This window comes from Eublepharis macularius, chromosome 6 (assembly GCF_028583425.1).
Source record: "Eublepharis macularius isolate TG4126 chromosome 6, MPM_Emac_v1.0, whole genome shotgun sequence".
In the NCBI taxonomy this organism is placed as follows: domain Eukaryota; kingdom Metazoa; phylum Chordata; class Lepidosauria; order Squamata; family Eublepharidae; genus Eublepharis; species Eublepharis macularius.
This window is the reverse complement of record NC_072795.1, coordinates 42,669,947-42,913,739: the sequence shown is the minus strand read 5'-3', so window position 1 is coordinate 42,913,739 and position 243,793 is coordinate 42,669,947. Positions and strand designations below refer to the sequence as shown.

The window sequence follows — 243,793 nt, the reverse complement described above, 5'->3', positions numbered from 1 at the left end:
TCACTTCTTCTTCCACTACTTCACTTCGTCTTGACTCTAAGTAACTTATCTAGCAAGATGTAGTCAACTTAGCAATTTATTATTTGCTCCAAATGTAATCCTAATTTTTATCCTTTAGTAAAGCAATTTTACAGAGCTACACTGGAGTGTGTGTGTGTGAATCTATTCTCATTTCTTCCAATGCGCAATCTTTGCACTATTGCCACAAAAGCTGTCATTTGTCTGCCAAATGCATATAAAAATCAGGCATGGATCCAGTCAGCCCAGAGTGACCTTAGTAATGGAAAACTGTTAAGGTGGCTTGGGAAATGGATTGGTGCACAGCTGGCAATCCATGCCCCTTTTGTACTCGATTACCAAAATGTCCTATTGTGAAAGTTTCATATTGAATGTGGGAGATGTCACATTTTGGATTTTAAACCAGTTAATCCATCCCATTTATTTTCACCATAAATGTGGCAAAACATGACTAAAGGAAGGGTAATTTCCCCCATTCTTAGTCTACCCTAGGCCATCAAATTACTCTCCAATATTATTAATATAAGAATAGTTACATTTTCCATCTGCTCTTGGTCTTTTAAGGGAGCTGTTTGTTCATGGCCTGAAACTTTTTTCTTCTCCTCCTTCCTTTCGTTTTAAAATACACTCAAGAAAACTCTGGATCTTGCACACTGTTTTGTATTATTTTTTTAGGTCTTAAAGGTAGATTTTGTTGGGGTGGTTTTCTCTCAACCAGTGTGGCTAGCTGGAATTCACCCCTTGTAAAAGTTTAGAACTTCTTGGACTCTTTCCAGATGTTACACCCTCCTCCTGCCATATTTGATATTGCAAGTCATACAGTAGCACAAGCTCTGATCCATGGTCAGTGGTGCTGTGCTCCATTTCCCATGTAGCTGACTCAGAAAAGCCTTGTTGCCAGGTGATGACCTTGCTGCTGAGAGTGGAGACATATGCTGTAGTAGTGGATAACTGAGATTCCAAACTCTATGAAAGTAGTAGGAGAAAGGTAACTAATCCCAAATGCAGAAAAACTGAAATGGTAGGACTTTTTAAAACTTCCCCCAAAGAGAATACAAGATGAACTTGGTCATCATTCCAGTAATGCAGGCACTATTCAGTAGTTTCCTAACACAAGTATGATTCAGAAAACAACGATCACCCCTCACAACAGCTGGTGTTGCAAGAGGGAGTTGGCACTTTCCCAGCATCTCAGAGTTTGAGTGCAAAGCAAATGGGAGTGGAAATGCTAACCAGAGAAATATTTGCTGCAAATTCACTGCCAGGAATTGGCAGGACCTATGTATTTTCCATGCAGAAACACTGCCCTCCAGCAAAAGCTCTAAGGAAAAATATATCTACTACAGTTTCCAAAACAAAATAAGAGGAAATGGAATCAGGGTTAAAAGGAGGATCTTCCCAGGAAATAGTTGTGGATGATTCATTTTGTTTAATACAGCCAGGAGAGGAGATAGCCATATTGTGCCCCCTGTCGAGGAAATACAGGAAATGGTTTGTTGGAGGGTTTGGAGCTCTCCCTTTTACTTCTGAGAATTCCTCATAAATCTGGCGTGCAGCAACAAGCTTTGCTACAGCCTCTCTAATTGCCACACTGAGGGCCAAGCTACACATGATGAATGACATTTGAACAGCAAGTGTATTTCTCCCTGTTTACTTGCCCTCCACTAAATCCACTTGCCGGTCAAGTGTCATTCGTCATGTGTAGCTTGGCCCTGAGAAGCCATGCAGAGAGGGAAGGATACCTCTCTGAGCCAAGGTAGCAGACCCCTCCCCATCCCTCTTGGTGAAAATCTTCTGTTACACTTTCTCCTCTCAGGTCTGTTATACTGGAGAACAGTTATGCATATGAGTTTTGTTGCAATTTGCAGATTCTCACTGGATCTGCACACTTGAGTAGTGGAAAATGTTTTTAATGATAACCGAGGGAGAAGAAAACACCATGGTGAACATAAGGGGAATGAAAATACCACTTCTGCCCTGACCTGGATAGCCCAAGCTAGCCCAGTCTTGTCAGATATTGAAAGCTAAGCAGGGTCAGTCCTGGTTAGTACTTCAATGGAAACCACCAAGAAGGTCCATGATTGTTATGCAGAGGTAGTCAATGGCAAACCTCTGAACGTCTATTGCCTTGAAAACCATATGGGGTTGCCATGTCAGCCGCAACTCAGTGGGAAACATAAAATTACTTGGTGTTTGGTTGAGGGAGTTGTGAAACTTAAAACTTATTACTCATAGGAGACTACCTACTTTCTCATCCTCAGTCTCTGGGACAATGTCCCAGTCAGGGAAACCAATCTGAGATGCTATTTTTGACCCCTGCCAACATTCACAAGGTCAAGGGGCTGGAAAGTGTTTCCTTTGAAAATAGCCTTTGCTTCTGTGTTAAATGGGTTTTCCAATTACGATTTCTTTTAAACATTTGCAAAGTCTATTCCACAAAAGGACATATTGGCCAGTAATACAGGTAAAGTTTCAGTCATTCACCTTACAAGCACTTTAAACAGCATTTTGGTATAGCAATTACTTTGACATAGGGCCAAGCTACACATGACGAATGACACTTGAACAGCAAGTGTATTTCTCCCTGTTCACTTTCCCTCCACTCAATCCACTTGCTGTTCAAGTGTCATTCGTCATGTGTAGCTTGGCCCATACACATTTCCTATGAACCATTCTCTGGATATGTGAGTCTATCAGCTTGCCTTAATGGAGAAGGTTTGGTTTTATGGAGGTTTTAGGGTATTAACAACAAAAAGTGGATCAAGAAAAGGCTTTTCTGTCATGCTTCCTCCTTATTGCCAACCCATATGCAAGAAGTGGACAGGGTGACCTAGGGCCAAGCTAGAAGTGACGAATTACACTTGAATGGCAAGTGAACAGACTCACATGTATTCCTCACTGTTCACCTGCCCTCCACATGTACTACGTGATCGAGTGGAGTGCAAGTGGAGTGCAAGTGAACAGGGAGGAATACACGTGAGTCTGTTCACTTGCCATTCAAGTGTAATTTGTCACTTCTAGCTTGGCCCCTAGCAACCAACAGAAACCCTTGTCAAGAAGAGAAGCTGAAAAGGCTGATGGCAAACTGCCATGAGTAAAAAAGATAATGAACAGAAACCTTCATGAGGCCAGGTAATTGCTGGCTATTCCCAGCAGGGTTAAAATTAATGCAAACTCCAGACAGGTCAGACTTCATGGTGGTGCTTTACCACATTAGAAAAAGATAGATACTTATAGTATACATCTTTTATGATCAAGAGCAATACAAAGAATGGAACTAGCAATTATACAATTAGAAATAGTATCAATATTGTTAGTTGATGGTGAAGTGTTTTATATGTCTATGAAGACAGGATGAGTGAACTTAGTTTGATAATGTATGTTATAAACGTTGGTGTCTTTTGTATATATCTGTATTCTGGTTATTTTAATTCATTAACCCATTTATTTTAAAAAAGAAAAGAAATGGGTTCAGATTAGGACTAGATATGGGCACGAACAGAAAAAAAACCAAACAAGCTGTTTGTTGTTCATTGCCATCCATGAACAACGAACAACAAACAGTAACGAACATGACCCTGTTCACAAACATGTTCGTTGTTCATTGTTAGTGGCCCCTTAAAGATCCACCAGCTGGCAGGTGGCGAGGGAATTCCCCCCTGCCGCCCGCCAGCTGATAGTTTAAAGGGCCCTTTCCTGCCACGTGCAAGGGGCAGGGCCTTTTAAACATCCCACAAACTGACCTTCCCAATACCCACCAAATTTGCGGGGGACATAGTCCTCACTGTCCTCCAAAGACCCCCCCCCCAAGTTTCAGTGAGATTGCACCCCGGGAAAGGTATTATCCATGTGTCTCCTCCCCTTTGCTGTCATTTTCTGTTTACAGTGGCAAAACCGGAACTGCCTGTTGGAAAGCAGATACTTTGAGAGGTTACAAACTGACCTTCCCAATGTCCAATACCCACCAAATTTTCAGGGGACATAGTCCTCAGTGTCCCCTGAAGAGCCTCCAAGTTTCAGAGAGATTGCACCTGGGGAAGGCATGATCCATGGGTCCTTCCCTTTGTTGTTATTTTTTCTTCACAGTGGCAAAAACGGGACTCTCTACTGGAAGTACTTTGAAGGGTTAAAGCCAGAAGGAAAGCCAGAAGGAGTTCAGACAGAGTTCAGTCCCTACCATTGCCAGGGGAATTGATTGAAAGGCCCTAGACTGTCTGGCTTGATGAACGGCTGACGAAGGCAACGAAGAGGCTTGCAACGACCACTTGTTCGTTTAGAATGGAGCCTATTCACGAACAGATGAACGGGCTGTTCGTGGGTTTTTTCCGTTCATAATGCTGTTCGTGCCCATTTCTAATTAGGACTCCCCATTTTGGTGTGTGTAGGCGCCTTGGTGCCTGCCAACATCTTCCTTGGCACCCACCAAATGTTTTTCCAAGGTGGGTGGGGCCACCTTTCTGTTAAGTTTCTGTATAACGCTAATTTTTGAGAATATGACTGAGATTTTAAGTAGTTTATAGTGCTGTGGTAAGTACATACAAAAATAGCTTGTAGCACTTTCAGCAGACAACTTCTCTTCTGAGACATCAATAAATAGTGCAGCAAAATATCCTTAAATACAGTATCTGTTGCAGGGATATTGTATTTTCCCAGCACACAAACCAACATTATTTTGTTGCTGGAAAAATGTGATGATGTATTCTATGAATCTGGCCCCTTAGCTGGATGCACTGTACTTTGTTTCATGCTGTTCTGTGGGAGAATTTCAATGAATTCACTCCACACAGTTTGCAGTGAACTTGCAACCTCACCTCCCAGCTCTGGACGCTGACCACAGCCACTTCAACAACCAGGCAGGCAGGACACGTTCTGCTTATTTGCAAGACTGAAAGCTCTCCCTTCCTCAAAGGCCATCTTTCCAAACTCACATTCATTTCTGGGGTGTATCTGCACAGAAGATATGAATTCCAGACTCAGCTTAGTAAAAGGTAAGTTTATTAAGGAGTGTGGGGTGAAGGGCAAGTGGGCATTGCCACCTGGGTGAAGGTGGGGGGTAGGCATTGCCACCTGCTCCACTCCTGATCCCAGCTGGGTGAAGGTGGGGGGGCATTGCTGCCTGCTCCACGCCCGATCTCGGCTTGGGCTTTCCACCGTGGCATGCTCTCTGGAGGTCTGACTGCCTCATCTGGGCTTCCCTCCACAGCAGTGCCCTCTGGTGGTAAACCAGAGTAGGAAGTGAGTTGTCTTGAATATGCTTAGCCTTTTATATAGTAGAATTTATACCATGCTTTTCCTGTTGGCTCAAGCCCTTTCCTCTTGGCTTCCCCCTCTTGAAAGGCAGGAGGAGAGGGCCTCTGAACAGTGCTATCCTAGCAACACTTTCTTGGGAGTAACCTCAATGGAATAGTTGGATTCTGAGTAGATCTTCTTAGGATTACTCTTTAATTATTGCTTTGCACATTACATTTTTTTCAAAGCCATTAACCTTTTTTGTAATCATCATTTTGTAATTGTACTATTACTGCCATAAACAATAAAATCAAGCAAATTATGAGCAGTGACTTTGGCTGGCTATAAAGAAAACAAAATTATAGGTACCAAGGGAATGAAACCTGATAAAGCTGATTATAAATGTTATAAGCACCAGAAAATAGGAAGTAATTAGTTTGAAAACAATGAGTCAAAAGGGAAATTAGAGGGAGAAGCAAGACCTTTGCTGAAAGGTATTCGAGAAGACATATAAAATGACCTTTGTCCTTGGGGATGGATTTTTGGGGAGTAGAGTAGCACTTTATTAGAACTTCTATTTCAATTCCACTTGCAGTTTTAGGCAGAAAAGGAACAACTGAGTGGTACAAAAAGGTTGTAATGCTAGTTTCTATACATGGGACAAAAGTTCCACATAACACAGCAGTTTTAAAAAGAGAAACTTATTCCTGAGCCACTTTCTTTGCCAACCCTCCTTCCTCCTTTGCGATCCTTTGTGGCTCGCAAAAGTTATATACCCTTCAGGAAGCTTTTAAAATTTGTAAGTGACTTGCATGTTAAATTTCTATTCCCCTTCCTCCCAGCGCACAAAATATACTGTGCTAAACTAACACATTACAGCACTAGGGCTAAATTTCCCAGCATGACAAGTTGAGGCTTTCTGAAAGGGCATAGAGGAAAATTTGAGGAAGTTGGCCCTGCTCCAGATTACATCAACTGGGAATCACACAGCAGCATGTTTATGTGGTTCCCTTTTCAGTTTGGCTGAGTTCTACTTGCGGCTTTCCGCCCTTCTTTGTACTGTGCAGCCTGTCTCAAAGTCAGAAGTTACCCTTGGGACTTCTCCCTTCCTGTTTTCTATCCTTCCTGGTGCACTCCTTGCAAAAGGGTTTTTCCCATAATAGCCTCAAGTGTTGCAATAAAACCTGTCTTAATGATTACGTTATCTTGTTTAATGCAAATTCCACACATTCTAAAACCTATAAAATGCAATCTTTTTTTTCAAAAAGCCCCTCACCTTTTCTCTGTTGCCTCATGTAAAAAACTGTGGGATAGGAGAAATGGAATCTGGCCAATTTAAACAAGCTGAGTTTCTGACCTGTTCCAGACTCAAAATGATCTATTGACTTTAGCCTGTAGTTTTAAGTCCTTTGTGACGGTTCCAAAGAAATTTTACAAATAAATCACTAACATAAAGCATACTGCCCACAAGTATACACAGTCAATGGGACATAAGTAATGATAGGAAGTCCTTTGTAACTAACTTTAACTATTGCATGGGTTAGTCTAAAATGACAGATAAATCACCAGGTCATTTTTTTAAAATCCAGAGGTAAATCTCTAAAGACAAGCTTAAAAGACTCGGTTTGGATCGATGAATGAAGATTTCCCCTCCACCTGCAGCCCACTGAGCCCCATAAGATTCTTCTCCTGTGGGTCTGAGGACCTCATGAACAATATATAGGACAAATTGGGGGTCTGTAATCCAAGGAAGGAATGTGCACAAATGGCCCCCACGACACAAGTGTCCTTCTGTTACTGGAAATGGACCATAGGATCCTTGCCTTTGGTAGCATTTCTTCTCCCTTATTATGAAATAAAAGGTTATGTTTACATAGGAGATGGGCAAGCAAATGTCCAGATAATTCTGGAAGTAGTGACTGTCTGGAACAAATCAGTTTAATATCAAATAACACTCCAAGCTGTCTTCTCCATTAGGGATGGCTTGCATGGCTGAACCCTGTTGGTTTGGCTCATGTTCTCTTCACTGGTTTCAAACAGATGTAGCTCCCTCATGTCATTCAGTTACCTGACCCATCTGTCCTTGACCCTGGAGCAGAATCAATTTCATCCCCTGCCACAGCTACTGAATATCTGCAAAGCCGTTTGACAGCAGCTTGAGTTGTACAGGTGATGGCCCCGGAGAGTTAGCTCCCGAGTGACTGGGATTGTCAAGTGCTATACTTGAATGTCCAGTGAGTTCCTGCAAAGGTTGTCAATACAGAAGAGCTCTGACTCTAACTTATGCTCCTCGTGTTCTGTTCTCATCCCTACTCTGCCACAAAGACAAACTTGAAACCCCATTCAGAAATTTGCCCCCTGGACTTTAAATGCTCACATCCCCCCAGAACACACAATCACCTTGGGTTCCTAGAGCCGCTTACTCCAGAAACCACTGCACTCTTCCGGAACAATAGCACCTTTTCACAAAACGGATATCTTAAAACGGTTCTCAACATTACAGTACTCTACTTCCACATTCTCTAGTGCTTAGGGATGATTAAAACTTTAAGGTCCATGTAGAAACCCCTGAAAAATAGAAGATTCATGAAGGGTATGTTAACATTTTTAAGTGGCTTGCAAATGCTAAGTTCCTCCCCCTGCCCCCTTTGGAGTGGCTGCTATTTTTCAGCAGCTTTTAATGGGGTCTTAGAATGATTGAATTGGTTCTTAGGCAAATGATGGCTGGAAGGAGGGAGAAGAAGCTGTTGTGGGAGAAAGATAGGAGGAAAAGGAACTTGGTAAAACTACTATAAGGTGCCTCTTCATCAAAATGAAGAATCACTACTATCTCTGCAGCTCAGTTATTATCAGGACTTAGGAGGGGCATGAATAGTACTCAGCAGTCACTCCACTAGCTGTCTATCAAAAAGTCTCAAAAGTGGCTCACAACAGTTATAAAATACAATATTTAGAAAGCATTAGAGGAGCATGGGCTGATCTATATGAACACGTAGTCTTCTTATACTCTGGCACAATTTTGGGGTAAAGTATAACATGTAAGGACAAGTAAACTAACCAGCTGGAAATTATTAATCTGATCTAAATTGCCACCATTTTACTGCCAGTTTATAATCAGGCACATAAAAATACTTTAACTTGGCATGAAGCCTATCCTTCCTTCATTTATTCAAGTTGGGGATTTCCAAATTCCCAGTCCACACAAAAGAGATATTGTAGCATGTAGCAGAATGTCTAAGCAGTACAAGGCATCCCAGATGAACGTTCTACTCTATAAGACCAGGAATATAAGACAATTGAAAATATTATCATTAGTTTCAAGTAGGTAGCCATGTTGGTCTGCAGTAGAACAACAGATTTGAGTCCAGTGGTACCTTAAAGATCAACAAGATTTTCAAGGTATGAGTTTTCAAGAGTCAAAGCTCCCTTCTTCAGATACAGGGAGGAGTGGAGATCCCTGGACCTTTATACCCCATTCAGGAGGAGGTGTAGCTTAATAACTAACACGGCTATAGATGAGAGTAAAATCCCTTCTGTACCAGAGACATAACTCCTCACTATCCCCGAAGTCAAGCCAAAAGGCATGGAATTGGATTGTGGCCATTCACACCTCTTGTGTTTGGTCCGTGTGGCCCTGTTTTTTTAAAACCATATTTAGGCAGCTCTGTTCTGGCTGGTCCTCAGGTTGAGAACTGGTGAGGGGGGTGGGTAAGAAGATGATAACTTTTTTAAAATGTTCTATTCACAACATCAAAAAGAGTCCAGTAGCACCTTTAAGACTAACCAATTTTATTTTAGCATAAGCTTTCGAGAATCAAGTTCTCTTCGTCAGATGCCTGATACAGAGACACCCTGTCTCTGTATCAGGCATCTGACGAAGAGAACTTGATTCTCGAAAGCTTATGCTAAAATAAAATTGGTTAGTCTTAAAGGTGCTACTGGACTCTTTGATTTTGCTACCACAGACTAACACGGCTAACTTCTCTGCATCTATTCACAACAGATGTGGATGGAAATGGGGTGAAATTGATCCTCTTCCTCTACTTAGCTAGAAGGTGAAATTGATGAAAGTCAGTCGATTCCAGTTGTACCGTCTCTCTAAAAAGGGAACTTACCTCTGCCTGCTTTCAAACCAGCAATTTATGGATCCTGTGCTGGACTTAAAAATTTTAAGAGGAAAGAGGGGAGTGGGGAAAAATGGAAAGGAGGGGAGGGGGAGTGGCTGGCTAGATGAGAGTAGCCAATCACAATGCAGTGGGCTGTCAGGGGATAGGAGAAAGGGGAAGAGGGTGGAACACCAAAAACAGAATAAAGGGCATGCACAGGGAAATAGCTTACTGCAAAGTGGATTTTTTAAAAAAGTCATACTTGTCCGGGGGCTGGGGCCCAGACCCTGGACTTGCTGGGAGGGGGGCAACTGGGAGGCAGCAGCCCTGCCGCCCCAGCCAGCAACCAGGGTCAGAACCCACCTACACCCGGGAAAAGGGGCAAAGGGCCAGGGCCTCAGAAGGCTAGAGGAGGAAGAGAGGCACCAGCTAGACCCACCCTCCAGGGGGGCAATAGGGGGCTCAGCAGAGCAGAGGGAGAGGGCACAAGCAGGGGGAATAGGGACCCAGCAGCTGCCCAAACAGAGCTCTTACCTGGCAGAGAGGAGAAGCAGCCACAGTAGCTCAGAGCCATGCCCCAGCCTCCACCTCAGCCTGAAGACAGCAACCTGGCTCAGGAGATGCTCAGAACCAAACCCTTCCAGGTGAAGCTGCTGAAGGCATTCTGTGGGAAGAGCTGGGCAGCCAGCCAAGGGGCCACAGCTGGGCCTACCTTCAGTAATCAGCTCAGCCAGAGAGGCCTGGCAGCCAGCCTACATGACACAGCTGTTGCTGATCCCGGCAGCCCAGCCAGCTACCCCAGCTGCAGCAGCTTGAGACAGCCCAGACCAACGCTGGAAGGCCAGGGAGGGGTGTGGCCTGGCAGGCAGGACCTGCGAGGAGGGTGGGGCAGTGAGAGAAGGCCCTATAAAGGCTGGCTGGGGAGAGCTCTGGGGTGGTGGGTGTGAGTAAGGAGTGATGGTGTGGAGAGGGAGCAGAGCAGTGAGAGAGAGTGGAGGCTTGGAGGAGAGTTCTGGGAGGAGGAGATGATGGAGGACACGGGGTGAACATGCCAGGTTGAGCAGGCCAGCGAGTGGACTGAGAGTGAGTCTGGGTGATGTATACTGCCCCTCCTTCCACAGAGCAGGGTCCTGCAGCATCTCTGGCACTCCTCTGATGTCAGGGCCGGCCCAGCCAGCGCCCTGCCCAGCGGCAGCAGCGATAAGCCCTGACAATACTATAAGCATTCCCAGGAATGCTGGGGAAATGCCACATAGTCTCTGGAGTGACTACTCATGGCAGCAAATCTGGTACAGACAGCCAGGAAAAAAAATGCTGCAGTATGGAAACTGATCTGGTGAAACTGACCTGTGTAGACGTGGCTTAAGATAACCATCAGCTGAAGGATATTATTTATATATTATTTATTTAACAGTAGGTATTATTTATATATTAACAGAGGAGAAAGGTATCTGTACACACATGCATACAACAAAGGACTAATTTTAGGGTATGTGAGAAGATTTGACTGATCAGAGCAAAGAGGTGGGGAAGAAGAGAGAGAACAAGGCTGCTTAAATTTTTCTGGTTGGTTGGTATTTTGCCCAAACTCTTATTTCAGCTGCTTTCCATCAGCTTTCAAATGCATGCTTATATGAGGTATAGAAGTGGGCAGATACCAACTTAGGTATTGAGTGGAAAATAGATGATGGGGGGAAGACTTAAAGCAGTCCCATTCCTTGTTCTTTTTCATTTTGGTGCCATTTCCAGTCACATACTACCTCTGCATAGACATAGTCAGTAAAGTATTCAAAACTAAAGATCCCTGGTATACCAAAACATCTGTTTGTATGATACGTATATGGATCTTTTTTACTTCAAGTAGCATGTTTTGGGGGCGGTGGGGGAATGGCCTTACTATTCCTATAATCAAGACCAAGAGAGATCCTTAACTTTGCCCTAACTTCACAGGCTAAGTAGTGTAGTCAACCCTATCACCAAGCAGGACAAAAGCTTAATTTACTGCATGCATATCTAGGTTTGGAATGTATGAAGTATTTATAGAAAAAGATCAATGGTCCACTGAATTAATTATTTGCTTTGGTTTACACAGGGGAAAATGTGGGCAGCTATCAGCTATGAAACTTCTGATCAGGAAGTGTCTGAATCACTGAGAGCTAATAAGATATGAAGTTCTATGGCTAATGGACAAATAAAATTAAAACTAATAAGTAACCTTCTCTGGATGGTTTTCATCAAAGCATTCTTAAGGAATTCAAATGTAAAATTGTTGATCTCCTAGCAAAAGTATGCAATTAGCCTTCCTTCCTTGTAAAATAGCAAATGTAATGCTCGATTTTTAAAAACAAATCCGGAAGAGGCCCAGGAAATAACAAGACAAATAGTCTAATATCTGGGTAAATGGGAAGAAACTGTTATTAAAGATAGAATTGTTAAGCTTAGAAGAAAAGCCTGCTAAAGAGGAATCATAGTTTCTATAAAGGGAAATCCTGCTTCACTTTTTTGGGTTCTTCAAGTGTGTTCACAAGAATATGAATGAGGGTAAGCTTAGCGTTTTCAGGTCTAGGTTGGGCAAGTCCTGAAGATTTGGGGTGAGGCCTGGGGAGGGCAGAGTTTGGGGAGAGAAGGGACCTCAGTGAGGTATAATGCCACAGAGTTTACCCTCCAAAGCAGCCATTTTCTCCAGAAGAACTGATCTCTGTAATCGGGAGATGAGTTGTAATCCCAGATCTCCAGGCCCCACTTAGAGGTTGGCAATGCTAAGTGAGGTGGTTGACATTATTTACGTGGCTTCTAGAAAGCTTTTGACAATGTCCCTCAACAAAGGTTTCTGAGTAAACTTAACACTTAAAGGATGGCCCATCTTGTGTACTAAAAACTGGCTGAACAATAGGAAGCAGAGAATAGGAAGAAACAGACAGTCCTCATAATGGAGAGAAGTAAGCAGAAGGATCCTATAGAAGAATCTGTGCTATTTACTTTGTTCATGAATTTTGTTTGTTTTAAATGGGTTTCTTTAACTACTATTCTAAGTGTGGTGAACTAGGCCCCCAAACCTCTGTTTTCTATGCATATTGATATATGAAATGTGGAGTTTCCTTTGTGTCTGTCACCCACAATAGCAATCTGGAAACTTTCTTAGTTAAATTGTTAAAACTCATTAAATATCCATTAATGTTGCTGGGAATAACTTCTTTTCTTCCAGACCATCCCTGGGCACGAATGGGCTCATCATAGGGTTGCCAAACTCCAGGTGGTGGTGGCTAGAGTTCTCCCAGAATTCCAAGTGATCTTCAGGATCACAGAGATCAGTTCCCTTGGAAAAAATGGCTTCTTTGGAGAGTGAACTCTATGGTATTACACCCTGCTGAGGTGTAATGCTCAAATCCTGCCCTCCTCAAATCCTGCCCTCTCCAATCTCCAACCCCCCAATCTCTAGGAATTTCCCAACCTGGAGATGGCAACCCTAGCTCATCATCTCAGTCCATCAAGGTGATATGTGGACCTTTACAGATACTTTGCGTAAAATTAACTTATGGTACTAAATTCCCAGTGATTGGCTGTCATAACTCTTTGTTTTATTGGCTAAAGAGCCACACTTACCATCCAGTCTAAAATATATTTCAGTTTACCTGAAATGCATAACTTAACTTTATCTCTCTTGTAAGTTAGTAGAAGCTGCAGAGTTGAGAGGGGTTGTTTGTAAGTTGTATTTACATTGTAAATGCTTAGAACTCCCTATGGAGTTAGCCAATACAGTGCATTCTCTATTACTTTGCAAGTTGGAGGAAACAGGTTTAGGCCATAATCTGAGAACAAAGTACTATCTGTAGATAAATTTTAAACTCTGCTTGGAGATGTACTCAGCTCCCACCAGTATAGAAATTCTTGTATCACGAATATCTTTTACTTTTAAAATTATAAACCTGTTCCTTCATCCTCTACAACCTGCTTCATCACTTTGGTTATACCTATCAGTTTCTTTTCCTCTGAACACTGGATTGCTCCTTCTAGATTATAAAAAGCCTTACAAGTTTTCTAGGTACCAGAATCTTAAATGGTGGCACTTCATGATGTCTTTTTAAAGGATATGGTTATATGTAGGAAGGACAGTCTTTCTATGAGTACAGGGATTTGTTCCTGAAAAACGTTCTAGATTTTTTCTGAGGACCTATAACAATTCATAAATGATTGGAATTAGGAATGAACTGTCAAGTGGACAAGGTTGCAGAGGAAATCTAACTATTCAGGATGGTATAATCCAAAGTGGATTCTACAAACACCCTTTCCAAGTGTTAATATAGCTCATGAATCTTAACATAGGTATAAAGTAGTATACGTTGGGACAAAAACTCCCTAACTTTACATACACATTAATAGGATACGAACTAGCAGCAACTGACCAAGAATATTTTGACCTGGTTTGCAGCAGTAATGAAAAGTTTGAAAATTTTCAGTTTTGGAATGAGATGACTCAGGGTCAAGCTATACGTGCAGGTTTTTAGAGTTGGGTGTAGGTTCCCTAGTCTGAACTTGGGTTCCCTACAGCCACACAGCAGCTTTGGGGAATGGCTGTTAAAAAATAAAGGAGAGCCCAAATAGCCTCAGAAATGCCTCCACAGGGAGTGGAGGAGGGGTTCTACGTTTCCCACTGTTTTAACTGCTCAGCGTGCACAGAATACTCCATGTGGATCAGAAAAAACAGGGGAAAACCTCCTTCTTGTGCTATTTTGACACAGGAAACAGCTTGAGGGGAAGGTAAAAACTTACAAAATTTTGCATTGTGTGGAGAAAATTATAGCCACTTGTGATTTGTGGAATTCACTGCCACTGGCTTTAGTGACGGTCGCTAACTGATATGACTTTAAAACAAGATTAGACAATTCATGGAGGATAAGCCAATCACTTGCCATGGTGACCCAACGAAACAAATTAAAAATTAACACATTGCCTGGTGTATTTGACATATACATAAAGTTCTTAAAGAACTTAGATATGAAATCATTAATGTTCTAACAATAATATTCAATGTCACTGGCCTCCCTATTATAGGACTAAAGATAAAATTTTAAGCATATACTGGAACAAGCTGTAGAGAGGAGGAATTAGCATGGGTTCTGCAATGGGCGTAGTCCTTCCTCATCAGCCCTAGTCAATGTTAACACGCATGTGAATAAGGGTGAGCTAGTAGACAAAATCCATCACCAAAAGGCTTCTGAGTCAAAATAACAGTCATGGGATAAGAAGATGGTAAGAAATGGCTGAGAGAGATCCTTTGGCAAAGGAACAGGAACTGTAGACTACGCTACTGAGTATTGTTTGTTGATGTAGCTTTGCTCCTAGTGAGTAGTTTTCACATCATATACTACATTATGTCAAATTACTTATGTTTCGTTTCAGCAGTACTTCATCTGTATGTTCTGAATTATACTTGTTTTCAAACGTTTGCAATCCATAACTTGTTTTATTGTTTATTGAATGTCTCAGCCCATTGACCATATCGATTTACAATGTGTAATCTGCCTTGAGTTTCAGTGAGAAAGGTGGACTATAAGTAACATTTTAACGAGTAACAGATCAATGGAAAGACAGTTGTCACAACAGAGGTAAGCAGTCTAGAAATCAGCATTGGCACCAGTGCTATTTAATTTGTTCATAAATGATCTGGAATAGGTAATAAAATAGCTAAATTTGCAGATGACACTCAGTTATTCAGGACAGTGAAAAACAATGGATTATGAGGAGTTCCATGACAATTTCTCTAAATTAACAAAGCAGTTAATGAGGCTCAGTGTAATTAAGTGTACAGTGCCACACATTTAGTATTTAAAAAAATCCTTGTATCACATTTATGGGACCTGACCGGATGGTAACTGGACAAGATACAGATGCTGGGATTGTGGTAGATCATGAAAATGTCAATTCAGTGCATGGCAGTGGAGAAAAAAGCATACTCTAAGATTTAAGAAAGGGACTGAAAACCAAAGTGCAACTAAATGGTTAAGGGGGTGGAATACTTTATAAGGAAATGTTAAAGAACTTGGAGGTTTTAGTTTAGATTATGATTGAGATTATGAAATTCTGCAAAGATTCGAGAAAGTGGATAGAAAGAACTTTACCTCTTTTTGGAAAATGCTGGAAGGACTCAGAAAAAATGATGAACAATGGATTCAGAACAAAGAAAATACTTTTATATGCAGTGCCTCCTTGTGGAGCTCCTTGCCATGGTTGAGATGGCAGCCATGTGCTTAGATGTCTTCAAAAGGGACTAGAGAAAACCATGCCTCAGGCAGATTCTGGAGAGCGCGCAGTAAATAATGGTCCATCAATAGCCATGATGGCTGAATGGGACCTCCATGTTCAGAAGCAGTATATCAGTTGCAGGGGAACAGGCAGCACAGAGGATGGCTTTATGTCCTTGCTGCGACCCTACTGGGTTATCTGATTGGCTGTTGTAGGAAACAAGATGCTGAACTAGATGGACCATTGGTTTGTTTTTATGTTCTTAGTCTTTTGAATTTCCTGTTCTTGCCCCCTCATACAACCTCATATTTCACTCAGTGCCATCATATATTGTTTCTACTTCCCCTTCCATTTGACTCAACCTTCCTTCTCTCATCTAGAAATACAAAACTTTCCCCAATTAACTAGTACCTATATGACATAATCAAGCTGATAAACCAGTTAGCTAGTACAGTCAGGTGTATGTTCTTGGGGAAATCCCCACATTTGCCAAATGGAACACACACCCTTTGGTGAATTCCCTGCGATCTCAAGCAGGTGTTATAAGAAGGATGACTGAGGCTGTATTGATCAGATCACAACAGTCATCTTTTACAGATATACATAAACAGCAGCATGGTGTTGACTGGCTTGAACAAAATGAATCTGACCTTGGGTGTTTTGTTGGGTCTGTTGCTATTCTTGGGCGCTGGTGAAGGTGAGTAGTATTTCTGAAGTCCTCCTATTGAATAAATCCCTGTAATGCTGGGCTATGCTAGCTGAAACATGAAACGTTAAGTTCTTGAGGGGTTTTTGAAAATCAGTTGCTCATGTAATTCTTTGCAACACTGGTAGGAAACAAGTCTGAAGTGTGTACGCTAGCTAGGACAAGGAATATAAATTAAAATGTTGCTTGTTCCTAACTGCATATTTTCTCAACTCCAGCCCAAAGTAACCAAGACTGCTGCCTCTCTTATACGAAGGAACCTTTGCCTTTAAAGATTATTACTGGATTCACAATACAGTTCTCCAGTGAAGTCTGTGACATCAACGCAATCATGTGAGTTAAATGAGAAAAATGACTTTGTATCACTGAAGGATAATATGAATAGTGGTCCAACTCACAGGAATTCTATTTAGCCCTAATAAATGATAATTAAAAATGTGTCCAACAAATTTCCCAACATACAGTCCATTTAAAAAGATCCTTTTTGTGGAGTTGTAGTTAACTCCCATATTGCCAGTGATACATAAAATGTGAGAAAGTTCGCATTCTCTCTCTCGTACTGTGCTTCCATAATACTTTCCTCTGAGATGGCATGTTTAAAAAACGAAGAGCAGTGAACTTGCCCTCTCCCCCCTGCGCTGTCCTGCCATTTTGAAAATCATGGGGAAATGGTTCATGAAGGTATATTTTCAAGTCAGCTTACAAAATGAATAAATTAATAAACAAAGTCCTTTGCCATTCTCAATCCATGCTATGGAAGGTAGAGTCCATGCCACAGACCCTACGCGCGGGGTCAATTCAAGTGTAGTGCTATACATCAGATCAGTTTTTTCATCCCCTTGAAAGCTCCCTAACTTCATTTATAATTTAATCGAGCAATACAAAGTGATATTCCTTCCCCAGTGCTCTACTAATTATAGTTTTGTATTTTTTTTAAAAAATGAATTAAATATAATCTTTTTCTCTGCTTTCTAGCTTTCATCTTAAAAAGGGATTGAGAGCTTGTGCAAACCCTGAAGACGGTTGGGTGAAGAAACACCTTCACCGCCTGAGGTAAGTTTCCTTGGCAAAATTAAGAAAACACCTTGTTACTAAACACAAAAGGTTGTGAATTTACAGATATCTGAAGCAGAGTGGTTGCCCACACGGAGAATTGCTGTGTATACCTTAGAAATGTAAACTTTCATTCCTTGCTTGTCCAATAGGAATGGATAACACCTTAAGCTCTCTTTGATGGTATAGCTAGTATCTCCTCATAATGCAGGTGTTTACATTGTAGTGAAGAAATTTTATCTTTTTCTTTTTTCAGCAAGAAAAGGAAAGTGTTCAAGAAAATATCGCAGTCGCATGGTTTCTGAAATGGACCTAGAGGCAAAGCCAGATCAAACAACCTAAAATAGGTTGGAATTCTTTCATTGCACACTGTTGTGTGCTTGCTGACTGCTAATCCCCGGATTGTCTGGAGCCTCCAAAGGTGATTCATATTGCATCATTAATTTTAAACAAAGCACCTCTTAAAATTGCTTTGTTCACTTACACAGGTCCACATTTTGCAGCTAATGGGTGTTTAAATTGTATTATATGTACTCTAATAAGGTATGGCAACCTTCCTATCTGCCATGTGATGCTCATGCTGGTGTATTTCACCATTGTAGGCCAATATTATTACAGTACATATTAATGGTCATTCATAAAATATGATTGTGTATTATTATCTCTAGACTGAGGCTAATGTTTTTACTTACTATTCACATAAGAAATCTATATGTATTCATACTTTTGATAAACTGTACTAAATAACATTGTTCATACAGAAGTTAACTAAAACATTTATACTGGAACATTTCAAGTATATTTGAAAGACACTGGAATATGAACAAGTAAACTTTTTTGAACATTGTATTGTTTCTACTTTATTGGCATTTATTTACACGTGTGCATCAGAATTGAGAAACATCTACCTCCTACTCAGAGGTTTAACTTCTAGAGTCCCAGTATTTAACACCTCCTTACGAAGTTGAAACAGGGCAATTTTTTAAAAAATCTACACAGCCAATCAGATCTCCAATGGCTAATCAAAAGCCCTAATGGGCAAAAGCCCCACTTGGCCCCACCCACTTTCTAAAAACACAGAGAACCTCAGTAGTTGTGTGGGTTGCCTCTCAGTAAGGTCTGTTTCATGCTTTAAAAAAAGAAATTGTCACAACCACTCACTGCATTCAAGCCTTCCCTTCAAACTGCTCAGAATTTTACCCACTGAACCCAGACTTCAGAGTACCGATGCTTAGGATGTCAGGGGAAAGACCCCAATGGAGCAAGAAAATTGCTTCAGTACCGGATAACTAGATATTAGTAATACCTATTAAAAATGACTGGTACATCATGGCAGGCTGAGGAACTTTCTTATATGTAAATCCACTTGAATGGAAGGTGCATTATAGTTGTTGCTCCACTGATAAGTGGCTGACTTCCTCATAAGTAGGTCAGCACTTGGAGAAACTGCTGAGCAGGTAGTCATGCCAGCCTGCTTCACGTCTTCACATGTAGGTGGAAAGTAAGTGGGAGAAGGAGAGGTGGGCTTGCTTTTGCATGAATGCTACATCTGGCTGGAGTGATGTGTCCGAGTGCATTCTTGCGATAGGTTTCATAATTCTGTGCTGCTCTGCATGGTTGCAAGGCAGAAAAGCAGGATATAAAGGAAACAAATTACTGAACACCCACTGCTGATATTGCTCCTGAGACAATGAAGGTGCCAATTAATGTGACGTGCCACTAATGCAATGAACACATCATGGCACGGAGCAGTTCATATAGGATAGCCATTTTAGTATGCATATGAAGCCAAGATACAAATTTGCTATGCTGCAGTCACAATCTATTCTGTAGCTGCTAATAACCACTCCCTACCTCCCCCAAACTCTTTACTGAAATATAATACCACTTAGAGGATAAATACACAGCATATCTTTTTTAAAAAAGCACAATACTACAGTTTCTTCAGATTTTTCTTTATCTTTTGTGATTTGCTGTGCAATGCTATGCTAGGAAGGTAGATTTTATGTTAGTCATCGTGGAAAAACAAGTGTGTAAGCAGCAAACATGCATCAACGAAAAAATTACATTCTAAATTTTATATCAGAACCTAGAAACATTGTGTCATTGAAATCTCCCTTCCCTCCGCCTCACTATTGCCATAGATGAATCCCCAAACATAAATGAGACGATTACACAAACATATGCATCCCAAACACCAAGGAATCTTATCCCCTAAAGTGTTTTAGAAGCCCCCTGCCATTGTATCTTATTTCCTGCCTTTGAAACATGAAAATTCTATCTTCAAAGGATATAAGCAGCAGGGTGTCACAGGAATGCTTTGAAAGACCAGTGGATTATTAAACTCTGACCTATGCCGTATTTATTTTGACCTTTAATAGTAAGGGTGGGAGGGGGGGCGTTGTTTGAAATGAAAATCTTTTCAAGTTTTTCACAACTTGGCCATGCTGCCTATGAAAATTGTTTTCCTGTAGAAAAACCTTTGTTCATATTGTCTCTTAACTATTCCTTTTAAATACTTTTTTATTAGGATCAAACAGAGTATCACAAAATACCGGGCAAGGTTTCAAATTCCCCACAAACTTTTCTCTGGCTTCATGTTCATGGACAAACAAGCAGAAACAAACATAACAAAGCCAAAATGGGCAGGGGGAGATTCCCACTCCTACCAGTTTTTGAAAGATGTTCCTTTCCAGCAATTTGGCTTCACATTTGTTAAACTGGTAACACCAGTATGGTATAGAGGTTAGGGTGTCCGATTAGGATCCGGGTGACCCAGATTCAAATCTCCACTTTATCATGGAAACTCGCTGGGTGACCTTGGGCCAGTCACACACTCAGAGCCAAACTACAAGTGACGTCTTACACAGGTTGGACACTAGTCGGCTTCCCTCAAGTTTTGATGGGAAATGTAGGCATCCTGATCTTGCAGCTGTAATGGAGAGCCAAGCTGTAAAACCAGGGTGCCTACATTTCCCAACAAAACTTGAGGGAAGCCGACTAGTGTCCAACCTGTGTAAGACGTCACTTGTAGTTTGGCTCTCAGCCTAACCTACCTCACGGGGTTGCTGTGAGAATAAAACCGAGGAAGTGAGAATGTTGTTGGCCACTTCTGGACTCCATTTGGGACAAAAGCAGGGAATAAATGAAATAAATAAACTTTAGTTCTTTTCATTTTTTGTTGTAATTTGTTGTCCCTTGTAACTCTAAAGCACACACATATCCTACAATTAGTGGTAGAGTCTCATTGGGTCTCAATGATTTGGGTACATTCTGGATTACTTTCCTTATTCATTTCATATTTTTGTTCTACCTAACTGTACTTCAATTTGATAACATAAAAAAGGTGGATTTTATTTGCTTTTCATATAAGAAGTTTGGTGTAGGCAGCTGTACTTTTTGTTTTCATTTTTTAAAAAAGAAATAGTCTGCCTTTCTCCCTGGTACTGAAGGCGGATTACACAGTATAAATAAATGCAGTCAACAGGATGGGATATCCAATAGGCAACCAAATTTAATTAGAACTGTGGAAATTTGAAACCAAGCAGAAATCTGAAACCAAACAGAAACAATGCTGAAAGAAAGCATGTCTAAACAGTGCAGAAATTTCAAAGGAGGATAATATATACAGCAACAGATATTATACAGTAGTATAGTCTACAGCCTATTTCCCATTATTAAAGCAACTTGATGACGGTTACATTATCATATATCCCTATTACCTTTGTAAAAATGCCTTCCAGAATAATTCAGTTTAATCAGATTTTAAGAACCACTTTTTTGCTCATGGAAATTGCTTCTAATTAGCTTTATAGAAATTTATGCTGCCAACAAGTACATATTAATATTCAGATTGAACAACAGTGACCATGTTTTTGTAACCTCTATCCCCCAAATTATTTAGTGTTCAAAATAGTGGTAGAGTAGGAATCAATTTGCCTGATCAGTGGAAGATGTGTCTCTTTGAAAGCATGATTCTTGTATTTAGCAATACTGCTTTTAATTTTATATGGAATGACAGCAGACTTGCATTGTCTACCCTTTTTTAAAAAATAGAATTTCCCCAGGGTTAATCAGTATGACAAATTTATGAAGCAGGATTACAGTGTCAGAATCTCTTCACACTTAAGACATTATCTGCATCAAGGGGTCTTTAGTTTGCACTCTTGCTTGAGAAATGCTTTGCTAGATAAGACTGTTTCACCTTTGCCAAGAAGTCTAGCAACAAGCAGGTTCTAGGTAGTCCATTGGCTATTGGTTCACTGGTTGACAATCTACTGCTCCCCAGTTTTGCTTTATACAATTCAGAACAGCTGCCCCTTTATTCTAGTCACCACAGTTTCAGCATGAGCTCTAAGATAATCATAGGTCTCTCACAAACCCAGTTTAATTTCTAACAAGGAAAAGGCTGAGGGTCAAAGCCTATCTGTACCCCCCTCAGGTGGGTGGAGTCCTGAACCAGCTGTGATTATTCAGTGATGAGTTTAAAGACACTCAGCACATGATTATTTCAGCACCCCAAGGATGCATCTTGCTACCAGAGACACAGCTCATAAATTAATTAATTAATTATTCCTTCCACTCCCCTTTATTTTACCATCCAGCCTGAAAGAGTTCTGGATAACTTAAAATCTTGCACATTGTGTTATTTTGATTGGTCTTAATAAACATATTACTTGGTTTTTGTTCTTGGATTTTGCTATAGGCCAAAATGTCTCCTGACATTTTTTGTCATTACAAGTGATGGCCGCATTAGTCTGCTAACAAGGGAGCCTGGTTGTACCCAGGAGTAATTTCGTAGAAAAAGAGCTGGAGGAACTCATTAGCATACGCCACACCCTTTGCCATCACCAGAAGTGTGTCATTAGCACAACTGATTTGCATATGCCACACCTCCTGGCATCACCTATCCTGGCTGTTTTGGACCCAATCCTGGCCATTCAGGCCCAAAATTGGGCCCAAAATGGTACAAAGGGGCTGAAAATGGCCAAAAAGGGGCCCAAAACGGTCAGGATTGGTCCCCTGCTGAGTGGGAGAATGATCCACCACCCATCAGAGGCCCGATCTGGGCCGTTTCGGCCCCAATCCAGGCTGAAACTGGCCCAAAATGGCCGCGAGTCAGGTGGGCGGGGCCACTTTACATGTGACCTCTTTGGGGAACTGCGTTCCTGCACGTTCTCCCTCGAAATGAGCCCTGGTTGTACCTTATGGCCTAACAAACTTGCTGTGACGTATGCTTTTGTAAACCAGAGCCCATTCTGTCAGGTGCATTAGTCTTTTTTAGTTATGATGTTCCTGGTGCTGTGACTGCATGTATGGGACAAATGCACTACAAGGACTTTTCTACACACACAATCAGCATTTCTTTTGAAAGAGGCAACTTGTGTATTTTCCTCTTCAGTACAGGTACACAGACCCTGGTGACTGCATGAGTACAGCATGATTGTTCCATATGCGTGGTCAAACATAATGACTTAAAAGGGCTTCCGAATACAATTGGTTGACAGAAATATATATACACAAGAGTACAATGGGAATCAGCATCAGCAAGGGTGGAACCTTCCTCACCCAATGGGTGAGGAATTGGCAAAGTAAAATGAACTGTGTACACAAACCTTTTAAGGAAGCAGGGACAATCAGTTTACGTAGTGGCAGCACTGCCAGTCCTTAGAGAGCACAAAGCTGATATGAATCCCAGCTGACCCACTTGAGGTCACTCAGCGCTAAGCATTCTAAACAGACCCTAAGCTGAGTGCTATAAAACAGGAGTCCAAGGGCAGTTTAAAAACTAACATTTATTCCAGCATAAGCTTTCCTGAGTCTGACAGCGCTCACTTCATCACATCAGGTCCAGCTCTGGTGAACAGTAGCGTAAAACAAGAGCCCAGTTCAAGCCCCCCTACATATGGTTTGTGCCCTGACCAGGATAGCCCAAGTGAGCCTGATAGTCAGATCTCAGAAGCTAAGCAGGGCTGGCCTGGGTTAGTGATTGGATGGGAGATGTCCAAAAGACCAGGGTTGCAGAGGCAGCCAATGGCAAACCATCTCTGTCAGTCTCTTGCTATGAAAACCCCGCCATGGGTTGCCATAAGTCAACTATGACCTGAAGGCACTCTCCATTACCACATATGGATTGCACAAAACCTACTTGCTACTATCCTCCCGTTATATTTTTTTCCCAAGAAACTAAGAATGCTACACCCTTTGGGACCCTCAAAGCGACATATTTTCCTTAGAAGCACAAGATTCGAATCCAGTAGCACCTTATACACCAGCAAGATTTCCAGGGTATGAGCTTTCGAGAATCAAGACTCCCTTCCGCAGATTTTTCCCTCAGTGTCCGATCTCCCGGAGTTAGCCTTTTTTCAAGCTGCACTTTCTTCTAGCGCTGCATCACCAGGCGGACGCTTTACCTAGGAATAAACTACTAACTTCAGTGGGACTTTCTCCCGAGAAAACACACACAGACTAGCGCTGCAAGCCTCTTTCCCCCTTCTCTATGATGCCACTGGGAGCGTTTTACCAACTCAGCACCGCCTCGCCCCGCTGCCATAGCAACGATCAGGCAAGTCGCCAACGCCCAAGGCCCCCACACAAAGAAACCGCTTGCCCGCGCCCGCCCATTCCCATCTACAGCCCTCTGAAGGTGGAGCCTGGTGGCCCCCAGCTGCGCCTGCGCACTGCCAAGAGTATCTGTTGGTTTGGTTTCTATGGCAACAACGCCGGCTCTGAGGCCTCGGCCTGCGGGGATAAGATGAAGCTGAAGCGGTTCTTGCTGCGATATTACCCGCCAGGTGCGAAACGACGGTTCAAGGGCGGAGGGGGAAAAGTCTGCCTGGGAGGATATTAAGAAGTGGGGAGGAGAAAGGATGACAAGTTGGGGAAGCAGAAGAGGCTGGGGTTTGGAGCAAGCGAGGGCGATGGAAAGATAGGCGGGATGCAGAGAGGGACGAATGGGGACACGGAGAGTGAGATTAAAAGGTTAACTGTAATTTTTAAAACAAGTAACATATTATGTTTATATTCTGATTTTTTCAAGAAGCTAAGGGTGGCATGCATTGTTCTCCCCACCTCGATTTATCCTCACAACAGTCCTGTGAGGTAGGTTAGGCTGAAGTAGTCGTGTGAGACAAGGCAGAGAGAAAGAATCACTGAAGGCAAAGAGTGAATGGCAGGATTTAAAGACTGGGCCCCAGAGCCTAGTTCCAGTACAAAATTTTAAAACCAGATTCTAGGCATGTTTATTCAGAAGTAACTCCCATTGTGTCAAAGCTACTCCCAGGGAAATGTACATAAGATTGCAGGTTCAGCCATGAAATGCAAAGTAATAATTAGAATAATTAGAAATAAGGATGTGCCTTTCCTACTAGGTAACTACCAATTTATGAGCTTTTTTGTCTATGCCAATAGAGTGTTTTAATCAGTCCATACTGAGGGTTAGCTGTAATGCCATGGGTCCATTATACCTGGAAATTAGTCTGACTGGCTTTTGGCACTCCATAGAAACAGTTTTTTAAAAGTATGGTTGCAACTGAGGCTAAGATATCATTCCTATAGACACTTACTTAGGAGTAACATTGAAATCAATGGGAGATTACAAAAAAGTTATGTTCTACTCTGTGCAAAATAATGGTACTCATAATTAATAATAGTATAATATTGCTTCCCACTGGGAACAGCTGACTTTCTTTAATGTATTAAACCAAAATTTAATCCACAAGCTATTGACACTGGGATATACAGACTGCAATAGAAACAATAGAGTGGGCAGTTGCTTCTATAAGCATCTGTTATATTTAGTAGAATGGCATGTGGTATAGAAAAAGAGGAAGGTTTATTTTTGCACTTGGAAGAACGGTTTCAAATTGGTAAACAAACTGATGTGATGGTATTTCCTTTTTTATACCATCAGTGACTTGTTCTTTGATTTTAAAATACCATCAACGTACAAGCATCAAACTGTCAGTACCACAGATTTAACAGAAACCTTTTTCAAAACTTCATCTGCCTGTATCTTGCATAAAAAGCATTTATGCTCACTTTCAAAAAGTTAGGACCAAAGCACTAGCTGGCAATTTTGTTGATAAGTGAACTAGGCATGTATTTATACTTGTGATACAGTTGCATTATGTTATAACTTTTCTGTTTTTTCTTTTCTCATTTAAAAACATTATATTGGGATAGTAAATTGTTCTCAGCAGCTTCAAAAGGAGCATCTACTTTTAGTGCTCATGTAATAAACATAAAAATGGGTCTAAACAATTATAGTGTTTTTAAACATGCAATAATAGGAACTGGTACAGTATAAGTAACGAACAGTGCCATTCTAAGAATGTTTTCCAGGGAACGAATCTGATTGAATAAACTTGAACCTGACCTTCCTAGGATTGCTGTTGTAGCCCAGGAATTGCAAAGTCCCCGCTCCCTGGTTCAAATTTGGCAATAAGTATGTCTCTTATCCAACTACCAGTCATTAAGTGGCCTTAATGCAAGTCACTATTTTAGACCCCATTTGCTAGGTAGAGATCGATAAGCATTTTATAGATTTAATAACTTCTTTAAATAAGAGACTCTCCAGATTATTGTTTTAGTGTAGAACAAGAACAGCTTTAATGGTTGATAGGGTCCTTTTCTCAAAGCAGTACAGCTGTTACTCGGTTGTTGCAGGAAGAAAACTAATTTTTACTAACAACATTTCTGTTTGAGGAATTTATATTATCCTAAAGCTCAAAGAGCAATATTTTATCACTGGAAAATTGGATTTTCCACCCAGGTAGCACTTATATTGGGTTGCCCTTACATGAATGTTAGGGATACTAGTGTTGATTGACACAACTACCCTCCCCCCCATGTCTGTAGCATTTTACATAGCCTTTAAAATAAAACATGCACGAACACACAACTTTAGCATCAAAGTTCATCCCCCTTTATTCTACTCAACCTAAGGATATTTGTATACCTCTTTTAAACAAAACACAAAGATAGTGCTGAACATCAGCAAACTGATCTTCCTATAAAGGTATAGGTTTGTTATTTCCAGAATCATTTCCTAGTCTCATTATTCATCTTGTGGAAATGAATTCCATTCAGTGTTATTGAGTTCTATATGAATTGTTAATATAGTATTTGGCATTTGCTTATAAAAGCGTGTCAGTATTTTTTCATGGAAACACTGTGCTTGGCATCTAAACTATATACTTTTGGAGAGGGAAGCATTGCATCCAGTGTGGCCTGTTTGACATTTTTCCTTAGAGCAGCAGATTCTCAAGTCATATGATGAACTCCCTCAGTCATCTTCCATGTTTTAAGAGTGGAGGCTGCTATTCAAGGAACACATATCCCAAGATCACTTTTCCATGTACACAGTAGGGCCAGGCCTGTATTCTACAGTGTGTTGCCAGTACAGAAACTGACATGCTGTCTGTCTGATTTTGCTGATTTCTTACATAGTTTATGTTAGAAGCAGCACTCTTGAAATCAATAGAATTTATGAAAGTAAAGGTCAGCTTTTGCAGTGTTTGCCAATTTGTAATGTTTGCTTCACACAGAGTTAATAATTGTCTTCTTGTGCTTCATTAAAGGTATTATTTTGGAATATGTTCAAGGCGGGGAAGTGAAAACCAAATCCATAGATTTACTAGATCTCAATGTTGCGTGAGTATTATCTCTCATTGCAGGTAACCAAACTGCATATTAGTGCAAAGCAATTTATTTAACTGATATGTACAAGTATGCTAAACAACTCCAAAAACAGATTACAGTCTTTTAAATCACAATACTGTCAAGCCATCCTGTTCCTTAATGGAAACATAAGTGTCTGACTCTTGTTTTCTTTGGAGAACTGGCAATATGACCATTAATTTCCTAGTTATGGATGAAAATCCAAAGGCATGTGGTTTTCATTTCACAGCTGAGATGAAAACATTTTTGGAAGCCTTGAAATTTACGACTTATAATCAGGAGCAGGACAGCAACAAAGACATTTATAAGAAGATCTTTGGCATCAATAAGATACATTTGAGATTTAAAAATAAAGGTTCAAGTTAATCTTGATGTTGCTATTATTAAGATGTCACCTTTGACTTGAGAACCTAATGTGTTGTGCGCAGGAACATAAAACTTGCATGGTCCAAAGCCATGAAGAATGTCAGATCAATGGCTGCCTTGAAAGCTTTTCTAACCTAAATCCAAGGTGTCATAGTAATGTTGTGAAAGACAGAGATGAATGTATGTATACTATTATAGGTGGACTTAGATGATGTGATCCTGGAGAATCTCAGTGTCCTATAATGGGGAACATGCATAACAAGTCTTCTTTAGCTCCACAGAGATCATTCACCAGGATAATGTAGAGCCCATTCACCAGGGAAATATGGGATTGTCCTTCCAAAAATACTTCACAAACAAAAGGCAGTTTATAATCCTTAACATTTTTCCTTGTGATATTGGTGTGCTTCATGCCAAACAATCTTAGGTTATTTAAGACTTCAAATCTTATCCTTCCATGATAAATTCAAGAAACATAACTGTAGGATGCTGCAGTCATTCAAGAATATGCTAAGGTTTGCTTGAGCAAACCAAGTTTAATGTATTCAGAACAAACAAAGGAAGATACCCAAGGCCTACCAGAGTCCTTCAAGGCAGCTTGCATAGCCAGCTTACCTGGAGCTGTAAGTAAAATCTGGCCTAGATTTACTCCAGACTGTGGTATCCTGGAACTAATATGTGACATGAAATGGACTTCTAAGTAGGGAGAGTACCACCTTGAAGGACAGGTGATATTTTTGTACACACTATCTTAAATTAATGATTTTTTTGTATACATAAACAAACTATAAAATGAAAGTTGCTGGTCTTTTGAGATTTTTCAAGTTAAAATTCTAATGTAAAAGCTTCTGTTTTCTTTTAAATGTGTTGCCAATATGTGCAAGTCAATGTGAACAAATGTGTTCAAAATAACTCACTCATGTTTAAGTAGAAAACATTTGTGATATGTTGACTATGAACTAACACAGCTACCTCATATTTTGATCTATATTTTGTGTCAGAAGACACATAAGGGCTTGATCTATTTAACCTAGTAACCTGGTTCATTCCAGTGGCCAGTGATGCGCTTTTACCTGGGAACTGTAGTTATCAAAGATAAGAGCTGTATGGGCTCATGGAAGATGGATTGGATTTCCTTGCAGCCCTTTACCACCTCTGCCAGCTTCTTGCCCACCTTCCTTTCTCCCCCCTGTGCTCTGGGTGGCTGTATGCCCACACTCCTGGAGGGTGTGAAGGCAGGAAGAAGGAGACATTGTACAAGGGTTCAAAGCCCCAGATGCAAAACCTCCTCTGCACTGCCACCTAGAGTGAGCAGGGGAGCCAAGCCAGCTGCCAGAGTGTGTATGCTCGCTGCTGGCTTGGCTGGCTGCTGGCTTGGAGCCGGCCAAGCAGCCAGCAGAGACAGTGGAGGGCTGCAAGGGAATCCCATTCCCCAGCAAGCCTGCATGACTCTGCCTTTGAAAACTACTGTTTCTTGGTAAAATTGTGTCACTGGCCATTGGAATGAATCCGTGCCTAGCACCTTGTTTATCTTAGACATCTTGAGTTCTAAAATAAGTTACAGTAGCATAAAGAGTAACACAACTTAGAGCAATTTAGATGCAAGAAGATCATGTCTCTAACATCAAATGGCTAGAATTAAGCCATTAAAACCCACGAGGGGTCGCCATAAGTCAGCTATGACTTGAGAGCACTTTCTACCACCACAAGCCATTAATATGTGGTTGAAATACAGATTTCTTTAATTATCTCTGTGGAAGTTAAGAAACAGGAAAGAACTCAAATGGCATCCATGCAGCTGAATATAAAGAATGAGAAGAGTAATAAAAGATTAGGCAGAGGGGAGAATGAAGGAAAGGTTTCCTTCTTGAAGCATCAGTGACTTAACTAGAGATAGATTGTTGAATAAGTCCCTATACAGAGAATGATGAATATTTTTTTTTCTCAGGGAAAACTTGATCAATAGCTTTTTCTATATGTAAGGTTTAAAAGATAGTTATATCTTGGCTTGGAAAGTAATCTTTCCCCTGATCAGACTGACAAGCAGTTACATATGTGAGTGCACATGTACGTATTGTATCCTCTGTTTCTGCTAAGTCCACCAAGAATTTATGTGGCCCAGTATAATTTGGATGTGGTTATTACTTTGTAGGGTTCTGTTTGAAAGATCTCTATTAATATAATTTAAACTAAGTTTATCAGCCAAAACAAGTGGTGATTTATGATTGTATTTTAGTACAGATGTAGATGCCTTAGTAGAAGACATTAGAAAGGCAGAACCTCTCATCACAGCTTCACGTAAAGATCAGATTGTGCATTTAATACTGCGATTACAAGAGAAGTTGTGTCAACAGGTGGACCACAAATTCTATCTTTTTAAGGTAAGAGTAATGTGAGAATTTCTGATCTTTGTTTTAGCTACAGAAACTCCTTATTCCACAAGCACTTTTTAATGAATATTGATAGATGGCCTATGTTGGTTGGTTTTACTGTGAACATTGTTACCACATCCCACAGTTTCATTGCATCTATTTTCTAAGTGTTTTAGAAAGTACAACCTATATATACTGCATTTTCATTGAATTAAATAAATAGGACAAAATAGAAAGAATAGAAGTTTTCATGTGATTTGATTGATAAATTATTTAAATAAAGCTGACCTATTTGACAAATGTACAGCTGGTTATACATTTAATATCAGTTTATTATAATTAGTAGAATCAATTAGTACAATCAATCTACTTATAAAAGCCTATTTTTCCTGTTTGTATAGAGTGCTCTACTGTCCTCCACTGTTCCAATAATCAACTTGTCATGGGCCCTATAACAGCTATAGCCTGCATAGTTTAGGTTCACATATTACTTTTTTCAGCATGGAGGAAAAATGCGATAAATCATACAATTACTATATTCACACATTGTGCCTAAGTGTGTTTTTACTTGAAGAGCATCTCTTCCCTCACCTCATGGCTGGTTCTCTTTTGAAACTAAGGGCACTTGCAAAAGCAGTTTGTTTATGGCATGGGGAGGAGCGGGATCCTGTTGTTCGAAGAAGAAGTAAGAAATTCCTCAGGATATGCCCTTCAGTGTGCTTAAAGAGTAGGTCTTTGAATTCTAGTCTAGCTTTTTAACTTTTCTTCAGGTACCTGGCTAAGGAAGTATTAGTACAATTGTAAGGCCATACATGCATACCTTTTCCTCCACAAGAATATTAGTTTTCATGTTTAGACAAATGTGTGATGCTGCTGTCAAGCAGCCTAGCAAAATCTGCCTGCTGGGAAAACTGGCATTTTGCTTTAGCAAACTGGGTCATGTATTCAATATGGCTGATGTAAGTGTGTAGTATAACAGCTTCTGTTGTTTGTTATGAGTGACACTTGTTGTTTAATTTTTAGTGCTTCCCATCCATATTTGGGTGAACTAGGCTACCAACATACTGATCTTTAAAGTGAAATACAGCTTGAGTCACCAGCAGCTTTCTGTGACTTGCAATTAAGTTGACACCCTGCCCCCTTTGTAGTTTCAAACGGGCAAGAAGAATATGTTTGCTGAGTCCCTAGTGGCCTACCATATATGAGTGGAGGATTGCATTTAGCTTGTTTCACAAAATGTACATTCCCGTGATACAGACTTGTAAAGAAACTAGAAGAAGGTATCTTTTGAACTAACAACTCCTGCTTCAGTGGTTTTTCACCTAAAAGTCTGTTTGTCAGTCAGTTACATAAATATATTAATTTCAAGTAGTCTTGGTGAGTGGGTAAAGAAGAGGATATTTTATCTGCTGGAACTGCTACAAGTCATCAAAAATAGTCTTTTAATGAATTGCAATACTTCTTTCACACAGGCAGATAGCACTGTTGAGCTATCCTGACAAGCAAATCATCCATTGGCAATTTTAATAGTGGGATAGGAGGATTCATTGACTCTAAAGTCGTTTGCTGTAAGAGATTAGCAGTGCAGGCTGACCAATGCACACTACTTAAGCATATCAGAAACTAAGTTGCAGAACTTACTGTGCAATGTGGTTAAGTGGCTCACCATTGGCATTTTTTATTTATCTAAAACATTGTATCCTGCTTTATCAATAAACAATCTCCAAATGGCTCACAAAAATGATTAAAACAGTAAAAACAGCGGAGAACAAAACAGCAGAAATCTAGTAGTGAGCTAACAAAAATATCTACTCCATGCCTTGTTTTCTGCCATCCCCTCCATGGCTGTTTCAGCACTTGAGGAAACATGCAGGAGGGACAAGATCCTCTGTTCCTGCTGTGCCATGGTCCTGATCAGGTTTGGAGCCTTACAGCATTTTTAAATGGCTGAATCTGTCTCTAAAATGGCATCGGCAGCCACAGGTAGAACCCATGGTAGGACTTGTGGTTGCCATGAGGTCTACTTTGGCTCTGAGTTCATGCTGATACTGCAGTGGGAAACCTGATAGATTGAGTTGGGGAGATATTAGTTCCTTCCTTCTTGTCCACCCAGTACTAAGTGATACCAGGTTAATTTCCCTATCCAACATTAAAAATGGCCTGACATTTAGCAGCAGCTATTTCAGATCTAATGGCTGGCTGACAAGACTAATTAGATCTCGACTGTTGGGTGGGATGGGAATGAGGTACAGCCAGGGGTCATTTTGTAGAAAAAGAACTGGAGGAACTCATTAGCATAACTCATTAGCATATGCCACACCCCTGACATCACCTATCCTGGCTGTTTTGGACCCAATCTTGCCATTCAGGGCTGAAATTGGGCCCAAAATGGTAAAAAGGGGCTGAAAATGGCCAAAAAGGGGCCCAAAATGGTCAGGATCAGGCTGCTGCTGAGTGAGAGAGTGATCCGCCACCTGTCAGAGGCCCGATCCGGGCCGTTTCGGCCCCAATCCAGGCCGAAATGGGCCCAAATGCCCAAGAGTCAGGTGGGCAGGGCCACCTGACATGTGACCTCTTTGGGGAACTGCCGGAACTGTGTTCCGGCGCATTCCCCCTCGAAATGAGCCCTGGGTACAGCTGTATGCCTGAACATCCCTTTTTCTTACCTGGCCATTGCCACATCTCTGCTGGCAGTCACAGAAACAGTGGTACCATCCTGCCCCATTAGGACTTGTATCTTTTGAATTAACAACTCCTAAAAACAGAGTTCTCCTAAAAACAGAGTTATATTACAAACAGAGTTCTCCTAAAACCTCTAACCCTCCTTCCCCAACCAACTGCGTCTTAGAAAGTAGAAGAATGTTTGTATGGTAGACTGCTTAAAGATTTGTTCCCAGTGAATTAATATAGTGATTTCCATTATTCAGTGACAAGAGTCATACAAATCCTTTCAATATCAGTTGGTGGTAGAGAGTGCCTTCAAGTCCTAGCTGACTTATGGTGACCTCTGGTGGGATTTTCATAGCAAGAGATTAACAGAGGTGGTTTGCCATTGCTTCCCTCTGCAACCCTGGTTTTTGTTGGAGGTCTCTCATCCAATTACTAACTAAGGCTAACCCTGCTTAGCTTCTGAGATCTGATGAGATCAGGCTCACTAGGGCTATCCAGGTCAGGACGTCAATATTAATTATTGATCAGGAATAGTTAGGAATATGTAAAATATAATTGTCTAAAGGCCTAATATTACTTTTTCACTTCATAGCACATTGAATTTGTGTACAAGAACTCTTAAATAGAGATAGAGGTATAAGCCTAAGTCTTTGCTTTTCTTTGTGATTGTTTGGGTGTGTTTTCTGCATTCCTAACATAATGACATTTAGCTGATGAAAGAAGGTAATACTCACATCCTATTTGAATGGCTTTCTGATAAGCTGACCTCATAACAGCTTTTTTTCTTGTGTACTAAACATTGCACGTTCTGACACTAATCTGTTATAACACAACTTGTTTGGGATTTGTGTATTTTATAGTTCAACCATGTTGTTATAGTGCATTGCTTGAATTAAACTGAGCCTGATTTAGCAAAACGCTCAGTGGGAAAGTTATTTTATATTGAAATAAATAAATTAAACCACTCCTGTTGAAATCCACAGCACTTAAAAGAGCTTAACTTTGGTTGGATAATGTCCATTGTTTGCAATAATCTATATGCAACTGGATAAAGGAAGACATTTCCTAGAAATGTGAAGGAAATTACATTAACAATTTTTCTATATTTCAGGTACTTCGGGCACATATTTTGCCGCTGACTAATGTTGCCTTTAACAAATCTGGTACCTGGTAAGTGTTGGCATTTAAATTCAAAGTGGGAATTGCACATCTACGTGTAAATTGTATTTGGCGCCCTTATAACCAGTAGTCTCCTATTCAGAGATTCTTAACAGAAATGTTAAGAAAAACAATGGAACGTATTTTTTCTTCTATTTATAAGATGATCTTTGAAGTCGGTAACGTAGAATAATTTGAGCAGCGTTTCTCTCAAAGCTGTATTCTTTTGGCAGAGGTTGTCTTCCCCTCTAACTTGTATACTGGAGACATAAATTACTGCAAAACCACGACTTGTATCAGAATGAAGTGTTACCATGGGCAGAAAGCAGATTTAGTAAAATAATTCAGTCACAGAAGTACAATGAAGCACTTGAAGACTCAGTTCCCTGGAAATGGAGCTTCATTATGCTTCATTTCAACTGTTGTTATTTGGTGGATTTTATTCAAGAGTAGTAATGGTTATTCTTAAGTAATTGTGAAAATACATTGGGTATTAGAAACTCTTTATCTTCTAAAAATAGGAGTAAAATGTTTAGAAGCTCTGCTACTCTTTGCTGTTGTCACCATGCTTGTAGACAGCATTGGAGAGAGAAGTAGTTTGAGTTGTAGAGAGATACAAACAAAAGCCATGCAGTACCTTTTATTAGGACCAATCAAATTGAAACAAAAATTGTGGAAGATTTTGAGATCACCAGAACTCTTAATTAGGCGGGATGTTACAAAATTAAAGAAGGTAAAGGGTGGAAAGCAGATTTTTTAGGCAATGGTGCCAATGTCTTGTATGCATTCTCTGAGGGATGCAAGCAGGCAATGTAACTTTATTCTGGTGTGGTGTCACCTTACACCGTATTATCTGAGAAGCTGAATTCCATCCATTTCATCCAGTCTCTGTTCTTTCACAGAAATATAGAAACTACCCCAATTGTCCCAAACTTCAAATGAGAAACAGTTTCCTTGCAGGCTGAGAGAAATAGGAAGAACCTTATAGTCTCTGTATTAACAATTTCTGAAATAAATTTACGGTCAGAAATAATTCCCCCCCTTTCTGCTAGGTATAATAAACCATTCCCCCTGCCCCCCTTTTTAGCTAGGCTTCTATCTACACAGGAAAGGAAAATAGAGAGAGAGTGAAAGAAATAGAAGTGTTTTGGTTAGTTCAGTTTAGTTCCCAAGCCATCGGCCACATCTCCTTGGCAACGTTGATAACTACATTCCTTTCTTAGAGTCACTGTTTCTTGAGCTGTGTCTCCAGCTGCATCTCCCAAAGCATGTCACAGAGGAGCAATGTTAGTCAGTATTATACAGCATGATTAGGCCCACCAGTGCACCCCAAACCCCTCAGTGTATGGCAGGAGCCATGACCCTGACATCCCATCCCTGATGCAGCGTGTACAGAGAGGCAACATAAACTTGTTAGAGTCTCCCCTCCCCCTCCACTTACAAGGGGTGGGGTACAGAACAGTACTCTTGTAAGTTATTCTTCCCAGTTTTCCTCAGCATGGTTTCTTGTGTGAGTTCAAGAAAATAGTCGTTTTGTGGCCTGTGAAATTGAATCAGCGGAGAAAACTATAATTCCCATTAACTGCATGAATCTCATAGGTTCTGCAAATTCACTCATGGCAGCTTCTAGGTGGTTGCCTATGTGACAATGAATGCTGACAATGCAAATACACTCAAATACTGCTTGTTTTAAATTGCAAACTGACTAACTGACTAAGAATCCAAATGCATAGGGTGCTTGTCTCAAGAGAAAACAGACATTGTAAGCAGTGTACGTTTGCTTTTTTGATGTCATTTTTATGGATTACAGCATTGCTAAAAATAAATTGTGCTTGTACACTCTAGCTGTATCACTGGAAGTTATGACAGAACATGCAAAGTATGGGACACAGCATCAGGCGAAGAGCTTCTTACTCTGGAAGGACACAGGAATGTGGTCTATGCCGTCGCTTTAAATAATCCCTATGGGTATATAACTTTTCAGTCTTTTAGAAACTTTAGCATGGCTATATTTGTTGTTTGTGTGCATTAAGCTTCAAAACTGAACTCTTCCAACCTGACCAGGTTCCATATAAATGGAGCGTGGAATGGAATACTAATAATTTCAGTGTACAAGTGTTGGAAATAGCAGGAAAATCCTTCTTCCAAAGCTTGAATTGGCTATACTTTTCTTTCTGTTCCATGTTGGTGTGTGTGTGTGTGTGTGACATCTCTCCTCACACTGTTCTGAACTGTACAAGGTTTGCTTACTACGAAACAGCATCAGTGACTCTAATCTATTGTCTTCTTATTGACAACATGTAAAACTGAGTAGACATCTGCTGTGCTGAGTACCTGTTATGACTGGCTGAAGCTCCGGAAATGCTTGAGTGATTCTTCAGAGATTGAGTAGACAAAGATGTAAATTGCAAAGAAGCAGGATATAACAACTTATATAATAAATAGGGGTGGGGTGAATTGATTGTAGAGTAAAAGCAAGCTTTTCAAAAAGTTGTTTCAACCCGCTTGAATTCATTGAAGGCATTCAGTTGGAAATAATGCCTTCACTTTATTATCTGGCCAAAGTGAGTTGCCTTTTGAAACAGCAAAGCCTAAGTATGGCCAGGCAGTCATGGCCAAGACTTTAAGAAATTGCCCAGAGCCTCTCTCTAAGGGGGATGGGAAGTTGGCCTCAGCTGAGAATGGCCCACATTTAACCTATGATGTATTCTAATACAATTTATTAAATTGTTTGAAAAGCGTTATTTCTTTTGAAACACACAGATCAATTTTAGTTCTCAGTATATCCCATTTTACTTTTCATTACTGTTCTGATTCAGCAGACTTAATTATTCTTTTCCCAATGAAAATAACTAATTTTTTCCATTTAGTGACAAGATTGCTACTGGGTCATTTGACAAGACCTGTAAATTATGGAGTGTGAATACAGGAAAATGCTATTATACCTTTCGAGGACATACTGCAGAAATAGTGAGTACAACAGCCTTTGTGTACTTGCCAGTGCAGTAGTTCATTGTTACATATAGAAACATCTCAATTTTCTGAACCTCTCTAAAATGGTCTGGTGTTCTCTCTCGTGTTCACTGAAACAGTATGAATGGGTACAAAAATACAAGTTGTTTACAGTGAAAAAACGTAGGTAGTTAATTAAGTTTAATTTGGTAGATGTATTTTTATATTTAATTTGTTGCAAACTTTCACCAGTCACTAAATGGTATTTTTCTGAACATATATCTGACAGGCAAAAATAACTTTTCTAAAAAATGTGTATGTAACTTTTCTAAAAAAATATTTAGGTTTATTGAATGCAGCAGGAAAGGTGGTTTACATGCATGTCTTGGGGACAGAAAAGCAAGTGTTCATTTCAGTCTGTGTGTATTCCTCTTGTAGGGGCAAAGGTAAAACTTTCCATAACATGGCAACATTGCTTAGGCTTAGGTTGTTCCAATAAAAAATGCAGTCCCAATTAGGGAGACTTGAGTCCTGGACAGACATCCAGAGCTTGACTTGTGCACAGATATCCTGACTCTTTGATAAGTATTTTGCTGAAGGGTAATATTCTGTCAGGGTTACAGGACAGAGAAAATCTATCAAATGTCACAATAGAAAATTCTAGTTGAAGACTATCTGTCTCAAGCTATCTTGACTTATTCAGAAGTAAACTATATTGATCCCCTTTTCTCTACGCAGGGTATTTAATATTAATTCTTACCTCTTATTTGTAAAATTTAATAATTAAATCTGTACATAGAAATGTTATTTTATATTTGTCATTATTGTTGCCTAAGACCAAATTTTTTAAAAAATGTGTATACAGATGTTAAAATTTGGTTTGTACATTTGTTGATCAAGATGTTGAACAATACCCAGTGGTTTACTCCTTATATCTTATAATGCCTAAAAATTGACTGCACAACTTCCTGCAGTTGCATAGAATACAGTATGTTTAATTTAGTGCAAGGTATTAGTGTGAGGGTTTTTCACACTTCTGCTTGCACATGTGGAAATCTTCCAGTGGATCCAAGTGTTACCAGAACTGCTCTTTATTATAATGGGGAATTAGCTGCAGCAGTCTGTAACTATTAATATTAAGCGAGGATCATAACCTATGTTTACGGAGGTCCCGATCCCAGACACTCTAGTGAAAAAGAGGCAGACAAGGAGTAAGGTCCAAACACGTGTATTGAGTGTAGCGTAAGCCTAGCTTGCACAATCATACAAAGAACATACAAGGTCTAAGAAATACAGAGCAGGAAATACAGAGACGTTCGCATTAGCTGGTTCCCAACGATGATAGGGGGAATACTCACTTATCCTGGAGCGAAGCAGAGACACGGCAGCGAGGGTGGCCCAATGCCAGCACTGGGACCACAGACGGACAGCAAGGAGGTCTGGATAGGGAATGGCCTGAGCACCGAGTGGTCTGGGAGACCAGCTTAAATACCCCAAAACGTACCCTGGGGCTGGTGCTGTACTTGGTGGTTCTCACAGATTAAAACAAAGGGTCTAATGGGCTACTGAATGGCTTGGATGGGCCACTTTGGTAATCAGATTGTGATAAGTGACACCTCAGGAAGAGGGGACAAAAGAGGGAGGGGGAAATCCAAGTGGGCTGAAAGGATGTTCCAGCGGACAGGGCTTGTCCTGATGTCATCAGCTTTGGAATGCGGAGGTTTCTTTGAGATGCATTCTTTAAGTGCTTGGGATGGTCGGCACTTAGTTCCTTCTCCGGGGCGGCTCCTAAGATATGCAGAGCGGGGCGAGGGGCTCTCGCTGCGGACGTGGTGTGCCCGCTTCGCCGAAATGGCTTCTCAAAGCAGTCTCTTCCTCTGGGTCTTCTGGGTGCCTGAGAACATGGATGCCGGCTGGGCATAGCTAGGGCTGGATAGCAGGCTGCCCGGTAGCGAGGGCAAGCTCGGCGACCGGCTCGCGGGAGGCTCCAGACGGGAACTGACCAGGGAGCGCCTAGCCAGGCTCGCTGGAGGTTTCCCCGGCTGGCGCCCGGCTGCTAGCAGCGGCTTGGGCCCATATGAGGCAGGCTTCCATGGAGGCAGGGGGAACAGCACTTTAAAACACAGTCCAAAGCAGGGAACAGGCACGGTCCGTGGCAGATGGCAATGCATGCACGGGGAACACTTGTAACACAGTCCAATACACACACTGGGAAGTCCAGATACAGGTCAGGGCAGGGCTGCCCAGAAAGAGAGTCCTTTTGTGCAGTTACCCAAACATGGAGTCAGTAAACTACACAGTCTATTGCAGCAGCAGGGTAATTGACACGCAGGCAGGAAACTGACACGTGTATCAGAACACACACACGTGCAAAGCAATCTTTGGTGCAGCAGTAAAACAGCAACGCAGGAAACTCTAGCACAGTTCATAGCAGGCTTCAAAGCAGGGGAGGGGGCCTACTTGGCAACAATTCCCCCCCTCGGAGACCCCGGGACGTCAGGCGCGCGGGTCTCCGAACTTGACTTCAAAGGCGAGGTGGTCAGCAATGTCCGGTGGTCGAGCTTCAAGCGAAGAAGGAGTGGGAAGGGAAGGAGGGGGAGGCGTCACTCAAAAATTTAGTTTGGAGAACCACCTAACCGAATAAGTGCAATTTAGATCAGCCAATGGGCTGCAGGTCTCTGGGTTCACACCAGGGGGTGTGCTAAGTGCAACCGTCAGAATAAATAGTAATTCATAATAGGCAGCAATGATCAATTCATGCATATAAATAGCAATAATTCATAATTGTGTACATTGATTAATTCATGGATGAAGGTAATTCATATGGAATTCATGACGGGTTAAAAGCATTAAAAACCAGGAGCAATTCATATACATGGATCAATTCATAGATAGTTAAAATCATAAATAGATACACAGGATTAAAAGCAGGGACAATTAAAAGCAATTCATACAGGGTAAAGTGAAAGGTGCAAGCATGGCATAATTCATCAAGGGTAGAGTAATTCATACATGGCTAAAATCATAAATACATATATGTGATTAAAAGCAATAGTTCATGAAGTCAAAAGCAGCAAGAATAAAAGCAAGTGCGTGGAAACAATTCATGAGGGGTAGGCGGCGGAAGGGCTCATGGGGGCCAGAAAAATAAACTCTGCGATTAAAAGACCAACTCATATAGTCAGATTAAAACCAAATTCATCGAGCTTAAAATCAGAAATAAAATAACCTTTAAAAGGGACCGTTCAGAAGGGGTCCCGGTTAAAACCAAATTCATAAAATAATAGACATGCTAGAATTACCTCGGCGGAGGGAGTCAGGTTAAAAAGGCAATTCCTGAGGTTAAAATCAAATTCATCGGGATAAAGTTCATGGGCGCACTTGCAATAGATAGAGAGAGGGACTAGTTCGGGGCTAAATTCATGGGAGTGAAATTCATGAAAGTAATGCAAAGAAATTCATAAAACAATAGAGCTACAAAGATCACAGACGGCTCAGTCCGCAGTACAGCTGCTGGACTGGGTTGCATATATACAAGAACAAGCAAACTTAGTCCATGTGCTCCAAAACACACTTCCACCCCCCCTTGCTGTCTGCGTCAATCCGCAGAGCAGGGTCGGCAGGCGGCGAGAAGGGCTTCAGGCACACAGTTCTAGTCCTCATGGAAGTGGCGCTGCTGGCGGAAAGGACCGAAGTGGAGCCGAAGGCGCTCGGCGGCGTTTATCGAAAAGTGGCGGAGGCGGCCGAGATCTGCGGGCGCCACTGGGTCTGGGTTATTCGGGGGTCATCTTGGCGCGGGGGATCCTGGCTATGTAAATGAGGCACGCTGCCCCTTGTGCGTGGCGAACGTACCCCAATAACACATTCCAGGGGTAACATATTTACAAAATACTGGCGGGTCTTTTACTTTTGCACTAAAGCGTACTGGCTGGTGGCGCCGTACAGCAACTCACCATGACGAATATGAACATTAGTAAAAAAGGGATGTTGGGCTATTTGGGGATCCTTTTCCAGGGGAGGCACGGCCCTCAAAGCCAAAGCCGACCATCATGCGAAAGCGTGGGTCTGGCAGGTGAGACCCCGAATCTACGTAGATGCGGGATCTTCACCAGCACGGCGGGTGATATATTTTCGAATACAGGGATCACCTTATTTGGTGATTCCACTATGTTCGAAAGGATGTATGCACCTCTGGGCTAACGCCTCTCCAACCACTTTCACACACAGCAAATCTCTTTTGCCTGTGCAATTTTTTTTCCGAACATGCGGCTTACAATCCAATTGAGAATCACTTTCGGTGGTGATCCTATTTGGCTTTGATTGCCGTGTCTTTCCCTAAGGGTCCCAACTGTGGGGCCCGCCTAATGAAGTTAAAGAATAGAATTGGAAAAACTCTTGACATTTACACTTACATCTGCATATTCTGCTGTTTCTTTTATACTAAAGCTACAAAGGTCTGGTCTAAGGGGACACAGGGTATCTCTGGCCCAGGGTGAAGGGATATCTGGCGAATCACTGGGCAGAGGGGGGCTGGGCTGGTGGCGGCTCCCCCAGGGTCGTACACAGGAGGGGCGGTTTGGAGCGGCTTCCCTTTCCATTCTTTTAATTGAGAGGCGTGAAAGTATTTTAGCCAAGTTCCTCCTGTCTTTCTCTGGATGGCTACCTGATAGACAGCTGGGGAGACTCTTTTTGTGATGGGGACTGGGCCTTGCCATTTGGCTGCTAGTGAGTGCGCCTTTTGCGAAAACTTCCTGTACAGAACGAGCTGTCCTTCTTCCCACTGCCTGCGGTTCCTGACCCATCCTAATTTGCGGTCCATATCTTTCTGAGCTGTGCCCAACTTCTGGGCCACTTGCATGTGGACGGCGTGTATGGATGAGAGCAGGTCTTGGACCCAAGCGTCATTAATCACTACGGGCTGCATATCGGAAGGGAGCTGCGTATCTAGCCAGAAGGCTTCCGGGAGCTGCATTCTTCGCCCTGTCATTACCATATGGGGTGTTAGCCCGTGAACTGCGGTAGTGCCTCTAATGGCCATTAGGATTATGGGGAGTTTTTCATCCCAGTCTCTCCCGGAGGAGCGAACCATCTTGCGGAGAGCCTCCTTGAGGGTCCGGTTGGTTCTTTCTATTGCGCCTGAAGCTTGAGGGTGGCCTGCTATGTGGAAGCGTTGCTGGATGCCCAGTGCTTTACAAAGCTCCTGTGTTACTTCTCCGATGAAGTGTGAGCCTAAATCAGAGTCCATGACTCTCACGATGCCCCATCGCGAGAAAACATTATTAAACAGTAATTTGGCTGTGGTGGCTGCATTGTTGCGCTTGCATGGAAACGCTTCGACCCATTTGCTAAAGGGGTCTATGACAGTGAGACAGTAGCGATTGCCGCGAGCAGTGGGGGGAAGGGGGCCGATAAAGTCAATCTGTATGCGAGCCCAGGGTCCATCAATTCTCTGATGCTGGAGGGGAGCTCTAGGTCCGGTGGGGTCTGCATTGACCATAGCGCAGGACAGACAGTTGTCTACCCATTGCGCTACTTCGGTGCGCATGCCAGGCCACCAACCAACCTCTTTTACCCTTTCCAGAGTCAGGTCCTTGCCTCGGTGTCCCTGCTCGTGGACAAACTGAATTAAGTCGGCCCTAACTTCCAAGGGCACTACCCAATGGCGTTCGCCGGCTGTATCTACTGCCCAAACTATGCCTTCCTCTTCTCTGATCATGAGTCTCCCTGTCTGATCCCTTCCTGCGGCTAGGAGGTCAGTTATTTCTGGGTCAGATAGTTGCAGTTGTGCTAGGTCTAGTGTTCCTGCGGCTCCCTGAGCTTGGCTGCGGGCTTGTGCCCGAGTGGTGACAGGGCGGAGGGGACAATCGGTGGCCGATTCCGGTAGGGGAGCATTTTCAGTGGCGGCTGCCTTGGCTGCGAGGTCTGCCTGGTCATTCCAGTAAGCGGTCTCTGAGTTCGTCTTCTGGTGTCCCTTGACATGGGTCACCTGCGTTGGGCCTGAGCGGGACTGAAGGAGCGCTGCTACTTGCTGCCATAGCTGTAGGTGGGCTACGGGTTTCCCATCGCTAGCTCTCCATCCCTGATTCTGCCATACCGGGAGCCAGACTGTGGCGGCTTTGGCCGTCCAATCCGAGTCTGTATAAATGGCAAGTGGGCTTTCTGGGGGCTCAAACTCAAGCACTGCCAGAAGCGCTTGCACCTCAGCCGCTTGGCTGGAATGGGGGCGGGCTGGACCTTTGAGAGTATGGGCGTCGCTCACTCGCACGGCGCCGTAGCCTGTCCGAGGGGAGCCTCCAACGTGAAAGGAGGAGCCGTCACAGAACCAGCATGTGAAGCCGTTCTGTCGGGCTTCCTCTAGCGGGACTCCCCAAGTGACTGGCCAAACAACCTGTGGTGGCAGGTCAAGGGGGCACTCGTGCTCGGTCCCGGTTACCAATAGGCCATAGGGGGCTGGTGGCTCAGTGGTCTCCTTTTTAAATTCTACTCCGCGGTTGACCAGGGCCAGGGTCCACTGTGCTATGCGGGCGTTTGAAACTTGTCCGTCTTGTATCTTGCCAGACAGAATATATTTGAGGGGCGTGTGAGTAGTTTGAACTATTGTGCGAGAGCCTCCTATGATAAATTCCCAATGGGTCAGACTCCAAACTAGAGCAAGGCATGTCTTCTCGCATGGGCTAAACTTAGTCTCTACTGCGGTTAGGTTGCGAGAGGCATAGGCTACTACTCTAGCGGTTCCCACTTGCTGCTGGGTGAGCGTGGCTCCTATGCTCTTGTCTGATACTGCTAACTGGATAAAGAATGGCTGAGTTACATCTGGATGGGCTAGGGCCGGGGCCGCGGCCAGGCTGCGCTTCAGTTCGGCTAAGGCTGTCTGTTGCTCCAGTCCCCACTCCCAGGGAGTGTTCTTCTTGAGGAGAGCATAAAGGGGGCGAGCTTTGTCTGCAAAGGACTCAATGAAGTCTCGGGAAAAGTTAAAAGTTCCTAGAAGGGCTCTGAGGGAGGGGACATCGGTGGGTGCAGGCAGCTTGGAAATGACCTCCATTCGCTGGGCGTCCGGGGTGCGACCCTCGGGTCCCAGGGTCAGACCCAGGTACTTGACGCTGGTCTGAACCAATTGGGCCTTTTCCCTGCTTGCCTTGAACCCAGTCTCGCGGAGGAGTTCCAGGACTTCCCTGGTGATTTGGCGGGCTAATTCTTCCGTGGGGGCGTGGACTAAAATGTCATCCACGTAGCTCAGTACGTGGGGCCTCGAGGAGGGTTGGAGGCGTTCCCACATCTGAACTACATGGGCATGACAAATGCTGGGGCTGGAGTGGAATCCCTGGGGTGTCCGCTTGAATGCGTATTGCTGGCCGCGGAAAGTGAACGCGAACTTGTACCAGCAAGACTCATGCAACCGGATGGAGTGGAAAGCGTTGGCCAGGTCTATGACCGAGTAGAACCGGGACCCAGCGGCAATGGCCGTCAGGATCTCATTGTACTTGGCCACAACCGGGGCAACTGGAGGGGTGGTAGCATTCAGGGCACGGAAGTCGACCGTCATTCTCCAGGTCACTCCATCTGCCTTCAGGACTGGCCACAATGGGGCGTTGCAGATGGACTGCATCGGGAGTATGACGTCCCACTCAAGGAGTCCTTCTATGGTCTTGGCTATCCCTGCCTCAGCTTCCGCTGGGTACTTGTACTGTCGTTGGGGAGGGGGGTCCTTTCCTTCAATCAGGACGCAGGCGCCCTTCACTATCCCACACTCGGCCTTGTCTGTCACCCACACTTCGGGAAAGTCCTGAACCCAGGGGTCTCCTGTGATGGGGGCGAGAGGAAGGGGGGCCTTGAGGGCTGCGCATCGATGGACTGCATTAACAAAGTCTGGGCCTCCCGGGATGCGCCACAGGAGCCCGTTCGCTAAGTCAATGGTCAGTCCCTCGGCACGGAAAAATGGCATGCCCAAAAGTCCATCATCTTCTCCCCGGTTTGCGCACGCTGAAATCCGGGTGGCCAGGTTCCCAACGGAGAGGGGGATATCCTGCCAGACCGGGGATTCCTGCGTGCCGCCTCCAAAACCGGCGAGCTGCATGGTTGTGGGGGTCTGAGTGCCCTTTGCAACTAAGGTGGGCCGGAGTATATTAAGTGAAGCTCCGGTATCTATGAGGAGGGTGGCAGGCTTCTTCTTTTCCCCGGGAGTCCCGATCCCTGCCTTCACTGTCGGTCTCCCCCATGTGTCCGGCTTTAGTTTGGCAACTATGCCCACGGAGGGAGACTGGGACTCGGGGCAACCCTATTCTGATCCTGCACTCTGGTCGGTGGAAGCGGCGCTTCCTCTAAAGGGGTTGTTGGGGCTCGGGCGTTCTCGAACCGCAGCTATCGGGGGACTCGAGAAGGGAGGGTCTGGCGGCAAAGGGGGCGCCGACGGAGGTACTGGGGGCTGCTGCTGGTCTTCCCACTCCATGATCGCCTTCATTAGAACGGACGTGGGCTTTCCGTCGAAGAGCTCCATGTTCGCTCCAATGTTTTTGAGGCGCATCCAAAGTTCCCAACGGAGGGAGTCCCTGGACTGGGGCGTGCTGCCGCGGTCCCGGTAGCCCTCGTGGTCGCCCTGCGATGCTCCCCAAGCATTAGACTGATCTGGAGGCGGGTAGACCTGGTGGTGGTACGGGTGCGATGCTCGCGAGTGAGAAGGGGCTATGGGTGCATCCTGTAGTCGGGGCTCGTGGGGTCCTTGCTGGGAGGAGGAACTGTAACTCGGGGCGGGCGCAAAGGAGACTCCCGGGTGGTAGTCCCTTGGTCCTCTTCCCCGGTTAAAGCTACCGCTCCTTCCCCTTAGGATTCCTCCCCTTGCCTCCGGATACGGGCTGCGTCCCTGTGGTCGGTACTGAGAGTGGGGGCCATGATTGGCATAGGTGACTGCACTTATCGGCTCGCTCTCCTTCCTACGAGAGGCCGGGGGCTTCACATGGCGGATGGCGCCGGTTTCTCGCAACAGGCCAGCAATGCTTCTGATGCGAGCCTCCAGGTCTCCCCATGAGATGCTCCCGGGCTCCACTCCTGCCAGTGCTAGGCGGGTGGTACTATTGAGTCCGTCTAAGACTGCTCTCCTGAATTCTAACTCGTCAAAGTCGGGTACATCGCTTGCATCTAGGTCCACTTCGTCTGCTAGCTCTGCAAGAAGCTGCTTTCTGGCTAAATAGGCCTCTGGGTCCTCTCCAGGTTTCTGGGACTCCGCAATATACAGGGCTTTCAAACTCTTGGTGGGCCACAGGAATGCACAAATTTCTTTAATTGCTCCGTACTGACTGCGGGTGGCTAACCTTCGGTTAGAGATATAGGCATTCAGGGCCGAAACTATCTCAGGGGCGGCGCATTGGCGAGCCAGTTGGGCTACATCGGAACCACTAGCGGAGGGCTGGGAGGTGGTCACATGGGTGAACCACTGGATGGCTGTGTCCCGGTTTAGGGGTCCCATACGGTCGGCTATGGCTTGGAGCTCATCAGGCCTCCAATTGCGGGTTTCCTTAACGACCCGGTCTGTTTTCCTGCCATCCTCGTCCATGGATACAATTTCCTTGGTGGCTATTGGGTGGAGGGGCTGTGGGGCTTCCGCAGGCTGGGGCGAAGGAGGTGACCAACTGTCGGTACTACCTTCGGGGAGGGCCAGGAGGGCTGCGGGATGCACGGCGGAAATTACGGCCTGCTGCATCCCCAGGTGCTGCTTTAGGGCCTCTAGCTCCCTCTTACAAGCGGAGTGGTCAGCGGAGGTTACCTTAGAGTGATTGTGCTCTGCCATGAACTGGGCAGCATGGGTTAGCTTAGCGATTCTTTCCTGTCCCTCGATTACTGCATGCTCAGCCATGTCGGCACGAGCGGTGGCCGCCTCAGCCTTGTGCTGGGCGTCCTGAAGGGCAGTGGTTAATCCTTGTTTTTCCAATATGAAATTGACGCGTTCAGCGCGCCACTCAACTGCTTTCTCCTCATAGTCTCTCTCCTGTTCGACTAGTTTGGCCCTGAGACTCTGGATTTCTAGGTGCAGGGCGTCCTGTTCTCTCTTTGCTTTTTCCTCTAGCTCCTTCCTCTCTCTGTCCTGGGCTGTTCTGACCCTCTCTATCTCCTGCTCACTATCTTCCTGCGCTATATGTAATTTATTTATCAGGGACACGCTGTCCTGTAGGGCGGTGAAAAGTGCCCAAGCTCCGTATCTGTCTTTCTTGCTCGACTTGGGTTTCTCCTTCTCACAAAAATCTTGGAAGGCACTTCTAACTATCTGGAGTGGGTCGGGTCCCTTGAAGGAACCTGCTTCCCAAGGGCAATCTCCCTTCTTAACTAGCCACTTCTCCAGGCGGGGCACGGTGGGGTTTGCCCGGTACATTTTTACTTTTTAGTTTAAGGCTGATCTCGGGGGAGGTTAAAGAGTAGATCAGCGACACCAGGGGTGGGGTGATTAAAGCTGCTCAAGGGTTTTAACAACTTCTTCCTCTCTATGTTTCTTTTGGGAGGTTTATCCTTCCCTCAGGTCCTCAAGGGTTTTTACCAGGGGGTTTTAAGGTTCTACTTTTAGGTTCACAAGGGGATGTTTAAGGGTTCTACACTCGGTTCTTCTCCACCGGGGGAGAAGGAAAAATTCCTATTCCCGTTTCAAGCTTGCCTACAAGCCACGGGACCAGGAAACGCTTACTGGCTCAGAAGGTGCTCTCAAGCTCTCTAAGCCCAAGAACCAAAAAACGCTCAGTGCTTCCAAGCCTCTGCTTAGAAGCCAAAGCTCAGGGGTCTCCCAAGCCTCTACTCGGAAAACCAAAGCTCAGGGGTCTCCCAAGCCTATGTGCTCAGAAAACCAAAAAGTGTTCCCAAGCCTCTGCCCGGAAACTGCAACTAAGGGGTCTCCTAAGCCTCTGCTCAGGCAACCAGAAATGCTCCCAAGCCTCTGCTCAGAAGCTACAAATGCTCTCAAGCTCTCTGCCCAAGAACTAAACTCAAAGTGTCCCCAGGCCTCACGCTCAGAGACAAACGGTTAAACTGTCTCCAAGCCTCGACCAAAAGACTAAATGTGCTCAAGGACTGCCTCTGCAAGTCCCCAAGCGAAAGTGCCCAGGAGTAAAGCTACGGTACTCCCAAGCGAGGTGCGCTCAAGAGTTCTAACAACTCCCAAGCAAAAGTGTGCCCAAGAGTCCCACTGACTCCCAAGCGAGGTGCGCCCACGAGTCTAACTTAAAACTCGCAAGCGGAAAGGCGCCCAAGAGTCTAACTTAAAACTCTTAAGCACGGTGCGGCCGGCTGCCGCGGGGCTTCAGGAACCTGGCTTTAGATTCCCAAAGCTAAACTGACTGAACAACCAAACGGACTAACGATCCCTTCACGTTTCCTCCGGAGCGGGGATTGAAGCCTAAGTGCTGGCAGGAACGGGGGTTTGGACGGACTTAGGAGAGACGGGGGAGGGCGGAAGATAGTTTTATATGTGCTGCTTCAGGATATATATATCTATAGAGCCTACTTCTGGGATCCCACCCACATAGACGCGTTTAGGCGGTCCGGAAGGTGGCCAGGAACTTCACCAGTTCAGAGGTCCTCACCCACAGTACACCGGTTATAACGGCTGGAGGGCCTCGCGGTGCACCACAAAAGGCAAGTAGTCCAAAGCTGGCTGAAGGAGGAAATGGGGAAAAGCCAACCCACAAGATAGAAATGCTCGCTAGAGCCACACACACTCACACTTTTAATTCCCTGAGCTAAAATTGCGCTCTTTACACTGAGGTCCGGAAAATTTTCCTCTAAGTCAGTTCGCTGAAGACACGCGTGTCGACTCACGTGCATTCACACGAACCGGGTTATGCCCGCATTCTCCACCAGTAAACTGTTACCAGAACTGCTCTTTATTATAATGGGGAATTAGCTGCAGCAGTCTGTAACTATTAATATTAAGCGAGGATCATAACCTATGTTTACGGAGGTCCCGATCCCAGACACTCTAGTGAAAAAGAGGCAGACAAGGAGTAAGGTCCAAACACGTGTATTGAGTGTAGCGTAAGCCTAGCTTGCACAATCATACAAAGAACATACAAGGTCTAAGAAATACAGAGCAGGAAATACAGAGACGTTCGCATTAGCTGGTTCCCAACGATGATAGGGGGAATACTCACTTATCCTGGAGCGAAGCAGAGACACGGCAGCGAGGGTGGCCCAATGCCAGCACTGGGACCACAGACGGACAGCAAGGAGGTCTGGATAGGGAATGGCCTGAGCACCGAGTGGTCTGGGAGACCAGCTTAAATACCCCAAAACGTACCCTGGGGCTGGTGCTGTACTTGGTGGTTCTCACAGATTAAAACAAAGGGTCTAATGGGCTACTGAATGGCTTGGATGGGCCACTTTGGTAATCAGATTGTGATAAGTGACACCTCAGGAAGAGGGGACAAAAGAGGGAGGGGGAAATCCAAGTGGGCTGAAAGGATGTTCCAGCGGACAGGGCTTGTCCTGATGTCATCAGCTTTGGAATGCGGAGGTTTCTTTGAGATGCATTCTTTAAGTGCTTGGGATGGTCGGCACTTAGTTCCTTCTCCGGGGCGGCTCCTAAGATATGCAGAGCGGGGCGAGGGGCTCTCGCTGCGGACGTGGTGTGCCCGCTTCGCCGAAATGGCTTCTCAAAGCAGTCTCTTCCTCTGGGTCTTCTGGGTGCCTGAGAACATGGATGCCGGCTGGGCATAGCTAGGGCTGGATAGCAGGCTGCCCGGTAGCGAGGGCAAGCTCGGCGACCGGCTCGCGGGAGGCTCCAGACGGGAACTGACCAGGGAGCGCCTAGCCAGGCTCGCTGGAGGTTTCCCCGGCTGGCGCCCGGCTGCTAGCAGCGGCTTGGGCCCATATGAGGCAGGCTTCCATGGAGGCAGGGGGAACAGCACTTTAAAACACAGTCCAAAGCAGGGAACAGGCACGGTCCGTGGCAGATGGCAATGCATGCACGGGGAACACTTGTAACACAGTCCAATACACACACTGGGAAGTCCAGATACAGGTCAGGGCAGGGCTGCCCAGAAAGAGAGTCCTTTTGTGCAGTTACCCAAACATGGAGTCAGTAAACTACACAGTCTATTGCAGCAGCAGGGTAATTGACACGCAGGCAGGAAACTGACACGTGTATCAGAACACACACACGTGCAAAGCAATCTTTGGTGCAGCAGTAAAACAGCAACGCAGGAAACTCTAGCACAGTTCATAGCAGGCTTCAAAGCAGGGGAGGGGGCCTACTTGGCAACACAAGTCATAGAGTTGTCATCCCATGTCTCCTTCTCCTTCATAATGTCAGGTTGACATGTGTCATGTCTTTGCATACTGTGTTGTCCCATCCTGCCACGAATAGCCAATGATGTGGAATAGGAATATGACAGTGTGCACAGTGTGAGATATCATGGCTTGTGTTGTGTTCATCTAGAAATTACAAGCGAGAAGCAGTAGCAGCTCCATGTCTCTTGTAATGTCTAGACTCTTAGGTAATGAAATCACAGAGTTCTGAAACATCAGCTTCACGGAGAGTCTGAGTCAGATTCATTTGTGTAGGCCCTACTCATCAGCTGTCATAGACCCTCAAACAACAAGCTCTGTTCTCACTGCAAATTTGCCATTTCTTGTTCTTGTAGAGTAAGAACTCTATACCAGTGATGCACCTCCATACCAGCTACTTCATACCAGTGATGCACCTTGCTGCCTACTCCAAACAAGATGAACCTTCCAGGCAGTTTAATTTAAAGTTTCATACTGATGTAGACTTGGTAGTGGGCAGAAGGAATTCCCATGCAATGTTTCATGCAATGTTTAAAATGGTGCCCTGAACCTCTATGATGTTGCATATAATGGACTGTAGTGTAAAATTTTTAATGCTAGGCCATCAGTCTTTTAAGTAGCACAGAAGCTTAGACTCATAACCTGCTTTTAACATGATGGCCACTGCTGCGTTTGGCTGCAAAGATTATTTCCAATATCGCTTGTCTAGTTGAGTCCATTAAAGATTGGACTCCCTGCCCAATGCAGAAACAGCCTAAAGAACCTCCAGCAAATATTTGTCTAGCTGCTCCATGATGACTGTATAAATCAATGAAAGGACCACCATGCTAGGTGAATTTCAAAATGTTTATAGTAATCTCTATCCTAAAATTATGTTTACAATTATGTTTACAATTACATCTATACAATTTTTCAACAGAATAATATAAATTTCCACAGACAAGAATAAAGGTAGTTGAAGTCTCTGATGTCTCTGATGGTTTTCTTCCAAATTTTTAACGAGAACTTCCAACTCCCCAGTGACAAACCAGCCACTAGTTTGTCCATATTTTCATGTGCTTCCTCAAGGTTGCTTATCATATGGGAATATCTTATGGAACCAAAATATTTGAATACTGTCTCCTGACAGCAATTTGCTGCCCATAGGAATAATTCCTCCAAGAATAAAGGCAACTATCTGTTTCCATCTACACTGGCCAAAAAATTTTCTTTTGCACCTTTTGGCCAGAGCAGAAGGAAACAGACAGTTGCATACGTTATAAATTTAGCACAGAATAAAGGTAAAACATCAGAATGGAGATTAAATAATAACTTGCTGAAATGGGAAACAAATGTGGTTCAATTGAAACAGAAACTCAGGGATTTTTTTGAAATCAATGATATCTCTGATGTCTCTATGGGATGCATCAATTAATACAACTATATGTTCATGTAAAAAGAACATACATGAAATCTAGAGATTAATTAATAAGGAATATTAAAGGTTTAGAAACACTAGATAAAGAAAAATTAAGAACTGATATTTAGACCAAATTGCAATCATGTAAAAAATAGCTAGAAATTATGAACACACAGAAATTAGTATGCAAATTAGTTTAGCAAATCAAATATATTTTGAAAAATCAAACAAAGACCAATTTTTAGCCTACTATCTTGCATGTGACCAAGAATGTCAAATTATACCACCCGTGTTCTTTGCACAGTTATCTAGATTGTCAAGAACAGATGAGGTGATGTCAAGAGTCTTTACACATTTTTATAAGGACTTACATAAATCAGATATTCCAGAGTTTTTTAAAAAGACTTTTTTCATCTGGTTAGATTAAGAGCCTTAAAATAGGCTTAGTCTGGATGGAGATTTTACTATTAATGAGTTTGAAGAAGCAGTTAGCTAAAAAATAATAAATCTCCTGGAGTAGACGGCATTACAGCAGAGTAATAAATTAATGTGTGATGTAATATTAACTCCCATTTTAAAACTTTTTAATGATTGCATAAGAAAAGGTAATATACCCGCTATATGGAACCAGGCAAGAGTAATTTTAAACCATAAGAAAGGTAAAGAACCTACAAAGTCAAGCTCGTATAGACGAATATCTTTGTTGGGTGTAGATTACAAGATCTTTACATCCATTCTAGCAAACAGATGGAATAATAGCTGGATTTGAGTCCTTAGAGATCAACAAAATTTTTAGAGTACCAGCTTTTGAGAGTCAAAGGTCCCTTCTTCAGACTGAATAATGTTGTGTACATCATGACAAAACTGGATTTATTAAGGCAAATAATACTAGGAGAGTTATTTCTATATTGAATTATGTGGAACAGAAAGAGGTCAAAATGGCTGTAATGCTACTTGATGTGAAAAAAGCATTTGACTACATTGAAAGGAGTTTCTTTGAGGCATTTAATATTAAAGGTAATTTTTTGCATTTTATAAAGGTAACCTTATTTACATTTTCAGGTAAATAGGATTTTGTGGACTTTGATAATGCTTAACTGAAACACACATCAAGGTTGTCGATTGACAACTATTTTATTTGCTATTAATATTGAGCCCTTAGCTGAATTAATTAGAAGTAAATCCGAAATTGGTGTCATTACTAAACTTGGTGTCATTACTGCAATTACTACAATCATTTATATATAGCCAAGGTTTTAAGATTATATCTCCTTGAGCAGGTTGGTTAGCCAATAACTTGTAAGGTTTACATGATATAATATATATTTTATTTATAATCTGCTGATTCACTAAGATTTAGGTTGTGCAACTGTGTGTTCAATCATGTGTGTATATGAAAAACTAATTAAAAATGAAGAAAAGCTATGGATGGTTTTAAAAGAAATGGGTGTATCACAAATAACATCTGCTTTGATGCACAACCTGTGTACTCTGGACAAGAGTAAGGATGGAATATGGGGAAACAGAGTGGGTTCCAGTTGGCAAAGGATGTATTTTATCTCCCTATCTGTACAATCTATTTGCAGAACATATCATATGGAAAGCTAAATTAGATTCTGATAAAGGTGGAGTGAAAATTGGTGGAAGGAACATTAACAATTTGAGATATGCAGATGGTACCACATTTATGGCAGAAAACAGTGAAGATTTGAAATGACTACTGATAAAGGTTAAAGGAGAAAGTGCCAAAGCAAGATTACAGTTGAATATTAGGAAGGCAAGAGTCAAGACTACTTAATAATTACACAAATTTAAGATTAACAATGAAAAAATTGAAAATATTAAAGATGTTCTATTCCTTGGCTCAATCATCAACCAAAATGGAGACTACAACCAAGAAGTCAGAAGGAGACTGAGACTTGGAAGAGTAGCCATAAAGGCACTAGAAAACATCCTTAAGAATAAGAATATGTCACTGGGGACCAATATCAAGATAATTCATGCTATAATATTTCCCATTACTACATATGGATGTGAAAGTTGGACAATGAAGAAAGCTGACAAGAAGAAAATTGATTCATTTGAATAGTGGTGCTGGAGGAGAGTTTTATGGATGCCATGAATGGCCCAAATGACAAATAATGGGTTCTACATCAAATCAAGCCTGAATTCTCCCTAGAAGTCAAATGACTAAAATAAGGCTATCCATCCCACTCTCATTCTAGGGATTGTTGCCAACGTCTCTGTTGGAATTTACAACATTCCTGTTTTATGCTATCGGCTATTCTGTTTTGTCACAACTTCGGGAGTAGCAGTTTTGGCATTGGGCCTGGATTCTTTTGCAGGGGGGATCAGGGCCACTAGCTCAGTTTCCCCATACTTGAGGATCTTCTTAAGAGATCTTGGGGGTGAAGTATTGGAGGAACAAGGCCAGTCAGGGGCTGTCAAGGCATGCTCACTCCCAGGTGGTAGGGGGAATCCATGCAGAGGTTTTGGCCCATATGGAATCCCACAGCCCGTCATCCCATGATTTCCTCCTTCAGCAGGCAGGCTGAAGGTGTAAGGGGGTCATTGGCCAGCCAGCAGGTTGGCTGATGTTTGGAATCCATGCTGTATATGGCACCAATGCTCCAGAAGCTGTAACCAATAAAGTTGTGAACTTTTGTTACAATAGTGCCTGTGTCTTCTGTCACCTTGCCCTCACCCCTTAACTCTCCTTGACATTGGCCCACAACCAGCTTTCCACAGAAGCTGTGCCATCACCTTCCCATTATATACTTTCTGTTCAGGAGCAAGGAAATAATAATAAATCCAAGGATTTATTTAAAGATTTTTCTTTCCTCTTTTATGTAACAGGTTTGCTTGTCATTTAATCTTCAAAGTACCCTGGTTGCTACAGGAAGTATGGATACCACGGCTAAACTATGGGACATACAGAACGGTGAAGAAGTGGTCACATTAACAGTGGGTAGCAGGTTTTGGTAGTTTGATGCTTTTGTAGATTCTAATTGAAATAGCTATCATAAGTGCATTTCTTAAGTATCTGTTGCAAAAATTAAAGGCTTATAATTGCTCCCAGTGATCAGATCTCTTAGCAACTATAATGCAGTAAGAAAACATAAAGGAAGACCAGAAGCTGTGACTTAATGAAATACCCCATTTTACCTAATTTAATACATTATTACTATATGATAGAATGGACTTCTTTATTAATTAACATGGTTTTATCATCATAATATACTTTGATATGTTCTCAGTACTTAGATGTACTATAAAATTGCTTCAAGACCTATTAGTGTCTAGGATTAGACATATGAAGGTCCTATTTACTGCCTTATAGCTTATTTTCTAGATTACTTGTTACCAAATGGAGCTATCCTGTTTAGCAAGGCAGAGAAATCTCTTCTCACACAGAATCTGAGCAGTAAAGTGAAACCACCTTCTCCCAATACTTCTCTTGGCTCAGATAAAAGTGCTCTCATGCCATCTGTGCACCAAGGTATGACACTCACAATATAATCCTTAGCAGAGTTACACCCTTCTAGTCCTGTTGGTGTCAATGGGTTTAGAAGGGAATAAGTGTTTAGGATTTCACTGTAAGCATGTGTAGAAGAATATGCTCAGTGGCTTTCTCACAATTACTGTTTTTTAAAATCTGGGCCTACTTTCAGAGCTGATATACCTCTATCCCTGCAGAATGCTATTTTTATTTAATTTTTTTGTTCTTTTCTCCTAAGATGCACAGTCTAAGATACTCCCCATCACCCCCAGCACTCATGAGATGTAGGTTGGGTTAAGAGGCAGTGGCTGACCCAAGTCATCTAGTTTTGACTGAGTGGAGATTTGACCTGGTCTCCCTGGTTCAAATCCAGCAATATCCATTACGTCTTTCATGGTTTTGCTCTCTTTGACTCCTTCTGATACTTGCAGCAAAGTTTGATGCCCTTTAGGAAGCTAAAATATTTATGCTCTCAATTTCCAAACCCTAAATTTCTTGAATTAATTGAATTTAATGCCCCTCCTTGGGATACCTAACTTAACAAATAAAAGGTCTGTGTACCTTTCTCATACCTATGTTGAAGTATGTGTTAGATGACCTGTATATCGTTACATTTGCAAATATCTGAACTTTCCTTTTTATATCTTTTAGGGGCATACTGCAGAGATTATTATGTTATCCTTTAACACCACAGGTGACAGGATCATCACAGGTTCCTTTGACCATACAGTTGCTGTGTGGGATGTTGGCACGGGCAGGTACTATATTAAACCTTGTGCTGCATTATGTTTTAATTAACATTTACAAGGGTTTCTGAAGGGTCCAAAAGACTTCTGATTCCACATCTGCCATAGTTTGATTTTTGATAGCCTTTTTAGTCCTCTGTGATCCTCCTTAGCAACAGCTGGGTTCCTTTTGCCAAAGACCTAACATAATGTTTCTGCATGATGATTAATAATATGAAGCATTATATTAAAGCAGTGGTAGATGATACATTTTGCTGTAATCAATCGATTAATTAGAAATGAATCTTTCCTTATCCTACATTCAAGGCAGTTTCTGCAGGGCGGCATGTATGCAGTTATGGTAAAACTTAAGTGATGCTTTATAACGAGTCAGGACAGCGGTCCATCTCGCTGTATCCTGTCCTGATTACTTGGCAGCTATTAACCAAGGTCTCCAAAGATACCCTCTCCATTATTGGTAAGAAACAACAGCATAGCTAGGCCTACTTAGGATGAATCTGAATTGTATTATGTCATCTTGACAACAGAAACAATAGAAAGGTCCCATAAGAAGTAATAATTCAATCATAAACGTTATTGCTTAATATTCCATTAGGGCACAGGAAACTATTCATTGGATAGATGATTATTTTTTTTACCAAGAGTGTATTCATTTTTTGAATCATTCTGTCTTGACCCTGAATTGTGTTTGAGTGGAAGGATACAATTTCTTTTGTATCTTATATGTGTGACTAAGATCTGTTTCACACTTGGAATATCATAAAGTGAAGCTGAAATTTATTGATTCAAACATGCAGGGGCTATGAGACAGGGAGAGACAAAAATCTGGAAATTCCTGGTAGATATCTACCAGGTATCTTTACATATTGTATCATCTGGTGTATCTGTGGCAAATACTCTTGCCACATGGAGCATATCAGGCCTTTGGCTCTTTTTTCTAAATGTCTGGAAAGGTAGGTTTGGCAGATAGAGATCAAAAGTATATGGTATGTATGTATCCTGGGTTTGAAGCAGGTACACCCTTTGAATTTTTATTCCCTCTTCTGATAGGAAAATGCATACTTTAATAGGCCATCGGGCAGGAATAAGTAGTGCACAGTTTAACTGGGACTGTAGTCTGATTGTGACTGGATCAATTGACCAAACATGCATGGTAAGAAAGTGGGATTCTTGGAAAATATGTACATTTAGTATGTAGCTGTCCATGGTATGTTTCAGTTTTAAATGAACCATGACTGTCAACTTATTTCTGTATTTTGGCACCTGGGTTCAGAAATATTTTCCCCCTTTATACAGATATATATGAGTTACTCTTAATTTCCCCTCCCCCCACCCTAATACTGTCAAATATTTTGTGTTAACCTGGACAAAACATTACTAAATAAATAACAGAACTTCTCTTAATGTACAAAGTGGAACATTTAAATACTTGGCATATCTGAAAATCATTTAATGAGTACTTGTTTATTGGTATTTGTATTGATATCAATAATTGGAAAATACTATTGAAATTTTTAGTCCTATGCTGCTCAACATGTGTCAAAGAGGCATGACATGATCAATATTTATTTATTACATTCAGCATTTGAAAGCAAACCATGGATTCATGATGGATTAATGACACATTGCTTCATCATCTACAGGAGCTCTGGCATAATCATAGGGCTATCAGAACATGTTTTTTCCTGTTGTGAGTTAGCTAATGTCAGCAGTTTGGCTATTCCTACATTTCTGTCTTGTTAAGGGTTTAATTCATTTCTACTTGGAATTAGATCCAAAGATCTTTTGTTGAAGATCTACACATCAAAACTCCAGGAAGCCCATCACTTTAGCATGGTAATCATTGCCAAAATCACTATTCCCTTTCACTCCCTGTTGGCTAACTTCTTATCCAGTTTTCCATTCAGCTGAAATATGTTTTGTCTGCACCATAAGCCCTAAGAGCATCCAAACTGAAATCCTGCAGGCCAACCTGGTGTGAAAAGGAAGAGTTAGTATTTACTGACATCTGGAGAATTGATCTTGACCAGATGGCAAAAGAGCCACTAGAATTAAAATAAATTCCATTCAATATCTGAGTTGCTTTGATATGATTTAATGCAAATAATTTGTTATTCTGCCCTGTGCCAGCTATATACACATATAGAATAACAGCTATAATGATTGACATAAGCATCAAACAGTTTTGTCAAAAGAGCTTTTGTTTTGCCTGCAATTATTTTACTACTTGGTTGCTTACTGCTCTGTCTAAATTACAGCTGTGGAATGCTCTGACTGGCAAACGTGTGGCAACTTTAACAGGTCATAATGATGAAGTCTTAGATGTTTGTTTTGATTACACTGGGCAGCATATTGCAACTGCCTCAGCTGATGGTACGTAAATTAATCCATCTATTAAAATGTCTTTTGTATCTTGTCAGATGGCTGAAAGAGCAGCTGTGTGTGAACAAAATAGCTCTTCTTTTTTGTGCTGTAAGATGCCTTCAAATAATAATCCACAGGCAATACAGACTCTCAATAACTTATGTGGGAAATTGCTTCTTATGTCCCTCAAGGCTCATTTGAATATTAAGGCCCCCATTTAGAAGCCACTGAGAAATGCTTTGGGGCAGCAACACTCTAGCAAGATGATGAGAACTGGTTCAGGATATGGATATCTCCAAGCAACGTAGAAATTCTCCATGGTGGCACCAACAGATGCTAAAAAAGGAAAGCACTAACATGGAGCCTTTCCACACAATTGGGCCATCCCCATGGTGTGCTATTTTATGGTCTTTGCTGTGTGTGGTCTTTGACACCCTCCTCAAGGGGCCATAATGTTTTAATCTGTTTTGGTCCCATTTATGTAACTAGCACAGAGCTCCTGAGACTTCTGAACATGCTTGATATAAACATTATGTTAGTAAAGTTCTATACCTTGGTTTCTTGTGTCCCCTTCAAAGTCTCTGACAAAAGAGTATAATTAGGACTATGTCCTCGCTGTTGAGATGGAAGGCTCACAACAGGGAAACACTGTACTAATTTGATTTCTTTCTCCACGAAAGGAACAGCAAGAGTTTACAATGCAGAAACCAAAAAATGTATTGCAAAGCTTGAAGGTCATGGAGGAGAAATTTCAAAGGTAAGTGATATGCTTTTGTAGATTTTTTTCAATGTCCCTAATTTATGAGATTCTGGCATATTTAATCTTAGAACTTCTGCTTGTTTATAAAAATCTGTTTCCACTTGAGAACAGTCCAGGGAAGCAATTCCACCCTTTGTTTTTTCCTTGTAGTGTTTTATTCTTGTATGAACCCCAGTGTGGTGCAGGGATTTACAGTTCTCTGATGAAAATACTAATTGAGAAATTGTATCCATGTAGTTTGAGGGTAAAATCCTACCATTAATTGTGTACTGATGTGTGTGAGTGATTTTGGTGGGATATAGACCTGAGTAACAAAGGGTGAGATTGCAGAGTCTGTCAAGAGTTGTGATATGATGCTGAACTTGCGGCATTAATCTTTTAAAAAAATTATGAATACGTTTTGTTTTATGAATACAAGGCAGACACAGGTATATGATACAAGTATAGCATCTTCCTTCTTCTTATAAGTAGTTTTATATACACACACACCACTATCCAATTTTTTTTTGTTCAGTAATTTTCTGTATCTGTTCCATTACTATATTTGTACAGGGGTCAACTTAATGTTCAAAATGCATAATTGTTTCCCATAAATCTATATTCCATACTTGTTGCCGTTCCCACTCCTTTAAAAAAAAAGTCAATTTTATCAATGCCAGTCATAACAACTCCTGCATTGTTGAATTAACTAATCTGCATATAAACAAATTAAAGGCCAAAAGGAATTCAGGATCTGTTATCCCAGGATAACTGAGCATGCCAACAGGGTCTGCATGAGTCATAGTGGACAAACTGGAAGAATGTGATGTGCCTTTCTCACCTTTTAAAAAAAATATTTTTTTCTCTTTTAAAAGATCTGCTTCAATCCTCAAGGCAGTCGTATCCTTACAGCCAGCAGTGATAAAACGGCTCGGCTCTGGGATCCTCAGACAGGACAATGCATTCAAATACTAGAAGGCCACACAGATGAGATATTTTCATGTGTTTTCAACTACAAAGGCAATGTAGTGCTTACAGGTAAATAATGCTTCAACTAGAAATGGTCTTTCTGACTATGGGATTTTAGACCAGTGATGGTATATGCAGCAAAAGCAGTGAGGAATTAGTGGAGTTGCTGAGACTGAACTATCCTGTTGCGTCCATGGCATATTCTTTTACTAGGCTAGTTAAATAGGCTGAGATCCACACAGTGGTGTGAAGAACTCAGGATTAAATAAGTGGAAGTTTGATTTGGAACAGTACAGCAGTTGAACAATTGGCTATATCATTTTTGTCCTAGTATTTTGACATTTTAATGGGAGGATGCATTAAAGAAGCCTGGAGATTCTATAGCTGCTTTCAAATCTGACCTAAATATGTTTTAGCAGTATCTCATTAATCCAGTGGTTACCTTTAAGTTTCTTGGATAGAAACTTGCATTACTAACAAAACTGTTAGTTGAGATCCTTTAACAGGAATTGCCAGAGAAGTTAATTCAAGTTAAGCCTGTTGATTCACTGGTGTAACTTTGATTGGATTACATGTTAATATGGAACCATCTGCACCTAGGTGTAAACCCCACTATTAAACCAGAACACTTTTTCCCCAAGAAAAGATGTGGTACAACTAGTTGCAATGGTGCTGGAAGCTGTTGCATTGAGCTAGTGGGAAGTAGAAAGCTGATTTCTATTGGGAGAGATGGATGTAAATACTATTGATCCAGCACAGTGAATAAAAGTTTTGGGACTCATTGTTTGAAATTTGTAACAAAACAAGTTTAAAACATAAGGCCTGAATGGCAGGCTACATATATATACACTCTAAAACTTGCTAAAACATCTCAAGATACAGATGATGTCAGTGCAATGACTGACCAACACAAATAGACCAAGGTACAATGCAAAACTGACCAGACGCATTTCGGCCCTTAGGCCTTCCTCAGTGGTCAATTGTAAACAATTTATGATCAAACACACCCACACATATGGAAACCAATCATGCAATGCTCCCAATGTTTTATCTAGAGCTGTAACAAAAGAAGAAGTAGGGAGGAAATTTTTAATATAATATAGTCCATTCTAAAGAGCTAGAAATATTCTAGGTAAAATACTGGATCAAAATTTACCTCAAGTATTGTGTGATAAACTGCAAATATTGCAATAGACCCAGTACTGCATTCATACTATGTTCTTCATTTATTGTTGCACGCTAAAGAAAAAATATATCAAATTATAAAATTATTCCCTAACATGCTCTTAATTGCCCCCTCGGTTCTCCAAATCCAATCACAAACCCACCTGAGGCTTGGTTTCCAATGTATAGGAGTGTGGTACATCATTCTGTAATAAAGATACAATGGCACTAATATTCAGCTATATGACAAGGTATAAAGATGATGCAATCTCTCCCATGTGATAAGAAGATGTGCTCTCAAATGAGGTGGAGTGGAGGAGAGAGAGAAGGAAGGGAACACCGGAGTGGCTGAGACACACCACACATTCAATTAGGGCCATTGTCCAAATCCAAATGCTCCTCATGTAACCCTGAAATTCAGCCTTATGTATAAATTGTAGTATGGGGTATGAATTATGAAGGTGATGGGGAGACAGCTAAAAACAATCCCTTTACACTTGCTTTAAATGTTTGCTCTCCTTCAGTAATGCGTTCTTTTCTCACTTCTTTCTCCCACTTTGCCTTTCCCTTTCATTCTGTCTCCTTCCCTCCCCTCCACATGATCACATCATCATTCCCACAGCATCCTCTATTCTCCTCAAATCCCACATGTAATTCCATATCTTTCCTCTCCCCATTCCCTACAAAAGCCCCTCCACTACTTGCTTCCTGATCCTCTCCCCAACCTCCACCATTCTTGTTTCCCTCTTATCATCCCATTATCCTTTTTTCCTCTGCGGTCCTTTCCCAAGAGTTTCCATTGCGTTCCACCATTCTCATTTCTTCAAACTCACTTTACATATTTTCTGTACTCACATACTTAGCACCCTCCCTCCTTTCTTACGCCACAGCATCACTTCTTTCCTTTTTCTTAGTTCCCTATCTTTTACTTCTTTTATTCTCCTCCTCTTCCGTCACCCTTCAACTGTTTTCCAGTATTCCTTAACTGCCTCACCTCATTTCCAGGCTTTGTCTCCAGTCCCCATTCTCTCTCTAGCCTTCGCCTTTCAACCTTCTTGCCCCCCTCTTCCATTGGGGATCCAATTCATCTCATCATACATCATTCTCTTAACTTCTCTACCACCATTGGCCCTTCCCATCCTTCACACCTCTAAGACTATCACCTCCTGTCAGTTGCTTATAGTTTCCCCCATGTCCAGCACTCCGAGTGCCCCAGACTGTTTGAGTCTGGCCCTCACACCAATACATTCCATCACTGCTGAGGTTCCTTGGTTTCTGAGGTTGTTTGGACAACCAATATGTCTGTAGGCTGGTAGTAGCAATCACACGTCTTCTATGTTAGAAGAGGCACAGAAGACTATCCCAGCAGTTGCTCTCAGCTTTAGGATGCCCACACAAAGCCCAGTCTCATCCCAGCTTTGCAGGCATCCCTAGGCTATAATTGGATAGGAGTCATTCTCTAGCATCACCTGTACCTCAAAAGATTTAAGAGATAAATTTTCACCTATTCTCTGTCCCACCTTATTGAGGCATTGCTCTCCATTTCTTAAGCCATTGAGTTCTGGTGCTGTTTTCCAAGCAATTAGAACAGACAAGTGGGGGACCCAAAAAGAATTGTGAGGGGGGCTTTTTATTTTCCAATCCTCCACCATCTCTTTCCCTTTCCTGCCTCCCACAGCCCCTCCCCTTTTTCCTGCTTCCTTCTCTCCTTCCCACCCATCTTTGTTTGCTCACCTGTCTTTATGCCCCACCCCCCAGCAACCTGTCTCCTATGACATAGTTGCATAATGTTGAGCCAGCATTATGCAACATTATGCGTGTTGCAGACTGGACTATTCCGTTTTTACAATGGAGTTTCCCAGTATTAGTGTATGTGTGAGGGAGAAGTGCATGGTGGGGAACCTGCAAGGACTTGTGGGAGGTACTTCACTTTTCCCTATATTCCCTCCCCCCACTTTTTCCTCTTTCCCTCCTCCTGGCAGCCTCCATAGGTTCACCTTTCCCTATGTCCTTCTCTCCTTCAATCCCACTGAACAATTTACCTTTTATCTGCCCTGCATCTTCAACTATATTTCTTAATTTACTTCATTTGCATACTGCCTTTTTCCACAATAGGAATCCAAAGCAGCTTCCATCATTCTCCTTGCCTCCTTATTAACCTCACAACAACCCTAAAAGGTAGGTTAGGCTGGGAATATGTGACTGTATCAAAGTTACCCAGTGCTCCTCCACAGCAGAATGGTGATTCCAATCTGGGACTCACAGGGCTCATTTGGAGGGGGAATGCGCTGGAACACAGTTCGGGCAGTTTCCCCAAAAGGTCACTGTAAGGTGGCCACGCCCACCTGACTTTTGGCCATTTTGGGCCATTTTGGCCTCGATCGGGGCTGAAATAGCCTGGATTGGGTCAGTGCCAGGTGGGGGAACCCTCCCCTGGCTGGCACCGACCTGATCCCAGCTGTTTTGGCCCCGATCCCAGCCCAAAAGGACACAAAATGGCCACTTTCGGCCATTTTGGGCCCATTTCCGCTGGAATTGGGGCCAAAACAGCCCAGATAAGGACCAAAACTGCCCGGATTGGGTCGGTGCTGGGTGGGAGAAGTCTCCCCCACCCAGCACTGATCCAGTCCCGATTCCCCTGGGGATTCCCACATCCTACTCTGAAACTCTAACCATTATACTACACTTGCTTTGGTGGGAGGCAGTGCTGTTGAACAGTAGCAAGCAGCTGGGTCTGGGTGAGTCATGCAAGTCATGAGGTATCAAGTCATCAGATGGTTGCTTCTGAGCCTGGTCCAAATAAGTCCTTCCTCAAAGGCCCAAACAGCTGGAAAGGTCCCTGCCTCCCCTTGCCTTTTACTGACAGAAACTAAGCCTGGAATATTGATATGGTTGCTTAACAATGGCCACTGAGCGTTATCTGATTCTTAGCTACAGGGGATCCTTTTATCATTTTATATTTTTTTAGATTTCAGATTTTTTGGCAAATCCAGGGCATTTTTCAAGGATGTAGGAAGATCTGTCTTATCCTTTTGGTGCTAGCACCTTTTGGTGCTACACCTCTGAAGATGCCAGCCACAGCTGCTGGCGAAACGTCAGGAACTACAATGCCAAGACCACGGCTATACAGCCCGGAAAATCCACAACAACCATCGTTCTCTGGCCGTGAAAGCCTTCTTATCCGTTCATGGCTTTGGTCTCTGGGTTTAAGTAACCTCAGATCAGGGCCACTTGGCTATTAGTATATAAGGTGTCCAACTTCATAGGACTGAGGGATCCCTGACACATATTGCAGACTGGACTATTCCCTTTTTACAAGGGAGTTTCCCAGTATTAGTGTATGTGTGAGGGAGAAGTAATATTTTCCTGCATACTTTGGGGTTTCTCTTGCATATGCAGAACCTTCTCTCTTTTTTGTATCTGGCCCTGCTTTTCTGATTTTATTATCCACAGAGGGACCAGGACTCCTGAATCAGATAGAGTAAATATTATACCAATGAAATTCATTGTTAATCTATTAATTCTTCTTCTAGGGAGCAAGGATAATACATGTAGGATATGGCGCTAATTGAAGATGATCCAGCTTCCTATCTGCTTTCATGAGATGATTTCTTACACAGTCAATAACCATTAAGCCCTTCAAAAGCTAGTTTTTGCCTTTTTTTTTACTTGTTAAAGTAGATGTTTACTGCACTCATTGATGTTAACTAGCTACGTTGCATAAACGTTAGTTAGCACTGAAATATAGGCCAGTGGTTAAGTTGTGACAAGCAAAATTGTTTTCCTTGTAATGTTTATAGACCAGATGGAATGGGTGGGAGGAGGAGATGCATCATGCTATTATGAACTATGTACAATGTATTACTTGGATAACTCATACCTCTGGTTGGATAGTTTGTCTTACTATGAATACTTTTGTTTAATAAAAATTTGAAACATTTCATATGAAAAAGATGTTTGTAGCATTAAGTTTGGGATTATGGGTGTTAACTCACACACTTTTAAAACTGATTTTGAACTTTTGCTACATGATTCTACAATTGCTATGAAAGAAAAATATTGTGATTAATTTATTAAGACGTGTTGGATTTGTAGTGTGCCCCAACCTCAGGGCTTAGAGTAAGTAGCAACATATACAAGTCTGAGTATAAATACTAATCAGGTAAAAGATTCACCCCATTCTACTTTGAGAGCTCACTCTTGAGAGATGCTCATTTTACACCTTCAGATCATACACTGTTAAGCAAAGGTGATGAAAAGGTAATTCTTTGAGAATGGAATAATTTTCTGTTATCTGTAAACAAATACTATGTTTTTAAAACATGTTATTAACTTTGTATTGCCAATTTTACTGTCTGCTATTGGTTCGTTCGAGTTCCATGGTCCATAACGCATAACCTTCACCTATTCAGCTAGGGGTGGCATCACGATAGTGGAAGAGAGGTATGAGCCCCTCCCTTAACTAGGTAAATAGTTTCCAGTATGAACCCTAAACACCAAATTGTACGGAAGCTGAGTTTTCTTGATACCCCCCTGCTTTTCACAGGGGGAAGAATCACAGAAACTGAGCCTCTGTATGACCAGGTGCTGAAGCAGAGGGCTTATTCTCATGAGAGATTATCTATGCAGTGAAAGGAGAGATTCATGCTGCTCTTCTGTGATACTGTTGCAGAACTGCCCATGGCTGAATGAATAAACCAGGGCTCTGATGTGTTGATCTTCATTTCTTTTACTGTTAAGCAAAAACTAGCCATGTTGTTTAATTCAGGAAAGTTCTTTCCAGATCCAGAGTTGATGGGCAAACTGGAAAACTTACCATGGACACAGACCTGTTGATACTATATAAACAACTTTTGAGTATGTCTGCTACTTTGTGTCCTATTACTTTTCAGCCATGCACATTATTTTTCTCTAGCCCTCTTTGTCCACTTCAGTTATGGTAAAAACATTAATTCAACATGTTTGTTTATCAGAATATCCAGGACCTTTTTTTTGTGGTATTGGCATGAAAGCTTGTTTCTAAATGCTTTTTTGAACCAAAAAACCTATGTAAGAGCCTGTGTGCTGTATTGCCCTGAATATGTCAAGCCAGTTGAAAGATTATCTATCCTGACTTTCCTGTGCAGCTTTCCCCTAAGGATCTTCTTTGGTTTACCTCTTATGAAGGCTGTGAAAGTCTCACGTATGAGATCTGCTACAGAGTGAAGCACTAGCTTTATAGCTTTAGGCCCTGGAATATAATGCTTCATTTATTTCTACAATACACACTCCAGAAAGTACAAAGATTGTTTCCTTGAGAAAGAAGCTTTTAGGTTGAAGCTACAGAAACATGTTCATTTTGTCAGTAAAGACCCAACAAAAGTTCTCAGTAATACAGGTGTGGGAGGATTCTGCTGTCATTAGCATAACTGGGGCCCCTGCTACATGCTTGAGTCACCCTAGTTATGAAAACTTGCATTAACAAAGCTGGCACTAGCTCACTTCCAATTCAGTGGTATTTGCATGGTATGTTTATCTCCATCAAATGCATCCATTTCTTTTGATCAGGTCAGATAAGCATTGTAACTGCTTCAGCTGTGTACACAATACTTCCTTTGCTGTGTTGGAATGCTGTAGCTAAAACAGGCCTCCTGGCAGCTTGTGATCTAGCAACCCAGGTATGATGGCCTGTCAAGTGCTCAATGACTTCCATTTTTACTGGTCCAAGAAAAAAAACCACAAAAGGTTTATGGAGTTCCTGGTGGGATGCCAGACATGGTTGGTGAGATATATTCGGCTTGGTTAGTCACAGAATTGAAATAGTAGGACTTGATTTTTATATTTACATTTTAATGAATTGTTTGGGTATGTCAATATTCACGATCTTTTAAAACTTGAAACTTTTTTATTAATCTTTTTGAGAATCAGCGTCCCTTTCCTCCTAATCTTCAGTCACTTTTCAGTATTGCACGCTGGGTGGAGTGGGGGGGGGGTACAAGTCAAATGAAAGTATTTTTTCAGACCAAGCTCATCTGCTGGCAGATGACTGGCAAGGCTCAACTACAATATCCGTTCTTCTGCAACAGATTAACACAGCCAGCCTTCTGGAATTCATGTGCTGATTCTACATTTTTTCTGTTCGAACTATCTGTTATTAGATCTGGCTTTTCATAGATTTTTTTCCCTCAATAACTCTGAAAAACATCATAAGGGTATATTGGAAAATTTAATTACTTGCTTTATAGATAATCCAACAATCTTCAAGAGTTCTGGACATTCAGCATCTTTGAAAAGTGAAGCCTTCAGGGGGGCAGACACATTAGTTCCCTTCATTTGTACAAAATCACTTTAAACAAGTTCACTTGAAACAAAATCTGAGACACAGATTTTGTTGTTAAGGAGATGGATAGTATGGCTTTATACTTTATTGGATGCAAGGAACATTTGGTTTAGAAAGGCAAAGATCACACATACTGTTAACACAAATTTATTTTAGGTCAGCCTGCAATACTAAGAAGAAATATACAGAAAGGAACTTTATCACATTGTTTCACATCACCTATGTTATTTGTGCTTTGTAGGATAAGTAAACATTTATTCTACCACTGCAAAAAGTCTGAAAATGGACAACTAACTGGCCTTGGCCTAAAAATAAATATCCTTTTCCCAACAAGTATTTTCTGTTTTTAATGCTCCATAAATGTATTGTAGATTGCAGAAAGGTACTGAGAGCATACAAGTTTGGGTGGGCTTTTTGAGTAGTAGCACTTCTCAAAAACAAACCTAGTTTGTTCAGGTGAAGCCACCAGTGCTTACATTCAGCTGGCCTTTCTGTTAACCAGCTTTCACTGTTGTAATTGTATTCTCAGCAAAGTTGCTTGAACACTTAGGATTAAATAAAACTTCTGGCAACCATCTTTCTTGCTGTATATATGAGAAAGGGTAGACATGCATGAAAGTTGATGTACTAGAAGTACTAATAGTAGTAATTATGGCTCTTGCTTATAATTTATTTAAAATCATTTCAAAAATAGGTGCAAAAAGGTATTTCTGGACATATCACAGAATCATATATTCTTGTAATTAAAATAAAAACGCTTTTCTGTTTTCTCAAGATACAGGCAGAACTGCTATACAATCAAAATATTAAAGTTTCTGTTTCTTAAAGCAGCAAATAGAGAGCATGTATAATCTCAATAGCTTAAAGTAACTGCATTCTGAAGACTCCATTAGCAGGGGATATAGACAATCTCAATGAAGATATTTAGTGGGGTAATTAGCTGAAGATTTTTATGGCAATGGGATTTCCTTTCTTGACTTTAAATTAAAACCAGACTCTTCAGCTGGTACCAAAAATGTATAAATATGTATGAAAACAGCAAATTTATCTGAAGTTCTACATTGCAAGTTGATAAATACGTAAGAAATGCATACGTACCCCAAACATTTAAATGCCAAACAACAAGTTTTCTCTATAAATAAACTATGCTTCAGAATATAAAAAAACTCAGAAACTAATGCCCTTTCTGTGAAGGTACAGTGTATTATTTTTCATGTTGACCTAAATTAAATTAATTTGCTGCGGCTGCAATCCTATGCACAAGACTTTGGAGTAAGTCCCATTGAACTCTGTGGACTTGCTTCTGAGTAAACATGCATTGGATCTGGCTGTAAAATTTAAGTAGAAATGTTGACTCCTTTTAAAAACCATTCTTATTCAAAGATTGTAAAGAACTTTACAAAGGACTCAAATCACCATTATAAATGAAAGGTGAGGTATGAGGGTACAAATACTTGCCCACAGTGTAACAGCAAGTGGGAATGTATGTGGATCTCAGTTTGGCTAATAGGCAGTCTAGTGTTCCATTCACGAGTACAGAATCTCAGAATACTGCTGGAAAAAATATCAGGTGAGTTTTACAGACTCATCAGTCAGTTTGAATATTTTATTCCTGCCTATGGAACAGAAATTCCTGCTGAGTGGCTACAGACAAGGGCTCAAAATACTTTTTCTGCTCTTCTGGAGTAATTTGAAAACATAATTACATAGAATTCGTTGAGAGATGTAGCCTCCTACATACACATTTGGTTAGCATTCTGAAAATCACTTTGAGTACTCAGGCTACAAATATTAGGGATTTTATGTTTGTCTTGCTTACTGTAATTTGAGGATCAGTCAGTATACATAACCAGCAGATACTTCAGTGACAGGAAACGGGTGTCTTTTCCATCCAACCACCACAACAGGTCACTCATTTAAAATGCATACCCCCATCTTCTACAGTAGTACATTCTAAAACGCAAGGTGCCAACCCCCCCAGCCTGATAGACTGGTCTTTTCCTTTTGCGGTGCACAGCTTTGAAACTGACTCAGAGTGCATCGCCAGTCTGTGTACTTCTTGCTCAGTATGTGTGCTGATGTTTTGAAAAGGGGCCACTCACAAACCACTGCCACTTAAGATGGATCACAAATGAAAACAAGGAGTGTGATGAGGTTTTTTATCCCAACTCAAGAAGCCAGTCAAAGAGGCTTGGAGTCAGCTCTCCACTGTCTTCATGGAGCTTGCAGAACTGCACCACAGCATGAAAGATGTCGCCCACTTTCCAGGACTTCTGATGGACAAGCTGCACAACATCTAAAAACTGGAGGAACAGTTTTACTCTCAGGGTGGGTTTCATTCAACATGTTTTCCCATTTTTGCGCAGCATTACTCTTTCATTACTCATTGACTATACTATCAAGTAAGGACATACTTGCATGAATGAGTTACCATAAGCTAATCACTTTTTAATTTGCCACATCACCTCCAATGCAATACTTCTCACTGGAGTCAGTTCATACATTCAGCTGTCAATCAAGTGCTTTATCTGAATAACCAGGTGATGAGAAAACAAGTAATGTACATGTGTGTGCGAACCACTTTGGGAGGCAAGTGGTGATTAGGAATGCAAATGCTGCTACAACGCAAATATAAAAAATTATCAAAAAGGAGATCATGTTGCAGATCTTGCCTAGGCTGCCCTGGTATTTAGAGCACAAATAGAAATGGAATACCTGTCATTCTTGATACCCAGCACTGGAAAGGTGCAGGTAGACAAGGACTCTGTCTTGCATGCACGCATGCTCCCAAGGGCCATTGCAGGCCATCCCACACACATGCAAATCTAATGGCCCACATAAGGCACCAGTGTAAATTTACACTCCTGCAACGGACTGTGTGACAAAATACTGAAACTGAGGAGGAACCGGTATTTCAGCAGATCATCTGGCCACTAGTTTCCTACAAAACTTCAACTTTGAGGAAAAGGATAATCTCTTCTCCACAAGCCTCTTGTATTGTTCTTCATAGAACAGGCCTTCTCCACTTTTCATCCATCTATAGATCCATATCATTTTTATCCCTTTCTCCAAGCAATTCTGGGAGCCATGCCTGGTTTTCTGCTCTTCCATTTTATTCTTACAACAACCCTCTTGGGCTGAGAGCAAGGAACTTGCACAAGTCACCCAGTGAACTTTGAAGCTGAACAGGGATTTGAACTCAGATCTGTCCTAGTCTAACATTCATACAAGCCAAACACTGTCCACCAGCAATGTACTTGCGAGAAACTCCAAAAAATTCACAAAGTCCTTGGTAACAAAAGTTAAATCCAGAAGGTACAATGTTGTTTTATTCTGCAAAATGACGTTTAAAAAATATTCTGCTTCCGTTACATTTTCAAGCAGCTGGAGAAAATCCAGACCCTGACCACTTTTGTGCTTTCTCATTTTATTGATTTGTGAGCATTGCTATGTCGCACATCCAGTCCCAGTTTTTCTTCTGGCTTGGCAATGGAAATCAAAGCCTTTTCATTTTCTTGAATTTCACAGTCAATATCTAATTAGGCTTTTCTTTTTGCATTGCTTCTCTTCTTCAGCACATGAGAAACTATTACAGCTTTGTAGCCAGTTGGGCTGTTAGCTATTTGCATATGGCTTTACAAACTTAAATACATATTTTAAAGGCGTTCAAATAGGCGTGTGATTTCCAAGGGCAGGCTTGCAGACAGGGTGTGTTCCATCACTCTCTGGGGTGTGTAAGTTTTGCAGTTGGCTTAACAGTTTATAGAGGCATATGGTAAAGCCGACAGCTGCTTCTATAATGGGATACAATTTGGGCAGTTGCTTACTGAATGCAGCTTAAGTGGTATTTATGATTCCCAAATATTTTCCCTTGGAAAATACTAAACAATATCTCTGCTGCTCGTAATGATATCTTAAGGTTTTATTAGATGCAGGGCTTGATTTTATGAGCTGCTATCCTGATACAGTAGGTCATAGAATCCTATGCAAAATCTTGGCAGGGGTCCTACTCTTTCCTCTTTTAAGATAGGCTGCTTCAATGGGATTCTATATAGTGAAAGAATGTGATCTTGTGATGATAGGTCCCTTGAGGATTTGTCCCATATCACATTCTGGTGTCCAGGATTTGAGGTCAAGCACAAAAGATTTCTAAGGACCATTGTATCTCCTTTCTCAGGAAGGTTAGATTAGGATAAACTAGTATAACTATTGGCAGATGGCAATATATTCATTACTTTCTGAATGGCAAGATTTGTTGCCACTGTTATAAAGACATAGATAACAATCAGGTATGCCCATGTAAGCATGGTTGACCCACACATCAAGTGTTCCACTCTGGGTCATTAGCTATTGGATTAGGTGTATTGTTATGGCTTTATTATGAGATATTTTACATTATTATTATGTATTTTAATTTCAGTGGAAATGTGTGGAAATTTCTTGATGGAATTATTGTGCTGTTGCTATGGCTTATTCACGGATGCAATAAAGACCGACTGACTGGTTCTTCTAAGATGGCAACAGTGTGGTTTCCCACACCTTGTATGATACAGCTATGTACTCTATGAGCCACCATGCTGGAGGCAAGGGGAAGTGATCCAAAATAGCCTAAATAAACTACAGCAGTTGTTTGATCTGCTACAAGAAGCCAGTCCCTGGGATTATCATGTCCTGTAACTGTGTCCCCAGAGGTTCTGGGGATATTTTCATGCACTATTCTAGATTGTCTCAATGTGAGGTCATTCTTAGAGTTTGGATGATAGCCAGCATGGTGTGGCTGGGTTTCAAATCTTCACTCAGCTCAAAGGATGATCTCAAGCCAGTCACTCCCTCTCAGCCTAACTCATTTCATAAATTTATTATGAGGATAAAAAGGGATAAAGTCCATGGATGCCACTTTGAACTCCTTGGAAGAAAAGAGGGATAGAAATGTGAAAAGTGTCAAAATAATGGTTGAGTAGCAAAATGCAAAGATGAGAATTTATACCATTCTGACCCAACTGCTGTCTAAATCTGTGTTTGCTCTTATCATTACATCAAACTGGATGGTCCGCTATGGATGAAGGCAAGGTCGAGGTCTCTAATTACTTGAGTTGGTCTCCAGGTATGCAGAAAAATAGAGGAAAAATAACCTCCAAAGTGGCATACCAAGGTCAAAAATGCTCCAGAAAAGACAGTATGTTGAGAACAGCCATACATTAAAGGTGGGGAGAAAAGAATGGTGGTGCTCAAGACCTTGAGAGCTTAGACAGTCTTGGAGAGGCATGATTTCTTAATGGTTCCTCCCCATCCTACAGTTTCTTGGGTTACCTGAATGTACATTACAAGGGACAGCATTCCCATATAATTTTTATTTTGTTCCTTCAAATAAGACAAATAACTTTTCTCAAGGAGAAAAAAATTATCATGTGTAAAATACCGTTGCAAGATCTACTCCAAGAAAACATAACACCATCATTTACACATATACTGAAAGGCATACCTTTTCAATTCTATTTTCCTGAGATTTCTTAAAATAGATAATGGGGATTCCAAGCTCTGAGGCAGCTATCCACTGAAGGGTGGCACGTAGTTCTACATCAGGGCACTCTGGTTCGAGATCAAAGTTTATCACCAAGAGATTCTTTTGCCTATTGGATGTTTCCACAGATAAACCTAAAGTGCATTCTGAATAAAGAGTGATATCATAACTTGTATTTAATGAAGCCATATGCTTAAAAGCCCATTTCCATCTCCGTCTCCTATTAGTGACATTAACTTACCCTCTCCCTTTTCTGGATGTTCGTTACGGAATGTGTTTTCTTCTACTAATTCACTTAAGAAACAAAAACAACAACAAAGATTATTGTAAATAACTTAGGGGCACAGAAGAACATTCTTTCAGCAAAGTTGAAATCATTTCATAAGAAACTCCAAGATGCCACAGCTTATCACCCCTTCGATAAGGCAGTTCTCTAAGATTCTCTAAGTAAGGGTTCTCTAAGAGCTTCTGCATACTCAGGAGTCTCTCCAGCTATACAGACATACGTTAGCCCATAAATTAAGTGGGGGGGGGGAAGACAACTTAAAAATGGCCCTACAAAACTGAGTGCCCCTGCCCCTGGTTAAGTATAATGCAGTGAGATCAATTGAACATCAAAGGGGAACCCAGAAAGTGGGAAGGAATTGACCTGATTGCGTTTCTAACAAGTTAAGTATTTTTGGGGAGGGGGACTCAGAGTTGAGGGATGTGTAGCATGAAGCATGCACCCCCTGTCCCCCAAGTCCCTCCCACAGTACAGGATATTAGAGGTTATTAAGGGTTCCTTCCACTCTGTCATTAATTCAACCAAAGGAAAAGTATTTCCTCCAATGAATTTTACCTCCTCAGAATGTTTTCCAGTCTATGAAGGGGGCAGAGCTCCAAACAAATTCTAACATCCTGGGATGAGTGTGTGAATTAGAGTCAGAGGCTGAATGATGAGGTATACACCCCCCCAATCCAATTCCCCCCTTCCATTCAGCATGGGTGGGAGAGAGAAAAATATTCCATTCAGTAATGCTTGTGTTTGAAGTTAATTGAGTGGCTTTGTCCTTATCCGCCTCAACAATCAAGTGCTATAGAATAATTGCATCACAACTCAAGTCTTGTGAGATACAGGGATAGGTGAACAGGAAACCCCCAATGCTCAGCCTTCTCAAACAACTGCACTATGGAAGGGAAATGCCCCAGTCTTTTAAGACCCCTCCACAATGATTTATCATGGGCTCCCAATGTTTTATTAGACTAAAAGGAACATGTATGTTGTATAAAAAGCATACCACACTTCATTTAAATGTTGGGATGTGCATTCATTCCCAAATTAACAAGGGTGGGGGGCATGGGAAGCAAACTAGAAAATCTTGGCTTGTTCCAAGGGTGTGGGTTACAAAATTAAAAGGAAATAATGGCAAACAAACAAGTGCCATTTTCCCTTTTATTATTATTTCTTCTCCCACCCACCCAACACCACTTACTGTGCTGTACTGTATAGGTTTTTGTATGGCAGTTGCTGTTGTTGCTTTAGAGTGGATCCAGGCTGCTTGCTGTGGCAACTGGCTAGCCTCTGGGCAGGCAGAGGATACCCCCCCCCCCGCTTCACATCTCTGCCCTCTGGCACCTTCTGCACCCTGCAAATTGAGCCTCACACAAGGTCAGGTACAATCTGGGGACTACAGTGCCCAGGCTTCACTGAGGCACATTGCTTTGGATTCTAGAAAATGAGTCAGAATTCCTCTGCCTGCTTCTTAGCTGATTTGCAGTTGTCTGCTGCTACTAATGTGGAACTGCACAAGCAGCAAAGCAGCCACTCAGTGCAACAAAATAGCCACTGGGATTTGTGGGGAGATGGGCTGTGGCTCAGGAGAAATGTCTCTGTTTTGTATGCAGAAGATCCCTGGTTCAATCCCCAGCATCTCCACTTAAAAGGATCAGACTGGATATGAAGTAAAAGACTTCAGCCTGAGAGCCTGGATAGCCACTGCCTGTCTGAGTGGACAATACTGACCTTGAGGGACTGACGGTCTGGTTCAGTATAAGGCAGCTTCATTTGGGGTTTTTTTTGAGGGGGGTATGGGAAAAGGAGAGGGACAATGAACAAAAACAGTAACAAAAATGGACATGTAATAAGAAATGTAACAGAAACAGATTACATTGTTGAAATGGAAATAGAAACAAATAGAAAAAAATATTTGCACATCCCTATTTAATCCTTCCTAATCATTTTGTTGCAGCAAAAGTAAGGAGGAGTCTTGTGGCACTTTCAAGGCTGTCACAATTTTATTCCAGCTTAAGCTTGTGTGGACTAAAGCCCACCTTCACATGCCACGAGTGGGTCCTCACTATGCAGTCATTTTATGCAAAGTTTGCCAAAAAAGAAGCAGCAAACAGCAGGACCATGAAACGAGGGAAGTACAGGGTGAAATATAATGATGCAAAACTATTTAGAAATTTATTTGGAAAATGTAAACGCTGTCTCTACAGAAAACTGAAATCTAATCAGGAAAAACACAGAAACCACCCATTTGTTATGCCAAGCTAGTTAATATCTGTAACTGGTGGAGGGTTATTTCATGAGCCAGGACTTAGGGATTTTCTCTTATCATAACAGACCCTGTGGGTCAATGTTGACTAGCTCTGCATATCTGACGAATGGCCTCTGTGTTTCTCCTGCTGGACAGTCTTACACAGAGGGTGCTTAAGTTGCAGGGCTTTGTTTCAAAGGCCTCTGGCCATGTGGCATGTCTTCTTCTCAGCAGGCATTCTGAATTCCTACCTCACTCAAAAACATCCAGACAGCTGCCCAACAAGCAAAACTAGGAGCCTCAAAGGGGTGGGGGCAGGGAGGCAGGGAAATGGAGATGCTTCACATTATGTACAAAACTAAGCAGTTTTCAGGATCCCAGCCTGTATCTATAATCTTTAACTACTGCCATTTTCAAGGTTATCACATGGCTTTCTGGGCTAGACTATTAAGACTAGCCTTTTCTTTAGGTTATTTTTTCTAAAATGTTTATCCAGATGTGCATGCTGTAGGAAACTAGAGAAAAAGTTTCTGTCATTGGGCATATTTCAGCTTAAAAGTTCCTACTCAGCTCTTAAGTACTGAGGTAGTTGTCCACGTCTAGAAGCGTCTTTGTCAGGCAAAGGTTCCTTGCATAGTTTTCATCCATGTGTACAGTAATGTGCTTCAGCTCCATTGACTGCAATGGAGGATGTGTATGTTGCTCTGTATTGCTTCTCTGCATATTTATTGGTCAAAGCAGAGGTTCCAGCCAGCAAATTGGTAGTCTGTTCCTGGAACGCAGGGCATAAAAGTCAGAGGGATAGATGTAGGATGCACAACATATCAAGGTGTGCCATTGTCAGCATAAACAACCCACCTGTAAATTACATCATGTTTCAGAATACCAAAATGTTTAGGCAGGTATGTGGCACATCTCTTGGGATCATGATGGGCTTTAAGCCAACGTGGTAGAAATGAACTCAAGTACATTGAGAGTGTTTTGGATTACATTTGTTTCACAATATGAATGAGAAGATTTGACTTTCTTCATCTTAAGCTAATTTGGTCTACTGTAATTAGTCTTGGGCCACTGCTATGAAACTCTCTTGAACAAGTGAAATCAATGGATTGGTTTTATACCGTATGGTCACAATTCCAACTCCTTGGAGCACTAATGTGCACCTAGAAGCCCTATGTAGATACTACAGGATTAGGATTGTATTTGCTGTGGACAGCTGCTGAGGCCAGGCAGAAATTGACAACTACTAGCTATAGATAGCAATGAATGTAACTGCAGCTCAAACTGCAGAGTGAAAAGCCATTGAATTTGTGTTAAATATATGAGGTGCTGTTGCATTAATTTGCACTGTGGAACATGCTGTGAAATTAATGTGAAAGTGATGGGTATTACTTATTTCTATCAGATGGTGACTATCCATCCTGGAACTGCCTGACCCTAGGCTCGCGCTTGCCATGATGGGGCTTGCCAGGCAGTTAAAACAGCAGCTGGAAAGCAGCAGGATGAACAATGAAGGCATTGAGGTCGTTTGGCACATTGTTAGATGGCAGAAATGGTTTTCAGCTGAAATGGAACAGCACTTCTGAAGATCAGAGGTCACCTTGACAGCTACTTACTTAACAGTACGAGAAGATGGCATGTTTTCCTGATAAATCTCCAGGTCCATAATGCCAAGACTGCTAGTGGTGCTGCTGTTGCCATTGCTGACGATGCAAAAATTTAAGCATTAATGCCAGTCTGCACCAGCATGCACTTGAATACATTGTGAACCAAAGTGACAGACAGAACTGCTGCTGTTCTGCTTCTCAGTTCTTGTCCTACTCAGCAAATCATTACCAGCAAAATAAGACGTGGATGTGTTCACTAGAAGTACACAGCCGATACACATCTTACGATGCTATGAATCAGCAAAGAACTACCTCTCGCTGATGGTTTGATATGACAAAATGGAGGTTCCATTTCAGCCCGTAGTCTTACACAGGAAAAAACAAACACACATAATGTAAGACTGATTCATACATGCCTATGTACCACTTTGGAATCTCCTAACTTGATGACATCACTTGTTAAATGGCACCAAAGAGGTGAATTGCATATATCAAAAAGGATTGTTTCGGAGGTGATAAGAAAACTCTGTAATCTGTGATAGCTGTTTCATATATATGCTGGTCTTCACTTGATCATCAAGTAATTACCAGTCTTATATGCTTTTGCCCTCTCACACTGTACTCAGAGATGCCTCTGAGTACACTCCCAGAAATTCAGATACCATTGAAAGTGCAAGCGATGAGGAGATTTGGTGAGGGATTTTGTTGCTCACCTGATTTTTTACAGACCAGGTATCCTGATCCCAAAATACAAGGATTTGTTTATGTGGAGTAATTCACATCATACGAATACTGCAAGGAATGATTAGCTCTCAGTGTAGATTATTAACCCAGATGTGACTTCTTGACCTAGAGTGAAATTAGCCATTGTTTTCTTTGGAAGCAAGAGCTTTGAGAGGTGGTAAACTTGGCTCCTTTGTTTCGGGTGCAGCAGCCACACAGATTTCGATTGAATACTGGGAATCATTACAAATTGCTGAGCAAGGGACAAACTGCCTAGAAGAGAATCCTCTTCTCTTGGCTGAGCAATTCTAGTGAACTCCGTCATAATGGGGTCGCATTCATCTACAGGTTCTCATCCTGAAACTTTGCTCTTGGTTTTCTGTGATCACAATGAAATGGTAATACAGAGGAACTAGGAAGGGGAAGAAGAAACCTTACGTTCTCCTTGATCTGGTCATTTGATACCCAAAGTTTATTTTTCAATCATGCCCCCCCCCAATAGAGAAAGAGAGATGGGTTCCACAGAGTAAGATGTAAATGATCCAAAAGTTCATCTATAAGATGGGACAGACAAAAAATGAAATCTAATGTGCTTCTCTGAGGATGTTCTCTTTGCAGAAACAGGAAACAATTGCTTGGGACTGGGTTGCAATTTCTTTGCATGGTTTCCAAATACTGAATGGGGCATCTTGCAGCACTTGCCCATATATTCTAATGGCACTCATTCTGAGCAAATCACAATAAAAACATTTATGCAAGTGATTATATCCCTTGTGGATCAAAGGGCATACAGTTACCTCATTGATCTCTCACTGAGTTGCAAATAGCTGCTTGTATCTTCTGGATTGTCCTCATCATTTGCTAGATGACACCAGCTGCTGCTGCCTGTGCTTTCATCACTGCTGCTGAGAGGCACTGGAAACTCCTCCGTGGCTTTGGCCTCCACTGAGACTTCAGGCTCTGGGCAGCTTCTCATACTTGAGTGGCTTTGACTGGGAAAAGAAACAATAAGACATTGCTGAGAAAGCAAATGGATCTGTAAGAAAATATTTTCTGCTTCAAAACACATGGACCAAACATTTTTGATCACTTTTGATTTTGAAAAAACAACAGAAAATACTTATTTGTTTTGCATTTTTTCCAGTGTCCAAAGTATAACCCATATATTGTATGAGGAATGGTCTTCCAATTAGTGAGGTTGCAACATTATATGACCTGCTAATTCATTAAACAATCCCCATTACACCCTGAATTGCCATATTTACTAAGATGATTCTCAGAAAGGATCTTGGAAATGAACAACAACAGAAAGTGAGTCAATAAAACACTTTGTGCACATCATTGGTATATGGGATGACTCATTTCACTTCACAGTGAGCAACAGAAGAGGGTGGGAGAAAGGACTTTTGGTGGAGTGGGTGAGGGCACTGCAGGTGCTCCTTCTCCTGGGGCACTTAAAGGGATAAACACCACCTCTGGTTCAGGACCTGGCCACATACAGAGAGATGAGTGTGAACATGCCACTTTACACAAACTAATAGAAGGCATTTAAACAGACTAACCAGGTTCATCTCTCTTTTCATAGGATAAAAGAATGAATGAGCTTAAAATGAATGAGCAAAATATCAAAATATTTTCAAGAACTGCCATGCATCTGAATTCACTATTCTTGAGTTGTATTCTTAGCAAAAAATGATTTTCAGAGAAGAAATGCCCAGCCTACCATATGTCAATTCACACCTCTAAATAAATCTGTTCTCATTGGACCGGAACTGGATTAATCATTCTGTGAAGTATAAATTGCATAGCAGGGTCTAAGCCAAATGGAAGAGCCTGGTAAATGGCAATTATTGAAGAAATTACCAATAAGAATGCCTGCCCATCCAGATATTTATGCTAGGGATGTAAAGGGGACGATATACTGAAAGACAAAAGAGAAGTCTCTATCTGTGCTTCCTATAACAGGAAAATGCCTTGATGTGAAGCAAAGTGTGGTTCTGTACCACATGTGCTGGGTATCTATGGCTCATTAGTGCATATACCCACAGTTTATCCATAGTTAAAGGTTATGATAGACATGCAAGTATGGTTTCCCACCCCCCTCCACCATGTTCACATTAAATCTGCAAAATGTGAAATGGCCATCTGAAAACAGATGGCTTGGCCTGCAGGAGACACAGAACTCCGTAAAAATCTGGCACATTCTGTGGGGTGGGGCAGCAGAGAAAATAGATATGAACAGAAACGTGAAATGCTCTGAGTGTGCGTGTATTTCTGCCTGCATTTTTGCAGGCCTGCCCTATGTGTTGGGCAGAGATGTGTTGGGCAGTACAACTTTCTCATTCACAGGGCCCCGTGTCTTTGTCTGATCATCAAGATTCTTACCTGCTGTTTGAAAAGGATACCATGTGTCCTCCCAAATCTGATTCTGAAAGTTTTCCTTTGTTGAATGGCTCCTTTGTTTTTCCAGAGGAGATGTTAACTTGAATTAAGGGTTCTGGGCCTTTATCAAGGTCTTCTCTTTGATCAGTTTCTATCTGAATTAAAGGCACTTCCCTTAGGCATGCAGAGGAGATTTTATGCTTTGTGGGAAACACTCCAGAGGATGCAGAATATTGTCTTTTTACATCTAAGTCTATTCTATCTCCTGTTGGTTTAGAGCTTTGCATCCCTTTTGGGATGAGACTTTCTTCTGAATTATCTCTATTTGTAGAATCTTGATGGATGGCAATTAAAGTTTTCCCACTTTCAACAATATTTGCAGCTAATCTATTTGCGTATTGTTGAACATGCAGTGGAGAGTCATGGGGAGGCTGTTCAGGTTCTGTAATGTCTCTGTCATCTACAATTATTTTGTTCTTGCACATTAGAGCTTTGATGGAGTTTGCCCAAGTCTCGTGAATCAGCATGTCAGTTACCTGATCAGACCTGCATCTTTGGTACAAGTAAGAGTCTGATTTGCAAAGCCCAGAAGAGGACACGGTGCTGACGGGCTGTACGCTTAAAGAATCCTGATGACCATTGCGAGAAAAACCATCTAATGATTTTGCCTTGATGGGCACATTTACGGTTAGCCTTGAAGCTGAGGATCTGCTGTCAGGCATTGAGGACTGCCTAAAGCAAAAAGGTGATCGCTGGGAAGGAGGTAATAAACTGCTACTCCAGTCCTTTGAATTCCTTGCAGAGAGCACATTCTCCTTATTTTCTTTTTCTATTTCTTTAAGCATGTATCTATAAAACTCTTCTGTTATGCTTTCTGTGCTTGACTGTTTGGATGGGCAACTCGGCCGCACATTGAGGTGGCCATTTTTCTTGGATACTTGTTGCAGTGCGGAAGTTAAGATGTTATTTGCATTTTTCCCAGCATAGTAGTCAAGTAACAAATCAAACTCTCGGCCTTCATTTTCCATCTGGTTGACCATAAATCTGGAAAACTCATCTGTAATACTTTCACAGCTAGACTGCTTAGAGATGGAGCTTGTTCTGCTTATTGGTTGCCCTAAGGTGTTCATGAGACCCAAAGTATTGGCACCCCCCCTGGAATCTAAATCCTCTTCAGGAATGCTTTCACAACTAGATGCATTGACTTTATTCCACCGGTCACAGTGCAGTCTATTTCGAGGATGGTTTGGGCTCTGCCACACATTATCAGCCACAGAGATTTCTGCTAAGTTCATAATTTTAGCAGCCACTTCATTGGCAAAACTAGAATCTGGAGTGTCATCAAGATTAATGGATTCATCCACGACCCTATTCATAAGCCTCTCTTTTAGCTCAGGATGCTCATCTGTTTTTCTCTTGATTTCACTAAGCCTAGGTGGCCTGTGTTTTCTCACAACTGATCCATTTGACTGTGTGGTTTCCTTCTTCCTTTTGATAGTACGGCATGACAAAGCCTGAGGCATCAAATATTCACTTCCTTTCTTCCATGCGCAGAACCAGGGTTGCTTGCCATTTGAATTGTCAAGGCAAATGGCAGCTATTTCTGTTGCCATGGAGACCACTGTTTCTGCCAATTCCTCTGCAAAATCTGTTATGCAGTATTTGTCTGTTGGGTGCTTCAAGTGTAGCAGAGGTTGGGAAGGCAACAAAGCTTGATTACCCAATAAGGACACACTGAGTTGAGTTTCACTGTGCCATGCTTCATCACAGGTGTGTTTTTCCTGACCTTCGGTACTTACTAGAGCACTAGAAGATTGCAGTTCCTGAATGCCATGTTTGCAGTCATTTCTAGTTGTGGTATTTTCCCTGTCAGTAAGTTCTTTCTTTGTTTGGTTATTGCTGGGATTTGCAGATTTGGAACAATCTCTTGTAGTCCTTTTCAAATATCTTTTCTTGGGAGATGTCCTTCCAGTAGGTGAACTATGACCACTGGTTTTAGGGGACAGATCTGTATGAAGCATGGCAGATTTCTGAGCAACTACAACAACTTCTTCTTTGATGTCTTTCACTGAATTTGCTAAAGACACAAGTTCCTTGTCAGAATTAGTACCAGGGGGAGGCTCACTATTGGAGTAGATTGGGGATGGCTGTAATACCTGGTTCATTGCTTCTTTTGGATGGCTGTCTGTTACTTGCCAGCTAAAATTTTCTTCAGCAAAATTATTTGTACCTTCTCTAAGCTGTGCAATATCACTCATTTTCCTACAAGTGAAATACAGCACATTAAAAAGCAGATTATTTGTAGCTGCAATAAAAAGATCCTGGCTGTTCATACTGATGTTTCTGTCTGAACTGGTGTTAAGTTGCTTCTTCCTGACCTCCTCCACGGAGTGCCTCAGAATTATATTAGACACGTTTTGGGCAAGTTCATCAATAATGACTTCATCTAAGTGTGGAGTTGGTGGCTTTCTCACAGCTTGAACTATTTTCCCATTTATGGATTCCATGAACTCGCCTATATTTCTGTATGCTTCTGGATTTGTTAGCACTAAGGATGCCTCTTTGAACAATGCTTGCGCAATGCTACTGTTCAGATTCTCCATGCTACTCCCTATGGCTATACTACAGTGGAGAGTAATGGCTGCTGATGCCTCAGCAGCCGATAAGAGTCCACTTGAAGTTACAGGATATGTGTCATCTTTTTTTTCACCAAGACCACAGACAGCAACAGCACTTGCTACCTGAGTCATTCCACACAGGGCAGATGGAAAAGAATAGTCCTCAGATGAACAGTCATTGAGGCTTTGGGTAAGATTTGGCTCTAACCCTTCACTATCAACCATATCATTTTCAGAGTTCATTGGTTCCTGTTCTCTTTGAAGTTTCTCCGCAGCATGTGGGCTTGAAATAGTACCAATGACTGTAGCTGCACAGGCCAAAGCTACTTCCAAAGTACTTTGAGCACTACCACTGGATGTGTTATCTTGGACACAATCTGCAACTTCTGTAGGCGGTTCCATTTCAGAGCAAGGACATAGATTAGAGCTAGACCCAAGCCATTCAGATATGTTTTCAGAGCCATCTGGACTCTGAACTATGACAATTTTGGGAAGTTCATTCCATGGCCGGGAAGCCATGTCATCTTCTGTTGCACATGTGGCTGAAGTTAAAGAGTTACCAACAGAGATGCTGATGGCAGCCTCCTCGGTAAAAGCAGACTGGGACAATCTGATAAAGGCATCCTGCAGTACAGACTCTGCCAAATTTGTAGCAAATTGACCTGCAGTTGCTTGTTCATTTTCCATAGGAGGATGAAGTTTTATTTCATCTCCACACCCTGATGTGTCTAAATGACTGTTTTGTTCTGCTGTTGCATCGTCCAAAGAAATCAATTCCTCCTTTGCCATTATAGCATCTTCTGATACATCAGAATTGTCTGTATCACCTCTAGAGGAGTCTTCCAGGTCATCTGCATTCGAGGGTGGCTTAGATTTCCCAGCTACGGTAGCCTTCCTGTGTGGCTGCTTAGCAGCCTTAATAACAGTTTGTAAAACACGATCTTCACCCACAGCCTTAAAGTCTTCCTCAGATGAACTTGAAGTCCTAGCTGGAGCTATGCTGCCTTTGTTAACGTGACTTGCTTCTAGAGTAAATGGCAATCTGGCCTGTTTGCAGTGTAGGATTTCAAGTCCTTTCCCTTGAGACTTTTTGAACTCTGCTGAAGGTTCTGTGACATTTAGCTTTTCCTGATCTGGAATAAGAAAAACAGTATGTTAGTCTTTCCATAACTGTCACTTCCTGAAAGGTGAACAGCACAAAGTGACATGAGCTGGAGAGTGTGGTCATCAGGTATAATGATGCCATATGCAGCTCCCGAGCAATGATATTTAATGGCACGAAAGAGTTTTATCTCATTATATTGCTTTTAAGAAGCAATTAAAAGTATGCACCAATGAACATTCAGCACCATTTCTACAAAACACAGCCACTCTACATCCTCGACTGCCGGACGTTACCATTTTTATACTCATCAGCCTCATTCTCCTCATCAAAGTGTTCTGACGCTGTAAGAAAATCTTCTTCTATTGAGGACACTGAGCAGTTGGTATCATCCTCAGGCTTTAAGATGCTAGCCTCCACATTCAGCTGCCTCTCCTGAAAAAGCTCCAGCCCAATCAGGAACTTGTTTATTTCAAAAATGATGCAGCTTGCGTTGTTCTTTCTGTTTCCTCTTGCACACTGAACCAGACAGACATCTGCCAGCCAAGAACACTGCAGGGAGGGGGGCGGGGGAGAGACACATGCAAAGAGTTATGCAATTAGAAGGAAAACAGAATTTTTGTTAATATGTTCAATCTGTCTAAATTCTTCCTGCAATAAAAAAATACTTGTAAAATTTGCTGAATATCTGAAGGAAGGCATAGTGTTTTGCTTTACACGTGGCAGATACAGGATCAAGAGGTTTCGTGATAGTGTATGTTTTATATATAATGGATATATTTTGGTGTTTGATATAATGAATATTTGTTATTTCTTTTTCTTGCTACACTTTTTCAGTACATTTCAGGCTACTGCCTTCATCATTAGAAAAGTCAAAGGATGTCATGTCATTTACAAGGAAAAACTGGTACGAATTTGCCAAACCCATTTGCTAATCTCCTGCTGATAAGCCCCAGTACAGATAAAGTTAGTCAAGAGAAAGCCTCATTGAACCCAATGGAATAAGTTACCCATGATTAACTGAAGGCCCATTACTTTCCATAGTACACAGTCATAACTAACTTAGCTGGATCAGAGCCATGTCTTTAATTGCATCGTAACAGTTCCTGAAATCAGCAGCATACCAATAAAGTCCCAAAAGCCATTGCCTTGCATGCTATGATGCCTTCCTACCCACTGACGGAGGCAGAATCTCATTTTGCTCATGTCATGAAAACAGACAAAGAAGTTAAGTACACAGGCAGCTTGTCTTATGCTTCAGTGCAACTAAAATTAGAATAAAGCTGGATAAGGGAAAGGCATATTTGTTATCTAAAATGCATTGATTTGATTAAGCATTTTTAAAATATAATTTTATATAATTTAAGTGCAGGATGTGTTTTGGTATATAGGTATATTTGGGTATATGTTTCCACCTATATTTGCTTTCATACTATGGGCATGTGACTTAAGCACTAATTTCAATCTTTGATCTTGGATTTCTGTACATGTTTATAAATAACATACACATACGTGGGCTAACAACAAATATAACTGTGTTATATATGTAAACATTCTAAAAACTTACTCTTTTTTACTCACAAACATTTCTTTGTAGTCCTAATTAAAATTTATCCTTATTGGTTGCCTGCATAAGAATACATGGAATACTATGTGAAGGCATTTAAAGTGCATACCTGGGGTACTTCAAAATCAGCCTGAAGGTTCCCTGAAGTTAATCCACTCAGCAGGATAATTTCATTCTCTTTTGGTGTCTGTACATTCATAGAGCTGATAAGTTTTGGAAGATTTGGCGAGATGCTGATCAATCTCTGCAGTAGAAGAAAAGGAACATGAGGTATAAGCATAAGGTGGTTCCAGGAAGTTATTTGGAAGACAAATTCACATTAATGTGGCCACAGGTAGGTCTAAAAATATAGTCCTAAACAAGACTGTTAGATGTGAAAATATAGCTCAGGAAAGAAATGTAGGATTGTCAACATGAATGTCAATATTAGTCAAATATTGGTCACACACCACATCATATACACAGCATGTAGTACATTGTTCCATTGTTCAGATTGACTACATCTAGGGAATGATTTTCTTGACTATTGTTTTGCTTATCTGAGTGTTGAACTGTGCCTTTCAAAGCAGGGTTTTTGAAAAAAAGTCCATGACTGAGAAAAGCTCAAATTTAGGCTGGAAGATCCACTACAATTTTATCATGCCCCACTTTATGGGTCTTTAAAATGGAAGGATCATGAAACCGCCTATGGGTGGTTTCTCAAGTCAAGTTTCTCAGTCTTATATATGGGAAAAATGCTTTCACTTTCTGGAACTGTATATTTATATAGATATTAATTGAATATTTGCACTTTTTCAACCTCTGGTTATAGAAAGCAGCTGGAGAAAGAGTTTCAGCTAGTGTCTAACCACCTGAAGGCATGTATGTATGTTATTTAAAGTCCACCTTTTTCAAGGTGGATTACAGAGTGTAAGTCAATATGATCAACAACTGGGATATTCAATAAACAATACAATAGAGTATGGATTGCAAAAATTTGAAAGCAAGCATAAATTTGGGTATAGAGATTAAACATTGCTGAAACAAAAGATAAGTAATTTGACATGACATACTAAATGACATGGAAACTCCCAGTAGGATCATATCTACGCTGCCTGACAGAGCTCCATAGTATAGTTTACAGTCACTGTCCATTTTCAGAACATTTCTCTGTCATTTCTTATAGCACAGCCTTATTACTAGAGTAAAAAGCCCTCATAAATAACTCAGTTTTGCACAGTTTGCAGAAAGCCAAGAGAGTGGGAGCTTCCTTGACCTCTTCAGGCAGGCCACTCCATAAAATGGGAGCCACCACAGAGCATGCTCTCTGGAGGATTTTCGAATTCAAAACACCAGGCTCTGACCCAGTGTGTCTATACCAAGGCTGCTTGCGCTCCCAGCAGGAGGTGGTGGGTGGCTGGGGAGGTTCCACACGCTGCCCTGGACACCTGCCATGCCTGACCCATGGCGGCCAGGGGTGTGTGTTGGTGGCAGCGGTGGTGGTGGCGGTGGCGTGGGGCTGGCCGGCTGCAGCAGCTGCGGGCCAGGCACACCAGCTCTGTGGCACATGCCTCCGCCCCGGCACCCCCTTCAGCGCCTCAGTGCCCACGGCGCCCGCCTCACTGCCTCAATGGTGGCGCCAGCCCTGCCTCTAGATCCAAAAGAATTTGGTCAAATAAAATAGGCACCTAGGAACAAAAATGGTTGGAATGGAAAGGCTAAAAATTTGTCATAACTGCCATTTAGAAGGGAGATTGTCTGACTTCCACTGATCTCTCTGAGGCACTTCCAACATCAGGCCCTTCCTTTTGACCTGAAAACACCACCCAGGGAGTTCATCAGAATCCCAGTAGCACTGATAGCATGGGTAGGCCGCAGAGAGTGGGGCCTGCCATTACTGACATTCCTACCAACAGAAATTTTCCCACCAAAAGGAGAAATGAAAGTGAAAGTGCACCTCATAAGTCCCAGCTGAAAGGAAAGAGAAATAAAGGAAAGCTCCCTTTTTTTTTTACCCAGTTACATGATAAATATTGACAGGATCATGGCATCTGTGAAGGCTACCTCTTGTGCACCCTGCCCATCTTGGCTGCTAAAATCTTGTAAAGACCACATAAATGAGCCCTTGAAGTCTCTCATAAATTAGTCATTTACTCAGGGCACTTTCCCTCAGCCACTCAAAGAGGCAGTCATCTGCCCACTGCTTAAAAAAATCACCCCTAGGCAAAAACGATGTGGCCAATTATCACCCAGGTTCTAATCTGCCCTTTCTGGGGAAAGTGAGAGAGAGAGAGAGCAGTAGCTGACCAACTCCAGGGATTCTTAGATAACTCTTGGGCTCTAGACCCTTCTCAGTCTTGTTTCGGGCTGGCCTATGGGATGGAGACCGCTCTGGTAGCTATAATTGATTACTTCCGTATGAATATAGAAAAGGGTCATGCTTCTTTTGTGTTCCTCCTGGACCAATCTGCAGCCTTTGATACAGTAGAGCATACTGTCCTGTTGTGGCAGAGGTAGGTATCAGGGAATATGCCTCAGACTAGTTCAAATCATCCCTCATGGAATGGACTCAAAAGGTTGCTGTTGGTAACAAGCTTTCTTCAGTGTAGTAATTATCTTGTGGGGTTCCAAAGGGTCCAATCTTATCCCCAATATTATTTAACCTCTATGTAAAGTGTTTAGGTGTGTGAGACTCCTCTAGGGTGGGGTCTGTTGTTTGCCCTTCCACCATGGTGCTGCTGCTGCAGCTGGCCTTTGGGACCCTTCCTGCTGTTGGCTGCTTACCAGCCATCCCTCTCATGGGACTTGCTCACCCTGTCGAAGACTCCCTGGATTGCCTCAGAATTGGCAGATGGAAGGCAAGGGTTCTGCCACCCCAGGCTTTGTTATCACCATGGAGGCTGCCCTTAGCAGACAGGGACGGTCCACCTTCTCTCCTCCTTGGCCAGGGGTACAGAGCCCTCTTTATCCCTCCCAGCCTAAATGATGTCCCATCCTGCTCCCCAGGGTTTTCTCCTCAGGGTAAAGCTTATTATCCAGACTAAGGGTTGCCACAAGACTCTGCCCTACCCCCACCCCCATGCTTCATTCAGGGCCCTTGCCTGGCTCAGCCCACTGGCATTGATTGCCAGCCACATCCTTGGTCGAGAGCCTTCTGCTGTGGCGTCAGATGACACAGCAGCCCAGTGGAATGGGCCTGACTGTGCCCATGGCCGCTGGCCTGATACATGTTGGACTGGCATGGGAAGCTGCTGTTGGTGGCAGGCATCATAGCAGTGTCTCCCTTGCCATCACCAGGGTTGAGGACCTTGTCTTCCCTCACAGAGGCAGTGCAGCCCCTCTAGTGGGTGCTCCTCCCTCCATGGTCCAATGTTGCACTTCCCTGCTGCCTCGGCCTGGTTGTCCTAAGCAGCGTCCTGGCTGTCTTGCTGCTCTGGCTCCAGGTAGGTGCGACTGGGGCACTGTGGGAGGGAGATTGTGAGTGGCACCATCCAAGCCACACTCTGGGCTGGCTCTGGACAAGAAGAAATTATTCATAGCTATGGAACTGGATGTCACCAATATGCAGATGATTCCCCAGCTCTATATATCTCTCTACCCAAATCCGCTGGTGATCCACTAGAGCTCTTGAGTCACTGCCTGAGAGCTGTGGTCCAATGGCTGAAAGGAAACAAAACTGAAATCCAGACAAACAAAACTGAAATCCAGACAAAACAGAAATGATGCTGGTTGGGAAGGCATCTTGAAGTACATTGTACTTCCGACTTTCAATGGGGTTCAATTGACACTTGCTGACTCAGTTAAGAGCCTGGCTATTTTCAGCTGAATCAAATACTGTAAAGGTCCTCCTGACCTGAATGTCAATTCTTTTCAGGCACTGATATTGCTGTTAGGTAATTGAAACTTTCACTTTATGATTCCCTATTGAGTAGCACTGAGATGTCAAGTTACAGTACCCGCTAAATACAGCTAAACTGTTATAGCTTGGAAATTTCTGTATATCCAATAAGCCATCATTGTGTAGTGGTTAGAGTACTGGACTAGATTCTGGGAGACTCAGGTCTGAATCCCCATTTGCCATGGAAGCTTTGTGGCTGATCTTGGGCCCGTCACAATTTCTCAAAATAACCTATGTCAAAGGGTTGATGCGGGGATAAATGGAAGAGGGAAGCCATTGGGAAGGAAATAGAGGTAAAAATAATTCTAAAAATCTTTAATAATATTAATCAATCCCCAATGCGGAAGTACTGGAATTTGCCTTTTAAGGGTACAGCAGTTGAGAAAAGCCAAGAAAACTACATCAGGGTTTTGTTTAGAGTTCAGTGATAGAAATGTATGGATCTGTGTGTATGTAAGAGAGGGGGGGGGAGAGAATTAAAAAGATAAAGTATCTAAAAAGCCAATCTGTGCAACTGTTATCACTGGACTCCTCACCTTAGTGGTTAGAGCGAGCTCCCATTTGCCCATTACCATGTCATAAAAAGAATGATTAAAGTAATCATCTGTATATAGTCCAGAAAAAAAGGAAGATAAGAAGAGAAGTGTGGACAGTTTTCAGGCATTTAAGAGGACATGAACTGTATTCTCAAATGTCAGGAGAAGAATAAACAAGATAAGTAACAGGGAGATTAGAGTAGCAACATTCTAGAAAAAACTTTGAACTATGAGCCAGTTCAGATATTAAAGGAAACAATGATTTGATTTTTCATTCATTCTTTCTCTTGCTTTGTAGAAACCCATCTATCACCCTATAGATCAAACCTGAACTAGGAACCCAAATTTTATTGGGGTTTCCAAATTTGATTTGTAAGCAAATTATGGTTTGCTTCAGTGTCTGGACATAATGGCAATGGTTAGTTTGTCAGAAATCAGGATGGGAGAAAGGGAGAAATTGGAGCGTATGAAGTGAGTACAAGGCAGAAGGGGGAACATGTAAGGCCAAAGCTCATTCATATAAAACCATGATGCCTGAACCAAGAGTGCAATAAAAGAAGTAGTCTGGATTTCATTTTGTGAGATCAACTTCCCTGATGGTGGAAATGAGCTTCCATGAAGAGCGGCGGAGGAGGCCGAAAACAGCCTCCCTGCCCCTCAAATGGTCACTGTGGCCGCCATTTGAGGGGCAGGGAGGCCGTTTTTGGCCTCCTCTGCCACCCAGCGGGCCCACGCAGCAGTAGAAGAGGATAAGAATGGCCTTCCCATCCCTCATGGGAGGAGGGGGAGGATGCTGTGGGCCCGTAGGACAAGGTAAGTGTGGGGCTGGGGCTGGGGAGGGTGGGGTTTGGGCAGTTTAAAGGGCTTTTTCCTGCCTTGCAAGTGGCAGGTCCCTTTAAATTATCGGCTGGCAGGTGGCGAGGGGGGGATCCCCCCCCTGCCACCTGCCAGCTGATATTTTATAGGGACCTGACACTTGCAAGGCAGGAAAGGGCCCTTTAAACTGTCAAATGCTCCTTTCCCTGCCGCTGCTAAGTGGCCAGAAAGGGGCATTTAAACCCCATGAACCACGAACTGGTTCGTAAACTGGCCCCAATTCATGCCAGTTCGTGGTTCCTGGTTCATGCAAATCCATGAACCACAAACCTCATGGTTAGTTTTTTTTGTGGTTCGTACCCATCTCTAGCTGCATGGAGCCTCCTGCTATAGAGAGGTGGTGAGCTCTTGTTAATAGTATCAGGCACATGATATCTTGATTTAAGATGATGGATTTCGGCTATGGGTTTATCAAGTTTTTCCTCCCACCTTTGAATATGTAGGCTAGCTTACATTTGATGAGATATTCATGAAAGTGCTGAAGACTGTCTGCGGGCTTGCAACAGGGCCACGTTCATATAGAAATGATGTTTGTGTAAACCATTACATTCATGTGGGAGCTGCAGAGGAGGTTGTAACTTCTGCCAGGAAATTATTAGGACATCTCTTCATTCTTCTGGTTTCTTTCTTATGAGTAATTGAGGGCTATTTGTGTACCATGCATAACATTTGTCTATTAGCACTGCACTTGCCTGTTTCATGTGTTCCTCATCGCAATCTCCTTTGCATGCATCCAGATTCACAAAGCAGACCTGCAAGCAAGAGAAAGAGGGAAAGAAAGAAATAGTTAGACTCTGAAGGCCCTCCAAAGATCTATAAAACTTCTATTAATTTTTTTTCTGAATTGCAATTTGTCATCTTCTGACACAAAAGAGAAGATTGACTAAGGTAAGTTGTTGTTTGGGAGAAGAACATGTCTTTCAATACAGGATGTCAATCTGCCACCTAAAGAAGTTTTTTTTTTAAAAAAAAGAACACACACATAGAAGGTCACTTTGTATGTATTGGGGACTGGGGGAATAGATTACTCTGCAGCAAAATCTACTTCCAATAAGAGAAATAGTAATTTGATTTAAAAGCAACTTGCCTGCTTGATGGTGAGAATTAGAGATGGACACGAACAGAAAAAAAAATGAACATGATGTTCGTTGTTCGTTGCCATCCATGAACAGGGACTCATGAACAACCACGAACATGGCCCTGTTCACGAACATGTTCGTGGTTGGCTGTTCATGGGGGCCAGCAGGCTCTCCTCCAGCCATCATCCAAGTCAAGATCCCTACTGCACCACTTCCAGAAACCTGACCTGAGCAGGCACCAGGAAAAGTACCAATAATAAATAATAGCTTGGCCCAGAGCCTGGCAGCAGCCATGGAACTTGAAGGGGTAGATCCCTATCCCACCACACACAAAGAAAATTCAAGCTCCAATGCATTCTCTCTATCAAAATGCCAACAGCAACTGTCTCTCTCCCTCTCCACTGTTGGCAAAGTCAGAGCTGGGAGCCCCCCTCCCCTGCTCTTTGTTCCCTTGTTGTAACAAATTTGGAGCTCCACACTTGAAAGGAAGACTTGCCTATCAAGCTAAATTGGGGTTAGATTGGGGTTTCCAGGGCAGCAGCAGGAGTTCAGACAGAGTTCAGACAATCCCTGCCTAAGTTGCCAAGGGAATTGATTGCAGGTGCCAGACTCTCTGGCTTGACGAACAGCAATGAACAGCAACGAACGAGGCTTGCAACGACCACCTGTTCATTTAGAATGGGGCCTCATGAACAGCTTGTTTGTGAACAGCAGATTGGGCTGTTTGTGGCTTTTTTTTTGTTCATATTGCTGTTTGTGCCCATCTCTAGAGGGAATTAGTACTTGTTGACTCCAAAGTCTGAGCTTTTAAGCTCCCAGAAATTGATAATTAGCCGTGATGCTTCTGCAATGTTCTTTGCTGAGAAAACTTGTCAAATTTGGTCTGATTTGGACACTGGCCATAATACAGCAGAGACATTAGAAGCCCCCAACACAACATCCATTTCCTTTAAGGATCACTTTGAGCTGGGTACTATGATGGATGTTGCCAGAATTCTGCAATCTGTGAAGGTCACCTCTTGTCCATTAGACCTTTGCCTGGCCTGGATTCTTAAAGAATATAAAGATCACATGTATGAGTCCCTGTATCTCTCTTAAAAAACAGTCACTGACCCAATGCATCTTTCTTTGTGTCTTAAAATAGGCGGCCATCCATTACTTTAAAAACCATCACCACTTATCACCCCGCTCTCTAATTTACTGTGGGTTCCAGTAAATTGCTGTAATTTGATGGCTAAGGATCAACCAGCTGAAACTAAATCCTGACAAGACAGAAGTAATGTTTGGAAAGACTGAAGTCCTTAAGGACATGGAAGTCCTTGCTTTTGTTTTTTGTTTTTTATTGGATTTTATAGTGGGGAAAAGGGTTACAACAAGACAAAAAGGTTTCAATAGCAGATTCATGTACAAGACACATATCCATCCATCCATAAATACAGCAAGACATTACATACCCAGTTAACGCCCCTTCTACCTTCAAGCTTCCCTTTTAATCTCTGCAGTCATTATTTATATTCTATGCTTTCTTATCCACTTTACTCTATTTCTTAATTCATTTCTAATAATTCTTTCCTTTATATATTTTTTTTTGCATAAATCACATTTCCAATCCCTTACATTTTAACCAAAATTGTTAATCCCTTAATCATTCCAGGATAAAAATAGAAAAATAAAGACATATATAGAGACAAATAAAGCAGAAAGATAAATGAATCTTATTATATATCAATATAGGAAAAAGGAACATTTTTATACCAGTTTTTCCTCATTCTCCTCTATTTTAACGCAGCCATCTTCACTTATAAATTGGAATTTTCATCATTGTGAGGTTGGGAAGGCCAAATAAATGTTTGGCTTAAACACTAATTTATATTCTAGAGAGGGTAGGTCTTTCATCTGTTTTATCCAAGCCATCTACATTTATATATTTGATTTTTCATAATAGTAAGACTGGGAAGAACAGGTAAGTGTTTGGCTTAAGCACTGATTTATATTCTAAAGAAAATAGCTAAAGTCTAGGAAGGATTAAAGAATTCCAAAGACCCAATTATCACATTATCACTAATCCATTAACAGTAAATATACAAAATCTAACATGTTACAGAACATCTAAACTTTCAATAAGTCTGTATTACATATCATTAAGCATAGAGAGGGAGCCTAAATCATAATCTATGCTTCTCCTTCTTTCTCCCTTTCAAACAAGAAACAAAGAGAGAAGACAAAAAGCTCCATCGGGTCCCCTCTTTCTTATCCCTTAACAGCATAACAGGTTAGAGAGATAGATAGATATAAAAGGTTAAGCCTAAATTATTGGATCACAATCTGGATTTCATTCTCGTTTTTTCTTCTTCCTCCCTGTAAAATGGTACATCAAGTCTTTTTCCCATCTGCACCCCCAAAGACGACTCTTCTTATCTTCTAACCAGTTCTGGAAGGGGTTAGTAAGAATAGTGTTAGGTCTCTGATTATTCTTCTTCTTTAAGATACGTTGCATTCTTTTCTCCTCATTCAGAAACGGTATGCTGGGCTTCTTCTTCATGGGTTTGCTGTGTTGCCCCTCCTCTTTCTTGTTTATGCCTTGTCTTTTTACAGAGACGTACTGATGTGTTCCTCCATTTTGCAAGCTAAACTTTTCCTCATTCCGTTCTAGTTTTCTTTCAGCTAGGTCTGCCCCTTTAGAAATTTCTTCTGCCTTATCATCTTTTATAGTGTTTTTATCCATTTCCACTCCAAATATCGTATCTGCTTTAGTTATTAATTCAGTCATCAATTTAGCAATTTCTTGCAAGTTGGAAAATACTTCTTCTGGGAAAGCCATTTCAAAGTTACTTACAAGTGTTATGTCCAAGTGGTAGAAAGCTTTGACTCTCGTCAAAGTGGTAGAAAGCTTCGCTTTTATTTATATTTTCAAAGGATTTATTGCTTTCCAGCTCTCTGCTGAGAGAGTTTTCTTTGCAATCAATCTTCCATGCCTTCCCCCCTCCTCCCAGCCTTCACCCGGGCAACCGCCTTGCAATCAAGCTGATTAGCCCTCATTAAGTCGTAAAACACTCTTCTTACTTAATGGGAAGTCTTGTAGGGTCGCAATGCTCCATCTTCCAGTTGTCTTTATTTGTCTTATCAGGAATCTGCTTTGTTTTCGCTTCAATTAATTTTCGCTTGTCGGACTTTCGGCTTTTGTAGCTTCATAGCCATGTTGGCTACTCCCATGGTCCTTGCTTTCCGAACCGGCGGGGGCTTCCCGGGGGTTGCCAGTCCCCTTGAGCTCCTCCACCTTGTTCCAGCCTGTCCCACCTCTCCATGGGGGGGACTTGGGGGCCCGAATTCTCAAGTTCCAAGGAACCAGGAAGCTCATGGCAGAGAGCTCATAACTCAGCTGCCGTGCCTTTGCTACTCCATCCCGGAAGTCGGAAGTCCTTTCTTTTGAAGGAGTCCAATTGTTTCTCACTGACTTGGTTAGGCGCCTAGGGGTGATTCTGGATCCAGCTTTATTTCCGGAGAAGCAAGCTGATGCGGCTGCAGAAAAGTGTTACGACAACTAAACTTAGCTTGGAAGATGGCATTCGATCTTTATATGGCTGACCTGGCACAAGGATCCATATAGTTACCTTGAGGCTAGACTACTGTAATGCATTCTACATTGGTCTGCCCTTAAAAACAATTAAGAAACTCCAGAATGCCATGGCCCAACTACTATTTGGTGCTAAGTATCATCTGCATGCCACTCCCACTCTGCAAAGACTCCACTTGTTACATATCAGTTACCTAGAGTTGCTAGTTCCCCCAGATGTGAAAGTGGAGGATATGGGGGCATGGGGGCCCCAATTTGGAGACTTATCAGAGCACATCTATGTCGTACCGAGAATAATGTCATTCCCAGCTTGACATGGAAGCAACATGTTGTCTCATGGGCTGATTGGGTAAAAATTGGTCCCCAATCTAGCATTTGGGGCCAATTTTTACCCATTTGGTCCCATGTTTCTGTGTTACACCAGGTTCTTGCCTCATTTATGTGCCTTTCCCCCTGCCACCCAGGTGAGAGGTCGCATGGGGCAGAGGCTGGGAGTGGGGAATCCCCCACCCCCATCAGGAGAATGGCATCCCCCTCAGTTACTGGGCTCAGTTTAAAGTTCTAACTGTAACTTACAAAGCCCTTAGTGGCACTGGAACACGTACCTGCAGGACCACCTCTCCTGCTGTTTCTCTGTGGCAGCTTTGCTCAACACAGCAAAGCCATCTGAAGGTGCTGCCTTGCAAACCTATATATTTAGCAACTGCCCACTCAAGCACATTCTCTGTGGTGGCTCCTGAGACCGACAGGACTGGCTCCAGCTCTGCCTTTCCTGAGGGACAACCAACAGGAGCAGGTAGAATGCTGGGCCAATCAGAGTCCATTGGGGGCTTTTGAGAGGGAGAAGGGTTTGAGACGCTGCTAAGAGAGGCAGCAGAAAGATAGCTGGCTGTAAATATGTTCTTTTATTTTGAAAACTTTCCTGTTTAATCTCAGAATGTGTTTTAGTTTTAAATCCATTCACTCCTATGTTCCTTCTTATAAAGTTTATTTTTGTTTGGTTTAACCCTGGCTGGCCTGAAGTTGTTAGCTGAGGGAGAAATAAAACACGCACACGCGCTCTGGTCACATGGAAAGGGCCCAGTGTATTAAATAGTGGCAGCATATATTGAGGGGAAATAACCTCTGAGTTCCCTTTTTCCCAATAGGCCTGAGTTGTAGCTGAGTGAGGGGAAGTAAATTCAGAGAATCCAGAGAATGTCTGGTAGCGCTTCTGGAAGAAGAGAGAGGGGACCCTGTGAGGATTTGGGCCCAGGCTCTCTGCCTCCTGTAGTGGAGATGACAGTTGGTGTGTGGCAGTGGATTCCCAGCCTTTGCTTGCCTGGGAAGCCCCAAACCTGTGAAGGGAGGTTTGGGGTGGGCGGCAAAGAGTGTGAAAGGCTTGTATGTCTGTGAGGTGGGGGTCTTCCACACACCTTCTATCAATCCCGGCATAGCTCCCACATTATGCAATGGTCTCCCTGAGGCTATTATGAAACCCCCCACAAATTCTATTGTTTCACAAAATGTGCAAAACAGAATTGTTCAGGAGGGCATCCTTATAGAAGGAGCTGTGGTTTAATGGATGAACTCACGAAGTGATCCCTATTAGGGACAATTTTTTTTCTTCCACTACTTCAATCCCAGCTCATTGCATTATGTTGTTTTACTAGGAATATTTATTGATTTAAATGTTATCATATTTTGGAATCCACTTGCTGATTGACTGAATAGCTTTGTTTTACTAGGAATCTTTGCTATTAGATTCAATTTAAAAATATATTTTTATTAACTTGAAATTTGCAATGTATCAAAAATTAGAAATAAAAATATATTTAAACAAGATTTTTAATCTGTCTAGTTAATTAGAGGATACCAAATTCATTTAAGTTTTCTCCATTTTTGTTGTTATCGTTCAAAGGTTGTAATGTTTTGTAATCGGCTTTCTGATTGAGTAAATGGTTCTGTTGTACTTGTAATCTACTTTGTGTCCCAGTGAAAAAGGTGAACTATAAATGAAAATGAAAAAAATAAAAATAAAGGTCAGTTAGGCAACAATGCAGCAAGATTTGAGTCCAGTGGTACCTTAAAGACCAACAAGATTTTCAGGGTAGAAGTTTTCGAGGTGCCACTAAGGTGTGCTCAAATCTTGCAGTTCTACAGTGCTGACTGACATGGTTACCCACCTAAGGCAATGAACCAGGCTCCTCCACAGTTCAACCCTGTAATGAGATCATCCCTTGTGACAGAAACCTATGATTAGTCAGATCACAATATGCTATAAGGAATGTTTTGGCATTGTGAGAGGGTGCCTGTTGGACAACAAAAACGATTCATTGTGTTCATTGTATGCCAATGTCACAGTTCAGATTATGTGCTTGGTTTTACACAAAAGCTCAAGTCTATGTAATATGCTAATATTGCATGTACAAAATATGGCCATCTGCAGTGACAGGCTGTGTAGCAGATGGAAAGATTCAGCCCTCTTGCGAGAACCAAAGAAAGGGCAAAAAGGATTATATTTGTCTTTTTAAAAGGTTTGTTTTTCCCTTTAGTAGCATAACATATTCTTTTAAAAGGAAATAAAATATTTATTGGTTGTGTGGTATGTGCCACTGTAACAATGGGAGATTATATAAGAACAGGTCCTCAGGAGCCTTTTTTCTGCTAGAAATGTCAGAGCCATAAACTATTACAAATATCCCAATAGCAATTGCTCTATTTACATAGTATTCTGGGGCCGGTATTAAGTAAATTGTTCACAAGCACATTATTGTTTATAGGCTTTTAAAACTCTTTTATCTTTTACTTACTCCTGAAAAAGTATGTACAAGTGATAATGATGAATGGCATTGATGTGGTGCTTAACCAGTTTGAATGCTATCTTTAAATAATTTCCCTTTTCAGAATTATAATAGCATTTCTATGAATGTTGCTCTCAGCTAGTCTTACAAGTCTGTAGATGCTTAGCCCAATCAGCACTATTAAAAGTGAGACAGGGGGACGTAGTTTAGGCTGTTGTTGACAAGATTTCCATGGTGGAAACAATTTCGTTCCATAACTTTTTGTTTCAGCAGACAGGATTTTCCTTCAAAGTTTGAAAGAAAATGGGCTGGCTTCTTAAAGTTCTGACTGTACACTGTCATGTTTCACAAACATAACAAACATCACAGTTCTTGTAGCAGTAAAACATACACATATTCTGCAAGCACAGATATGTTCCTAGTTGCTACCAGAATTCCCCTCGTCCTGTGCAACTAGTCTTTAAAAAAGGACATCCTTGACCTTTCTATTCTGTTACATGTACAGTATGTTGGGCTGCCTTTCCCTCTTTCCCTCAATTCAAGAAATGTTGCAATGTACAATTGGATAGGAGACCTCCATTGAAGACCAGGATTGCAGAGGCAGGCAATGGCAAACCACCTCTGTTAGTCTCTTGCCATAAAAACTCCAGCAGGGGTCGCTATAAGTCAGCTGTGACTTGAGTGCACACTCCACCACACAAAGGGAGAGTCCTATCCTTTTCAAACCTATCAGCTGTATGCTGGAATGATGTCTGCTATCTGGAAACAGACTGTAGCATATTATGGGGAATTTGGTGAGAATGCCATATTGTGGCAATCAGGATATTTTGGACTATTTATGCCCCAAATTTCTATCTGCCATGGAAGAAGTTTAGCTTGACCAAACTGAATATGAGATAATTGTAATCTTTCCTTATTTGGCTCCATACCACGTTCTGCATTTGGTGACTGGGCTTGAATCAAACAACTGTGTGCTATCTGTGCTTGTTGTCTGCACAGATACATTGGCTCCAGTCAAGAAAAGCTTCCCTGTAGTGGGACATGATGTTCCTGGAAATCTTGTTTCTGATACATATTGTGTATTTGCTCACATGTGTGTATTCTGATTACACTATATGCAGAACAGTTCTGAGTTACATAAGAGACTCAAAGCTTTTGGCACTCTCAAGAGCTTGTGCACGCCCAGCAAGATTCTTCAATTGTTTTCATGGAACAATGAATCCCATAAATAAGACTCCGACACTTTAACTTCAGACACAAGTTGTCATGAAGGTTGCTGTTGAGAAACACCCGCATAAACCCCTTTGGAAGCACAGAACAAGTTTTAGAGTTCTTCACATCCTGAAAACTGTTTTTGGAAACAATTGCAACTGTTGCTGTATTCAAAAAACTTTTGTTACAAACTGCAAATAGCTTGGCATGAAATCAGTCACCATCACTTCACATGGAAAATTGTACATATTGATTGTATTGAGCTATTCTGTGTAATCCACCTTGAGTCTTAGTGAGAAAGGCAGACTATAAATAATGTAAATAAAATTTAAAAAATTAAATTAATTAAAAAAAACTGATTTCATGTAAAGTAGTAATGATCAAGACAGTCCTACGCAGAGTTATACCAGTCTTAGCCTCTTTAAGTTCCATGGACTTGGAAGTGTGTGACCGTGTTTAGGATTGCCTGTAAAGAGTGTAAACTGTGAACTAGAAAATCTCACCTTGGATCTTGTTCTGCCATGGCCTGTCTTGACGGCGTAAAGCGAGTCACTGTTTTTCAGCCTCAGCCCCACAACAGTAATATGAGGATAAAATATCAATCTGCCTTGCAAGGTTGGTGGTGGAGAGTGTTGTTAAGTCATAGCTGACTTATGGTGACCCCTAGTGGGGTTTCCTGGCAAAAGACTAAAAGAGGTGGTATGCCACTGTCTGGCTCTTCACCCCTGATCTTCACTGGAGATCTCCCATTCAATTACTGGCCAAGGCTGACCCTGCTTAGCGTCTGAGATCTGACAAGATCAGGCTTGCCTGTGTTATCCAATCAGGGCACTTTGCAGGGTTGCTATATGAATTACTGAGTAATGACTGTACATTTCTTTATGTATGTTTTTATATCCCATGCTCTCAGCCCCTTATGATGGCACGACACTCTGATTAGTGCTTCAAACACTCCAAATTGCTGTGTAAAATCTATATAATTTCAATTGCTTTTAATGTTTCAGGGAAAGGAACAGAATGATTTTTCAGGCACACCGATTACTTCTTACATATAAACAGCCTTTGCAAACAGTAACTAGTTTATTTACCCAGTTGGTTAATTTAGTAAATGGTTGGTTAATTTAGTACACATGCATAAAACAATATTGTAGCAGATACATTCAAATGTGCATTTGTGTCACTACTGCACTGAGCGTAATGGAACAGGAATGGATTCAGTGCTTTGATAACAGAAATAAGTGGATCAGAGCAACTGCAGGAGGTATATCCTGTTAAAAGATTACCAGCATACATTTATATAGAGTGCTGCACCAATTTATTTCCTTTATTTCAATTCAGAGCATTGCCAAAGAAGTACTGAATTATAGATGCCTCCCATGAAGAAATAATACTGCTTATATTGGATTCTAGAAAAGGGGAAGCTGACTTGTTTTTTTAAAAATATCTTTTTTCACATTACTTAAATTCAGGGGCTGCCATGCTGATTCAAATATTATAAACAGAAGCGAGTCACTTCAAGTGCCCATGGATCTCACTGGAAGTAAAAGGAGCTCCACCTTAGATATTAAAACTGAACCACGGAAAGCAAATGTGTAAGACATTCACAATTCTGCTTTCCTTGCCCCTTTGGAAGATTTTGAAACAATTCTTAATGTGTTGCAAATCAAATGTCAAAACTTCAAAATCCAGAATGTCAAATTCTGCTTACTGCAAACAGAATAATGTATAAAAAGAGTTATTTTTGTTTTATCTAACAGATCATTCATTTCTGGATACAAGCTACAATTTAGCATAGGAAGAACGAGTAACAACTTATTCTGGGCAGTTTGGTTTACTATCCTACATGCATAGTACTGCAAAAGTATTGGAGAGGAGAGGAGAAAGAGGGCTGATGGCATGTTGGACAGTCAGTCTGTAGAGCATGGAAATTGGGCTAGGCATAGTGAATTGAGTATCAGTGTGGTGTGGTAGTTAGAGTGACAGACAAGAGTCTATGGAACATAGATTTGAATCTCTGCTCTGGCATGGAAGCTCATTGCCTGACTTTGGGTTCATTGCTCTTTCTTAGTCTAACCCACCTCACAGGGTTGTTGTTGTGAACATGAACTGGAGGAGAGGAAAATTATGTTGTAAACTGCTTTGGGTCCCTATTAGGAAGAACAGCAGGGTGAAAATTAATAAATAAAAAAAATTGATGTCTCAGTGAAACTGAGTCAAAATAAAAAAGGTGGATGTGAGAGTTATAGGAAATGTACAGGAAGTTAGCCTGCACATGATATAGAAACTGGATTCTTTATACATTATAAGGAACAAGGGGGAATGCTAGTTTATACAGGACCTGACAGAAGGGTGGTTATGGATCTGACATCAAGAGAAAGCAGGGAAAATGGGGGAGGTTAGAGCATACCTTATCATCAACGCCAAGTTACTGTATCTTAGGCATTGCAGCTGTGATTGCTGGATTTAAAAAAAACCCCTAAAATCAACTGCTTTTATAGTAGCAAACAGAGAAACAAGAATTAAGCCTTAGACTCCCACCCACATATATAAATGCTGAATGCTTAGCCAAATGCCAGCTTTCCATAAATGAATAAACGCAACAGAGGTGATAGGTTCTTTGTTGGTACATAACTTTTTCTGACTGTACTGAACATGAGCTGAACTATGGAATTCTGCAAGGTTTGTGCAAATTCTATACTTAATTTGTTTCTGTGTGTACATATTCTTTTTTTTAGATTTTGATATCACTGTATACTTTTCAGTTGAATTTGTAGCCATTGAATTTTATAAAAACAACAACAAAATAATTTAAAAATTCCACTGTGCAGATCCATGTTTATTTACTCAGGAGGAATATCCTACTGTATTCAGTGGGGTTTGCTCCTATGCAAGTGAATGCAGCATTGCAGCCTTAAAAAAGGAAAGAGAGAGAGCTTTTGCACAAACTGACTATGTCAGCACTTGTGCTTCTGCTTGCACAAGGTTTTGTGTGAGCAATTCCTGAGCACTATAAGGGTATTGCACAAGATCTTAAGCAAGTGGAACTGTATTAAGTGCGTTTATTTTCATGGTAGCACACTGTTAGACCTAAGACACATCATGTAGGTAACATGAATGTTGCAGTTAAAATAATTAGTGCAGGGAAGCCTCTCTTGTTGACATGATAACTATTATTGACACTTCTGTCAAATTGATATTCAGATTCTTATTTGAAACATACAGTTGTTGATCATTTTCCTTCCATGCTGCCATAGCCTCATGAAGGAACTGTCAGGCTCTGGGCAAAGTATAAGCTAGTGACTACTTCTTACCCTTGATTTTCAAAAAATAATTTGCTAAAGCAACATTTAGTAGTGATGAAATAAAAAGGAAAGGGATATATAAGCTGCTCCCCACCAAACACTGTATCATTCTTCTTCTTCTCCCCAAACTTTTTTTCTCCACACCCAAAATCATGATACAATTCTTATTTTTCCATTTATTTCTCTTTCATTATCCCCTCCACAAGCCCAGCTCTACTCTCTTCTCCCTCCCTCCCTCTTTTTTCTGCCTTCACCATCAACAATCACTTCTTCACCATGAAGACTCAAGCTAGAGGACCCAGGGCTAGCACTAGCCAACCACCACCACTGCTTGGAGAGCTGCAGCTGGCTGGTTCTGGTGGGTGTAGGTTAGGGTTCAGTGAGGGTGGCACTGGTTGCCTGGTACACAGTCCCAGGAAACACATACATAGCAGCAGCAGACACACCACTTGGTCCCACCTCTCCCTCTTCCCTGGTCCCATTCATGGTCAGGGTCCCAGAGCTAAATTAGATACTTTCATGATCCCCCACTGGCCAGCCCCCTGACCAGGTCAGTGACTGTGACTTAGAATGCTCAGTGGAAGAGCCTGGGGAACCAGGAGGAACAGCAGGGTCAGGAGGAGAACCTGAAGCTGCAGAGGCACCTTCTGGCCAAGCACCAGCAGTACCAGAAGCCACCCTGCCTGAGCATGCAAAGGAGCCCTTGCTGCCAGCCTCTGAGATAGCCACTAGGCCCCTGCCAGGCAAGGTATGAACTTGAGTCCATGGCCCCCAAGAACCCTTACCCACTCAGTAGGAACAGCATGAAGGGCCCAGTCTAAGGTGCCCCAAGAGAGAAGGGCCAGGCTGGCTGTGCCCAGCCTTCCTGTAGACCCAGAGCACAGTACTGACAGCAGTGATTCCTCAGGGGATTGTGGCCAGAATGTGATACAGCCTCCTGAGCCCCAACACCTGCCAGAACTTGCAGCTGAGCCAGATCACCTCACAGCTTATTTAGGCTGAGGCTTGAGATGGTTGTTCTGCTGAATCAACTAGTCTGCTAGGTGCAGGTCTTATGCCCTAATGCCTCTTGTCGCAGAGAGTGGCCCCTTGAAGAATCTAGTCATCTAGATGCAGGACACTGGTTACATTTGCTACAAATGGTAACCTGGCTCACAGCACACAGGAGAGCTGAAGAGCAGGAATAAGTTGAGCTAGTGTGGAAGGAAGGTGAAGGATGTAAGGGGAGACAGAAGCGGGACTGCTACTTAGAGGGGACACAAAGGGGCATGATTATATGCTTGGCAGTGGTGCCTGGGCAATTGCCCCTTTTAACCACCGGGCAAAGCTGCAGTTATATCTGTTAATATATGTATTTGGCAGATATGAGAAATCATATACTTAGAGAAGTTTTTGGTCCAGTAGCACTTTAAAGACCAACTAGATTTCCAGGGTATGAGCTTTTGAGAGGCAGAGCTCCTTTTGTCAGTGTGCTGGAATGCAGGTGGGAGTCTGCCTCAAGCTTCTCTAAGAGTCCGGAGTACAACCAAGCCGAGAGGGGAGCAAGCAGGGAGCATAGTCCAGGGAGCTGAATTCAAAGGTCAGAGCCAAGAGAGCAGTCAGAGCAGAGCTGGGTCGCAGTAGAACCAGGCAGGTCTGTGCGCAGGTGTGTCTGCAATGAGGGGGAGGGCGTCCCGGCTTAAGAGCAATCACCTCCAGGGCAGAGCTGCGTCCTGTTAAGCCTCAAGGTCACTACGCTGCTGTTTGAGGGCCTGAAGCCTTGCGCTTCGTCTCCTTTCGTGTGCAGCAAGACGCTGCCGCACCCTACGCTGCCTTTCAGGCTCAGGGGAGCTTGGTGGGGATGTTGCCCTGGTCTCCAGTGCTGGTGCAGGTAGGGGAGCAGCCTCTGTCTCTGAGTCTGCCCTGGATTCCTCAGCCTGCTCTGGCGAGGGTTCCTGCTGTCCCCCTCCCTGCTGGTCTTCCAAGCGGCTGACTCTGGAGGGGCTTGGCATACTCTCTCCCCTGTCATCCTCCCTGAGGTCTTCATCCTCTGAGGACTCAGAGCCCACGACAGTCAGGATTTCTTATTCAACCATAGCTGATTGCTTGATAAGAAACTTACATTTTTTCTCCACCTACCCTTTGCAGTCTTAATCTGGTGGTGTTGTATGCTAGAATGTGAGTTGTACCAAATTCCTGAAAAGCGTGGAAGGGAAAAATATAGGCATATAAACAGCGAGCAGGTGCTGAATCCTTCCTCCACTTATGCTTTTCTCTAAGTGTCTTTTTTCCAGTGGAAGTTACTTCTAGTCTTAGGAGTCTTGAAGAACTGCAAGGACGGTAGGCTTGTGAAAGAAATGTTTCAGAGGGGGAAGTTTCAAGAACCCCTCTCACAAATCTTTTCTGCTCTTTAAATCACCCTCCTTCATACTTTGTTTGACAGCAAACCTAAACAGAGTTAACCTCTGTCCCATCTAGTTTGAAGAGCAAATCTGCAGACTGTGTCTATTCACAATGATCTGTGCCATGTTGTTTTCAGCTGCACCACATCCATAACAGTAACGCTTGGAATGTTTCCCAGTTAATATTCCAATCTTAATTTTGTTGGTTCAGACTTGATGTAAATGGATTCATTTTTGATATTATAGTGGAGGGAGATCAGATGATTTGTGTAAAAGTGGTTTAAAATAATAATTTCCCCACAGTATCATGACTAAGTACTGAGCTGCCCCAAATCATCACTCCCTTGAGTACTTTCAACATCTGGATGAACAATCTCCTGTAAAAGCTGAAGTCAGCTAAAGACTGGAAACAAAAATACTATTTTACATCATATTTCTTTTGGGGAAAGCAAAACGCAACTCTAGGAATCATTATGGGAAGGGGAAAAGGCCAACTTTTCTTAAATCTAGTTTCAGCATTGCATTGCAGAGAATGAAGCACCATTTCTTATTTCTGATGCCTCTTAGGATAATGCAAAATGGTGTCTTCAGCAGATTGTTACAAGGTAGCCATCTGCTCCTCCAGTCTATAGAATGGCACTGTGTGTGTTGATGGGAATGGAAGTGCTGAGCCACAAACCTGTCAAGTCAAATAAACCACACTTAGATTTTATTAAAAGTATTCTGCCAATTCACAGGGAAATGCAAGAGAACAGATGTGCAGGCATGTGCCCTTTGGTACATCTTAGCTGTGTAGGGCCTTGATGATGGATACCAGGCCTTCACAAATGTGTCTGCCAGGTCACCATTGGTGAATGCCCAACAACACCATCTGCCAAGAGTCTGTCAAGGCCAGGATGCCAAGCAGCAGACAGACCGCCCCCCCTCCCAAACTCTCCACAAATTGCAGAGAACTCAAGTGAAGTCTTTTATACTGCTCTGAGCCCTGGAGCAGTGTTGTTGGGATAAAATGGGTCAGTTTCCATTCTCCCACCACCCCAAAAATGACAACATGGACCCAAAAGTGGTCAATTGCAAGTCAACTTTACTGACTTCCAAACTGCTTAGCAGGCACTCAGAGAAATAAAGGAGTTCCAGTTCTGTAGAATAACACATGTTTTAAACAAGGGACTATAATAGCCAGCACACCCTCACTCCAGGGGGCAGCTCAAACTGCCTGATAATGGGAGAGACAGGATTAGATAGCTTTGCTAACTTCTGATTTCCTTTATCTCCTTCTCCCTCAAGTGAGATGGTTCCCCTCTTCTGCCTGAAGCTACGAAGCCATGGCAAGATGGAGGACTTGCCCCTACACTATTCCAGCTGCAAGCTGCCACTGATGCAATAGCATCACACCCCTGGTGGCTGATACAGGAAACATACATGCCTGCCAGCCTCTATATCCATGCCATGCTGGTCACAACCAGGCAGATGAAGCACAACTTTTTTTTTTGTGACTCCTCAGCTCCTCTAAACATGATATTTTTAAAATATTCATCAAATTTATATACCTAAAAAGTAAATATGGCAAATATGAATTTAAATAAATGTCACATTTTTATCACTGTTCTTCTTCTACAGAGTGTTTTCCCTTTCTTTATCCCCACAACAGTCCTGTGAGTATAGAATGGAGAGGTAACAAAGGTAAAGGTAGTCCCTTGTGCAGGCACCGATTCATTACTGACCCATGGGGGACGTCGCATCACGACGTTTTCTTGGCAGACTTTTTACGGGGTGGTTTGCCATTGCATGTGAGGATAAAATGGAGATTCAGAGTCTGTAGAAGTAGGGATATCTGTAAAAGCAGGTTCCTTCAGTTGAAAACTGAATTAAATATGATTGGGAATCTTGGCAATAATATTGTAAGCCACCGTGGGTTCCCACCAGGAGAACTGTGGTGTATGAATGAAGTGAATAAATAACACTGAGAGAGAGAGACTGGCCCAGTAAGATCCCTCACTCCCAGGTCTTGTTTCCTGCTGCTGCCCAGAACTGCAGAGAAAAAATAAATAAAATCAAAAATGGCTATCGGGCCTAAGGGTTGTCCCCAGTGACATCACACCTTTCTAGGAATAGCTGGAAATTCGATGGTAAAACCATTTCTTTTTTTTTTTGAAATTTTTTTTATTTTTAATATCTAAAACAGAAATCTACAAAAAAAACTACAAAAGTACTAGGAAAGGGGAAAAGGGAAAGAAGAAAGAAAAAGGGAAGGAGGGCTGGAAAAAAGGGGGGGGTTACATACAAACAATAAACACTACACTACAATGTTTTCCCTTCATACTGCCATGGTTAAAAATTTAAACCTTCATAAAGTAATGATGGAGTGGTTGACCTTGCAAAATACAAAATACAACCCATATTAAATTTTCTCCCCCCCCCGGGCCTCGGACGCAGTTCTCTCTGAGCAGCTACAGCCACTGCGCTCACTGCCTCCCCCCTCCCTTCAGGCTTCGAGTCTTCTTCATTTTGCATGGTATCTTGCCCGAATTCTTGATTTTTGTCCACAAAATCCCTTAGCTGATCCTCTGAGTTTATCTTGTAGGCTTGATCTTTATAATTAAACCAAATTCCTTCCGGAAATAGCCATTTATACTTTATCCCTCGTTCCCTCAGGACAGCTGCGAGCTTTTTGTACTTAAATCTTCTTTTCCGAACTAGAAATGGAACGTCCTTCAGTATCTTGACTTTACTTCCCAGAAAATCCAAGTCCGCATTATATGAGTTAAATAGGATAGTGTCTCGGACCTTCCTGGATGAAAACTCAATAAAAATCTCGCGAGGCAGCTGCCGCTTCAGGTAAAACCATTTCTGATGGTTACCCACCATGTCCTTGCCCCTGCTGTCCCCCACTGATTGCCAGGACTGGAAACTCTAATAATGTTTGAACCAGGTCTCCCCAGTTCTAGTTAGGGCTGTGAGTCCTATGCTGGGAGTGGGGGATACCGCAGCCACTGCCACCATCCCTACTTATCTGGCCAGCATGGGGGGGGGGATGTGTTGGGGATCCGTTTGACTGTATACATTCCACCTGGGAAGCATGCAACCAAAATGGGCACATGTTCCCATGTTGCTAGAAAATGTCATATTCAAGCAATGTGAGAATGCACACAGGGATGAGTACCCATTGCCCCTTGTTCCCTGGTTTGCCCTTAGGGGGACTTGGAAACCCTGGATCTAGTCCACTATGCTAGTATAATTATATCAGACAGCATGATTTTCTATGGAATTTAAATCTGGATTTGTTGCCTTCAGTAATTTGCAAAGCAACTTGAGTCCCAGCTACCTTAGTGAGTTAGCTTGACTTCCATATAACAGATTTTTGGTTCCCTGTTAAATCTGATTCAGCTTTCAGTCAGATCTGCTTGCTTTTACAGACTTATTCCTGCTTCTTGGTTCCAACCCAAGGCATGTCAAATTCACACAAAAAATCAAAGGCCCATGTGAAATACAAAGCAAAATGGAAAGCAAACTGCTGCTCTAAGATATGACATACAAGTTCTAAGATTAAAGGTTAAAATACTGGGGTTATGTATTTATGCACACCATTTATACCCTTGCTTCCTGGCAGATGGCATTATAACTTTGAGTTACAGGAAGAGAAGGCAGGTAATGTGCCACAAAAGTGGCTTTACAGTATTGTCTGTATATAGGTCAACCATTTCAGATAAACAGCTATTGATGCCTCTTAAGTAATATACATGAGCCAGCAGGCCTGGAGAACAGGATTAAGTTTGTTGCTGCACTAGGATTCTCTTAAGTCACAGTGCACTAAAGACCTGTGTCCTCAAATAGGAGGGAATCATCCATTCCAAATCCACCTATCCAATTACGCAGCCTCATTGGGATGTTCTGAGAAGCATAATGGATGCTTCAGGGTCAGGAATAAGGAGGAGCTATGCAAAGTTGTATTGCTGGAGAGTGTTGACAGGGAAGTAAAAGACAGAAAAAAAATATTGAGAGGAAACCTCCTTAAATCATATTTATTTTACATTGTGTCAGTAAATGCCATTGGTTTCAACAAAACATACTTCCAAAGATCATACTGTTAGTATATGAGCTCTGAAACCTACTTCTGAGATAGCAAGTTTATGAATTTTTACTAAAGCAAATGTACCTGAGGCCAAAGAGACTGATTATCTGCAAAAATGAATTTTACACTTCATACTGTACATCATATCTAGGTTAACATAGAAACATAGAGCCGGAAGGGATGCTAAGGATCATTTAGTCCAGCCCCCCCCCCAATGCTGGAAATTCACAGCTATCTCCCCCCTCACCTACTCCAGTGACCCCTGCTCTATGCCCAAAAGCAAGACAACTCCAGGATTCCTGGCCAATCTGGCCTGGAGGAAAATTCCTTCCTGACCTCAAAGCGGCAATCAGCCTTACCCAGGGCATATAAGAAAGAGCCACGATAGTGTTGCACTGGCTTATCCCTTCGTGCACTCCCTCTCCTGATCTGCATACATTCATATTGAATTAGAGAATCATCATAGCTATCAGGTGACCATCTAGCCTTAAATACCTCCAAGGAAGGAGAGCCTACCACTGCCTGAGGAAGCCTGTTCCACTGAGGAACCACTTTGTCAAGAAGTTCTTAATGTTTAGCTGAAAACATCTTTGCTTTAATTTTAACCTGTTGTTTCTGGTCTGACACTGTGGGGCAACCAGAAAACAACTCCGCTCCATCCTCTATGTGACTGAACATCAAATACTTGAAGAGGATTATCGTATCTCCTCTCAGTTGCCTCTTCTCCAAATTAAACCTGCCCAGCTCCTTCAACCTTTCCTCGTAAGACTTGGTTTCTAGACCCCTCACCATTTTTGTTGCCCTCCTTTGGACACATTTCAGCTTATTAACATCTTTCTTAAACTGTGGTGCCCAAAACTGAACACAATACTCCAAGTGAGATCTAACCGGAGCACAGTAAAGCAATATCAGCACTTTGCATGATCTGGACACTACACTTCTGTTGATACAGCCTAAAATCGCATTTGTCTTTTTAGCTACAGCATCACACTGCTGACTCATGTTCAGTGTATGATCTACTAAGACCCCTAGATGCTTACAATTATTTGCCTATTTCCCCTCACTCTGACATGCTAGAATGTGGGGGGCGGGGAGGAAAGAACTAGTAACAGCTACGTAGAAGCAAAGGAAGCTAATTTTTAAAAAGTGCTCAAATCCTTTATATCTTTGCATTTTAAATAATTCACTATAGGCATTTTCAGAGCTTGAAAGCAGTAAAGAAAAAATGTTTAGACTAATTTAAAAAGGCAAACGATTTCACTAAATAAATATGACACATGAAAATACTTTATAACCTTGGCTGGCAGGGATGCTGAATAACAGGAAATCTCCTTTTGTGAAGGGACCCCACAGAGTGCAAGTGAAGAGGCAACACTAAAGCAAAAGCACTACTTCCTTCAACAGCATCCTAGCATCAAATGCTATTATGAAACCTTTAGTTCAAGAGCTATAGAATTAATATGAGCTAGTCTATGGACAGTTTGGGGGAGTATTGCCTTTGGATATCTGTTTCTATTAAGAAAGGTCAGGACATGGTAGACAGCCCAAGGGTTGGATCTAAAAGAATGGAAGGGAAATACTCTCTTGTTCTAATCTGCCAACATTTGCAGAGTTTGTGAAAGGGTTTGTATAGTGCTGTGTACTACAGCATGCTTCCACTTGTACAAGATATTGTGTGACTTACGGCACATTCTGTTCTGCAAACAAAAGTATATCTTTTGATTTAGTAGGGGTGTGTGGGTTGCACAGCAATGTAGTGTCAAGTGCATCCAACATGCAGAAAGGCACTTTGGGATCTAATAGCAGATAACATTTATCCACAAGACAAGCCATAGGCATTTGGATACTTTATGCAAAATATTACAATATGGCCTCCCTCTGTTGTTATCTCTTTTTGATCTGATGTGCTTAGCAGCCTCTCTTCACCTGCCCAGGTTGACCTTTGCATTTGTTCAACCCCATCCTTAAGCATTCACACTAACTGCCTAGCCTTGTGGTTTCCATCCTCACCCTTCTTGGTGACACCTGTGCCCAGGGCATGCCCTGGATGTTACTGCTCATACACCCATCTCTCTTGCTTGCCACCAAACTATAAGCAGCAGCTGTCTTGGACTGGATGACACAAGTTATCCATGGATACTAATAAGAGCATGGCAATCACTATGGTTTTGGCTTAAGATTTTTTCAAATATCTTTCAAATATTGGGTTTAGGTGCGCATAACACTTTGCTAGACTGTGGTCCCCACTGATTGCTACTATGAGCTGGACTTGTACTGAAGGGCAATAAAACAGCATTGAATTAGACAAAACTAGGGCTGCCAACAAGCCTGAAGAAAATGTCCTGTCCCTTCAAGAGAAGCTTAATGTGTGGAAATGGACAGCTGAAACTTTTCACAGCATGCAGGTAAAATAGCATCAATGGGCAAATAACATCCCATTAAACTTCTATTAGGAAAGGAAGGTGGCATGGTATAGCCCAGTCTCATCAGATCTCAGAAGCTAAGTAGGGTCATTATTACTTGGATGGGAGACCACCAAGGAAGACTTCAGAGGGAGGCAATGGCAAACCACCTCAGCTTTTCACTTGCCTTGAACGTCCCAGCAGGGATTGCCATAAGTCAGTTGTACTTGACTGCACTTTACACACTGAAGCCTCTGTTAAAGGGACAGGACATCCCCCCCCAGGCAACTGGCAATCTTAGCCAAAACAGGAATATAAGAAGGGAAGTGCATATTTCAATACAGTTTTGGTGATAATTTCCAAAAGTCAAGCAGGTTTTTCCCCAAGCAAAAATCAAACAAAAAGTGAGCGTTACTTGAGCTCCTTTAGATTTCCCCCCCCCCCCCTGTTTTGCCATTTCAGGCTGTGACATTACAGTTTTTAATAAAAACTGATTCAGCAGCCTCTACAGATGAGTGTGGTGACTGGTGCAATTACTGAAAAGACTAACACATGACCCCCTATGTTTTTGAAGGAGGAGACTTAAAACATCATCCAGCTGTTAAGAATACATTATGAATGTAATGATATTTCTGCCTTTTCAGTGGTTACAATTAAACTCTTAAAATAGATAGTGAGTCATTGTGTTAACTATGCCTCCCAAAATGATGAACTATGTGGAGCTTTTATTTATTAGTCACAAAAAACCTGACAGAAAAGTATGGTGCATTAACACCCCCCCATTCCTACCTTAACAAAATATAAAAATCCTTGTTTTGCTTAGGTCCCTTGGCAGTGAAGTATTTCTTCTGCTTCAACTGTTGAACCATAGGTCCTTTTCACACTGGGACTTTAAAGCGTTTCAGCACCTTTTCTGCTCCCCATGTTTGTGGCACTTTCACACTTGCAAGGTAGTCAGGTGACAGACAACTAATGTTTGTCTGTGGCATCCCCGATTTTTCCTCCTGCAAACATACTGCAAGTTTATTTTGAAGTTGCTGCCGAGTCACAGCTGGCACGATTAATGCCAGTGTGAACTCCCCTTCTGCTTCTCTTCCCTCGCCATTTCCCTGGGAGCTGATTGGTCTGTGCAAAATTAACCACTTCCACCCTCCTCAGTTCTCTGAACTCCTTGTCTGCCATTTTTTTTAGTTAAGTGAGGTAAGGGTCATAAGGCTGCTTCTCTGTTGGCTTCCTTCCTCCGGGGTATGCATACCCTCTCTTATTTTTTTTATCAAAGCCAGGAATGATTCCTAAGCTTGCTGTTAATTCCCTGCTGGCTTTAAAGCCCAGGAAAGGGTTAAATGGCTGCTATCCCCTTCCTCCCACAGTGGTATGAACACACTCTTCTTTTTTTTTTAAGCTAGGAAAGTGTTGCAACATTACTCCTCATTTCTCCTGGCTTTAAAAACCAGGCAAAGGTTAAATGGCTGCTATTCCCTACCTCCTCATGTCTTCTCCTAGTGACCAAAAAAAAAAAAAAAAGCATTTTGCATAGCCATTTGCAAATCAAAGTGGCACAGAGGAAAAGAAGCAACAGTATTTTAACCCTTTTCTGGCTTGGCTTTTAAAAAAAATAAATGAGAGTGGTACATGTTTTCCCCCAGAACTCTGCCACCAATTGCCTCTCTAGTAGGTAGGGGACAGCCCAATCAGCAAAAGCAGAGGGGGATGGAGGTCCAACATTACAACTTTACTATGCATGCTCAAAGTTAAAAAAAAAGTGTGACGTGAATTGCAAAGCCCCGAAAGCCTGAAACTGCAGTGAGGCTTCAAAATGGGTCTGAAACAAAGCACAGATGCCAAATTGAAACAGCAGTGGACAGTGTGAAATGAATGGATACAATGCCGAAGCTACTATGATTGGGCCGAATGATCATAAATGACGGTTTAAACTGTAAGTGCGAAAAGGGCCATAATCTTAGAAGAAGCACCTGGAGCAGTAACTAAAGATTATAAGTAATCATGAAGTAAAGGATTATATTTTTAATAGTCCAACTAGCATTTGGTTTAATTACATATACTGTCCTCATTTTATGTATTCCCTTTGTTAGCATAGAAACCACTAAAAAAGAATGAGCCTGTTAGTGTAAAGAAACAAGGGCCGTTTCCACACAGCTTACCTGAAGCCGGGCCATGGCGCAATGTTGCGGATCATGCCGGGGAAAATGCGAAATATTGCGTTTTCTCATGCGAGTTTTGTGTGATGTCGCGCATGATCCTCCCCAGCATGATCCTCAATGTTGCACCATGGCCTGGCTCCAGGTAAGCCGTGTGGAAACGGCCCAGAATTATTTCATGAGGTCCTCATCTGAGGACCTCATGAAATTAACCAATTTTGCAGTCCCTTGTGCCTCTTTGCTGCGACTAGGTTTGCCAAACCCCCTTACCTTCAAAGTGGAGAGTGGGGGGTTGCCAACTGAGTGGAGAAGGGGTTTCTTTTCTTGCACACATGCTCTGGAGGCCTCTTGGTGACATCGCTTCTGGTTTAAAATGGAAGCGACAGGGGTTCAGTGGGGCAAAACTGGTGCCAAAGTATAGCGAAATTGCTTTATTTGGGCAGATTTGGTCTTGTTGAGGACTTTTCTTATCTGTTTTAAACTGGAAGTGACATCACCAAGTGGCCTTTGGAACGTACACACACTATTTTTTCACATACTCAAGGGTCTCAAGGTTTTTTAATTTGTAAGGTTTACCTCATTCTACTGAGGTAAACCTTATAAATTCCTGTCAGACATTAATTTTTAAAATTTATTTCATTTAAAACATTTCTATGGCACCTTCCCTTCCAAATTGGATCTCCAAGATGAACATCAAACAATCATTTCAACATTAAAATCATTTAGAGTAAAGTATATACACACCAATTCAATAAAAAACATATAAACAGACATAACAGTAAAACCCAGGGAGGAACCAATAACAGTTATCGGGAGTATGCCAAATAGGACAAAAAAGTCTTCACCTGCTGGTGGAAGACAACATTTTCATTTGATTGTTAGATTTGGAATGTCAGAGCTGCTAGCAGTGCACAACACATTCTTCAAGTTGTTGTGTCTGTTCTCACAAACTCTTAGATTTTGTTGAGCTGAATATTCTTATTTCTTCACTTGTTCCAGTTTTAACACACACACACACACTCTGCCGTAAATGTCTGTAAAACTGAATTGTCTTTTCACACTGTCACAAACGTCCTATGTGATTCATGAATCATTTGTGCTTGTCGACTTGTTCATTTGTGCTAGAGTAATCAATTCAATTAATTTGACAACTTAAATATATGCTCTCAAAGCCCTAAATGCCACTGTATAATTCAGAGAAAGGTAGGGATGGCTGAACTTTCATATCCACCTTTTTTTTGTCAGTACATTCTCTGTTTTTTAACTATCACTATTTCAGAATAATCTTGACTTCACTATTACATTATTTATGATTTACCTCACAATAATCTTGACCTCACAGGTAAAGCTTTATGGGCAAAATAAAAAGCAACATACATCCTCCTACTTAGTAATCATATTGTTCAGGAAATATTTATAGGTTAGGTGGTACTATTTCAACAACTTAAGTGGGCTTTGTATATAATTTGTAGATAATTTTTTGTTATACATACATCAGATACAACATCTGAAAGAGATACTGTTTTTATATGAAGATCCCCCACTGAGCTCTGACATAGTCATTCATAGTTTTCCCGATGCAGATGTGAAGAAAAGTCTGCCACTTTGAGGAATTATTTGTGTGCCTTCACTCAGAAGTGGTGAGGCTTATGATCTGCCAGAGAGAAGAACCAATTTCCCTGTGGTTCTTTTGTAAATTTGTGAGACATAGCCAAACCATTCCTGTCAAAACAGCTTATCTAAATTACCTCAGCAAAAAAAGACACGTCCCTTGCTGAGCAACTACATGCAGCTCTCAATAATGGATCCATCCTTTGCACATATTTTTACATTGTTCCATAAATGCCTCTTTCTCCTTACCAGTATGATGCAGTGAAGAGGCCTAGCTGGGACAAACAACACATGTGGTATAAGCCTGTACCCCATGTATGCCACATTAGAAAGCAAGTGAAGGTTCACATGACAGAAGGCTCCTCCATAAAAGAGAGTGCTGCACATAGGGAAACTAGCAAAACAGGAGAAAGCTGGGCTAGGATCATTCTGCTTGAAACCTGAGGCTTTTTCAGTCATTAGGGTCACACATGCTGGAAGCCTGGGACAACATACTACATATGATTCTCCCACTATGCATGATCACTATTTTGTCTGAAAGGGCCAACACAACTATTTTCAATCCCAGTATACATGTCTAGAAGCCATTCAGGCAAAATGGCAACCACATGTGTCAAGAGGATCTCATATAGCACTCTCCATACATGTGGTAAAACGTAACAACAGAAAATGGCTATGAAAGTTGTTTTGTAGGAACAAGTTCCCACATACACTCAGAAGTGATACAGTCCAGACACACATAAATCACTTCATCTCTTTATGAGAACTAGGCCTGAGAGGAAATAGTTTGCAAAATGCTTCTAGGGTTGCCAGATGGCTTCCCCCCCCCCCAAAAAAAACAAGACAGGAGCATTGCTACTGACCAGAAGCGACGTCATCACTGGCACACACAAGGCCTGGTGGGCTGGCTGCCCAGAGCGCAGGAGCCTGGGTGGTCCAGTACACAGGAGGCTGGGCCAGCCAGTTGGCCTAGCATGCAGGTGTCTAGTATTTTAACTCTATTTTCCCCAGACAGACAAACTAAAACCAGACTGTCTGGAGGAAAACCTGACTGTCTAGAGGAAAACCAGACAACTGGCAACCCTTGGTGCTGCTATCCAGGGTTCTTTCGGGAACCAGCGCAGTTCAGGAGTATTGTTTGTTCATGAAGGCAAGAGAGAGTGTAAGCCAGTGCAGTGAAGTCGGAATTCAGTTCATAGGTCATGCATGAAGTTGGAGGGTCATAACTAGGGCAGATCTGAGGCGAGTTCTGAAGTTATGGTACAGGAGCAGTCCAAAGTCAGAGGAGCAAGGCAAAGGAAGAATCAGCGGTAGTGGGTCAAGAAGAGTAGTTTGACTCATTGCTTCCATGGCCTGCCTCTCTTTCTCTCCATCCTCTATAGCTGAGAAGCTTGTTTTGCAGCTGGGCTGCATCTGGTCAGAGCATTTGTGCTCTCCCCTTACTGATTATATCCAGATGCCTCTGGGCTGCTAAATGCACACATTGTCTTCTTTACAGCATTTCATGCTGAACCCTTTCGTCTGCGCTCCTGCAGCTCTGAGGATGGAGGGCATGAGGTGGGTAGGGGATGCGGTTTGATCCTGGATTGCTATCGGATGGTAGCTCCTCATTTGGCAGATTAGCCAAAACTTCTGGTGGCTGTCTGTAGCTGACTGTGGGTTGGGACCTGTTCCAGTTGTTCCTTTCTCTTCTCTCGAGCTGTCTGCCTCATCAGGGCTGGGCATGTCTGGCTGATCCATGACAGCTACATGTGATCTTCCTGTGTCTTAATAACTTATATCAAATAAAAACACTTCATTGTCATACCAGTCTTCACAGTCACATATCCTAGGTGACATTTCTCTTATTTCACTTATTTCTCTTATTTTACTGTCTAAAACTTTAGATAGACTGTTCAGAGATTCCCTAGCAGAGCAGCAGAAGTCACCAGAGACACTGCATATCAGCATTTGGATTTTGGACAAAGCATATAACTATTATGAACCTAGCTTTAGCAGTACTTTAAGTTGAGAAAATTTTAAAATTTATGATGATTACTAGAAATAAAGCCCGTTGCGGGAAAAAAATACGATGGGCTCTAGAAAGGGGAGAGGGGCAGGCAGGCATTCCCTCCTCCTCCATCACTGATCTTGGCTGGTGAAGGAGGGGATTGGCATTGCCACCTGCTCCGCTCCTGATCCCAGCTGAGTGAAGGGAAAATGGGCATTGCCTTCTGCTCTGAGCCTGATTATGGCTGGGTGAAGGGGGGGCAGGCATTGCTGCCTGCTCCAAGCCTGATCCCAGTTGGGTGAAGGGGGGTGGGCATTGCCACCTGTTCCTTGCTGAGTGAAGGGAGGAGCAAGCACTACCTCCTGTTTCTCACCTGATCCTGACAGGCGAAGGCGGGCGGTGGCCTTTCCTCTGTGCTCCGCTCCTGATCCTGACTGGGTGAAGGAGGTGTGGGCATTGCCACCTTCTCTGCTCCTGATTCTGGCAGGTTGAAGGGGGGGGATGGAGATTGCTGCCTGCTTGGTGCCTGATTTTGACAGGGTGAGGATGGTGTGGTCATTGCCGCCTGCTCAGTGCCTTCAGTAGGTTGAAGGGGCGGGCATTACCACCTGCTCCGCTCCTGATCTCAGCTGGATGAAGGGAAGAAGGGAATTGTCACCTGCTCTGCTCCTAATACCACCTGGGTTAAGGTGGGGGGTGGGCATTGCCATCTCCTCCACTCCTAATATCAGCTGTGTTAAGGAGGGGGTGGGCATTGCCACATGTTACACTCCTAATATCTGCTGTGTTAAAGTGGGGATTGGCATTGCCACCTGCTCCACTCCTAATACCAGCTGTGTTAAGGCAGGGGGGTGAGCATTGCCACCTATTCCAGTACTAATACTAGCTGGGTTAAGGTGGGGGGCAGGGATTGCCACCTGCTCCGGTCCTAATACCAGCTGGTTTAAGGTGGGGGTGGACATTGCCACCTGCTCTGCTCCTATTACTGGCGATGTTAAGGCAGGACATGGACATTGCCACCTGCTCCCCTCCTAATACCAACTAGGTTAAGGTGGAGAGTGAGCATATCTACCTGCTCTGCTCCTGATCCCAGCTGGATGAAGGGGGGAGGGCATTGCCACCTGCTCCACTTCTATTATCAGCTGGGCTAAGGTGGGGAGCTGGCATTGCCACCTGCTCTGCTCCTAATAACAGCTGGGTTATGGCAGAGAGTGGGCATTGCCACCTGCTCCGCTTCTGATCACAGCTGGCTGATGGAGGGTGCGTATTGCCACCTGCTCCGCTCCTAATGTCAGCTGGGTTAAGGTTGCGGGCAGGCATTGCCACCTTCTCTGCTCCTTATACCAGCTGACTGAATGGGGTGGGCATTGCCACCTGCTCCGGTACTAATACCAGCTGGGTTAAGGTGCAGGGAGGGCATTGCCCCTGCTCTGTTCCTGTTCCCTGCCTGGGCTTCCCACCACTGCATGTTTTCCAGAGTGATATGGTGAGTTACCTGGGCATTCCTCTGCAACAGCGCCCCCTCTGGTGGTGCACCAGAGTATAAAGTGAGTCATCTGAAACATGCATACTCAATTGTATTTTAATTGTATTTTTAATATGTTGGTATCCGCCCTGAGCCCGCTTGTGGGGAGGGTGGAATACAAATTTGAAATAAAATAAATAAATAAATAATATAGTAAGATTTGTGTTGGCTCAATTAATACTGTGGCTCAAATAATACTGTGTTTATGTGTACATCAAATATTGGCAGGTATGCAGTAGTGTCATAGAAAGCCAGTTTTTGCAGTTGTTCTTCCATGCTTTAGCTATATGTGAAGGGTCTGAGTTACGGCTTCTGTGAAGAGAGATTGACACAATCCCAGCTGATGATTAAATCAGCAGCACTGGAACACATTTCAAAGTACAATAAGTTCAAAGTACAATAAGGTTCAGAACTGCCTGCATACACTCATGGAACTCTGACTGCTGGTTCCTCACAATTGATGACTTACTTGAAGCTCACATAAACACTTTGACGGTACATTTGCTCCCATAGTTACATGATATTTTTACGGGTGATTCAGCCTTGAGTTATGGATAATTGATAGGCAAAAACAGAACCATGAGACACTCTTCCACCTCACCAATGTCACTTTCTGCTACAGTCAATGCCTGCGGCCCATGAGCTGTGTGTGTTCTAGAGAACATTGCTCTTACAAGACAATGACTCAGGGATGACTTACTTAAGCAAACTGTGTCAAGTAAAGAATTTACAGCAATAGGTTCTATGCAAACAGTAAACCAACTCTCTGGAAGGTATTCAGACTAATTAGTTGGAAAAATTGATAGAGTGCTTGTCTCATGCTACATTGCAGGGATGCCAAAACTGTGTTGGCAGAAAAAAAGAAACCAGCAACAGAGCACAGAAATGAAAACATTGGATTAAATGGGGTTTTATTCTGCTCATAAAACCAGGCTCAGGGTGAGAAAAGTGAAAATATAATAATAAGACAGAGACATTTTGATGTTTTTCTTGGCAGCAAACTTGGGACCTTGATTCCCATGACAGTGTTTCAAGCCAACACTGCACATTGTGACAAGAAAACAGCCACCCAAATAATTTCTGATATTTGATAGCTTTTGGCACCTTATTTTGGTATCATCCATTTCAGTTTAGATAAAAATGTTTCTGAATATGCAACCATGCATTTTTCGGCTCTCCCAGCAGCAGCATGAAGCCGTTCATGCTGGGAGCCGCCATTTGCAGCCCCGCCCGGTTGAAAGGAGGCAGGCTCCCTTCCCGGGCATCCGGGGCTTAGCTAGGGGGTGGAGCCAAGAGCCTGTTGCAGGCGGCTCCGCTCTCCCCGGCGACAGTTGCTGTAATCGCTCGGCCCACCCACCTCACCCTGTTTTTAGTGCAGGAATAGCCGGCTGCTGGGTACAGAGCAAGGTAGGACTTTTCCCCTCTTTTCCCTGATTGGCTTTTGGGAGAGGGTTTTTTTCGCCTACCTTGCACTAATGGCAGTGTTCTGAGTTATTATTGGGTTGCACTGTTTAGTTAGTCGCTGTCAGGAGAATTTTGGGAATAGGATGCGGGCCGGTGAGCCCCAGTGGTGCTTCCCCAGGGGTGGGGAACAGGGTCTGCCATCAGTGTGGTATGCTTTTAGCGGCTACCATAACACGGGCAGATGCCTGCGGGGATCCTCAGGCACAAGGCCTTCCCTCATGCTAGACGGCTGGGGCATTAGGTACTTGATGGGGGGATCCATGGCCTGGCTGGCCGGGTTGCAGCCATTCGTGAGATGGCCTACACCCGGGGCTTTGGGGCTTGCCCAGGCAGGTCAAGGTGGAGGTCCAGAGTTGATCCTGTGGCTTGACCTGTACCGCCTAGTTGGCCCTTGCCTTGTTTATGTTTATGGTCATTTTAATAAACGGCCCTTTAATCCAAGCCTGTGTCTGTCTCTTCATTCCGGCTGGGGTTGCAATAACAAGTACTATGCAAAAGCAAACTATTCCAGCAGCTCTGATATGCACATAGGATGTTCATGCATACATGAAGCTCCACACACTAGAATCCAATCCCTAGAACATTTGCAACTATGGCATAGCCCTTGCTTCCACAGAACTTGGAGCTCTGGATTGCAGTTCTTCTCTATGTTCAGCTATTACTGGACAGCATATACAGTACCTTTCGTACGGGCTTTTAAACCCATATTGATTTCCGAATGCAAACTGATTTTTTTAAAAAAGGTTTCATATACCTTAAGGGTGTATTATGTGCCATCAAGTTGCCTCTGTCCTATGGCAACCCTATGAATGAAAGACCTCCCAAACATCCTATCACTAACAGACTTGCTCAGATCCTGCAAACTGGAGGATGTGGCTTCTTTTATTGAGTCAAGCCATCTCGTTTTAGGTCTTCCTCTTTTCCTACCGCCTTCCACTTTTCCTAGCATTATTGACATTTCCACAGAATCTGCTCATGATGATGTGACCAACGTATGATAGCCTTAGTCTTGTCATTTTAGCTTCTAGGAAGAATTCAGGCTTGATCTGATCTAGAACTCACTTATTTGTCTTTTTGGTTGTTCATGGTATCCACGAAACTCTCTACCAGCACCACATTTCAAATGAATCTCTTCCTTGTCTTCATTGTCCAACTTTCATAATGATGGGGAATACCATAGTTTGGATTATCTTGATCTTGGTGCCCAGAGAGACATCCTTATCTTTAACGATCTTTTCTAATTCCCTCACAGCTGCTCTTCCAAGTCTCAATCTTCATCTGATTTCTTGGTCTCAGTCTCCCTTTTGTTGATGACTGAGCAAAGAAATAGAAAATATTGAACAATTTCAATTTCCTCATTGTCAGCTTTAAAATTGTGTAATTCCTAAGTAGTCATCACTAGACATGGGCACGATCGGAATTACGGACTGAAAATTGCCCCGATTTTGGCTTTTGAGCCATCGGGACCGGGCTGATCAGTTCCGTCCATGGCTCCTGGTTCAGCGGTCGGGTGGGGCGCTCTATCAGGTCTCGATCAGATCAATCGGTTTACATTCGGGATTGCAGTCTGCAGACAGTCTTGCACCAGCCATCTGTTCCCAAGGGAACGGAGCCTGGGGAATGCCGGAGCTGTTTGCCCTCCTTCTGTTGCCCTGGAAACGCGAATGGAAGCCCAGCTTTCCTTGATCAGCAGGGCTTCCTTCCAACCACGGAGCAGCCAGAAAAGTGCGCGCCCGTCTCGTCCATTTGGGAGAAGAGAGGGGAGGGCAGGGGAAGGGGGTGTTCTTCTGTAGCCACGGGCACTCGAATCTCATCCCTGCAAAGCCTGAGAGGCAGCTCTTACGGCCAAACACAGCCCTCCTGCGTAGCAGACCCAGGCTTTATAAATAGCCATGTGCCGTGCAACAAAGTTTCACTTTCTGCTCGCGGGTGGAGTGGGACAGAGGCGAGCTCTCGCTTGCCGCTTTTGGAGAGAGAAAGCGCAAGAGAGAGAGAGAGAGAGAGGGAGCTTTAGCTTTGGGCTTCAGTGGATAGGGAATTAGGGAATGGGGAGCTATCTCCTCTGGTCCCCCCCCATGACAGTACCGGCACACTCCCGTGGGGACAGACCCCCCCGCCCCCTGAGGGGAGGCAGCTCGCCGCTGCCTCCACGGGCCTGCTGGGCCCGGCGGCCACCACCCTCCTCACCCACCATTCCTTTAGCACTGGAAACCGCGGGGCGCCCTCCCACGTCGGTCTTCCCGATTCCCGATTCCCGATTCTATATCGGAAACGGGACTTGATCGGTGAGGTTCGGGTACCTGGGTTTGGCGCCGCCGCAGAATCACAATCAGCTAAATCGGGATTATTTTTGGATCGTGCCCATGTCTAGTCATTACTTTTGTCTTCTTGATGTTCATCTATAATCCTGCTTCAGCACTTTCTCCTTTAACCTTCATCAGTAGTCATTTCAAGTCTTCACTATTTTCTGCTAGTAACATGGTGGCGTCATCTGTATATCTCAAATTGTTAATGTTCCTTCTACCAATTTTCACTCCACCTTCTTCTAAATCTAATCCAGTTTTCCTTATGATATGTTCAGCATAGAGATTGAACAGGTAGGGAGATAATATGCATACTTGTCTGACACCTTTGCCAACTGGAAACCTAAACCTTCTATACTTTTTTAAAAAAGTTTTCATACCTTAATATACCTTAAGGATAAAACTCTGTCCTCATAAATTTAATGAAGCTGGGTTTTCAAAAACCTGTTTTGATACAGGGTTTTGTTGTTGTTGTGACACTTTTATCCTTTAGGTGTGTGAAATCTTTAGTTATTTGCTTTCAAAAGCTAAAGCAGATTTTAAAAGCCCATAGGAAAGTAACCTATAGCACTCGCCCTGCAAGGAAATATAAATATTTGTGTTTTGAAAATCTTAATGCATACCAGAATGGGAAGTGGATGTGGGAAAGATGAAGACAAAGGTTTAATAAGGAGCACTAAATTCAGATTAAATCCTATGGAATATAATATGATGTTCCAAAATAGTACCTTAAAAGCAAGTCAACTCCCCAAAATACAAAATGAGATGCAGATATTTAAGAGCATCTAGATAATCTGCCTCTGAATTGTGACCAACAGCCAAGCTATTCATAAAACAAACAAACCTTTCATTTTTTTCCATATAAAATATTACAAATGTCTGTTAAAGGCAGCTCTTTTTATTCTGTACCAGCTTACTACAGACCTTAATGTAATAGTTGGAACTTTACTACTGATAACAATGTAGCTGACTGACTGTCCAAATCGTGACCAAAAAGCAGACTGAGAAGGTAATATAAGATCCCTGCAGAAACTGGAAAAGGGATAAATCAGAGAGGAAAAAACAGAAGAGTCAACACTCCACAATGAAAAGCTTTATAGCAAGCTTTATTCCTGCTAAAAGAGTGCCTTGTTCACATTACAGTGAACATTATTAATGTGACAAACGTGCAACAAACAAAAAAATGAGGACACTCTATTTTCTCTCCCTTCTGCACAGTTGTATTTACTTTTTAATTTGCTCATTAAAACATAGCAATTGGAGAAAAAAAACATTCCTACTGAGAACAAAATAGATTTCTTCAGATATACGTGATTGGAGTGCTGCATAAAACAAACCACCTACACTCACTGTCCTGTAAGACAGAGAAAAATGTTCATTTTTAAATAGTAGAAAGGTCTTAGAAAAATACCAATCATTTCTGAACATGCTGATTCTCTTTCCTTTTTATCAGTAACAAAAAGATGCAACTCTGCTTAGGACTGCACTGCTAATCGTGTAAATTACACCAAAGCTGTCATTTGCTCTTCCCCCTTCCACTCCTTTCCTAAAAACACGTGTTCTGCGCTGAAGTTGCAAGTCGCTCTGTTGATCAAAGAAAAATACAGCAACAAAATCATGTGATACTGTTTACTAGAAACAACCAAAATCACACAAAATAGTGTGTAGCATGATGAAGGGAGCTTTGACCCTTGAAAGCTCATACCCTGAACATCTTGTTGGTTTTTCTATTATATATATTTTTTATTTTATTTCCCAAACATACAAACATAAAATATACACTATAATTCTATCAATCTAAAATAAAAACTACATACATATGTTTAAGTGGAGCTTTCTTAAATCTGCCTTTAATATTTCAGTTCTATTTAAATAACTTATTCTATCTTTACCACCTTATCCTATCTTTACCATCTGTCTTCATATCTAATTTTTATCGGCTAATAACATGTTTATTATAAACAACACCTTGTTGGTTTTTAAGGCGCTACTGGTCTTGAATCTTGCTGTTCTACAGACTAAATGGCTACCCACCTGAAAATAGTCAGTAAGCTTTCAAGTTCTCCCGAGGCTGTTTATTAAGCTAGATGTTTAAAAGTAGGGGAAAAGGACAGGGAAAAAAGATGTTTTAGTCCCTGATTCTTTTTTCTTCTTCTACTTAGAATGATGTAGTAAGGATGTTAAATGCAAAAGCAGCAAATTGCTCTCATTTTGCAAACAGGCTTTCTCCAGTTAACCTAAATACTGGGAGTCTGACAACAAGGAAAGAGAGAAGTTTTGCTCACAACCCAGTTTGTGTGTGTGCTTTGAAAGCCAAAAGGCATCCTATAATGCTTCAGTTGCACAAATTTAGATTATAGTTGCAAGGACTGAGTGATGCCTCTGTACTTTTAATAGTTGTATAGAATAAGGAATTTTGGCCGGCGTTGCTTCTCATGTCACATGAATAATAAAAGCTGAACCTTCTGATCTCCCATATGTTGCACCTGTTGATCAATCCTTTATGGCACGTGGCCACCACAAACTCTGCCAACATCAAAGGCAACCTGCCCAAGGGGTGCCCTAAATAGAACCAGATTTTGATAGCCATAATCACTATCCTTACTATCTGTTCATGTGAACATGTGTGACCACTGGTTCCTCATAAAGGAGAGGAAAAAGAGATGGGGAAGAGGAAATAAGCAATTTATAACCCATGCTTCTAATCTACACTATAGCAAGAGGCCTCCTGGCATCCAGTGTCATTGCTGTGCCCCGAAGTGGCCCGATTCAGGCTGAATCAGTCCCAAATCCAGCCTGAATCTCGCTGAATCGGACCCGAATTGGGCTGCTATGGAGTGCTCCTGTGCACTACGCTGCGCTACCTGGGAGCACGCCCCGGGAGGCGAGTTCCCCCCCTGCTGGCCAGGTAAGTGGGGGTGTGTGTGTGGAGGGTGAGAGCAGGACTGGCACCCCTATTCAATCTTGATATTCTGAGTTGTAAGAAGATGTATCTGAAAATGTTCAAACATTTGCTCCTTTGCCAATCAGACAGACTGCTGAATTGCAACTAATAACGAAGCTCAAGACAATGCATCCACCTGGACTGAATCGAGACATAGGCTTCCTGACTCATTACCCATGCTGATTTCTCCACACCCACTACCTCTCTGCATACCCCACCTATTTAATCATGCCTGCCATTGTCATTCACCAGCTATTATCATTCAGCTTCCGTAATCATTCCACTCTCCAAAATATATGGACAGATGGACTCACATTCCAGCTGTATATGAAGAAGTGAGCTGTGGCTCACAAAAGCTCATACTCTATCACAACTTTTGTTAGTCTTATAGGTGCTACTGGACTCTTGCTCTTTTCTACTCCCAGAAGTGATCTCATTCCCCCAGTGGGGGTGGGTGATCCCCTGCTCCCATGCTCCACCTCCACTACCACTCACCTGGCTGGTGCAGGGGAGGTGCAGGAACAGGCCTCCTGGGCACACTCCTGGGACAGCAGGAGTAGCATCGGCACTAGGAGCATGCCTATGTGCACATGTGAATATTTTCAAACTGGTTAGTGCCAGGTTCCTCCCTCCGACTGGGAGGGTAAGGGGATCTGGCAACCCTATCAGGAAAAATATAACTGAAACTTTGCATCACTTACATTTCAAGAATCCATAACTCAAAAATGTCCTGATGGGTTTATAAGTACATTAAAGACTGCCTTTATTTAACTACTGGCACATGTTGCCCAGAGCCCTTCTTATTTCACAGCTTCAACAGCTGTGAATGTTTTCTTGTCATGAAAGTTTAGTCTCTTTGATTTTGGTGTAATTAATTGTCACTTTTGATTACTCTAAAGAAAATATGCCAATAAATATTTACGCCATGCAAGCCATCTGGTTCTTTCTGCTCAATATGCTAATAATTAGCTAGGAAGCAGTTCTATATACCTCACATCTTTCAGGTCACAGTGAGCCCTGTACTCACAACTGCAGCAAACTCATGCCAGTGCATAAACAAGATCTTGAGGAAGTCTCAATGGGGTTGCTGTTTTTAAGTGCTCTAGTGGATCTCAAGTATGATACCATTCAACCACCTGGAGCTACGGGCCTTACCCCAGCTGGCTGGTTGAAGCCCAATTCATCTAGTCTCAGTCATGCATGTATTATAATCTTATTATTGCGTGAACATGTCCAAAAATGACCTTAAATACACTCTGAACAAAGCACAGCAGGAAAAACTAGGTAGTGGTATGAAACAGGAGAAGTTTGTATAATTTGGAATATGTTTTCTCCCATACATGCCCTCACACTCATTGCTCTGATTAATTTCAGGTACTGCATATTTGCATATTTAATGTGCAGGCTGCTGATTCCTCTGTTGCCACTGAGGCTTGTGCACAATACTGTAATGCAAGCAGCAAGTGAGATTAAGCCAACCAGCTTTTTATCCTATTTATGATTTTGGTCAGCAACTAGTGTTGCCAGCTCCAGGCTGGGAAATTCCTGAAGATTTCCTGCTTACATTAAATGAGTAATTAAAGAGGCTTTTACTCCAGTCTCACTCTTCACAATGGAGATACCCAACAGATGCATAATAGAGTGATTATTTCACAGGAATGGGGACTAGGAAAGGGACCAAGTCAAGTCCTACAAATGGCCTTATGATACCTTTTTTCATTGGCACAGAATTATACTGACTCTGCTGTGGCTTTTGAAATAAGGAATACAGAGCCATTGATAGATTAACAGTGCCATCCCAGGAACACTTTCCCCAGGAGTAAGCCCCATTGAAGAAATCTGAGCGGGATTTAATAGCCCTGTTTAGGACTGCTTTGTAATTGGGCTTGTGAATATTCATATGGAGAATAAGAACGATCTAGAGAACTAGATAGGGAAACTTGTAGATAGGGTGGCAATGTCCCTTTACCCTCCCGATGGGAGGGGGGACCTGGCGCTTATCTTTTCTTCACTCCCATGGTGCTCTTCATCTGCACCCCCCATGATGACATCACTTCCAGGAAGTGATGTCATTGCACAGGCATAGGGATGCGGGAGCACTCTCGGGACAGCGCAATGACATCACTCCCAGGAGTGATGTTGTTGTGCTGTCCCAGAAGTGTGCCCAGGAGGCCTGTTCCTGCACCTCCCCGGCACCAGCCAGGTGAGTGGTAGTGAAGGTGGAGCATGGGAGCAGGGGATCACCCACCCCCACTGGGGGAATGAGATCACTAGTTGTTCAAGATGACTGTTTTTCCCTTGATTTAACTAGGCATGCATGGGCAGATGATGAACGTAAATATAGGCATTTGTGGGGCAAATGGGGTTAGTAAATTTTTTGTGAGCTTGTATTTCTGTGAATTTATTTGCAACTGTGCGACACTACCTCTTTAAACTAGAGATTTCCAATGTGTTCTAAGAGTTACTAAGGCATGGATAACTCCCACAGGGGCACTAAGACGTCATCCCTAAAAAAGGCCTCTACCTTCATTATTGCCACAATTTTAAACCTCCAACATTTTTTTTTGTTCCTGGCAGAATATAATTAAGGTGTTTTAAAGACTGAGTAGTAAGCTGAGGATTAAAACTAAAAATAACTCCCTTGTAATAACAGCTTAGATTCATGGGGGGTGGGGAAACAAAGACTGAAAGATTTTATAGAAAGCTTGTCACACTTGAAAGCTAGAACAACAACTCTACACACCCTTAATTCCCAACTAGCTTCCTAATGATCAACAATGCTGGAAAGCAAGACTAGGGCACCAGCAGGCCTGCAGGGTGCAATAACATGCTGATGTTCTTCCCTATAAAACCAAATGTCTGGTGCTAAAAAAAAAAAAGTGCTTGCTTTAGTTAATTGATTATTTCTAAAATAACCTATTTTTCCAATAGGATATCATTATACTACTGTTGGATCAGAGTTAATTAGGGTACAGCATTAAAAGGAAAACTTGCTTTTAAAAAATCAGCTGAGAAGGCAAAGTTTCAGTTCTGCATTCTATAATATCAACATATCTAATTCTCAACATGGCTGCATGTGTGGATACTTGAATCCAGAGACTGGGCTATGAACATACAGGATAGTCCCTGAAAAAAGTCCCAGGTTTGCAGAAAAACTGGAAATCTAAAAAAAAAAATACATTGGGGGTTAAGAACCCTCCCAAATGACGCAGTGCATGTAGCTTTAAGAAATTAATGCACTCATTGGCCATTGTTAGGCAACCACCACAGTACTGCCAGCCTTCAAGCCTGGGTTTCTGCCAGTAAATGGTAGAGGAAGGCCCTTTTCAGTTCTGTTTTGGCTTTTAAGGGAGGATTCATTGGGGCCATGCCTGCCAGCAATCACCAGGCAACTTGCTACCACACAACTTCCATGACTCATCCAGGCCCAGCTCCTTCTTACTATTCAACAGCAGCCACTCCACAAAGGCCAGTTTGTGTAGTAGCAAGAGTTTCAGACTAGGATCTAGGATATCTCTGGGCCAAGCTACAAGTGACGAATGACACTTGAACGGCAAGTGTATTTCTCCCTGTTCACTTGCCCTCCACTTGCACTCCACTCAATCCACTTGCTGTTCAAGTGTCATTTGTCACTTGTAGCTTGGCCCTCACTCTGCCATGGACTCTTGCTGGGTGACTTTGTGTCAGTCACTGACTCTCCGCCTTACCTATCTCACAGGATAAAGTAGAGAATTGAATGATGTAAGCTGCTATGGGTCTCCATTATGGGAAAGATGGGGTATAAATGAAGTAAAAAAATTAATACAGCTGGAGATAAGGGCAGATTAAAAAGTAAATAGGTTGGTGGATAGGAGAGAGAGAAGGAAACAAGGAAATGGCAGGATATGTGGCTACCAAAAGAGAAAGAGGAAATAGTATAGGGAGGGGGATATAGGGGAAGTGGGTCCCCCCCCACAAGTCTCTGCAAGTTCCCCACTGTACAACTGGACCCAGGGCCAAGCTACAAGTGACGAATGACACTTGAACGGCAAGTGGATTGAGTGGAAGGCAAGTGGAGGGCAAGTGAACAGGGAGGAATACACTTGTCGTTCAAGTGTCATTCGTCATTTGTAGTTTGGCCCTCAGTCTGGCTCAGCCAGCACCACATAATTGAGCAAGGCTCAGACCAGCCAGCTCATTGCAATTGGGCCCAGCTCAGTCTAGCAACTGACAATGCGTCATCTGGCCAGAATTTTCCCTGGGAGAGACTGCAAAGGGGAGGGGAGGGAAGGAGGGAAAGCTGAAGTCAGGTGTACAGATAGAGGGAGGTTGGCTAGTGAGTAGGAAAAAAAGAAGGAAGCAAGAAAAAGGAAGATGTTATATGCTATAGTGTCTGCTAGGGAAAGGAAAGTGGAAATAGTGGTGGAGGGGGAAAAAGAGATGCCTCCAGTAAGTTCTTGTAGGTCCTCCACCTTATTCCTTTAGTAATTTTCTTGTCAAATAAGTGTTGGTATAATAGAAGTTCCTAAAACAGAGAGCCATTTACTATGTTCATTTTCTCCAAAACACATGTATAACCATAATGTAGAATATGTCAGGTTCAGAATGTTTTCTCCTGTGTTGTAACCAAAGAGACTCCATTTTAATTCTTTTAGTGTTCTGAGTGCTTCTTCTACAGGTGCCAAGACGTTCCCTAGCAGCTATATCACAGAAGAGAAATGTTTTGACTACAGCTTTTCCAGCCTTGGCAAACTTTCACTTTCTCAGCCTCAAGCGGCTTGTTTTGAGAACTATGGGAGGAGGTTGGGCCTGCTGGGGTTTGATACTCTGTACCTTGTTCTTTGCCTAGCATTCGTAACAATACACGTGTACCAGCCAAGATCTTGCATCTAGGCCAGTGGACTATAATGGTTGCCTTTTTTAGCAAATCTTTTGAAAACAACGGACTCTTGTCTGATTGCAGAAGGTAGTATGGATTACAACTATTATTTAGCCACAGATGTGACATTTTGTTACGAATCACACCTGTTCCAATGCCTAAGCCAGGGCAGACAGATGCCAAAACCGCTCCTGACAGGGACCCTTTGTTTGATCCTTATGCCTCCCCCAGTTCGGAAGGACTGGAACTTCAAGGACCCGTTCAAAGGGGAACGGGGTCTTCCGTTACTACGATATATACCCTCGCTCCTAGTAGAACTGATACTCGACCCACAGCAGCAGCTGACCCACTGATATCCTTGCCAACGCTGACGCAGTGGGGATCGAGGCCAAGGGACGCAAGGGAAAGGAGAGCGAGTACGATGTTCACGCAGCCCCCAATGGAAGGCCAACGGAGCTTGGGCGTGATAGCAGAGCACCCCAGTAGTCAACCTTGGTATCAATGGAACCGTGAGGCCGACCAGTTGGAATGGGATCGAAGAGGTTCAGAGAGTACCCAAACATGGGAAACGTCCCGCCGCGATATGATGAGTTGGGACTATGCAGATGTCGCTCCGTGGACGGGACAACACGATCCAAATGAGCACATGTGGATACAATTACAAAGCCGAACTATAGCAGTAGATGCCGGAATCTTGGCAGTGACAGGATTAGCGAAAGGAATCCTGGCGGGGAGATCGAATGAAGAGCAAGGTACCGGGACCCAGGGCATGGGAGAAATAAGGCCTTGGCCTGGGGCAGTCGCGTCCTATGCAGAATATTTAGAGACTACGCAAGTCCCTAATGAACCTCCCCATAAATATGCAGAAACTGAGGCCACCGCGGTGGGCCCAGGTCGTGTACAGGTACTAGAAGAGAGACTGTCTAGTATGGAAGAGAGTTTGGCCCATGCAGTTCATTTGCTCTCCGTACTGGTGATCGGAGGATCAGATGGGAACCAAGAGAGGGCTTCTGGCGTACAGAGCATCAGTCAGAGTCTGTCAAATTTACAGAGAATTATTCCGGGGACAGGCACCACTCTGCAAGAACAGCAGCTCCTGTTAGCAGATGATCAGCAACAACCCATACAGCCATCGAACCCACCACCGGGGCCAGTTGAGGAGAAATTGGACGAAACAGAAGAAGAAGAGGAAGAAGAAGAAGGAGGAGGAGGAGGGGGAGAGCAACCGTGAGAGGAGCCTATAGAGACCCCGCCTCAGCCCGGGGGCACACCACAGTGGCCGCAGGAGGAAGCTCCAGTCCTTCCACCGACACCAGTTCAGCCGCAAGGACAGCCAATCCTCCAACCGCCACCAACCCAGCCGCGAGGACAGCCGTTCCTGCCGAGACTTGTAGCACCGATTCCGCGGGGCACCACTCCTCGGCCAATACCACAGCCAGGACCGAGAGGACCCCCTCCGCCAGTACAGCCTATACCGAGACCCCAAGGAGCCCCTCAACCGAGGCCCCAGCAACCTCCTGTGCAACCTCCTCCGCAGTACCCTGATTTGAGACCTCGGCAAGTCCCAGTTCCAATACAATATTACCCACTGCCTGCTCCGGTCGCCAGACCTCAAGAATTGCTGATGGGGTGGGTAAAGCTGGAAGCCACTTTTGACGGGGACCCCTCCAAATTAGGATTTTTCCTAGTACAAGCTTTACAATTATTTAATCGTTGGGGACATTTGTTCGGAGATGAAGCCAGCCAGATCGAACATTTGGGGTCTCGTTTACAAGGAAAAGCAGCAGAATGGTATGTAGCCCTTTATGAATTGGGGCCCCCCGAATTGAATTCATTGCAGGGTCTAGTAGATGCACTTCGAGCCCAATACGAAGACCCCCCAAAAGAAAGTAGAGCCAGAACAGAATTACAATCAATTAGACAAGGCAGCACGTCGGCTAGAGACTATGTTACAAAATTCCGACAGCTGGCCGCCAAATGTCCTAGGTGTGAGGAGTCCACCAAAATAATTCTGTTCAAACAGGGCATGAATCCCAGACTGTTGGACAGGGCCCTTATGCAAGATAATCCTCCCACACTTTTAGGGTGGATTCAGTTAGCTTGTGAAGTGGAAAATCGTATGCAAGAAGTATGCTTGGTCGAACAGCAAAAAACCGCTGGGCACCGGCGCTCATCCGTACTTGTGAGAGGAAGTAGGGGTGCTGGATATGCAACTAGAGGAGCGAGAGATGCTAGATGGCAACAAGGATTGTGTTTACAGTGTGGCCGAGGTGGTCACTTCGCGGCACAATGTCCGTTCCGGCCTGTGCAAAGAAATCCGTTCCCACCAAGGCGTCCAGCCCCCACCTCTCTACCCACGCCAGCCCACCCAACACCCGCTCCAAGAGCGATGAGAGGCAGGGGGACCTTCTGCAGAAATCCTTCCGAGAAAGGTTTAGAGCTAGAAGAAATTATGGACTATGATTCAACAGCTCTAATCGGTGAGGAAACCCCCGAAAGTCCTGCCTCGGGAAATGAGATGGATCTGTCGTAAAAGGACCCAAGCGGCAGATCAAAAATCAGTCAGTTCCAATTCCAGAAAGACCTCATGGGTCCATACTATTCATACCAGTTACGTTAGTCAATCCAGAAAGAAAAACACATATCCGTGTGCAAGCACTCATAGACTCAGGGTGCTCCAGAGATATTATTGCACCAGCTTTGGTGAATGGATTAGTACTCCCAATAAAAGATCTGGAAACTCCAGTCATTTTTGAACAAATGGATGGCACCAATATGAATCCAGTCACTACCGAAACGATACCTGTCATCACAGGTATGGGACAACATTGGGAGACGAGATCGTTCGTAATTAGCACTACAGCCAAATACCTGTTAATTTTGGGAAGCAAATGGTTGTGGGATCACAACCCATATATAGACTGGACGGTCGGAAGCATTACCTTTTCACATGATAAATGTAAAAATCATCGTTGGGACCAGAATTGGGGTAACAACCCTACCCTCATTGAGCAAGCCCTGTTAACTCAGGAGGAACTTAACCAAATACCTAAACAGTACAGAGCCTATGTCCAAGCCTTCACCGAAGAAGAGGCCAACTCTTTACCTCCCCACCGGAGGATGGACTGTGCCGTGGAAATTTTACGGGGTTCATCTTTACCCAAGGGCAGACTGTATCCCATGAGCCCAAATGAGCGGGAGGAGCTCCGCAAGTTCATTGACACTAATCTACAAAGAGGGTTCATCCAACCCGCAAATAGCCCACATGCTGCTCCAGTGCTATTTGTCAAAAAAAAGGATGGGGGATTGAGACTGTGCACGGACTTTAGAGGACTTAATGCAGTCTCCTCCAGCAACGCCTATCCCATACCACTCGTCAGAGATCTACTCAACGTCGTGGCACAAGGTAAGATCTTTACAAAATTGGATTTAAAAGATGCTTACTTCCACGTTCGTATAAGGGAAGGCGATGAATGGAAAACCGCGTTCAATACGCCCCTCGGCCAGTACGAATACTTAGTTATGCCTTTTGGCCTGGCCGGGGCACCTTCGGTTTTCATGTCCATGATCAACGAAGTATTGCATGAATTTTTGTATAAGGGAGTAGTTGTATATCTGGATGATGTCCTAATTTACTCAGAATCTGAAGAGGAACATATAGATCTTGTGAAAAAAGTCTTAACTACTTTGATGTGTAACAAACTGCCTATTAAACTGTCCAAATGTGAATTTCATAAGACCGAACTCACTTATTTGGGATATTGCATCTCCAAAGATGGCTTGAAAATGGACCCGAGCAAAGTGCAAGCTGTCCATGAATGGCAAACGCCCAGTACTCGTAAAGAACTACAATTTTTTCTAGGGTTTGCCAACTTTTATAGAGAATTCAAAGCTAACTTTGCTCAAATAACTCTTCCCCTTACTGAACTGCTAAAAAAACCCCAAAGACAAAGGGGAACAAGCTAAAAAACCAATGCTAAATTAACCTGGACACCGCAGTGCCAATCAGCGTTTGATCAACTCAAAAAGCAATTTATTTCTGAACCAGTACTGCAACACCCTGATGAAAATCGCCCATTTATCGTACAGGTGGACGCCAGCGATACTGTGATAGGGGGCATCCTCTTGCAGCATGGGGAGGATGGTGTGCTTAAACCCTGCGCCTTCCTGTCCCGAAAATTTTCTAAACCTGAAAGAAATTGGAACGTTTGGGAGAAGGAGGCTTTTGCTGTAAAAGCAGCGCTCTCCACCTGGAGACGTTGGTTAGAGGGAGCCCGTCATCCGTTTGAAGTCTGGACGGATCACAAAAATTTAGAAGCCTTACGCAGCCCTAGAAGGTTAAATGCCAAACAGCTTAGATGGGTGGAATACTTTTCTAAATTCAATTTCACTTTGAACTTCTTGCCCGGCAAAACTAACTTTCTTGCCGACGCCCTATCGCACATGCCTCAACATAAAAGCAAAAGGGAGGAGACAATAGACACTGTCTTTTCACCTACACAATTGGGAGGAGTGGTCACAACGCGCAGTCATGCAGCCCAGCCTCCTCAACCAGATCAAGGGTGGAGACTAAAGCTGAAATCTGAAGTGGAAAAGGAGGGGGAGAAAGTACCCAGGGAAAAATTGCAGCAATCCGAGCAAGGAGAGTGGCTATGGGGGGATCAATTCTATCTTTCTCATTTATATTTTGTCACAGGCAGTTCCCATCAAACCTACTACTGCTTTCCTTCCATGGATCCTGCTTATTCTATCCCTTATCTCACCCCCCCCTTTTTTCTGTCTCCAACACTCCCTGTTCTCCACCACCATCCCTTACAGTTTCAGTGCAATCCTAAGCAGAGTTGCTGAAATCAATAGGCTTAGATTAGAGTAATTGGGTTTAGGATTGCAGTGTTTATTACTAGAGATGGGCACGATCTGCATTACGATCGAAAAAAACCCACGATAATGGCGATGGCGCGATCGTGAACTGGTGGATCGTGATTGTCCACGGCCAATGATCCAGCGGTCGGGAGAGGCCTGGATCGGGGCAATCGGGCTCGGATCGGGGATCCAGACACTCAGGCGCCAGCAATCTATTCCCCTGGCAACGGAGCCAGGGGAATGCCTGAGCTCTGTTTGCCCTCCTTCTGTCGCCCTGGAAACCCGAATGGAAGCCCAGCTTTCCTTGTTCAGCAGGGCTTCCTTCCAACCACGGAGCAGCAAAGCAGTCACAAGTTGAGAGAAGACACCCAGGGGAGGGAGGGGGAAGGGGGTGTTCTGTAGCCATGGGCACTCCAATCTCATCCCTGCAAACCCTGATAGACAGCTCTGATGGCCAAACACAGACAAGCAGCCAGACCCCCCGCCCCCTGAGGGGAGGCGGCTCGCCGCCGCCTCCCCATGCCTGCCAGGCCCAGCAGCCGCCGGCACCACCCACCTTCCCACATAATACCAGCGTGCCCCGCTTTGGCCTCCACAACCCATGATCCACAATCCACAGCTCAGAAATGGGAGATGATCGGCACGGATTGTTATTTCAGGATAATTGATGCCGCCGATCCACAATCCGCTGGATCGTTAAAATTTTTTGGATCATGCCCATCTCTATTTATGACCTTTGGGAACTTGTCTCCTTCTCTGCTACCATTTCTCCTGCTACGATTAAGGTGGCACTTTTTGCAATTTCTGCAGGTTACAAAAATGGCTGCAAGATATAATACAACCCAATTCACTCTGAGATTCCACCATATGGCCCCCGAATATGGAAAACATTGCATAAACAGAAATGTAGTCAAGTTCACATCTGTAAACACATCCCAACAATGGAAAATCATAAATAAAGATTAGAGTATCCTAATTTAATTTTCACTTAATTTTGACTACATTTCTTATCCTAAATTATGGGCCATTTTCACATGTCTTACTGGCTCTGGTACATCGCTCAAAGCTCCCGCAAGGACAGTGTCTTCCTGGCGCGATTTCACGCAAGAACCGGGAAATCGCGCCGGGAAGAAGCTGTTCTAGCAGGAGCTTTGCGCGACATACTGGAGCTGGTAAGATGTGTGAAAACGGCCATGATTTTCAATAAGCTTCTTTCTGTTTCTTCTACAATAGTTCAACTCTTTCAAAAACTTACTGAAGCATAGTTCTTTTCTAACTTGTCTTCCACAATGCCAATTCGACATGGTGTCCTCTGATTCTGAAGCCAGTAGTCAGTTGACTCTAGTAGGCTGTTGCTGCAGAGGACCTGAAGAAACAAAAAGAATTTCATAGTCTTCCTTGCATTGAAACAATGTGGCTTGAACACTGTATCATTGGAAGTCTTTGAAAAGTTTCATAACTAATTCCACTCTGAGTTATCACACAATTTAAATGTGTAATGGCAGATTAATTCTCTTTCTGTGGACCAATTAATTGATTCAGATAAATATTATAATGGACATAATTTATATTATGGGAATGTGTTAAGAAAGGGTCTATCCAACTCTCCAAGACTTTAGTCTTAGGGTGCAATTGGCAAAGAAAGGGGAATTGTTAGTTTATTATGTCCTCTAAGAAGTCATTAACTCACTATCATGTAGGCTTTTGTGAACAGAAAAAGATGGGTGGTGCCCTATTTATTTCTAGGTGATCACCCGATCCCTTGCTGTTGTTTCTCTGGATCCGTCTGTATCTACTTGTTATTGTCTTTGCAGTACTGAGTTGATTCTGGTCTCCTTTTCCTCAGAACTATATCTCTATGTGGTTTGTATCTACTATTTTGTTATAAACTCAGTTTCTTTCATGTTACTTGCCCATCTTCTGTCTTGTATTCCCAAAAAACACTCTTACAGTCCTTGGGAACCGAACATGAGTTTCTGATGTATTATAGGGGTGCCAGCCTTCTGCTATAGTAGGAGACCTCCTGGCAATTATCTTTAATGATTGCTGGTGCCTCATGCACCAATGAGAGAAATTGGGGGTGAAATGAAATTGTGCTCGGTGTCAGGCCCCCGTCTGGGCGTGGCTACACCTGTTGCCTGTTGCCTGGCGCCTGGTGTCTGTTGGGGACTTCAGGTAAACAGACTTGCCCCGTCTCGGCTGGGGCACAGCTGCACTTGGCCCCTTGGCGTCTTGCTGGGGCTTTAGGTAAGCAGCCTTGCCCCGCCTCGGCTGGAGCACCGCCACACAGGGTAATCTCGTGCCTGGCGGGTGCTTTGGGGAGGCTGCCTTGAGGCTCATTGCTGGCATTGGGTTCATGGCCAGAGGGGGGTATACAACACCCACGCACCCTCTTGTCCACTCCATTGCCTTGACTGCCTGCTGCCTCCTTTCTCACTCCCTTCCATACGCAGGCCCCTCCCTCTCCCTCTCCCTCTCCCTCTCCCTCTCCCTCTCCCTCTCCCTCTCCCTCTCCCTCTCCCTCTCCCACCACACACTTGTTTCTCCCTCTATCCACTCCTCAACTATCCCCACCTTGGCTCCCTACTAAGCCTGCTTATATAGGGCTTCCTGCTCTGCTCTCCACCCTTCTTCTCCTGGGCTGGTTGCTTCTGATCTGGGCCAGCTGGGGAGGCTCCCAGGTGTCTCTCCTCAGCTCCAGCCTCTCACTTTCCCCTTATTCCCTACTTGGAGGATGGGGCTTTCAGGGCCTTTCTAGGCAAGGTGGCCTGGTAGGTGCCTTTCCTGGGGCATCTGTGCGGCTAGACAGGTCCCCTGGGCAGGTGGCATTTCTGTGTGCCTGATGCCCTGCTTGCTAGCTCCACTCAATGTGTGCCTGGGTGGGGGAATTTCCTGCCTGTTTACTTGGTTGTTTGGGTGCGTGTTTTGCCCTTCAGTACCTTGCACCTGGGGAAAGGTCTGGGGCTTGTCTGCGGCTGCTCCCAGGTCTCCTGGCATCCGTGGGCTGCCTTCTTGCCCATCTGTGGCTCCCCCAGGCCCCGGCATCCCCCCACTCTCTGCCTGCTGTGGGAGTGGCAAGTTCGGGGTGTGTGGACAGTGCCTGTATTCTTCCTGACTCCGACTTCAGAAAGCTCTCTGCATAAGTTGGATATTATTTAAGTTATTATATTATTTAGATAGAACAAGTTCCTTTAGAAAGTCTAAGGCTCTTTTTTATCTGCTACTAAGGCCTACACAAGAGCATCCCCACCACTAACCAGTCTCTTTCTAGATGGATAATCACTGCAATCAGAAGGTGCTACACTCAGGCCAAGGTTTACTCCATTAAAGCACAATCTTCATCGACCGCCTTCCTCTGCGGAACCCCGCTGTGAGACATCTGCCAAGCCACCACCTAGTCCTCGGCAGACCCTTCATCTGACCTTATTCCATAGACACAAATGCCAGAAGAGATGCTGCTGTTGGGACGGCCGTCCTTCATTCAGTGTTCAGCTAGACCTCTCACACCCTTCTCCATTGGTAAGTAGCTTACTATAATTCCATGAGACTGCACAATGTGGGACTGCACAGAAGACCAACGATGAAAACAGGGTTGCACTTTCCTGTAATTGATGTTCAACTAGTGTCTTCTGTGCAGGCACATATTCCCTCCCTCCTGCCTGCTGTGAGTGTCACAAGTTTGACTTCTGGTGGCTATGGGGAACTGAGGGACAAGGGGTTGCTCTGCAGTAATGCAGTAACACTTCATTCAGAGGGAAAAGCTCTACACATGTGTGTTGAATGAGGGGTATCATCCTCTACTGCTTGAGAGCTAGATAATCTTTTCCAGTGGCTGACATGCACCTGTACAGTCCCAGCATGTGCCTGCACAGAAGACACTAGACGAACAACAGTTATAAGTGAGTGCAACCCTGGTTTTTTTTTACATTTGTTCCCTTGCTGTAGTTTGGTTCTGTTGGGGGTTTGGTGGTTCAGCTTGCAAAGGGAGTTGGACTTGCATTGTGACTGGCTTTTGGCCAGAGGTTGCCTTGGCATAAGGTTTCCCTTCGCCTGGAAAGCCTTGGAAATATTTTTCCCATAGGAAACAATAAGGAGTGGCTGGGGTCACTTTCTTTAGGGTCCTACAGAATTGGACCCTGGGGTCTAATCTTCCTAAAATTCATGGGGTGTTTAGTGGACAGGAAGGAGTAGGTTCCCTGAAAAATTGGTGGAGTTTGCTTGAAAAATGCTTCCCAAGATCGCCAGATAGTTTTCCCTGTAGGGAATAATGCCTGGATAGATTCAGGATTCTCTAACTGGATTAGAAAAATCTGACCTGGATTTCAAGATACTGAATTTTTTTTGGTATCCTTAAAATCTGGATCCAAATCACCTAAACTTTTTTTGGTGCACACCCCTAGTAAAGGTATTATCACTCTGAATGGCAGAAGGGGCTAGGGTAACTACAGGGTAGTGATATAAATAAACAGCACTTTGTCATGCATCTCCAAGTCAGATACAATGAGGAAAACTGACTAGAAAGTCCTTCTGAAAGCACAATCAAGTTAACTTATGCAACCAACCACTTAATGGCATGCAAAATCTAAAATGTATGAAAGAACAGTTTTTATAGTTAGCATATGGGAGACTCTAGTTAAAAAAAAACACTCTGCCATGGAAACTTGCTGGGTGACTTTGGGTCAATCACACACACTCTAACCTACCTCCCAGGATTGTTGTGTGGATAAATAGAGGGGGGGGGGAAGGATGACGTAAACTGTTTTAGATCCCCATTGGGGGGAAAAGTGGGGCATAAGTGAGGAACATTATAAACCTCTGAAATACGTGGGTGGAATTAAGAGAAGTAAGCAGAACACTGAAAGAAAATATTTTCTAGTTTTGTCCCATATCACATCAGTGTACTGGGGACTAGAAGACAAGTGACCCAATCCTAAACTGCAACATTATCAAGTTATGCCCATATGGGGCTTAGTTGTTATTATAAGCAATTCATAAAACGGTCTCAGGATTGTTTCTCTGACTCCCATAAATGAATGTCTCAGCTAGACAATAATATGCACTCTTTCCCCTTATACATAGAGACAGCTGTACTTGCACTTTTTCTTTTCTTCTGATTGGAAGGAGCATTTTAGCCTTGTAACATTAGCCATTGCGGTATAAGGCAGCTGCAGGAGCAATAAAGGTAACAGCAGGAACACTAACTAAAACCACTTCATAATGTTATTCATTGCATTGCTGTAGGCTTCTGTACTATCAGATTACTTTCAGAGAAACAGCAATTTGCATGTGTTAATTCATGTAAATGAATGCATCTTTGAAACAGGCAATCACTTAACATGGAAGCAGTGCTAGAAGAAAAAATGGTCAGTTGTTCATGGTAATGGGAATAAGATGGGCTTTTTTGTTAGTTGTTTATGTACAAAGTAGAGTTAAAAGTATGGCTTCATTATACTGAAAATTTGGGTTTTGAAGCAAAAATTATGGGGTTTGTCTACCACAGTAGCCTTGGGCAACCTCTTATTTCTAAAGTATGTTAATACATACATACACACTATTCTTTACCTGGTAAATTAGGATCTTAGATGGAAAGAAAATAGAAACTCATGAATTTTCCTCCCAATCAATTCGAAGAACTCTTCATAAAATATATTTTAAAACCTCATATTTTTTTCTCTCAATCATTTCAATGAATTCTACATAAAAATATAAAAATGTATATTCATATTTAATCACAATGTATTATGAGACAAAGTAAAATTGGAGTACCCATTGGAGAGAAAGGTGGAGAATAAATGAAGTAAACAAACAAGTGAATTACTGTACTCTAGCTCTGCATCCCGTGCTTGGCACATGTAGTTGTCAATGTTTTGAACTCTTGAGGTGTTATCAAAAACTTCTTTATATGTTAAGGTACACGATAAGTACCATGGATCTATGAACCCAGAAACATAGGATTGCCAACCTCCAAGTGGGGTTTGAAGATCTCCTAGAATTACAACTCATCTGCAGACTACAGGGGTCAGTTACCTTGGAGAAAATGGCTACTCTGGCATTATATCCTCTTCTCCAGTGTTGCCAGGTCCCTGGGGCCCAACACATGGGACAGGGGGATTTCCGGGGAGGGGAGCGCGCAGGAAAAACGTACCATTTGGCTTTTAAAGACTCAGGCATTATCCGCTCCCAGCCCCCACCCTGTCACCTCTTACCTGGTCAGCAGGGGGGAAACAGGAACTTTGGAGCACACTTCTGCATGCTCTGGAGCCTTTGTTGTCATGCAAGGAATGACATCATTCCCAGCATGACAAAGGACGGAAGGCCCCCCGTGCAGAGGTAGTTTTGCTTAAAATCAACCAAAAACGGACACACCTTTTTCACACGCCAGGCAGGTAAGAGGTGGCAGGTAAGAGGTGGCATCCTAACTGGGGGACCTGGGAACCCTACTCTCCTCTCTAAACCCTACCCTTCCCAGCCTCCACCCCCAAATTACCAGGAATTTCCCAACACAGAGTTGGCAACCGTAGGAGTCCATGATCCAGTGTTCCATCATGTATGAGCCACTGAAGAATTGTTCAAATGAGGTCAGAAATAAGAGAAATGCTTTATGAATATCACCACGCAAATGAAATCTTTCATTATTTAAAGGCAAAATGGTATATAGAGTGCGCTCACAATTTCAGATACCATAATATTTGAAAATTCACAGATAATGCCAGAGTCTTTCAAAGCCAAACTTGGCAGAGGAGGGCAGGGGGTTAATTCAAAGATGATTTTTCCTCTGGGAATATTAACCAGTCTTGTTTTTTACATCCCTGTTTAATATAATCCCATTATTCCTAATTTTTTTAATGAATTCTCAGATCATCTAAATGAGAAGAAAGTTTCTTTTTCTCTACTTGCTATTTCTTGAATGCCAAGAAAGGAAAATCTTTATTCCTTCTGAAATACTATTTGAGTTTTAAATCCTGGGGTTCAAGGTTGAAGTAGAATGCATAGGGTGACTGTGGAATCTCCTTCATTAGAAGCAGAAGTGCATCTGTAAGGAATGCTGGCAAGGATTTGGATCACAGCATCTTTGAGGATACCTCCAAATGAAGGCTGGGTCCAGGATTTGAGGATCCCTGGGAGGATTGCCAGCTCTGGGTGGGAAATTCCTGGAGATTTTGGAGGTGGAGCCTGGAGATCAGTTGCATATTCAGTGGGATATAATGCCGTAGAGTCCATCCTCCAAAGCAGCCATTTTCTCCAGGGGAACTGATGTTTGTAGCCTAGAGATCCGTTGTAATTCTAGGAGATCTCCAATCACCGCCTGGAGACTGGCAACCCTATTGGAGGCTACTTTGAACACCTTTTGGTCCCAAAGTAGGATATAAATAAATCAGTGACCCTAAACACATTCTAGTACTTTAGGAAGTAAAAACAGTTCTGGACAGAGGGGGAGAAAAAAGCAGCTGTAGATTCAATGCAACCACATATTTCTCTAAGTTTAGTTGTTAAGCAACTAATACTACAATTAGTGTATAATGGATACATCCTCCACACATGAGGCAGCACCAAGTTCTTGCTCAATAGTTTTAATTGCTATGGTTAATTACAGCTCATCAAAAACAGATGAGCTTAGGACATGCAAAATAAGATGAGACATCAGGGGCTTGTTTTCTTCATTTTCTGAACTGAGACAGTGAAGCAATAAGGTGGCATCTCATATGCTACCCAACAGGCTCCATTCCAGCCAGCAATAACTAATCAAAAGTAAAACAAATGTGATAAGATGCTTAATATATTCTCTGCTGGTGCCGGTCCATCACAAATAATATGCCTACTTTTTTTTAAAAAACCCATTAAATTAATGTAATATAATGTAGGAGAGATGATGGACAGTTGTGGTTTAGGATAAGATCAGAGACATTTTGTACATTACCATGTCTTATAATAATAACCCCAAAGTCTTGTTACTGTTGAAATGTGGACAAATAATATGCATTTGAAGTGGATTTTTTTTTTAATGTGATAGCACAGATAATTAAACATGCTGTTAAGGAACTGCATTTAAAAGCCTGGATACAGAGAGTGCTTTCACACATATGCACTAAAATAGGAAGTGAGAGTGAATCACACTTCCTGTTTCCATGCTTCTTCAGTAACTTTCAAAGAAGACAGACGTGTGTGTGTGCTCTCCATGTGAAGACAGCACATGCATCTTTTCATGGGAGAGATATGCAAGCCTGTTTTTGTTAATGCAAAACCAGAAAAACTTCCAGTTTCATTGCTGGTTAAAACATTTGAAAGCACAGCGTTCCATTTTTTAAAAAAGAAGATATTCCAGGATACTAGTGCAATATTCAGTGCTGGGCACCTTATGTATGTAGCTGACACATGTAATCAGCAACATACGTAGATTGGGGAAAACAGTTTAAAGCCTACAGACCCAGTTTGATACACCCATGTTTGTCCTCCTGAAAAGCTTTTCCATCTCTTCTTTTGAAAACTGGCCCACAGATCCATTATCACCACCAATAGTAGCACATGCCAAAAGGAAAAATGATTCAAGGATTTTATTGATCTTACTATCCTGCCTGTCTTCGTATAGGTAATACAAAAGCAGAGCTGAATCCTGAACAAAACCAAAACCTTCATTTAAATCTCTTCCAGCTGGATTGAGAGACCAGAAGCCCTGTTCACAAGTAGGGTTGCCAACCTCTTGATGGGACCTGAAGATCTCCCAGAATTACAACTGATCTCCAGATGACAAAGATCTGTTTCCCTAGAGAAAATGGTTGCTTTAGACGGTGTCATCTATAGCATTATATCCCACTGAGGTCCACAAACCCCACCCTTCCCCAACGTCTACCCCAAAATCTCCAGGAATTTCCCAAGCTGGAGAAAGCAACCCTAAGTTACAGCAAATGCTCATAAATCCACATTCAGTATGTGTGTGGAGTAATTCTCATGTTATAGTCAACAACACATAGAGCTAAATGCATGATACAAACCCCACATTGATCCAGATATTGGTTCCCAGTTTCATCTGTAAAGTGAACACATGTTGGCTCTTTCTTATGAAGAGACACAATCTTGTACAGGCAGAATGTATGTGCATTCACTGGAATGTGAACTGGGCTCATAAGGAGATGTACAAAGTCTCTGGTATAGAGAGAAATGAGTGGTAGGCCGCAAAGTACAATAATGTAACTGTCAGACTTGGACATTGTGGAATGTAATATTATCACCTCTTATTATCACCACTCATGGTACTTTTCATAAACATTTCCATATCTTTTGTCACATTTCTTTTCATTACACTAATATGACCAGAGACTTTCCTTCCAATTCAGAATCACTCTCTTATTCAAAATTACCACAGTGGTATGAGGAAACTGTGGGACTAACCAAGTGTTTTCCTGCCTTTCCTTTGAATCTTGGTAGGCATGAGCTGAATGGACTTAATATATGGGTATGAAGGTCAAATAGCCAGGGCTGGATTGAGGGGGGGCAGGGGGGTAGCCTGCCCCCTGCGCTGCCAAAGAGGGGGTGCTGGGCGTGGCTGCCAGGAGTGTGCCACAGCTTACTGCATGGGAGGCTGAGCGCAGGGCTGGGAGGCCAATGGGGCAGCTGGCTTGCTGCATGTGCAGGACCTCCCAGCCCTGTGCTCAGCCACCTGCGTGGCAAGCCAGCTGCCCCAGTGGCAGCGCACGCCCTTGCCGCCGCCGCCCTTGTCGCCAGCTCCGCGGTACACTGTGCGCTGGGGCGGCTGGCTTGCTGTGCGGGCGGCACGTGGCAGCGGGGCAGGTGAACTGCGTGGAGGGCCTCTTAGCCCTGTGCTCAGCTGCCTGCGTGGCAAGCCGGCCGCCCCAGCGCACGGAGCACCATGGAGCTGGCGGCGGTGGCGAGGACATGTGCTGGGGCAGCTGGCTTGCTGCACAGGTGGCTAAGTGCAGGGCTAGGAGGCCCTCCACGCACGGCAAGCCAGCCAGCTGCCCCTACGCCACTGCCGCTGCCAGCTCCATGGTGCACTGGGCGCTGGAGCAGCCAGCTTACTGTGCGGGCGGCACACCTCCTGCCCTGCGTGATGATGTCATGAAAGTGACATCACGCAGCGCTGGGAGAGCGAGCGCATGCGCAGAGACCCAGGCAACAGTTGCATTGGGTGCCTGCGCCCGTAGATCCAGCCCTGCAAATAGCACCAATTTCAGGAGAGAAAAAATCAACTTTACTTGAATCAGCAGCCACTGAATACACAAAGCAAAAGCATACAGATGAAGAAATAATGATTTAACAAAATCTGAGCAAATGAAAAAAGTGATACATGGACCCTCTAGGTTAAAAACTGGTGAAGTAGTCAGCTAGAACACTCTGCAGAATCCAAATTTCTGTTCAGGTTCAGTTCATGTTTGTCCTTCTCTTTGACATTCTGTTGGCCTCCCCTTTGAGCTCTCACACTAGAAGTTCTCCATCCTGTGCACGAACCATATGTCTGCTTTAACAGAGGTTCTCCTATATAGTTTGAGAAAACAGTTGCTTTGGAGGGTAGCCTGTATGGCATTACACCCCGCTGAAGGCCCTCCTCTCCATGCCCCTTTTCCATGCTCCACCCCCCAAATCTCCAGGAATTTCCCAGTTGGGAGCTGGTAATCCTACTCCTCTGTTGTCTAGAGGAAAACCATCGGAAAACTAGCAATTTTCATTGCTGCTTCTGGATGTTTCTGACTAGAATCTTTTGTTCTACACCCTTTTGACTACCTGGCAAGGTAGCCGCCATGCGTTCACAGAGTGCAAACCAAACATTTAACCTGCAACGTGGTAAATTTTTACAGATACTTGGGATGACGTGTCATTTTGCCACAGTATGTCTGGTTAAATGAGAGTGCTCAAGGACAAGTCACAACACCCCATGTTTTCACATTTCACCCATGGATCTTATGGTATTTCATCTATATGGGCTTTTTAATTTCTTTTTTAAAAAGCAGTCATGTCTACTAGGCACTGAATGCTGCAATCTTGGTTGGTCAACATGAGAATGTTAACAGAGTTCAACCTAGTTCAAGTTCCTTGGAGCCAAGCTGCAAGTGATGCCTGACACAGGTAAGACACTTGTCAGCTTCCCTCAAGTTTTGATGGGAAATCTTGGTGTCCTGGTCTTGCAGCTTGGCTCTACGACTGCTGTCCAATGGACTTTTCAACTGTCACTTGTCCAACATTCCACCAAGCTGCCTACATTTCCCATCAAAACTTGAGGGAAGCTGACAAGCGTCCAACCTGTGTCAGGCGTCACTTGTAGTTTGGCTCTTAGATGAGTTACAGTTGGTGTGACTTAAGTAGGTGGAATACTGCCCCAGACCACCTTGGCCCATTATATTTAGCCAAACAGACTGCTCATTTGAGTCTTAGAAATTATGAATGCTTCTTTTAATGGAGGGGGGAGGAGGAAGTTGGATCTAGATACATTTATTTATTTTGTATTCAAGTCATGGTGTTTTATTTGTTTATTTTCCTTTCTGTTTTTGAGCTCCAGATCTGGAGTAAGAACTAAACTGTCAACTCAACTGCCATTCTCACTTTACTCTTAAACTTTAATTATAAGGAGGATCAGTTTCCTTACTTAACATAGCAACCTTCCCCTCAGAGATTTATCTCCATACCAACAGATTTCATTTTATTCGCTTAAACCAGCTATGAATCCTATTGTAGTATTATCACCAATAAACACTAATAACTAAAAATTAGGGGGGGGAAATATGGATTCAAAAAGTTTATTTTTTGTTGAAAATATCTAGAGCTTACGCATTTAAGAGATGGAAGGCCATAAAGACCCTTTTCTATACGAGTTGGCAACTTTTAAATTTTTTGGGAAAGACACTTTGCTTAGCTTTAGATTTCAATAACTGCTCTTCCTTGTGAGTGTTGTTTATGTTTATATGTAAAATTCTAATAAGTGATTTAAATAGAGAGACTTACAGCATACTCCTGTACACTGCTGCATAAATGGAGAGGCTCATATCAGCTTGGATTCAGACTGACATTTCTGTGGGCATGAGGACTTCTACCTGCAGAGTCCAAGTTCCCCCTCCCATGCAGCCAAAAATTCCAGTACCGAAACCTCAAAATTCTAGTACTGAAGCCCAGCTCCAGCCTACTCATCCACACCCCACCCTAGCATCTGTAGCAGTAAGAAATTCAGGGAGGTCACTAGAAATAGTTCTTTTTGTTGTCTCCGCAGTAGAAGCTCACCTTCTTACATGCTGTGACAGAGCTCCCCAGACTGCTGCCTGAACTGCATGTGCCACTACTTTGGTGCTCTGTAGCTTCATACATCAGTGGGGATTCAAAGTTGCTGGAGAAGGAGAAAGAGAGAGGACAACTTTTTAGAATGACTCATCAGCATAAATAAATATGCACCTTATTTTTCAAGATCTACCCAACTCAGAGTACTCCAATTCCGGCAGTTGTCCTAAGTAATAGCACTACTAGCCCATTGATTAGATCGACTCTGTCCCTTTAGGAAGTGAGTTTTAAAATAAAAGCTTGATGTGCATTTGAAAAGCTAGAAAACAGAGCTCTTTGTTGGACATAATAGCATCTGCCTGCCTTCCATGGTAAAATAGCTGTGCTCTCTTCACCCTCAAGCAAGCAGTTCTAGGGCGTGAAATGGCATACTGGCTGCACTAATTTAACTCGACAGATGTCAACGCAAAAGAAAATGCATGCTGTACTTCTTCCTCATTATAATCTGCTTCATACTCAAGAAAGGAGGTAAATTTCAGCTATTCAACTGTAAAGAAGACAATGGGAGGAACTGAATTTTGGACCAACCAGCATTTACATAATTGCAGATGAAAAGCAGTTAACATGGGGTGCCTCCATGCCACGTATTGGTACATGCTTCTGAATCCTATGAAATGTGTGGATATAAAGGCCAAAGAATTTTTTAAAACCCTCTTCCATAGCATCATTATGCAGAGTTCATGCACTGCTGCATTAATGAGAGCTCCTGAAGGGCATGGCAGCACTATCTTACACAAAAATAACACAACTCACTTAACATCAGAGAATCACAAAAACACAATTCCTGGCAAAAACACTTTATTTCTTGAACAGCTTTAGGTTACACAGCAGGGGGGGAACACCAAAGGGCATGGAAGCAGTATCTTACACAAAAATAACACAACTCACTTCACATTAAAGAATCACCCCAAAAATTGCTGTCAAAAGAACTTTATTTCTGTAACTGCTTTAGGTCACACAGTAGGAAGGCACAACAGAGCAGGAAAGCAGTGTACTACACAAAAATAACACAACTCACTCCACATCAGAGAATCACACAAACACAATTGCTGCCAAAAACGGTGAAGTGGGTTGTATTATTTTTTGTAGTACGTTGCTATCATGCCCTGTTGTGCCCTCCTACTGTGTAACCTAAAGCTGTTCAAGAAATAAAGTGTTTTTGCCAGGAATTGTGTTTTTGTGATTCTCTGATGTTAAGTGAGTTGTGTTATTTTTGTGTAAGATAGTGCTGCCATGCCCTTTGGTGTTCCCCCCTGCTGTGTAACCTAAAGCTGTTCAAGAAATAAAGTGTTTTTGACAGGAATCGTGTTTTGTGATTCTCTGATGTTGAGTTGTGTTATTTTTGTGTAAGATACTGCTGCCATGCCCTTTGGTGTGCCCCCCTTCTGTGTAACCTAAAGCTGTTCAAGAAATAAAGTGTTTTTGACAGGAATCGTGTTTTGTGATTCTCTGATGTTAAGTGAGTTGTGTTAATTTTCTGTGTGGGGGACTGCTGGTGTAATGTGTCATAATGCTTTGCCTACTTGTACTTTGGAAGGGAGAAAATAATTTTTTTAAAACTTTATTTTGTGTTGTTCTTGTTTTATTCTTTGTTGTGCAGTTGGTTCCCATCATAGGGAACAATGGGGCTGGCTGGCCAGCCATCTCTGTAGGTGGTGGGGGAATTTGGGGGAGGGTGTCTGTGGTTCAGGTGCTCTTTCACAGGGACCAGCTGGCACTCAGAAGTGTGCCCACCATTGTGGCACCCCTGGGCTGTGCAGAATTGCCCAGGGAAAGAGAGTTTAGAAGTTCCCAGCATAGGGAACAAAGGGAGAGGGCTGGCCTTTGCCAGCCTGTTCCTGGGGTTATGGGTGTGGGGCAGGTGGGGGTGGATTTGGGTCTGTGAGGGGCTAATGTGGGGATTTGGGTCTGTGTGTGGCAGCTGGGGGGGAATTGGGTTTGTGTGGGGCTGTAAGGGGTGGACTTTAGGGGCTGAGAGGACCTACTTGGGGAGGCCATGAAATGGCCCCCCCAAGTGGGAGCAGTCTGAGCCTTGGTGGGGGGTGGGAGGAAGGGTGGGAGAAGGGCCCCAGAGGGCTGGAGGGCATTTTGCATGCAAAATGCCACCCCTGCATGCAAAATGCCACCCCTGGCAAGACAAGCCTCTCCCAGCTGTTTTGCATGCAAAATGCCACCCCTGGCAAGACAAGCCTCTCCCAGCTGTCAGTGGTAGAGATGAGAGCAGAGCACCTACTTGGGAAGGCCATGAAATGCCCCCCCCCCCAAGTGGGAGCAGGCTGAGCCTTGGTGGGGGGTGGGAGGAGGGGTGGGAGAAGGGCCCCAGAGGGTTGGGGGGCATTTTGCATGCAAAATGCCACCCCTGGCAACACAAGCCTCCCCCAGCTGTCAGTGGTAGAGATTAGAGCACCTACTTGGGGAGGCCATGAAATGGCCCCCCCAAGTGGGAGCAGGCTGAGCCTTGGTGGGGGGTGGGAGGAGGGGTGGGAGAAGGGCCCCTGAGGGCTTGGGGGCATTTTGCATGCAAAATGCCACCCCTGGCAAAGGAAGCCTGCCTCTTCATTTTTTCCCCATAGGAAATAATGAAGAAAGATTAGCAGCAGCATGCTAACAATATGCTGCTCCTTCGCTTTCTTATGGGAGGATGGGGGACCTGCTTTGGGGGGCCATAACATGGCCCCCCAAAGTTCAATCTGTCTGAAACTTGGGTGGTTGTTAGAGAAGGGTTAGAGGAAGGTCCCCACCAATTTTGGGCTTATTCGGTGGGAAAATGCCTCCTCCAGGCGTCCTGGAAGACGGAGGCATTTTCCCTTAGAAAAAAGCCGAAAGAATGCCGAAAGAATGCCGAAAGAATCCCGAAAGCCGAAAGCCGAAAGAGATTCTTGTTTCGGCTTTCGGCTTTAACGATAGAGAATCTTCTTTCGGCTTTCTACTTTCGGCTATAGCCGAAAATTTTTGGCTTGCACACCCCTAGTTGTATCTTCCACCATATACTAATGTGGGCCATATACATAAAGTTCACACAATACCCACAGTGAATCTGCAGAGGTAGCCTACAGAATCTTGCTAAGGGCCAATATGCGTAATCTAAGTAACTAATACTTTAGGGATATCCTATCTCTTGCCCTAACTTATTTGGAGAATTCATTCAATTATTTTTCAAAGTCACATTTTCAAGCAACATAATCTATCCAATTTCCCTTTGTTGCTCAATTGCTTTTTGTAATTTCAGAAACTTTTGTCCATCCTCTTATTCTAGTGCTTTGAGCCTTAGCCATTCATTTCTTTTCATGAGTTTTAAGACCATATTTCTTTCCATGACTGTTGGACCCCTCCTCACGCCAATAGGGTAGTTTATAGATGAAATATCATAAGCATCCCTTCCTCATATAGCATGAGCCCAAGGCACCCCCTGGCCCAGAGTGGATGCCAGCCAGATGGGTGCCTGGAAAATTACCAGAATGTGAGTCAGAGTGGCTGGCTGGCTGACACCCCTCCATGCCCCAGAGAGAGATGCATAACTTCAGATAATGAGGTTTCCCAAGAGACTCAACGCCCAATCTCACTTCTCCACATCACTTACCCTAATCAAGCTATTCAGCAAACCTGAAAGCTTTCCCCATCTGGTACTTAAGAGGGTCATCAAGCACCTTTTCACCTATAGTCCACTCCAGATAGGACCCATCAAACCTCTTGCAACTTATTGTTGCAATAAGTTATTGTTTTGGGGGCAAAGATGTCAGTTTGCCCCAGGGAGCATTTTGCTCTATATTTGGGCTCCCTAGCTATCAATAAATGTGTGTGTGTGTGTTCTGGGTCCATCCACATGCCCCCAAATCTGTTTGAGCCTCTTCTCCTCATTAAATGCTTGTTGTTTTGCTGCTGCCTCTGTGGTTCTCAATCTTCAAAACTGGTAAATATCACCCTCCCAAAACAGCTGTCTCCCCCTTTCCTCCATGATTTTCTTAGTCTTATATGTGTACTATGTGTAATTATCTGTTTGTCCTTTATTATTTTTTTATAAAAAACCTTCCCGGTTGAACATCTGCCTGACTTATTTGAGAATTCTCTAAAGGAATAATCCCTGAACGCATAGGTGGAGAATTCCAGTTACCCCCTCCCGCTTCGTCTCCTTTAAGTTAATTCCTGTAACTTATTAGGAAACTGCCTATTTGGGTAACAGGCTGGTTGAGCTATTCTTAGATCCTGAGTCTGGCACAGAATTGCCGGGGGCCTGCCAATGGCAGGCAAACTCCCAGCAGTTTGCCTTGAGGAGACAAGCCACCTGGAGATCGCCCACCACTAGGAGGCATCCCAGACAAATGGGGGCAAGCTTACCTCTGTGCCCTGCTGCGATGAAGTGACATCATCACATGGAGACCAGGAGCGTGTGCTTTGTGCCAGGACCAATTATGTAATAATAGGCCCAAAATATAGCAGGGGATACAACGGTAAGTACTGCACCCTCCATGCCCCACCCACCCTGCTCAGGGCCGGATCGAGGGGGGGCAGGGGGTAGTCTGCCCCCGGCGCCCCCAGGGAGGGGGCGCCGGGAGCAGCTGCCAGCTGCCAGAGGGCACAGGCAGCCTCACAGCCCCCCCGCGCTGCCTTTCACCTGCCCTGCAGGAAAGGGGGCGGCCGGCTTGCCACGCACCCCCTGTCCTGCAGAGCAGGCAAAAGGCAGTGCAGGGGGCTGCGGGGCCGCCCATGCCGTGCTGCCTTTTGCCTGCCCTGCAGGGAAAGGGGTGCGCGGCAAGCCGGCTGCCCCCTGTCCCACGGGGCAGGCAAATGGCGCGAGCGGCCTCGCAGCCCCCCACGCTGCTTTTGCCTGCCCTGCAGGGCAGGGGGTGCACGGCAAACCGGCCACCCCCTGTCCTGCGGGGCAGGTGAAAGCAGTGCGGAGGGCTGGGAAGCCGCCCGCGCCATTCGCCAGGAGGCAAATGGCGTGGGTGGCTTCCCAGCCCCGCACGCTGCCTGTTATGCTGTGAGTGATGACGTCACCTGAGTGACATCATCACGCAGTGTGGGGAGCGCGCATGTGCTGTGCACGCGTGCGAGGTCACCAGCCTAGGGTTGCCCCGGGTGCGGGCAACCCTAGATCCGGTACTGACCCTGTTGATCTCCTGCCAGTTACAAGGAGACCTAGCATCCCTAGTTTGGCACCATGTTTCAGTATAATGTCAAGTTCTTATCTTGGGATAGCCAGCCAAGCTTAAACCTGTTATTGTGCAAAAAGCTTCTTTTTGTTGGGGGAAATCATGAACAATAAGGGTGAACTAGCTAGGACCATGGCAGTTCTGTTTTTAAATATGGAACTGACCTACATAGAAAGAGAAGGGGAGTATGAAGTCTGATTTTAAAAGCAAAAGAGGTGTATAAAGGAGAAATTCAGAACTTCAACTAAATTGTTATCCTGAATGACCTCACTGGGAAAAGTTTTTGTGATAGTAGCTGCAAGCAGTGGGATATTCTACACTTCTCATCCACCTGCCCCTTTCACTTTTAAATTCCAACTTCCACCACTGCTACATGATTGCGGCAATACTGTATTTAAACACACAGGACATACCGAATTTACACCCTTAGCACCAGCCACTCTATTCTCTTATGTCCTTTTAGACTATAGAAAGCATTGATTGTGACAGGTTCAATTTAAATAGATCCTTACTGTTTCCATATCTAATAGCCAATGGGTGGCACAGTATATGCAAAATTACATCTTTGTAAAAATAAATAAATTGAAGATACCCCTCTAAGTTAAGAGCAATGTCTGAGAAAATCTGCTTACCAAAATGGCTCCCAACACTACAATAGCAGCCTCTGCAAACAAGTGGAGGAGGTGAGTGGAGTCAGTGGGGGAGGGAGGGAGAGTCTGATAGGAGGGAGGAAAGGTAGAGTATGGGGCAAGAGGAGCCAGAGAGAGAGACAACTGAGCCAGAGGGTGAGGATGCAATTTTCCTTTCCCCATAAATTCTCACAGGTCCCGTCTTATTTATACATATGTATAGTGTCTTCATAAAATAAAATACCAAATTCCTAAATATCTCATACCAGAAAAAATAATGGTGACCTGCCCCTTTCAACAGTAAAAAGTAAATTAATATTGGGAAGTAGAATATTTATTTATTTAAAATGAATAAATAATTACATTTCTGTATGGTAAGTAAATAAATACAACTAATTTAATATGATTTTGAACCAAAAACGGTAACAAAAACCATGTAACTGTATGGTTTTGTACTCTTTTCTCACCCGGTCCTTTAAATACATTCCTTTACGCTCCAATCTATAAAACATTGGCAAGGACTTCATCTCATCAAATATACAAAAAAGATCTTAACACTGGTACAAAGGATCCAATTGTAAAAGGATAGTTCCCTCTAAACACAGCACTGATAGACTGAAGTTGACATCCCTTTTCACCAAACTCCAGAAATTTTGTCACCGATCTCTATGGCACAATAGAGATTAGTGAAACCCTAGAGCATTGGGAACACCAGGAAGTAGAGACAGGAGATCACCCACCAGAGCAGGCAAGTTGGCAACCTTATGTAGATAGATCAAGATGGTTAGCTGTGTTAGTCTTTCTGTAGCAGTAGAAAGGAGCAAGAGTCCAGTAGCATCTATAAGACTAACAAAATTTGTGGTAGGGTATGAGTTTCTGTGAGTCACAGCTCAAACCCTATGTGTGACAGTTACCATTTTGTCCAGCATCCCATGGACATTCATGGCCCAAAGAAACTATCTGTCCAATTTCCTAAAAATGAGGATCAAGCATTGCCCTGGCCTGGATAGTCTAGGTGAGCCTGATCTCGTCAGATCTCAGAAGCTGCACAGGGTCGGCCTTGGTTAGTAATTGGATGGGAGACCTCCAACGAAGACCATGGTTGCAGAGGCAAGCAATGGTTAACCACTTCTGTTAATCTGTTGCCATGAAAACCCCACCAGGGGTTGCTGTAAGCCAGCTGTGACTTGAAGGCACTCTCCACCACCACAGGATTAAGCATTAGCTGTAGCAGCATAACACAGTGTTGGTACCACTGCTGCTTAAACTACTCCATTAGATCAATATCTAGACAACTGATTGTTAGATTTTATTTTTACTTGTATCCTAATAGTACTGTGTATTTTGCAAACAATTACATTTAGAGAAAAACCAAATAAATAACTGAAGTGGGTCAGTCCTGAAGATAATGTTATAAATGTAGTCATCTTTGAATATATTCTGAGGTCACATCATCATATGGTACAAACTCAAATGATTTCCCTAGTAAGGTAAAATTTAATCTAGAAACAAAAATTCTCTAATGCAGATGATCTTGTAGATGATAGGAAGCCCAAAATGTCAGTGTGCATTGTGAGTGACATTGAAAAAAAATAAACAGGCTACTGCTCAGCCTGAAGATCAGACTGACATTTAAAGCTCTTGTCTTTTGGGTCACTGGAGAATTAGATGTATCTCAGATACCCAGAGCTCAAAGCTATATCTTTTAAAACCAGCTACTTTCCCCTCTTGTGGGAAAGTACAGAAGATAATAGCACAAGATATGGGCCAAATACGTTATTTGAGATAAAAGTTAAGACCTGAAAAGTACAACAGGGTTGTTATCTTTGGTCTCCAAAGGGATTAGAAGAGCAGAACACTGATTCCTGATTTCATACTTCTTGCATCCTGTTTCTTTAACTCTGTGACTGGCAGTCTCTTTACTATTTCTACATGAGTATCTAATGCTGCATTGGCACAAACTTGGGTAAAAGCAAACAAAATGGGGCTTCAATTGATAGCACCAAATTCACAACTATAGCAATGCAGCTCCATTTGTATCATGCACTATCAGCAATGACAAGGAATGTTAATGGGAAAAAATGACTACAAAGCACTATTCATTCACTGCACTAGTGTGCAAAGGAGAAAAATGGCAAAAAAATGTACATTAATCTGCACATCTATCTATTTATTGTTACCCATGGAGGCAGTGGAAAGGTACGTAGAGATGGAAGGAATGGGAAGAAGGCTAGAGCTTTCCAACTCAAATTAGATTTACTCGTTTGTTGATTTCCCCCCTCTTTAAATAGGTCTTTTTATTTTTTAATCCTGATTTGGGGAGACAGCTCAGAAGTGCTGAGAGCAGCAGGGAATGCTAACCAACTGGCTACCTCTTGTCTTTAGTGAGCCGATAAAGCTTTCCTTTTATTCTTGAAAAGAAGGAGCTCCTAAAATGGTTTACCCATGTAAGTCACGCAAACCATCCCCTTCCGTCTAGGTTTAAATTGGAGATGAATATTGTAAAAGTAGTTTGTTGACTGTAGAAGCCATTTCTGACCAAAATGATGGATGCTCAGTGAAAGCTCTAATTATGCAATGGATTTTGGGCACACATTTCTTTTGATTGCACACAGTAAATAATATGTAAATTCAATAGCAAAGTTAATTATTTTCAAAGTTTGATCAATACCTTTCTTGGTAGTTCTCAAGGATTTCTAAGATATACTCCGTTTTGGCAACTTTAGTAGCAATGGAATACTTTCATGTAATTATATACTGCTTTTCATGCAAGGTTTACTTTAATCAGAAACTTCACATTAAGTATTTTGTAATTGTACAGAAAATCTAAATTCTTGGATCATTAATGAGACCTGCTTCACACAGACTGCTCTTAACTATTCTTTAATTCAGTTAATTCATTCTTTAAATCAGTTTCCAGAGTTCTAATATGCTGATTTTAAATTTTCTTAAATGTCTAAGAGAGAAGACAAAAAAGTCAAGACCGGAATACTTTCCACGGAGATAAGGAAAACTATACTATGCTATCTACTCCCAAATAATTCCCCCTCATAATATATACTCAGCATAAAATATTGATATAAATCTTGGAAATCTTGATGTAATGATAAAATGACCTTTAACTCTAAAATCAAAGGTATAATCCAAGATTGTATAAGAAAATCTAAAACAATTTGAAGATGATATTATATTACAAAACAATTCTGAAAGAGGAAGGCCATGAGAGCTACCCACAGGCCCCATGCCACTACTAGCTATGGTTGCCAGCTCCAGGTTGGGAAATTCCTGGAGATTTTGGGGTGGGGTTTGGGATGTGGAGGGGTCTACATTTTGTCCAGGGGAAATAATCTCTATGGCCTGGGATCAGTTGTAATTCCAGGAGATTTCCAGCCACCACTTGGAGGTTGTCAACCCTACTACTGGCCCAGCTGAGTTAAAAAGCAGTGGGGGAAGGGGCAGGGCTGCTGCAGGTGGCATAGCTTCCTCTTCCCCAGTCTGAAATCAGATAAAAAGGAAGACATGGCTAGGAGAGAGGAGGAGAGACTGCAAGGAAAGAAGGCTGCCTAGGGCAGGTTGCCAGCTCCCCTGCAAGAAAGGGGAGACTTTCTTGCAGGCAGCCTGCTTAAGAGAAGAGCAGAAACAGCTCTCAAGGAAGGGAAAGGCTCTGGGACTGGAGACAGAGAGGACCAGGCAGCGGTGAACAACACCAGGCAGCAGTGGCGTAGCATGGGCAGGGCCACAGAGGTGGTTGCCCTGGGTGCAGAATTCTTAGGGGCGCAAAAAAGGCAGGGAAAGCCATGGCCCATTGCCCCCTTCTGCCGGGACCCTCTGAGGGGCTCAGCCGCTTTCCCTGCACCACCACAGAGCCGGGGCCAAGGCCCAGTGAGCACCCAGGGGCTGAGGAGGAGGTGGAGAGATGAGGTGGCCACCTTCCCTCCCAGTCAGGGTCCTGGAGGAGGCAGAGCCTTACAAGCAGGAACAGTGCACAGGTGGCAGGAGGGCCGGCTGGAGGGAAACACATGCTAGCACCTGCCCGAAGGGTCCAGCCAGGGAGGCGCCTCCAGCTGGCGCTCCGCACCCAGGTAGTCAGGCAGGCAGCGGTAGCGCTGGAATTGCCCGTGACGATCACCTCAGACTGGCTGGAGACCCAGCTTTCCCCAGGGAATATCTCACCTCCCATGGCCCTGTCTGGGGCATGCAGCCCCCCCCCCGAGGGGTGGGGAAGGGGGCAGGAGCATGCTCTGCATGCGCTCAGAGGCAACTGGCTTCCCTCTCACAGGCAGCTGGGGATTGTCCAGGGCCGCTCCACTCTCTGCAGAGTTAGCAATGCCACTTCCTGCTTTCCAGAGGCAGCTGGAAACTCTGCTGGGGGGGGGGGGCTGAGAGGCTCATCAAGCCCCCACCAGCTCTCCTGCTTCCTGGCCCAGCCTCTCAGCCCTCCTCACCACAGTTGCCAGCTGACAGGGAGAAAAATTCCCTGTCCCATTATAACAGAGGCCTCGTGTCCGCAGATGTGCCTGCCATGAAAAGCTACATCACACCAAACCTCTGTTGAAGGAACAGGATGTCCTTCTCCTGGCGAGTTGGCATCTCTCTCCTCATTAGTTCCTGTTTTCTTTTTAAATTCAGCATAAAGTTGTTCTTTCTGCCAATATAATTATTCTGTAGCACTTGTTAATCTTTCGTCTCTGAGTAATAGCATTAAATTCATTTTACTTTAATTACATCAGTATTTTCTTAAAATACAGTACATGTGCTTGGGGGGTAAGGGGTTCAATACTGGACTGGTGGAAGGGACTCAGGGAGTGCTAACAGTCCACGGGTTAGGGGGCGCAATACTTGTCTTGCCCGGGGAGCTGGCAACCTACACTATGCCACTGCTAGGCAGAGTCACTCCTGCAAGATGCAGGGCCAGCAAGCAGGCTGCAAACCTGTGGAAGGGGCTGAAAACTCAGCTTACAGGATCAGAACTCTTTAGGTGTTTTAAGAAGGGAATAAATAAAGGGCTCGTGGCAGCTGACAATGAGAGGGGGTAAAGGCAGGAACTCTGAGTGATGGGTGCCCCTCTCCCCTGAGGTGTCACCGTACCCAAGTGTGACAAAAATGTATCTAATACAGAACTTCAGCACACAGACTGAAAAGACTTGACCAAGTACAGACTGGAGTATGTTTGTACAAATCTGAGATCCTCAGGTGCAAACAAAAATACTGGCCCTAAGCCAAGGGATCCCATTCCTCTGGTGGGGGCGGGGGATCCCCCGCTTTCACCCTCCACCCCCACCTCTGCCTCCACTTACTGGCTGGCAGGGGAGGAAGGCACAGGAACAGGCCTCCCAGGCTCGCTCCTGGGGTGGCGCGACGATGTCACTGATGTTATCGTGCCACCCCATGAGCATTCCTGTGCTTTGCCGCAGGCCAATTTGGTCTCCAAATGGGCTGAATTGGGCCCATTTGAGGCCCAAATCAGCCTGCTGCGAAGTGGGCACACCTCCTGCACTCATGCAGTGATGTAAAGAAAGGAAGAAAGAAGGTGAGAGCCAAGTCTCTCCCCCCACTCCTGCCAGGAGGGTAAGGAGACCTGACAACCCTACTTAAGCCATATAAGTCTGCTGGCCCTAAGCTGTAGACTTTAGAAGCCAACACTAGCACTCTGATCTGGAGCCAGAAGCAAAATGATAGGCTATGCGATATTAAAAATATAATGGACCTCTACCATTGTTTTTTGCAAATATAAATTTATTATATTTTGTTTAAAATATTTATATACCATCTTTCCACCCAAAAAGGGGTCCCCAGGATGGCGAAAAGCAGATAATTAAAACATTAAAATTATGACTAAAATTTATATTAAAAATATCAACACATAAACACACACAGAACCAGGGAGGGAGAAGGGCAAATAAGTGTTTACTGGGGATATGCCCAGGGTTGCCAGGTATTTGGTTCATACCTGGACAGCCCATTTGGGGGACTATCTTGGGGAAATGTTCCCCAAATACTGAACACCTGGCCCCTTTCTCCCGGCAGCTCCATCACCCAGCCCGGATGCCTGGCTGGACTCTTGCAGCTGCATGGCACCACTGCTGGTCCAGGGAAGTGGGCAATGACCACGTACTAGCCTTACTAACAGTCACAATGTATTTACTAATACACTACATAAACTCAATACACAAAACAACGTCAATCCTGTGACCCATTTCATATAAGCTTGTGACTAGATGATGTTGCACAGCAATTATTGAATGGTTTTTGTGAAGAAGTGTCTATGAATAAGATTAATGAACTTTTAACCTCTGTGTGCTCTTTGACAAAGATTATATGAAACGGGTCACATGAGGATCTAGATAACCCATCGGAGGACCAGACCTTTGTTTTTGGATTCCACACAGCAAGTATATACAGCAAGGACGTTGTTTTATTGGACATTCTCACTCACTAATTGGACTTTTGCTATCCAGGACCTGTGGAATAGAAATATGCTGGGTTGTTACTATGCACTTGCACTGTAATAGTTATATGTGCAATGAATTCATGTAGCAATTGGTAGCACCAGCACTTATCTTGAGGTACCTGCATTTTAGCAATTGTATGAATGGTTTTCCACATGTGAAGTGTAGAATTAATTGTATTGTTTATTGTATTGAAAATTGTTCATTGTGCATGTATTTTACTGTGTATTGAGTTTTTGTAGTGTATTAGTAAATACATTGTGACTGTTAGCAAGGCTAGTACGTGGTCATTGCTGTTATACCTACTTTGTAAATACCTTACTCTCTATTTTTTTGCTGCTAGGATCCAGGGAAGTGGCCAGCCAGCCTGTGCATCACCAGCAGGAGTGGGCCACCCAGCATCCTGTGACTGCACAGCACTGGAAGGAGTGGCCTGGCCGCCTGGCCTCCTGACCTGAGCTGCATCACCCAGGAGTGACCAGCCAGCCCAGATGCCTGGAAGTGGGGGTTGGCACAATGACATCATTGGTAGTGACATCATTGCACTGGGGTGGGAGCATGTGCATGCTGCTCACATGTTAAAAAGAGTGCCACCCCCCTCTGCCAAGGGTCTGGTGTTATTCTGGACCCGATATAGTAAGCCTAGGTATGCCAAAGGTAACAAAAAGTATTCATCTGCTGGTGGAAGACAATGACAGAAGGAGAAAGGCGAATCTCTCTGGGAAGGAAGTTCTAAAGCTTCAGCCCTATGACTAAGAAGGACCTTTCTTGCCACCCATCTGTTCTCAGATGGCAGGGGGCATCCAAAGCAAGGCCTCCAAAGAAGACCGAAGTTGATTGGTAAGTTCATATGAGAGAAGGGTGGTCCTCCAGTATGCTGGCCCCAAGCCGTATATGGCTTTAAAGGTAAATAGCAGCACCGTAAATTGGGTCTGGAAGCAAATTGGGAGATAGTATTGATGGAACAAGACTGGAGAGGCAAGCAGCTGAGCGCCATGGTAGGCAACTCACTGGCAAGGATGGGGAAGGCAACCAGAGGTGAGTCCCTGCGGGGGCATGCTGTATGGTTTGGGAGGGCACAGTATAGATACTGCCCAGGGCCTGAAACATGGCACTAGCCCTGCATATTTGTATGTTATAAATGATCTGACAACTCTTAAGGTTGCTTTGTCTAGCAAGAATAATAGGTATCTCAAAGAGCAAGATTCGGGTCCAGTAGCACCTTAAAAACCAACTAGATGTCCAGGGTTTGAGAGTGGAACTACAAGTGACAAAAGGCACAGGTTGGACACTTGTCAGCTTCCCTCAAAAAAAAAAAGTTTTGATGGGAAATGTAGGCAGCTTGGCGGAATGTTGGACAAGTGACAGTTGAAAAAGTCCATCGGACAGCAGTTGGAGAGCCAAGCTGCAAGACTAGGATGCCTACATTTCCCATCAAAACTTGAGGGAAGCAGACAAGTGTCCAATCTGTGCCTTTTGTCACTTGTAGTTCCGCTCTGAGCTTTTGAGAGTTAAAGCTTATGTTGTCAGATATCTGACAAAGGGAGCTTTGACTCTCCAAAACTCATACCCTGAAAATCTGGTTGGTCTTTAAGGTCTGCTGGACCCAAATCTTGTTCTTTTGCTAGAGACCACAGCTACCACTTGAAAATATCACAAAGCAATCAACTCTTTATACCACAAGACACTGAACTACTGAAAACAGTGAAATTCAAGTTCGTATTGCTTATGCCAACAGTAAAAGTACCAAAATGGAACACATCCCATTGTAAGAACAGCATCTAAATTGCTCCTGCTGTGCTGCTTCACTTCCCCAAGCACTGAGAAGCACAGAGTCAGCTCTACAAGGTTTTCATCTCTTTTGGATTACAGTGCACTAGAGATTTATGGTGTCTATAACAACCCTTTGTTTTCAAGTATGTAAATACAGCAGAGTGGAAGCAAACAGGGCAGCACAACTGCTAATTCTGTTACAGATTCCCCCCCTCCAAAGTAACAGGAATAGGGTTTCAAGTCCCTATACACTCCCAGTGGGAGGTGGGGGACCCAGAACATACCCTTTGGAGTTTCCTTGTCACTTCTGGGAAGTGATGTCATCACACCAGCCATGAGCATGCTCCTGCACTTTGAGTGGGGCTAATTCTAACTCCTCTGGAGCCAAAATTGGCCTCAACGAAGCACAGGAGCACACACATGGGTGGCTTGATAATGTCACTTCAGGAAATGATGTTGTTGCACACTGCTGGGAGAGTGCCCGGTGTGTGCTTTCCTGGGTTTCCTGCAGGTGGTGGGTGTTTGCCACCTCCCACTGATTGCCAGTGATTGGTGGGCATCCAGGCAAACCCTCGGGAGATTGCCCGCCACTCACGGGCAACTGGTAAGCCTAAACAGGAAGGAGCCACAAAGCTGCTTTGTCTCCAGCTAAAGTCCTGCTCAAAAAACCTCCACACTCAGTCTGACTCTTATTCTCTTTAAACTTGTGGCAAACTCTTTAGCTGTCCCCTCCGCCACTATCTCTGATATGTACTATAACAGGGAGATTTCCAGACTGTTATGGAAAACCTACTTAGACTCCCATTACTCTGTGAGGTAAAGCCATGATGATCAGTTCGTTCTTGTCAATAAGGACAGCAAAACCCATAACAATACTTGACATGATAACATTGTCCACAGTGGCCTATGAGAAAGCAGCATGAAGTGTGCACTTACATGCCATTTATCTTCATTAGTGCCTGTAGAAAACATCCATGAGCATTTAAGTCTGTATTATAGTCAGTTTACCTTAAAACTCCCAGCTCAGATTAAAAATCTTTGCCTTAAATGTTTTGTGTTTGGGGGACTTGGGATTTATTTCACTGTAAAGATGAAGTAGATGCATTTCTGGGGAGCTGAATCAACGAGATGAAGGAGAAATCTAAAATGTTTTGGATATTTTTCTCCACTTGTTTTTCAGTTAAGGATTTTATGCCAACAACTAAAAATTATGTAAGGTTTTTGAAGTTCTCAAGTCTTAGACTGCCAGTTCAACATTGTTCTTAGAACAGTCAACAGAATTTTAGTTCAAAATCTGCAAAATAATTTTGCTGCTTTTTATTCTCATTTTCAGTAGAGATGATTAATATGGTATTGTGTGAATTTAACTGTAGCGTGGGTTTAACTATAAAACACCACTGGGATGGAATCATCGTGTTTACCAAAGTACTACCTGTATGGAGTAGGAGTTTTCTTTGTTCTGACTGTTACGATCATGTGGTCACAATTAAAAGATTAAATACAGCAGGAAACAATAGGATTTGTTAGCTTTAGAAGTATAAAGACTGAGCAATATTTACTGAACACATTTCTCAAACTGCAAGCACTACAGAATGACATGTGCCACTGTGAACTCCCTGAAGAACGGGCAATAGAAAAATGTACTAAAGAATAATAATAATAATTTGTAAGCTGCTTGCAGATGCCTATTGTCGCAGTAAATATGAGCAAGAAAAACCATCTAATTCAAATACGGTAATATTTTTTAAGATGATCATTTTGAAATATACAGGTCCTTCTGTCAAATCTGCACAAAAAGGTTTTTTGGAATAGATATATTTCATCTCAAGGCTCTACAGTCTAGACGATCGGTATGTTTGAGGCATTTATCAACATTTTAATTCTTTAAAATTTGTTTTCAGGTAGACAGTCTAAGACATTTATACCATTTTTCTTTAATGTGGGTTTCATTAAACAGTGACGTGCTCTCCACTTACCCAAGCAGTGAGAAATTGAAGGGACAGCACTTCTAGTAAGGCTCTGTACCATGAGACTGGAATCGTGGTCTTGCTGGGTCAGCAGCACTCTATGGTACAATTCCATCATACTGGATCAGGAGAAGCACATGAATGTGCGTGCCTCACTATAGCTGCATTAGTGGATTTTTTTAAAAAAAGTTAACATTGCTGGGAATCATGAGTTTTGTTGACTTCTAATGATGTATATACTTCAATGAAGGCACAGATGGTTACTCAAATAGACAGTTATAAATACCCCTAGCAAATGTCTGAGATTTGATGTGGATGCAAACTCTACATGTAATGTAAATCGTAGCTTTGCCCTAATTCTGCAAAAACATTTACAACAAAAATTTCAGGGGCAGTACCCTAGTTCTCAAGACTATGCCCATGGACTAAATATGGAATAATTAATTAAGTGAATGTGTATATTTCTGACATTGTAGGTCTTGGCTAACTCTCCCAAACCTTCACCACAATGCAGCTTTCATAATTTTTAAAACATGTAACATTCCATTACCTTCTCTGGGTTCACATAACGGTGTTTTGCAAAGACCTTGCAAAGATTCTATATCAGAATGATACGCTGCAGAAGAACCAGCTTTATGCTAGATTTCATCTTGGAAGGAATATAGAATAGTGAATACTGAACGGAAATCCTGGGCCATTGTAAACGGAAGTTAATATATGTTCTTTCATTCTTTGCCCTGCAGACTTTGAGTGCATGTTCTCCATTTCAAAAAAGTAAAACTTATCTTGCTGGCCTACTTATTAAGGGCAATAATAAGATATGTTTTATAGAAGTGAAACTGTACTAAGCAGAAGCAAATCATGAAGCACTGCACAGTTTAAAAACCTTTTCAAGCCATCATTTCCATTCTGGAATAAGAAACGTCCCGTCTAGTTCTGATGCTCAAAGTCCTCTGTTAATGCAAACGTACTTATTTCAGCTGGGTTTGTCCTAGGGCTGCCAGTCTCCTAGTGGGGGATCCTGGCCAGCGGGGGGAGAAAGGGCAAGGGGAATGAGCCCGAGAGGGAAAATACCTCCCAGGCAAGCCCACAGTGGGCATGCTCCTAGTGGGGCATGGCAATGTCACTTCCAGGAGTGATATCATCATGCTGGCCATGGGACTGCTCCTACGCTTTGCTTCTTTAAGAACTGGCCACGCATAAAGTGCGAGAACATTCTCACCGCCAGTGCAATGATGTCATTCCCAGAAGTGATGTCATTGTGATGGTGCTCGCACAAGGAAGATCTTTCAAGTATGTGCTGGGCCCTCACCTGCTGCCAGGAGGGTAAGGGGATCTGGCGACCCTAGTTTGTGCTGATCAGCTTAAAACATCAGGAGAAAAAAAAATGTCCCCCTCCAGCCTGCTGCTGTTTCAAAATAGTGTTTACTATAAAGAAAAGTGGGCGATCCTTCCTCCCACCTCCCTCTGTCGAATCACAAGCAAAATGTACGTGGGGCGGGGGGAAGCAGCTGGGGCAGGCAGCCTTTGTACAGCGCCACCACTCGGTGACAGGGCAAGCCTGGCTTCCCTGGATGCTGAGGGTAGAGGGAGAGAGACAAGAAACAGAGCTTCTAAGATAACTGATGGCAAGAGAGCAGAGGGAAGGGGAGCCTGCAACAAGCAATTTAAATGAAATTGGTGGGCAAAATAACAGCCTCCTACAGGTTTCCTTTGGGCAGAACTGGTTCCAAGATTACACGTTGAAACAGCGATATAACACAAATCTGAATACAAGTTAACACCCCCCCCATGGGTGTGAATGTGCTTTTGTCAGCTGTGATGCAAGCTCATCCACTGCACATTATAGTGCTTTTAATGTGGCATGTGAACTTCTGAAAGCGCAATGCAGCTGCAAAAGTCAAGACATTTGACAGGGCATGTGAATGCAGTATTATGAAAGCAGGATTGGAAATGGCACGATACAAGCGCAAAAATAAGGCAGTGAGGAAATGGCCAGAGTGAAAAAAAGTGAAAGAAAGTGAAAGATTATGTTTGACAGATAGAATAAATTTAAAATGAGTAAGGGAAAAGGGACAAGGGGTTGGAAAACTGTTGGAAGTCAACAAAAGGGGGGGAAAGGGAGGGGGTTAGAATTGGAAAAATTAAAGGAAACTGATTGTAATGTACAATTTAATGATATCTAATCCAATAAAATTATTTAAAAAAAAAAAGGAAATGGCCAGAGTATGGGCAGTTAGTAATGTTGCTCCTATGTTATCAATTGCAAGAGCCCCACCTCCCAAGTCAGTCTGGCCTGCAGCAGGCGAGCCTGGAGCTTGCTTGAGGGACTGTTGATTTCCTTGCAGGTGTGTGATGGGCCCATAAAAGTGACATAAATAACTATACATTATCACTTGTGATGGACATGTCTATATGAACCAAACCTTTGTGTTTAGGGTCTTGTCCTTATAAACAGATGTAAGTAGATGAAGTGTCCCAGCTGCCCCAGACTGCAGGTGAAGGTTCACATGAAGGAATGCTTTGCCACCAGGATTCTTGCTCATAGAAACCTAGCATGCCAGGGAGAAAATTAACCTAGAACCCTCCTCACTGTCATCTGATTTACTGTGCCAGGATTTTTGTTGTCACATGGTAGACCATTCAGTCAAGCAAACCCTCATGAATGTACACCCTTTCTTTATAATACCTCCTAGGGTTGCCAGCTCTGGGTTGGGAAATTCCTGGAGATTTTGGGGGTGGAGCCTGCAGAGAGTTCCCCTGGAGAAAATGGTGGTTTTGGAGGATGGACATTATGGCATTATACCTAATAAGGCTCCTCCCCAAATCCCACTCTCTGGAGGCTCCACCCCCCTGAGGGTTTGCTTGACTGAATGGTCTACCCTGTGACAACAAAAATCCTGGCACACAGAAAATCAGATGACAGTGAGAAGAATTCCAGGTTAATTTTCTCCCTAGCATGCTAGGTTTCTATGAGCAAGAATCCTGGTGTGAACCTTCACCTGCAGTCTGGGGCAGCTGGGACACTTCATCTACTTATATCTGTTTACAAGGATGAGACCCTAAACTGGAAAAATTCTAATCGTAAGAGAGGAAAAATATGATCTTTCCCTTCGATGTTAAAATGTTAATAGAATAAGAAAAATGGAGAGAGAGGGATGAGTGCTCTAGATCAGAGTTAAAAGCCTCATTAGAAATTAGCATTGACTCAACAAACATATAGCACTCTTTTCCAGTCCTATGTCTCTTAAAACATAACCCAGTCCAAAGCAGAAATGACAAGTGAACATGCTTGGCAATAATAGCAATAATATTAACATTTGATTTATATACCATCCTTCAGGACAACTTAATGCCACACTCAGAATGGTTTACAAAATGTGTTGTTATTATCCTCACGACAATCACCCTGTGAGATGGGTGGGGCTGAGAAAGCTCCAAGATAGCTGTGACTGGCTCTACAAATAGTAGAATGAAACAACTGGGCATCAACTGGCAACCAAGGTTATTTTCAAAACATATTAAAGGACTCTTCTTATTGTTTCAACATTCAATTTCATTCAAACATAAGCTTATAGAAATACTAGTCAGCAACGCTAAAACTCTTACATGCTCTTCATTAAATCTTATGGGAATTAGCAGAGTGAAAGAGCAACAGGTAATTTACTAGTTATTACCCCAACCCAATAACATGTTTTAAGAAAAGTCAATCCTCCTATTCTAATTTCTTCTCTATCATGCTTTAGAGATGGAATATTGGGAACTTTCCATTATGCATATAAAATGTTTGTAAATTGTGTGTGTTATGTGCCATCAAGATGCTTCCAACCTATGGCGGCCCTATGAATGAAAGACTTCCAAAACGCCCTATCATTAACAGACTTGCTCAGATCCTGCAAACTGGAGACTGGACGATGTGGCTTCCTATATTTATTGAGTAAATTACAGAGCATGAATTCACAGTTAAAAATGATTACTTGGCTCTTTAGTCCAAATTTGAACCAACTATCCACCCATTAGCCCCCAACCTCCAATATGCCTACAGAATTCTGCCTACTGTGTACTACAAGCAGCTTCAGATGACTAAAGCAAGCTGCACACTTCGGATGACTACAGGCAATACATCTTTCCCCAGGATGGTGGTGGTTTGTAGTCAATCTGATGGGGGCAGAAGATTATTCCAGAAGATCTGTGCACCCAAATATGGTGCACAGATCATGAGCAAAATCTATCCAACACCCCTTCCAAGAAAAACATTTGGTCAAGTAGGGAAGAAAATAACTGTATGTCAGCCAGTTCTATGCCTCATTCTTCATTAGTTTTAGCTATTATCAAGTATTCTGACTCATAGCTCATTGGACCAAAATCTAGAAAGCAAACAAAGTTCATTATTCGTAACAGCTCTGATTGTACATGTTACACGCAACAAAATTTCAGAAGCTGTCAGACTCTTTGAAGAACTGATATCAAATAAACAGATTGAAATGATTTACAACCACATTTCTAAATCACTAGGATCACTTGAAAGAAGCCCAAGGGTTTATGTACTGATATATTCTTAATCTGTTAAAGTTGTATAACCTACCAATTGCATTCCTTGAAGAATATACATCAGCTTTGATATTCTAATGCAAAACACTTCTTCAGGAGAATATGGCAGAAGAAAACATGAGATTATCAAACCCATGCATCATACTAACAACATTTATGCATCAAACAGGGTTGCCAGGCCACAGCCAGAACCCCCCAGGAGCATTTTTGGTGTGGGAACTGGCGTCACACTGACACAAATTCTGTTGAAAACCAGAAGCGAAGTCATGAGATGCTCTAGAATTTGCAAAAACGCTGGTTTAAACCATATCCTAGAGCATCCCATGTCACGTCCATCTTGTGTGCCAGCGCAATACTAGTGCATGCATCCCAGTTTGCTTCCGTTTATTCCTTCTGACCTTTCAGGTGGTACTGGGTAATGTTGAAGTTTGCTGGAAGGTCTCCAGGAGACCTGGTAAACCTAGTATCAAATAATTCCTTATGTTGTATTGTCGAAGGCTTTCACGGCTGGAAAACGATGGTTGTTGTGGGTTTTCCGGGCTGTATTGCCGTGGTCTTGGCATTGTAGTTCCTGACGTTTCGCCAGCAGCTGTGGCTGGCATCTTCAGAGGTGTAGCACCAAAACACAGAGATCACTGTGACACTGAGAGATCTCTGTCTTTTGGTGCTACACCTCTGAAGATGCCAGCCACAGCTGCTGGCGAAACGTCAGGAACTACAATGCCAAGCCCATGGCAATACAGCCCGGAAAACCCACAACAACCATCAATGTTGTTATGTGCTAAAACATGGGGAAAAGAACACCAAATTAGATTTGAACAGTCCACTGTAACACTTTATGGGAACTGTTTTTGTAGAATAACAAGGTATTGTCATTCTAAAAGGCACTGTTGTTATTCTTAGACATAACAATTCTTAGACATAACAATTGCTGAAATCATTTACTGAAATCATTTACTGAGACCAGAGGTCATTAAAAATGTAACTAAGACAAGAAGGAAAACAATTGAACATCTGCTCTAATATGCACTTTGAAGATACATGTGCTCCTACGCAAATGAGATATTGTTTCTATGGCCACCTGCAACTCTGATCCTAAACTATCAAGTCAAACTTTAAACAGACAGCTGACTATCAAATTGATCCCATAGGCAATTATCCTGGAAAACTAGCCTCTCATAACTCTTCCACAATTTCTAATGGGATGGATAAAACCACTGAGAATAGCAGTTCTAATACAATGAAAAAAAATGTTATTCACTACAGATATGAAGCAATACATTTTCTGACCCCCACCCCCAACCCATTACAACCTGATTTACATGTCTTTACCACCCCCCTGGCAAGGATGTCTTTTTCTGACCTTGAATACTTCCTCTCAGATCCTAGACATTGGAACAGACTCATGAGTGAGAAGGAAGTATTCCATACACACCTATCTACTTTAATCATCACCGAAGTTTGGCACTGAAAATAGGTGCAGGTTACAAGGACTGGCTAGTGAAATTATGTTTCCATGGGCAAGAAATCTCCTCTGGGTGACAAGGTATCACCTAAATTTGTTGAATTACACTGTCTTCCTGTTTTTGTGAGTACTACAAGAGGAAACTAACTAGCGTATTTACCAGGTCTGCATAATTTGCAATCCGCAAGCTGTATTTGCCTTGCAGATAAAGGACAGTCCAACTCTTTTTGCTGCCCAAGCAAGCAATTAAAAGCAGGTTTATTGAGTCCCTGGAAGACAGACATGCTAAAAGCCTGCGTTCAGCTTGGGAATCACAAGTTTTACAGACCTGCTATACACAGACTGTTAAACAATCATACACAGTTTCTCTAGGGTACAACAGAAATGTAACAGACTTGTTTTGCGTAATTATTTTATATTCTCGGGCAAACAGTAAGAACAAGTTTATGGAACCTTTGGTGGTCTGATGCACAAATTATTTTAAAAACACAGTAATTTGTCCAAGAGACAAATAAAATGTGGCAAATTTGTTGGTGTTATTACATTCTAGGAGCCAGTTTGGTGTAGTGGTTAAGAGTGGCAGGAGAACTGGGTTTGATTCCCCACTTTTCCGTTTGAAGCCAGCTGGGTGACCTTGGGTCTCAGTCACAGCTTCTCAGAGCTTTCTCAGCCCCACCCACCTCCCATGGTGATTGTTGCAAGGATAATAATGACATATGTATTGGCTAAGTGCTGTAATAAAGAAATCTGTTAAATCTGATAATAATGACATACTTTGTAAACTGCTCTGAATGGGTGTTAAGTTTTCCTGAAGGGCGGTCTATCAATCAAATGTTATTATTATTATAGGATAACACCTGGGTTGCCATCCAGAGCACAGTTCCATGCAGAAAGGTGGGTCTGTTGCATACATGCCCCTAAACTTCTGAAAAGAAAATAGCTCCACGTCTTTTTCATTTGTTTGGTTTATACTGAAATATGACAGGGCACAAATTCCACAAGGGGATGAGTCACACCCAACAATCCCCAAAACCTCATTTTTACAACCAGGCACCATACATTATCATTGTCACATCTTAGTCTTAAAATGCTTGGTTGTCAGAAAGTTGTGTCAACCAGCTAGAAGCAATTGTCCTGGAAAAAACTGGGTTGATAAAATGAGTTCAAAACCCAGGCTAGAATAATAATCCTTAGCATGAACACAGCACTTTGAAGCACTCAAAAAACATTTCATGCAACATTGTTTCAGTAATCCTTACAACATCCTCGTGAAGTAGATCAGTATTAATATTTCCATGTTTCAGAGAAGGCTGCAGTTGAAGCCCCCCCTCCCCTCCCCACAAATCACAGCAAATTCCTGCCTGAAAGCAAAACTAGACATTATATATTTTTTAAACGCCTCAGACTCAACTTTCTCTCCTCATAACCAGACAGCAGATGCAGCGACTGTCTGTTTAAAATAAAGGAAAGCCTAACTGAGCTGGGAACTACAACATGACCCTTCCACATCTTGCCTTTCCCTCTGTACCTTTTCCCAATCAGAAATGATACTGGGGGAAGTTATTTCCCCCTTTTTGGTTGTTCTACCTGCACAAAATGCAGCATGTTATGTTTTTTTTAAAGATTCCCTGAACTTGATCCTCTTTCACCTCAGCCACCAAAAAGGGAGAAATAACACCTCCTGCCAGTGTCATTTCAGGTCAGGAAATGGTCTAGGGGAAGACAAGAGCCCTTCCACCTCCCAGTGTAGTTGTCAGGTTAATCAGGCTGTACTTTATTTTTAAACAGATTGTCCCCGCAAGTGCTGGGTGACTGCGATGAGAAAGAATAGAGTCTGAAGATTCTTTAAAAATGTAATGTCTAGTTTGGTTTTGAGTTACATTTGTTCTGTGGCTTCTGGGCTCACACATTTAGATAATACATGACATCAGTTTGTACATATTAACTGTCCATCTTGCCTGCTCCAAACCCCCTAAAGGCTCAGCAAGGCATAAGGATTTGCATTCAGTTGGCACAGCATACTTTATATTCAGTATCTCACCTTAACAAGCGATCATTGCCACCTACATCAGCAGTACCAATCACACACATTTAATGTCGTGCATGATCCCCATTCCTCAGGATCCTTCCAAAGTATCTTGCAAACCATTTTCTCTTTGGACCAAATCCAGATAGACAATTCATATTTGATGTGGGCATTTGTGTGCTCTTGCAAAAGTAATTTTCTTTATTCTCACACTCAGTTCTCTAACTGTAGAAGGACTACCCACTTGAAAGAAAATATCCAAAGCAAAGTAGTTGAAAAAGAAAAATGACACTTTCCTTTAAAAGGGACTTTAAAGGGAGAATGGATAGATTCATACAGGACAGGCCCATCAATGGATCCTAGCTGCAGTAACCCAAAGGAACCGCCATATCTAGATGCAGCAAACCTCTGAATCACAGTGCTAGGAGCAGGGCTTTTTCTCAGCAGGAACGCGGTGGAATGGAGTTCTGGCACCTCTTGAAAATGGTCACATGTCCGGTGGCCCCGCCCCCTGATCTCCAGACAGAGGGAAGTTTAGATTGCCCTCCATGCCATGCAGTGCGGAGGGCAATCTAAACTCCCCTCTGTCTGGAGATTAGGGGGCGGGGCCACCGGACATGTGACCATTTTTGCCCAGGGCGATTTAAACTTTAAAAAACTGCCCCCCCCATTCCAGCTGACCCAAAGTGACATCATTGTGCGGTCCTGAGTTCCATCACTGAGTTCCACCACCTCTTTTCCCAGAAAAAAAGCCCTGGCTAGGGTACAACATCAAGGGAAGTGCTTGGCCTCTATACCATTTGTTGGTCCTCCAGGGTATCAGGTGGGCCACTGTGTGAAACAGGATACTGGACTACATGGACTGCTAATCTGACCCAGCAGAACTGTTCTTCTGCTCCCTTGTATAGTTCCAGCCATAGGCAGCCCCTTCCATGCCCCATATCAATGGACAATTTGGATGGGTCGCTGGCTTGAGTGTCTCTTGTTATTCTCACTGCAAACACCAATCTAATTCAGTTAGTCTATAGCAAGTTTTAAAGTAGAAGACGTATTTCCATTACAGTCATCATGACAACAGAAGGAAAACGTTTACCTGTTTAACATCCATTGGCCCTAAAACAAATTACCAATGGCTTGATTTACCTTCTCTACCCTAATAGGGGACACATTTTTGCCTATGATTAATCAGTTTCATAACAAATTGCTCTCATAGTTCATGTTATGAAAAAGGAACTAACAACACTACATCATTGTGCCTGATTTATGAGATGCTGTTCCAAGAGCTGTTCACCAGAGCTTGCAAAGCAAGGCCATGATTTACAGTGCAATCCTAGGCAGAGTTATTCCAGTTTCAACCCACTGAAATCAACGGATTAAGCCCGCAGAAAACCCTGCATAGGACTACACTGTAAATGGCAGTTTAGCCATCACTCCTTGAAAACTGGATGTCTGCTTCAGGAAGATAACTACTTTTGCCAGGATGGCCCCTTACGAAATTGCTGATTATCTTCATGCACTCTGTTTAATGTTGCTGACAAGCAGCTGTTAAGAATAGCACATGCATATTGTGAGTCTAGTCTTCTCTGAACTGGCCCAAAGCTTGCAGCTGCCATTGACCTTCTAGCCATGCATACTAGTCAACAAACTGTATTCTCTTTGGACTATGGGTGCCTCTAGAACAGGAGTCCTCAACCTTTCTGAGCCTGAGGATACCTTTAGAATTCTGACACAGCATAAGAGTGCACAGAGAAAAAATGGTTGCCACAGGAGGTGAGTGCCAGCCACAAAACAGTGGCTGTAATTTACCTTTAACCCCACAGTGAAGATATTTGGGCTGTGGTGGCAGCTGCTGCCCAAGCAATGTCTTTAATAATCTGCACAGCCAAACAACTCTCTGGGGGGGGGGGTCAATTAGAAGCCTTGCTAGGTAAAAAAAACCATCTGGACCCATCCACTTTCTAAAAACGCTTGGTGGGTACCAGGAAAGGGGTCAGCTGGTGCCATGGCACCAACAGGAACCATGTTGGGGATCTCTGCTCTAGATGACACTTTTCTGCATGGGCACATTTTAACAAGCACCCTACAATCACATGGCAGCTGCAAGAAACTCCTTTAAATAAAAACAAGAGAGTCCCCAAAGAGCTGGGAATGGCATGGTGGGGTGGGGTGGGGGAGTTCCCTTCCCCAACTCAGTTTTCTTATGTGAAAACTGCATAAGAGGCAGTTATTTCACCAATTTTGCTGTCGCACGTGGAGAATCTGTGCACAGAAGCTCCACATGGAGTTGCAAAATCAACAAAATAACTCCCCCCTGCATGGTTTTCATAGGACTGCAGGGAGCACATGAAAATAACTGCATGCTCCTGCAGAAACGTATCATCTAGAGGCACTCAATGGCATTTGACATTTTGTCCTTACTTCATTCTTGCAATACTGCTTTAATGCTGGGAGGAGAGGCCTTACTTCCATGATCAGATTGTTTTTGATGTTGCCCTTTGTCTCCATCCAGTCCCCACTCATAATTAATTGCACCATGCAAGACTGCATCACAGTATTGATTGATTGTACTGGTGCATCTTGTCTCTGTTGAATTACTGCTCTGGTGCAACATTTGGGATATTTCACTGCACCTGTGTAATGCCACTACTTGTGACATGGCATATAATCCTATCTCCTTTTTGCCTCTCATGATAAGTCATCGGAGCAGGCTGCTAACCTCCTGCTAAGGATAACAGCTTCCTTTTTTACTCCAAGATGCAATAAACAGCACTGGATGGCATTCTTCCAAACTGAACAGGTAGGCAAGCATTTGTAATACCATGGCCTGTGACCTTGTGAAGGACAGCCAGTTTATGCACCTCATGCTGCATGCTTATTGGTTGCTACAGCAAGTCTTAAAATATGGGCATAACTCACTTAAACCCAAATACTGCAACTCCATTGATCTGTGGATCCAGTTACATTTTCTCAGCAACACCTTTTTTATAGCTATTCAGTATCACCACTCAAAGAGGCATTAGTCTTTATAGGTATCTGGTATAAAATCATTTGTAACACTTTTGTTTTTAAGGCTTACATTGCAATTACATCTTTGACAGGACAGTAGGAGAAAATCAATGGATCCCTGAGTAGAGTTATCCCAGTCTAAGCCCTCTGGTTTCTTTGCACAGGACTGCCCTTTAAAGAACAGGGGTTTTCCCATTGCAGCAAGTACTCAACATTCTAAAATTCAGATGTGGCTGAATTCAATGTTGATAGTTTTCAGGTAAAAATACATTTCAAAGAGGCCACATACAAGACATAACAAAATCCCAGGTGCCTGATCAAAAATACTACTTAAGCCACCAGTGACTTCAAAGGGTTTTGGTGAACACTGATGTTAATATTAGAAGACTTTGTAGCAGGATTTGAGTCCAGTGGCACCTTAAAGACCAAGATTTTTCAAGGGTATAGGCTTTCGCAAGTCAAAGCTCCCTTCTTCAGATACAGAGTGATTTGTAGTAAGTTTCAGTGCCAATTAGCTTAAAGCCAAGAAGTGTGGTTTATCATCTTAGAATCAAGTTTTTCACAGTTTTAGCAGAAATAACGAACTGTTTACATTATGTTTGTAGTGCAAACATGGCACATGCAGTACACATACTAAAGCCATAACACATGATGGAAACAAGTTATTTGGAAGATGAGTATACTGACATAAAAAGATGAGTATATGCACCAGTGAGCTGATGACTGCTCCCGGCTCCCTACCAAATGTAATGTGCGAGGGAGCCTTGTCAGTCTGAAAGAGTGGGAAAGGTTATCTGTCCAGATAATGTGTTTTATCACCAAGACAAGCAATTCATGATAACGCCAACTTCCCCCCCCCCTCAAATCCACAAAAGGGAGATCCTTGCTTAGGATCTCCCTAGGCACTTCTCATGATTTTCTCATTTGTAGATGCTTAAATATAAAGCTAATGATAATTCTCTGAATTATTTCTAAAGAGAATCTTACAGATGATGAGTGAACATAAATTAAAATTATTTTAACTCTACTTTCTCTCCAATGGGGACTCTAAGCTGCTTCTCAAAGAAGTTCTTTTCTCTTCTGCTTTTTCCTCACAACGGCCCTGTGAGGTAAGCTGGGCTGTATGTGTAGGACTGGCCCAAGTTCACCGAAGTGAGCTTCCATGGCAGAGTGGGGGTTCAAACCTGGGTCACCCAAATCCCAGTCCAATGCTCAAACCACTACACAAAACGGACACTCTAAAACTGTGCCTTTGACTACTATTTTGTCAAAATTGAAAGCTAAAACTTGCCTTAAAAACAAAACGATGGGGAAAGCCAGCACAACTACATTTCATGCTTCCCTTACTAGTTTTGCACACACAGTGAAAACCAATTTGAATGTATATGCTCTACTGTTCAGACATAAGACATGTTCCGTGGATTGCAGACCATGAAGGAGTCCTGTATTTGCCGTTCATTGAGCTACAATGTGTATGAATGAGACAGATGCTGTCCATTAAGAATTAAGAATCTTGAAACATGTTCGTTTATATCTACTTTTTTATGACACCATTTAAACTTGTATAAATTTTTTTAGGTTTGATGAGCTGCACTAGCTGAAACGAATGGAAACAAGACTATTGCATTAAACATACTATACAGCCATCACTCCTTGTAGCTCTCACAGTGTGTGTAGTGCTCACAAAGTGTGTATGTAGGTCAGATGGCGATGGATGTAGGCCACTCCAAAAACATGCATGCCCACTGCATTAAACAGAAACACATAGCAGACACATTAAATAACAGATTAATGTTTCAGAATCCCACCCCTCTTCTTGAAAATGATTTATACAAAATATTTGAGCGGAAAAAATAGGATTTCATAAAATCGCAACCTGGGGGCGGGGGGGGGAACCTTGCATAATCATCAGAAGGAACTTCTATAATGTTGACTGCAAAGCATGTAGTTTGCTTGAACCTGCACTATTTCCCCACAATCTGCATGAAATCATGAAATGATTTAAAGCTCTGTGAACAACACCCTGCTGCAGTGCCCTTCACACTTAAGGGAATGTGTATCCTTCTAGAACTTAACGCAACCAAGATGACTTGTTTTTGAAAGAAATATCACCACTCACTCTTTCTATGCATAATTTTAAAAAATGGCAGGATGATAGGCTATAAATTCCAGTTACAGAAATGTTACCTGTGCATATTTTATGTCTCACTTCAAAGCCATGGGGGAATCTGATGCGATTTCATTTGTGTCCTCGCCTGCTTAATTTTACAGCCAGCTAGAGAAATGCACACTGAGATCAGGCAAGCATTCTGAAAATTTATGATCCAAGAAGAAGGGAACTCCAGTTCACTGAAACAATTTGCTAGAGGATCAGACAGCATTGCTGAGCACAAGTACAGGCAATTTTCAGACATCATTCATTTCCAGGAGGGCTCACCCTCCTAACAGATTATGACATATAATCTACAACAAAATCACTGCATATAACAACAATCAGATTGCTTTGCTCAAGGGTTCCGCTTAACCTGCTTTGCTTTCTCCATTTCCACGTGCCTTTTAGTCAATAATTACATCCCACCCCCCAATCCTCTAAAAAGCAGCTTCCTCCTCTATTTCTCTCATCTTCACTACAAGTCTAGGCAATAGGATAAACTAATAGATTTATGAAGATAGATTTTCCTGGCATCAGCAGGCAGGGCATTTTAAAAATAATAACGACGACGATGCCTAGGAAGGAGGAAAAGAACGTGACTCTAGTTGGACATCAAAAACCGCTTTGAGGAGCTCCCTTCTCAGCCGTGGCAGGAGGAAAAATCGAGGTCGGTAACAGCGAGCTTTGAACTAAGAAGATGGCCGATCCTTTAAATACACCTCCTTTCTCTCCCTTGAACCTCGTCCCCACTCACCGTTCCAATACACTCCCCCCCCCCCGCCCCGTGGCTGTCCCATAAGCGCACGGAGACCTTACCGTCCCCTTTGCAGCTTCTCTCCCCCGCCGATCTCCAAAAACCTTCCGAGCAAAGTATCCTTTAATAAAGTCTGAAGCACTTGAACACTTCCACGGTGGGAGGTAAAAAACCCCCACAGCCCTCAGCCTGCGCTGATGGATCCGAGTCGAGTGTGCGGCAGGCGAGCCTCCTCCAGGGAGGAGTTCTCCACTGTTAGGCACCGAGAAGTGGGCAGCAGCTGCCTTGAACTCCTGCAGCTCCCCCTCGGGTGCTTTTGGCGGCGGGCCAGGAGACCGGAGGGAAATGCGGAGCGTTGAGGGGTGAACTGGACCCGGGCTCTTACCTTGGAGAAACCCTCAGCAGCGAATTCGCAGCCATGGCAGGAGGGGAAATGCTGCAGCAGCTGAGAGGAGGAGAGGCAGCTCAGCGCTCGACTCCTTTTTGGATTGTGCTCCCAGCTGCCCGGCTTTAGTACACCTCCTCACTCCAGTCCTGCCCTTTGTCGCCCTCCTCCTCCTCCTCCTCCTCCTCCGACCCGCCCGCTCCCAAATTGGAGGAGGAGAACTTTGGCTGAAGCTTGGGGAAGTCACCAACTTCTGGCACCACCAGGACCCCTCGTAGAGCGCGTTGCCAGGTAGAGGAATGGGACTGGTGAGCAGGACTTTGAGGCTCGAGGCAGCTGCTTGGCCACACGTCCCCTTAAATTCCTTCCAGTTTTCCGAGTATTATTGACTTTTTCCAGAGAATCTAGTCTTCTCATGACCTGACCAAAGTACGATAGCCTCAGTTTTGTGATTTTAGCTTCTAAGGAGAATTCAGGCTTGATTTGATCTAGTACCCACTTATGTGTCTTTTTGGCTGTCCATGGTATCTGCAAAAGTTTCCTCCAGCACCACATTTCAAATGAATCAATTTTCTTCTTGTCAGCTTCCTTCCCTGTCCAAATTTCACATCCATTCATAGTAATGGGGAATACCATAATTCATATTATCTTGATCTTGGTTCCCAGAGAGACATCTTTATCTTTAAGGATCTTCTCTATCTTCCTCACAGCTGCTCTTCCAAGTCTCAATCTTCTGATTTCTTCATTGCAATCTCCCTTTTGCTTGATGATTGAGCCAAGGAATAGAAAATAAATCCTTGGCCCTGGTAGTTTACTGTAGGGATATTTCTATAATTTAGCATATATTATTTGTAGTATGTTCCCTTTAATTTTACAAATAATAAAGGTATGCTCGGTTAACTGCTATAGAGATTTGGTTGCTGCTCAATGATACTGAAAAGGAACATATTGAGCCTTACCAAATACAGTGGCTGTGATTTCTTGAAGCTAAGGGGATCTGCAGTGGGATCCAGACAAGATCGCAGACAAAGATTTAAACCTTTACAGAACAGGATGAATTCAATGTGTTTGTGTGCATGCACATGCACCGCTGAAGTTAAAAAATGGGATGCAGCTGCAAATGTTTTGAGACTTGTATGCTTCGTTGCAGTTGGATTCCCCCAACATTATCAGTTTCTCAACAATTGTGGATGTTTCTAGCAGCCTCAAACTGAGATCATAGCAAAAATATTAACAATTGCATTGTGTGGGGGATCCAGTAATGCACAAATTCAATATGACAAACCAAAGAGACTTGAATGGAACCAGTGCAGGATTGTAGCAATTACCTAAGGTCTCACGGCTGAGTTTGTGGATGAGCGTCAGTTTAGACTAGTAAGGAAAGGGTTGCCTGGAGATCTCCCAGAATTGTAGCCAGCATAAATATAGCCAGCGTGGTATAGTGGTTAGAGTACTGGACTAGGAGTCTCTCTACACAAGACTTCTGACATGTGTTCGTCTTCCCACTTAGTAGGGGAACAAGCGGCTTCCGTAGACTACATGCCGAAGAACTCTGTATGCTTCGCAAAAGGCAACCTTGAAAGCAAGGAAACGAGAACAAATGACATTTTTGTGAATGGGACTTTGTATGCTATTGACATTGGACTGGACTTTTCTGGTTAATTTCACTGAGCAATATAAAACTGTCAATCTTTATAAGGTAGAAGGTGTTTATTTCAACTCCCTTCCTTTACCTCCTTGAGCTTAGGCTCTCAGTGTTTGGGTTGACCAATAGGAGGTTTCCCTCACATTTTGGCACGTGTTCTTCTTGTGTCAGGAGATGCAATGTTAGCTGGGAAGCATAGTTTTAAATGACAGAGCCAGTGGAGATCGCTCCGGAGGGGATGGATTCTCTCACAGCCCTCCACTGCCTCTGGCGTGCTGGACTGTCTCCCATTACAGAGCTTTTGCTCTGCCAAGGCTTGGTTAATTCAATTTTTTAAGCAGCAAGGGCATCAGGGCAATAAAATACAACTAGTCTCCAGATTACAGGTATCAGTTCCCTTGGATAAAATGGCTGCTTGTGAGGGTGAACTCTATGGCACTCATACCCTCCCTAGGTGTCTCCAGGAGTTGGCAACCCTAGTTTAATCATAGACCTTTTTACATGTAAGCCTGGTTCACATTTTGTGTGGCAGCTAGATATCCAGATGTCACAGAAGTCAGTGTTACGACTATATGGAGTGGTGGACTAGTACTGGAGTTCAAATCCCCACCCGGCCATGAAAATCGCTGGGTGATCTTGACCAACTCACTCTTTCTTTCAGCATTATGGGGCAGTTGTGAAGATAAAATCAAGAAGAAGGAAACCATTTATGCCATCCTGAGCTCCTTGGAGGGGAAAGGAGGGATAAAAAATGTTACCGATAGATGGCGCATGGTTGTTTCCACCAATAATCATGTGAAGGTGAAATGGGATCAGATACTACAGATCTTCAATTGCTCAGTTCTAGCCCACTTAGGGCGAAGCTACAAGTGACGTATGACACTTGAACGGCAAGTGTATTTCTCCCTGTTCACTTGCCCTCCACTCAATCCACTTGCTGTTCAAGTGTCATTCGTCACTTGTAGCTTGGCCCTTAGTATTTCAGAATGCTTGTCTTCACGTCACAGTTTATGTGCTTTCCATCAGAACAAAGGTGCAGCCCAGCTGCCTTATACCATGTTGTCTTGATTTGTTATAGGTTGCTTCCAAAAGTAGGGTTTGCTCCTGTCTGGCATCCAAACTGGAATGTCCTTTTGCCCCCCCCAGTTGAAATAAAGAGGCAGACACAAGGCTTGGGTAAAAAGGGCCAATTTTATTAATGGCAACAACATGAACTTAAACCCAGGAAACCTGGCAAGGGTCCTAAGCGGTACAGGTCAAGCCCTGGGGTCACTGCCCTGGACCCCGCCTTGACCTGTCTGGGCGAGACCCGCTGCCCCGGGTGCGAGCCATCCAACTGCATGGCTTGGATCCGGCCGGCCTGGCAGATGGTTTCCCCCTTAGAGCTCCATGCACCCCCGCCACAGAGCATGAGGGCAGGACTTTTCCAGGGGCTCCCACCAGGCAGCCTGCCCTCTCAACTGGCCGCCGCAAAGCATGCCAGCCGATCCTGACAGGCCCCCAATATCCCCACCAATGGGGATGTGCCAAGGGTGCTCACCATCCCGCTAGCATCCCCCCAACTAAATCCTGCCAACGCCAAGGCTGAGCCTCTGCTCAGGCCTTTGCGCCCCACAGGTGACTTACAGAGAGTCGCAGCCCTTGCCTTAGGTTGTCTAAAAATATGTTGTTGCTAGCCACCGATAGGTGGACCCCATCACCTCTGTAGAGGTCGGCCAAACGGGCCTTAATCCTGGGGTGGGGAAGATAAATACCCAGTCCTTTTCCCAGCGCTACCTGAAGGGCCCTATTAGCTCTGCGCCTAGCCCCCTCTATCCCTTTGGGATTCATAGCATCACGCCACACCCGGCGCTGCAGTATCTCAGACCAAATAATCAAGACACCAGGCCATTGCTTGCTAATCCATTGCAAGTCGGCCTGTGCCTGCAAAATAAGGTCTTGTCCCTTGACAAGCCCAAGGTCATTACCACCCAGGTGAATGACCAATATATCAGGCGGAGGACCGCTCCTCCGCTCGAACAGCAAAGGTAGCAGCCCTGGCCACCGCAGGCCACGTCGGCCCTGCCACTCAATGGTGGCCCACTCACTTAACCCAAGCTGGGACCCGATGGCTGTCCTCTTGGCTTGGTGGGCTGCCCAAAAAACCATGCTGTGTCCACACACAAGGAACTGCAGCCTTCCGCGGTGAAACACAGCACCTATAGAGAGAACAATTCAGTTGAGTTTCCCAGTGGGCAGAGGACGAATGTAAGACCGGTACGCCTTGGACTTCCACCTGCCCACCTGCTGTATAATCTGACTGGGATAGCCCATGGCTGCAGCTGTCAAAGCCGCCCCAATCCGGAAGGAATGGGTGCCAAATTTAACATCCTGCAGTCCCAATTGCGTTAGAGCCCATCCAGTAACCATCCAGAACTGGTACTTAGTCAAGGGGGCTCCGTCCTCATGACGGAATAATAACCCCCTGTCATCGCCCCGAAGTGCAATGTATTGCTTCAGAGCAGCGACCGGGCATAAACCAGTGTCAGCACAAGGCCCTAACTGAATCACAGACCCCCGCTGTAACTGATCAGTCTTGGAGCGCCTAATTCTTAAAGTGACCTTGTCTCCAACAAACTTCACATCAGAAGCCATTAAGGCCCTCCCAGAGCCATCCCTAATGGAGGTGGCTACCAATTCGCTTATCCTCAGGGCCCCAAAAAAGGCAGTGAGCGCAGCTGCCTGAAAGAGATCCGCCTCATACCCTGAGCAGCACACTGAATCCCAGACTACAGTAAGACCACTTAAGATGTCTGGGGATATAGGCTCCCTAATGTCCGGCGATCTGACTGTCTCCCTAGACCAACCCTCTAACATTTTCTTGAGGCGGAAATCCCCAGTGGCTTCTGAAAAGCCACGGGCTTTGCTAGCAAATGCTAATGCGGCTAGCTGTCCCCTGATGGACTTTACAGCCAAGCCCCTCACCTTACGATGCACACAAAACTGCATAAGGTGCGTCACGGGGATCGGCCATACCTGTCGCAGTCCCTGCTCCGTCCTAAACCCCACAAACTGCCTCACTGCACGATCATAGGACCTCTGTGTGCTGGGGGCAATGGCTAGCTGGATGGCCCTGGAGGCTTCAACCTTCCAAGCTGCCAGAGCTCCTGCGGCATCGGGGCGGGCATCAGGTCGGCCTCTGGGGCAAGCTGATGAAATCGCTCCATCTGCAGGCGAGACAGAGCGTCTGCCACCCCATTCTCCAACCCAGGGACATGTTTGGCCAGGAACAGAATATTCCGCTTCAAGCATAGAAGGGTAAAAGCTCGGACAAGCCTCATCACCCTCCGCGACTTGGAAGTGAGTGAGTTCACCACATGAACGACTGCCAGATTATCACACCAGAAGTGCACGGTGTGATTGGCAAGGGCCCGTCCCCACAGGGATACCGCAACTAAAATGGGGAAAAATTCAAGGAAGGTAAGGTCCCGACTGAGACCCTGTTCAACCCAATCAGCAGGCCACCGCTCGGCACACCAGTGCCCACGGAAAAACACCCCAAATCCGAGGGACCCTGAGGCATCAGAGTGTATCTGCAACTCTGCCTCCAGCCTGAGGTTATCTCTCCAGAAAGAGACTCCATTAAACACCCGTAAAAATTCCTCCCAAACGAAAAGGTCCTCCCTCATCCCAGCATCTATCCTGAGCCTATGATGGGGAAGCCTTAACTTGCTCATGGCGTCACAGAGCCGCCGCAGGAAAGCCCGGCCAGGAGCCACAACTCTACAAGCAAAGTTTAAGTGGCCTACGAGCTGCTGTAACTCATGCAGCAATACCCTATGCTGCTCCTTAAATGAGGCTAGCCGCAACCTGAGGTCGGCTAGCTTCTCTAGTGGCAGTCTGGAGGTTTGATGGACGGTGTCCATTTCAATGCCCAGAAAGGTGATGGCCGTGACAGGGCCCTCAGTCTTCTCATGAGCCAATGGGACCCCCAGACGTGCAGCCAGATTAATAAAGCCCTCCAAGAGCCTGGCACATTGGCCAGTTCCGGGGGGCCCAACGAAAAGGTAATCATCTAAACAGTGGACGGTGTCCCAACAGCGAAGCTGTTGGCACAGCACCCACTCCAGGAAAGAGCTGAAGCGTTCAAAGACCGCACAAGAAATCGAGCACCTCATGGGTAATGCTCTGTCCATGTAGAAACGGCCTTCAAAGGAAAAACCCAACAGCTCAAAATCCTTAGGATGGACCGGGAGAAGGCGAAAAGCAGACTTAATGTCGCATTTTGCCAACTCAGCTCCCGGCCCACAACGCCTGACCACCTTGACTGCGTGATCAAAGGACGTGTACCTCACAGAACAAAGGTGGTCAGGAATAGCATCGTTGACGGATCCTCCCCTGGGGTAAGAAAGGTGGTGAATCAGGCGGAACTCACCTGCTGCCTTTTTTGGCACCACACCCAAGGGGGAGACCCGCAAACGCGGGACTGGGGGGGGGGCCAAATGGGCCCAGTACCCGGCCCTCAGCGCATTCTTTGGCAATTTTCTTCCTCACAATCCCTTCCATGCCAGCCACTGACCTAAGATTGGCTGCCATGAAAGGGGTCCTGGGACCCTGAAACGGAATCCTGAAACCAAACTTAAACCCCTCAAACAAGAACGCTGCGTCCTCCCGCTTGGGATAAATATCCAAGAGGGACTTAATTTCATTCAGTTTTATAGGGCTGGGGCCCTTTTCCAGCCTGATGCTGGGCATTACCTCCGGCCCCACCACCACGCTTATTCCAACCTCCCTTATATCACCTAGGGCAGTAGTTAAAGGAGTGGGCACCACCACAGGTTGGGCATTCATGCCGGTATTTGCACGGTTTCCGCGTGCATGCTCCCTGATTCGCGAACTCCCAGCACAACAGCCGTGCTTGAACCGGCTGACCCGCGGGCCCGCGGGAACTGGGAGCATTGGATAACTGCTGCACTAAATGGCTGCTATCCGAGCGATCAGTAAGATTGGCCTTAGCCGGGGCCATCACCTGCAGCCACAGCTGCTGCAGAATCTTGTCCCACGGCAAGTCAGGGTTCATAGCAGCACGCATCCTAAGCTCTTCGTCGTACTGCATCCAAGCAGCACCGACAAAGCCAGTGTACCCCTTGTAGTTAATATCAAGGTACTGGAAAAGAGCTGCCGCCCTCCATGGCTGAGCCCGCACAATGACACCTGTGTAGATAAGGAACCCGGGTAGCCAATTGGCCCAGGTCCGATCTACCCTGCGGCGTTTCATCCGCTCCTTATCCCTATCATCTAACTCCTCTTTGTCTTTCTTCTCCAATTCCCTGTAGAGAAGGGAGAAGACATCGACAAACTCACCCCGCAAAATCTTGTCCCTAGTGACCTGCGTAAGATGGTCACCCAAGGGGAGGGCAGTGTCTCCAAACGGAAGCGCCCGGTAAGGCACCAGACCATAGGGGGTCATAGTAAAAGTAGAGCCCACTGGGGGGGCGTAGCCGGGCCAAGAAGTGGATGTGCCCGGCAGTGACTGAGCCTCAAAACCCTGCCATCCGGGCATGAATTGCCCTTCAAAACCCTGCCTGCCGGGCTGCCCTACCAAGCCCGGGATGCCCAGTGCGCTGGGACCAGACTGCGGATATGGACCCCCGAACACCTGATTGCCCCACGCTGGACCCGCCCCAAACTCAACCTGACTAAGTGCAGGGCCTAGCCGCACACCCTGGGATGCCATCACACTCGGCACTTGGGCAGGGTCCAGTGTCCGAGGTCCCCAAGGCCAACCATCCCCCTGCTGTGTGAGTGCAGACTTACCGTCCCACACTGGGTCAGCCACAACCGCCACGGGTTCAGAGTCGGCCATCCAGCCAGGATCAGCACTCGAAGGCTCAACCTCCTTGCTTTGGGTCTCTGCCGTGCCAGGCCCAGCAGCACCTGAAGAAACAGAAGGCCCCTCAAGGGCAGAAAGTCGTTTGAGTACTTCAGATTGAAAAGCAGCCACCGAGGACCGCCTAACAGGCCGACTAGGCTTTGACATGCCACTAGCCCCCACGCCCCGTGCTTGTTCTAGTGCTGCGATGCGATTCAGGATGGCCTGGCGACTAGCGCTCTCCTCCTCATCGGAGGATGACAAGGCAGGGGGGGCCATTTGGGTGGGGGCCTTTTGGCTGGTTGCTTCCCTTTTGAAGTACCCGCCCCCTTTTTCGGCATGGTTCTCTAAGTAATCTCTACTATTAAGTAACAAGAAACTGTCTACAGCCAGTGAAAGGAAAGGGCTTCCAACCTTCTGCCCAGTAACAGAGCCACCACAATTAAAATGGCTGCCAATATCTGCCCAGCGACAGGGGCCAAGGAGTGAACCACCGCCCCCTGTGGGCAAACTTAATCCACGCAGGAAGCCGGTAAACTTCTGCCCAGCAACACAGCCTCCAAATTAAAATGGCTGCCAACTTAAAACGGCTGCCAATATCTGCCCAGTGACAAGGGCAATGGTGAAAAGTCTGCAGATCCCCCTAACCCAGCAACTGGCACCAGCTAAACAAGGAGTGGGGCAGGTGCTCCCGACTCAACCTCCCAAGGAGTGGGGCAAAATGCTCCCAGCTCCACCTCCTAGGCAACACAGCCTCTCGCAGGCCCTCAGCCGATGGCCCCCCGGGGGGAAGGCTGCCTGGCTGGCAGTGCCTCAAGCGGCCAACGCGAATTGGTGTAGCCGCAAAAACGCGGCCGCACAAGCGCCCACTCAGTACCCCCAGCCGCGCGCGAAAAAATGTGGCCCAGAGGCGCACACTCAGTGCGCTAGCTGAGCCGCGCCAAAGACGCGGCTGAACCGGTGCCTAAACCACAGCGAACTGAGGAGCCGCAGCTGCACTCGGCGCAGACCGCCGCGAACCAAGGAGCCGCAGCTGCACTCGTCGCAGCTCAGCACCGCTCCGCTCTGCTCCTCTCCTCTCGCGCACTCGGCCACGGCCCGTCGGAGGAGGGAAAAAACCCTCCGAGGCCACCAAGCGCAAGGAGACAAGTGTGGAGCAGGGGGCGAGGCTGCACCGAGCGGGCGCCAAGCCCCGCCCCCTCCCAAGAGGCCCTGCGAGGCCGGGGGAAGCTGCCGCTTATTCTGCCGTGGCGGCAAATGCGGCCCCCGGCCTCAAGCCCTTGGCTGCCGGCCGGGAGGGGCCGAATTACAGCCACTGCAATGTTTTCCCAGTAATGTATTTAACTGGGATTTCATTTCTGCTTGCTAATGTGGGATTTTAAAAAATTGTTGCTGTGAGTTTCAATGTAGGCCTCTGTACCCTAGGAGGTAGAGCAAACTGCAGTTACTAGTTAGAGAGCTGAGTGAAGAGGTTTTCAGTCTGCCTTTGTATATCTCAGAGAGAGGTTCTTCTAGTTGAGCCAGGCAAACTGTGTGGAGCCTGAGAGAGAGTTTGTATCTGTGTGTTTCTGAAAGAAAGTTAACCAAACAGAAGATTCTGGTTACGTCAGTCTTGGTGTCTCAGAGAAACAATTCTGACTTAATCAGGCAAATTGTGTGGAAGACTGAAAGGGGTTTTATCCTGGCTAAGTCAGGCTAACTGTGTGGAAGCATGAGAGCCTAATTCTAAGCCAGACAAACTTTGTGTGCACCTGGGTCAGTTTGTGTATATCTGAGAGAGAAAGAGTAATCAATCTACATCAGGCAAGCTATGTGGAAAGGCCCAAGCGAATCTGTGATTCCGCACACATAGGATAATGCACTTCCAATCCTCGTTATAGATCATTTGGAATGGATTTTTTCATGTGTGGAACAAAAAATCCACCTCAAATGATTGATAAAGTGCATTGAAAGTGCATTATCCAACATGTGTGGAATCACTCTATGTTTATGAGGAGGAGTGTTTATTCTGTTCGTGAAAACGTGTACAAAATGTCCTCCCTCCCCCCTCCGCCCGGTCACCACTTCTCTCTCTACTACTGGAGGGCTTTTCAGCCTGTTAAAAAATTCATAATTCTAGATTTCTGTAGCATTACAATGTTATATTACCAGGATTTACTCATTCATCTGAATTCCCAACTTTTAAAAATGTCTCAAGCACTTTCTGTTTTGCAGATATGTCCATAACAAAAAGGGATAAAGAATTTTCTAAAAAAAGAGGAGGAGGAGGAGGAGATCAGGAATTCAAAGGAACTAGTAGACTTTGGAAATATTGTCATAACATTATAATGCTACAGAACAGCACAATAGCAATTCTAGATTTTTTTTAAAAAGCCTTCTGATGTTGTGGCTGAGAAAAACTGCAGGGAAAATGGTGGCTGAGGGAATATGAAATCTTCCCTGGTTGGATGCAGCCACATGAATCTGTTGTCATCTTAAAATTTTCTGCCTAGTTTTATTCCTTCTTAAATACAGCAATCTAAAAAGAAACGAGCTAGGTTGAGAGCTTAAAAATTGAAAATTTGAATGATGTTTAATTATTTCCTGAGATTAAATAAGGGAATGAAAAAGATAATGGGGCAGCTTTCATAGAATATATGAGAATGTTGCAACTTCAGATGTTTTAATTTTGGGGTAAAACTTCCTGTGTGACTTTTAGCCTGATCTGCTGTTTACTCAGAAATAAATCCAAGTGAGTACATAGGATTGCAACCTGAAACACCAAAAAGCTTAAATTAAGTTTTAAAAATAAAATATTGTACCTCACAATCAATGAAGCAAAATTACCAGCAACCAAGACAAAACCTTATTTTAATCATTCCTGCTCTCTCGTGTTCAGTCTCCTATCACTCTCATTGGACTTTTGGTCACCAGACCTATTTGTGAGTGCTTTCATTTGTCCTTATGAATATGATTGCTTCAAATATAGCATTATCATTGCTATGGAAAAGCATATGTCTGTATGGGAGAGAAGGCTAGTGTGTTTAGCTACTAATGTGTTTGTAGTAAGACAGGTGTTGGTCATTTGTGTTTGTGACAGTTGATGGAAAAGATACACTGGTAGGAAAAACATCAAGGAGGATCAGTCTGGAGTCATTGCCTTTGGAGGACTATAACCTTCAAACGTTTCTGCTTTTGATTCTTCATGGACAGTTCCTGGTTATGGTTCTTCTCTATGTTCCAGTCTTTCTCTTTCCCTGTGGATCTCATAATCTCTCCATCTCGTTAGCTTGGACTCATCTAATCAACTGCTATTGTTTGCCATCTCTTGCCTCGTCCATCACCTCTCTTTTTGACATCTTGATCCCATAAAATGTGCTTTTTAACATCCTTTCCCCAATCTCTATAACAGTGGTAGAAGCTAGTGAAATCTGTATTACACTAATACAGTATCGATTTGCACTGATTTCCCACCCCCATCCCAGCAGTGAATTTTCACATGTGGAACTCAATCTTTTGTTTTTAATTGGTCCCCAGAAAGTCCCAATTCCTATTTAAGCATATTGAAGGCTCATTAAAGTCAATAAGAGTGTTAACTCTGACCCAATGATTTCATTGGGATTCAAATGTGCTCAGTATTAGCTCGATCATATTCAGGTTGCTATTGCCATTTCTTTCTCTTTTTCTCTCTCTCTCCACTCACTTACTCACTTTTTGAGCACTATTTTCCCACCTGCTGTCATGAAACCTGTTAATGCCATCTGTATCATTACCAACTGCGCTCATGCCATTCCAAGTCTCCAGTTATTCAGCCTTCCTCAAGGAGTTTCTACCATTCAGAATTTTTATGGATTGCTCATATTGAGGAAGTTGTGTTCATAAGAAGCACAACATTATTATCAACAGCTTACTTTTTTGTTATTTTGAGTTATTTTCATTGGATAACATTCTTGAAGAAACACTCAGCTACAGCTCCTTCACTGGATAATTGGACTTGGAGGTCACTGTCTTGACATTTGTGTGATATACTGGAACTCTTACCTTCACGTATTAATTGCAATGCTCGCGGATTGATGAACTTTACCAGTTGGACTTGTATGCATATTGATGAACTTTACCAGTTGGGTTAGGATGAATATTGATTGACCTTGACCTTGTTGTTATATGTACTGATTATTGTTTGCACAATATTAGCACTTTGCACTTAAAAAAAATATAAATACATATAAAAATTATTTTTGAGAGATTGTGGAACCTTGTAGTTCCTGTACACTAGAGTTTTTTGTAGTTCTTGGTTTATGAATCTGGTGGTACCCATTCAAGATTAGTCTTGTAAAATGGTGTACTAACAAAATATCTATATATTGCAAATCTCTCATTTTTTTTTCTAATTTACCTTTCTAATGTCTCTCCCAAGGCACACCGTCTTCTGCAACAACTCTACCTCCATCGCAAAACAGACTTCCAGGACTATCTATCCAATGGTTGACGGACTGATCCCAAATTGTTCATGGACCCCTCTGTAGCCACTTCCATTGGCAAGGTACCAGATTGCAGCAGCCACTCTCTTCTCAACAGAAGGCTTGCAAAATGCCTCCGGCATGCAAACACACCTCAGACACCAGTAACTGAGGATGGGGGGGGGGGTGGTATCTAACAACATTCAGGAAGGCTCCATCAATGACTTTGCATTATTTTTGGTGGCAACACAAATAGCCAATCAATGCCTTTTGGGGGAGAGGTCTAATTGGACTGGGACCATGAATATAGAGCATTGATATAGTGCTATCCTGCATGCGTCTGAAAAAAAGGGGGGAGGTAGGTGGTGACATGCTCATAAAGAGGTGGGTGGTGACAGCTCATAAAGTAGATTTTTGGCTCACAACACTGCACAGCTTAGAGGGAACATTGCACTCAGGTTGTTATTACTGCAGTGGTCATACAAAGTGAGAGACAAAAAGTAAGTCAGGATGATTTATTTCATGGGACCATCTCATGGCTCTGAACCTTGTTCTTGGTTATTAGTGGCTGAAGCAGAGCTGTATAAAACTGAAATGCTTATCTTTGTTTATTTACCAATAAGACAATCAGCTGAAGGATAGTATCTTGTCTACACTTTATCATCCCATTTCACAGTCTCCTATGAACCATTCATAGGAATGAGGTCTAGGATGTCTCTTTCAGGGAAAGAAGATCTAAATGACATAAAAATTGATTTAAAATCAATTTTCCCATTTTGAAAATCATATATTTCTGGTATAACCATTAAAACAAAACCCTATAAAATGTTGAAGCAAAATCTAAAACCTGGTCATGCAATTGGCATGCTTCTTTGCACTGCAGAATTAAATTGGTTTAGAGACAAAAGAGAATTTTCTATTTTGGCTCTTTCTGTAGACATGAAAAATCACTTGAAGTCTAAGTGTCCAGAATGAACCTTTGGTAGATACTGGGCAAAATATTGTTACTCCATGCAAAAAAGTATTGTCTGGGTGGTAGAATCAAAAGCATAACTTGAGAACTGAACTCATTACAGAAACCAAGTAGATGTAGGACATAAAATAGGAGTGAAAGATCAAATGCATTGGCATAGTTGATTATCCTTTAGGATAAAGAGAATGGCCTGGACCATAGTCTGAGATGATGCCCTATTTCTTGGGTGCTTTGAGATTTGTACATAGCATCAAGACAAAAGTTGTGGCCTTGGGCTAGCATCAGCACTCATACCCCTTACCTCTGAGGACCAATCTACATGTTACTGATCCATAACTGATCGTGATATTTTCTTTTTATAGAAATACAGCAGTGGGAGCTACCAATCTGCTTGTGGTAACAACAGTGGCAGAGTATTTAAGTTCTTTCCCATACTATTTTGTCTGTCAAAATCATTTTTCAAACTTCATTGTAAGATCTTCCGGTGTAACATGTATTTTGGCCTTCAGTGCAAGAAAACATGTTACCTTATTTGCTGAAAGCCGTACTCTCATACTTGCTACTTGGGAGTAAGTCCATTGAATTCACTGGGTTTTTCCTTTCAACTGGATTATACTCATGCATTGGATTGGGATGCACAAAGTATATTTTTCCAGTTTGACATGGTTCTGATGTTCCCATTCCATGTTTGGGTGCTTGTTCCATGATCGCTGCAGACAACAAAATATATAAAGTGTGTTTCTTGTCTTTTGGTTGAGATAACCAATATTCCTGAAGATTTTGTTCCTTTCTCTATTTCTTTCTTTCTCTTGGGCAAAGAATTTTTTTTTAAAAAAAGGTAAATTTTGATTATTTTCCATCTGCTTTAGTGATCAGACTCAACCTGTATTCTTCTCCTAATGAGGTCCCATAAGTTAAATTCAATCTGCTACTTCCAGTTCCTAAAAGATTGAACACTAATGTGCACAATGATAGATTCACTTGAGAGGCTTCTAAAACATAGCAAGAGCCTCTGAGGGTCAAGCCACTCGTGGTCTTCCAGGCTGATCTCATCAGCACTGCCATTCATAGGTGGCAGCACCAGGGCCTTGGGTTTCTTTTTGTCAAAACTACCTAGTCAGAATGAATCAAAAGGACATCAAGACCAATCTTCTTTACCCACTTCACATATTATGCAGAGGAAAATCATTGCTTCTCACCAACACAGGTGCACACAGCGGGGAGCTACAGTCAATCTTGGCTCCCTGAAAAGGCACTTGTCTGCAAAACATGTTTTCTTATGTTGTTTTCTGTATACTCAAGATATTACCCACAGATGTAAGATATAGTCCATAGACTAAGAGTATTTTCATACATGAGGCTCATAAATACCTAATTTATTTTATACTAATACCCCATCATTACCAATACAGAAGTGAAAACAGAAAAGCAACATGAAGAAGAAACTGCTTCAAGCCTCAATGTGTAAAATGCCTTTACAGAGCAATCCTAAGCAGGTCTACTCAGAATCCTACTCTGGTCTATTCAATGGGCCTTACTCCCAAGAAAGCCTTTTAAAGATTACATTGTTAGTTTCAGTGGGTATTTTATAAATACTCTGTGGGTAGGGGTAAGCTGTGCATACTAAATGAACTGAATCTGGTAGAAAACCTAGTAGCCATTCTCTTATCCTCAGAAACACATCTGGCTTTCAGTTAGGGTTACAAACCTCAATGTAGGGCCTGGAATTTGTCCAGAATTTCATCCAGTCTCCCAACTACAGGGCTCAATTCCCCTGCTGGAAACAGCAGCTTCTCAGGGCAGAGTTTGGAGACGGGACATGCCTGCTGAGCTCCATCCCTCTTTGAATTCCACCATCCACAGGGACTACCCCCAAATCTCCAGGAACTTCCCTAGACAGAATTGGCAGCCCTAATTTCAGTTGACCTAAGGGTAAAATTTTTTGCTCAGACTTATGTGTATGTAAAGCGTTGTCAAGTTGTATTCAAATTGTGGTGACTCCTGTTGGGCTTTTCAAGGCAAAAGACTAACAGAGGTGGTTTGAAATTTATCAGACATAGAGATAAGCATTTGGAGCAAGAATTCATTAGGGAGGTGATATATTATGTAGGGCATCTACATTTTGCTGTCTCTTAGAAAATGAGGCTCATGGACCCATTTTGTAAATGCAGGTCTATAGGAAAGTATCAGCCAAGCATGATTTTATTTAGTGAAGGCTTGCCAAGAAACATTGACCTTTTTTCTGGATCTGAACTTGAAAGGATAATTCATGCTTTTGTCACCTCCAGCCAGGTTTACTGAAATATGTTCTTTATTAAGCTGCCCTTTAAGACTCCTAGAAATCTTGGCTAATGCTGAAAGTCACTGCTCATTTACCTATTCTGCCATTTCTATAGAACTAAATTGTTTGAAAGTGCTATTTAACCAAGAAAGTGTGACGTAGAAACAATTAATCTTAGTACAAGTTAAAACAGAGGCAATGACCATTTATTAGTTAGGAAGGACAACTGTGAGGTATTTTAATAATGTGAGATATAATGCCATTGTCTCCAGAGGCAACATTTTCTTTGTTTATTGGTGTAGTTACTAAACATTCAGAACTTAATATAAAATATTTTAAGAGTATATCTGTACTGCATTCTGGTCAAAAACCATCTCCTTTCCATTGGAAATGGGATAAGTATTGAGAATCCCCAATAAAGAATTGGGATCTCCAATAAACTCCAAACAACTCCCAAGATTATTTGGAGGAAACCATGACAATTGATGTGTGGGTCTGCCACCAGTCAAAATTCCCAGCTTCAAAAAGCTGCAGGTTTTAAACAGCATCCTGAGTAGCCCAGATTAGCCAGAGCTCAGAAGCGAAGCATGGTTGGCCATGATGTTGCTATGTAGAGGAACACAATGGCAAACTGTTCATATGTTGCCTTGAATAGTTTCCATAACCACCCTGAGCTCTTAGTATTGGTGTTTTTTAGTTCTTTAAAAAGGGGCTGGTACTCATCTATATCTTTTCACTGATTTCCATCAATTGCCTGCAAAAGGTGCTGGTCCTTGGCGCGCGCACACACGCACACACACACACACACACACACACAGAGCTCTGCTCAGTAAAAAGATATCATAACTAGCACCTTCAGGTACGTTCCAAAGACATTTATTTATACAATGTCTTTGCTGCTCTCCAGAAACATGTTCAAGGCAGTTTACAACTAATAAAACAAAATCATTAAAGCACAATCATTAAAAAACATGTCAACACCAGAGACACATTAAAGGCACTACAATTCTAGATTGCTGGCACGATGCACACCCATTAGTCAGGGACAACCTTCTGTCTTTAGCATTAGTTGAAGGATTGAAGGCATCAGTGCCATAGGTGGAAAGCCAATGTATAAATGCTTCAGATCAATCCACACAACAGATGGACATTGTTGTAGTGATGGTGTTTACAATCTCAAGAAATGTGTCAGCACTGAGTTATACTACACATTAGAGATGGGTACAAACTGAAATACGAATTAAAGTTCGTCATAAACCAGGCCAGTTCATGGTTCGCGAACCAGCGGTTCGTTAAAGCCCATTTCTGATGAACTGCCACAAACTTTAGGGTGGTTCGTTTGGTTCATGTTTTGGTTCATCACTGCAGACAGCCTGGTGCCAATCAATCAGTTTCCTAGGCAGTGGCGGAAACTGACCCAGAAGTGACCTTCTGCTGGCCCGGAAGTGACCGTTTTCATGAACCAAAACGAACTGGTTTGTGAACTGGGGCAGATTCGTGAAAGTTCGTGGTTTATGGTTTGTGAAACGTGATGAACCACAAACCGCATGGTTCATTTTTTTCCTGGTTCATGCCCATCTCTACTACTCATACGATGTTGCTTATCTTTGAGACTTGAATTGATAATTTTTCATTGTCTCCTTGAGAGTTTTAAAGGAGAGTTTTAAATATTTAAAAATATTTGATTCTCAGCAGAGAACATTGTGCCTTTTAAGTGAAAAAAATTAGCATAGGAAGGTTTCGTATTCACTAAAATTTAGTAGTAAGTTTATTACAATGTATCCTTTTAGCAGTTCCTTGGCCATGTTATGCAGGATGCAATGGAGGAGTCGGAGCCACAGTTGCTCATTGTCCAGGGCATCGTGAGGTGAGTCATCAGTGAATGAGGATTGGGGGCACGGGGCATGGGATTACTGGGAGAGAGCAGCTTATGCCCCTGGACTAGCAGACAGGCTGTGGCGCTACTGGCACCATGGGAGGACTGACAAAGGGGCATGTGCCTCTTGGGAACACCCTTGCTGTGCAAGGCGCAGGCAGTCTCCACCACCAGTGGGCCCCAGGGAGGCTCCATTGTGGTACCACCTATCCACGAAAGTGCGGGAGCACATCCTGAATGGGTATTATGTTGATGTTTTCACCCTGCTGCAAGCGGAGGAACCGGCTGGGGATTGTGGCTGCTCCAGGAAGTGCAAGCGACACGAGAAGGAGTGGCCGGTTGAGCACACCTTTGCCAATTGGGTCCTGGGTGACAGTGTTTATGCGGGGGTGGTTCAGGCGGCCTACCCTGAGAGGGGATGGTATCTCACCACTCATCAGAGAGAAGTTACACAGATCAAAGTGTCCTTAGGGGACCGGGTAGCCTTCAAGTATGATGAGGAATTCTGGGAAAAGGCATCCTGTAACAACCTCACTCATTGGGACTAGGCTGACATCATGGGGTGGCTCCAGGTAGTGAACAGCAGGGGCTCGGGGGACAGGTCGCAGGCCAAACAAATTGGGGACCAGGCGCTATGTTATCAGGAAGCCATGCTGGGAATTCAATGTGGGGGGCTATCAGCAGATGAGGTGCCATTTTGATCATGTATGCGAGGTGTGCTATAGCCATTAGGGATGTGCAAGCCAAAAATTTTCGGCTATAGCCGAAAGTAGAAAGCCGAAAGAAGATTCTCTATCGTTAAAGCCGAAAGCCGAAACAAGAATCTCTTTCGGCTTTCGACTTTCGGGATTCTTTCGGCATTATTTCGGCATTCTTTCGGCTTTTTTCTATGGGAAAATGCCTCCGTCTTCCAGGACGCCTGGAGGAGGCATTTTCCCACCAAATAAGCCCAAAATTGGTGGGGACCTTCCTCTAACCCTTCTCTAACAACCACCCAAGTTTCAGACAGATTGGACTTTGGGGGGCCATGTTATGGCCCCCCAAAGCAGGTCCCCCCATCCTCCCATAAGAAAGCGAAGGAGCAGCATATTGTTAGCATGCTGCTGCTGATCTTTCTTCATTATTTCCTATGGGGAAAAAATGAAGAGGCAGGCTTCCTTTGCCAGGGGTGGCATTTTGCATGCAAAATGCCCCCCAGCCCTCAGGGGCCCTTCTCCCACCCCTCCTCCCACCCCCCACCAAGGCTCAGCCTGCTCCCACTTGAGGGGGCATTTCATGGCCTCCCCAAGTAGGTGCTCTGCTCTCATCTCTACCACTGACAGCTGGGGGAGGCTTGTGTTGCCAGGGGTGGCATTTTGCATGCAAAATGCCCCCCAGCCCTCTGGGGCCCTTCTCCCACCCTTCCTCCCACCCCCCACCAAGGCTCAGACTGCTCCCACTTGGGGGGGCCATTTCATGGCATCCCCAAGTAGGTCCTCTCAGCCCCTAAAGTCCACCCCTTACAGCCCCACACAAACCCAATTCCCCCCCAGCTGCCACACACAGACCCAAACCCCCACATTAGCCCCTCACAGACCCAAATCCACCCCCACCTGCCCTACACCCATAACCCCAGGAACAGGCTGGCAAAGGCCAGCCCTCTCCCTTTGTTCCCTATGCTGGGAACTTCTAAACTCTCTTTCCCTGGGCAATTCTGCACAGCCCAGGGGTGCCACAATGGTGGGCACACTTCTGAGTGCCAGCTGGTCCCTGTGAAAGAGCACCTGAACCACAGACACCCTCCCTCAAATTCCCCCACCACCTACAGAGATGGCTGGCCAGCCAGCCCCATTGTTCCCTATGATGGGAACCAACTGCACAGCAAAGAATAAAACAAGAACAACACAAAATAAAGTTTTAAATTTTTTTTTCTCCCTTCCAAAGTACAAGTAGGCAAAGCATTATGACACATTACACCAGCAGTCCCCCACACAGAAAAATTAAAACAAAACTCACTTAACATCAGAGAATCACAAAACACAATTCCTGTCAAAAACACTTTATTTCTTGAACAGCTTTAGGTTACACAGCAGGGGGGAACACCAAAGGGCATGGCAGCACTATCTTACACAAAAATAACACAACTCACTTAACATCAGAGATTCACAAAAACACAATTCCTGGCAAAAACACTTTATTTCTTGAACAGCTTTAGGTTACACAGTAGGAGGGCACAACAGGGCATGATAGCAATGTACTACAAAAAATAATACAACCCACTTCACCGTTTTTGACAGCAATTGTGTTTGTGTGATTCTCTGATGTGAAGTGAGTTGTGTTATTTTTGCGTAGTACACTGCTTTCCTGCTCTGCGGTGCCTTCCTACTGTGTAACCTAAAGCAGTTACAGAAATAAAGTGCTTTTGACAGCTATTTTTTGGGGTGATTCTTTAATGTGAAGTGAGTTGTGTTATTTTTGTGTAAGATACTGCTTCCATGCCCTTTGGTGTCCCCCCCCTGCTGTGTAGCCTAAAGCTGTTCAAGAAATAAAGTGTTTTTGACAGGAATTGTGTTTTTGTGATTCTCTGATGTTAAGTGAGTTGTGTTATTTTTGTGTAAGATAGTGCTGCCATGCCCTTTGGTGTTCCCCCCTGCTGTGTAACCTAAAGCTGTTCAAGAAATAAAGTGTTTTTGACAGGAATCATGCTTTGTGATTCTCTGATGTTAAGTGAGTTGTGTTATTTTTGTGTAAGATAGTGCTGCCATGCCCTTTGGTGTTCCCCCCTGCTGTGTAACCTAAAGCTGTTCAAGAAATAAAGTGTTTTTGACAGGTATCATGCTTTGTGATTCTCTGATGTTAAGTGAGTTGTGTTATTTTTCTGTGTGGGGGACTGCTGGTGTAATGTGTCATAATGCTTTGCCTACTTGTACTTTGGAAGGGAGAAAAAAAATTTAAAACTTTATTTTGTGTTGTTCTTGTTTTATTCTTTGTTGTGCTGTTGGTTCCCATCATAGGGAACAATGGGGCTGGCTGGCCAGCCATCTCTGTAGGTGGTGGGGGAATTTGAGGGAGGGTGTCTGTGGTTCAGGTGCTCTTTCACAGGGACCAGCTGGCACTCAGAAGTGTGCCCACCATTGTGGCACCCCTGGGCTGTGCAGAATTGCCTAGGGAAAGAGAGTTTAGAAGTTCCCAGCATAGGGAACAAAGGGAGAGGGCTGGCCTTTGCCAGCCTGTTCCTGGGGTTATGGGTGTGGGGCAGGTGGGGGTGGATTTGGGTCTGTGAGGGGCTAATGTGGGGATTTGGGTCTGTGTGTGGCAGCTGGGGGGGAATTGGGTTTGTGTGGGGCTGTAAGGGGTGGACTTTAGGGGCTGAGAGGACCTACTTGGGGAGGCCATGAAATGGCCCCCCCAAGTGGGAGCAGTCTGAGCCTTGGTGGGGGGTGGGAGGAAGGGTGGGAGAAGGGCCCCAGAGGGCTGGGGGGCATTTTGCATGCAAAATGCCACCCCTGGCAACACAAGCCTCCCCCAGCTGTCAGTGGTAGAGATGAGAGCAGAGCACCTACTTGGGGAGGCCATGAAATGCCCCCCCCCAAGTGGGAGCAGGCTGAGCCTTGGTGGGGGGTGGGAGGAGGGGTGGGAGAAGGGCCCCAGAGGGTTGGGGGGCATTTTGCATGCAAAATGCCACCCCTGGCAACACAAGCCTCCCCCAGCTGTCAGTGGTAGAGATTAGATCACCTACTTGGGGAGGCCATGAAATGGCCCCCCCAAGTGGGAGCAGGCTGAGCCTTGGTGGGGGGTGGGAGGAGGGGTGGGAGAAGGGCCCCTGAGGGCTGGGGGGCATTTTGCATGCAAAATGCCACCCCTGGCAAAGGAAGCCTGCCTCTTCATTTTTTCCCCATAGGAAATAATGAAGAAAGATCAGCAGCAGCATGCTAACAATATGCTGCTCCTTCGCTTTCTTATGGGAGGATGGGGGGACCTGCTTTGGGGGGCCATAACATGGCCCCCCAAAGTCCAATCTGTCTGAAACTTGGGTGGTTGTTAGAGAAGGGTTAGAGGAAGGTCCCCACCAATTTTGGGCTTATTCGGTGGGAAAATGCCTCCCCCAGACGTCCGGGAAGACGGAGGCATTTTCCCATAGAAAAGCCGAAAGAAAGCCGAAAGAATCCCGAAACGTTTCGGCTTTTTTCTTTCGGCTACCCGAAACGTTTCGGCATTCCCCGAAACGTTTCGGCATTCCCCGAAAGAAGCCGAAACACTTTTGTTTCGGCATTCTTTCGGCATTCTGAATGCCGAAACGCACATCCCTAATAGCCATCACTCATGGCAAGACTGCTCCTGGGGTGCCAGCTTTCAGCGGCCCTTTGGTGGAGGCGCAACAGGCAACAAGGCAAAGGGAGACAACGGGAACCGAGCAAGTCAGGGAGATGACCTGGGTGGCTTCACCAATGCAGGGAAAAAATGAAGGCATGCATGGGGACTGGTGGAATCTTGCCTGGACTCCAGTTTCCCCTGCTGTGCTGCGGCCTCTGCTGAAGCAGTACAGTAACCAGGCAGCCGCCGTCATACTGTGGGAAGGGTTCACGGAAGGGTTCAGAATTCCTTATGGAGGGCTGTGCATAGCCACGGATGCATCCAACCTGAAATCAGTGCTGGACATCCCAGACGTGGTGGCAGCTAAGATCCAGAAGGAGCTGAGCGTGGGGCAGATGGCAGGCCCGTTTGACTCTCCTTCCCTTCAAAACTTGGGAGTATCCTCTCTCGGCATGGTCCTGAAGAAGGCGCCTGGCAAATTTCACCTGATTCATCATTTGTTCTACCCAAAAGGTGTCTCCGTGAATGATGCAATCTCCCCAGAACTTTGTACCATACGCTTCATTTGACCAGGCAGTGAATCTGGTGCATGCCTGCAGCCACGGGGCACTCATGGCCAAGTGTGACATCCAGTCGGCCTTCCAACTTCTACCTGTCCACCCCGAGGACTGATGCCTACTGGGGTTCAACTTCCAAGACAGATGGTATGTGGACAAAGCCATACCTATGGGTTGTGCCGTGGTTTGCTCGGCCTTCAAGACCTTCAGCACCTTCCTGGAATGGGCCTTGAAAGATCGAGCAAGCTCCCCTTTCATTACGCACTACCTGGATTATTTTTTTATGGCGGGCTCAGCAGGCAGCGATGATTGTCAGAGGCTCCTTAACCTGTTCCAGGAGATGGCCACAGAGCTGGGTGTCCCATTGGCCCATGAGAAGACCAAGGGCCCCTCCACGAGCCTAGCTTACCTGGGGATACAGATAGACACCATGCAGGGCTCCTGCAGGTTACCCCAGAACAAACTGAAAGCCCTGTGGGAGAAATTAACTGCCACACTCAGGTCAAGGAAGAAGACGCTGTGGGAAGTACACTCCCTCCTGAGAAGTCTGAACTTCGCCTGCAGAGTGGTGGTACCTGGGAGACAATTCTGTGCACACCTAGCCAGGAAACTGTGGGAGTGATAACTCCCTATCACCATTTCGGATCACCAAGTGGCTGAAAGTGGACCTGTGGAAATGGCATACCTTCTTGCAGGACTATGGTGTATCTTGGTGGCGTGAACCCCTTGATATGGGGGTGAGTTTCCAAGTGCACTCGGATGCCACAGGGGGCATGGGTTTTGGAGTGTACTGGGAGGGACAGTGGTGTGCACAAAGATGGCTGAAGGCCTGGAGGGGAGGCAGCATTCTCAGAGACCTCACGTTCTTGGAGCTCTTCCTGATTCTGGTCGCAGTAGTCCTCTGGACCAACTAGTTCTGCAACAAGAAGGCCCTTTTTTGGGGTGACAACCAGGTGGTGGTGTGAGTGGTGAACAGGCAAACATCACACTCGGAGCGAGTCATGCAGCTAGTGCATAAGCTGGTACTTCTTTGCTTGCAGCACAACATCGTGTTCGGAGCTCACCACATAGCCGGGGTGAAAAATGACAAAGCGGATGCCCTTTCTTGCTTTCAGGAGGACAGATTTTGGGACTTGGCACCAAATGCTGACCAACACCCAGACCCCTTCCCGGAGGAGCTGTGGGAACTTGGGAACATCGGATCATGCAAGGAGTTCTGAATTTGCGAGCACCATCTACCAGTCGTGCGTATGGGGCAGCTGTTTTGGCATTTTCGGCCTTCCTTTCCGAGCAGCTTGTCAGGCGGAGGATGAGGTGCCTGAGGAGGCATTCCTGCAATATTTAGCACAGATGGATGAGGCCAGGTATGTGCTCAAGACCATCTAGACGCATGTGGCGGCCATCTCATTTTTCTGCAAGGCAGCGGGCCAGGCTGACCCGACCAACAGTTTCCTGGCATGACAGGCCTTGGTGGGCTGGGCTTGCCGGGAATCCCCCCAGCGGGCAATCATGGTAGACATCTTGTGGGTCATCCTGGGGCACCTTCCTGGGGTATGTTGTTTGTCCTTTAAGATCAAGCTTTTCAGGGTGGCCTTCTACCTTGCATTCTATGGGGCCTTTTTTGTGGGGGAGCTGGTGGCGGCGTCATCTGGGATCTGACATGCAGGGCATTGACAGTGGGTGACATCTTGCTCAAGGGCGGTGGGTTGCAGGTCAAAGTCTGGCACTCCAAGACAGACCAGCGGGAGCAAGGAGTGGTGGTGCAGCTCTGCCCGGTGGAGCATGGGGTCCCCTGCCCTGTCTGGGCTGTCAGGGAATACCTGGACAGGCGCCCTGCCATGACCAGCCAACTCCTGGTTCACACCGACAGCAGATTGCTCATGAGTTTCCAGTTCACAGCTGTCCTGAAGTCCAGCCTGCGAGTGGCTGGCTGACTACGGCTCTCACTCATTCTGCATCGGGGCAGCTACCACAGCAGCCAAGGCAGGGCTGTCTACAGACCGCATAAAACTGATTGGCAGGTGGGCTTCCAGAGCATATTTGGGTTAAGTCAGGAGAGAATATAGTAATGTTGTTTGATCTAGTTGCGGGCATATCATCCCCCTTGGAATGACGGCGAATGACTGGCAGCAACATTTGGACAAGCAGAGTAGCAGGAGTAGTGGGGCCAGGGGGGATGCGGTTGAGCCCCCTGGGTGGTCCTGGCAGAGATCCTCTGGGCCACTTGTGCCAGTCGCCTTCAGGGGCCATGAGGGAATTTTTCCTGCAAAGGGCCAGATTGGCCAGGGCCTCTTGGGTTTTTTTTTTTGCCTTCCTCTGGTCATCAAAGTCAGGAACCCTGGGGGAGTAGAGCGGTTCCAACTTTTTGGTTGCAGCCATTGGAGCATTGGTGGAAGTCAGGCCTTCAGCCTTCCTCCTGTGGCAGGTTTGAGGCATTGGGCTGGATCCCAATAGGGTGAATGGGGCATTGGGACTGCTCACCCCAACGGATCAGGAGGCAATGGTCATCCAGCATGGCTGGTGGTGGCAGAATGCTTGCTGCGGTGGGCCAGCTAGGGGCTGGTGGGATATGCATCAGGCAGCAGGCAGGCCCTCCAATGCCAATGGGGATCTGTGCCCAGATGCCTGGCCAATGCTCCATTCAGCTGTAATCAATACAGTTGTGGCCATTTCCAACCCAAAATGGTGTCTTGTGTGTTATTTAGCCAGAACTCAGACAGACATAACACATAGGTGACAAGAGAAGCTCGCTGACTCACTGGCAGGCTGTGTTGGCACCATTGTGCAGGATGCAGTGGAGGCGTGGTCAGCCAGGAAGAGGAGGAGCACTCATCCCTCCTCCAGTCCAGCCACATGGTCAGTGCCATTCCTTTCCAGAGCCTTAGCAGGAGAAGCACATTCCCCTCCCACCCTCCACCTCAAGGGACTGCAAGGAGGACTGTCACAACTTTTTGGGGTTTGTGGGTTTGAGGCACTGGGCTGGATCCCAATAGGGTGAGTGGGGCATTGGGACTGCTCACCCCAATGGATTGGGAGGCAATGGTCATCCAGCATGGCTGGTGGCAGCAGAATGCTTGCTGTGGCCATTTCCAACCACAACATAAAGTCAGGCCATTTCCAACCCAAAATGGTGTCTTGTGTGTTATTTAGCCTGAACTCAGACTGACATAACACATAGGTGACAACAACAACAACAACATTCAATTAATATGCCACCCTTCAGGACAATTTAACACTCACTCAAAGAGGTTTACAAAGTGTGTTGTTATTATCCTCACAACAATCATCCTGTGAGGTGGGTTGAGCTGGACAAGCTCTGAGAGAGCTGTGACTGACCCAAGGTCACCCAGCTGGCTTCCATCAGAGAAGTGAGGAATCAAACCTGGTTATCCAGATTAGAATCCCTCCGCTCTTAACTAGGGATGTGCGTTTCGGCATTCAGAATGCCGAAAGAATGCCGAAACAAAAGTGTTTCGGCTTCTTTCAGGGAATGCCGAAACGTTTCGGGGAATCCCGAAACGTTTCGGGTAGCCGAAAGAAAAAAGCCGAAACGTTTCGGGATTCTTTCGTCTTTCATTCGGCTTTTCAATGGGAAAATGCCTCCGTCTTCCCGGACGTCTGGGGGAGGCATCTTCCCACCGAATAAGCCCAAAATTGGTGGGGACCTTCCTCTAACCCTTCTCTAACAACCACCCAAGTTTCAGACAGATTGGACTTTGGGGGGCCATGTTATGGCCCCCCAAAGCAGGTCCCCCCATCCTCCCATAAGAAAGCGAAGGAGCAGCATATTGTTAGCATGCTGCTGCTGATCTTTCTTCATTATTTCCTATGGGGAAAAAATGAAGAGGCAGGCTTCCTTTGCCAGGGGTGGCATTTTGCATGCAAAATGCCCCCCAGCCCTCAGGGGCCCTTCTCCCACCCCTCCTCCCACCCCCCACCAAGGCTCAGCCTGCTCCCACTTGGGGGGGCATTTCATGGCCTCCCCAAGTAGGTGCTCTGCTCTCATCTCTACCACTGACAGCTGGGGGAGGCTTGTGTTGCCAGGGGTGGCATTTTGCATGCAAAATGCCCCCCAGCCCTCTGGGGCCCTTCTCCCACCCTTCCTCCCACCCCCCACCAAGGCTCAGACTGCTCCCACTTGGGGGGGGCATTTCATGGCATCCCCAAGTAGGTCCTCTCAGCCCCTAAAGTCCACCCCTTACAGCCCCACACAAACCCAATTCCCCCCCAGCTGCCACACACAGACCCAAACCCCCACATTAGCCCCTCACAGACCCAAATCCACCCCCACCTGCCCTACACCCATAACCCCAGGAACAGGCTGGCAAAGGCCAGCCCTCTCCCTTTGTTCCCTATGCTGGGAACTTCTAAACTCTCTTTCCCTGGGCAATTCTGCACAGCCCAGGGGTGCCACAATGGTGGGCACACTTCTGAGTGCCAGCTGGTCCCTGTGAAAGAGCACCTGAACCACAGACACCCTCCCTCAAATTCCCCCACCACCTACAGAGATGGCTGGCCAGCCAGCCCCATTGTTCCCTATGATGGGAACCAACTGCACAGCAAAGAATAAAACAAGAACAACACAAAATAAAGTTTTAAATTTTTTTTTCTCCCTTCCAAAGTACAAGTAGGCAAAGCATTATGACACATTACACCAGCAGTCCCCCACACAGAAAAATTAAAACAAAACTCACTTAACATCAGAGAATCACAAAACACAATTCCTGTCAAAAACACTTTATTTCTTGAACAGCTTTAGGTTACACAGCAGGGGGGAACACCAAAGGGCATGGCAGCACTATCTTACACAAAAATAACACAACTCACTTAACATCAGAGATTCACAAAAACACAATTCCTGGCAAAAACACTTTATTTCTTGAACAGCTTTAGGTTACACAGTAGGAGGGCACAACAGGGCATGATAGCAATGTACTACAAAAAATAATACAACCCACTTCACCGTTTTTGACAGCAATTGTGTTTGTGTGATTCTCTGATGTGAAGTGAGTTGTGTTATTTTTGCGTAGTACACTGCTTTCCTGCTCTGCGGTGCCTTCCTACTGTGTAACCTAAAGCAGTTACAGAAATAAAGTGCTTTTGACAGCTATTTTTTGGGGTGATTCTTTAATGTGAAGTGAGTTGTGTTATTTTTGTGTAAGATACTGCTTCCATGCCCTTTGGTGTCCCCCCCCTGCTGTGTAGCCTAAAGCTGTTCAAGAAATAAAGTGTTTTTGACAGGAATTGTGTTTTTGTGATTCTCTGATGTTAAGTGAGTTGTGTTATTTTTGTGTAAGATAGTGCTGCCATGCCCTTTGGTGTTCCCCCCTGCTGTGTAACCTAAAGCTGTTCAAGAAATAAAGTGTTTTTGACAGGAATCATGCTTTGTGATTCTCTGATGTTAAGTGAGTTGTGTTATTTTTGTGTAAGATAGTGCTGCCATGCCCTTTGGTGTTCCCCCCTGCTGTGTAACCTAAAGCTGTTCAAGAAATAAAGTGTTTTTGACAGGTATCATGCTTTGTGATTCTCTGATGTTAAGTGAGTTGTGTTATTTTTCTGTGTGGGGGACTGCTGGTGTAATGTGTCATAATGCTTTGCCTACTTGTACTTTGGAAGGGAGAAAAAAAATTTAAAACTTTATTTTGTGTTGTTCTTGTTTTATTCTTTGTTGTGCTGTTGGTTCCCATCATAGGGAACAATGGGGCTGGCTGGCCAGCCATCTCTGTAGGTGGTGGGGGAATTTGAGGGAGGGTGTCTGTGGTTCAGGTGCTCTTTCACAGGGACCAGCTGGCACTCAGAAGTGTGCCCACCATTGTGGCACCCCTGGGCTGTGCAGAATTGCCTAGGGAAAGAGAGTTTAGAAGTTCCCAGCATAGGGAACAAAGGGAGAGGGCTGGCCTTTGCCAGCCTGTTCCTGGGGTTATGGGTGTGGGGCAGGTGGGGGTGGATTTGGGTCTGTGAGGGGCTAATGTGGGGATTTGGGTCTGTGTGTGGCAGCTGGGGGGGAATTGGGTTTGTGTGGGGCTGTAAGGGGTGGACTTTAGGGGCTGAGAGGACCTACTTGGGGAGGCCATGAAATGGCCCCCCCAAGTGGGAGCAGTCTGAGCCTTGGTGGGGGGTGGGAGGAAGGGTGGGAGAAGGGCCCCAGAGGGCTGGGGGGCATTTTGCATGCAAAATGCCACCCCTGGCAACACAAGCCTCCCCCAGCTGTCAGTGGTAGAGATGAGAGCAGAGCACCTACTTGGGGAGGCCATGAAATGCCCCCCCCCAAGTGGGAGCAGGCTGAGCCTTGGTGGGGGGTGGGAGGAGGGGTGGGAGAAGGGCCCCAGAGGGTTGGGGGGCATTTTGCATGCAAAATGCCACCCCTGGCAACACAAGCCTCCCCCAGCTGTCAGTGGTAGAGATTAGATCACCTACTTGGGGAGGCCATGAAATGGCCCCCCCAAGTGGGAGCAGGCTGAGCCTTGGTGGGGGGTGGGAGGAGGGGTGGGAGAAGGGCCCCTGAGGGCTGGGGGGCATTTTGCATGCAAAATGCCACCCCTGGCAAAGGAAGCCTGCCTCTTCATTTTTCCCCCATAGGAAATAATGAAGAAAGATCAGCAGCAGCATGCTAACAATATGCTGCTCCTTCGCTTTCTTATGGGAGGATGGGGGGACCTGCTTTGGGGGGCCATAACATGGCCCCCCAAAGTCCAATCTGTCTGAAACTTGGGTGGTTGTTAGAGAAGGGTTAGAGGAAGGTCCCCACCAATTTTGGGCTTATTCGGTGGGAAAATGCCTCCCCCAGACGTCCGGGAAGACGGAGGCATTTTCCCATAGAAAAGCCGAAAGAAAGCCGAAAGAATCCCGAAACGTTTCGGCTTTTTTCTTTCGGCTACCCGAAACGTTTCGGCATTCCCCGAAACGTTTCGGCATTCCCCGAAAGAAGCCGAAACACTTTTGTTTCGGCATTCTTTCGGCATTCTGAATGCCGAAACGCACATCCCTAATAGCCATCACTCATGGCAAGACTGCTCCTGGGGTGCCAGCTTTCAGCGGCCCTTTGGTGGAGGCGCAACAGGCAACAAGGCAAAGGGAGACAACGGGAACCGAGCAAGTCAGGGAGATGACCTGGGTGGCTTCACCAATGCAGGGAAAAAATGAAGGCATGCATGGGGACTGGTGGAATCTTGCCTGGACTCCAGTTTCCCCTGCTGTGCTGCGGCCTCTGCTGAAGCAGTACAGTAACCAGGCAGCCGCCGTCATACTGTGGGAAGGGTTCACGGAAGGGTTCAGAATTCCTTATGGAGGGCTGTGCATAGCCACGGATGCATCCAACCTGAAATCAGTGCTGGACATCCCAGACGTGGTGGCAGCTAAGATCCAGAAGGAGCTGAGCGTGGGGCAGATGGCAGGCCCGTTTGACTCTCCTTCCCTTCAAAACTTGGGAGTATCCTCTCTCGGCATGGTCCTGAAGAAGGCGCCTGGCAAATTTCACCTGATTCATCATTTGTTCTACCCAAAAGGTGTCTCCGTGAATGATGCAATCTCCCCAGAACTTTGTACCATACGCTTCATTTGACCAGGCAGTGAATCTGGTGCATGCCTGCAGCCACGGGGCACTCATGGCCAAGTGTGACATCCAGTCGGCCTTCCAACTTCTACCTGTCCACCCCGAGGACTGATGCCTACTGGGGTTCAACTTCCAAGACAGATGGTATGTGGACAAAGCCATACCTATGGGTTGTGCCGTGGTTTGCTCGGCCTTCAAGACCTTCAGCACCTTCCTGGAATGGGCCTTGAAAGATCGAGCAAGCTCCCCTTTCATTACGCACTACCTGGATTATTTTTTTATGGCGGGCTCAGCAGGCAGCGATGATTGTCAGAGGCTCCTTAACCTGTTCCAGGAGATGGCCACAGAGCTGGGTGTCCCATTGGCCCATGAGAAGACCAAGGGCCCCTCCACGAGCCTAGCTTACCTGGGGATACAGATAGACACCATGCAGGGCTCCTGCAGGTTACCCCAGAACAAACTGAAAGCCCTGTGGGAGAAATTAACTGCCACACTCAGGTCAAGGAAGAAGACGCTGTGGGAAGTACACTCCCTCCTGAGAAGTCTGAACTTCGCCTGCAGAGTGGTGGTACCTGGGAGACAATTCTGTGCACACCTAGCCAGGAAACTGTGGGAGTGATAACTCCCTATCACCATTTCGGATCACCAAGTGGCTGAAAGTGGACCTGTGGAAATGGCATACCTTCTTGCAGGACTATGGTGTATCTTGGTGGCGTGAACCCCTTGATATGGGGGTGAGTTTCCAAGTGCACTCGGATGCCACAGGGGGCATGGGTTTTGGAGTGTACTGGGAGGGACAGTGGTGTGCACAAAGATGGCTGAAGGCCTGGAGGGGAGGCAGCATTCTCAGAGACCTCACGTTCTTGGAGCTCTTCCTGATTCTGGTCGCAGTAGTCCTCTGGACCAACTAGTTCTGCAACAAGAAGGCCCTTTTTTGGGGTGACAACCAGGTGGTGGTGTGAGTGGTGAACAGGCAAACATCACACTCGGAGCGAGTCATGCAGCTAGTGCATAAGCTGGTACTTCTTTGCTTGCAGCACAACATCGTGTTCGGAGCTCACCACATAGCCGGGGTGAAAAATGACAAAGCGGATGCCCTTTCTTGCTTTCAGGAGGACAGATTTTGGGACTTGGCACCAAATGCTGACCAACACCCAGACCCCTTCCCGGAGGAGCTGTGGGAACTTGGGAACATCGGATCATGCAAGGAGTTCTGAATTTGCGAGCACCATCTACCAGTCGTGCGTATGGGGCAGCTGTTTTGGCATTTTCGGCCTTCCTTTCCGAGCAGCTTGTCAGGCGGAGGATGAGGTGCCTGAGGAGGCATTCCTGCAATATTTAGCACAGATGGATGAGGCCAGGTATGTGCTCAAGACCATCTAGACGCATGTGGCGGCCATCTCATTTTTCTGCAAGGCAGCGGGCCAGGCTGACCCGACCAACAGTTTCCTGGCATGACAGGCCTTGGTGGGCTGGGCTTGCCGGGAATCCCCCCAGCGGGCAATCATGGTAGACATCTTGTGGGTCATCCTGGGGCACCTTCCTGGGGTATGTTGTTTGTCCTTTAAGATCAAGCTTTTCAGGGTGGCCTTCTACCTTGCATTCTATGGGGCCTTTTTTGTGGGGGAGCTGGTGGCGGCGTCATCTGGGATCTGACATGCAGGGCATTGACAGTGGGTGACATCTTGCTCAAGGGCGGTGGGTTGCAGGTCAAAGTCTGGCACTCCAAGACAGACCAGCGGGAGCAAGGAGTGGTGGTGCAGCTCTGCCCGGTGGAGCATGGGGTCCCCTGCCCTGTCTGGGCTGTCAGGGAATACCTGGACAGGCGCCCTGCCATGACCAGCCAACTCCTGGTTCACACCGACAGCAGATTGCTCATGAGTTTCCAGTTCACAGCTGTCCTGAAGTCCAGCCTGCGAGTGGCAGACCTTCCACTGGCTGACTACGGCTCTCACTCATTCTGCATCGGGGCAGCTACCACAGCAGCCAAGGCAGGGCTGTCTACAGACCGCATAAAACTGATTGGCAGGTGGGCTTCCAGAGCATATTTGGGTTAAGTCAGGAGAGAATATAGTAATGTTGTTTGATCTAGTTGCGGGCATATCATCCCCCTTGGAATGACGGCGAATGACTGGCAGCAACATTTGGACAAGCAGAGTAGCAGGAGTAGTGGGGCCAGGGGGGATGCGGTTGAGCCCCCTGGGTGGTCCTGGCAGAGATCCTCTGGGCCACTTGTGCCAGTCGCCTTCAGGGGCCATGAGGGAATTTTTCCTGCAAAGGGCCAGATTGGCCAGGGCCTCTTGGGTTTTTTTTTTTTGCCTTCCTCTGGTCATCAAAGTCAGGAACCCTGGGGGAGTAGAGCGGTTCCAACTTTTTGGTTGCAGCCATTGGAGCATTGGTGGAAGTCAGGCCTTCAGCCTTCCTCCTGTGGCAGGTTTGAGGCATTGGGCTGGATCCCAATAGGGTGAATGGGGCATTGGGACTGCTCACCCCAACGGATCAGGAGGCAATGGTCATCCAGCATGGCTGGTGGTGGCAGAATGCTTGCTGCGGTGGGCCAGCTAGGGGCTGGTGGGATATGCATCAGGCAGCAGGCAGGCCCTCCAATGCCAATGGGGATCTGTGCCCAGATGCCTGGCCAATGCTCCATTCAGCTGTAATCAATACAGTTGTGGCCATTTCCAACCCAAAATGGTGTCTTGTGTGTTATTTAGCCAGAACTCAGACAGACATAACACATAGGTGACAAGAGAAGCTCGCTGACTCACTGGCAGGCTGTGTTGGCACCATTGTGCAGGATGCAGTGGAGGCGTGGTCAGCCAGGAAGAGGAGGAGCACTCATCCCTCCTCCAGTCCAGCCACATGGTCAGTGCCATTCCTTTCCAGAGCCTTAGCAGGAGAAGCACATTCCCCTCCCACCCTCCACCTCAAGGGACTGCAAGGAGGACTGTCACAACTTTTTGGGGTTTGTGGGTTTGAGGCACTGGGCTGGATCCCAATAGGGTGAGTGGGGCATTGGGACTGCTCACCCCAATGGATTGGGAGGCAATGGTCATCCAGCATGGCTGGTGGCAGCAGAATGCTTGCTGTGGCCATTTCCAACCACAACATAAAGTCAGGCCATTTCCAACCCAAAATGGTGTCTTGTGTGTTATTTAGCCTGAACTCAGACTGACATAACACATAGGTGACAACAACAACAACAACATTCAATTAATATGCCACCCTTCAGGACAATTTAACACTCACTCAAAGAGGTTTACAAAGTGTGTTGTTATTATCCTCACAACAATCATCCTGTGAGGTGGGTTGAGCTGGACAAGCTCTGAGAGAGCTGTGACTGACCCAAGGTCACCCAGCTGGCTTCCATCAGAGAAGTGAGGAATCAAACCTGGTTATCCAGATTAGAATCCCTCCGCTCTTAACTAGGGATGTGCGTTTCGGCATTCAGAATGCCGAAAGAATGCCGAAACAAAAGTGTTTCGGCTTCTTTCAGGGAATGCCGAAACGTTTCGGGGAATCCCGAAACGTTTCGGGTAGCCGAAAGAAAAAAGCCGAAACGTTTCGGGATTCTTTCGTCTTTCATTCGGCTTTTCAATGGGAAAATGCCTCCGTCTTCCCGGACGTCTGGGGGAGGCATCTTCCCACCGAATAAGCCCAAAATTGGTGGGGACCTTCCTCTAACCCTTCTCTAACAACCACCCAAGTTTCAGACAGATTGGACTTTGGGGGGCCATGTTATGGCCCCCCAAAGCAGGTCCCCCCATCCTCCCATAAAGGAGCATCTTCTTCATTATTTCCTATGGGGAAAAAATGAAGAAGCAGGCTTCCTTTGCCAGGGGTGGCATTTTGCATGCAAAATGCCCCCTTACCCTCAGGGGCCCTTCTCCCACCCCTCCTCCCACCCCCCACCAAGGCTCAGCCTGCTCCCACTTGGGGGGGCCATTTCATGGCCTCCCCAAGTAGGTGCTCTAATCTCTACCACTGACAGCTGGGGGAGGCTTGTGTTGCCAGGGGTGGCATTTTGCATGCAAAATGCCCCCCAACCCTCTGGGGCCCTTCTCCCACCCCTCCTCCCACCCCCCACCAAGGCTCAGCCTGCTCCCACTTGGGGGGGGCATTTCATGGCCTCCCCAAGTAGGTCCTCTCAGCCCCTAAATTCCACCCCTTACAGCTCCACACAAACCCAATTCCCCCCAGCTGCCACACACAGACCCAAATCCCCACATTAGCCCCTCACAGACCCAAATCCACCCCCACCTGCCCCACACCCATAACCCCAGGAACAGGCTGGCAAAGGCCAGCCCTCTCCCTTTGTTCCCTATTCTGGGAACTTCTAAACTCTCTTTCCCTGGGCAATTCTGCACAGCCCAGGGGTGCCACAATGGTGGGCACACTTCTGAGTGCCAGCTGGTCCCTGTGAAAGAGCACCTGAACCACAGACACCCTCCCTCAAATTCCCCCACCACCTACAGAGATGGCTGGCCAGCCAGCCCCATTGTTCCCTATGATGGGAACCAACTGCACAACAAAGAATAAAACAAGAACAACACAAAATAAAGTTTTTTAAAAATTATTTTCTCCCTTCCAAAGTACAAGTAGGCAAAGCATTATGACACATAACACCAGCAGTCCCCCACACAGAAAAATAACACAACTCACTTAACATCAGAGAATCACAAAGCACGATTCCTGTCAAAAACACTTTATTTCTTGAACAGCTTTAGGCTACACAGCAGGGGGGGAACACCAAAGGGCATGGCAGCAGTATCTTACACAAAAATAACACAACTCACTTAACATCAGAGAATCACAAAAGCACAATTCCTGTCAAAAACACTTTATTTCTTGAACAGCTTTAGGCTACACAGCAGGGGGGGAACACCAAAGGGCATGGAAGCAGTATCTTACACAAAAATAACACAACTCACTTAACATCAGAGAATCACAAAAACACAATTCCTGGCAAAAACACTTTATTTCTTGAACAGCTTTAGGCTACACAGCAGGGGGGGAACACCAAAGGGCATGGAAGCAGTATCTTACACAAAAATAACACAACTCACTTAACATCAGAGAATCACAAAAACACAATTCCTGGCAAAAACACTTTATTTCTTGAACAGCTTTAGGTTACACAGTAGGAGGGCACAAAAGGGCATGATAGCAATGTACTACAAAAAATAATACAACCCACTTCACCGTTTTTGACAGCAATTGTGTTTGTGTGATTCTCTGATGTGAAGTGAGTTGTGTTATTTTTGTGTAGTACACTGCTTTCCTGCTCTGTGGTGCCTTCCTACTGTGTAACCTAAAGCAGTTACAGAAATAAAGTGCTTTTGACAGCAATTTTTTGGGGTGATTCTTTAATGTGAAGTGAGTTGTGTTATTTTTGTGTAAGATACTGCTTCCATGCCCTTTGGTGTCCCCCCCCTGCTGTGTAGCCTAAAGCTGTTCAAGAAATAAAGTGTTTTTGACAGGAATTGTGCTTTTGTGATTCTCTGATGTTAAGTGAGTTGTGTTATTTTTGTGTAAGATACTGCTGCCAAGCCCTTTGGTGTTCCCCCCTGCTGTGTAACCTAAAGCTGTTCAAGAAATAAAGTGTTTTTGACAGGAATCGTGCTTTGTGATTCTCTGATGTTAAGTGAGTTGTGTTATTTTTCTGTGTGGGGGACTGCTGGTGTAATGTGTCATAATGCTTTGCCTACTTGTACTTTGGAAGGGAGAAAATAATTTTTTAAAAACTTTATTTTGTGTTGTTCTTGTTTTATTCTTTGTTGTGCAGTTGGTTCCCATCATAGGGAACAATGGGGCTGGCTGGCCAGCTATCTCTGTAGGTGGTGGGGGAATTTGAGGGAGGGTGTCTGTGGTTCAGGTGTTCTTTCACAGGGACCAGCTGGCACTCAGAAGTGTGCCCACCATTGTGGCACCCCTGGGCTGTGCAGAATTGCCCAGGGAAAGAGAGTTTAGAAGTTCCCAGCATAGGGAACAAAGGGAGAGGGCTGGCCTTTGCCAGCCTGTTCCTGGGGTTATGGGTGTGGGGCAGGTGGGGGTGGATTTGGGTCTGTGAGGGGCTAATGTGGGGATTTGGGTCTGTGTGCGGCAGCTGGGGGGGAATTGGGTTTGTGTGGGGCTGTAAGGGGTGGACTTTAGGGGCTGAGAGGACCTACTTGGGGAGGCCATGAAATGGCCCCCCCAAGTGGGAGCAGTCTGAGCCTTGGTGGGGGGTGGGAGGAAGGGTGGGAGAAGGGCCCCAGAGGGCTGGGGGGCATTTTGCATGCAAAATGCCACCCCTGGCAACACAAGCCTCCCCCAGCTGTCAGTGGTAGAGATTAGAGCACCTACTTGGGGAGGCCATGAAATGGCCCCCCCAAGTGGGAGCAGGCTGAGCCTTGGTGGGGGGTGGGAGGAGGGGTGGGAGAAGGGCCCCAGAGGGTTGGGGGGCATTTTGCATGCAAAATGCCACCCCTGGCAACACAAGCCTCCCCCAGCTGTCAGTGGTAGAGATTAGAGCACCTACTTGGGGAGGCCATGAAATGGCCCCCCCAAGTGGGAGCAGGCTGAGCCTTGGTGGGGGGTGGGAGGAGGGGTGGGAGAAGGGCCCCTGAGGGTAAGGGGGCATTTTGCATGCAAAATGCCACCCCTGGCAAAGGAAGCCTGCTTCTTCATTTTTTCCCCATAGGAAATAATGAAGAAGATGCTCCTTTATGGGAGGATGGGGGGACCTGCTTTGGGGGGCCATAACATGGCCCCCCAAAGTCCAATCTGTCTGAAACTTGGGTGGTTGTTAGAGAAGGGTTAGAGGAAGGTCCCCACCAATTTTGGGCTTATTCGGTGGGAAAATGCCTCCTCCAGGCGTCCTGGAAGACGGAGGCATTTTCCCATAGAAAAAAGCCGAAAGAATGCCGAAATAATGCCGAAAGAATCCCGAATCCCGAATCCCGAAAGAGATTCTTGTTTCGGCTTTCAGCTTTAACGATAGAGAATTTTCTTTCGGCTTTCTACTTTCGGCTATAGCCGAAAATTTTTGGCTTGCACACCCCTACTCTTAACCACTACACCAAACTGGCAGAGAGCGCGAGCAGAAAAGCTAAATAATACAGTAAAGATGATGGTGGAACCGATATTTCCCATAGCTCTCTTTTTGGTATAGATATATACATTTTAAAAAGCTGATACCTTCAGAACCCATCTGTGCAGATGGTAACAAGAGGTATGTTTTTTTTTAAAGGTAGTTAGTATTGTTTCTAGTTCTTCAAGCAGGGAAGGACCCCAGCTGTTCAGTCCAAGAGCCTGGCCTCATTGTACTCTTTTAGTGTCACTAAATTATTGTAGCCTGATTAAACTTTAATGACATGGTTACTCTGGTAATATGCCAAAGGCCTTAGTAGTCCCCAGAGGTTATCAATTACTGACAAACCCATGTAACTGCAGGACGGTGTAGCTGCTGTAGGAATATAGATGAGCCCAGCGGTGGTGCTGTGATTCTTCCTCCACCTGCTGTCACCAAAAGTGCATGCCACTACTGAGAGATAAAATGTAGCCTTATTAAATGTACATATCCTGGAGGATCCTGCCTAAAACTCTGACTAGGTTCATTTTGAAAATTCCGACTTTTTAATCAATACACAATTGCCTGTCATTTTTCTTTTAAATCTGCTTGTACATAGCCAGTTAAATGATAAAACACACATACAATTTCAGCAAGATATTTGAAAATATTTTCACTCTTCTCCCTTTGCTTATAATCCCTTACAATCAAAAATTAGATTGTAAAGTCCTCAGGATGGAAGGATCCTGTTTTTTAGCCTTAGGCTTTGCAAAATAATTTTCAGCACTGTCTAGTACGTATTTACTCAAAAACAAGTTTCAATGAAGGCAGAACTAGACAAGCTGTTGGAGACCCATGATGGTATCTTCTTCTTAAAACAGTAGCTCAGAGGTATGGTTTGGATCAGAAATATGGTGATAGGTGATTAGGTTTGCCAGCCCCAGGTTGGGAAATTGCTGGAAATTGGGGTGGGTTGGTGGAGCTTTGGAAAGGCAGGGTTTGGAAAGGGAGGGACCTTAGCTGGGTATTAGCTGACCTTAGCTGGCGGTCTGCAACAGAAACGAACAACAAATTACAACAAGGGAGGAAGGTAAATGCAGGGGAATGGTAAAACTTTCAAAATTGTCACTGTAAGAGTAGGGAAAGAAAATGAATGCAGATAGGCCTTGATTTTGTTAAATGTAGGTGGCCAGCTGGAGTTCTGCTGGCTGCTATTTGACAGCCATTTTAGCAATTAGTAGAGAGAACTTAGTGCAGCTGTGCAAAGAGGGACCTACTTTGGGGGGCTGTAAAAATAGCCCCCCTTTCTTACGGTGGGTGGGGAGCCTTACTTTCACATGCAAGTTCCGGTGACGTGATGATGTAATTTCTGGTAATGATGTCATTGTGCTGGAACTGCTCTGGAATTGGCTTTTTGCCCCAATATCAGAGCTTTACCCAGCAACAAGATGATGTCCCTTCAGGGTGTAAAGGAAGTGGGGTTTTGCCAGCAATCACAGTGTCACTCAGAAGAGCCTGCTGTGAGCTAGGCGGCGGCTGTGGGCTGTTGGGAGCAGGGGTCAAGGGATACCCTGTCCCGAGTGGGGGCTCGCAATCCTACTATGTGTAACTACAAGAGATCTTCCAATTCAGTCCTATGCGGAATTACTCCTGTCTAAACTCATTGAATTTCAGCAGGAGTAACTGTGTAGGGCTTCAAGTGTACTGGAGAACTGTTGCTTTTAGAATGACAGCAAAATTTTTAGTTTGTACAATAAGGTTTTTTTTAGAAAAAAAATGAGAATGCAGTTAATGTAGCATGTAACACAAGAAATAATTATTTTGTTTTTATTTGAACGATAATGCCTGAAAATGTGACTATTTAATTAAATTTGGCAGATTACAATGGTGTTGAGTACAGATGCAGAGAATATAAAAACTGATTCAGGCCAACGGGGAGGAGAGGGTCATTTCAAAAGTGGTGAGGATTTGCTTACCTCCATTAGTTTTATATTAACAAAATTACTACTTTAAACAACAGACACACTTGAATATATTCAGGAAACTGAAATGGTGGTTACTGCCGTTGATCACTTTCAGCACTCTTGCACTTTAATTACATCAATACAGTACAGATATATTCATTGTTGTTTATTGCTCTTTTTCCTGGGAGGTTCGCCTACATTGTTGTAGTTTCTGAGTATCTAGGAAAGCCTCTGTTTGTACATGGTTAGAGGGCTTAATTAAGCAGGATAAAATTAACCCACTTCATCCATTCAGTCAGTTTCAGTGCCAGATTGTGTACAGCTTTAAAAACAAAAAAGGAGGCCATTGTCAATGTAATTATGGTCACCTGAGTGCCTACAAACTCATTCTACCATCAGCTTTGTTAGTTTGGGGTTTGTTGCATATGTGTACGGTATACAGTATATATTAGTATGTTCATGACTGACATAAGTCAATGAACTCCTGTAAAATATATAAGCCTTGCTGAGGTGTTCATTTTGTGTAAAAATTAATGCATGGAATCTGAATTCAACATTGTGTTCATAGGTCCTCCAACCACCAATTCAAGGAGATCATCTTGTGCACACAATATTTCCTCTTCTCCAGGGATGGATTGTATATGTGCTTCTGTGGAAATGACATCTCAAATGTGTGGAGTCCAAGGCAGGCTACTAGAGGATGCAAGTCAAATAAATGCCAATGGATGCACACTTGCCAACCCCACCCCATCATTCCATGGTTCTAAGCTATTGCTCAGTGGTGATACATTAGTTTTGCATGGCAGATTTCCTAAATTTAATCCCTGGTATTTCCAGGTCCAGGATCTCAGACGAAAGATGTTGAGAAAGACCTGTATGTGTATTGTTAGGGAAGTGTTATCAGTCAGATGAGACAATAATGAGGTAGACAGACCAATTGTCTCACAGTATAAGGCAGATTCATATGTCCCTAATAGGCATTCATTTTGGCACAAGAACATAGTTGTTTATCCAAAGAGCTTCTTCAAACATAACCAAGGAGTTACATGGGCTCATTGGAATTTGTGACTTTCTTCAAGCAACAGATACAGTATTGCAATAACCCTCTGAAATTCCCCTGGATATGCTTTGTGTTATGGAGGACTGCTATTCAAGAAACATCCATAAGTTCCTTTGGCTTTATGGGCCTACTTGAGAAAATCTTTGGATCATAGTCATATTTAGGAATTTGGTCTGTGGTTCTTTTCTCTATTTTTTCCCTCCTTGCACTGGGGATGCAGGTTCCATGATCACTGCTAAGAAACCTGAAATATAGGCATACAACATTGCTTACCTCTCCCCTCATATATATTAATCAAGAAGTACAATATTGATTATTGCAAGTCTGCATAATTTGTGATCCGTGGCACTTGCCAGCCACATATGGTAGTCAACAGTACAAACTATAAAGCTGCCTTAGTCAGACTATTAGCCTATTTGTTCCAGTATAGTCCATTTTGATTGGGATCACCTCCAAGACAGATCTTTGCCAACTCTGCTGTTTGAGCTCCTGAAGGGTCAGGGAACTTGGACCATGTGACTTGGACCTGTGGCTTACCATTGACATGTGACCCCTCCTAAATATAGGGATTTTTAATAAAATCTGTCAGGCCATAGCAACATGGCTGAAAGCCTTTGGCAGTCATGTTGTACAGGCAAAACAATCATGTACAAGTGGCCTGCATCTATGGATACTTAAGTCCTGAGATTGGAGCCATGAACAGACGAGACAGATCTTCCTATACACCTGAAAAATGGCCCAAGTTTGTAGAAAAATCTGAAATCTTAAAAAAAAATGAGGAGGGGGTAAAAAAATCCACAAAATAGTAAAAGGAGCACTTGTAGCTTTAACCAGATGCCCTCAGTGGTTGTTGCTAGGCAACCATAACATAACAATTTAGTTAGTATTCCAGGCTTGGTTTCTCTCAGTAACATGCTGCAGGAGGGGGCAGGGCCCTTTCCAGGGCTGTTTTGGCTTTTGAGGGAGCACTTTTTGGGACCAAACCAGATGCAAACATTAGTCAACTCAATACCATGTGACTTGCATGACTCACCCAGGCATGGCTGCTTGCTATGGTTCAACAGGAGCCCCCTCCTCAAAAGCCAGTGTAATGTATTGTCTAGAGTTTCAGAGTACTCTGAGAGCTCCAGGTTCAAATCGCCACTCAGCTGTGTAAGCTCACTAGAAGACCTTAATGCAATCATGCAGTCTCAGCCTAACCTAGCTCTGAGGGTTATTGTGAGAATAATATGGTGGCAAGGAGAATGATGTAAGTTGCTTTGGGGCTCCACTGTGGAAAAAAGTGGGGTTTAAATGAAGTAAATTAATAAATGAAGATGAAGGGCAGATAAAAGGTACTTTATTTAGTGGGATTGAAGTAGAGAAGGACAGAAGGTGAGCCTTTGGAGACTGCTAGGAGGAGGGAAAGAGGAAATAGTGGGGGGAAGGGGATACAGGGAAAAGTGAAGTACCCCTTGTCGCAAACCTTTTGCTTTCTCTAGCTGATGCTGTCCTTCCCCTATTTTGAGGTAAAAATTTCCTCCTAACGCATATAAAGCTGTTTCCTGGGCTGGGAAGCCTTCAGTAGCATGTTTGTGTTTGTGGCTTTAACTTTCTTTACTGTCCCCCCCTGTGCCCTCCCCCAGTTAAGGAACATATAGATTGTGATGGTATCCAGCCACATTTAAGTAGAGAGAAAAACAGGAGTTTATGTTTCTCTTAGAAATGAGTCTGGTGCACTAGTCTTATTGAAGTTTAAAAGAAAGTTTATTTACAGGTATGGCAGATACGTAGAAGGGTAGGCAGGTACTTAAAATCTTCAGTAAGTAGGTGGTTTTTACACAGATTACTTCACTTGCACGATGCAGAAAACACTTGGTCTGTTTAAGTTTATTATGTTGGCTGGCTTAGATGAGAGAGATTGGTGTTATCAGACTTGATTTCTTTGCAGTATAGTTCTTCCTTTTTCACTCCTTCACAGATTAGGTACTCCAATTTATGCACCCACAGCACTCCCTCTCTTTTACTCCAGACCTCCACTGAGTGAAAAACCTTCTCTAGTTACTGGACACTTATGTCCAAACTATAACCCTGTTCCTTGACCGAAGGGGAGATTCCTTTCTACCAATTTCGTTTGCCAACTACAAGTTCTCAGATCTCTTTTGTCTCAGTAAAATTTAGTGCTGTCTGTCCCACTTTAGTAGAAGAACTAAATGTGCTTCATAAACTTTATGTTTTACCGTAAGGGTACACTTTTCCCTTTCTTCCTCACACAGAGGACTCTCTGGCTGATCCTCTCTGGGCAGATGACAGGATCCAACCCCCATTCTTCAGTTTGCTCTCCAAATGTCAATCCCTCCTTTTGTTAGCATTCTGTTTCCAACTGCCATTCTCTTTCAGGCTAGCCACAGAAGGGGGAAGGGACCTGTCAACAATTCTCCCTTCCTGCTGCTGTTTCAAGTCTTTCCCTACCTCTTTCTGGGTGCAGCATTTGGCAATCCTGACATTTTCATGCCAAGTCTGTCACATGTCCCACTCTTAGAGACCATTGCACTAGGAGTGGTTCCACAAACTTCTGCTGCAATGAAGTGAACCATGTGCAAAACAAAAGTCGCTAAATATTAAACCACATTAACACTTACATAATTCAAAACTTTCATGCACCATAACAAAATTTAGCCCTTATCTCATATATATACATATTTACAGTTTGTTTTCCTACAACCTTAGCCATTGAAGTAACTTTTCTAAAGAGAGCACCTTCTATTATATTTTCTCTTCCTTTTGTCAGATTTAAGGTGGAGATAAATTAGGCAGCCCCAATGGTCACTTACCAACTCATCCACTCTTGGCATTGGATAAACATCCAGCACATTAACTTGGTTCAGCCTTCTGTAATCCAAACAAAACCAAACAATATTATCTGGTTTTGGCACCAAAATTATAGGTGCAGCCCAAGGACTTTCTGAGGATGTTATTAACCCAAGGGCAAGCATTTCCTTGACCTCTTTCTCTATAAAAAGAGCATTAGGTCTCATCACCCTATGTGGAGATAGGGCAATAGGTTTTGCTTCTCTGGTGCCTATTTGATGTTGGGCTGAGTTTTCCATGAAAAATCTGAGAAGATGGTTTCAGACCTTGCCAAGATTGTCTTTATTTGGTCTTGTTGTTCTTTTGTAAGAGATGGGGCAAACTTTACATCATTTACTGTACTTTGACTGTTGATTCTCCCCCACTCTAATAATTCAAACTCTTCTCTTGTCCCTCTGGTGGCCATAATGACCAAGTAACTCCTATTGAAATGTGGTTTGAGCATATTCACATGAAACACTTTAGGTTACCTACTACCACCACTTATGTTTAACTAATAGTTCACATTTGAAACCCATGCCATCTCAAGCTTGTGCTTTCTTCAGGGTTTCAGCATGAGGACTTGATCTCCTGGCTTAAAGATTCTTTCTTGGGCCTTGGAGTCATACAACGTCTTCTGCTTCTGCTCTCTATGTTCTGCCCATCCAAGCATTCTTCAAGACGTCCATTGGTCCTTTCATCTGTCATCCAAAAAGTAGTTTGAAGGGACTAAACATGAAACTCTCCTGGGGCATCTCTCTATATCCAAAAAGTAGATGATGTAGTCGTTGGTCCCAATCATTTTGATGCTTGCCAGCATATGTTTTTAGCATATGGTTCAAGGTGCCATTGAACTGTTCATTAAACCTATTAGCTTGGGGATGATATGCTGTTGTGGTTAGGTGTTTGATACCACAGGCCTGCAATAGTTCTTTCATGAGGCTGGACATAAAGGATGTTCCTGTGGGAAACCACAGGATTGGCAATGGTTTTTGCCTCAATGTCCCTCAAAGGCATTGCTTCCGGGTATTTAGTAACAAAATCTACAATGGTCAGAATGTATTTATTTCCTTACCTGGCTGCTTTGGAGATAAGCCCTACAATGTCCACTCCTACTTTTGCAAAGGCCTCTGTCACTATAGTTATCGGTTGCAAAGACCTCTTGCATATATCTTGAGGTTTGCCCACCAGCTGGCAAATGTCACATGATTTACAAAAAGTTCTGATGTCCTTGCCAATGTTTGGCCAATAAAATTTCCCTGAACTCACTCTCTGGTCTTGTTGATGCCTAGGTGTCCAGTCATGTGCATCTCATGGGTTAGCTGTATTACTTGTAGCCAGTACCATCTGAGAACCACCAATTGTTTTCTTTTCCCAGACAACAGCATATTTTCGCCTCATTGACAGTCTGTACAGCCCCAGTTCCAGGATTATGAACACACAAGGATTTTATACGCTGGTGCCACATTTGAAACTGAAATTGAAATTATAAACATTTTCACTTGGAAGGAAATACATTTCTTAACAGATTCTAAAAGCTTCAAGTAAGTTCACTTGAAACTGCCTTAACGTGTCAGTGGAATTAGACCAAACTTTTGGCTGGCAACAGAGGTGGCAGACATAGAGGTGAGCGGGGTTTGCGCTTCCCACGCTGTTCTCATCTTTTCATCACTTCCAAATCCCACACACAGCAAAGTATGCAAACATCAAAGTAGCAATCCATAAAATGGGTATGGTGCCTATTTTCATTTACACTTCAATAGACAAATCTTCCTGCCAAAGCTGAAATATCAAGAGTGCAACTGCAACCCATTTTATAATCATGAATTTGCCTCCCACCAGAGGAAACTCTTTGCACTTAGTTGTCACCAAGGTGGTTCATCATTCAAAAACATCTGCTAGTAAGCACATTCTCCAACAAAAGAAACGCACTGGCTGCATTCAGACATAAACCATCCATGTATTTGTTTAAAGCATTATAAACTGCATACTTCATTAATTGATTACTTCAGGCAACAACCAATAATCCCATAAAATTACTATGCAACAGTGAGAAACTATAGTCAAAAATATTAAATTTACAAAGAGTCAAATGTTAAAGGAAAATTGGTATAAGATGTTTTTTGATGGTACATTGAAAGGCCCTGAACTGGATAGCCCAGGTAAACCTGATCTTGTCAGAAGCTAACCAGTAGACATGGGCACGATCTGAATTACGATTTCAAAAAAACCCGGATTTTGGCGTCTGCACCATCATGACTCAGCTAATCGGTTCTGTCCATGGCAACCGATCCAGTAGTCGGGGGTTTGCTTGTTTGGGACTTGATTGGATATATCGGTTTCTGTTTGGAATTGCAGACACTTTGGCACCACTAATTTATTCCCAGGGCAACGGAGCTAGGGGAATGAGCTGTGTTTGCCCTCCTTCTGTTGCCCGCGAAACACGAATGGAAGCCCAGCTTTCCTTGATTAGCAGGCTTCCTTCCAACCACGGAGCAGCAACCCAGGGGAGGGAGGGGGAAGGGGGTGTTCTGAAGCCATGGGCCCAAAGGAAAGGCAAAAGGCAGTGCGGGAGGCTGGGAAGCCGCCCGCGCCATTCGTCTTTCCCCAGGACAAGGGGTGTGTGGGCAAGCCAGCCACCCCTTGTCCTGGGGAAAGGCAAAAGGCAGTGCGGGTGGCTGGGAGGCCACCCGTGCCATTCGTCTTTCCCCAGGAAAAGGGGCGCGCGGGCAAGCCAGCCACCCCTTGTCCTGGGGAAAGGCAAAATGCAGTGTGGGTGGCTGGGAGGCTGCTTGCGCCATTCGTCTTTCCGCAGGACAAGGGGCGCATGGGCAAGCCGCCCCTTGTCTTGTGGGGCAGGTGAATGGAGCGGGCGGCTGCCAAGCCACTCGTGCTGCCGCCAGCTCCGCAGCGCACCGGGACAGCCGGCTTGCTGCATGGGCGGGGGGGGGGGGGCATCCAGGAGAGCATGCACAAGCGCGCACAAGAGCCTGACTATGGTTGCCCTGGGAGCTGGCAACCGTAGATCCGGTCCTGGGAATGTCCCCTCCCTGAAGGGAGGCAGCTTGTTGCCGGGTTAAAAACGGTTCCCCCCCTCTACTCTAAGTGTGTGTGTGCGCGTGAATGTCCCCTCCCTTCCTGAAGAGAGGCGGCTCATTGCCGCCTCCCCCTGCCCACCGGGCCTGGCGGCCGCTGCCACCAACCACCATTCCTATATCGCTGGAAACAGCTGGGCGCCCTCCCGCTTTGGCCTTCCCGATTCCAGACTGGAACCAGGACTTGATTGGTTAGAATCGGTGGCCTGGGTTCGGCAGCAGCCCAGATCCACAAACAGCTTAATCTGTATTTTTTTTTTGATCGTGCCCATCTCTACTAACCAGTGTCAGCTTGGTTAGTAATTGGATGGGAGGCCTCCAACAAAGACCAGAGTTGCAGAGGCAGGCAATGACAAACCACCTCTGTTAGTCTCTTGCCATGAAAACCCTACCAGAGGTTGCCATAAGTCAGCTATGACTTGAGGGCACCACACACATCACACTGAAAGATATAGGAAAAAATGGATAAAATTATAACGAAAATGTTGGAAATGTAAAGAATATGATGGTACTTTTTACCATATACGTTAGACCTGTAAAATAACTAAAAAAATATTGTAACAACAACAACAACATTTGATTTATATACTGCCCTTCAAGACAACTTAATATCTACTCAGAGTGGTTTACAACGTGTGTTATTATTTTCCTTACAACAATCACCCTGTGAGGAAGGTGAAACTGAGAGAGCTCTAAGAGAGCTGTGACTGACCCATGGTCACACAGCTGGCTTCAAGCGGAGGAGTGGGGAATCAGACCTGGTTCTCCAGATTAGAGTCCTGCTGCTCTTAACCACTACACCAAACTGGCTTTCAGAAATACATGATAATGTAAAGAAATACATGACGATAATGTAAAGAAATACATGACAATAATACAAGATATTTTGAAAATAAAATTTGCTCTGAATTCAAAGACTATGTTATTGGGTATTTTGCCCAAGAATTTACCAAAAATTCTGAAGAAGTTTTCACTTACATGATAACAGTGGCTAGAGTGTTATTTGCAGCCAAATAGAAAGCTAATTGATGTATTGTCGAAGGCTTTCACGGCCGGAGAACGATGGTTGTTGGGGGTTTTCCGGGCTGTATTGCCGTGGTCTTGGCATTGTAGTTCCTGACGTTTCGCCAGCAGCTGTGGCTGGCATCTTCAGAGGTGTAGCACCAAAGGACAGGACACTGAGAGATCTCTGTCTTTTGGTGCTACACCTCTGAAGATGCCAGCCACAGCTGCTGGCGAAACGTCAGGAACTACAATGCCAAGACCACGGCAATACAGCCCGGAAAACCCCCAACAACCATAGAAAGCTAATTGTTGCCCTAAACGAAAGAATGGGAAGATAAACTAGTGGATTATGACCAAATTAACAAACTATATTAATAAAAGTCTCATATCAGAATTTCAAGAAAGATAGGGAAACTATTATGCATATTATGTTAATTAAGGTAAGTGGTGGAAGAAATCTAGAGGAATACAGCAGAAGTTGTATAATTTAATGTAAATGATGCAATAATAAGGCTTTAATTTATTGAAATTTTTGTTTAGAAGATTTGAAGTATTGGTTGAGTTTTGAGAGCTATAGAATTAACAACATCTCTAGTTATTTTTATTATTTTTCTCCTTTTTCTCCAATCTGTTTATATTCTTTTTTATTCATTTTGCAATTTATTATTCCTTTTTCTTATATTTTATATCATTTAACAATAGAAATTATTTTCAAAAAGAAACGATTGGCCCCAGGCTTACCTGGATGGTCACATGCGGGGCAGTGCGGGGCAGTGACGAGTTGCATGGCATGGCAGCCGCTATGTTTGGCCTCTCCCAGAAGCCTCTGCTGGGGGAGCAAGCCTTACAGATTCGAATTCCCTGGCTGGCCAATCAAAACTGACTGGGTGGGCTGCTCAGGGTTAGACATGGGCGCGAACCAAAAAAATTTAATGAATCAGTGGTTCGCAGTTCAGTGCCAACGACGATCCCGAGATCGCAACAAACATTTTCTGTAGCCAAACCGGTTCATGGTTCGTTGGGCACGGAACAGCCCCCGTGGCACTTACACAGCCCATATTCCTGGGGAGTCTTTTGCAGGCTCTCATACAGCCCTCACCCAAGTTTGGACAAGATTGCAAAAGGGATCTTGGAGTTATACCCTCTCCAATCCAAGGCCCCAGGAAACTCCCACTCTTTACAATTAGAGCCACCGGTTGACGTTGGCCCAGTGTTAAAGCCGCCTGCCCTCAGGGGGCGGGGGGTCTGGCAGCTCACTGGTGGCACCCCCCACATACCCGCCCACCAGGCCAAAAAGGAGCATGCTGGTATTCCCTGCGACGGCAGGAATGTGGGTGATGACGGCGGCGGCTGGGCCTGGCGGGCATGGGGAGGTGGCGGTGAGCTGCCTCCCCTCAGGGGGCAGGGGGTCTGGCCGCTCACTGGCGGCACCCCCTATGTGCCCGCCCACCAGGCCAAAAAGGAGCATGCTGGTATTCCCAGCGCAGGCTGGAAGGTGTGTACTGGGGGTGGCCGCTGGGCCTGGCAGTCACGGGGAGGCATCGTCAAGCCGCCTCCCCTCAGTGAGTGGGGGGTCTGGCTGCTTGCCGGCAGCACCCCCTATGTGCCCACCCACCAAGCCAAAAAGGAGCGCGCTGGTATTCCCAGCGCAGGCCGGAAGGTGTGTACTGGGGGTGGCCGCTGGGCCTGGCAGGCACGGGGAGGCATTGTCGGGCCACTTCCCCTCAGGGGGAGGGGGGTCTGGCTGCTCGCCGGTGGCACCCCCTATGTGCCCACCCACCAGGCCAAGGAGGAGCGCGCTGGTATTCCCAGCATGGGTGGGAGAGGACATGACATTTGGACGGGGGCCTGATCCCCCAGCAACTGCGGGTCCTCACCTCGGGGTCCCACTAAGGAAAATTTTGACAGCAGCTGACAGTACCCACCTTCCTGCCTTGCTGTAAAGGATGGGAGGGAGAGGACCTGTCATGTGGGGGGTAAGTGGGAAGATCCCCCCCCAACCTCCAGGCAAAAAAGGAGTGCACAGGTATTCCCTGAGTGGATGGGAGAGGACCTGTCATCATGAGGAGGGGAGGGGGAATATCCTTCAGCATCCGTGGGTCCTCACCCGAGGGTCCAACTGAGGAACAGTACGGTGGTGGCAGCCAACAGTACACACCTTCCTGCCTTGCCGGAAAAGATGGGAGGGAGAGGACATGTCATCATGAGGAGGGGGAGGAGGAATATCCCTCAGCATCCGCTGGTCCTCACCCAAGAGTCCGACTGAGGAAAAGTGCGGCAGCGGCAGCCAACAGTACACACCTTCTTGCCTTGCCAGAAAAGATGGGAGAGAGAGGACATGTCATCATGAGGAGGGGGAGGGGAAATATCCCTCAGCATCCGCTGTTCCTCACCCGAGGGTCCGACTGAGGAACAGTACAGCGGTGGCAGCCAACAGTACGCACTTTCCTGCCTTGCCGGAAAAGATGGGAGGGAGAGGACATGTCATCATGAGGAGGGGGAGGGGAATATCCCTCAGCATCCGCTGTTCCTCATCCGAGGGTCCCACTGAGGGACAGTGTGGTGGCGGCAGCCAGCAGCTCACACCTTCCTGCCTTGCCAGAAAGGATGGGAGGGAGAGGACCTGTCATGTGGGGGGTAAGTGGGAAGATCCCCCCCGCAACCTCCAGGCCAAAGAGGAGCGCACTGGTATTCCCAGAGTGGATGGAAGAGGAGCTGTCATCATGAGGAGGGGAGCGGGAAGATCCCCCAGCATCTGCGGGTCCTCACCCGAGGGTCCCACTGAGGAACAGTGTGGCAGCAGCAGGAAGGTACACACCTTCCTGCCTTGCCAGAAAGGATGGGAGGGAGAGGACCTGTCATGTGGGGGGTATGTGGGAAGATTCCCCCCCCCAACCTCCAGGCCAAAGAAGAGTGTGTTGGTATTCCCGGTGCGGAGGGGCCGGGAATCTCTATCTGTCTCTACATACAGTTCTCCAACCATATACCATTCTCTAACTGTAACATTCCTTCTCTAAGTTTGTGCATAGATTCTAGTGTCTTTTGCATTATACTGATACATTCTGTACTGTTTCTCTCTTTCTCTGTTTTTGATTTTCAATCCTTTTCTCCATGGATGTGGCATGTTCTGTTCGATTCTATATCTCCTTGATGCATTCGCATTCCATTTCTACTTCTAGAACGGTTGATATCTGTGTGCCCCTTTCTATCTGTTTCTCTGTTTCTCCCTCCCTGTCTATTTGCAACTTTCTATCTCTCTCTGTCTCTTCCTATGTGATTCCACCACTATTTATCTGAATCTATCTCTTTCTACATATATATCTGTCCTTTATTATTTTTTTCCATCTCTAGCTGTCTTTTTTTCTCTTTCAATAACTATGGCCATTTCCACACACATTGAATAATGCACTTTCAATGCACTTTCGCAATCCTTTTGAAGTGGATTTTTTGTTCCACACATGGAAAATCAGTTTCAAATGTTCACTAAAGAGTATTGAAAGTGGATTATCCAACATGTGTGGAAGCAGCCTATGTTGTTTTCTATTTTCCTTTCTCTATCATCATCCATATGTAGGCTTGTGTGTCCATCTTTTTCCAATGGTTTTGTTGTTGTTTTTCAATACATCTTTCATAGAATCATAGAATCTTTCTATCTCTCTCTCTGTCTTGTTCTGTCTGACATGAGGAAGGGGAGGGGGAAGATCCCCCAGCAGCTACGGGCCCTCAACTGAGGGTCCCACTGAGGAGTAATACGGTGGCAGCCAAGAGTACCGACCTTCCTGCCTTGACGGAAAGGACGGGAGTTGCGGGACACATTCCCACCCAGTTGAAAGAGGTCCCGTCAGTCCCAGGCCAAAGAGGAGCGAGCTGGTATTCCCGGCATGGGAGGGAGAGGACGTGTCATTTGGACCACGGGCCTGATCCCCCAGCCACCGTGGGTCCTCACCCAAGGGTCCCACTAAGGAACAGTGCAGCGGCAGCTGCCTCCTGAGCCATCAGCCTCAAGGTTGTAAGTGGCACTGCCCCAGACCCCGGGAGGACAACCTCCACCAACGCAGCCTGCCAGAGCGCTCTGCTCTCACCAGCATCACCCTCAGGGCAAAGTGATCTTCCCACTGACCCCCGCTCAGAAGAGCTGGTGGCCCCCTTTCTCCCCCCAATGAATGTTTCACTGGGTGAGAAGGGAGACAGGCTCGGGTGGTGCCTCTTCAGGTGCCGAGTCAGGGCCGTCAAAGACAGGTGCTTTGGGTTTTTGCCCCTGCGCACGAGGACATCACAGGCATGGCACTGCACCACACGGGGGTCATCAGGAAGGGCCCAAAAGTGATAACAATAAGAATCATTTGGTCAGCCCTCAGCTGAGGTGCCCACCTAGCTTGGTCCCAGGGCCTGGTAGCAGCCCTGGCACCAGAGGGAGGGAGGGACTAGAGCCCTAGCCCACCCACCACTCCCACAGACCTGAACAGATCAGGCACTAATGTGAGCCCTCAGCTGAGGTACCCACTGAGCTTGGCCCCAGGGCCTGGCAGCAGCCCTGGCACCAGAAGGAGGGAGGGACTAGAGCTCTAGCCCAGCACTCCCACAGACCTGAACAGATCAGGCACTAATGTGAGCCCTCAGCCGAGGTACCCACCGAGCTTGGCCCCAGGGCCTGGCAGCAGCCCTGGCACCAGAGGGAAGGAGGAACTAGAGCCCTAGCCCAGCACTCCTACAGACCTGAACCGATCAGGCACTGATCAAAAATCAATGTGAGCCCTCAGCTGAGGTGCCCACTGAGCTTAGCCCCAGAGCCAGGCAGCAGCCCTGGAACCAGAGGAGATAGACCCCTATCCACCAAAGCCAAGCTGAATTAGTCTCTCTCCTCAAAGGCTAGCAAGCGGCAAGCAAGAGCTCTGTCCCACTCCATTGCTCGCTGAAAGTGAAACCCAGCCTGGAAGCCCATGGCTATTTATAAGCACAGGTCCCATTGAGCAACGCAGGAGGTCTGTGTTTCTCTCAGCTCTCTCAGCCTCACCCACCTCACAGGGTGTTTTGTTGTGGGGATAATAATGACATACTTTGTAAACCACTCTGAGTGGGTGTTAAGTCATCCTGAAGGGTGGTATATAAATCAAATGTTGTTATTATTATTATTATTATTATTAATTTCTTTTCCTTGTTATTACTTTGGGGAGGCAGTTTGGGAACTGGGCTCAGATCCTTTTGGGGGGAAATGGGACCTGTGAGCCCAGTGTCCCCAGTACGGGGATTCAATTAAGGAATCTTGGGAGTGAGTCATGGATAGTGCATGCCCAGTTCAGGGGCTGCCAGGGCATACTCACTCCCAGGTGGCAGGGGATCCATACAGGGGTGTATGCCCACTTGGCATCCCATTAGCTGCCACTCCATGGCTTCCCCCGCCACCTAGCAGGGGTATGAGGGGGCATGGTGGTTCATTGGCTTGCAGCCAGGTCGTTCAATACTTGGGATCCGACTGCTATGCATCACTAATGCTCCATATGCTGTAATGCAATAAAGTTGTGGCCTCTTTTATTCCAGCTAACTGTCTCAGTGTGTTCTGTCTCCATGCCCTTGCCCCTTCTCTGCCCAACAGCACTGGGCTGCAATAGAACCCACTCATTTGTCTCTCCTCCACATTTCAAATGTTTCAGCTTTCTTCCTGTCAGCTTTCTTCATTGTCCGACTTTCACATCCATACGTAGTAATAGGAATACCATTGTCTGGATTATCTTGATCTTGGTCTCCATAGACATCCTTATGCCTAGGACCTTTTCTAGTTCCCTCATGGCTGCTCTTCCAAGTCTCAATCTTCTGATTTTTTGGTTGCAGTCTCCCTTTTGGTTGATGAATGAACCAAGGAATAGAAAATCAGTTTCTTCATTGTCAACTTTAAAATTGTGATTCCTCAGTACTCACTTTTGTCTTCTTGATGTTCAGCAGAAATCCTGCTTTAGCATTTTATCTTTTAATCTTCATCAGTAGTCATTTCAAGTCTTCACTCTTTTCTGCCAGTAATATGGTGTCACGTATATATTTCAAATAGTTAATGTTCCTTCCACCAGTTTTCACTCCACCTTCTTCTAAATCTAATCCAGCTTTCTTTTTGATATGTTCTGCATATAGGTTGAACAGACAGGGAGATAATATACATCCTTGTCTGACATTTTTGCCAATAGGAAACCATTCTATTTCCCCATATTATGTCCTAACAGTAGCCTCTTGTCCAGAGTACAGGTTGTGTATCAAAACAATCAGATGTGGCACACCCATTTCTTTTAGCATTCTCCGTTGCTTTTCATGATCCTCATAGTCAAAAGCTTTGCTGTAATCTATAAAACACAGGCTGATTTTCTTCTGAAATTCCCTAGTATGCTCCATTAGCCATAGTAAATTTGCAATGTGATCTCTAGTGTGTCTTCCTTTTTTGAATCCAGCTTGAACATCTGGAACTTCTAGTCCCATATATAGTAAGAATTTTGAGCATCACTTTGCTTGCATGGGAAATTAACGCGATAGTCCAATAGTTGTGGCATTCTTTGGTACCCTCTTTTTTGGAATTGGAATGTAGGCTGAACATTTCCAGACTGTGGGCCATTGTGTTGTTTTCTATATTTGTTGAGTTGTTAAGATTTTGATGGATTCAGTTTTTCTAGCTTGAAATAGCTCTATTGGTATTCCATCTACTCCAGGTGCTTTGTTGATCTCAATTGCTTTGAGTGCAGCTTTCATGTCACTTTCTGAGATTTCTGATTCTTCGTCAAAAGATTCTTCTTTGAAGGAATCTGTCATCCTTCCATCTAATAATAATAACAACATTCCATTTATATACCACCCTTTAGGACAACTTAACACCCACTCAGAGCGGGTTAACAAAGTATATTATTATTATCCACACAACAATCACCCTATGAGGTGGGTGGGGCTGAGAGAGCTCTGAGAGAGCTGTGACTGACCCAAGGTCACCCAGCTGGCTTAAAGCGGAGGACTGTGGAATCAAACCTGGTTCCCCAGATTAGAGTCCTGCTGCTCTTAACCACTGCACCAAACTGGCTCTCTTTTGTATAGTTCTTCAGTGCATTGTTTCCATCTTTCTTTTATTTTGTCCTGGTTGGATACTGTATTTCCATGGTTTGAATTTCCCTTTGATTTCCTGGATCTTGTTGAACAGATCTCCTGTTCTTCCTTTTTTGTTGTTCTCTTCCATTTCTTTGCATTGGTTATTATAATAGATTGCTTTGTCTCTGCATGCAAATTGCTAAAATGCTGCATTTAGAATTCTGATACTATTTCTGTCACCTTTTAATTTTGCTTCTCATCTGTCTCTAGCAATTTAAAGAGTTTTTAAAGAGTTTCCTCAGTCATCTTTCTTTTAGATACTGGAATAGTCTTTGTACATACTTCCTTGATAATATCTTTGTTTCAGCCCATAGTTCTTCTGATTCATGGTCAATTAAATTGAGCAATGCAAATTTGTTCTTTACATGTTCTTTAAATTCTTCAGGAATATTATTTTGATTACATTTTGGCACTATGATTCTTTTAGCATTTCTCTTCAGCTTTATTCTAATTTATAATACTAAGAGTTCATGATCTGTGCCACAATCAGCTCCTGATCTTGTTTAAGAAGAGAGAATAGCACTTCTTCATCTTCTGTTTCTGATTATGTAATCTGTTTGATTCCTGTATTGGCCGTCCATTGATTTTCACATATACAGTCATGTATTTGATTGCATTGTTAGCAATGAAGAAGTTGTTAGATTCACAAAATTCTATGAGTTTCTCTCTTCCTTCATTGGAATGTTCAGTTCTTTTCTTCTGATGTGACCACTGATTCCTGAAGGGGGTGGATACATCTTAGTCTGGTGCCTCAGCTTTGATCATTCCACCTTGAGTGACTCTTCAACTAGTTTAGACTCTTAACCAAGTCTGTACTCCTGATGGTATTGTTCTCAGCTTCACTGACACACTCAGACCCCATCACCCCAGTAAGGTGTGTATCCAAGAGGGGGAAGGAATGGGTTACTTATATCAAAATGTCTTCTGAATGGCTATGCTTTCTATATTGCTTCCATATTATAGCAAGGTCAGCGTTGCTCAAACTTAAAACCATCACTGGATGTAGTTTTGGCTTTCAAACATTGATTATACTCTCCAACTTATTTGTACTGAGGCTTAAGAGAAGAGAAAATACCATCTAACCGAACTTCTTCACCATGTACTTGTTTATAACTTTGTTTTGCTTATCACTTTGGTATTCAAAATGTAATTTCCTAAACAAATATCTTTTTTTGGTAGAAGAATTCATCTTGTTTGCTTGCTCTAAAGGTCTGAAAGATTTTATTATCATTTATGGTATTTTGACTGTGTACTCTTTTTCCATTGGAACATTAGCAGTGATATATAGGACTCTCCTAGGGTGGGTGGTAGGGGGGAGAGAACCTTTCAGCTATCTAATTGAAAAAAAAATTAGGTGGGAATTGAATTCTAAAACACTAAGGCACTAAAACACTATGGAAAACATTTGTGTGCATATAATTCCTTTGCTGTCAGAGACAATATTAAATTTGTAAATAATAGTTGGCAGAATGCCCAAGCCAGGGCCTTTCCAATACTTGTCCTTTACATTTAATACCAATTTACAGTCAGTCAGAAACTGATTTGATACAGTAGCTAATCACCAAAAAGAAACACACAAATGGATGCTTTTGGATAACCTTAGAAGAAAACTGAAAAAAACTTAAGAACATTTCTCCAAACTTAAACACAAGAAAGTACCTCTGCTTTGTCACTATCCCTTTAGCTATGAAATTGAGGGCAAAAACTCTACTGCCCTATACTTTTAAAATTGTGGTGAATGAGTTAGATGCTCCATTTCCCAAGAGTCACCACTGCCCCACATCTCAAACAAAATGTGGGTATACATGTGCTTCCATAAAGAGGATATACATTTGCCCCCCCATTCGGAATGAAGAGACAGACACAAGGCTTGGGTATAAATTTGGGCCATTTATTGACCAACATTAAACTTAATAACGGCAAGGGTATAACTTGCGGTACTACAGGTCAAGACAAGGGGTCAATTGGACCAACTCCTCGACCTGCTTGGGCGAGCACCCCCTGCCCCAGGTGCGAGCCATCCATGTGAATGGCTGTAACCCGGCCGGCCAGGCGAATGGTTCCCCCCTTAAAGCTCCATACACCCCAGCCGTGAAGCCCGAGGGAAGGATTTGTACAGGGGGTCCCACAGGCAGTCTGCCCTCTCAGCTGGCAGCCGTACAGCCTGCCAGCCAATCCCTGACAGACCCCTATTCCCCACCAATGGGGAGGTGCCACTGGGTGCTCACCGGCCCGCTCTGTCTACCCAAATCTAACCTGCCACAGCTAGGGCCAAGCCTCTGCTTAGGCCCTTGCACCCCACAGTTAGCCTAGTGCCAACCATCACCCTTGCCGTCAGTTACCACAGAATATTGTGTTGCCCTTCACCACAGGTGAACACCGACACCTCTGTAGAGGTTGGCAACTTCGGCCCTAATGCCAGGAAAGGGCAAATAAATACTCCTCCTGCTCCCAAAGCCTTTTAAAGGGCCATTTTGGCCTTATACCATGACCTTTGATAACCTCTGTAGAGGTCAGCAAATTCAGCCTTTATGCAGGGGCATGGCAAATAGATGCTCAGTCCCTCCCGACAGCTTTCTCTTGGGCTCTGTTGGCCAGATGCCTTGCCCCAACCTAGTGGGTCTCAATCTTCCCGCCACACTGATGCGGAAGCATTGCAGACCAAGGTCATCACCACCCAGGTGAATGACCCTTCCCGCCACCATGACAGGGAAGCACAGTAGACCAAGGTCACTACCATCCAGGTAATAACCAGAACGTAAGGCGGAGGCGCACCTCCCCTCAAGCCATCAGGCCACTACTTGCCTGGGTGCTGCAAGCCTGTGTGAGCCTGTAAGGAAAGGGCCATGCCCTGCGAGACAAGGTCAACACCACGCGGCGAATGACCAACATGTGAGGCAGAGGTCCGCACCTCCCCTCCAGCCATCAGGCCACTACTTGCTTGGGCGCTGCAAGTCTGTGTGAGCCTGTAAGGAAAGGGCCATGCCCTGCGAGACAAGGTCAACACCACGCGGCGAATGACCAACATGTGAGGCAGAGGTCCACACCTCCCCTCCAGCCATCAGGCCACTACTTGCCTGGGCGCTGCAAGCCTGTGTGAGCCTGTAAGGAAAGGGCCATGCCCTGCGAGACAAGGTCAACACCACGCGGCGAATGACCAACATGTGAGGCGGAGGTCTGCACCTCCCCTCCAGCCATCAGGCCACTACTTGCCTGGGCGCTGCAAGCCTGTGTGAGCCTGTAAGGAAAGGACATGCCCTGTGAGACTAGGTCAACACCACGTGGCAAATGACCAAAATGTGAGGCAGAGGATTGTATGCAGAGGCCCTGTCACTACCTGATTGGCATCCTCCTGGCCTGATGAGCCACCCAGAAAATCATGCTGTGTCCACATATGAGGCTTCAACACCTCCTGCAGTGAATCACAGCATCTAAAAAGAAAAAGAAACAATTAGACACAACTCTTTAAAGCGTCAGCAGGGGTGCACGTATGCCCAATACACTGCCTACTATCACCGACCTACTCTTTGGTCCCAGATAGCCCAGTGCAGTTGCACTGCTCGGACTCATCACAAGGGCCCACCTGAACAATTGTGCCCCCACTGTCACTGATCCATCTTGGACCACCTAATATGAAGGGTCACTGAATCAGTCTCAAACTTCAGGTCCTGTGCTCTCAGTGCACACCCAGACAGATCTGTGAGGGATTGGGCCACCAGCTCACTCCTCTCAGAGTTCCGCAGAAGGCCATCAGTGACGTTACATGAAATAGTGCAGACTCATATCCTGATAGGCACACCTTTTTCCAAACAGAGCCTAAACCCAGGCTGCAAGTCTGTGTGAGCATGTAAGGAAAGGTCCAGACCCTATGAACCAAGGTCATACCACCCAGGTGAACAAACTGAATGTGAAATGGAGGCCGCTCCACCCTCCAGCTCACAAGGCCACCCAGCCTATGTATGCAAGGGCCATGCCCCACAGCCCAGGTTATTACTGCACATGTGAATAACAATATGTGAGGCAGAGGACAGCTCCTCCCCTCAAGCACACTGGGCCACCCAGCCTATATATGCACGCCTGTGGGGCCTGTAATAGAAGGGCTATGCCCTTGGAAATTTCAACTCATTACCCCCTGGTGAATGACCAGGAGTGAGGGAAAGATCCTCATGTCCCATCAAACAGAAATAACAGCTGGCCATCATGTTCCTTGTGGCTAAGTGCAGTGTCAACCAGACCCTTCCTTAAGGGCTTGGGTCATCACTGTGCAAATTCTCAAGAATCTAACTTTCACACCAACCATTAACATCATGTAGCCCCAGAAAATGCCCAGGCCAACATCAAACGGGGAGGTTTACTGGTGAACCTAAAGGCGCATAAGCTGCCTGATGGCTGCTACTGGATACAAGGCGAGCCCCTTAATTTCACCCCACCCCCATAACTGTGGGATATATCCACTAGCCATAACTCCTACAGACCAACCTATGCCCCAGCCTAGAGACCTCCATCTACTTAGACATAGGTGCATCATGTGCTGGGGGCTATAATATCTGGTTGCCCAACAACCACAGCCATCCCTGAAGGCCTAGCTCAGAGGAAATCTGTAAATAAGAAGAGGATAACAACAACAACAACAACAACAACAACAACAACAACAACAACAACAACAAAAAACTCTGCCAAACCACTGAGCCTGGTGCTGGGCCCTGGCTCTCCTCCTGTTGTTTGAAGATATCAAGCAGGGGACTATCACAGCTTTCCCCAAGAAGGTAGCTATAGCCACCTAGCCCTGAGGGCCTGCAGTAAAACTGGTCTCAGAGGAGCTCGGCCAAGAGAGCTTGATATATGCTCTGCTCAGGCTGAGCTTTCAAAGCTGACTGAGCCCTACAGAGGCGGAGCCGCCCTTTACAGGGCCAGGCCCCGCCTCTCAAAGCCTGGATGCCCAGGAATGTAAGGCTGTCTCTCCATCCGTGCAGTGAGGCAAAAGTGGCACCCAGCCTAAGCATGTTTCACATGCAGCTGGGTGTGCCATCTTGTACCAGTTCTGAGAAAACCAATGATAAATATAAGTAGCCCTGGAGCAGCTAGATGTTATTGAACACAGAAAGCACAAAGCAGTCATAGAGATTCTTACAAAGGGAGTCTGTGAAATTTGGAATCTTCATAATGCTTTGGGGGCTTAGTGAAGAATTTTGGGTGAAACCAAAGCTCACTCATTCTGTAGATGGTTTCAGAGTGCTTTCAGATACTCCAAGAAGCAGAAGAGGAGAGATGAGTAACTTGTACTTCTTCTTCCTTTGAGTGTTCTTGTCTAATGGGAGAGGTGTGTGTTTTAGGGTTGCCAGGTCCCCTGACTCCCCTGGCGGGAGATTGGGAAGCCTGGCACTTACCTTGCTGCATTCATGTGTTTGTTTTTTGTGCGCGTGCACAATGCGTGCAAACACTCAGCTTGCACGATGATGTCTTTTCTGGGACGTCATTGCACAATGTGGTTCAGAGGGCAGCCTGGGAGCTCTCCCACGCTCACCAGGGGGATGAATCGGCTCACTGTGGGGTGTGATTTGGCCCAAGATGGGCCTGCTGTGGGGTGCAATTTGGTCTGAATTGGCCTGAATTGGGCGTGGGGATCCGCCATGCCACCTGGAGGTGCACCGTGCCACCCAGGGGGGGGGCACCCTGAGAAGCATGCCCCTGCTGGCCAAGTAAGTGAGGGCAGGGGTAGGGGGAGAGCAGGGGATACCCCACCCTGGGCAAGGGAATGGCACCCCTAGCATGTTTTGTTACAATGTAGGATAGAGGGGAAATGTGCATCTCCTCTGGTTGAGACCTCAAAGCATGAGAAAAGGGAAACATAAGTCACTGAAACTTCTTCTTTCATTATTTCTGTAGAACATCCTAAATGGCATTCACTCTGATACTCTCAGTTCAAATAGCAATGAGAGAAAGCTTTAATAAGTGAATCTTAACAGGTTTCCCATTCTAAAACCAGCAGGTTTTATTTCTGGAAGGCCTGGGTATAATTTTTTAAAACTGAACTTCCACAGATGTAGCTGAGATCATAGGTTGGCCTCCATTAGCTTTCTTTTCCAACTGTGCTTTTTAAAGCAAAAGCTAAAAGAGCTACAGAGTCACATGAAATGTAGAATCACCGAGTATACTGTGCAGGAGATCAAGTCATCTAGCTAAGAAATACTAGCCAGACAGTCCTTGAACTAGCTCTTGCAGCTTAGTGATCTCACTAAGACAGGAATAAACAAGAAGCTTGTCTAAGAGCAGATTAACATTATCCTGAAGAAAAGTATTCTGGGGGTGAAAAGAGCACAGTGCATTTCAAATGACAACATTAGTTCTTTATTTAGTGTATGTGAAGGGGTGGGGCTTAGCCACGCTTTACAGGGCAAATGCATATCTTAGTGTTTGCTATGCTAAATCCCATGTAGTGTGAAGGGATGAGAAGTGTGTGGAAATGTAGTGGACACATAAAGATCCCAAGACAATTGCAATTCTCCAAAGAGAGCAAATGTTCCTACTACACATATGAAAAATGGCCCCAACTAGTGTCAATTGCAGGGTATTTGAATGATTTCTTATCATAGATGGTTTGAACTGATTCATGTAATCTGAAGCTCCTTAAAACAATCCATGATCTCAAAGAACTAGAATAAGTTTATTGGTTCCCTGCTTTGAGGAATGTCATGGTGGAAGAGCAGCCTTTTTAGCTGAGATCCAGATTGCTTCCACATGTTCCAACTTTTGGAGGGTTTTCCCTGTCCCAAAGCCGTGTCTTCCCAATCCACCTCGAGAACTCACCTTCCACATGCATCATCCTCATGCATGTTTTATGGGTGTTTGTCATGGGAAAAAATGTCCCCCCCCAAAAACCGCGTTCTTTATCTGCGCCTTGTCACAAATGACATTGGTGCATTCTTGCTCAATTTTCCTTTTTTTTTTTTGAGTGCATGCGGGATTTTGCTATACCATTGTCCTGTTTTCAGCTTCTGTAGAAACTGGGCATGCATAGTACTCTTTTTCTACCCTTGATTTCCCACTCAAAGTTTTAAATGCAAAAGTGTTTAACAAATATGTGAACAGTAGAGTAGCATGATTGTGCAATTCCATATCCTACTATATAAAAGGCCAACCCTGTTCCCCACCATTCACTCACTCTTCTCCCGCAGAGGTGCAGTACGCAGGGATAAGAAGAGAGTTGTAGCGGTGAGGCCATCCCAAGGTCCCACAGCAGTGGGGGCAGGGCTTCCCGCCACCTCTGTGGGGCTTTGGAAGGGTCATGCACAAGCCAAGCAGTAGCTGAGGAGTCAGAGGAGGAGGGGGCCCCCACTCTCTTCCCCAATCTCCCTTGACTGATGCTGTGGGGAGAGGAGGGGGGAAGCACTGCTAGGACAGGGCACATTATATTTGCCCAAACAACGGGCCTTACTGATAGTTTGAAATTAAATCAGAAATGGCATTCCGTTCTCAATGTTGATCCTAGGCTGATACTCTGATTGCTGAGTGATCCAATGTAGCAAGCACTGCAGTATGATTCCCTTCGTATACATAGATATTGTAATGGCACATTAAAAAAAGTTTAAAAAGTAAAAAAGGTGGGGGGGATTATATGATTGCACATGTGAGCCAGAAGCACGTGTGGGAGGGGTAATGGTGAGAGGAGGAGTTGGAGATTTGTGAGAGGGCACTTCAAAAGCGCAAAAAATCCTCCACATGCATTGATATGGTAATAATCGCATGGAAAAAGCGGCATCAAAAATCAAAACGGAATAAAACAGGTCTCACAAAAAATGCTTAAAAACCAGAATCATCATCATGACCTGCTCGCGCATGTGAAATGATGATATGTGCAATGAGTAAGATAACCTGCCAAAGTGCCATTGGCAGGCTGTTTTATTAAAGACATGTGGAAGTGACCCCAGTGTCACAATGCCACCCCTGCTAATCCTTGACAGCACCATATTTCTCCTCCCCATCTCCAGTGTTGTCTTTGCTTGACAGATTTGTTGGCAAATATTAAATAACATGCAGTATATATATATTTCTTGATGCATCTGTGAGCTGCCCCCCAAATTTCCTAGGTGTACATGAGATTGAAATGACTTTAAAACAAAATTGTACTTCAACTGGATTGACAAATTACTCTCAACCAATTTAGAACAACAAATCCTATTATGCACTTCACTTTTTGCACTGTTAAAGATAGCTCAATCCAACTAATCAGCTTTTTTTATAGAACACATTTAACTGCAGGGATAGCCTCAACAATGGAAGAGCCCTGGGGTAGGAATGAAACCCTCAGGATGGGGGCGGGCTTCCTGCCATCCTTTGTCCTGCCCCATGGATCCCCGAGGGAGAGTTTTGCCCTCTCCATTGCTGAGGAGGTTGGCTGTGTATCCCCGGGGGAACTGGGTTGAGTCTGGAACACTGATTCTGGGAGTCCTCAGACAAGGACAAATGGTGCATCAGGCAGTATTCCCCCCAGGGCCTTCTTCAGGGCAACCTCAAGGGTGGACACTCTTAAGGTTGGTAGGGGTGGGGAATCAAAGGGGACAGAGATGCACCCAGCTGCCAGCTCTTTTGCCACCTTCATGGCCACAGCGTTAATTAGAGATAAAACACTATATTCATGGCAAATTGGAAACCCTTTATGCAGGGGTTTTTTTCTGGGGAAAAAGGTGGTGGAAATCTATATTACCACATGTGCATGCGTGAAGCATGCACATGCTCTCAGAAATGTGTGATGACATCACTTCCAGAACTGACATCACTCCAGGAAGTGATGCCGCTTCCTGGAAGTGACGTTGCTTCCTGGAACCCAGCACAATGCATTACGACAAGATAAATGTTAGTAAGCTTGGAAAATTACACTGTTATGAGAAAGGGTTTTCCTTCCTTTCTATATCCTCTACAAAAGTGAAATCTTCCATTTCCTTTCCCAAACATTTCATTGTTTTGGAATCATATTTTAAAATATGCAAGAAGGAGGGGGCCTTTAAAAATCCAAAACCAGTCTCACAAATCTAAATTCTAACAGATTCCCTCTGCCATCATAGGAAAAAAATCCAAAATTCTTTCTCAAAATTCCACAGAGTCTAAAATTCCTAATCTAATTAATATTGAATTTTCAAATTTTCAGGGAGGGTTTTGCTTTACTGGAGCAATTCAAAAGAAGATACTCAACTTTAGCTGCATTAGATGTATACTTAGTTTAGAATGGCTTTTTTTTGTTGCCTGCTAACTCTACCTTACCAATGGCTAAGCTGTTGTGACATTGTGAAATGCTCATAAATATTCCAATGTCCCACACAAATAATGAACTCAAACCTGCTCAGCCTCCTCTGCAGAGCCTGTGGGGCCAAAGGAGGAAGGAATCACGTGGGCAGATTCCAGAGCTGCCCTCAAAAAAAGCCCTGCCTTTATGGACTATCTGTGAGAGACAAAGAAAAATGAATTAATGATTTGTGTCTTTGATTTTTAAGAATAAAGTTCTGAGATATCAAGAAGATGAGACAGAAAAAAGATATTAATGAGATCACAAGCTGATTGATAATAAAGAGGGAAGTGTTGTAGGTGAAAAACTGAAATGGATTAATAATATGCCTATTATGTTTTTACTATTCTTACTTTGTCGATTGATTTGTAGGTCATTCTTGGCCCTTTGTAATTGTCTTTTTGTTGTTTCACTTTCTTTTGTTCTAGCGTTTAACTTTTCCACAATAAAAATAAAAAAATAAATTAAAAAAATAAAGTTGCTGGAGGCAGCCACAGAGAGGCCCCTGTAAGGATACAGAACTTGAAGGTGAACTGCTCCCACAAGAAAGTGGTGGCTAATCTGTTGGGGTCCAGGTCAAGCAAGGGATGAAAGGGGTAAAAGCCAGCCCCAGGCCTGCAGGTGAGGAGTTATTTTTGCATCGTGGAAATCTGGGCGCCAGTGCTGTGGACCCTCCCTCTTTGCAGGCACTAGCAGAGGGGGGCCGAGCAGCTGAAAGGACTGATGGCCACTCAGGGACCTCAAGCATATTAGAATATGACCACATGGAATATGGTCGTCAACTGAGGTTTGATGTTTAGCATTATGCCGGTTGGATGTGTTGAACTTCCCTTCGTTGAGGTTTTGGTTTGGATTATTACTATGCCCTTGATAAAGTTCCATGTACGAAATGAGCTATGTTTTCCAGCTTCTTGTTGGGCCAGGGGGGCCCTGTGTGTCCTCTGTGTATATGATAATCCAACCTGGAATAAGAATACAACAGCATTAGTTTACAATTGAACTCTGTTTGCATTGGGTTTACCTGTCTGTTGTTCACCAATGGCATCTGTCCCTTTAAGTGCTTCATTCCAACATCTCTGCAAAAGAAAGAAGAGGTTTCTTTGTACAGAGCTTCAGAGACTTTGAAGAGTCTCTGGATTATATTTATTGTATTTATTTATGAAATGATATGTATAACACTGATGGCTCCATAGGATTCTATATATTGTGTGTACAGGAAATATTTGCTTGAAACTTTTTTAGATGATTACAAGATGAGTTTGTTTATCTGATGCATTTGGCACTTTACACTGTATAAATATCTTATGATTTTCTCTTTAAGTGAGATTATTGTTCCTTGCTCATTCACTCTACCTCCGGTTGGTTGAGCAAATGCCTAGTTTTGTTTTGTTTCCAGTCTTTTCCTGGAGCTGCCTCTCTTTGTTTGTACAAACACAGCTCTTGGCTGATGAGGTCTCAGTGGATCCTGGCATCATGAGATGCCTGCTTGCAAAACAACTTGTCGTAATCTGTGGCTGTGTTGACCCCACAAGGGCCTATACCTGCAGAACATTTTCCAGGTGTTTGGAGAGATGCCACTCCCTCTCTGGGTAGGCAGCCTGAACTACTGAATGCGATGCCCCAGGTGGCTCCCCCTAATAAGCCTGCTCAGCAGACCTGAGTAAGAATTTTACTACTCAGGTCTGACAGCCAGGCCCTTTTCCCTGTGCCTGGCCAGCTTGCCAAGGATTGGCCGGCCAGGTGCTTTGAATTTACTGACCACACACAGTCAGATGGGACCTCTGGTTGCTGCCTGGGCCGAGACGACAAGGCACAAGCCCCTGCCCAGCACCCAGCACCTCTGACCTGCAAACCAGGCTGTCAGTCCCTGGCAGTTAGGTCCCCAAGTTCTCCACAGTTAACACACAAGGGTTCCAGTTGAAGTAACTTTATTAGACATCCATTCAGTACAAGGTGCATAGACAGCAGAATTGGCAGAAGTTACATATGTGGGGCTAGCAAGGTTAGTTATAGGGAATATTCCCACCTTTGGGACAAGGACTGTTAACAGGAGGGGGGTGGTTGAGGTGAGACATTATTTTAGAGCAGGCAGTGAGAAAGATGGACTTATCTTTGGTTCTCAAGCAGAGCACACCATGAGCCAGCTTCAGCTGGCAGTCAATGACACTGGCTCAGCAGAGTGAGAAAGAGAAAGTAAACATTTGCAAGAAAACCCACCAGCATGGAGCAATAAAGAACTTCCCACAGAAGCCAGAGGCAGAACCCATATACATTCATGGCAGATATGCAGGAGGCATACATGACATACTGCCCTCCCCAAGAAAGTCCTCCCAACTTCACAAAGGACCTGGCTTATTTGGATAAGCTTTATGAAAGTTATGTATCAGTTTGGGAGCATTTACATCTGAGGCTTTTACCCACTCCCTTTGTCCTTCATCAAAGTGCTCCCAGCGAATTAAGTAAAACAATTCTCCCAGTTTTAACTTAGAGTTCAGGATGTCATTCACTTCGTAGCGCAGTTGTCCATACACTATGAGTGGGGGAGGAGTTCCTCGATCCAGATGCCATTTGTCAGGAGGGGGTGCTTTCTTCAGGAGGCTGAAATGGAATATGGGGTGGACATTTTTTAAGTTCTTAGGTAGATTCAACTCTACAGTGACTTCATTTATTACCTTTTTGACTTGAAAGGCTCCCAGAAATTTCCACGCCAGTTTTTTGCTGGGTTGCTCTCCCCCTTAGATTTTTAGTGGGAACGTACACATAGTCCTCTGTTTGTACTTTGTAGTTTGCCTGGAGCTGGTCATTTTTTTTTATCAGCCTGGCTTTTGTAATCCTCTTTGGCTTTTCCTAAAGTTTTTAAAAATCATTTCCCCCTTTATGGTAGTACATGGTTATGAGGGCAAAGCAATGCCCTTTGTAAAGACCCCAGGCAATGACGCACCAGGGGTCCTAATAGAGTGGTGGTCTACATTACAGATTTGAGCAAAGTTTTTTATGAAGGGTCTATAGAAGTTGGTGAACCCCAGGAATGATTGTAATTGTCTCCTGGTTTTTTTGGGGGGGGGGGCTTTCCTGGTTTTGGGGGGTCTCCTGGTTTGGGGGGGGGTCTCACCTCACTAACGGAGTACACCTCCGGGCAGCGGGATGGCCGGGCCTCTGGCTGGCGGTGGAGAATCATGCCGGTAGCTTGACTTCAGGATTTTGGGTCCAGAGGAATAAAGGACTTCTGCCAAAATGTCAGTCCCTGGCAGTTAGGTCCCCAAGTTCTCCACAGTTAACACACAGGTGTTCCAGTTGAAGTTCTCCTGCCACACCACTTTGTCTTTCTACTGTGGGGAAGACTTCCACACCATAGAAACACATGGGATTGGGGCTGCTAATGGCCACAGCCACAGTCCACCTGCACCCAAACTGCCAAATACCACACACACCCTCCTAGAGTGTAGGAGGATGGGGGCACCTTATTTGGGG

General features: G+C 44.1%; 3 protein-coding genes across 4 annotated transcripts; 2 read left to right on the top strand and 1 right to left on the bottom strand.

Annotated features, from left to right (window-relative positions):
• The first annotated feature begins 16,180 nt into the window (after positions 1–16,180).
• CCL20 (C-C motif chemokine ligand 20) lies at positions 16,181–18,202 on the top strand. Its single transcript, XM_054983847.1, has 4 exons — positions 16,181–16,293; positions 16,521–16,635; positions 17,278–17,355; positions 17,612–18,202. The coding sequence occupies exons 1-4, from the start codon at positions 16,212–16,214 to the stop codon at positions 17,658–17,660; spliced, it is 324 nt and encodes a 107-aa protein (XP_054839822.1). The 5' UTR covers positions 16,181–16,211; the 3' UTR covers positions 17,661–18,202.
• A 5,857-nt stretch (positions 18,203–24,059) lies between these two features.
• Positions 24,060–64,646, top strand: DAW1 (dynein assembly factor with WD repeats 1). 2 transcript variants are annotated; one of them, XM_054983202.1, is made up of 13 exons: positions 24,060–24,149; positions 26,937–27,009; positions 29,639–29,783; positions 33,556–33,614; positions 35,448–35,570; positions 36,473–36,572; positions 54,070–54,177; positions 55,364–55,470; positions 56,509–56,611; positions 57,717–57,831; positions 58,503–58,579; positions 59,437–59,599; positions 64,228–64,646. In XM_054983202.1, the coding sequence occupies exons 1-13, from the start codon at positions 24,110–24,112 to the stop codon at positions 64,260–64,262; spliced, it is 1,248 nt and encodes a 415-aa protein (XP_054839177.1). In that variant the 5' UTR covers positions 24,060–24,109; the 3' UTR covers positions 64,263–64,646. The 2 variants fall into 2 exon arrangements, with proteins under 2 accessions (XP_054839177.1, XP_054839176.1); XM_054983201.1 differs by lacking the exon at positions 24,060–24,149 and having other exon boundaries at positions 26,999–27,009; positions 29,644–29,783.
• A 2,537-nt stretch (positions 64,647–67,183) lies between these two features.
• On the bottom strand, positions 67,184–148,789 carry SPHKAP (SPHK1 interactor, AKAP domain containing). Its single transcript, XM_054983389.1, has 12 exons — positions 148,767–148,789; positions 147,092–147,194; positions 136,122–136,232; positions 91,037–91,096; positions 85,165–85,299; positions 83,780–84,040; positions 79,772–83,514; positions 78,184–78,372; positions 76,673–76,759; positions 72,776–72,828; positions 72,496–72,680; positions 67,184–69,316 (listed from the first exon to the last, which is right to left on the bottom strand). Exons 1-12 carry the CDS (start codon positions 148,787–148,789, stop codon positions 69,173–69,175), a joined length of 5,094 nt encoding a protein of 1,697 aa, XP_054839364.1. The 3' UTR covers positions 67,184–69,172.
• Positions 148,790–243,793: the final 95,004 nt, after the last annotated feature.

Excerpts from the sequence above, each read along its gene's own strand:
- CCL20 (XM_054983847.1), top strand. The coding sequence starts at position 16,212 with ATGGTGTTGACTGGCTTGAACAAAATGAATCTGACCTTGGGTGTTTTG. Across the intron at positions 16,636-17,277 it reads TGTGACATCAACGCAATCAT|CTTTCATCTTAAAAAGGGAT; the intron begins GTGAGTTAAATG and ends TCTGCTTTCTAG. Across the intron at positions 17,356-17,611 it reads AAACACCTTCACCGCCTGAG|CAAGAAAAGGAAAGTGTTCA; the intron begins GTAAGTTTCCTT and ends TTCTTTTTTCAG.
- DAW1 (XM_054983202.1), top strand. The coding sequence starts at position 24,110 with ATGAAGCTGAAGCGGTTCTTGCTGCGATATTACCCGCCAG. Across the intron at positions 27,010-29,638 it reads TTACTAGATCTCAATGTTGC|TACAGATGTAGATGCCTTAG; the intron begins GTGAGTATTATC and ends ATTGTATTTTAG. Across the intron at positions 29,784-33,555 it reads ACAAATTCTATCTTTTTAAG|GTACTTCGGGCACATATTTT; the intron begins GTAAGAGTAATG and ends TCTATATTTCAG.
- SPHKAP (XM_054983389.1), bottom strand. The coding sequence starts at position 148,789 with ATGGCTGGCCAGCCAGCCCCATT. Across the intron at positions 76,760-78,183 it reads CTCAGTGAGAGATCAATGAG|CAATGGCAACAGCAGCACCA; the intron begins GTAACTGTATGC and ends TTGCATCGTCAG. Across the intron at positions 72,681-72,775 it reads ACATCCAGAAAAGGGAGAGG|AATGCACTTTAGGTTTATCT; the intron begins GTAAGTTAATGT and ends CTCTTTATTCAG.